Source organism: Eschrichtius robustus, chromosome 15, assembly GCF_028021215.1.
Source record: "Eschrichtius robustus isolate mEscRob2 chromosome 15, mEscRob2.pri, whole genome shotgun sequence".
NCBI classification, from domain to species: Eukaryota; Metazoa; Chordata; class Mammalia; order Artiodactyla; family Eschrichtiidae; genus Eschrichtius; species Eschrichtius robustus.
In genome coordinates, this window is record NC_090838.1 from 34,883,429 (window position 1) to 35,154,100 (window position 270,672).

Here is a 270,672-nt window from a genome sequence, read left to right on the forward strand (position 1 = left end):
TTCAAGTCTTTTGCTTATTTTTTAAATTGGGTTTTGTTTTCTTAATTGTTGAGTTTTGAGTTCATTATATATTCTGTATACAGTCCTTTGTCAGATATATGATTGACAAATACTTTTTCCCAATCTTTTTATTCTCTTAACAATGTTTTTCAAAGGGCAGAAGTTCTTAATTTTGATAAAGTCTCATTTATTAATTTTTTTATGGATCCTACTTTCTGTGGTATAACTGACCGAAGGTCACAAAGATTTTCGTCTATGTTTTCTTCCAGAAGTTTTATAATTTTAAGTTTTATATTTAGGTCTATAATCCATTTTGAGTTAATTTTTATGTATGAGGCAAGGTTTGGAATGATGTTTACTTTTTTGCATGTGGATATGCAATAGTTCCAGCACCATTTATTGAAATGACTGGCCTTTCTCTACTGAATTGCCCTTGCACCTTTGTGCAAAAGCCAGTTGGCCATATATTTGTGGGTATATTCTAAATTCTCCATCTGTTCCATTGATCTATCTTTATACTAATGTCACATTGTCTTGATTACTATAGCTTTACTGTTAGTCTTGAAATCCAACTCTATTCTTTTTCTAAGAAAGATAAGAACTTTAGAATGAACTTAAGTTTTACAGTGTTTGTCAATTTCTGGGTTTTAAAAGTCTAGTAGTGTGGTTTTGATTGGGATTGCATTGATTTTATAGATCTATTTGGGGAGAACTGATATCTTAACAATTTTGAATCTCCCGATCCATGAACACAGTATATCTCTCCATATATGTAGGTCTCTCTAAGCAATGTTTTTTCAGCATACACGTCTTAGACTCCTTTTGTGAGGTTTAATTTTAAGTAGTTGATATTCTTACGCACTTGTAAATGCTGATGTTTATATAAGTTCAGTTTCCAGTTATTTGTTGAAATTATTTAGAAATACACTTGATTTTTGATATTGATCTTGTATCCTGCAGCCTCGCTAAACTCAGTTATTAGTTTTGTAGCTTTTTGGTAGATTCCATAGAATTTTCTATATGGATAATTATGTTGTCTGAGAATAAAGACAGCTTTACTTCTTGTCCAGTCTGACTTCCTCTTATATTTTTTTCTTGCCTTATTGTGCTGGCTAGAAGCAATACATTGCTGAATAAAAATAGTGAAAATGGGCAACCTTGCTTTGTACTTGGTCTTAGAGGAAAGGCAGTCAGTCTTTCCCATTAAGTATGATGTTAGCTTTAAGTTTTTCATAGATGCCTTTTCTCAAGTTGAGAAGTTCCCTACTTTGCTGAGAGTTGCTTTTTTAAAAATCAGAAATGGATTTTGAATTCTGTCAAATTATTTTTCTGCATCTACTGAGATATTCATATGGTTTTTCTTTTAAGTCTGTTAATATGGTGAATTACATTGATTGATTTTCAAATATCAAACTAACCTCGCATTCTTGAGGTAAACCGACTTGCTCATTATTTATTAGCTTTTATAAATATTGTTAGATTCCATTTGCTAAAATTTGCTTAAGAATTTTTGCATCTATACTCATGAGAGATATTGATCTCTAGTTTTCTTTTCTTGTAATATTTTTGTCTAGTTCTGGTATCAGAGTAATGCTGGTCTCATGGAATGAGTTGGGATATAGTCCATCCTTTTCAATTTACTTGAAGTGTTCGTGTGTAGAACTGGTACTATTTCTTCCTTAAATATTTGATAGAATTCACCATCTTGGACTGAAATTTTCTTTGTGGGAAGATTTTTAACTGCTAATTCAATTTATTTAATAGATGTAGAGCTATACAGGTTATCTATTTTTTTTCTTAAATGGTAAATTGCATCAAAGAATCTTTCCATCTCCTCTAATTTGGTCATATTTATAGGCACAAAGTTGTTCTTGATATTCCCTTATAATACTTTTAATATCTATGGAATTTGTAGTGATATCACCTCTCTCAATCCTGATATTAGTAATTTGTGTCTTCTCTCTCTTCTTTTCCTGATCAGTCTGGCTAGAGGTTTATCAATTTTATTGACCTTCTCAAAGAACCAGCTTTTGATTTCATTGATTTTTCTCCATTGTTTTTCTGTTTTCTATTTCACTAATTTCTTCTCTCATCTTTATAATTTACACTTTTCTGCTTAGTTTAGGTTTAATTTGCTGTTTTATCTAGTTGCTTAAGGTGGTATCTAAAGCCATTGGTTTGAGACCTTTCTTCTTCTATACTGTAAGTGTTTAGTGGTATAAGTTTCCCTATAAATATATTTTGGCTGAATTTCACAAATTTTGATATGTTTTGTTTTCATTTAGTTCCAAATATGTCCTAAATGCCCTTTTGATTTTTGATTTCTTCTTGGACCTGTAGGTTATTTGGAAGTATCTAAATTTGTTCCCAAATAATTGGCTATTTCCCAGATATCTTTCTGTTACTAATATCTAGCTTAATTCCACTGTGATCAAATTACACACTCTTCTGATTTGGATACTTTTTAATTTCTTAAGGCTTATTTTATAGCTAGAATATGGTCTATTTTGGAAAATTTTCTGTGTGCTCTTGAAAAGAATATATACTCTGACATTGTTAAGTGGAATGTCAAGTCTAATCAGTTGATAGCATTGCTCAAGTCTTCTATATCCTTACTGATTTTTCTATCTTACTTGTTCCGTCAATTATTGAGAGAAGGGTTTTGAAATCTCCAACTATAATTATAGGTTTGTTTCTTTCTCTTCTACAATTCTAAATATCCCACTGCCAAGGCCACACATGATACCAATTAATTCAGAATCTCTGGGAGCGTGACCCAGGCATCAGTATTTTTTTTAACTCCCCGAGTGATTCCAATGTGTAGTCAAGTTTGAGAACCACTGCCTTATGCAGTCCACATTGTGGATTCAGCAGATTCTCAAATGCATTATCTTATTTAATCTTCATACCTGCCTTTGAGGTAGACGTTATTCGTTCCTATTTTACAGAAAATGAAATTGAGTCATAGACAGTTGTCCAACATCACACAGTTGATCAGAGGGCCTAGCTGGGATTTAAACCCAGGTTACCTAACTCAAAGTTTTTTACTTTGAGGTACTTATATTTTGTTCTGTGAGATGGGTTTATTGACTCGAATTCTGTCTGTATTTCCATCCTGTTCCCCTAACACACTCTTTTGGGTTGTGGGCAAGAGTCGTGTCTAACCCTAAACTTATAATTTTCACTGGACCTACCACAGTGTCTGTACCCTGGAGATGATTTTAAGGCTTTTTGTTTTCTCTTGAAAGATCTAAGTATCTGGGTTCATCTGACCACATAGTAGTCATCAATCTGCCTTTTTCATGGTCCATCCACAATCTAAGGTTTAAATCAAGCTGTAATTAACACTGGCACTTAACACAGGCTCTTCTCCAAAAACCTTCTCAGGCTGCAGACTGTCAGCCTGCTTCACTCCATTAATACACGACATTGGCAGCCTGGGACCAGAATTTGTCCTGAGCTACCCATGCAAGTTTGGGGCAAGATTATAAGGGAAGAGCAGCTTGGGGTGGATGCATCTCTGGTGGGTAAAGGGTGTTTTGTTTGAGTGCTTCCAAGTGCTGGTACTTGGTGCTATGATTAATTAAGTTGGCCAAGGGTTAATATTTAAAAATCAGGAATGATTTGAACCATTCCTCCAGGTGAGTTGCTCAGCTGCCTTCAGGGAAGGCACCCAAATTGGACCATTAATGTTAGAGAAAGGCTAATATAGGATGCCTCTTTGGCTCTCTCTTGTTGTTCACAGGTATCATCAGACTCAATATAGACTAATGAATGGATGTGAGTTTGTTCCTTTTTGTAAATATTCAACTATGCAAATCCTTTCGCCCACTGCCTCTTGGACCTATTTCCTGTAACTGTTATCTTTAGATTCTCCCACCTGACTCCTACTATTGTCAATAAGTCACATTCTGAGCTCAAGATTTGATAGTTGCTGATGTGGCTTCCTTTAGATTTTGAATATTTTTTCACTTACTGCCCAAGGTTAAAACAACCACAAGTTAAGGAGCTTGACTATTCTTCTTTTCTTAAAAGAATTATTTATTACTAAAATAAGTCTACAACAACACTAAAGGTATTTAAAAAGAAAAACATCACTCATTTTTTCCACCATGTAACACAACCACTTTCCCTTCTCCCAAATTTCCTTTCAGTCTTCAGTCAGATATAGAAATTACATTATTATAATATAATTACATAATTTTAATGTTCATATAATTTTTGTGTTCCACTTTTTTAGCATCACTTAGTAAACACCTATCACTTTCCTTGTATAGTCTTCCTAATCATCATTTTTTGTGGCTACATGGTTTTCCACAGATATATCATAATTTGTTTAACTGTTCCTCTGCTATGTTTCCAATTTTCACTATTACAAGTGATTCTCCCATAAATATCTATATACATATAAAGATTTCCTCCCCCCTTCTTCTTTTGAATTATTTCCTTTGTAGAAGTTTCCAGGAGTGCTATTACCATATTGAAGGATTTGAATGATCTTCAGGGATTGTGAGCTCTTAAAAAGGCAGTACCACAGAGTTCATAGCCCATGTCATCTCTTGATTTGTTGAATTAATTATGATATGGAAGAGCCAAGTTACTTCCTAAAGCACCATTCATTGTCCAATCTTATCCCACAGAGCAGCTTGAGCAATACAAATAAAGGCATCTCCATTACCTTATTCTTTATTCCACTGAAACCCACTAAAAAAAAAAAAAAAAAAAAAATTCCTCACACATTTTAAGTGATGAGATGAGCTTTTGGAATAAGTTTTAAGAAACTCCAGAACAAAATCATGGGCAAATCAATGATGCACCTCCTGAGATAAATCCTGTCTTAGCAATGAAATGAGGACACACTATGTGCATGGCAGGGGGACGGTAGGAAGAAGTTGCAGGTCAGTTATGACTGGAACGTCGGTGTCACAGTTGTCCCCTGCAAACTGGTTTCTGGGAGCTGGGTCAAGGCAACCTGAGTTGAAAGCCAAACACAGACAGCAGCTGTTGAGGATGTAAAGTCTCTGGCTGGGGTGGATAGGGAGCTGGGTGTGGTCACCCATAGGCCAATTTCCACCCCACCCTACAAGCCCAGTGACGGGCGGGGTGGGGGGGGGTGTTGAGAAGAGGGAACTTCCTGTGTTGCATTCCGGTGCTCCTTTCTGGGCTTAGTGGGAATCTGCGAGAATGCTGGAGACTGGTTGCCAGGCCTGACTGCCCTACACACACTCCCTCAACCATGTTCCCCTGCAAGACACCGAGGCTTCTGAGAATGCCACGTCCTTGGAGCCAGGATGCACGACTGACCTGGACGGCTGCACTGTCCTGGCCTTAGCCCTGGATATAAAGTACAAGTAAATCCCACTACCGTCCTCGAGGGACTGAGGGAAACTGCAGGGAGCACTTGGATCTTTCCTGCCCTGCACAAGTAAGCGCTAAGCCACCAGATCGACACCAGCCCCTTCCACGATTTCCCAGAACGTTTGACAAGAGCCCACAGGCTGCATCGTTGAGCAAGGAATCTTCATTATTCATTTCAACATCACGCTTCTTGGAAACCCTGACTGCCCCACTCTCCAGAAATAATCCATCAAACTTCTCCCTTTGTTGAAGTCACACTGCAAAAACTCCCATAATCAAATTCCCCACGTTCGGATCCCTGCTGACGTTATGTAATAACAGAGTCCAGAGAGAAAAGAGTGGGTCAGACTATTTTTTTTTTCTTTCTCTCTCTGTCTTTTAACTTTGTATCATGAAACGTTTCAAACACACACAAAGTGAGGCAGAATGGAATAGTGAACCCCCATGTTCCTACCACCCAGTTTGAACAATCTCTACAGGTGCCAATCTTGTTGCAACTAGCACCCTACTTCCATCTCCTTCCCCCACAAATATGCACATTTTTTTAACTGGAATTTTTAAAAGCAAACTCCAGACACAATGTCATTTTACTCATAAATACTTCAGCATGCATCTCTATCTAAAAAGGACTTTCTTTTTTTGACATAACCTCTATAGGCACTAGTATTTAGCAACTACTGGTATTTGTATGGCATTGATATTTAGTGCAAGGTATGACAAAAAGCCCCTTTACACAATTTAGTTAATGAAATCTCAGCTTAGTAGAGAAGCACCTTGGAAATTCACAACCTCCCTGGGAGAAAGAAATGCTCTGGCCTTGAGAACATTGCTATTTGCATTTTACTCATGAAGAAAACTGCTCAGCCAACTCATGGTAAGCTGTGGAGAGGCTGCAGTCCAAGAGACGGCAGAGCTTGGAACAAGAGGCGTGTCACAGCCTGACTTGCTCCATCCCCGCTGGATATTCAGAGTATTAAAAGGACAAAGCTTCCTCATCTGAAAACTTCCTTTAAAAAAAAGACAAAAACAAAAAACCTTCCTCACACCCATAAATTACATTTTCGAGATAGAAACACGCAGGCTCCTTAAAAAAGTAGTGCCTTAAAAAAGCAAACAAACAAACAAAAAAACCCCACCATTCATAAAAAGGGTTTTAAAAAATCCAATTTATGTTTCTACTCATCAAGTGTGTGTGCGTAGGGAGCACCAGAGGATTGTTGCTTCAAGCCTAAGCAATCTCAGTGTAAGTATTTCTGTTTGCTGTGTGCTCTTCCTTTGCAATCTGTTCACCTAATCTATGTACCTGCACTCAGGAGATACAGGCAGAGGAGCAGCACTGGGTTGACTCACCCTAGGAAAGGCTCGACTGCACAAGCATAGCCTTGGGGTGTGTCTCTGCCTCAAGGACAGGCTGATAAACCCACTCTCAGTCACACAGGCTTTGGGCCTTCTAACTCCAGCCTCCTAGACTCAAAACCCCAGGTGAGCTGCGAGAGACAGTCGCAGAGAGACAGTCGCAGCGTACTGCTGATTTTCCCTGATGATTGCCCTTACTTTATGCAAGATTGCTCAGTTTGGATGGATGCCCTCCCTCCTCAGGTCCAGTCCACCGTGGCTGGAGATTGGGGTGTGTTACACAAAGGAGCTGCCACCCACCATTGTGGGTGAGGACTCTGCATGAGGAGGGAGACAGGTATTGTTAACCCGTCAGCACTGTACATAGTGCCCACTGAAAACTGAGCTACTTTCATAGGCTTCAATAGATGTCCCTCCACCTGGCCCACTCTTCCAATGTCTGTGTGACTTGCCCCTTTGCCACCTTCACTTCTTTCAAGTCTCTGCACAAGTACCCCATTATCAGGGGGGCCTTCCTCCCACACCCCACATCAACTGCCGCTCTCCAGCCCTTTCTTCTGCCTTGTCTGTCTCTAGACCACTTATCACAACCTGATACATGGTTATCATTTGTTGTCTGTTTTGGTCGTTGTAATATCCCTTGAACCTAGATCAGTGCCTAGAACGTCCAGCAAGGGTTCACCACATTTGTACAGAATGAATGACCTCCTTAAGAGCAAGACTGAGACAGCAGAAGCAAGAAGAACTACAATCCTACAGCCTGTGGAACAAAAACCACATTCACAGAAAGATAGATAAGATGAAAAGGCAGAGGGCTATGCACCAGATGAAGGAACAAGATAAAACCCCAGAAAAACAACTAAATGAAATGGAGATAGGCAATCTTCCAGAAAAAGAATTCAGAATAATGATAGTGAAGATGATCCAGGACCTCGGAATAAGAATGGAGGCAAAGATCAAGAAGATGCAAGAAATGTTTAACAGAGATCTAGAAGAATTAAAGAACAAACAAACAGAGATGAACAATACAATAACTGAAATGAAAAGTACACCAGAACGAATCAATAGCAGAATAACTGAGGAACGGATAAGTGACCTGGAAGACAGAATGGTGGAATTCACTGCTGTGGAACAGAATAAAGAAAAAAGAATGAAAAGAAATGAAGACAGCCTAAGAGACCTCCGGGACAACATTAAACGCAACAACATTCGCATTATAGGGGTCCCAGAAGGAGAAGAGAGAAAGGACCCGAGAAAATATTTGAAGAGATTATACTCGAAAACTTCCCTAACATGGAAAAGGAAATAGCCACCCAAGTCCAGGAAACGCAGAGAGTCCCATACAGGATAAACCCAAGGAGAAACACGCCGAGGCACATAGTAATCAAACTGGAAAAATTAAAGACAAAGAAAAATTATTGAAAGCAGCAAGGGAAAAACGACAAATAACATACGAGGGAACTCCCCTAAGGTTAAGAGCTGACTTCTCAGCAGAAACTCTACAAGCCAGAAGGGAGTGGCATGATATACTTAAAGTGATGAAAGGGAAGAACCTACAACCAAGATTACCCTACCTGGCAAGGATCTCATTCAGATTCGATGGAGAAATCAAAAGCTTTACAGACAAGCAAAAGCTAAGAGAATTCAGCACCACCAAACCAACTCTACAACAAATGCTAAAGGAACTTCTCTAAGTGGGAAGCACAAGAGAAGAAAAGGACCTACAAAAACAAACCCAAAACAATTAAGAAAATGGTCATAAGAACATACATATCGATAATTACCTTAAACGTGAATGGATTAAATGCTCCAAACAAAAGACACAGGCTTGCTGAATGGATACAAAAACAAGACCCATCTATATGCTGTCTACAAGAGACCCACTTCAGACCTAGAGACACATACAGACTGAAAGTGAGGGGATGGAAAAAGATATTCCATGCAAATGGAAATCAAAAGAAAGCTGGAGTAGCAATACTCATATCAGATAAAATAGACTTTAAAATAAAGAAGGTGACAAGAGACAAGGAAGGACACTATGTAATGATCAAGGGATCAATCCAATAAGAAGATATAATAATTATAAATATATATGCACCCAACATAGGAACACCTCAATACATAAGGCAACTGCTAAGAGCTCTAAAAGAGGAACTCCACAGTAACACAATAATAGTGGGGGACTTTAACACCTCACTTACACCAATGGACAGATCATACAAACAGAAAATTAATAAGGAAACACAAGCTTTAAATGACACAATAGACCAGATAGATTTAATTGATATTTATAGGACATTCCATCCAAAAACAGCAGATTACACTTTCTTCTCAAGTGTGCATGGAACATTCTCCAGGATAGATCACATCTTGGGTCACAAATCAAGCCTCAGTAAATTTAAGAAAATTGAAACCATACCAAGCATCCTTTCTGACCACAACGCTATGAGATTAGAAATCAATTACAGGGAAAAAGAACTGTAAAAAACACAAACACATGGAGGCTAAACAATACGTTACTAAATAACCAAGAGATCACTAAAGAAATCAAAGAGGAAATCAAAGAAGAAATCAAAAAATACCTAGAGACAAATGACAATGAAAACACAACGATCCAAAACCTATGGGATGCAGCAAAAGCAGTTCTAACAGGGAAGTTTATAGCTATACAAGCCTACCTCAAGAAACCAGAAAAATCTCAAATAAACAATCTAACCTTACACCTAAAGGAACTAGAGAAAGAAGAACAAGCAAAACCCAAAGTTAGCAGAAGGAAAGAAATCATAAAGATCAGAGCAGAAATAAATGAAATAGAAACAAAGAAGACAATAGCAAAGATCAATAAAACTAAAAGCTGGTTCTTTGAGAAGATTAACAAAATTGATAAACCATTAGCCAGACTCATCAAGAAAAAGAGGGAGAGGACTCAAATCAATAAAATTAGAAATGAAAAAGGAGAAGTTACAACAGACCCCGCAGAAATACAAAGCATCCTAAGAGACTACTACAAGCAACTCTATGCCAATAAAATGGACAACCTGGAAGAAATGGACAAATTCTTAGAAAGGTATAACCTTCCAAGACTGAACCAGGAAGAAATAGAAAATATGAACAGACCAATCACAAGTAATGAAATTGAAACTGTGATTAAAAATCTTCCAACAAACAAAAGTCCAGGACCAGATGGCTTCACAGGTGAATTCTATCAAACGTTTAGAGAAGAGCTAACACCCATCCTTCTCAAACTCTTCCAAAAAATTGCAGAGGAAGGAAAACTCCCAAGCTCATCCTATGAGGCCACCATCACCCTGATACCAAAACCACAGAAAGATACTACAAAAAAAGAAAATTACAGACCAATATCACTGATGAATATAGACGCAAAAATCCTCAACAAAATACTAGCAAACAGAATCCAACAACATATTAAAAGGATCATACACCATGATCAAGTGGGATTTATCCCAGAGATGCAAGGATTCTTCAATATACGCAAATCAATCAATGTGATACACCATATTAACAAAATGAAGAAGAAGAACCATATGATCATCTCAATAGATGCAGAAAAAGCTTTTGACAAAATTCAACACCCATTTATGATAAAAACTCTCCAGAAAGTGGGCATAGAGGGAACCTACCTCAACATAATAAAGGCCATCTACAACAAACCCACAGCAAACATCATTCTCAATGGTGAAAAACTGAAAGCATTTCCTCTAAGATCAAGAACAAGGCAAGGATGTCCACTCTCACCACTATTATTCAACATAGTTTTGGAAGTCCTAGCCACAGCAATCAGAGAAGAAAAAGAAGTAAAAGGAATACAAATTGGAAAAGAAGAAGTAAAACTGTCACTGTTTGCAGATGACATGATACCATGCATAGAGAATCCTAAAGATGCCACCAGAAAACTACTAGAGCTAATCAATGAATTTGGTAAAGTTGCAGGATACAAAATTAATGCACAGAAATCTCTTGCATTCTTATACACTAATGATGAAAAATCTGAAAGAGAAATTAAGGAGACACTCCCATTTGCCATTGCAACAAAAAGAATAAAATACCTCGGAATAAACCTACCTAGGGAGACAAAAGAACTGTAATGCAGAAAACTATAAGACACTGATGAAAGAAATTAAAGATGATACCAACAGATGGAGAGATATACCATGTTCTTGGATTGGAAGAATCAATATTGTGAAAATGACTATACTACCCAAAGCAATCTACAGATTCAATGCAATCCCTATCAAATTACCAATGGCATTTTTTACGGAACTAGAACAAAAAATCTTAAAATTTTTATGGAGACACAAAAGACCCTGAATAGCCAAAGCAGTCCTGAAGGAAAACAACGGAGCTGGAGGAATCAGACTCCCCGACTTCAGACTATACTACAAAGCTACAGTAATCAAGACAATATGGTACTGGCACTAAAACAGAAATATAGATCAATGGAACAGGATAGAAAGCCCAGAGATAAACCCACGCATCTATGGTCAACTAATCTATGACAAAGGAGGCAAGGATATACAATGGAGAAAAGGCAGTCTCTTCAATAAGTGGTGCTGGGAAAACTGGACAGCTACATATAAAAGAATGAAATTAGAACACTCCCTAACACCATATACAAAAATAAACTCAAAATGGATTTGAGACCTAAATGTAAGACAGGGCACTATAGAACTCTTAGAGAAAAACATAGGAAGAACACACTTTGACATAAACCACCGCAAGATATTTTTTGATCCACCTCCTAGAGTAATGGAAATAAAAACAAAAATAAACAAATGGTACCTAATGAAACTTAAAAGCTTTTGCACATCAAAGGAAACCATAACAAGACAAAAAGACAACCCTCAGAATGGGAGAAAAGATTTGCAAAGGAATCATCAGACAAAGGATTAGTCTCCAAAATATAACAAACAGCTCATGAAGCTCAATATTAAAAAAACAAACAACCCAATCCAAAAATGGGCAGAAGACCTAAATAGACATTTCTCCATAGAAGACATACAGATGGCCAAGAAGCACATGAAAAGCTGCTCAACATCACTAATTATTAGAGAAATGCAAATCAAAACTACAATGAGGTATCACCTCACACCAGTTAGAATGGGCATCATCAGAAAATCTAGAAACAACAAATGCTGGAGAGGGTGTGAAGAAAAGGGAACCCTCTCGCACTGTTGGTGGGAATGTAAATTGATACAGCCACTATGGAGAACAGTATGGAGGTTCCTTAAGGAACTAAAAATAGTATTACCATATGACCCAGCAATCCCACTACTGGGCATATACCCAGAGAAAACTGTAATTCAAAAAGACACATGCACCCCAATGTTCATTGCAGCACTATTTACAATAGCCAGGTCATGGAAGCAACCTAAATGCCCATTGACAGACGAATGGATGAAGAAGATGTGGTACATATATACAATGGAATATTACTCAGCCATAAAAAGGAACGAAATTGGGTCATTTGTTGAGATGTGGATGGGTCTAGAGACTGTCATACAGAGTGAAGTAAGTCAGGAAGAGAAAAACAAGTATCGTATATTAACGCATATATGTGGAACCTAGAAAACGGTACGGATGAGCCGGTTTGCAGGGCAGAAATTGAGACACAGATATAGAGAACAAACATATGGACACCAAGGGGGGAAGTGGCGGGGGGTGGGGGTGGGTGTGTGATGAACTGGGAGATTGGGATTGACCTGTATACACTGATGTGTGTAAAGTGGATGACTAATAAGAAAATAAATAAATAAACATTAAAAAAAATTAAAAAAAATTTTAAAGTGGAAAAAAAAAAAGAGCAAGACCTTGTCCTCTTCTCCTACCACACCCGACTGATAAGAGCAGGCCGACTGAAAACAGATGCTCCTTGCTGAGCAGGGGTTGTGTAAGAAATCCGTGGGGAGATACAGATGAGCTTTCCAGAGCCAACACTCACCGCAAAAACCTAGCTGTTCTATTAGGAATGTCAATTTCTTAAATCTGTATCTACTGTGACTACCTTTGAGCTTGGGACCACCAGCTCATCCTTTGTTCTTACCCTTCAGGGTCTACATGAAGCTTCCCAGTGTCCTGACTAACAAACTTTCAGGCATGTATGCTTTAATAATAATACATCCCTCTCAGAGCTACACCACTGAAAGGTGTTCCTTCAACAACAGAAAAATTTATTGCTTTCTTCCCCCACAGAAAAACCACAAAAATATTTTTTTCTTGACTTCAGCAGTGAGTTCCAAGTTTCATTAGAGAACTGGCCAGATGCTTCCTCCTAGCTTGTATGGGAAGAAGTTAAGATAAAGGGCATTTGAAACTCTACCTCTGCACACCTGCCACATACCTTATTCCCTCGTGACAGGTCTTCTTCCTGTTTTCCCGGGGTTGGGGATGTAGAGCTGTGTATGACCTGCTTCCTCCGGCAGCTGGGGCTCTGGAGCCCCCCTGCCCCCTTTCCTTCTGGTTTTAATAATAGATGGCTCTTATTGAATTGTGCACCTGCCATAAACCAGACACTGCACTTTACAAATTGTTTCAAATTCTTAACCCCCAAACTGGAAAAGGGCTGTAACCTGAGTGTCTGCTGCCTAGACAGCCCCTCTATCCATAAGAGCAGACTCTATCTTTCTGTCTCTGTCACTAAGAATCACTTTCCTCCAGTATATTTGCAGAAAGAGATGGGTCTCTCATCTCCAAAGCCAGTCCAGGCTGCTGCCTATTCCTCTGCTTTCACCTGCCCTTAAACTCCACACTCAGCCAGGGTCTCTGCTCGCTGGAGTGTGGGTCTTGGCCTATGTTCTGGGGCTGCCATCTTCCCTGGACATGACACAGATGGTGCCTCGGGGATGCGGTAGGCAGAACAATGGCCCCCAAGAATGTCCACATTCTGGAATCTGTGAATATGTTACCTTACATGGCAAAAGGACTTGCAGATGTGATTAAGTTAAGGACCTTGAGTTGGGGAGATTGTCCTGGAATATCTGGGTGAACACGATGTAATCACAAGGGTCCTTATAAGAGAAAGAGAGTAAGAGTCAGAGAGGGAGATGTGACAATGGAAGCAGAGGTCAGAGGGATGTGAGGAAAAGGCCAAGGAATGCAGGCTGTGTTTAGAAGCTGAAAAGGGCAAGAAAACAGATTCTCGCCTGGTGCCTTCAGAAGGAATGCAGCCCTGCAGATGCCTTGATTTTAGGTCTTCTAACCTGCAGACCAGTAAGATAATAAATTTGTGGCATTTGTGGCAGTTTGTTATACCAGCCATAGGAAACTAATACAAGGGACAATGCAGGGAAGCCACATTTGCCTTTGTTGTCTTGTCACTTAATTCTACACCTCTAACGTGTGTGTGTGTAAGCCACTTCACTGAAAATTTGGGGATATGTAGAAGGGGAAAATATCTGAATATTAAATATGATTGTTCCCAGAGGCCAAGGGAAGAAGGAAAAAAACCTTAGCAGGGTGTCTTCATAGGCATGGCCCATTTCCTATCCTTAATGACCAGCCCCAAGGCCCAACCTCTGTTTATTCTTTTCCTCTGTGAGCCTACTTTTCTCCATGGCAAAATTCGTTCATTCAACAAATGTTTACTAAGTACCAACGATGTCCCAGGCACTGTTCTAGGTGCTGGGATTAAAGCACACAAAAGACAAAGAATACAAGCTATCACTGTGTTTACATTTTAATGCAACCCCCCTACCCAGCCCATGATATCCCCACTCAACAAGATCCACCCCACCCTTACCCCCCACCACAAATAGGATCATCTGTTAGGTAAAGATAATCCACAGCCATGCATTTCTCAAAGTCTGAGTTACTCAGTTAGAAATAATGCCACGTAGTTAGATGATGTCCAGAACAATCCAAGGGAGGCTTCATTTCTCCAGTTCTTGTTCTCTTCAGGGTCCCTCTGCCAGCACGTAGTCAAGATGCCCCTCCTCATTCTTCCTGCGGTCTTCTGATTGCCTGTGAGTAACACTCAGATATCTCTCTCTCTCTCTCTCTCTCACACACACAGACACCCCAAAGACAAACCATTAGTCTCAGTCCAAATCCATATTAAGGAAGGGAGGGGAGAATCTTCCTACACATATTCCAATCTTCCAACATATTCTCCCCAACTAAATCTAAATGGGGACATGCCTTACTTTTGTTATGCAAAGCAGCTCCAATTCCCCTTTTCTCAGCTCCCCCCTGTAGACTATGCCCAGGGCCTACCCGTGCACTAGAAATGCTGCCCATCACGGTGCCTTTCTAAACAGAAAGACCTCTACTCCTTACATCATCCCCTGTTACCCAGAAACTCGGTAGATGTGCCTTTTTGATACATTGAGCCACATCACATTCCTACCTATGACTTCCTCCACTAACAGATTCCATTAAGATGTGAATCTGCACCCTCTGTCCCCCATCCATAGCAAGCCCTCAAGAGTTGAGACTTTCCTTCTAGTTATAGAAAGGAACCCCCAAGGGAAAATACCTTCTTTTCATAACTGATACACAATCCTCTCTTCCTCCTCCCCTCCTATGGTCTTTTCCTAACGAAGGATGCACAGGCACCATCAAGCAAACACTTTTGATTAAAGCAAATGTTAGCTCTCTGGGCACTGAGGAATTTCAGAAGGAAGAAACGTTATTGGTAAAATCCAATTAAGCTTACCACCATTAGCTATGTAATGCTGGTTGCAGAGTAATTACTGTAATAGAAATAATAATGCATTGATTATGTATTTACTGGGTGCCAGGGACTTTACTGAATGTTTTTCTTGCCTTAGCTCATTTAGTCCTCATCAGTGAGTTTAGGGTGATTTTTATCCACATTTTACAGCTGAGGAATTTGAGACTGTGAGGGGTTAAGAAAATTGCTCCAAGGTCACATTGGGAGTTGGTGGCCAAGCTGGCGTTCAAGCAGGTTCACCTAACAGTCACTGCTGTGCTGTGCTTTAGTGACTGGAATCCTACCCAGGGTAGTACCTTCTGTCTCCATTTGCATTTTTAAGTGAAAATAATAAAGGAGGAAAGGAAGGAAAGGACAGGTTTCATGAGCAAATTTGAGCACCCTGAGAATTATAGATAGGTGAAAAGAAACCTGAAGCCAGGAACAAGAAATACTTTTTAAATTACAGCTAATTGAGCAATGGTTAAGTTTGGAAATTTGTGGTTTAGAGTCAAGAGTGGTGTAAGGACCGGTGGCAACATTTATTTTGAAAGTGTCAAGAACTGCCACCTCCATTTAGATGCTTTTAATAAATGAGAGTCTAAAATACTCTAAAGAGAATCCCAGCAGAGACTACAAGCCAAGAATCCTTGGCTTACAAAGTAATGGGGGCTACTTCTTCCCAAGTTACCATGCACAGAAGCAAAACTTGGCAGAATCGGAGACAAAGGATTTTGATCTTGTTCCTACCATTGCAAAACAAACCACTGGGTTACCTCTACTGCCACTCCTTAGTACCAAGACCCTGCTAGGCACTGTTTGGAAGAGAATCCCATTTAGCTCTCTGCCCAGGGAAATCAGCCCCTCTGGAGGCAGCCCCCCAAAGACCTAAGTGCAGAATATCCTCTACCCCTATTCATTTTCTGCAGACTTCTGTTTCTTGAGGAAATCTTCCACATGTAATCGAGCCGCTACTCTGACACCATTTTCATTGAGTAACTCATGGTGATGTCACACCAGCTAGGCACTAGGGGAAGCCCTGCTTTTATGGATTGGCTCTTAATTTAGGAATTTTTATTTTCTGACTTCCCTCCCTTTTTTGCTGGACTCCACTGCATTTGAGCAAGATGCCTGAGTGATGAAGTGTTGCCTGCTTTTGAGAAAAGGAATTCCTGCTCGTTGAGAGGCAAATGGTTGAGTGAAGGCAAGATGTGAGTCCTGTAATAGTACATCTTAATTGGAGAGCTGGCAAGAGAGGAAGGATGTGTAGGCCTGGTGTGGGCTCCGTTGCTCCTAATGGGGTTCGTGGAGCTGAGCTGAGAAGATGGGCAGGGGACAGTGGGACTCACAACCACCCCCTGCTGCCACTGTCCTGTGTAGCTGGGGAGCCAACCGCCTCCCCCCTGGCACCTGGGCAACCACATCTAACCCACATCCCACCTTCCTCCCTCGCCTCTCTGCTGCTCTGTGCAGCGAGCCGGCAGAGGCAAGCTTGGCAAACCTCGCCTGTAAAAGCCTAATCCAAACAGCACGTCCGCTGAGCTCAGCGGGGTGACTCATGTGCAGTGATGTGTGAGGCCAACAAGTGGAGATTAGGATCTGGCCCGCCCGCCAGCCTACCCTGCACTTCCTTTGATCAACTCTGATGGTTTTTAATTCTGCAGAAGCAGCTTCCTGCCAGCGGCAAGTACCTCTTGGTAGAGCCATGTCGATGCTGCCCTACTTGTCGAGGCCGGCGTGTGCTGACGGCACAGGGACTGACACTCTGGGCTCAGAGCCCACATGGAGCCAGGAGGGGAGGCTCTTTCGCTGAGGTGCCCATGGTGATATCGGAAGCTTGCTCCTCAGCTAACACCAGGAAGGCCACGCGTGTGAGCAGCCCGGCTTCTGAACCTGATCCTGGCGTGGGTTAGACTCACCGGATAATAAAGAAAAATGGGACTCTCTCTAGGGGACTCTTTTTTTTTTTTTTGGTAAGCTGGGGCATCTCTAAGGACAGTGTTTGGCACAAAATGAAACACTCTCTGGGCTTTTCAGAAGTGCTTTTTCACATCTGTTTTGCTCTAAATGGAACGCATTCGAAGTATATTACTTTCTTGAACATTTTTTTTCCCCTGCTCGAGTGGAATGTGTTTGCCTCTGGATTCTTCCAAATCCCCTCGACGACCAATGCCGGGCAGAGCCCCTGAAACCAGGTCTCATTCTCTCTCTTTCCCCTCTCGACCTTTATCTTGCTCTCTCCTTTCTCTCGCTTTTCTCAGGAAGTGGAGGAGTGATTCTCAACCTCGGCTGTAAGTTAGGGAGACCCTGGGTAGGGGTGGGGGAGGTTAGGGCTTTAAAAAGTCCCCAATGCCAGGCTCCATCCCAGAATAATTCACTCAGAGTCTCTGAGGGTAGGACTAGACATCAACAGTGTTTAAAGCTCCCCATTGTGCAGGCAAAATTGACACTCATTGGAATTTAGGGTCACATAGCATAAGCTGTTGGCCCTAGGAATGCTTCCTGTTTCCATCCGTCCTCCCCACCACCATTCAATCTGAGAGACTTCTGGAGACTGGTGTATACTTTAACCAGGTTAATGTAAGATGATACCTAGATGGGGTAACTAGCCTACCTATTAGGAATAATCTGTTCATCTGATTAAAAGTATTTACCATCGCGCTGAGACTTATCCCACAGAGATGGAACACCAGGAACTGAAATACAGAATAGACGGATCCTGCAGGGAAGAAGTAGGGGATGGCTCAGCACACACCACAGTGACCAGCCCAAGGGAATTTCTGGGAGACGGGTTTGTAGGTGGTGGTGATGGGCTGTGGGTAGGGCTTCCAGATAAAATAAAGACCACTAGTAAAATTTGAATTTTTTGATAAACAACGAGTAGTGCAATATTGGGGACATACTTAATACTAAAAAATTATTCATTGTTTATTTGAAATTCAAATTTAATTGGGTGTTCTATATTTTTTTTGCTAAATCTGGAAATCCTAGTTGTGGATGGCAGACCAGAGACGAGAATCTCGGGTATTTGAGGGAGGGGTAGGTCTCACCTGGGTGGCTACTGTCCTCCAGGGGGCGTTGGGGAAAATGTGTAGGAATTTGGGGCTGTCCCAGTGACTGGGGATTGCTATGAGCATCTAGTGGGTGTGAACCAGGATGCTAAAGATACTGCAGTATGTAGAACAGTTCCAATGAAGAATTATCCCATCTAAAATGCCAATATAGTGGCTAGACCAGTCCCACCCTTTACTGAGGACTCACCCGATCGCCTTCACATAGTTTCTCCTAGAAAGCAATGCACTGGCTGCTCAGAGAAGTTCAGAAACTGTCCCCAGGAAAGAGCCAATCAGACAAATTCCCAGGTACTTGCCCCAATGCTTCCTGTAATTCAACCAAACCATACAGCTGGTCCAATGAAATGAACCCCTGAAACTAACTCCAAGCCTTCAAAGCTTACAATAAGTACTGCCTCCTTCGAGAAGCCTTCCTTGACTGTCCCAGTCTTCACTGATCTGTCTCCTCAGTCCCTAAAACCCTTATTCTCATTTAATACTTGAACATATTCTTCTAATAGTTGCATGTGTCTAGCCTGTGAGTCTCTCCAAGGGGACATCAGGGAAGTGAGATCAAGTTCTAGGTGACCTTGGTCACGTTACTGATTTGGTGGTTAGTTTTGCCGTTTGTTACACTTGGCCTGTTCTTTAAAAACTGTGATGTAGCTGAAATTAAATGTACAAATAGGTGAGGCAGTTCAAGTAAAGATGAAAGGGGAGATGAGAGACCACACAGAAGGGGAAGACCAGGAGCTAGAGATAGATAATTTTGTAAATGGGTATTAAATTTAAGTCCAGGCTCCCTGACAGTCAAAGCAAAATGGGAAACACAATTGGTTATGTCAGTCTTATTGTCTGAAGAAAAGGAAGCAATATTAGCTCATGAGGAAACAATCTTTTTCCTCATGATAAATTCTAAATGAAATTTATCACATAGATCCTAAAAGACAGGACACTGAGAAACATAATGGAAAATGTCTTTAACTGAGTTTTCAGAAGATACCAAAAATGTGGGTGGTTTGTTTGTTTGTTTTTCTATTTCTTATGTTTACTTTGTAAGAAATTTGGGACTCTAGTATTGAACTTTGGCTCAGTGAAGGCATTTTTATAAAGAGTTGAGCTACTATATGCTATTTTTTTTTCTAATGATCTGATTAATAAGGGGGAACTCAGAAGTTTTCAGCAGCCCAGAGCTTTTATGAAGGCTTCATGCGTGGCTCCCCCAGGAACTCTAACAGCCTTAAGAAAAAGGTGGGGATGCTGTAAGAATCTAGGTTTGTGGTGAGAGGTAGAGGAAGCATGGGTGGGAAAAGCTACATTCCACTTCCCACCCAACCTTCCTCTCCCCAGGCTAGAAGCAGATGGTTGGAATTACCCACCCTACCCAGAAGGCACTTCCCAGCCACATCCCCAGGAAAGCGATAAAGGAAAACAGTGTGTCACCAAGGGCCCACCCCAGGGGCCTGAGAGTGGCTTGAGGGGCTGCCTGACCCCGTATATCATCCTTCAATAAGCGCTACACTTTGGGGTTAGTTTGCCTCTCTTCTAAAGGCAGGGAACAAATAATCAGATGACTCAAAAAAGAGTTTCCTTTTTTGGTTTTATCTGGGGCTTTTTTGTTTTGTTTTGTTTTTAAACCAACTTGCTAAATGCATGGTGGGCTAAAATAAACAAACGGAAAATAAGCCACAGATTAACCCCCCCACCCCAGGCTGGGCAACATCAGTAAGAGGAAACTGTGGCCTGGGGCTTTGAGGGGTTGCTGATGAGCACACGTATCCCCTCTCCCTAGCCACCCAGCCCCATCTCGGATGCCAGCCCTGTGCTTGGCGGCTAGCAGTGACAAAACCAAGATGAATCACCATATGTCAGGATCCATAAATTCTCAAAAGTCTAAGCAGCCGGTCTGGGATGAGAGATCAAGGCCAAAAGTAAATATCTTTGACACATGCTTTTGTTTTCAGATGGCGGCAGCTTGGATTTCCTTCCTGTTGCTGAGAAAAGGCTGGCTGGAGTAGGCGGAGCCGATCCAGGTGCACGTGGAGAGGCTGCTAGAGCCGGAGGGACTGCTCTTCTCACTCCCAGGGAGCCTCTCCACCGCTCCCTCTCCCCTTCTCACTGAGGCTGGAGGGAGCGGGCAGCCAGGGAGAAGTCTCTCCCTTCTTCTCTTAGGGAAATTCAATCTGGTTGTGCTGGCCTTGCTTGCCTAGGGGGCTTGCTTCTAGGTCAGTGGATACTGGCCTTAGTGCTGGAATGTGTATACTGAACTCATTTCTAATCCTCTGGCAGGCCAGTGTTGACTCAGGCTCTCCCTTTCACATGGGATTAGAGGAAGGGAGGGAGCTTAGGATCATTTTTGGCTACTCAGCATCTGAACTCCCTTCTCATGTTTGGGACATTTATCACTTCATGAATCTCAGTGCCCTAAGAAAGAGCTTTCTAGTCTTCTAGAAGTCTCTCCAAGAGACTAGTCTCCTTTGCAGCTAGGACATGGACACCAAGACTTGGCCAATCAGGTGCACTTGCTCCAGATAGTATCAGAAGTCACTGGCACCAACAAACAGGGACATTGCAGAATCCTTTCTGGGGGAGGCTGCAGGGCGACAAAAATATCCAGGCTCCCAGTGCCCATGGTGGTATCTAGTGTCCAGGGCTGAAGATGGTGGCGGTGCAAGCGGAGGTGCAGCCCTAGGCAGTGGCTGCAGGGGTACCCTCATCTCACCTTTTCTAGGCTGTGACTGTACCTGTGGCCTTGGATAGGATCTTAAGTTCCCAGTTCTTGTGTGTTCTGAGCCTGTTTTCCAAGCTTCTCAGTGATTATGAGTTACTCCATAGCTTTTCAACAAATTCCTTTTCTGCTTAAATCAGTCAGTTTCTGTTGCTTGCAACTGAGAACCCTGACTCTGTCCAGCTACAACTGGTTTCAGTCAATCATCTGCAGATGCTCTTTTTTTGTTTTCTTCACTGCCTGCATTCTTCAGGCCTCTGTCCTCCTGGCAATTCCACAAGTAATCCAGAAAAGGAGGAATGAGCATGCAGAGAATTTGACCACAGCTGGGAAGTGAGCCAAGAGAACTCTGAAGTACTTGAATATTAGATCCTTTACTTTGTTAGGTGGGGTAGATGCGGGATTAATGAGACAGAAGGCTGTGGGATGTTCATCTTATTTTGTTTTTTTCATCTCAAACTTGGTTATACAGTGATTCCCTGTGGCACTTACAGATCTCATGAGGGCATGGATCAAGTCGCCTTGTTTTCCCTAGTATGCAGGTCATACAGGATACTCAGTAAATAGTAGTAAAAAGTGACAATGGAAGTTTGAGAAAGAGATTTCAGGAAAAAGAAGCTACATATATCCTTCCTGTCTCTTTAAAAAAAGAACTGTCTCAACTATGTGGGAGCTGAAGATTCAGGCTGGTGAGTAGAGCCAACACTGCAGACATTTGGTGGTGCTGACTGAAGAGCAAGAACCTGTAGCTTTAGCCATCAGACTGTCAAAGATGGAGACAACACACTCCTAGGCAGGCGGAGCCTAACTTGGATCTAGCCCAGGCAGAATGCTGGTCCATTCCTTCTTGGAAGGGGACCCCAAGAGTTCCTGCACGTTCAACTGAGATGGCTCTCCAAAAAAGCATTTTGAATCAATTTCAAATGTGTTGACAGTACTTGGTTGAAACCCCAGAAGGAGGTTGAGGGTGGGTGGAGCTAGAAAACCTAGGGCAGGTTTCCCCATCAGCTACCTTAACCGTAAAAGAACCTCAGTGCATCTATGGTAGCCTGGTTTTGAGTAACACTCATATTCGGATTTGAGTCCACAAGGATGCATTTGTTACAAACTGACTCTCGTTCTAATTCTTGTTTGTGGGATTAACCAAGGAAACATTTACCTTAAGCAGGTCTCTTAACTAACTTGTCTAAGTTTTCACTTCCCAATTTTAAATTCTCTAGTTATAGAGCGTTTGGGCTATCTTGCTCACTGATTTCCTAGCTAAATTTTGATGTTTCTGTTAATTTTCTTAAGGACAAGAATCGTGTGTTCTTTTTCAAATGCCCTTCCATCCAAGTTCAAAGCTGGACACCGCAGGCACAGACAGCCCACAGTGTGGCCACGTTCCAGAAGAGCCTAGGCCAGACTCCTCTAAGAACTTTCTCGAGCCAGGACCTAGGGCTAGCAGTGGGAAAGTTAGAAGGGGGAGAACGTTGTAACTGGGATCTGTAATCAGTTACAGAACCTTCTAAACTGCTGGTAGTGCTCAGGGTTGCTGCCAGAGCTGTATTTCCAAGGCATCTACTTCTAGCCTGTGATTATCTTTAAATTCACATCGAACAGTAGAAAATGGTTAAAGCTCACACTTCCAATGCTATCTGGGGCTAGTGCAGGAGAGAACTGTGAAACATCATACACATGCATATATATTTTAAACCTGTGCTGTTTTTAACAACTTGGTTTTAACATGTGGAATCTGTAAGGACTGTTTTTGCTCCACGAAGGTGCTGTGCCTCTTTCCGCCCTGGGCTTAGAATGATAAGCAGATTTGAAGGTCATGAGTGAAGCCGACAGGATGGTCCTCTTATTTCCTCTGCTTCCTCTCCGGGGAGAGGTGGGAGGACTCCGGAGAAAAAAAGAGGTGGGAAGGAAAACAAGTCAATCCCAGCATGGGGAGCAGAGAGGAGAGAGAATGGTGACAGACAGTGGGAGCTGCCAGCAAACATCTGATGCCCTGCATTGCCCGGGAGGAGAGGAGACAAGTCCTCCCAAATCCAGGCGCCCCAGCATGATTGCAAAAGCCACACCCGTCGGCCCACAGACAGCCAACACTGCTGCAGAACCAGTGAGACACCTTGGGAAGCTGCCCGAGTTTCTGGACACATCCATGTAAAAGCTGCCTTTAGCCCTGGTGGATGCCGGAACCCCCCCAGCACGGGGTGACCCAGAGCTGCCTTTTGTTCAAGGCAAAGTTAATTTCAGAAATGTTCTCGATGTTGTTCTCGGGCTAATAGCCAATTCTTTCTCCCACCGGCGGCCGCAGGGCTGACTGAGCACGCGCGCAGATGCGCTCTGCGAGCTTTGATGTCTACAGAGGTAGGCAGGGCAGGTTCTGGTGGAAAACTGTGAAGTCAGCAGAGTTGTCGCCGGCACGCCTCCCTTCCCCCTTGCTTCCCCTTTCTCCACCCATTTCCCCCCTCTCAGCTTCCAGCTTCTCATTTCCCATGGGACCCTGCAATAGAAGAAAAGCTGCCGTACTGAGATATGAGGGGGCCAGCTCAGGGCTCCAGCTATCAAAGTATGCTTCCCCCCGTATACCCCCACCAGCAAGTCTAAAACAAAGGAATGCGTTCCATACACTTCCAAAGACGAGCGTGCACGCAGAAACCTCGTCCTTTGTGCTCTCCCTTAAGCCCCAAGAGTTTGGGGCCTGGAGTTCGAATCTGTCTTCTGGCCTCCTGGGGTTTTAAAAAGATTCAAAAGTGCCTGAAACCAATACAGCTGCTTGGTTTATGGCTCACATTGAAACCACAAATTATAAAATGATAAATCGCTGCTCAAAGCTCTTCCAGGAAAGGCTATGTTGTCAAGATTAAGTTACAACCTCATGGACCTATGAGTGAGTCGAGCTGCTGACTAACTCACACTTCTTTTCCTGCCGAAGATGTTTTTTCTTCGTGAATTTTCAGTTTCTGAATATTTTAAACAAAGAAAATGACTGAAGGCAGGCAAAACATCGGGGACTTCTTAATCCATGGAGCTTTTTACAGGCTTTATTATGTAACGGCTGCTTTCGTTTTGTGAGACCCAAAGGAAGTTTAAGAAATCTCTTTCTTCTTGAGCACTTAATTGCCAGAGATCAGTGAGAAATGGCTTCACGTGGGCAGCTCCACTCCAAACTCTAGTTGGAACGTGTAGCGTGTGGTAAATCAAAGCTGGTTTTAAGGAATTTGGGTCTTAAAGTATCTGTTCAGTGATTTGGGCAGGATTGCAACACAAATTACTGTATTTTGTACCCGTGAAATGAATTTTTTGGAATTCTCTTACAGGGTCTGGTCTAGTGACAGAGTATGACAAATAATAAGGCCACATGCATGCTTTCCTGTAATGATGCTTCTCTCTGCCAGGGTTTTGGCAGGCAGAAGGAAGCGAGATGAAACGCTTGTTTGAGGCCCCTATCTTGCCTCGCTGCAGGGTCTGGCACACTGACCTCATTTTGATCACCTGGGGCTGCAGGAAGAAACTCAATCATCCATCCATCATGTTTCTCCAGCACAGCGCCTTGGTTACACAACTCTGATCCAGTTTCCTCAAGGCCACTCAAGTCTTGAGGACCATCAGACCATGAGTCATAATCACTTTAGCATTTACTCCTAAATTCCCTCTTGTTGACTTCACACCTCAGGCCCTTCAGTTTCTCTCTTTCTTGGGGTTCTTGGGTCCTGCGTGGCAGTTCTTGTTTTCTGATGTCATTTCTTGTTATCGCCCACACCAGCCACTGCAGGACATGCCACGGCGACTCTTGTCTCTGCTTTTCTTGAAGTCAGGCCTGCTCTCATCACTGCGGCTTTTTCTGGGATACTTCAAGTTGTGGAGAGAGTCCTTTTCCTGTGATTATAGCTCTTTCTTCCAATTTTGACTAGCCTGGCGTCTCTATGATTATAGCTCATTAGGACTCCTAAGGCTAGGAGGCACTTTTTATTTTTTTATGCTGCCTTGTTTTTATTTTTTTAAATAACATGTATCATAACTTATTTTTGCAGGGAAGAATAAAGATGAAAACAATAATGATCATTAATCCCACAGTCCAGATAACCCTAACGGCATTTTTTTTTTTTTTTTACCCTAACAGCATTTTAAACAATGAAAGTAATATACACACGGGAAGAAAATTAAAGCAATAAAAAGGGTATAAAAGAAAAATAGCGGCCTCCCTGGTGGCGCAGTGGTTAAGCATCTGCCTGCCATTGCAGGGGACAAAGGTTCGAGCCCTGGTCCGGGAAGATCCCACATGCCGCGGAGCAACCAAGCCCGTGCGCCACAACTACTGAGCCTGTGCTCTAGAGCCCACGAGCCAGAACTGCTGAGCCCATGCACACCTAGAGCCCAAAAATAAATTAATTAATTTTTTTAAAAGTAGGGAGTATACCTGTAGCGCACAGGTGGAAAGATCTCTAAGATAGCATTTTAGGTGAAAAAAGCAAAATGTAGAATGATAAGTATAGGAAGATTGTTGTGTGTGTGTGGTTTTTTAATTAATTTATTTTTGGCTGCGTTGGGTCTTCGTTGCTGCACGCGGGCTTTCTCTAGTTGCGGCGAGCAGGGGCTACTCTTCGTTGCGGTGCGCGGTCTTCTCATTGTGGTGGCTTCTCTTGTCGCGGAGCACGGGCTCTAGGTGTGCGCGGGCTCAGTAGTTCTGGCTCGTGGGCTTAGTTGCTCCGCAGCATGCGGGATCTTCCCGGACCAGGGCCCGAACCTGAGTCCCCTGAATTGGCAGGCGGATTCTTAACCACTGAGCCACCAGGGAAGTCCATATAGTCTTTGTTAAGAGACTGTAACTTCCAGATGAAAGGCATTCAGTTAAAATAATTCCAGGCCCCTTTCTGTCCCTTTAATTCCTCTATTCCCTGGGTCCAAAGTGACTTATCTGACTAAACAAGTTTGGAAGAATAACCTAAGCACGCTAGGTTCAACTCTGGCCTGCCTGAGACTCAGTTTTCTCATGATTTTCACAATGGGGAAAAAATTAGTACCTTCCTTGTGTGGAGATTAGATGAGTTAATATATGTAAAGCTCTAATGCATAGAAAATACTCAGTAAGTGCTAGTTTTCACAATTATTCCTACATATGTTGTACTGGGACTTGCTCTCTCCCTTAACAATATATCTTAGGGATTATTCCACAGCAGTATGTATAGACATACCTCATTTTAAAAGTAGCTAGTATGGTGTTTCATAGTATAACCACACTGCAATTTATTTAGATGTGCCCCCATTTGGGTTGTTTCTAGCATTCAGCCCTTTCTCATCTGAGGATACAGAGTTCTAGAGTCAATCAGCATAAGCTTCACCTGCCATAAGTGTATTTCACTTTATCTATTTAACAAACATATGTATCGTTTAGTACCTGTCACACACATGTCCTAATCACCTTTAAAATGTTAACTCATTAATACTCATAATGATGCTTTTGAAGTAGGAGCTGTTTAATCCCCATATTACAGATTGGGAAACTGAGGCACAGAGAGGTTAAGTAACTTACCTGAGAGCACATGCCTGGGAAAAGGAGTGCTGGGATTCGAACCCAGGCAGTCTGGCTCCCAAGTCCATTTTCTTGACCTCCCTGTCCACACTGTGTACCTCTCTTTGATCTAAAATCTGTGGCATCACTTCAATAAGACCCTGAGCCTCATCTTGTCACATTTCACACCCCTACTGTGGATGGGAATTCAGCCTTTTTGGAATATACTTAGGAATATACAGGCAATTTAAACGAGAACGTGATTGCTGAATCAACCTGACTCCTTAAACTACCAAGAGCCAGCTTTTCTAAGGACTGTCCTGCCAATAGCCAGCCAAAGTCAAGAAAGCCCTTCAAGTGATGATACCAGCATTGTCTTCAGAGGCCCCAGGTCTGGGCTCTCAACTCTGCCTCTCTGTGCCATGCTGGCCCGCTGCGCAAACTCACAATGCAGGTCAGCAGACAGCCTTAAAATAAACAAACATGTTTGTGTTGTGCCCAGTTATGGAACAGTGTGTATCCAATTAGGTAGTGCAAAACTCATGCAAATAATCTTTCCTTTTTCCGATTCTTGCTGTGTATGAGTCTTTGACTGACTTGGCCAACTCAAATTCCTAAAATACTAAGGTTCAGAAAGTCTGGGCAAAGTTTGCTAGTTAAATATGAAACCCTGCCTTCATCACTGCCCCCATTCCTACCCTCAAGCTACTTTAGCTTTTAGACATGTGTACACTAAATGCCTTTTTCTTTAAAGATATGGGTGAGATATTTCTTTTGGAGTATGTCCAGACAATCTGGCAAATCCACACTTGACGTTAGCCACAGGGAAGAATATTTATTTTTAAAAAACCCAGAGGAACAAAAAATAAAATTAGGGCAGACTATGGACTTACCCTCTTTAGAAATCAGAATATCTTTCCACATGGAAGACCTTATCAAACTGAAGGGTTTGAATTTTTTTTGCTTTGTTAATGGAAAAAATATGTATACATACATAATTTAATATTCCGTAAAGTTCTTATTAATGATTAGAGTTTAAATTTTCATTTCAAAAGTTATTGCTTATTCTAACATACTAAAACCTGTGTTTTTTCCTTTTATAAATAAACTTCTATCTCTGGGTTCTGTCTTTTAGAAAGAAAGTACTTAAGGCCAGTTTTCTACCCCATCCTGAAGCTTAAATTTTGGCTCAAGGAGCTTCCTGTCCTGTTCCAGCTGTGACATGTTGAAAATAAACCTGGCAACTGGAGACAACTTGCTATACTTTTTGAACCTTTGCTATGGCTCTAGTGCTTTATGTCTTAGGAAATAGGGTGGGAGATAGGGAGAGAATGAGGTGGGGGATCTCTGATGGGAACAGGAAATAGGGTCTTCCGGTCTTCCGAGGGCCTTCTTTCTACTCCTTTAGTCTCTGCATCATCCAAAGGGATGAATTGCCTCTACACATACAGGCGCACCTCACTTTACTGTGCTTCACTTTTTTGTGCTTTGCAGATACTGTGCTTTATACAAATTGAAGGTTTATGGCAACCCTGCACCAAGGAAGTCTATCAGCGCCATTTTTCCAACAGCATTTGCTCATTTCGTATCTCTATGTCACATTTTGGTAATTCTAGCAATGTTTCACACTTTTTCATTATTATTGTACTTGTTATGGTGACATGATCAATGATATTTCATGTTACTACTACTACTCACTGAAGGCTCAGATAATGGTTAGCATTTTTTTTAGCAATAAAGTATATTTAAATTAAGGTATGTACTTTGTTTTTTTAGATGTAATGCTATTGCACACTTAATGGGCTACAGTATAATATAAACATAACTTTTATATGCACTGGGAAACCAAAAAATTCATGTGACTTGCTTTACTGCAATCTTCACTTTATTGCTGTGGTCTGGAACCAAACCCACAATATTTCTGAGGTATGCCTGTATGTCTAATCCAACTCTTCTCACAGGGAGGTAGTTGAGCAAGAAGGCATTGCGTTGGGATGGGACCGTGAGCTTGTCTTACTTAATTACAGTGCATAATGCTGGAGATTGAACACAGGAAACCAGATCCTGGTGGAATTGCTAAGCCAAAGACAGAAATTGATTGAAAAAGAAGTGATCCATTTTTCATTAAAAATATCAACCACACACACACAAAATTAATCACCATACCCCCCCACTCCAGTTTCATCTAATGGAAACTGCTGTAAACCCTGGTCCCTGCTGAAGACGTAGGTGCAACAGCCATATTTTGTACCATGTAATCCAGCTGTCTGTTCTCACGGCTGATTGGACAAGAGGTGGATACCTGATTCAAGGGCAGTCAATCCATAAATTCACTAGATTTCCATGACCTGTAGCCAGGTATGAAAAGAGATGCTGGGCCAATCAGAGTCTCTCTCTCTCTCTCTCAGAGAGGTGACATGAAAGCAAAGAGAGAAAGTACCAGTTATTAGCAGGGCAGATAGGTGGAAGGCTGAACTATATTTATAATGATGAAATCCCACAAACACCTATGAATTTCTATTAGTGAAATCTGTCCAGCCACCTCAAATCGAGAACTAGCTTTTAGCACTAGTTTCTCTGAGGCCAGCCCATTGTGGTTTCTGTTCTTGGGTTTCTGAAAGCTTCCATTATCTTATCATGTATTTTTCTTAAAGTTCTTATACTTGAGCTAGCTGGAATGAGTGCCTGATACTTGTAGCCAAAAAAGCCAAAGTAAAGCATTATCAAACAGGCAAGCAAAACTAGAGCCAAAATAAAGGGGACTGAGAAATCAGGAAAGTCTAAGCCAAAAGCAGTGGGAGTAGGTGACTTTGTTAAGGCTCTTGAGGTTGCAAATAATGTTGCTGAAACTAACTTATATTGATTAAAGAAGAAAAAGGAAAAGGAATTCACATGTTTATGTGAAGGATGCTAAAGTAGCGCAAGGGCAGCCAGGACTCTTAAAAACTAGTGTCAGTTCCTCAAAATGTTAATCATAGTGATGTTGCCATATGACCCTATGATTCTACTCCTATGAAAACATATGTGCACACAAAAACTGTGCACCAATATTCACAGCAGCATTATTCATAATAGGCAGAGTGGAAACAACTCCAATGTCCATCAACTGATGAATGGATAAAAAAATTAGTATACTCCTACAATGGAATATCATTTTGTTATAAAAGAAGTGAAGTGCTGATACATACTACAACACGAATGAACCTTGAATAAGTAAAAGAAACTAGACACAAAAGATCACTTATAGTATGATCCCAGTTGGTTGCTAGGGCCTGGGCAGAGTGGGGAATGGAGAGTGACGGCTAATGCGCCCAGAGTTTCTTCTGAGGGAGATAAAAATGGTCTGGAATTAGATAGTGATGGTTGTTGCACTCTTCTGATTATACTGAAAACAACTCAATTGTATGCTTTAAAAGGTTGACTTTTACCGCATGTAAATTATATCTCAAGCTGTTATTACAAAAATTATATATATATGAAAGCAGAACAAAGCAAAACAAGAAAAAGTTGTGTCCCAAAGTGGAAAGCCAGGAAGAGAAAACCATACAATTCTCTTCTGCCCCGCTCCCGGCTCCCCCTCTCCCACTGCCAGGCTCTCATCTCTGCTCCCCTGTGGACATCTGTTTCATTCTTGTCTCTGCATTGCAAATTTAAAAAGTTTTTTTCTTGAATGTTCTAAAGATGGAAGGTGGACTATGTCTTTAGTGACAACTCTTTTTATGTTCTTGAGGATCCAAAGAAATGGCAATCAGGTGTTATTGGGGATGCCCTGGACTGGTGGAGTAATCCAGATGCAGACGTTTTAGATGGAGATACCGAGGTTTTTGTTTAATAACACAAAGAGCCATTTTTATTGGGGGCAGGTGTACCTCTGTCCAGATTATTGTAATGTCTCATTTCCTCTGTTGATGGTTTGAATTAAGCAGTTGGGGTCTCAGGACTTGGGTCAAGAGGACTACAGGAGACTCCCATCCAGGAGGTGGGGCAAGCTCCCGCACCACAGTGGCGGCTGAGAGCTTAGGAGGGGGACCTCCAGGAGGGAGCCCCTAGAAAGAGCCTTACAGGGGAACTTTAGGAGCAGTGATATCCAGTGTCCACTATAAAATTTTCTTTTTCTGCACTGTAATTCCCTTCTGTGACCCTTCAGACTTCATGAAGTTTGTTAAAATTGCAGCCTTATGTTAGCGGCGTCATGCGAAATAGAAAGAAGGTTTTCATCGTTCATGGTAAGGTAGATATTAGAGAGTGACAACCAGCTGGAAAAGCTGTTATAAGATGGCCAGAGGTGACTGGGGAAGAATTCTAGAGGAGAGCTACTGAGTATAAGGTGACCAGTGGAAACCAGCATGGATTGGGGAATATGAAAATACCTGGAAAGAGGAAAGGAAGGTAATCCAATAAAGCTGGAAAATCTGGATAATCACTTTCTCTCTCTCCATATGTATATAAATGTGTGTTGTGTGCGTGCGTGCATACGTGTATCACGTATTTATATCAACGTTGGATTTATGTCATATACTTTTTCCCGTTATATCATGAGTTTTCTTAGTATCCTTAAATATTATTCAAGTATTTAACAAGTGTATAATGAATAATGACCTCTTGGTACCCTATGGTATGATTATGCTCTGATTTACTTAACTAATTCCAATTATTGGACTTTTTTTTTCACTTTTTCACTTTTGTAAATAACACTGCAGTGACATATTCTTCTTGGTGTATTAAAAAAATTATTTCTCAAGATAAGTTCTCAGAAGTCTATTTTCTGTGCCAAATGGTATGAACGGTTTTAGGCTTTTGATATAGATTGACAAATTGCCCGTTGGAAAGATCATACCCAGAAGGCCTCCATAACCATTACGGCCCCATCTTCACAGGGTAACTTGCACATTTTGGGGATGAGCTGTGCTCATTTATTTATTTATTTTTTATTTATTTATTTTTTAAATTTTTTAAAATTAATTAATTTATTTTTATTTTTGGCTGTGTTGGGTCTTCGTTTCTGTGCGAGGGCTTTCTCTAGTTGTGGCAAGTGGGGGCCACTCTTCATCGCGGTGTGTGGGCCTCTCACCATCGCGGCCTCTCTTGTTGCGGAGCACAGGCTCCAGACGCGCAGGCTCAGTAGTTGCGGCTCACGGGCCCAGCTGCTCCGCGGCATGTGGGATCTTCCCAGACCAGGGCTCGAACCCGTGTGCCCTGCATTGGCAGGCAGATTCTCAACCACTGCGCCACCAGGGAAGCTGTGTTCATTTAAAGAGGCTAAATGTGACAGACACAGGCAGGCATTTCCTTGTTACCAAGAGATTTCACCGAAAAATGTCTCAATTTCCTTGTCAAAAGAATTGCCTTTCTTTACTTCCACAATGGTCTTTCTTTAGCAGATTTGGCTGTGAGGAAACACTGATATTCCTTACAGAGAGAACTCTCCAGCTTCCCTTAGAGGAAGCTTATTCTTAATTCTCCTCTCTCTACTTTGAAAGCAAGGTGAAATAATCTATCTTCTGGTGGCATGACTGAGGGAAAACCTTGTCTCCGACTCTCTCAAGTTCATCCCCACAAGTAGGTATCTTGCCTCTAGGTAAATGCCTACTAGGTCTTACATAACATACTTGGAGTGATCGTGACTTTACATATCATTATGGGGAATATTGATGGCAAAGTGTAATGGGGCGTGGAGACCACTTACAGGACCAGACTGACGTGTGTAACGTTGTCCACTAGAACATGACGAGTTTCAGGGCTGAACTGATGGCATAGCCATGAGAGGACCATTACGAGTGATGTGCTCACACTAGCTGTCCTGGCTCTCCCTTAAGTGCGTCCCTCAGTCCAAGGATAACCATGGGCAGCTCTGAGCCCCCAGCACCCCAAGTGTGCAGGAACATGTAGGGCACAGTCCACTCAGAAACATCTACCATGTTGTTGAGCCTGCTTCCAAACAGGAGCAAACTCTTCTCTGTAAGCCGTTCAATTTCTCTGACTTCATTAATTCATGGGAAGTAGTTCTCTACAATTCACTAGAGCTCCATTCTGCACTTTCAACACTTGACATCACAAATCCTCCACTGAGCAGATGTGAAAACTAAGAAAGAGGTTTAGTTGTAGCTCCTGAATCGTAACTAAATCATGAAAGATCCTGGACTGGTGCTGTACATTTCCTTCTATTTGTTTTATTTGTTCTCAACAATACTGTTGCTGACTACCAAAGTAATGCATGTGCATGGGAGAGATAGACAAAAGTACAAAGAATAAAATAAAAATCACGCATACTTCCAGAACCCAGAGATTGCCACTATTAACATTTTGGTAGATGTTTTTTCCCACTCTTTTATCCATAGATCTATAGACATGCAGTCATCTCTTTCGTAATCCTGAGATCATACAGTATTATTCTGCAATCTCCTTTTTCTCTTGTTGTAGGTTGTTTTTGATTTTACACCATTAAAAGTAATATTGTGAGGAGACTTGGTAGATAAATCTTTGTATGTAGCTCTGATTATTTCCTTTGGGCTAATTCCTCAAAGTGAAGTTGCTGAGTTAAAGGTAGTCACATTTTAGGGCTTTTAATAAATAGTACTAACATACCCTCCAGAAATATGGACCATTTTCCACACCTATTAGCAGTATGTGAGACTACCTGTTTACCTGCCTCCTCATCTACACTAAATAGAATTCTTTTAAAGAGAAAATTTCCAAACTGATTTCTGGCAAATGGTATCTCCTTATCTTAATTTGTATTGCTTTTTCAATATTCTTCTTCTTAAACAGAATTATTGGTGATCTGTATTGCTTCCTTAGTGAAATGCTTGTTTGTGTCCTTTGCCATTCCTACATTTCTTGACCGGCCAACAGGCCAGCTTGGTGAGCCTGGTTTTGTGCAGAATCCTGGATGACTGAGACTGGCACTGATGAGAAGATGCCTTTCTCACACCTTGTCCCTGGGAGGCCCCTGAGGCTCTTCCACAGAAGTGGCTTCTCACTCTTGGATGAGAATGGTCCATCTCACACCACGGTACCTGGGTCATATCTCACTGCACAGGCTGGTGCCAAAATGCCACCGTTTTGGAAAGAAGGTTTCAGGTCTGAGGTAATCTCATACCCATTTTAGTTCGTAGACCAACAGATTCATAGATTTTCCCAAAACTTCAGCTGTCACAGTTTCAATGGAAGGAAAGTGGCCAGGGAGGCCTTATCTGGAAATGACCATTCAGCTGAGTGCAAGTCCCCAGGACGCAAGAATGAAACAGCCCTATTGTGACTGGAAGGACTTCGATGATGAGCACCCCTGGCCTGTACAACTGGAAATGTTCTGCGTCAGACCATTCCCACCTCAGTCAAGCACTCAGTGTGGGCAAAACCAAGTTTTAGATTAGGAGGAGGGTGAGGAATGATATAAAAATTTCTTGACCACCTATCTGGAGACACACATACTCATGTGCCCACAAATGCATTCTGTTTGCATGTATTGTGTACATAAAATTACTAACAAAAGAAACTAAACGGAATGACATGATCAAAAGCAAATTATTCATTTTATATTTCTTTCTATCTTTTTCCAAAAATTATTTCTAAAGGCAAATTAATACAGTAACACCCATACAGCTTACTGCTCTGATGAACCTATGATAGGCACTCAGACTACCCCTTTTAAGTTTGCAGACAAAAAGGAAACTGCTTCTTAAACTCATTGGAAAAGCTTTATGTGCTTTAATTACATCCATGAAGAACCATAAACCAGGGGTGGGAAATCTCCAGGTCTTTAATCTTATTATTATAGTGCAAACGTTTCATTGCACTTAAGAACCACTTATGACTTCTTACATTTCTAGTTACAATTTATCTTTTAAATGCCGGTTCTTTACTAATAGACTTCTGCCATTTGGAGAAAGATTGATAATAAAATAAATCTTACATTTTATGTTTCTTGTTATTTAAATCAGAGGCCATTTTAACTTTATGCTTTTATAAGATTTCTTTACAAGGTTTTGATCCTGTATTTGGTCATTTAGCTATTGGATTTAAAATTTGGTGTTTCAGGGCTTCCCTGGTGGTGCAGTGGTTAAGAATCTGCCTGCCAATGCAGGGGACATGGGTTCGAGCCCTGGTCCGGGAAGATCCCACATGCCACAGAGCAACTAAGCCCATGCGCCACAACTACTGAGCCTGCTCTCTAGAGGCTGCAAGCCACAACTACTGAGCCTGCATGCTACAACTACTGAGGCCTGCAAGCCTAGAACCTGAGCTCCGCAGCAAGAGAAGCCACGCCAATGAGAAGCCCGTGTACTGCAACGAAGAGTAGCTCCCACTCGCCACAACTAGAGAGAGCCCGCACGCAGCAATGAAGACCCAATGCAGCCAAAAATAAATAAATAAAATAAATAAATTTATTTTAAAAAATTGGGGGCTTCCCTGGTGGCGCAGTGGTTGAGAATCTGCCTGTCAATGCAGGGTACACGGGTTCAAGCCCTGGTCCGGGAAGATCCGACACGCTGCAGAGCAACTAAGCCCATGCACCACAACTACTGAGCCTGCGCTCTACAGCCCGCGAGCCACAACTACTGAAGCCAGCGCGCCTAGAGCCCGTGCTCCGCAACAAGAGAAGCCACCGCAATGAGAAGCCCGCGCACCACAATGAAGAGTAGCCCCCGCTCGCCACAACTAGAGAAAAGCCCGCATGCAGCGACGAAGACCCAGTGCAGCCAAAAATAAATAAATAATTTTTTTTTAAAAATTGGTGTTTCAAAGCACCACAGAGTAGTGAATTTCTAGAAATGTGCAATCAAGATATCACCTAATGGTATAGCTGAAATTAAGTTTCTAGTTAATCAGATTTGGTTTTATCAGGTCATCCACAATAGCTTGCTGAGGTTCTACTGAAGTATGGGACAAAATAAATATGGATAAGGAATATTTGACTTAGCTCTGTATGGGATATAAATTAGTAGAGGAAAGAATTTTCTGAGGAAATTAAGAAATTAATAAGGATAAGGAATTGTAATTTAGGGAATGGCTGTTATATTAGCTTATAGTACAAACAAACTGAAAAGTGGAGTAAGGAGGACAGTAGTATGGGGTGGGGAAAAAGCATCTACTAGGTAACTAGTGAGAGTCTAGGAAATCAGGTTCTCCAGCCCAAGGAGGAAGCAGGAGAGAGGATTGGTAACGCTGGCTGGCAAGCATACTCAGGTACCCCAATTCTAAAAATTTGTGCCTTTATCATGCTTCAGCTCAAGTTAATTCTCTGCTTCTGCTCTTCTCTATTCATTCATTAAGCAAATATTTATTGAGCACTTGCCATATGCCAGGTGCTTGTCTAGTGAACAAAACAAAGTCTTGCCAAAATTCTTTAAACTCTAGCCTATATTTTCTTCTTTGGCTTTCACACCAGCCTCTCAGTCTCCACCCCGCCCCCCAACCTGATTTCTTTCCCACTATCATGATAAAACAGCTCTCTAAAGACCAGTGACCTCCTAATCACTACATCGAGTGCCCCTTTCTCAGTTCCCATCTTCCTTGGATTCTGTAGCATTTAATAGCATCTGATTTCCATCAGTTTTTAAAACTCTTGTCTCTTTTGGGTTCTGTAATATGACACTAGCATGATTTGCCTTCTATGACTGTTACTGCTTTTTCCCTGACTCGTTCTCGTGCCTCTTAAATTTTAGTGGTCCTTCCATTTCTACACATTGTTCACTTCCATTTTCTCTCTCTCAAATCTTTTCCCTGGGTAATTTCTCATGGCTTAAATCATTGGCTCTATTTAGAAGTATCCTAAATCTATATTCCCAGACCTAGCCCTCTCCCAAACTTGAATCTCACATTTCAAACTGTGTGCTAGAGGCTTCCATCTGGGCATCTGCTCATGATGCCAGTTCAATCTGTTTAAAACTGAAGGCAGTATTTTTTACCACACAAGGTTTTCAACTGCAAACAACAGAAACCCACTCTGGCTAACTCAAGCAGAAAACGAATTCACTGGGAGGATATCAGGTGGCTCACTGGGTCTACAGGGAAGCCAGAGGACCAAGCATGGAAAATGGGCAGGGACCCAGGCAGTCTAGGGCACAGAGAGCACGGCCAAGTTCACTCCATAGGAGGAATCTGTTGAGGACACTGCCCTGGAGCTGGCTTTCCCCGCACACGATCAAAGCTGGTCTTCAATATCTCAGCCACCTTCCCGCGTGGTCCCTAACTGCTAGTTTTTGTGTCATTCCCCCCAGACTCCAAGACCTGGGCTGGGGCTTCCAATTGGTCCAGGTCATGTGCCTGGGCCCCAGCTGCCAAAGATGACTCCTGATTCCCTTCAGTTTCCCACAGAGGGAAAGGGGATCGACACAGGCCAACCAAAAAATGGCCATCAACCACTATATTTTCTTTTCCCTAATCACTTCATTTCCTTAAGTCCCCACTTGCATTTAATGCCACCACCATTCTCTCCATTACTGGGAGCTGAATCTAGATGATTTCTTTTACTCCTTTCTCTCCCTCAGCTTCTGAGGCAATCAGTCATCCAGGTTTGCAAGGATTTGTTTGTTGTTCATTCATTTGTTGTTTTCCTTTACACTATTTTCTTCCTGGACCTTTCTGCAGCTCCTCCTCCCTCGTTACAGGCTTCAGATTGCATTCTCCACTTTCAATGCCTCCTCCAATTTATCCACCCACAGGTTAATTTTTTCTATAGCAACACTTTGATCTTATCACTTGCTGCTGAAACTACATTGTAGACCTCTCAGCCTGGCATTCAAGGATCTCCACAATAGAATTCTAATGAGACTGAGAGGCAAAGTGGTGCAGTGAAAAGTTCTTGACCTTCAGGTGCGGATTGATACGGGTTCAAACCCTAATTTTCCCACCTTCTAGTTGTATATTTTTGAGGCTCATTTTCCTGGTCCAAAAAACGGGAATAATAAAACCTACCTCCTAGGGCATTTTAAGTCAGCTCTTTGAAGGTTGGAATGGTGTTATGAGTTGTATTTAGGTTACAACATCAACTCACAGATGCTTATAATGAACAATATTCAATTACAGACCTGTCTGTTTCAAAACTTTAAGTAAGGTTGTCATCAATGTGGTTTTAAGGAAGGCACGTTAGGATCAGTATGCTACATGTTTTGGGAGTTAAGTGGAAATCTAACCACCATTTATAGCATTGTTCCTAATTTCAAACAGCTGACTTGCAAGTGACCTTTTGGAAATATTTTATTTGCAAGTGGAGAACATCCTGTGTTATTAATTTTGGGAGTTGAATTTCCCTGACTGGCTGCTTTCCACTATAACATTGCTATTTTAAAGTATTTCCCTGCAGAATTTCAATTTTGTGAGAGGCTGCTACGAATTCCTTACGGGGAAAAAGTATATCGTTATAGTGGACAGATGAAAATTATTAGCTATTATTTCTAAGGCTCACCCAGCATTCTGTAAATGTGGTGAAGCTCTAGCACATAAAAAGAAACTTTAAAATTTGTTCCACAATCTCAACCAGCCCCACTTCATGGCATAAATTCTGGGTCAGCACTGGGAAAATCCAGCTCTGCAGCCCAGGCTGGGTCTTCTCTCTGCTAGTCATGAATGGCACCATCAGAGTGACCAAATTAACCTCAGTCAGCATTCGTTCACTCACTCATGCATCCACGCAGCAAATCCCCCTCAGTCAGGCGTGTTTGGTGAACCCCACAGTACAGATTTCAGTGTCATAAGCTCTTGCCAAGAATTTACAGCACTGCTAATTGCTTGATTTTTTCCCCCTGAGGTCAGTAAGACTTTAGGTTGAAGATAACAATCGTGCCAAGATTGGTAAAAGTTATTTAATAAGCATGATATTTTAAACCAGTCTCTGCAGATAGTTTGTGGGTATGTGAATTAATATGCACTGCAATGCATTTTTCGCCTCTCTAATGGTTTTTAAAATGAACACGTTAATATGATTAAAATAATACTTATGATTATTAAGTATTACTTTATGATTAATAGTATGATATGATATACTTAAAAGTGAAATCCCCTGTAACTCTCCCTACATTTTCCTTCCCCTACTCAATTTCACTTCCAGCGGCAACTACTTTTTAACACTTTGGGGTACATCCTCCCACACTTTTTTTTCTTTTGAAATAATTTTAAAGTTATCCTTAGGCATTCCTTATGGTTAGAAGCTAGAACAACATTGCCATTTAGCCTCTGACAGACCTTGGAACTCTTCCGTACATTGCTTATGTTAAACATATTATAAAAACAAAGAACTAAAAGAACCCTTTTCCCCCCACTTGGAAATTGTTAATTTCTGATTCTGAAGGCCAAAGAAAAACATTTAAGTTTTTTTTCTCTACCATACTTATGCTTATGTGGACTATAGATTTATATAATCTATACAATTCCATGACCATAGAGTTTAGTTTTAAAAATAACATTAAGACAATGAAATAAAAGCGGAAAGCCCAGCATACTTTAAAAAAAAAACAAACCCAAACTTAATTGCTCTTGATGTCACTTTAAAAATGTCTGAGGGAGAGAATGTCAAGAAACCAAAGAGTTTCTAGTTACCTTTCAAGGTCATCTAGCTAACCAGAGCAAAACAAAGAAACCATTATAGGAATTTTTATTTTTCTTCAAATCTTAGGTCAAGGCTTTGACAGTAGGTGTTGTGTGTCTTCACAGGTATTCTGAAACCCCTCCCACAATAATCCTATTTTGACGTAGAGGGGAAGGTAGCTAAACACGGAGTCAAGATTCTGTGTATCAAGAAACTGTTTCTAATTTTTATTATTTGAGAGCTATATTTAGCCCTTTGCAATAACTGAGCTCCTAAAAACTGGTGCATATTTTTACACTTGAATTAAATTGCACTTAAAGGGTTCAAAGTGAGGGGTAAGGAGAGCTCGGTATTGAAAATAATCTAAAGATAAATCTTTTGTTAGAGTGAAAGCTCCAAATAACCACCCAGTAATTGGTAATTGTTTAGTATATTTGGATTTTTATGTGTTTCACGATAATGTGCAGCTATATTTTCATTTTGAGGGATTTATGTTAAATCTTTCACTTTATTATAGTAGTATTAGACAGTTTACAAGATCTAATTTGATAAATATAAAACACAAAAATTAATACTGGCTGCTTTAAAACAATTGGGCATTGGTTGTTGAAATAATGTTTTCAGATTGACTAGTTTTCAGAGTTCTATGTTTGTTCGATATTCACTAGATATCGAACAGCTACTCTGTAATAGGCACTCAGTATATAATGGTGAGTAAAAACAGACACAATGCAAGCCTCCTTTTAATAATAACAGCAGCTAATACTTACCGAGTACTTACAACACATGGGGCCCTGTTCTAAGAGCCTTTTCATGTATTATCTCGTTGCAGCCCCTCAACATTCTAGAAGTAGAAATAGTATTATCCTCATTTTACAGATGAAAAAACTGAGGCACAGAGAGATGTGGTAATTTGTCCAATGTTACATAGCTAGTAAGTGGTGGAGCTGGGATTTCAATCTAGGCAGTGTGACTCCAGAGTCTGCACTCTTAAGCACTGGGATGTACTACCTCTCCCATTTTCTAAAAGCTCTTCTTGTAGTGTACAACCTAATGGGTAAGATACTAATTGAATAGTCATTTAAGTAAATGAAAGATTATAAACTCAGATAAATGCTATGAAAAGGAATATGGGAGAAACTATTTGGGTCATTGTTACCAAAATGTTTCTCTTTTCCTTCTGGTTACACAGACTCTATTTCCTAGCCTCCCTTGCAGTTCCCTGTGGTGATGCAACTACTCCCAGACCATGGAATGTGGATGAAAGCGAGGTTCATACTTCCGTGTCTGAACCATAAACTTCCTGATTGACTCTCCCTGTTCTTCTACCACCACCCTTATTTGCTGGCTGAAAAGTGTGGACTAACACAGAAGAAGCCTTGAATGACTTCATGGCGCAGAGTCCCTGATGATATGCACTAGATAGTGATAAGAGTAAAAAACAAATTTATTGTATTAAGCTAGCTGAAATTTTGGGATTGTTTTTAGTAGCAGTCAGCCTATCTTGAATGCGGAAGATGAAAACTTGAAGTGGAATGCTGCTGTAAAGGAAAATACCTAAAACATATTGCTTTGAATTTGCGGTTGGGTCAGGGATGGTGTGGAAACAGACATCAGAGGTTGGAATACTCGAGAGTCTGTTATGTCATGGCAAAAGATTTGCTACAACTGTTGCTTGTGACAACTTAGAAGATGGCGCACTACTTGCCTAGCAGGCCGAAAGCTCTAGAGGAAGTTTTTGGAAAGAGAGAGGTAGTGTGTGGTAGCTACTATTTCCTAACTTTAGTAAAGCATTACAACAAAGAGAAAAGCTCAAGCAAGAACTGGCTGGTTTGTAAGCAGGAGTAAAAGAGTTAGAAGAAGTCCAGAAATTTGGGGGATAAAAGATTAGAAAGCTGACTACTTCTAGACACCGAGATAGGAAACAAAATATTAAAAACCTTTGAGTAACAAAGGTCCAGTTAGACCCAGGCTCACTGCAAAGACCTGATTAAGAGTGTGGTCTTCTCATCCAAGTTTAATGGCGTGAAGATAGCCCCCATTAAATTGAGAGAGAGAGAGAGAGAGAGAGAGGAACTGGGGTTAGACAAGCAAAGACATAAATCATGCTTGAGAATTACGTATAGTAAAGAACTTTGGGTGTGGCACACGTTGCTGACTGGAAGCAGATAAAATGTCTACCAAGTTTTTGAGTGAATCATGTTCTCAAAGAAATCGTTTGATTATTTGAGTTGAAAGTAATCTTTGGATTTCATATTTGCACCAATAGGAAGTGAGCTGAGCAGCCTATGAGGAAGGTATATTCCCCAACGCCCTCTTTTTGTAGAATAGCAAAGCCAGGGGCCCTGGAGTACAGTGGATAAGGTAGTTCCTTGCAAAGAAGAGTAAGATTTAAGCAAAGAACTTTCCTTACACTTCATAATATCTATCCCAGCGGAATTCTGTAATTGCTGTGGATAAGTGACTGCCGTATTTCTCCTCCCATCTGTCCTTTTTCTGAGTGAGGATTTATTTCATTTTTCCTGTCCTTTCCTGTATGTTTGTTTGTTTTAAATAAACTTTTGGTTGACTTTACTAGTTAGGACGAGCATGGATTACTTTTGTAAAAATAAAAGTAACTAAAACAGAGGCAGATTTATCATGAAAGTAATGAAACTTAAGCTCTAGGGGATTTCTTCCAAGGCTCCAGGAAAGTGTCTTTCCACTACAACCTCCACTTTATCACATTTCCCTTGATGTCAGGTGGCGTTGGAGTGACCCTGGGTATTTTGGGTATCTGGCTAAGGGAAAGTTGAGTTGGGGATACATTTAATTTCAGGCTTAATGAAACATAATTACATGGGTTACAGTCACATTTAATTAAGTTATTGCTGGCTGTCTTTATTTAGCAACAGATTCCAGGAATATTCCTATGGCCCCCTGCACTGATTCACCTGGCATCCTGTCATGGAGGTTACAGGGCTAGAGGTCATAATGTGATATGAACACATGCCTGGCACCGGAAGTATGTGGGTAGTGTGGGAGAAACAAGGTTTGAAACATAAAGAGCCAGAAGCTAAGTCTAGGGAAAATCCTTCTAAATCCTTTTTAAATTCACCATACACTTTCTTTCTTTTCTTTTTTTTAAACGGGAATCACATGAAATGGTATTAATCAGAATTCCTGCAGCAATATTACGAACAGCCTATATGATATGTGTGAGGTGGTTTTTTAGGCATCCCAACGGTCAAAAATAAAGACAAATTTGATCAACCATCAACTAGAGGAAAAACTAAAGTTCTTTTATCCTCTCTATTAAAAAGTTATTTTAAAAAATCACTATCATATTCATAACACTGATCTCATAGGCTTGCTGTGACATTGAAATGGGGTTAGACATACAAAGTACCTGGATACAAAACCTGTCATATAGCAGGATCCCAGTAAATAACATCTATTAAAAAAAGTTTTGCATGCAGGCACGGAAGAACAGCTGTCAGAACTGAGGATGTCTCAAATATTAAAAAAGTAAAAAAGTATTGGAGGTATGTTGGGCACTTAATTAAATGTCACATTTCTCAATTTTGTAATGTTTATAGTATTTACAGTCTTCTTAAAATGTGTAACCTATTGTGGTTTCTTTTCTTAGTCTAAAGAAATACTCCATTTAACCTAATTTTGTATCTGTACATTTTGTATTAGTTTTTCTTAAAAGGGCCCCGCAAATAGTAAATGCTTCAGGCCCCACAAAACATGGATCCTTCTCCGAATTAAAAATATACATGTATGTGCTGTATGTCAATTATATCTCAATAAAAATGGAAGAAAAAATAAAACTGGATCATATTCTTCTTTAAAAAAATTTGGCAGTTTCTTAAAAAACTGAATGTACAGCTACCATACAACCAAATAATCCAATTCCTGGGTATTTATCCCAGAGAAATGAAAAGTATGTTCACAAAAAATACTTGTACATGAACATTTATAGCAAACCTATACATAATAGCCCTGAATTGGAGACATCCCAAATGTCCTTCAGCAGGTGAACGGTCAAACAGTGAGTGATAATCCATACCATGGAATTCTCAACAATAAAAAGAACAAACTCTTAGTACTCACAGTGACCTGGATGAATCTCCAGAGAATTATGCTGAGTCAAAAAAGCCAATCCCAAACCGGTACATATTATATGATTCCATTGAAATGACATATTTATAGAAATGGATTACAGGTTAGTGGTTGCCAGGAGTGAAGGAGGGGGTGCTATCAGGAGGAAACAAAAGGCGTGTTTATAAAAGAAAACTTGAGAGATCCTTGTGCTCATGGAAATGATGTAAATGTTTTGTATCTTGATTGTATCAGTATCAATATCCTGGTTGTGATATTGACTATAGTTTTGTAAGCTATTACCATTGGGAGGAACCTGGGTAAAGGATATTCTAACAAGTACATGTGAATCAACAATTATTTCAAAATAAAAAGTTTAACTAAAAAAATGTGTATATATGTATGTATACCAATATAACAATGCAAGTTCTTATTCTTTTAATTGACGTAAGGCAGAAAGTTTTGCATGCAGACACAGAAGAGCAGCTGTCAGAACTGAGGATGTCTCAAATATTAAGCGATTAGACTTGGTAGAATCATACAGATATGAAAATGCCCATAGCAAAGGAAACACTGGGTAAATAACTTAATTTTGAAAACTTAAGACATTAAACTTTAAACACCATTTTGTCTGTAATCTGAATTTATCTTGGCTGCCTTATGGCCATTCTCCACATAGTATGGTATTCAGAAGACACACAGGTCTGATATCCAAAAAAGAAATTTAAAGTAATTTAGATTTTTGGGGGAAGATTTTTAAAGAGGCACCAAAGGGAAGAAGTATACTGCAAGACAACAAAAAAATGTTTAACAATCCTTTCAACCATCTAATTCCTCCAAGTCCCTCTCATGACAGTTGCTACTTCATTTTTCTCACCTCCCTTTAGTACCTCCCTCTCTCCTGGAACTCTGTCTACAATGACTCTTATTCTCTTCTAACTCAGCTCTTTATTATTGTATAGATCAATTTAGTTCCTGGGCACCTTACATTTCTCCTCTGTAACTAGTACTTTGATCCACAAAACCTAGTCCCAAGAGGGACTTGGGAAATCACTGGAAGGTCTTTAGAAGGATGGAGAATAGAGGTGGGTTGGGGAGGGAGGAGGAAAAAGAAGGCTGTGTATACTTAAGAGGTTTTGGTTACAAGTCCAGTCCTCCCTTTTGCAAATGAATAAAGTGAGGTCCAAATAAGTTTAGAGACTTGACAGTCACCTCCTGAGTCACATGGAGTTGGGCCTGGAATTCAGGCTTACTTCATTTCAACCCTTTGTTATAGTTCCCTAGTAGGCAATCCTATGATATCCCCGGTAAGGGGTGGCTTTGCATCCCTAGTGGAAAAAACACCAGGGGGATTAGGAAGCCTAGGTTCTAACTCTGCTTCTACCAGGCTCCATGAGCTTGCGCAGTTCATGTCTTTTCTAAGGCTCAGTGTCCTCCCTGAAGGGGAGGCAGGATGAACTCTTGGGTCCTGTCCAGTACTAACATTCCTTGCTTCTGGTATGTCTTGGGCTCTGCTGTGTGCCTTGGGTTGTGGCATGGTGGCCTTGAGCTAGTCAAGAAGACTCGCCCTCATTTGTCCCTCATCCTACTGGGGCAAAGGGAGAACCCGGGATATTTGGACCCCTCCCCGCACTTGGTTGCCTCTTTAGTGTTCTAGGACACACGGGGTGACCATCTCCTGTCAGAGGGGCTCCAGACGTAAGCTTCGATGGGTCTCCGCGGACTCCCCAGCGGCTGCGAAAAAAAGGAATCCCTAGAAGCTCCTGAGGATCCCAGGCCGGAGGTCTCCCCTTATCCCCACCCATTCGGAAGCAGTTTCAAGCCCCAAGTCCCAGGCCCTCAGCCGGCCCACCGCGCAAGCGTAGCCACCCCTCCCGAGCGCGGGAGGCGGAACCCGAGGCCGAGGCAAGGTGAGAGGGAAGGGTCGGCAAGACCCTGCCTCCGAGTCGTCACGTGGGAGGCGGAGTCGGAAGCGTGACGGCGTACGCGGGGGTGGAGCTACCGCAGCGCGCGGGCGCGGGGGCGGGGCGCGGCGGGGCGCTTGCGGCTGCTGTTTGGGAGGGAGGCCGGACAGGCGGCGGAGCTGCGCGGCGCGGCTCACAACCTGACGGGGAAGTGGTCCGGGCGTCCGCGGCTGACTGCCCCGTGGTGGACGGACGGACGACGGAGGCGGGAGGTGGGAGCCGAGCCGGGCGCCCGAGAAAGCTAGCGGGTCAGGCTCTGCGTCGGCGACCCTAGTCGGTCCGCTGAATGAAGTGCCCGCCCCGCTGAGCCCGGAGCCCGGCGCTTTCCCCGCAAGATGGACGGTTTCGCCGGCAGCCTCGGTGAGTACGGCCGGGAGTCCTTCCTCTCCTGCGCAGGGTGGGAACCTTGTTCCCTCCACACGCAGCCCGGGCCTGCTCTCCACCCTGCCCCTCGGGATGGCGGCACTTCCACTGCACATGTTCCCCTCGAGCCTGCTGCCCCTCTTCGGGCTCCGATGGACTCAGAACCCCTCCCCCATGCCAGCCCTCCTCAGCAAGACCCTCCTTTCCTCCCAGCGTTCTCTTCAGTGCGGGGCCCTTCTTCACCATAGTGGGAACCCCTTCTCTCAGCGCGGCCCCCCAAAGCCGGTACAGCCCTCCCCATACACTCACGGCTCCCCCCACCTTCAGGGTTAGGACACCTTTTTCAAACCCTGACCCCTCTTCTGGGTACAACATTCCTCCCCCTTCCCACATACCGAGCTCTCTTTCAGGTTGGGGACACCCCTTAGCCACGCAGAGGCTCCCTTTTAGGGAAGGGACCCCCCATTCCCTCTTCAGGAGGGGGGCACTCCCCCCCGCCCCACCAAGTATTCACTTTAAATTTGGAGTCTTCTTTTAAGTATACCTCAGAGTAACTGACAACTTCCCTTCACTTCCTCCACTTCTCTGAACATTTTGCAGTGGTGGAGAGAACCAGAAGCACTGAAGCATCATTTGCCTAATACAGGAAAGGAAGAGGTGCATCTGTGTTGGGGGACCCTCTTTATTTTTATTTATTTATTTTTTTAACATCAGTGGTTTTTAAAAAATTTATTTATTTATTTTTGGCTGCGTTGGGTCTTCGTTGCTGCGTGCGGGCTTTCTCTAGCTGTGGCGAGCGGGGGCTACTCTTCGTTGCGGTGCGCGGGCTTCTCATTGTGGTGGCTTCTCTTGTCGCAGAGCACGGGCTCTAGGCACGCGGGCTTCAGTAGTTGTGGCACGCGGGCTCAGCCTTTGTGGCTCGCGGGCTCTAGAGCGCAGGCTCAGTAGTTGTGGCCCACGGGCTTAGTTGCTTCGCAGCATGTGGGATCTTCCTGGACCAGGGCTCGAACCCGTGTCCCCTGGATTGGCAGGCGGATTCTTAACCACTGCACCACCAGGGAAGCCTGGGGACCCTCTTTAAAAGAGGAGTGAAAGCAGAACTATGCTTGCTGGCTCTGCACGCATGCTGGGGAGAAGTAACTCTGCCCAGTTAATCCATAGGAAAGGGGGCCTCTGACAGGGAAAGAAAGGATTCTCCATTTTTGGAATATGTTGTCTTTGTGGAATGGAGAAAGGGAAGTAGGCTGAAGTATCCTTTCAGTGTTCCCTTTCACCCAGATAAAGGTAGTAAATTTTGTAACTGGCCTAGGGAATCAGAACTCAAGGCTGGTACTCAGTGCCCTATAATGTGTCTGGAATTACTATTCTGTGAGGCTATTGGAATCTGGTTACTGTAAAGATTGAGCTCAACTGTCATGATGGTGAGAAACAGTTTATGCTTTGGCTGATACTGCAGTTAATGTGATACCTGCTGCTGGATTTGTATATTGAGTATTTTATGTGGAGGTAGCTTGTATTCAGATGCCTTTCTTTGCATTTCTTGATAATAAATTCCTAGTTGGTTAATGTTCATGGATCAGTGCATAATCTGGCCGTAGGCCATACTTTATTCAGACACACTGAGAGTAAATGGGTTTTTTAAAATCTAAAATAAAAAAGTAGGTTAAAGAGCAATGGATCCATTATAGGTATTAAATAGTAAAACCCACAATTTTGGCCTTGATTTTCTTTGGGGAAAAACACACACACTTTCTTTGGGAAACACACACACAAGTACTTTGAGAGTGGAAATCCTAAAATAGGAGGCGACTGAGTGTTACTCTTTCCTCCCCAAAGGCACCTGTTGTCCATTATCTAACCTTTGATGTCTTATAATTCCTTACATTTTGAAGTTGTTTCATTCTTGGGCTCCTTTTAAAGAGGGATCAACTTTTCACTGCTTTTTTTTTTTTTTTTAAGCCTTATGCCTGGATTTATTCCCTAATCATATTGGACTGAAAGACTTGTCCTTTATGTTCACAAAGCGGTGATCATATACTTGGCCAAAAAACTGAGTGTCTTGGGGGATGTGGTGGGACTGAGATATCTCTGCACTGTTGGCTCCTCAGCCTGTAGGAGTAGTGGGATCACTGCTCAAATTAGAATCAGCTTTTACTTCTTTCCTATTGGTTCTGAGGACTTGGAAGGCTTGCCGAAGCTTCATCTTCTGTGTTTTGTGGGAGTCTTTCTCACTAATTGGGGGCATTTAAGTTTATTTTGAAACAGTGGATATCCTTGTTAGACAGCTATCCTTTCTTATCCAATTCATGAGGCAACTGATAGGAGAGACTGAAAGATGAAGATGAATTTTAGTTGGGGCTCCCACTTTTCATCAGGAACGTTATAGCTGACCCTGATGTTGAATTTTTTTATTCATTTGATAATTTTTTTATTTATTTGATGCCATCCTTGGATGGTACCTTGATGAGACTTTCTTTCTTTAAGTATGGTGTTGATCAGGAGCAGGGAATATACCTGTATTTAAAGAGAGGAACCCTCTGTCAGCTGGAGGGAAAGAAATGGTTCCTGGCAGTATTTTTGGAGCTGCTTCTCATGAAGATACTTCTCAGCAGGAGCTCTGTGCTTTCTCTTTCTGTCCCCCTTGAAAGAGTAAAACTAGGCCCCATTTTAATTGAAACCTTAAAGACTTGGGAGTGAGGGAAGGGTAATGCTGGTATATTTTACTGGTAGTCTTTAAACATAGCTTTACCCAGCTCTTGCCAAATTGCTTGTTTCTATTCCCTGCAGTTCATTAGTCTAGAGCGTAGAGTTACATTGATCTTTATTTTATCATCAAGAGAGCCATGAGTGTAAAGGCAAGGTCTTGTATTCTAGTAGATGTTTAAAAACTTTTTTTTAACCAAACAAGAATTCAAAACATGTAAAGTTCTTCTGGGGTCACAAGTATTGAAAACATTTATTCTCAAGGAAGTGTATGTGTGTCTCCTTTTAAATACTAGATGAGTTCTTGAAAAAAAATGTAAGAAAACTACATTTTTATAAGCAGGAAAGCTCAGTGCTTTGTAAACAATGGTTCTAGAGAAGCTGATTATTTAAGGGAATGTTATGGTGCATCATTTCATAAAGTGAAAAACTTTTAAAATTCAAACTGTACCCTTGATTGTTGTGTGTTTAGATAAGGAAAACACTATTATGTGCATTTTATAAGATGTCTAATGGCAATTAAAACTGTGTGTAGTGGTTTTGAGATCACTGAGAGGAACGTTAGGTGATTGTGGGTGATTGTGTTATATGTGCCACGTTGAAATTATATACCTTTTGTATTACTTTTGTTTTACATAAAAACAACTAAAGGATGCTTTTAATCTCTACAGCTGATGAATTTCAGGCAGTTTGGCTGGCAGGTGGTGGCACTGTTTACTTCAGGCATAGTGTCTTTTAGTTCATGAAGAGGGTAATATAAAAAAGCAATACTTCAGAAACAATTTTTTTTTTTAACTTAGTGAGGGGAAAACAATCTATCTTGATGTCCTGCCTCCAAATCAGTTTGGAATACACACACATACATGTACAAAACATATATACAGTAAATATTTTAAATCTCAGGTCTATGTGCAAAAGTGGGAAACTTGATACAGCTTTTTTTGTTGATTTTCTTAAGGCAGGGGTTAGGTGCATTTCATGCTTAGTTTTTTTAGCATCTCTTTTTCAAAATAAAGGTTTTAATTTTAAGACTTGTCTTGGGATTAGCCTACAGGTTTAGTCTGTGTTTATGCTTTAAAGAAAGCATATTGTTAACCACATCAGTTTTAACTTTTTCTGCTCCAAAGGTTAAAAACAAAACTCCAAAACTTCTTTTTAAAGAAAAATTGTAATGGATGAAATTGTAGGGTTAGTATAAGAAATGTAACAGTCTCATTGCAGTAGTAGTATGCTTCAGTTTATGAGATATTTTAAAACTATCTCTTTAACATCACAATATTAGAACTTATTTCTCATCTCATGTATACTCTTGCTTTCTTAAAGGAACAGTGTAGTATATGATTTTCAAATATAAATCTAGTCTAAAGCATTCTGTGTATATTTATTCATATAAAAATGTTTCCCATGTAATAATATTACTTGGGGAATTTTTTTCTTAACTTTTAATTTCTTAATGGTTGTCTCTTGAAGGGCTCAAGATAGGCTTACGTTATAATATGGCATGAGTAGTAACTCTTACATCTGTAACATGAGTTAGCTAGAGTATTTCTTAACATGTACCTATTTTTGTGACATTCTTCTTGCCCTTTAGGAGCTTACTATCTGGTTTTAAATACATATCTAGAGATATAAGTAAAGTACCAGAAATGGGAGTTGAAGGGGGAAGCACCATTTAGAATGCAGTGTTGTGTATCAAGCACGTAACTTCTGAGAGACAACATTTGGAGATTCTGAATTTATAGAGACTGGCCTTTTAAAACCATGAAATAATTAGAAGTCCAGATATTAGGGAATGATATTACTAGGTCTTTTTCTGCTTTGTATTTAAGTTTGAATAGCATGTAGGACAAGTACCGTATTAATTTTATGTATATGAGTCCATTTCTATTACATGTAAAACTTCAATATTTGTTCATAAGAAATATGACATTTTTATTTTATTTTTATTTTTAAAATTTATTTATTTATTTATTTATGGCTGTGTTGGGTCTTCATTGCTGTGCGGGGGCTTTCTCTAGTTGTGGTAAGCGGGGGCTACTCTTCATTGTGGTGCTTGGGCTTCTCATTGCACTGGCTTCTCGTTGCAGAGCACGGGCCCTAGAGCACGCAGGCTTCAGTAGTTGTGGCACACGGGCTTAGTTGCTCTGCGACATGTGGGATCTTCCCATACCAGGGCTCGAACCCGTGTCCCCTGCATTGGCAGGCGGATTCTTAACCACTGCTCCACCAGGGAAGTCCCAACATTTTGACTTTAAAATAGATGGATTCTAAAACTTTAAAATAGTCTAAGGAAATAATCTACTTCCCAAATCTGTAGTATATTTCTACGTCTCTGTGTGATCTCTTGTCCTATAGTTTTAGCTGTCACTGTTATAATGCTTTAACTTTGCATATTGCTTTATAGTTTACAGAACTTTATCTCATTTAATCTGCACACTAACCTTGGGAGAGAAGAAATTATTTCCCCTTTCATAGATGAGGAAACTAAGGTTCAAGGAGTTTGCAGTTTTTATAAAGGCTATTCAAATCCAGATTTTTCTTTTCCTTTTCTTTTTTTTTGGTGGGGAGCCTAACTTGTAAGGTTTGTATCCAATGAGAACACAATACAAAAGAAGAAAGAAAAAAATTATCTTTTGTTCTAGCTTATCTGTATTCAGCTGACATTAACATGTTGATGTACTTATTTTTACTCTTTTCCTATGCCTCCTTTTTTACACAGTGAAAATTATACTATAGATATAATTGTGCATTCTGGTGGTTTTTTCATTAGATCCTAACCATTTTTTTCTTTCTTTTTTTGGCTGCGTCGGGTCTTTGTTGCCTGCGTGCGGGCTTTTCTCTAGTTGTGGCGAGCAGGGGTTACTCTTCCTTGCAGTGCGTGGGCTTCTCATTGCCGTGGCTTCTCTTGTTGCAGAGCATGGGCTCTAGGTGTGCGGTCTTCAGTAGTTACAGCTCGCGGGCTCAGTAGTTGTGGCATATGGGCCCTAGAGCACACGGGCTTCAGTGGTTGTGGCTCATGGGCTCTAGAGCACAGGCTCAGTAGTTGTGGCTCATGGACTTAGTTGCTCTGTAGCATGTGGGATCTTTCTGGACCAGGGACTGAACCCGTGTCCCCTGCATTGGTAGGTGGATTCTAAACCACTGTGCCACCAGGGAAGTTCCCATTTTTTTCCACTTGAACTCAGATTTTTTTGATGGGATCTAATGTTCTTTTCCTTACCCTATTACTGACTCTTTATAACCCACTTGTACATTGACTCTAACATACCTGAATCTGAGCTCCTCATCCTCTAAATCAAGCTTCTTTTTCTTATTTTCCACTGTCTGTAAGTATCACCCAGCCTTGAAATCTTAGAACCATGTTTGACTCCTGGCCATTTTTGCCTACCACATTAAAATCTCTTCTAAGACTTATCAATTCTTGTCACCTTTTCCCATTCCTTACTTTCCTTTTCCACCACCACAGTTGAAGTCCTTATTTTTCTGTGTTTGGATTATTGCATAGCCTCAAGAATCTCCACTTGTCTATAATTTGTTTTGTGTGTGTGTGTGGGACTTTCAGACTAATCTTCCTTAAACAGTGCTTTGACTGTCCCATTCACTCTTTCAGATTGCTTCATTGCCTTAATGACTAAATTCAAGCACCTTAACCTTGTTGTCAAGGGTCCTCCATTATCTCTTTCTACTGTCTTAACATGTTCTGGCCTAATTGACCTATTTCTTTTTCTCCATATTTGATTGGCTTTTTTCCATCCCTGTGACTATTCTCTTTTGAAGTACCCTTCAAGGCCCAACTCAGATATTGTTTCCTTTCTGAACACCTTTTGTTGTTTGTTCTCTTTCATTCCCAGCTTAAAATATTCACCCTTGAACTTTTAACATAAGAACATTCTTAGGGCATTTATCACAGAATATTTCTTCTCAAAAGGTAGAAGTAATTATTACAAGTCCTAAAATTATTGTAAGTCTTATTTCCCCAGCCAAATTGTAAACCCATTGAAGGCTGACACTCTCATGTGTTTTTGAAATCTCATAGCAGAGCAGTGGAGATTTCAGGACCCTATAAAATTGGGGGAAAAATTATTAGGGAACCAGTATATCATTAGCAACTTACAACCTTCGCTCTTACCATCGTTGCATAAAAAGATAATAACTTGAAGACCAAAAAATTATCATACACAATCTCAGAATCCTTTAAAAAATTAAATAACTCTTTATGTTCTTGTTTTCTTCTGTTCTTATTTCACCTGAAATAAATGAAAACTTTCTTCCAGACTTTGTTGGGAATATGATAAAGAACTCTGTGCCAGGTTCTAGGGTAGTGTTTTTCAAGTGCAGGTCTTATGCATCACCTATTAAGGATTTAGAAATCAATTTATTTGCAGTCAAGACAAATATTAAAAAAAGAATGAGGAGGAAGAGAGGAAGAAAGAAAGATTATAAAATATTGGTGCTTTGCATGATATTGCTTCAAGAAACTTTTAATTTCAGTTTTATATGTTTGCCTTAGATGGCAGTATAAAATTTATTTCTTTCTAGGGGTCACAATCAGATGAAAGGTACACTTTTAGTGTCTATTCCCTATCTTTGAGAGACGAGGTGGGAGGGCTCACATATATATAAAAATGTGGATGAACAATCAGAAGTGGTTATAATGAATTGTGCTGTTTTTGAAAAATTTTTAGAATCTGAATATAATGATTAGAATATAGTTAATATCAGTAGCAGCGAAAGTATATCTGTAGTTCTAGAATCAGTGTAATTCAGGCAAACTCCATATGTAGAAATGTGGTTTTATGAAACTGGAAGTTAGGGTATGTTATTTACTTTGCAAAGCATTCACCATATTGTTTTTTTCAGCTTTCCTGATGGAGTTGCCTGTGTCTTGACTGGTTCTCCACCTCTTTAGCTTTTCAAAATCTATCCAGTCTCTAAGGCATGGCTCAAGTACGCTTGTTTTTTCTGGAAGCTGCACCTAATTATTCTAGTGTTGCACACAAACCATTGCACTGTAGTGCTCCTAAAGTAGAGGAGACCGAGTGCTTACACCTAAGGGATCTGGGAGTGTAGCCAGAAATTGAGTCTACTTAACTGAAAAATTCATATGATTATTTTGCAATCATTATAATAAAGATTAGTCCAGACAGGAATCATTGATAGATGCTAAATCTATGGGGATATTTCTGATGAGGAGCAGAATGTTTGCATGGTCTTAAATATCTCCCCATATATTGCTTAGTAGTTGCAAGGGGAAAAAAATAGTAACTCTATGCAGTGATGAAATCAGACAGCACCTTGAGTGCATGATCAAAATAAATAACACCAGTGGACATCGTGTGCCTCTGAACGTGATGCCTGCGAAGAACACGTCACTTATGTAGTTCGCCAGCCAGGAATGCATAACCTGAATGTAATCCTGAGGAACATTGAACTCCAAATGGGGAACATCCTGTTTTTTAAAAGGGTAGGGGGCGAGACTGTACTTTTTTAAATGTTAATATTATAAAGACAAAGAAAGGCTGTGGAAATGTTCCAGATTAAAGGAGACTAAAGAGACATGACAACTATTTGTAGTACCTGATTCTAGAATGGATCTTGTATTAGAGGGGGAAATGATATTAAGGATGTTATTGGATCATTTGGCAAAAATGGAATATGGATGGTAGATTAGATAAAGGTATGGCATCAATGTTAAATTTACTAAAGTTGGTAACTGTCCTAAGGTTCTATAAAATAATGTTTTTATTCTTAGGAAATACACACTGAAATTTTTAGGAATAAAATGCCATGATATATAACCTACTCTCAAATGGTTCAGAAAAAATAATGTAACATGTATATATGTTTTATATATATATACACATATATATAGAGAGAGAGCTATGTATTTATGTGTGTATGTATTTGTATGTTTGCATAGAGAGGAGGAGGGAGGGTGGAAGGATGCTCTTATGCAAGTAATGCAAATGAGTAAAATGTTAACAACAGATGAATTTGGTTAAAACTGTACAGGTGTTTTTTTGTACTATTCTTGTTCTTACAGCTTTTCTGTAAGCTTGAAATTATTTTTAAATGAGAAGTTTTTAAAAATCATATGAACTTTGCATTAAACTCCAAAATATTGCATTTTAAAAATAAAGAAATAGCTCCTCTCCCAGAAAATTCCAGGCAAACTCCTGGGATAAAACTGCGGCTCCAAGAATATGTTCCACGTATATCATGTGGTTTCCTTTTATCCCTAGGCTTCAGTTTGAGAAACATGCCTCTGGGCCAGAGACAGCTGTGGTTCAAATTTAGTCGACAGACATGTTTTGTTTGGCCCTTTTGAGTGTGTTAAAAATTGGGAAATTTCACATAAAAATCTGCATCTTTGGTTTCTCTTGAAAAATGGAATGATATTGCCACTGTGGACTTGCATTCCAGATGATATATACTCACTGAGTGATGCGTCAGGTAAACAGCCTCAGTCCTTGCCTTATACCTAGCTTGTTTCAAGTATTTACCTTATTGCCTGGCCTCTATAGGCATATGTTTGCAGCCTTTATCTTGCCCAGGAGGTGTTGGGGGTGTCTTCTTTGTGGTCATGGCAATTTGAGAATTAAGTTGTTGAAATGATGCCCTAACACCTGCTTACATTTAAGTGTATATATCCTATAAACAAGGACATTCTCCTACATAACCATATTACAATGAAGAGAATCAGGAAATTAATATTGATACATTACTACTATTTCACCCTCAGACCCATTCAAGTTCTGCTAATTGTTTTAATAATGTCTTTTATAGCAGAAGGATCCAGTTCAGAATCAAATGTTATATTTAGTTGTCATGTCTCTTTAGTCTCTTTCAATCTGGAATAGTTCCTTAGTCTTTCCTTGGGTTTCATGACCTTAATGCTTTGCAAGATGGCAGGCCAGTTGTTTTGTAGAAAGTCCCTAAATTTGAGGTTTCCTCCTGATTAGATTCAAGTTATGTATCTTTGGCACAAAAGCCACACAGGTGAAGCTGTGTTTTGTCTCATTGGATCCTACCAGGTGGCACACAGTTTTGATTTGTCCCATTCTGGTAATGTCCATTTTGACCATTTGATTAAGGTGGTGTCTGCCAGGCCTTTCCACTGTAAAATTACTTTAAAAAAAATCTTTGTAATTAGTAAGTGTTTTGTAGGAGGTACTTCAAAACTTTGTAAATATTCTGTTCCTCATCAGACCTTCAAATTATTGGTTTATTTATATCTGTATGAATCAGGTATCCTATTTTTTTCCAATGGGTTATAATCCATTACTATTTATTTTGATACTCAAATTGGCCCTGTTTTGGCTATCGGGTACCCATTCATGCTGGCTTCTGTATTCTTTTGACATGTTCCCATCATTCTTTGAGGACTCTCTTGCTTTTTGACACAATAAGGTGATTCAGGTGCACAATTCAGCCCATAATAACTTGCATATATATTTTAAGTAGGGTTCAGGTGAGATTTTTGAGTTAAGTCATTTTAAGTTAGCGAACATTCTTTATGGTTCTTGTAATTTTGTAACTGCATAATAGTTTATCTTACACTTAAAAATTGTGTTAAACACATGGACTAGACCATTAATGTAAATTAGTTTGAAGGTGTTTGCTCTTAAGTGGGAAGCCATTCAGGATGTTTGTTCTTATGTTTCTACATTTAAACAATCAGCAGTTATCTTAGAGCAAGGTACTGTTAGGTGGTGTGTGTGTTGGGGGGCTTGGGTAAAAGAAAACAGATTTAAGCAGCAAAATCAACCTTTTTTTCCCCCCTTAAAATGTTGTGATAATCTTTCCTTCTCAGTGAGTATAAACATAAACTTTAATGCGTCGTATTCCATCATTTGGACATCTGATCTGCCTAAGCTGTGTATATAGAAAGAACATAATTTACCTTATTCTTGATGACTGATGGTGGTTACTATGAGCATTAGACATGGTTCTGTGCTGTAATACAGTGATGCCTCTGAGAGCTATTTGTGTAGAACTGTTTGCTCCATACATTCAATGACCCTAGACAGTTATAACTGTCTTCCTTGCTGTGTGTCACCTAGTGTCAGTGTACTTTATCCTTTCCTTTCTTTTTATTTATTTAATTATTAAAAAAATCTCACCCATAATATTTGAGCTTATATATCTGGAAAGATGACTAGTCTCTTATTAGACCTAAAATTTGACAGTAATTTCTTAATGTCAAATATCCAGCCAAATATCCCTGATTGTCTCAAAAGTGTCATTTTACAGTGGTTTGTTTAAATCAAGGTTTAAACAAGATCGTACATTGCATTTGGTTGCTATGTCTCAAGTATTTTAATCTATATATTTCCCTTCCCTTTTCTTTTTCCCTTTGCAGTTTGTTAAAGAAACTAGACCTTTCCTCCTGTAAAGTTTAACATAAGTACTGATTGTATCTTTTGGTGTTTTTTTTTTTTAAAACATGTTTCTTTGTCTTCTGTTTATCCTTTAAATGGAAACTTACAGATTTTTATATATTTGATGTATTTTGATCTGCTACCATTACTCTTCTAAAATTTGATGCTTAGGTTTTCCCATCTTTGACTTCTGAGAGCATCTTCACACTGCTTCCTGGGTCCTGGTCCTAGTGCTCTTTGTTAGTTTCCTTGCTTTCTGATGTGACAAGATGTTCAAACTTTTCCTCTACACTTCCTGTTCCAGTTCTGCGGTCAGCTGTTTCTCTAAGAAGTTGTGGTTCCTGTCGGTAGGAAGTGGTACTCTAGGCTCCAGAGGTGCTCATTGTTAACTAAATTGGTTATTGTTTCTAATCTAGCCATTCTTTTGATTTCCAATTTTAAATCTGCTGTAGGCTAGGAAACCAGATAACAAAGCTGGTTTGACATACATAAGGATTGTTCTGGACCTCAAAAGAGAACCAAGAGATCAAGGTCTGTGCCTTTTTAAATTGTATGGTGTAGCACCTACAGGGACAGAATCATACCTAATAAATATTGCTAATGTTAGTAATATGTGAATAACATAATACCAGATGTTCCTCAGAGTAAAATAATAGACTTCTGAATGAGGCCTTTAATAATAAAATACCTGAGCTTTTAGTTCACAGACTTGATGATATGTGCATGTTTTAAATTATAGACCATTTATGCTCCCTGTATTTTCTTTTGTTAAGATTATCTTTCTTTTGTCTTTTGTTTTTCTTTTAGGATAAATCTCTGGATCAGTGAGGTGTTAGTATCTTAGAGAGTCAAATTATGCTATATTATATTTGTCATATTCCATAATAAGAATACACTTATTTTCATTTAAAAACTTTTTTCCAGAGAATGTACTTCTTCAGACTTTCCAAAATTGGTGAGTTCCTAAAGTTGAGATGACTTGCTGTTTTAAAACAAAACTATTTAGTTTTGATATCTGACATTTTTCCTTAAATCATTTTTTACTCTTGTATGTTGGTCTCGAGCAACTGCTTATGCTGATCTTTAAGTGACACGTTAGAGCAAATGACAAAATTTGCATTTTTCTTTGAGCCATTTGTTCCAGAAAAGTGTCATAACTGACTTCTGTTGATGAGTGAGTGGGGATTTTTTTTTTTTTTTTTTTAATTTGAAGGATATCCTGTTTTCAGTTTAGTTGGGGCATAGCCTTTGATTTTCTTTGACTGCTTTGAGTACCTCTTGGCATTTATCTTATTTCTTTAATCCTCTCCAGTTTTAATTAGTGAGGACATGTTTTTTGGCACAAACAACATTTTCTTAATTTTTAGGATCTATTATTATGGGTCATTTGAGATAAGGTATTGGGGAACAAAGTTTAGAATAAAGAGAATGGCTGGGAAAGTAATCAATATTTGACTAATTTTCTTGAAATTTTTGTGAGTGCCTGTGGGTGAGATTTAATGATTACATCCACACTGAAACTTGCACACTGTGAAATTCCTGATCTTGGTTCATTAGTGCATACTATAATGGGGCTAAGGTTATGGGTTCGAGTCTCATACAGGTCACTTTTTTTGTGTGTGTTTCCTGGTCATAAACACACTCATTAAGTAAATAGCTTTTGATTAGCTTCTTTGGATCACACTCTGTGCTAAGTGCAGTGGAAAATTGGTGTATAGGACACTCGAAATCCCTGCTCTCATGAAGCTTATAATTCTGTGGGGAATTCAGGCAACATTTATTTGGGAAATATTTATTGAACGCTTGGTATGTGCTCAGCACTCTTCCAGCTATAAACATAGTCCTTATGGAGCTTATGATGTTGGCTTTTAAAATACAGAGTAATAAAGATTGTGATGGTGAAGTATAGGAAGCTTTGGAAACAAAGGAGGGCTGTCTTAAACCTCCACCATCCAGCCTTTTATGTTTTTTTCAAATGCATGTCTTTGTTTAGGGTGTAAGCAGAAAAATAGAAGTCAGGTCACAGTAGCCCTCCCAGCTCTTGAAAATGGCTTAAAGGAATGACATTTAGTTTTTTTTTCCTACTCGCATACACCTGAGAAAATGATAAACTACCAATAGAGCTCACTTTTGTTGCAGTTTTCAACCTGTGTGGAGACCATTGTCAGCTATGCTCTCCTGGTGTCGTCCTAATTTAAGTCAATGAATTCAATAACTTCTATCCTCTCTCTGTTATCTATATAAGTGGTACTTTTCTAAGATATTTGTTTTTTCTATGTGTTTGTTGCAGTATGAGTCCTGTGATTAAATCTATGGTCTTCAGTATGCTTGCTTTAGGAAATAATCATTGATGCGGCAGGTTATGGACTACATTTCAAGAAATTTGGTTCACATGGGTAACTTTTTGAAAGGGAGTAGCAAAGCAAAGGCACTAACTTTTATTCAGTTGTGATTTCAGGAACTATGTCAGACACTTTTCATAAATTAACTGTAATAACTAAATGGCAAAAAAAATTGTTAATTTCAGTTTAAAAAAATACCCTCAAGGGTAACTTTTAAGTAGATTGAATAAAACTGAACTTGTTACTACAACCCTTCATATGAGGATGATGATTGTAGTGACAGACTTTTTGTGACTGAAATGAACTATTGATGCCAGTATGAAAATCTAATAATTCAGCAAGTGCTACATGCCAGGAATTGTTTTCATACTGGGAATATATCAGTGAAGAAAAGAAACAAAAATTCTTACTAAAGTATATATTATAATGAAGGGAGATAGACAGTAAACAATTTTAGACAGTAAACAATTTTCATGGGGCTTCCCTGGTGGCGCAGTGGTTGAGAATCTGCTTGCCAATGCAGGGGACACGGGTTCGAGCCCTGGTCCGGGAAGATCCCACATGCTGCGGAGCAAATGGGCCCATGAGCCACAATTACTGAGCCTGCGCATCTGGAGCCTGTGCTCCGCAACAAGAGAGGCCGCGATAGTGAGAGGCCCGCGCACCGCGATGAAGAGTGGCCCCCGCTTGCCGCAACTAGAGAAAGCCCTCGCACAGAAACGAAGATCCAACACAGCCATAAATAAATAAATAAAATTCGAAAACAATTTTCATGAAATTATTCACTCTTCAGACATCAGTGACTCCTGTATAAACATTGATGTCTGCATTGTTCATTATAAATATACCATCCTTTTTTCATAGAATAGATGGTGATATAGCCTGTGTGGACTTTGGTTGTGTCAGATAAGCTTAGAGAAAAGTAATCTTGGGGATGCAAAAACAGGTAGGTAAAACATTGACAACTGTGCTAAGGCTACTTTATCATCATACATCTTAGTCACTGTATCTGATCATATGACAGGGTTTTGGAATAGTATATATACTTCTTAGATGTCCATTCTCAGATTCTTAATTTGTCCTTTTTGTTTCATATTTAAGGCTTTATTGTTTACTAAAATACTTTTATGTGTTTGGATATGTATTCCCTTGAGTTTTAGTATTTTTTTTCTTCTGGAAAAAGTTGAGATTATATTTCTATAAAATCTTTTTTTTCTCCAGGTTAATTACTATAGATCACTGTTTAACAACCTGGATTCAGGACCCCTATTCAGTTACTAAGGAGAATTCCCAGGGTGCTGTGGAGCTCTCCAGACAGCTGTTTGTGGGTGGTAGTGAGGGTAGAGGCAAACAGTGGGTTGTGTGACCAGGGTGAGGTCACCTCTTTTACCTTCTGGCCCTCTTTCTTTCCGGACTTTAACACCTACTTTGGTACTTAAAGCAGTTTGGGCTCTTGCTGTGCTCTGAACAGTTGTTTAGTAGTAGCACCTATAAGGTAATGTTAGATGTTTTTCTGATGGGACTCACGGGGGTGTGACTGTGTCACAGCAACAACAAAAAAGTTGTTTCAGGAGTTCGAAAACCACTGATGTAGTTTTAAGTGTAGTTTTAGGCAATGTTTTAATGTCTAGAAATTAATGTCTTCGCATTTGATCTTTCCTGCTCTCATTTAACCTGCATGTGGCCACTGGGTTATTCTTTCAGTACAACATTTTTATTGTCACTCTCCAGCTTAAAAGCTTTTTATCATTTTCAGTTTCTGTGAGATAAACTCTTAGCTTGGGCCACCTGGCTCCAACTTTACTTTAACAGTCTCACCCCTTTTTGGGGAATGTTACGTGGATTCTCTGAGTATCCCTTTTCTTGCCTCATTTATTGCTACCTTGTTTCTTCTTATGCCATTATTTATTATATTATATATTACATATATAATATATTGACAGAGTTGCCATATACCCTAGGGGAAATTAGGGAATTTGAAAACCAACAGATAAGATTATGACACGTTCCTAAGAGTTGTATGAGAAAGTGTCTTTAGAGCAAGGTTTTGTGAATTGTTTTCTTTTCCTGCTTATTAACCTGTTCCTTCCTCTCATCGCTGGTCTTTTGTATAACCCTGGATAAGCCAATCTGCTTTTTTGCCAAACCTCATTGGACTTCCTTAAAACTGGGTATATTCTGTTCTTTTGGGAATTTGGTAGTTTTGTTATTAAATACAGTGCATTCTTTTTTTTTTTTTTTTAAATTCACGTTCTTTTATTTATTTATTTATTTATGACTGTGTTGAGTCTTCGTTTCTGTGCGAGGGCTTTCTCTAGTTGCGGCAAGTGGGGACCACTCTTCATCGCGGTGCGCGGGCCTCTCACCATCGCGGCCTCTCTTGTTGCGGAGCACGGGCTCCAGACGCGCAGGCTCAGTAATTGTGGCTCACGGGCCCAGTTGCTCCGTGGCATGTGGGATCTTCCCAGACCAGGGCTCGAACCCGTGTCCCCTGCATTGGCAGGCAGATTCTCAACCACTGCACCACCAGGGAAGCCCCCCAGTGCATTCTTGATAGCAGATTCTCACAGTCATTTGTTTTATAACATCACCGAACACCTCATTATCGTATCTTGATTTTAGTGAAAAAGAGTAGAACTACAGAGTAGTTTTGAGAATTCAAATTTTTAAAATCAGCTTTATTGAGCTATGCTTTACCTGCGATAAACTATGCCAATTTCAAGTGTATAATGGGTCTTGAAAATTTTGTATAGTTGTGTATCCACTACCACATTCAAGATATAGACCATCTCTCTTACCCCAAGATGTTCCTTTGTACCTCTTTGCAGTCAGTCCCTTCCCTCTACCCCCACTGATCTGCTTTCTATCCCTATATTTTGTCTTTTCTAGAATATCATATAACTGGAATCTTATAATCTGTGGTCTTTTGTGCTTTTAACTTAGTATACTTTTTTTTAAATACATTTATTTATTTTATTATTTATTTATTATTTTTGGGTGTGTTGGGTCTTGTTGCTGCGCGCGGGCTTTCTCTAGTTGCGGCGAACGGGGGCTACTCTTCATTGTGGTGCGCAGGCTTCTCATTGCGGTGGCTGCTCTCGTTGTGGAGCATGGGCTCTAGGTGCGCGGGCTCAGTACTGTGGCTCACGGGCTCTAGAGCACAGGCTCAGTAGTTGCGGCGCATGGGCTTAGTTGCTCCGCGGCATGTGGGATCTTCCTGGACCACGGCTCGAACCCATGTCCCCTACATTGGCAGGCGGATTCTCAACCACTGCACCACCAGGGAAGTCCTAACTTAGTATACTTTTGAGATTCATCTGTGTCGCATGTTTCAGTAATTTGTTCCTCTTTATTGCTGAATAACATTTTATTGTATAAATATACCACAATTAGTTTATCAATTCACCAGATGATGGACATTTCAGTTGTTACCAGTTTTTGGCTATTAAGAATACAGCTGCTGTGAACACTGGAATACATGTCTCCCTGTAGCCCTGCAGCCACTAGTCTACTTTCTGACTCTATGCATTTGCCTATCCGGTGCTCATTTTTTAAAAAGTGGGTTGTTTGGCTTATTACTAGGTTTTGAGAGTTCTGTGTATACTATGGATGCAAGTCCTTTATCAGTTATGTGTTTTGCAAATATTTTCTTCCAATTTGCAGCTTAACTTTTCATTTACTTAACAGTGTCTTTGAAGAGTGAAAGTTTGTTTTTTTTTAAGTTAATTTTTATTTATTTATTTATTATGCTGTGGGGCATGTGGGATCTTAGTTCCACGACCAGGGATCGAACCGAAGCCCCCTGCATTGGAAGCGTGGAGTCTTAACCACTGGACTGCTAGGGAAGTTCCTGAAAGTTTTTTATTTTGATGAAATCCAGTTTATCAATTTATTAGGATGAAGTTCAATGTATTATTTGTTTCTTTTATAGTATATTTTGTGTCCCATTTAAGAAATCTTTACCTAACCCAAGGTCACAAAGATTCTGAAAGAAAACTCTTTCTCTGCTTACAACACTTCTGACACCAAATGTGTGGGTTTTCCACACCAGGCAATTCTGACACTACCTGGAATTAGTGCAGATCCTGCAGGTTAAGGGTTCAGTCGCTCAAGACTGCCTCCCTGCTCCAGATGCCAATTACAAGTTCAGACTTCAGGTACTTCTGACTGACCACTTATAAATGGGAGATTTTCATGCCCCCTCCTTGGGTTTAATAATATGCTATAACAGCTCACAGAACTCAGGAAAACACTTCACTTACTATTACTGGTTTATTATAAAGGATATAATGCAGAAATACCCCAATGGAAGAGATGCATTGGACAAGGTACTTAGGAAGGGGTGTGGAGCTTCCATGCCCTCTTCTGGGCGCGTCACCCTCCCAGCACCTTGATGTGTTCATCAGTCTGGAAGCTCTCTAAAGCCCATCATTTAGGGTTCTCTTGGAGGCTCCAATACGTAGGCATGATTGATTGAATCATTGGCCAGTGTGGTTGAGATCAGTCTCCAGTCCCTCTCCCCTCCCTAGAGGTTGAGGGGTAGGACTGAAAGTTCCAACCCTCTAATCACAGGGTTGGTTCCTCTGGCAACCAGCCTCCACCCTCCAAAAGTCACCTCTTTAGCATAAACTCAGGTATGGTTGAAAGGGGCTCCTCTCACCCGTATTACTCAGAAAATTCCAAGGGTTTTAGAAGTTCTATGCCAGGAACTGGGGACAGAATTCGAATATATATATATATATTTCTTATTATGTCACAATTTCTCTCCTGTTATTTTCTTCTAGAAGTTTATAGTTTTTGCTTTTATTTTTAGGTCTGTGATCCTTTTAGAGTTAATTTTTACATATAGTATAAGGTAAGAATCAAGGTTCATTTATTTGCACATTGATATCCCTTTGTTCCAGCAACATTTGTTGAAAAGATTAGCCCTTTTCCTTTAAATTGCCTTGGCACCTTTGCCGAAAATCAATAGACTACATATGTGTCAGTCTATTTTGGACTCTGTATTCTGTCCCAAAGATTGCTATGTTTATCATTAAGTAAATACCACACTGTCTTGATTACTATAGCTGTAAAGACTTCAATTAAGTTTTTTTATATTTGAAAAATAATTTAGAGGAAATAAATTTAACTTTAAAACTTTGTAGACTGACAGAAAATTACATTAATTCAATGATTGTTGTTAACATTTTATATTCATACTTTAGAGTTTACCTTTTAAAGTTACTTTCAAGAATATGATCTCTTGATTCACTAACAATTTTAGGAGTTAGAGCAGACATTAATATCCATATTTCATAAATGAGGAAGCTATAATATTTAAAATTTTTAAATTAATTTTTATTGGAGTATAGTTGCTTTACAATGTTGTGTTAGTTTGAGATCATACAATTAATAGTTTAAGATCATACAAGTAGTGTGATGAAGGAAGAACTAAAGCCCAAATGTTATGCCTTCAAAAATCCAGTATGCTTTCCACTATACCACACTACTTTCATTTGCTACTCTTGTCATGTTGAATGTTGGAGAATGAGTGTTTTATGAAAAGTTCAATCAGTAAATTTAATTCAATTAAAGTATAGAGCTATAGAAGAACAGTTAATCTGTTTTCTTGGTCACCAACATCACAAGACACATTGAGAAGTTAAAATTGGGCTTCATTTTCTTTCTCCACTGGTGTATTTTACAACCAGAATAGGTATTTATAGTTTCATTTTAAATTTAGAAATGCAGGAAGGAAGCAGCAAGATTTGTTAAATGAAAGCTGAAAAATTCCTTCTAAAAGAACTGTTTTAAGAAATGAGGATATTCTTGCCAAAGTGAGAACAAGAACAATAAAACTTAAATTTTAGACTATTTGAGTGTGTGTGTGTTATCTGTAGTATTCTCTTATATTGCCACTACCTTAAGTCCTTTCCCCCAAAATCCCCACAACCTCAGATCATAGTTAAGAGGTTTTTGCAGGAGTACTGGTAAAAGATGATGACAACTGGGGTTTGTGTGGAGGTGAAAGAAGTGGTAGCATTTGGAATGTATTTTGGAGAGTCTATTGATGTGCTGATGGATGGATGTAAGGGATGAAGAAAAGGAATGAATCATGATCCCTTGATTATCCACTCATTTTTTTAACCTGATCAACTTGGTGGTGCTATTTATTTGGTGTGGGGAAGACTTAGACGAATTGGAAGAGCTACACAGTGGAGGAATGGAAATCAGATAGAAGCTTAAAGCCCTCTTAAAAATTTTTTTTAACTTAAAAAATTTTTTTAAATTAATTTTTATTGGAATGTGGTTGCTTTACAATGTTGTGTTAGTTTCTGCTGTACAGCAAAGTAAATCAGTTATACGTATATATATAGCCCCTCTTTTTTAGGTTTCCTTCCCAGTTAGGTCACCACAGAGCATTGAGTAGAGTTCCCTATGCTATACAGTAGGTTCTCATTAGTTACCTATTTTATACATAGTAGTGTATATATGTCAATCCCAATCTCCCAATTCATCCCACCCCCCTCTTCCCCCTTGGTATCTGTAAGTTTGTTCCCTACATTTGTGTCTCTATTTCTGCTTTGCAAGTAAGTTCATCTGTACCATTTTTCTAGATTCCACATACAAGTGATATTATACGATATTTTTCTCTTTCTGACATACCTCACTCTGGATGACAGTCTCTAGGTCTGTCCACATCTCTGCAAATAGCACTAGTTCGTTCCTTTTTATGGCTGAGTAATATTCCATTGTGTATGCATACCACATCTTCTTTATCCATTCCTCTGTTGATGGACATTTTGGTTGCTTCCATGTCCTGGCTATTGTAAATAGTGTATCTTTTTGAATTATGGTTTTCTCCAGGTATATGCCCAGGAATGGGATTGCTGGGTCATATGGTAGTTCTATTTTTAAAATTTGGTTTTTATAGAAAGTAATACCACATCTCAGACTGAGAAGGTAGAGACAAGATGAAATTACTTATGATCTTATCTTTCTAACAGTCATTTAAAGTGTTTTGGTGTGTGTGTGTTTACAGTCTTGTATAGAAGCTGGCAAACTTTCTATAAAGGCATCTACTCAACTCTGTTGTAGCATGAAAGCAGCCATAGACAATATATAATAATTGGGTGTGCTTGTGTTCCAATAAAACTTTATTTATGGACACTGAAACATGAATTTCAATTAATTTTCACATATTGCAAAATATCCTGGTATTGAGTTTTCTTGCAAACATTTAAACATGTAACAATTATTCTTAGCTCACAGGCCATACAAAAACCACTGGCAGACCAGATTTGTCTTATGCATTTGTTTTGTGATTGCAGTAATATAAGCCTTGATAAACCTAGCGTTTATGAAGTACTTTTATATTATTTCTTTTAATTCTTGCAATAACTGTAAATATTTACCATGGAAAATTACCAGGAAATATTTACCATGCTTAACATAAATTACACATTGTGTACATAATTGAGGGCAAGGATGTGCATTTTCATTGGAATTCTTTGTCTCTTACCTCCGCTTCTCTGTACGTATTGATTTTGTTCTTTGAAATAAGCTTTATTCAGCAGCAGGGGTCATCCCAGTAGCTCTGCAACTGCATCCTCAAAGTTTCCTTCCCTTGGCACTAATTTGAAAAATCCAAGGACAGGACTTTGGTCCTGCTTACATCAAATTTTTATCCCACTGCTAATCATTATGTTTAGGAAGGGCAAGGTCATCATGTAGGAGGGTAACAGTTCTCTTTTGGAACCAATGTTTAGAATAATAAGAGGGGGATTTAGTAGTTTCTCAAATGAAGGTCTGAAGGGTAGCACACACGTGGCCACCTGGAGGAATTATGATTTGTACAGCCATGCCAAAATCGTGTGTATTTACAATCATTTGTTTAATTTTCTGATTTAATTTTGTTCTTTTCATTTACTTGTTTGTATCACACTCAATTCTCTTTCCTACACTCTAGTTTTCATTGCCACTTTCTTGTTTATGTATTATTAACACCATCTCAAACTGAATTTTAAAAATCCCTAGTTTTGAATGTCTCTTTCTCAAGATTCTAGGTCTTTTTTTAAAATTATTTTTTATTTTTTTAAATTTATTTTTATTTTTGGCTGTGTTGGGTTTTCGTTGCTGTGTGCGGGCTTTCTCTAGTTGCGACGAGCAGGGGCTACTCTTCGTTGCGGTGCGCGGGCTTCTCATTGCGGTGGCTTCTCTTGTTGCGGAGCACGGGCTCTAGGTGCGTGGGCTTCAGTAGTTGTGGCTCACGGGCTCAGTAGTTGTGGCTCGTGGGCTCTAGAGCGCAGGCTCAGTAGTTGTGGCACACGGGCTTAGTTGCTCCGTGGCATGTGGGATCTTCCTGGGCCAGGGATTGAACCCGTGTCCCCTGCATTGGCAGGTGGATTCTTAACCACTGCGCCACCAGGAAAGTCCCAAGATTCTAGGTCTTATACCTCAGTGAAAATTACTCTTTTCTTTTAAAAAGTTTGTACTCTTTCCGTTGTTTCCTGACCACTCCAGTCCCTCAAATACTAATACGCTTTTATGGCAAAGATCTTGGTCCAATCTCTTGTCACTTCTGTAACAACAGTGATAGATGAGAAATAAGTGAGGATCATTTGGAAACTTAAGACACTAAAATATGAGTATATTTAGGTAGAATAATTGGCTTACTCTAGAATTCAAAAACCCCCAAAGCAGTTGCTGCTGTCTTATTTAGAGTTTTCAGAATAATTGATTCCACTCTCACTTTCAGTTTTCTCCAGTCATTATCTAGAGAACCTGAGATTCTTGATACATCTGTACAAAGCATTCAGGGTTTTGCTAATCTAGAGGAGTGATAGGTGAAGCCCAACAGTAGTAAAATTGTTTTGCAGGATCTGAGATTGTAGAAAGTTATGGCTGGGAGGCTGTGGAAATTGACATGTTTCGTCTGGTTGGATCCATTAGCTAATAAACATTGGTCTTTAGCTGCATCACAGCATGCTTCGTAGTAAATACTACATAGTGTGCAGACAGTTTATTCTACTGAAGGAAAAAGTAATAAAAGGTGGTTTGAGGATGAAGAATTAAAAGGGGAAAATCATTTAGAGTTATGTCTGTTGTATAATTGTTTAAACGGACAGTGGAAAAATTTCTTAGGAAAGAAATTACTGTCGAGGTTTTATTTCTTAGGGCCAAACCCAAACTAATGCTGTAATGAGGACTAAAACGATTTAAATTCATTTAAGTTTTGGCCGTTTTTCATCTCAGATTTCTTAAAGGGACATTTTTATATACTTTGTTTTAGTTTTTTCATTTCTGTTAATTTTTAAGAGTTATATACATTCTTATTTTTAAATGTGTTGATATTACTTTATTGTCAGATGGTTGTAAGATTTCCCTTTTATCATTTTTAGGGCAATTCGTGTTTTGCTTATTTTAAATCATATTTGTAATATATTGTTTTTTATAGCCTGTACATAAAATACATATAAAGAGGTGGTTACCATAAACTTTTCACTTCTAATGTTTAAGGGTTTATTTATTTATTTATTTATTTTGGGGTGAAGTAGAAAAGAACAGCTTTATTGCTTTGCCAGGCAAATGGGGACATGTGGGCTAGTACCCTCAAAACTGTGTGTCCCAAGCTGGCGGGGGGGGGGGGGGGGGGGGGGGGGGATTTGGTGAGGAGTTTTGTAGTAATGGTTCAAGGGCAGGGTTGCTGATAAGGATCAGGGTGTGTACAGGGCCTGCATTCCTTTAATCTGGCCTCAGGTGGTCTCTGGATGAGCTGTGGTTCTCCAGGTTATGAAATGGTGACCTTCTCTCTGGAATGAAGAATGCTTCATCAAGTCTTCCATTTGTTGGAGGGTTTTACTTCTGGTTTCAGGATTTAATGAACCTCAGGTTCTTGATGTCTCATCGCAGAAAGAGTTCAGTGAGAGACAAAGTGATAGGTAAGAAGTGGATTTATTTAGAGAGAAACACGCTCCGCAGACAGCGTGTGGGCCATCTCAGAAGGTGAGAAAGGCCAAGGGTTTATTTAAAAATTAGAATATCCTACAGTATTTGTTGAAGAAAATCAAGTCTTTTAAAATAAGATTGACAAAATATATATGTATATATTTCAATTATTTTATCTTTCACTTCATATGCTTTCTATTTGATTATTTATATTTTTATTGTGGATTTGTTGTACTTATGTACTCTTAATACAAGTCCTTTGTTAGCTATATGTGCTATTAATATTTCTCTCCACACTGTGGCTTGTGTAGTTATTTTCTTAATGGTGTCTTTTGATTAGTAGGAATTTTTAAACTTTTGGTGAAGTCTAATTTGTCATTTGTTCCCTATGACTAGTGCTTTTACTTTTAGGTCAGTGACAAATTAATTATACTTCAGATTAATTTCTGTATGTGGTATGAGATAAGGGATAAAGATAATTTTTTCCTTATGCTCAATAACAAACAGCACTGTTTGTTAAAGACCTTGCTTAACTTTCCTATTAGGCTTGAATATTACATTATAAAATAATTCTTCAAGCAGTTACATAGTTAGCTAGCTCATTGGTTATAGAAACTGTGCTTCTAAGTTCAGTATTACAGGTTCATTCCTTCAGGATCCAGTTAACTTGGCCTTGTTTTGTGGCCATAGATATATTTCTAATCTGCTTTAGCCATTTGGTAGACTTGTATTGTTCTGAAGTAAGAGGGTATAGCCTAACTCCGTTGTGCTACCAGATAAAACATTAGAGCATATCCCCTAATGATAATTCACTAATTTGATTTTGTGTGAAAGACAGTACATTATTACATTTTTTAAGGATGTAGTATGCATAGTAATATAGTGCCTAATGTGGCATGCTCAGTTTTTGTGCCTTACTAAATAAGCAGAAATACATTAATTCTAGTAAACATTAGGTAATAATTTTCCAGAGTTTCGTATAGAGGGGAAAATAGAGACATGACATTATAAAGTCCATTTGTTGTTAGGTTTTGTAGGTAACTGATAATTATTATAAAAAATTTAAGACACAGAAAATTTTAAATGTAGTTCTACATGTACTTGTGTCAATATATAGACACATTACATAGACCCAATCATTGATCTACATTTTTGAGATACCAGCATTAAGCATGAGTTATCTTTTAAGAGGCTGAATTTGAATTATATTACTCTGGTAGGGTTTGTGCCAACCTTTGGTTAATCATTATCTTGTTGATTATGTTTGGTTGAAGATGACTCATTTTTCAAGGAGCTTTATTGCAACATTACATATTTACTACAGGAAGCCTGGACGGAAATGGAGCATCAGGTCATTGGAGATTTTTTTCTCTAATCTTTATTGTACCAGGTGTTATTAAAGTTAATTATTTGTCAATAACTGAATTCTCTGTAGAGCCTAGTATTTCATTAACCAAATGGTATAGGATTAGTTATTCCTTTTTCATGGCAAACAGGTGTATGTTTGATGATTGTTTAAAAATTGATCATACTTCATATCATACTTTTGACTGCATTTAGATAAAATATTTTATTTTCATTAAGTTGAGTATTATAATTGACTGAGAGTTTTGAAATCATACAGATTTGAGTTGATGAAGGTGTGAATATATTTATACGCTGAGGGCAAATGACCAGTAGATAGGTCAGATGTGAGGGAAGGGGGCCATGTCTGATGGACATAAGCTTTCCACAGATAGTAGTAGGGGATGTACTACGGAGCACTGGGGGAAGGATTAGTTTTTAACCAAAGAGACAGCTGTTTCACTGAGTTGAGAGAAAAGGAGGTAAGGATACTAATTTGGGGAGGGGTATTTCTACCTGAGGTCTGCTCTTTTCTCTTTAAAAGAAGAGGTGAGGACACTTTCAGAGAGTACGTATGAGGTAGAAATGGTGGAGTTGAAAGCTGGAATAGAATTGTAAGAATTTGAGGTAGTTACTGAGGCTAATGGGAGTGGAGTTTACTTGAGAAATGTAGAGAGACTCAGATGAGTTTGATGGCCATGGATTTTGTGGTGTCCTCTGTGGTGTGTATCTCCCCCCCCCCCGCCCCCCCCCCCAAGCAGTACTCTGGTAAACGTGGGGGACAGAATTTGAGAAAGAAGGAGAATGGTGTAAGAAGAACCAGGGACCAAAAATTAAAGATATTGTAGTGAGAGTGGTTGAAAGGATATATCTTGGATGTCTAGGTGGGATAGGGAAAGAAGTGAAGCCAAAACAAGGCTGATAGGGAGAAAATGGAGGAGCGTAACACCAGAAGTTTCCATGAAGCTAGAGTAAAGTGTGACGGGGGGAAAAGTGTGAAAGAGCTGCAGGATAAGGATAAGAACTGGTGGTTATAGGTCAAAGCCACGAATTTTAAGATTTCAGGTGAATAATTGTTCTGGGTGATAAGGTCTAGAGTGGTCATAGAGGTAGATTATTCAGTTGAGTATTGGAGGTGAAGACCACTGTAGTTGGATATCTCCTCACTCCTTAAGGAGGAGAGCAGCTAGGATGTTCACATGGATTTGGAAGTCACCAGGTTGATGATATCTGAAAAGGCAAGTGAGGTAGTGAGACAGGTATTAAAACTTCTCTGTTAAGTTGGGGAGTGACTGGGAAGTTGGTTGATGATAATGATGAAGTTTAAGTAGAGCCTAATTACAAATATGGGAGAAAGGTTGTAACAGTAGACTTTTGGAGTAATCATCTGTGTGTCACAATAGGAAGAAGATAAGAAAATGCTGATATCTCCTGGTCTCTTGTATGAGAGGTACAGAGAAAGATAGGTGGAATGAGGTTCTGTAAAGGGTCTAGGAAAGTTTACTCATGAAAGACAGAGCATTGCAAACGACATAATGAAAAGCTTTGGAAAGGAAGGCAACCTATCAGGAGAGAGGATGGGTAAGAGAGAGAAGGAACCAAACCTTACAGAAATTTGAGGTCTGTCATTTACTAGTCAGATGGTGAATGTGTTAGGGAAACAAAAATGATTTATGTGTTATTGTGGAAGCATGGAAGGAGACCATTTGCTATGAGATGGTGATATGATACATGGCACATCATTTATGCCAGTATCTGAAAACAATTTTGTATGGTATCATTCCTTAATGAGATGAACAGTGGTTGGTTAAATAAGGTTGCTAATATTTAGAATAGAGATACCAGTGCTCTGTACACATGAGTAAGGAAGTAAGAATTTCATTGGTAATTACTTAATGACCTTTGCTATATATACATATGGCTACAGACAGCAATCTTTTGTGAATTCAGTGTAAATGCTTATATGGATAAATATTAATTTGTGGTTGTCAAGCAAATTGATTAGTTCATTTAGCAAATACATATATTGAGTTCTTATTTGCTGGTGACTGGGATCAAAAGCTGTCTTTTGCTTGAACGCTCTCTAGTTGAAAAGATAGTTTCAGGGGGACTTCCCTGGTGGCCCAGGGGTTAAGAATCCGCCTGCCAATGCAGGGGACACGGGTTCGAGCCCTAGCCCGGGAAGATCCCACATGCCGCGGAGCAACTAAGCCCGTGCGCCACAACTACTGAGGCTGTGCTCTAGAGCCCGTGAGCCACAACTACTGAGCCTGCGTGCCACAACTACTGAAGCCCACGTGCCTAGAGCCCTTGCTCCGCAACAAGAGAAGCCACTGCAATGAGAAGCCCGTGCACCACAACGAAGACCCAACACAGCCAAAAATAAATAAATAAAAATAAATTAAAAAAAAAAAAGATAGTTTCAGAAATTATGGCACTAAGACTCAAAAACTTTCTTTGTAGAGACGATAATCCTCAGGTTCAGCAGTTTGGCTCTAAACATCATAACAATTCTGAATACCTAAAGGAATACCTAACTTTTGGGTAGGACTGTGATAAAACTTTACTTAAATGGGTGAGACTGTGATAAAACTTTACTTATAGTCACTGAATGTCATGTAATTTTCATGGGTCCTTTAATACTGTTCTTCTTTGAATTCATTTTTCAGGTGTTTAAAAATATGAAAAATCATTCTTGGTTAGCTGGCCCTACGAAAGCAGGTTGTGGGATCAGATTTGGCTTGTGGGCAGTAGTTTGTTGACCCCTGCAGAATGGCTTGATGTAATTGTTCTTTACCCTACCAAGGATAACAGAAATGGAGAATTCTTCTTAACAGTTCTTTAGAATAAACTGGTATTGTTAGGTACAGTTACAAGTTAGAAGTGAATCTAGGTAAATGTTCCTTTGAGCAGATATTCATGAAATGCTACGATTATGAGACTCTTTAGTATTTTATTTCTTATTACCATACCATATGCTTTTAGAAATCATAAATATTCAACTCTTAGTCATTCCTATTAAATTGCCAGTTTGTTCTATAACCATCAAAATATTTTGATTCTGGGCCTTTTCTTTTTGTAATTTGTTTCTTCTGTTAAGGGAAAAGGGGTGTTGGAAATATAATGAAGGATTCTCAAAAAAGATGATTCGTGCAGAGTTTACAAAATTGGCATCTTAGATTACAATTTGTTATTGACCTTGTAGAATGAATTTAGTGTAAGATTGGTTTATGTGCAACAAAAAATACTTCCAGATGTGATCACTGATATATGATTCTGAATTAAAATGCTTAATGAAACTTTTAGTGTTGACACATCGATACTGATAAAAATCTGTCCCTACACATGGTGAAGTTTATCAGCAAAAGTTTACTTTTTTATATTTGGCAAGGAAAAGAGATATACAAAAACTAAATTAGTTTCAGTTTCACCAATAACAATTATAAGTATCGACGGTGTTAAATGGCCATTTATAGGGACTATATGGTTGGTGCTGAGTCAGCTTCCCTGGCCTGCCTAGCCCACAATAAGCATTCAATATATGTGTGATACTAAAGTCTGTGTCAGCAGGCACTCAAGTGGAGGAATCAAAAGATCTGTTAGTACAAAAGGAAAGGTTCTTTTAGGAATTGTTAAGTTGATTGAATCAGTCAGATTCTAGACAGAAATGGGGAAATTACTTGTATTAATAATACTATGTCAGAATCATTTAGTGGTTGGCTATTACATATAGTATGATATCCAATTTTCTTTAGGGTAGGATTCAAAGCGCTCCATAATGTGGCCCTAGCCTTTCTTTCCAGCCTTGATTTTCATTCTCTGGTGTTAACAAACTGTGCAGTCAATCGCTGTTACTCATTTGTCCACAGATATTCTCTCTGGAATTTTCTTCTTTTTTCTGCCTAGCCAGGTTTTGCTTAAACTTCAAGACCTGAATCCAATCTCTTTTCTTTCAGTAGGACCACTTTATCCATCGTGATCTTTTTTTCCTCTAAATTTCTAGCACTTACTGCTTCTCTCACACATTTGACAGTTACAGCTTTGTGACATTGCTTATAAAAATATTATGTATTTGCTTTGTCATCCCAGCCAGATGGAAAACTCCTTGAGAATAGAGACCATATCTTGTACTTGTTTTGATGTATTTTAGAACTTGGGAGGAAAGTAAAAACTTCATGAATTCCATGTTTGTGGGTATGAAATTTTTTTTCTAAAGTGTATTATTTCCCTTTCTTTTTCTTCTTTAACTTTTATTTTGAAATAGTTTCAAATATATGGAAAAGTTACAAGAATAGTTCAAACAACTGAATGTTCTTCACTCCGATCCACAATTACTAACATTTTGCTGTGTATGCTTTATTGTTCTTTCTCTAAATACATTTTTTTCCTACTGAGCCATTTGAGGATAAGTTGCAAGTATTATGCCCCTTTATCCCTAAATATCACAGTGTACATTTCCTAAGAGTAAGGGCATTATACAACCATAGTACAGTGATCAAAATCAGGAAATAAACATTTGTACAATACTAGTTTTAAATCTGTAGACATTATTTATATTTCACTGATTTGTTCCATGTAGCATTTTTTTCCCTCTGTTCTAGCCCAGGATCATGCATTGCATTTAGTTTTTGTTTCTTTAGTCTTGTTGCTTTCTTTAATCTGGGACTGAACCATTCCTCAGTCTTTTTTTTTTTTTTTAATGAGATAAACATTTTTGAAGATTAACAGCCATTTATTTTGTAGGATGTCTCTCAATTTGGGTTTGTCTTATGGTTCATCATGATTAGATTTAGAATATGCATTTTTGGCACATGTATACTCTATAAGTGATGTTGTGTCCTTAGAGTGCATCATATAAGGGGCACATGATAGATGTTTTTTCTGTTATTTGTGATGTTTTCTTTGATCACTTGGTTAAAGTGGTTCTCTTTTTTCTTAACAGGACCTAAGTGCTCTCCTACAGTGGAGCTAGTTAATATAAGAAATAGTTGAGGGCATTACCTACATTAACTTGAGGGATATCAACTTCTGTTTAATTTGGTAAATAATAAAATTTGAATCATCACAGTGAATTTTAATAGTCACTAGGGAATTTGAATAATACAGCGATCAAGAGAGGCCTGGGCATTTATCCAAACACATACTAAAGATTACTGTAAAGCTGCAGTAATCAAAAAAGTATAGTGTTGGTAGTCGAATAAACAGGAAAAATATTTTGAAAACAGACTCAAGCATATAAAGTATTTGGCATATGATGAAGGTTACATTTCAGATTAGTGGGGAAGAGGATGGATTCATTAATGAATTATATTTGGGAAAAATAGAACCATTATCTATCTGTTACATTCAGTTGCAAAAACCCAGAGTCTTCTCTAGCTAGTTTGAGCAGAAAGGAATTTATTAAGTGGTACTAAATGGCTTACAGAATCATTAAGAGGACTGAAAAAAAACAGACTATAAGCTAAATCTCCAGGAATTAAAAAAAAAAAAAAAAAAAAAGCCTGAGTTCAAATTCTGGACCTCCAGTGATTGGTTATGTAACCTTTAGCTTAACCTCTCTTTGCTTAATTTCTACATCTGTAATATGCAGATAATTTAAATCTTTTTGTAGGTCAAAAAAACAGTTGCATATTGACAGTTTCATATGGCTCTGTCTAATATTTCTGGATTTGTGAAGATTAAATGAGACAGTGCATGGAGGACTGAATACATCTTCAATACACATGAGTAATGTAACTGTTGTTATTTTCAATATATTTCTGTAAAAATACTATTAAAATATGTCAACATGATTATTGATTGCATTCTAAACTGAAGTCATTTTTGTATTGGATATACAGCACCTCTATCTGGTATTATCATTTACAGTTTTACATAAGTGATTTTCAAACATAACCAAAATTTTAATAAATATGTGTATAACTAAATATATATATGTGTATATATGTACAATCTCCAAATACATGGTAATATAATAATATCAGGTATAACTAATTTTCACATAAAATAATTTTAAAAATACAACTAATACCTCAAGAGTGATTGAAAATGTCTTAGGGTAGTTTGCCTCTGCACTGAATGATCTTGGACCCTAGGCCTTTGATTTCTTGTGTCTTTTTAAAAATAGTTGTGTTCTTATTGGTGAGTTGTTCTTGCTTACCTTAGCAGCTTCACCTGAACCACTTTTTAATTTACTGCTTTTCATTTGCTGTGAGTTGGAAAACCAGATTACTTTGGTTTGTACACAGTTCTAATAAACTTAGTTAAGAGGTAAATTATGAGGGCCAGAGGGAACTTCCTGAAAATAAATGAAGTGGTTTTCAAACTTAGTATTTTAACTTCATGGTTTCAGTTTTAACTGTTTTAGGCTCCTTTTTTTGGTTACTTCCTGGTTCTTGGCTCAGTTCTGGTTGGTTGGAGTTGAAAAATAAATGACTTCTCTCTGAATTTGGCATAAAAGAAAATGTTAATTCACCTTTGCTTTCCTGATGAGTCATTAATTTCCTGATTGTTCTATATTTTAGGCAGTCGTATTTGATCTGCAGTTATATTTGTGGGACGTTTTCCCCTAACTTAAATGTTGCAATACAGGTTTGTAATGGAGAGTCCTCTGAAAATGGTAGTATTTGGAGATGAGCATGTTTATAGTATTGACACCTCGTGGAGTCAGACGTGAATGAGTATTTCAGATCCTGCTTTGTGATGGCCACTCAGATTTTTGTCTCATCTCTTCTTCTTCACTGGACAGATACAAATTACATTTGTCTACCACGTTGGTTTTCAACCCCGTTTGTGTATTTATTACACTTATTCTTCCCACTTACCCTGGAAGAGAAGTCTTATTTTTATCTTCTGAGTAGGGAGGTTAGTGACTTGTTTAAGAATATTTGTTACGCTCATAAGTATTCAGATTTTGAGGTGAACTTCCGTTCTCATACCTGCTTTGAAGCTTAAGCAGTTTTGCCTCACATCATTTAGAACCAGAATTTTTTAAGGTACCAATTTTGTATATATGTTTATAATCAAATAACTAAGATAGACTTATATTTAAGATTTTGTGTTCGCAGTGGTTAAATGTTGTTTTACAATATATATTTTTGGAAGCCTATTTCCTTTCTCTTTTTTACCTTTTATTGTAAAACTAAAACAGATACAGAAAGCCACACAAATGTATAGCTTAGTAGTAAACTACAATACTATGAAGTGAACACCCTTGTAACCACAATTCAGAAGAAGAAATAGACCTTCGTCAGCCACTCCAGAAGCTCCTACATATGCCCCTTCCAATCACAGTGTCTTCTATCCAAAATTATCTACCAGTCCTGACTTTTGTAGTAATTACTTCATTTTTTCCATATGGTTTTTATCCCCTATAAGTATCCATCACTGGGCACTAGAGTTTAGTCACACTCTTTTTTTTTTTTTATTAAAGTACTTACAAATGCGTCTTTTTTTTTTAATCAGATTATAAAAGGAGTGAGAAATTGTAATAATAAAAAATATAAATCACTAATATTATAGTACTAAAAGCAGTTATTTGGAAACTCAAGGCTCCACATAACCAAAAATGCGATTTCAAAACATGAAGTAATTTTTTTAGACACTTATATTTTACCTTCTGTGTGTGTGTGTGTGTGTGTGTGTGTGTGTGTGTGTGTGTTTTCTCTTACACACAAGTACCACAAAGCAGAATAGTATTTTAACTTTACTTCATTCAACATGCATCTTTCTTTCCAGGAGAATATGTTATATTCCTTTGTACATTGAATAACATATCTACAGGGCTTTAACAGCTTATAAAGCAGATATTCATGATCTGATTTAATCCTCACAACAGTCTTATGATGTCTGCATATTCTTCTTTCCATTTTATGGGTAAGGAAGTGGTATAAGTAGTAGGTGGTAGAGCCTTGATTGGATCTTATGATTGAAAAGGCTTTCTTTCCTCTTAAGTGTTTTCTGAACTTCAGTCATCTGAGTACTACCTTCATAATTTTTCCCAGTCTCTAATAACTGGTACTGTTTTACTTAATCATTTTATTTGGCATGACCTTTTTTTTAAATAGACTATTTAGAACAGTTTTAAATTTACAGAAAAATTGAGTAGATAGCACAGAGAGTTTCCACATTAACCCCCTGCACGCAGACACACACACGTGCATGCGCACACGCGCACACACATGCACACACACACAAAGCTTCCTCTGTTATTAACGTCTTACATTAGTATGATACATTTGTTACAACTAACAAACCAATATTGATACATTATTATTAACCAAAGTCCATAGTTTATTCAGATTTCTTTAGTTTTTACCTGGTGTTCTTTTTCTGTTACAAGTTCCCACCAGTTATCATTTCTACTTAGCTCTTCTTGGCTGTGACAGTTCCTTAAATTTTCCTTGTTTCTGATGACCTTGACAATTTTGAGGAGTATTGGTTGAGTACAGCATAGGATATCCCTCTACTAGAATTTGTCTGATGTTCCTCATGATTAGACTGGGGTTATGGGTTTTGGGGGATGAAGACCACAGAGATAAAGTACCATTCTCATCACATCATATCAAGGTACATAGTAGCAACATGATTTATGACTCTTTTTTTTTTTTTTTTAATTTATTTTTGGCTGCGTTGGGTCTTCCTTGCTGCGCGCAGTCTTTCTCTAGTTGTGGCTAAGTGGGGGCTATTCTTCGTTGCCGTGCGCGGGCTTCTCATTGCGGTGGCTTCTCTTGTTGCGGAGCACGGGCTCTAGGCGCGTGGGCTCAGTAGTTGTGGCTCGCAGGCTCTAGAGTGCAGGCTCAGTAGTTGTGGCACACAAGCTTAGTTGCTCCGCAGCACATGGGATCTTCCCAGACAAGGGCTCGAACTTGTGTCCCCTGCATTGGCAAGTGGATTCTTAACTACTGTGCCACCAGAGAAGTCTGATTTATGACTCTTGATATTGACCTCTATTACTTGGCTAAGGTGTTTATCAGATTTCTCCACTGTAAAGTTACTCCCCCCCTTTTTCCATAACTGTACTCTTTCGAAGGTACAACCCACACCTGAGGAATAGGGAGTTACGCTCTACCTCCTTGAAGGCAGTGTACCTTCTTAATTTATTTGAAATTCTTCTACATGGGGTATTTATCTCTTCTCCCCCATTAGTTAATTTATTCATTTATTTCTATCAGTATGGACTCATGGATATTTTATACTTTGGGTTATAATTCCTAACTACTTCATTTGGTGCTTAGATTGTTCAGCCTTTTTTTTTTTTTTTTTTGAGAACTTCATTACTTTCTAGCACTGTAAATTGACCTAGTTTTTAGACAAGTTTTTTTAAAAATGAAATTTTAGGGAATTCCTGACGGTCCAGTGGTTAGGACTCCGCAATTTCACTACCAAGGGCCCAGGTTTGATTGCTGGTTGGGGAACTAAGATCCCACAAGCTGTGCAGCTGGCCAAAAAAAATAAAATAAAATAAAATTTTATATCCCTCAAAATTATATCCATAAAAAATTATGGAAAATTCTTATGTTTATCTTAAAAATCAGTTATGTTTAAGTATTAGGAGAGTGTTAGAGAGTTATTAAAAACTGAGACTTTCTTCTTGAAGTAATCAGAAAGAAGCCTGTGTAAACTTCTGTCTCTCATCTCTCATACACTTCACTGGAGCAGGCCACTTCCTATGCAATTATAACTCTTTTTTTAGTATTTGCTTCAACATTTATTAAAATGCCTATAATGTGGTGGGTACTGTGGGAGATTTAAAAGTAGGAAATATGGTCTCCTATCGTGAAGGGGCTTGCAGTTGGATCTGGTTGACAGTCTATAAGCACAGTTGAGAAAAATCAATCATATACTGCTGGGTAGAGAGTACTAAATGATAGAGGTGAGGCTTATGAGAGTTTAGGAAAGCAAGGGTTCAATGTTGAATAGAATAAAAGCAGGAACTTCTTGGAGGCGAGAAGGGGGTGGGTCCTGAAGGTAGGATATGGGAGATGGGCAGAGTTGTTTTAGACCAGAAAGTGAATTGAGTGAGCATTATTATCTGTAGAACAATGAAGAAATTGGCTTAGGTGGATGTATGCTGGATATATACTTGGGATATATACTGGAGTAGTTGAAAAGTATCTGAACCAATGGATTCCCTCTGTCTTTTGTAATGAAGTTTAAGGTCACTGCTTTAAAGTATGACATGCCTAAAGGGGTCTGTTCTAATTATTAAAGGACTTGGATATTTAAAATCTGCAAATACAGTGTTATTAGAGACATTGAAATCTATCCTTCCAGGAAGGTTATATACTTCCTGATTGAAATAATGGAATTTAAATTGTATAACTTTGCTCCTGTTACTGCATAGTGTGTTGTCAATGTTCTGATTAGGGTAAGAATTACCCTTTGTCTGGTGGGTAATATAAACTTAGGCTCGCAGCAAACAGTAATATTTTCTTCCCAGACATGCAGTAGCCCACTTAAAAATGGTATGTAAACATGTATGATGGCATTCTTTAGTCATCATGGTACTTGACTACTTTGGGCCTTTTGATCATCTGTTAAGATTATAAAGTTTTTGTTGGTTTTAATTTCTTAATGAAAAGTTTCTCATTTATTGCACTTTTTTTACTTACAAAGTAGTATATGGTGTTTGAAATTTGAACTAGTGTGTATTTAAAGTCACTTTTAATAAATTAAATATTAGACTTCCAGGTTTACCTTTCAGTATCCATTTAAAATTTTTATTTAACTGCTTCAGCATTTTAAAGAGAAGGAAGGGAGATATATTTTAAAAATGACTGCAGTAAATGTTTTTAGCTACATAAATTTTATCACAGGAAATCAGAATGCTTTATAAATGTTTGAGACTATTTTGGGGGGTCATTTTTAGAAGCTTCCCTTCTCCAACAAGTCACTACTAAAATTCTATCTTAGTTTTCTTCTCATTAGAACTTTTTTCTATCCAATTAACAGATATATTGACATGACACTGACAGATACATTTTCTGTATGTATGTTATTTGGTACCATAGTAAGGCAGATTATTATCCCTTTCTTGCATTTCTGTATCTTCGTAACATTTTCCAGTGTTTCTTCTAGGGCAGCATTGTACCACAGTACATTGATCAGGACTTGGGAATTAGGAAAGCATATCTGCAGATATTGTAAAAGCAGCTACTAGAGAAAGAGAATTTGACAGTATTGTGTAGTAGTAAAGCACTGGAATAGGAGTTTGGAGGCCTGTGTTCTAGTCCTGGTTCTGCTCTGTGTTATGTAAACTTGGAAGTCAGTTTCTGCATTCTCATTTGGCTTATGTGATCTCCAAGCCACCTTCGATAATTATATCATTTTACACCATGGTTCTGCAGATAAATGAGCATACAGTGTAAAGTATCAAGAATAAAATGTTGGAATGAGGTATCACCTCACACCAGTCAGAATGGCCATCATCAAAAGCTCTACAAACAACAAATGCTGGAGAGGGTGTGGAGAAAAGGGAATCCTCTCGCACTGTTGGTGGGAATGTAAACTGATACAGCCACTGTGGAGAACAGTATGGAGGTTCCTTAAAAAACTAAAAATAGAACTACCAGAGGACCCAGCAATCCCACTACTGGGCATATACCCTGAGAAAACCATAATTCAAAAAGAGTCATGTACCACAATGTTCATTGCAGCTCTGTTTACAATAGCCAGGACATGGAAACAGCATAAGTGTCCATCGACAGATGAATGGATAAAGAAGATGTGGCACATATACACAATGGAATATTACTCAGCCATAAAAAGAAACGAAATTGAGTTATTTGTAGTGAGGTGGTTGGACCTAGAGACTGTCATACAGAGTGAAGTAAGTCAGAAAGAGAAAAACAAATACCGTATGCTAACACATATGTATGGAGTCTTAAAAAAAAGAAAGGGTTATGAAAAACCTAGGGGCAGGACAGGAATAAAGACACAGATGTAGAGAATGGACTTGAGGACACGGGGAGGGGGAAGGGTAAGCTGGGACGAAGTGAGAGAGTGGCATGGACTTATATATACTACCAAATGTAAAATAGATAACTAGTGGGAAGCAGCTGCATAGCGCAGGGAGATCAGCTCCGTGCTTTGTGACCACCTAGAGGGGTGGGATAGGGAGGGTGGGAGGGAGACGCAAGAGGGAGGAGATATGGGGATATATGTATATGTGTATAGCTGATTCACTTTGTTATACAGCAGAAAGGAACACACCATTGTAAAGCAATTATACTCCAATAAAGATGTTTAAAAAAAAAGAGGAATAAAATGTTGGGGACTTCCCTGGTGGCAGTGTTTAAGAATCCACCTGCCAGTGCAGGGGACATGGGTATGAGCCCTAGTCCGGGAAGATCCCGCATGCTGCGGAGCAGCTAAGCCCGTGTGCCACAACTGCTGAAGCCTGCGCACCTAGAGCCCGTGCTCTGCAACAAGAGAAGCCACTGCAATGAGAAGCCCGCACACCGACACAAAGAGTAGCCCCCGCTCACCACAACTAGAGAAAGCCCGCGCGAAGCAACGAAGACCCAATGCAGCCATAAATAAATAAATAAATTAATTAATTAATTAATTTTAAAAAAAGAAAAAAGAATAAAGTGTTGGAGGGACTTCCCTGGTAGTCCAGTGGGTAAGACTCCGTGCTCCTAACGCAGGGGGCCCAGGTTTGACCCCTAGTTAGGGAACTAGATCCTGCGTGAATGCTGCAACTAAGAGTCCACATGCTGCAGCTAAGAAGCCCGCATGCCGCAACTAAAGATCCTGCACGCCACAGCGAAGATCCCGTGTGCCGCCACTAAGACCTGGTGCAGCCAAAATAAATAAATAAATAAATTTAAAAAAAAGAATAAAATGTTGGCATACCTCTGCTTCAGGTGTAAAAAGATTAAAATCTTGTAGCTTTGCCCACCCTCCACCCAAGTAAGCTTTTAATTAAAGTATAGCATACATACAAAAAAAGTACACAGATCATAACAACACAGAACATGGATTACAAAACATTACCAGAGTCTCAGAAGCCCCTTGGTAATTCCTAGTCACTTCTTTTCCTCCCCTGTCAAAGGATAACTGTTGTCTTGACTTCTAACATCATAGATTAATTTTGGCTTTGTTTTGAAATCATTCAGTATGGCTTCTTGTGTCTGGCTTCTTTCTCTCAGCATTATATTTGCAAGATAAGTAGAGTTGTCGTTTGTTCACTTTCTTTTTTTAAATTTATATTTAAAATTGAGGTATAGTTGATTTACAATACTATGCAAGTTTCAGGTGTATAACAGTACCTTGTTCATTTTCATTGTTGTGTAGAGTTCTTAGTATAAATATACATTGATTTATTCAGTCCTCTGTTGGACTAATCATAAAGAAAGAAAATAAATTGAACTACCTTAAAGTTAAGAACTTCTGATAGTTTTTTAATCTTCAGGGATTGAATCTTTCCAATTTATACTTTTATATACTGTTTAAATGAGACTTCAAGTTGCGAATGGGTTCTTCAACTTAAAGTAGCCTAATGTCTCCCTTTTTGGCTTTTTCCTAGCAGCCACTTGAATCTTGCTCTGCTGCCTTTACCGGAAGAAAGGAATACTTTGATTATTATTTTAATAGCATGAAAAAACTCTAGAAGCATACATATTAAAGAAGTAAAAGATTAATAAGGGCAGTAATTTAATGTCTTCTGAATTTTCACTTCTAGAACAGATATAAGAATTATAGTTTTAATTCATATTTTATAACTATTTAGAAGGTACTTTTGTGTTTTCTTAAAAGAAGTATAAAATTAAGGGTATTAATGACTGTGTTATTTAGATGCATCAACTTATGGTTCTCTCACAATTATAATTTATAAGCTGAATGTGTAGACTTTTTGTATTCGTTCCATCAACATTTGTCAAGCACCTATTAACATGTATAGTCATAAACTTTGTTTTATTGCCTGTATCAAGTGTTGTGTTAATTGGTGGATAACATATACGAGTTTGTGATCCCTAAAATTTTTCTCAACAAGTCACTGAATACCAAATTTCACTGGTAGAGGCTTAAGACATTTTATCATTACAGATGCAGTCAATTCTCTATTAACTCTTTTTTTTTTTTTTACTTTTTATTTATTTTTGGTTGAGTTGGGTCTTCGTTGCTGCGCGGGCTTTCTTCTAGTTGTGGTGAGTGGGGGCTACTCTTCATTGCAGTGCACGGGCTTCTCATTGCGGTGGCTTCTCTTGTTGTGGAGCACGGGCTCTAGGCACATGGGCTTCAGTAGTTGTGGCTCGCGGGCTCTAGAGCGCAGGCTCAGTAGTTGCGGCACATGGGCTTAGTTGCTGTGCGACATGTGTGATCTTCCCGGACCAGGGATCAAACCCGTGTCCCCTGCATTGGCAGGCGGATTCTTAACCACTGAGCCACCAGGGAAGTCCCATCTATTTTTTTTTTATAAGCAGGTTCTTATTAGTAATCTATTTTATACATATTGGTATATATATGCCAGTCCCAATCTCCCAATTCATCCCACCACCACCCACCCCCAGCCCCCGCCCCCCGCTTCCCCCTTGTTTGTTCTCTAGAAGGTGCCATCTATTAACTCTTTATTAAGGTATCAACTTGTATGGGAGTCTCAGATCACTGACAGTGTCAGTTGGTGGATTCAGTATGAACTTAAATAGCAAAAATTACATGTAACACGTTTGCTCTTCTGTACATATCACCCAATATGTAAAAATTTAATGGTTTAAGAAATAGCCTGCTATTTGTTGCTTAGCTGAGTTTTTATTTTACAGTGAGTGGGGTGTTTATATTTGAATAGGCTTAGACAGTGATATTTCTAACTATCTAGCCCTTTTCCTTATTTTTTTATTCTCACTTGCTTTGCCTAGAGATTACAGGGTTCTTCTTTATTTTTCAGTACATTGAGAATGGATCATTTTATAAAAATGAAGGATTTGTACTAAATATTTACTGTGTAAGGTACCTTATTTATGTATTCTGGTTTTTAAAAAGCACCCCAAAACTTAGCAGCTTAGGGGCTTCCCTTGTGGCACAGTGGTTAAAAGTCTGCCTGCCAGTGCAGGGGACATGAGTTTGAGCCCTGGTCTGGGAGGATCCCACATGCTGCGGCGCAGCTGAGCCCGTGCGCCACAACTGCTGAGCCCACGTGCCATAACTACTGAAACCCATGCTCTGCAACAAGAGAAGCCACCGCCATGAGAAGCCCGCACACTGCAACAAGGAGTAGACCCCGCTCACCTCAACTAGAGAAAGCCCATGCGCAGCAACAAAGACCCAACGCAGCCAAAAATAAATAAATTAATTAAAAAAAAAAAAACTTAGCTTAAAACAACAATTACGTTATTATATATCATATTATTGTGGGTCAGAAATTTGGGCAGAGCTTAACTAGGCAGTTCTACATTAAGGTCACTCGGTGATATTTGACTAGAAGGTCAGACAGTTTCATTTACGTGTCTGGTACACGTCTGAATGGCTGGCAGGCTGGGCTTAGATGAAACTGTCAAACTGAGTACGTATATGTGGCCTCTCTGGCATGGTGTCTCAGACTAGTTAGACTTCTTAAATGGCAGCTCAGTACTCCTGAAGAAAGAAACCAGAATCTTAGAATATGCAAGGCTTATTAATATCTAGTCTTGAAAGTTATGCAATTTCTGTTAGTCAAAAAGCAAGTCACAGGGCCATCCCAGATTCCAAGAGGACTGTGGAAGGGCATGAATACTGGGAGGCATGGTTTATTGGGGCTGTCACCTTTGGAGACTAGCAATACTACAGGATCTAAGGATCTATAACTCTGCATAGTATATATAGAAAACTTACTTTTTTTTTTAACAGGATGGTATTCAAATCCTATAGCCCAACTACCTTAATATTTTTATTTCCCTATAAAATCTTCCAGAGTACTCTGCAATTTATTTTTTCCCCTAGAAATGTATGTACCTCAGATATAATTCTTTTCTGTTTTATTATGAAAACTGTTTAATGTACAAAAAGATGAAGTAATTTACAGTGAACATCCATATAACCACCATTTAGATTCTGTAATTAACATTTTGCTATACTTGGGTTATCACATGTCTATCTGTCATCAGCCTGTCTTATTTTCTGATGACTTCAAGAGATGCAGGTACTCAGATGTAGATATAAGGTACTTTTTCCTTCTGATCCTTTTACCTTGGAGGATAGTCAGAATATATAAAGAATCTCTAGTGCTATATCTTCTCTCTTTGAGAACTTATCTGTTGGGAACTTTTCAGCCTGCCTTATTCATCGCATATCCAGCCAAACTTTGGTTTAGTTTTTGACAACTCTTAAGCCTGAGAGTCTCACTAAGATCTTTGAGGGAAAAGAAGAAATCATTTTTTAAGTTATAAAAACAATTACCCACAATCCCAGCATAAGCACAACTACTCTCATTAATATGTTCCTGTTCTTTTTCCATTTCTAGTATTTTTATAGTTATTTCTGGTGTGTTGCACAGTAGACCCTTGAACAACGTGGGGATCAGGGGCACCAACCCTCCATGGAGTCGAAAATCTGTGGATAACTTTACAGTCAGCCCTCTGTATCTTTGGTTCCTCTGTATCTGGGTTCCGCATACACAGATTACACCAACATTGGACTGTGTATTACTGTAGTAGGTATCTGTTGAAAAAAATCCGGGTGTAAGTGGACCCATGCTGTTCAAGGGTCAACAATATGTAGTTTTTAAATCTTTTTTTTTTAAATATGGGAAGTTTTTAGATTATTGTATTATAGCCTGATAATTAATGAGTGTTTGATATTTCATTGGCTAGATCACCGTTATTAACCCTGCCACTTTTGGACAATTAAGTTGCTTTCCAATTGAGAAAAGCTATTGAACCCAATGAAATATTACTACTTATTGTGTGAAATTGGTTATATACAAAGTTTATCCCACACCTCTGACATGCACAACCTTAAGGGTTGAAGCTGATGAAATGGCAGAGAAACAAAGAAGTTAGAAGGAACAAAGATGAACTTCAGTTCTGATTGACTTTGTAACTGCATCAGGAGCAAATAAGGAAGTTAGAAAAAAAATTATACTTTCAACTTTGATGGGACATTTTTGTCAATTAAGAAATTTTCATTTTTACCAGTATTCTCAGAGTTAGGCTGAGTAAATTTCCTATTTAAAGTCTACCTTCAAGTTTAAGCATATTAGAAATCTTTGGTGTCAGAGTATAAGGACTAGATATGTATATTGTATTTTCAGTGAATTTTATTCCTGTTGTGGAACTCCTCTATGAACTCTGAGAAGCAGTAACCAGTTAACTACCACTTGTTAATGTACACTTTCATAAGTGGTGGTTTCAAAATTTTCTCCCAGCTTGAGCATAATTAGCTAATTAGAGATATTCAAACAAATTGAATTCTGTAATCTTAGGGGTAACAGGGTCTTGTAGAAGATAATTTATGAGTTCTCTTACAATGATATAGGATTATACTTACCCCATCAAAGCAGTTAAATCTTGTTTTATTAAAAGATTTTTCAGAGAAAGCAGTTCTTATTTGTCAAGAGTTATTCTTCCTAGAATTAACCTTTACCAGTAAAGAAAAAAAATTTTTTTTGTATCTGAGTCCTATGTTCTTCATGTTATATACTGAGTATACTTCATCTTGTTTGACCCTCTGTGGAAACAGATGATTACTGTTTTTCATATAGTAACTTTAGATACTTGAAACCTAACATTTGTCTTTTAGGCTTCAGTGTGCTTGAATTAAGTTATTTACATAATACAGACCTAAACAGAGCTTTCTGCCCATGAAAAAGATGCACCTCTTAAAATATGCTTCTGGACTACGTTTGGTCATGTTTGTGTGTGCATGTATTCATTGTCTTAATGAGTATGTAATTTGTTATGTAGTTTGAACTACACTGCTTGATTGCTGGGGCTTTTAGAACATATGCCCAAGTATCAGAATCTATCAGCAAATATTATAGCAGATTGCCTCACTAGAGAAAATGGTCTGGATTTGATCTGAATTTTGAATGTGTAGATTTACTTTGGGGAAGACATGGGGAATTTGATCTGGGTTCTGATCATCTCACTTTTGGAAAATTCCTAGGATGTAGGATTGATCCTGGGGTTAATTTATGGGTCTGAGTCAGATCTGGGGTAATCCCATAAGATTGCACCGTCCTCTACAAAGTGGGCTCTAGGACATCCCATGTGTTCTACACTTGAGAATTACTACTTGGATCTCTCGTTTATATGTATCCTCCAGAGCCCATCTGAAGAGAATAGAGGGTGGAGGAAAGAAGAATTAAATTTGTCCCATCATATTTACTTTGATGTCAGCCTTTCATACTTGGTTCCTACCTGGACCACACAATACAATTCCGTACTAGGAGTATATGGGTACTCCTTTAAATTTTGAGGGTGCTTTACTTTGACAATAAGAATATTTGGGCTTTGGGGATTTCAGCCAATAGTATGGTAATGGCTTCTCCTTTGTTTTTTTCAAAATCAGTGAAAACTTTTAGTATAGGTATAATGTAGTTGAGTAATTTGTTATGCATTTTCCTAAAAATTTAACTGGGACACATTTGCCTTGTTCATCAGACACATTTGCCAGTTCATCAGTTCATCATTTAAACAATTATGACTCTTGGCAATGAGGAACTCACAGTGAACATAGAAACAAGTGAATTCTGAAGCCAGGAATAAGTTTAGTTGTAGACCTTGAATTGATTAATTATTGCAGAAACAGCATCAGTTGAAGAAGAGCCCCTTTTCAAAGGAAATATCAGATGTCTTTGAAAAGGACTACCTTATAAATTTCCAAGTTCTGCAAATCTTTAGATTGCTTTAGTTTTTACATTGATTCTTCTTTTTCTTTTCACAAATTAAAAAATGACAGATTGTGCTTAACATAAGCTTTAAAAAGTTAAGTTTGTTAATGTGTTTGGGGGTTTGTTTTGGTGCAGGAGCATTTGAAACCCTTTTGCAGCCATGAGTAGCTTCTTTGAAATTTCTGTGTAAGAAGGGGCTAGGAGTGTCAATTTGTGAGTGTGTGTGGGATTTGTTTTTAAGCTACTTTTTAATAATAAGTGCATTATTTTCACTCATACTGTACATTATAGATCATTCAAAGCAGCAAAGTTCTCCAGAAATGATCTTATTTACATATAATGCATGCATAACACCTGTGATTTTAAAAATACCAATTGTCCATATCAAATACATACTTTGTCAGTTGAAGAAAGTTACTCTTTGGGTAACTTTGATAGAGAGGCTAGCAATAGAGGTAAAGGGAAGGGGGAGGGTAAAGCCACCCATTAACTCCACCACTGACAGGGCACTCCACCTCTGCCCCTTTATTTAGGTTGCCACTGCCTTATTTAGATGACTGTTACCTCTAATAACCTGCATGGTTCTAGCAGCCTCTTTCTTATCTGTTGCCTAGTCTCATCTCTCTCAAACCTATCCTTTGCCTTTCATCCTCCATTTAGCTGCCAGGGGGATGAGCTACTTAAATTGTGATTTTGATCTGGCCACTCTCCTGCTGTTCTCCAAGACAGTGGTTTTAAGAGTGAGGTGTAAGATGGTTTCTTGGTGGTACAGGAAAAAAGATTAGAATTTTTAAATTTACCTTTTAAACCTAAAATAAAGAAATTATGCCTTACCAATATTGAATAGAACAATTAACATGCTCCCTCATTCAGTCTGTCAGATAATCCTCTATCACATAAGCAGGAGTGGAAGTTCCGCACTGCACAGGGATTGACGGTGGAGCTGTCTTTCATATACTGTCCATGTATTGCAGTATATTGCTATTTACCTGTACTTTATTAAGTGCATTTACTTGTCATATTATCTAAATCTCACAAAATAGATAAGTGACTTTAAAAGATTTCTTCGAAGAAACCATAGGTTTAAGATAATGTTAGTAAGTCAAGCACAGGAGAATAATAAGAAAATGGCACAGCTGATCCTTCTAGTCTTAGTTCAGGCTCTTTGTCAGCCACGTTACAGTTTTAACACCAGTGATCTAATCATGTCTGATAAATCATCTTGCCAAAGTCAATATTATTGAGAAGACGTGTTTGAACCCTAAGTGTATGTATTGTGCCTTAAAGTATTAACTAATGATTGAAAAACCAAAAAGTAGTTTGTTTGTCATGTCTTAATATTATTCACCACTCCAGCTCTGCATAAAATTTAAATATTATAAGCATCTTGTGGATTAAGTCCTATTGGGAGAATACGGCAATGTATTGGAGTGTGTGAAAGTAGTAAAAAAAAAAAAAAAAAAAATTGCAACCACAAGATTAAAATGTTGGCTTCACTTGGAGGAAGTAAGTATGCTGTTTTCCAGCATACACACAGAAACAAACTAATGAAAGTATGAAGCTATTAATGCTAACAAGACATTTAAGATATCATTTATTTTATCTTTATTCCATAATTTTCACGTTTTTATTTTTTAATATATGTTTTGTAGAGTTCATAACATATTACCACGGTAGTACATGTATAAAAATATATGTATATTGGGGGTCTGAGCTCAATATTTAAAAACCTTTTTATCGCTGTATAACATATGTAATCATAATCCAGGTCACTAAAGAGAATATATCCAAAATCCCAAAAGACCCCCCCTCTTCTTATGCTTCTACCAATTACTACCCCCTCTCACATCTCTAATAATAACTTCTGTCTTGATTTCTGACAATATGGTATAGTTTTGCACTTTAATATAAGTGGAATCATAAAGCATATATATATATATACTTTTTAAATTTATTTATTTTATTTTTGGCTGCGTTGGGTCTTTGTTGCTGTGCGCAGGCTTTCTCTAGTTGCGATGAGTGGGGGCTACTCTTTCGTTGCGGTGCGCAGGTTTCTCATTGCGGTGGCTTCTCTTGTTGCGGAGCACGGGCTCTAGGCTCATAGTTGTGGCACAGGGGCTCCAGTAGTTGTGGCTTGCAGGCTCTAGAGCGCAGGCTCAGTAGCTGTGGCGCACGGGCTTAGTTGCTCCGCGGCATGTGAGATCTTCCCCGACCAGGGCTCGAACCCATGTCCTCTGCATTGGCAGGCAGATTCTCAGCCACTGCGCCACCAGCAAAGCCCTAAAGCATATATTCTTTTATGTCTGGTTTCCTTTGCTCAATATTATGTTTGTGAGATTCATTTGTGTTCTATGTAGCTGTAGTTCATTCAGTATCATGGTTATATGGATATGCCATAGTTTATTTGTCGATTCTAATATTGATGGATATTTAGTTTGTTTCCAGTGTCTATTATGAATAATTCTGCTCTGATTCCTGTATATATTTCTTGGTTACACATGTGTACACATTTCTGTTGGGTATAATCATAGAACTGGAATTGTTGGGTCGTGGGAAATGTTTTTATTCCACTTTAATTGATCATGCCAAATAGTTTTCCATAGTGGTTGTACCAGTACATAGTCCTACCAGCAGTTCCAAGAGTTCCTGTTGTCCCACATCTTCACCAGCACTAGATATTGTTAGTCTTTAAGCCATTCAGTGAGTGTGCAGTGGTATTTTAATGTGGTTTCAAATTGTATTTTTTGATTACTGATAAGGTTGAGCACCTTTTTGTATATTTACTATTGGCTATTGGGCTGCCCTCTTTTGTAAAGTTCGTATTCAAGTCACCTGCACAGTTCTCTATCAGACTGTCTTTTTCTAATTGATTTGTGGGTATTCTTTGTATGTTCAGGATATGAGCCCTTTGTTAGTTATATATTCCAACCTCTTTCTCCTATTCTGGCTTGCCTTTTTACTGTTTGTTTTTTGGGTTTTTTGGGGGGTTTTTTTGTTTGTTTGTTTGTTTTGACTGTGCCCAGCCTCATGTGGCATCTCAGTTCCCTGGCCAGGGATCAAACCCACGCCCCTTGCATTGGAAGCCCAGAGTCTTAACCGCTGAACCTCCAGGGAAGTCCTGCCTTTTTACTCTGAATGGGTTTTTTTTTTATGGATAGACATTCTCAGTTTTAAGACTGATCCCACTATCAATCTTTTCATTTATCAATAGTGATTTTCATGTCTTATTTAAGTATCTTCTAGAAGCTTTATTGTTTTGTCATTCACATTTAGATCTACAGTCTACCTGAAATTGATATTTTGGATATGTTGTGAGGTAAGGGTCAGGTTTCTTTTTTTTTTTTCCCTCATATGGAGATCCATGTGACCCAGTATTACTTATTGGCCTGATTCTTGTTTCCCCAGATCTCTAAAGTGCTGCCTTTGGTCTGTATATGAGTGTGTTTATTTTTGGATTCTCTTTTCAGTTCCATAGGTCCATTTGTCTACCTATGTCTTAATTACTATAGTTTCATAATGAGTCTTGATATCTAATAGAACAAGTGCTCCTGCCATTTTCCTTTTCTTCAAGAGGGTTTTAGTTATTCTTGACCCTTTGCTTTTCTGTATAAACTTTAGAATAGGCTTATCAAATTCCATGCTCACAAGCACACACGGATGTGCACACACAGATTATTGGAGTTTTTTCCGTATTGCATTAAATTTCCGGGTCAGTTTGGGTAAAAGTGGTATATTTTCATTGAGTCTTCAATCCATGAACATGGTATATTTATCTAATTATTTAGGTCTTTAATTTCTCTCAACAAAATTTACTAGTTTTTTATGCAGAGGTCTTGAACACCATTTATTATTTTTATTCCTAGGTATTATTTTTTAGTACTACTGTAAATGATGTCTTCAATTTTTTTTCTTTTCCTGTTTGTTGCTAGGATGTAGAAATACAGTCGGTTTTGTGTATTGATCTGTATCCATCAATGTTGCTAAACTTGCTGTTAATTCTAATAAGTTATTAGAATTCTTTAGGATTTTTATATACCTAATCATATTGTCTGTGAAGGATAATTTAATTTCTTCTTTTCTAATCTTTATTTCTCTTGTCTTATTGAACTGAGTAGGATTGCAGTACAGAATAGAAGTGGTGAAAGTAGGTATCCTTGTTTTTTTTTTTGTTCCGTATCTCAAAAGGAAATCTTTCAGTATTTCAACATTAAATATGATGCTGTAGCTATTCGATTTCTGGTATATGCCTGTTCTGGTTACTATGGCTGCATAACCAATTAAAAACTTAGTGGCGTAAAACAACCATTTATTTCATACATGGATCCTTTGGATTAGGAATTTAGATAGGGCATACCATGGAAGGCTGTCTCTGCTCTGTGTTGTCTCATGCCTTGGCTGCAAGGTGCAAAGTAGTGGGAAGGAATGATCTGAAAGCTAATTTACTCATATGTCCTGTTGTTGACACTGGCTCTTGGCAGGGAACCTCATTTCCTCTCCACCTGAGGTCTTCCATGTGGTCTCTCCCAGTGGGCTAGTGTGAGCTTCCTCACTGCATGGTGGCAAACATTCCCAAAGAGAGAAAGCTAGGTAGAAGCTGTATCCTTTTACAACCCGGTCTCAAAAGTCATATAAGCATCACTTTTGCATACTCTGATTGAGTAGTCACAGGCCCCTACCCAGATAAAAGAGGAAGGAATATAGACCCTGCTTTTTGGTTAAAGGAATGTCTGTCAGTCACATTGTAAGACGAGCACTAGGGATGGCATATGTACATACTTACATACACATTTATGTGTGTGTGTGTCTAGCTAGAGAGAAATGCAGAAAATATGATCTGCCACAGTGCCTTTTCATCAGATTAAGAATGTTCCTTTCTATTCATAGTTATCAGATTAAGAATGTTTCCTTCTATTCATAGTATTTTAATATTTTTGTTTTGAATGGATATTAAATTTTACGAAATGTCTTTGTTGAAATGAACATGATCTTATTTTCTGTTAATGTGATAAATTTCATCAGTTGATTGCAATACATTCAACTTGACTGTGATTTATTATCCTTTGAATATATTATTGCGTTCGGTTTGCTAATATTTTCTTTAGGATTTTTGCATCTTTGAAAGCTCCTTGAGGGTAAGGACTATCTCTTACGTCACTTTAATATCTTACCATAGACTCAATACAGTGGTGAGCATATGATAGAAGCTTGGAAAATAACTTTTTTTATGTCTCTCAGTCAGTTCCTTATTCACAATATCAAATCCTTTGAATACTACGTGTTGGTGATTTTTTTAAAATATGCTCTATTATGGGAAGCCTAGGAAGGTTTTTCTGAAAATGTGAGCATATTTATCCTCTCATAGAACTCTGGTTGAGTAGTCTCATATTTTTCCTCAGATACTATGTTTCTGTTCTTCGTTGTAGAACTTTATCATTTCTACCAGCTTAAGAACCCTCACTATAAATAAGCAAAGATTTTATTCTCTGAAGCAAGAAGTACCATGAAATGCCGAATTCTCTAATTTGGGGCTAAAAAAAATTTAAAGTTACCTTCTTTATTTTCTCCTTATTCTTCTCTCTCTATAGCCATGGAGTAATAGAGTCATAAAATTAATATGCCACCTACTTTGATTATGGAGAAGACATTTCTTAGTCTTATTAATAAAAATTACTTTGTCAATAAAACTGATTACTGTCCTTTGAGAAGAGAGATACTTTTTAAATTATTTTATATATTTTTGAATTATAAATATATACTTGCTCATTTTAACAAGTCAGACTTTGCACAAGATAACTGTTGTTAACAGTTTAGTTTGTATTTTTCTGCATCGGGGATTGACAGACTATGGCTCTTGCACCAAATCTGTTATTTTTGTTATGTACATCCTTGTAAGCCAGGAATATTTTTTGTATTTTTAAATGGTTGAAAAAATCAAAAGAATAATATTTCATGACACATGAAAGTTATATGAAATTCTAATTTCAATGTTCATAAATACAGTTTTATTGGAACATATTTCATTTGTAGAGATACTGTCTATGGCTGCTTTTGTTCTGCAGTGGCAGAGTGTGATGATTGGATTAGAGATCTTTGACCTTCAAAGCCTAAAGTATTTACCTTCTGGTCCTTTACAGAAAAAGTTAGCTGACCCCTGTAATACATAAACAGGTTTTGTCATTTGTTTTTTTCAAAAGCAGGACATAAAATACAGTGTGTGTGCAATGGATATGCATTATATTATACTTATTGGTAACTAACCTTTTCCGCTTATCCACTGCTGATCGATAGCTGTCCATACTACACTGATATATGGTGCACAGTATTCCATATTTAGATACCATATTTCATTCACCTGATCTCATTTAGGTAGACCTTTAGGTCTGTTTATATGTACTACATACGTTGTTGCATCAGAGTATGTATGTGTAATTCTAATTATTTAATTTAAGTAGCTATTACTAGATTACTTTTCAGAAAATTCGTAGCAGTTCACAAGTGCACCAGTACAACTGCCTGTGTCCTAACACTCTGGCCACTATTTGTTGTCATTTAAAAAAAAATTTGCCGCTAAGATCAGTAAAAATTATTTTAGTTTTAAATCTCCTGCTGACTGAAGAAGCTAAGCCATTTGCACTTATAAAGACATGCTTTAAAGGAGCTGAAGTTTCATCATCTCAACATTTCATTTTTCTTTCTGTTTTTGAAGAGATCTTAAATGTCCGCAGCCACAAATTACAAATTTTACTCTAGCCAGTCATCTTTCCTCTTCTTGCTTACAAGTCTGTCCCTATTACAAGAGTACCATTTGAGAGGTTTACTTAGCCCAGATCTCTCTCAGTATATGAAAAACATCCTCACTAAAACACATCTAGTTACAGTGAGTAACATCTTTGTTTACAGAGGCCATTAAATTTTTGTTAATCTTTGGACAATTTAGTAAATAGAGATAACAGTCTTCTAAGCAATGCTGGCTGTAAGCTACATTATGAAAAAATTGAAGTTGTTCTTACAACTCCAGCTTCTCTTTTTCCCCTCATTTGTACCCTTATTTAGGTGATTCCTGTACCCTTTTTGCATACTCAGTAATGCCCCAGTGTGCTCTTCTGCCAGTCATTTATACTTTTGGGAAAATGTCAACTCTACTTATACCTTCTAAGGGAATTTACAATTTAAATTATGAAATGAAAGTTTTTGTTGCTTATTGAATGAAGGGTTTGTTGTTGGTTTGGTAATAGCTTTTTTGCACTATAATTCATATACCACACATTTAAAGTATACAACACTGTGGTTTTTAGTATATTCCCAGGGTTGTACAACCTTCATTACAATCGATTTTAGATCATTTTCATCACCCCAGGAAGAAATTCTTTGTTTTTCAGCCGTCACTCCCCATTTCCCCCATCTCCTATAATCTATAGGCAACCATGAGTCTACTTTCTGTTACACATTTGCCTGTTCTGGACATTTTATATAAATGGAATCATACAATATGTGACTGACTTATTTAACTTAGCATGTTTTCAGGATTCATCTGTGTTACAGCATATATCAGTATTTCATTCCTTTTCATGGCTGAAAATAAATAATATTCCATTGTATGGTTATACCACATGAGTGAATATCCATTCATCATTCATTGGACATTTGGGTTATTTTTACTTTTTGGCTCTTACGAGTAATGCTGCCATGAACATTCACGTGCAAGTTTTCGTGTGGACATATCTTTTTGTTTCTCTTGGGTATATATCTAGGAGGGAATTGCTGGGTCATATGGTAACTCTATGTTTAACTTTTTGAGGAGCTGCCAGACTGTTTTCCAAAGCAGTTGCACCATTTACATTCCACGCAGCAGTGTGCGAGGGTTCAGCTTCTCCACAGCCTCACCAACACCAATTGTCATTTTGACTGCAACCGTCCTGGTGGGTGTGAAGTGATACCACACTGTGATTGTTTTATGTGTGGTGTAATTTTTTTTTTGTGGTGTGATTTTTTTTTTTAAATTGTGATAAAATATACATAACATAAAGTTTACTATTTTAACCATTTTTAGGTATATAATTCACAGTGTTGTGTAACCATCACCACTGTCCATTTTCATAACATTTTTTTGTCATTCTAAACAGAAACTTCATACTCATTGAATAATATTTCAACATTCCCCTCCTTTCCCAGCCCTGGTAACCTCTGTTCTACTTTTTGTCTCTATGAATTTGCCTATTCTAGATACCTCATTTAAATGTAATCATACAATATTTGTCCTTTTGTGTCCGACTTGTTTAGCATAATAATTACAAGCCATGTTGTAGCTCGTGTCAATTTTATTCCTTTTTAAGGTCGAATAATATTCCATTGTATGTATACACCACATTTTGTTTATTAATTCATCTGTGGGTAGTCATTTGGGTGGTTTCACCTTTTGGCTATTGTGAATAATCTGGTATGAACATTGGTGCACACGTATCTGTTTGAGTGCCTGCTTTCAATTCTTTTGGGTATATATCCCTAGAAGTGGAATTGCTGAATTTATGTTTAACTTTTTGAGGAACTGCCGGGGTGTTTTGCACAGCAGTTACATGATTTTACATTTCTACCAGCAGTGCACAGAGTTTTAATTTCTCCACATTCTTTCATGTACTTATTGGCAATTTATATATCTTCTTTGGAGAAATGTCTATTCAAGGCCATGGCCTATTTTTGAGAGTGGGGTTGCTGGCTTGTAGAGTAAGTGTACCTTCAAATTCAGTAAATCTTGCTCCCAAGTAGTTTATTAATGTATACTTTCCCTCAAAATGTATAAAAGTTCTGATGCCAACATTTGGTGTTGCCAGAATTTACAGTTTTTGTTTATCTAATGGATATGAAATAGTAGCTTGTGATTTTAATTTGTATGTCCCTAATTAGCAGTGAGGTTGATCCATCTTCCCTACAAACAGAAGTTTGCCTATTCATATCTTTTTCACATTTTTTCTCTTAGGTTGTCTTTTCTTATTGATCTGTAGGCAATATTTACATATTTCTTATATGCATTATAATGTCTGTTTTTAATTTTTGCCTTTAAAATTTTTTACTTTTCAAAGTGGGAAGAACTGAATTTGAATTTGTGTCCTTGGGATTTAATATGGTGCCTGACAAATTAGTCACTCAGTAAAATGTAGAATGAATAAATATTTTGTGGAAATCTAAAAATTTGTTTTATTTTATTTTATTTTTTAATTTTTATTTTAATTTGTTTTAAATTTATTTATTTTATTTATTTGTGGCTGTGTTGGGTCCTTGTTGCTGTGCGCGGGCTTTCTCTAGTTGCAGCGAGCGGGGGCTCCTCTTTGTTGCGGTGCGCGGGCTTCTCATTGCAGTGGCTTCTCTTGTTGCGGAGCACGGGCTCTAGGCGGGCGGGCTTCAGTAGTTGTGGCACGTGGGCTCAGTAGTTGTGACGCACGGGCTTAGTTGCTCCACAGCATGTGGGATCTTCTCAGACCAGGGCTCGAACCCGTGTCCCCTGCATTGGCAGGCAGATTCCCAACCACTGCACCACCAGGGAAGCCCCTGTTTTATTTTTAAAGAAATAACGCTACCTAAATTAAGTGACAAATGAGTGCTAATGATTTGCACCGCCATGTGTAAAGTGTACCTTTATGGTTATCTAATAGTGTATTGGGTCTCCCATTGTTTGAGTGCCCTAGGTACATTTATTTGCAAGTGGATTAGAAAGAGAGTTCTTGTCAGTTTGGGCTTGGTCTGAAAGTCATTTAAAGAAGAGTTAATCTGTTAGATCTTCCAGATACACTTAAATTCTGAATAAAGATGCACCTACTGCAGATAATTCTCAGGCCTGTGATGGATGGCAGTTGTATAAAAATACAGTTTCGATTGTAGTAGCAGGATCCCACACAATTTCTCTGAGGTTCAGCAAAGGGAATCCCCTCAGAAAGCAGGATTTTCTTGGGCCTTGTACTGTACTTGTTTAATCCTGTCTTTTTCCACTTTTAGTTTTATATAATATGTAAAATAGTGTCCCTTCTCCTTTTCAGTTTTAAAGAATTACATCCTACCTGCTTTCAAAATTGATATGGGCCTGTTAAGGCTATTCCTTTGACTACCCCTCCCCAACAAAGAAAAACCCTAAACGTGCTCATGGTCAAAGAATTCAATTTCGTGTGACACACTGCAATACATATGCCCTTCAATTACATAGTTTTAGGAATGAAATTGATGAGTTTTGTAGATACAACTGGTGGTTGTTAATTGATATGTTTCCTCTGGGTTTCTTCCTCTCCCTTCCTCCTCCTCCTCTTTTTTTATTTTTATTTTTTTTTAAGTAGGTAAAAGTATCATGTACTCAGTTTATCATTTAATATTTGATATTCAGTACTAATAATCATATCATTTGGGTTATGTCTGTAATCTTATTATTTAGAAGTTATATTTTTGCCTTATGTTTAATAGGCTTACATAGTAAGCTCTCCAGTTGCATTGCTTTTAAAAAAATTCTCATTGGTATTTTTCTTTTAACAGAAAAATAACTTGTTCCAGAGACTAGACCTTCTCCACCATTAAAAATTGGCTAACTTCCTTTTTTGGGTCCCACTATTTTCTGTATATATTTATCAGGACAACTGTTGTATTATACTCTATTGTATTTATTTGTTTACAGTTTCTCTCTCCTCCACTCATCCATGCTTCTTAGGTTTGGAGACCGTCTTGTTCAAACTCTTAACAATGAATGGCATATAATTACAAGTTCACTGAATGTTAAAAGTGATTATCAAATAAATAACACATGTTTTTGTGTTGTATTTAATCTTTTCTGCTAATTCCAATTTAGTCTTTTTAACTTTCTGATGATGAAATGGAATTTAGTGAATAAATAATTAGTAAAATAATGTAGCATCTCTTTTTGCTGATGTTTGAGACTGTTTCAGGAAATCTTTGACCTATTTGGGTACCTGACCCCACAAATCTTACTAATCATTAAGAATTAAGGCAATCTAGGTGTGGGTTTACCAGGCCTTTATTTTAGAATCTTAATAATTATTATAGTTCTTAATAATAGTTCTTAATATTATAGTTCTTAATATAGTTCTTAATAATAGTTCTTAATATTATAGTTCTTAATAGTTCTTAATAATTATTTTAGTTCTTACTGTCATTTTTTTAAAATGGCCTTTGGTGATTTATCTATTAAATTTTCTATAATTTATATAAAATTATATATATTATAATTATATTTTATATATATTTTATATATATAATTATATTATATATATATATAATTATAATTATATATATATATTATTAGGTGCTCTTAGCCTCATTTTAAAGATGAAGAAAAAAAAAAAAAAAGATGAAGAAACTGGGGCATGGCGAAGTTTAAAAATTTGCCCAGGGTTATACATTTATTTTTTTAATTATTATTATTATTATTTATTTTTGGCTGTGTTGGGTCTTCGTTGCTGCGCGCAGGCTTTCTATAGTTGTGGCGAGCGGGGGCTACTCTTCGTTGTGGTGCGTGGGCTTCTCATTGCGGTGGCTTCTCTTGTTGCGGAGCATGGGCTCTAGGCATGCAGGCTTCAGTAGTTGTGGCACGTGGGCTCCAGTAGTTGTGGCTCGCAGGCTCTAGAGCTCGGGCTCAGTAGTTGTGGTGCACAGGCTTAGTTGCTCCGCAGCATGTGGGATCTTCCCGGATCAGGGCTCGAACCCGTGTCCCCTGCATTGGCAGGCGGATTCTCAACCACTGCGCCACCTGAGAAGCCCACAGGGTTATATATTTAGTAAATGGCGAGGCCAGTTTTTGAATTCAGATAGTCTAAACCCAGCATTATATTCTTAACCAGTGTATGCATATTAAATAAGTTTTCAGTTACACATGAACTTTGTGTTCCAGGAACAGTTTTTTTAACAGAAACTAATATGGTAGAATATTTTTCTTAAAAGCAAGACATGCTATATTTTCTACCAAGGGCCAGTGATTTACCAGGACTGTGTGTGTGTGTGTGTGTGTGTGTGTGTGCTTGAGAGAGAGAAAATGTGAGTAAATTTAGGACTAAATACCTGTAGAAAGCTATGAGTTTGTGAGAGGAGTTAGGGAGGGGAATAAAGTAGATTTTTTTTTAAGAGAAATATAAGCATTTGAGCTCATTGACTTATGAAAATAAGAAAAAAAAACATCTAGTGGTGAAATAATTAAGTCTGGGTTGAGGCACAGTAGTGCAAAAATATCTAACCTTTTGATTAGGCTAAATCTCTAAAACTGAGACAGCAGTAACAAAAATGTACTTCATTTTAGGCATGTTGTGGCAGAGAGAGGAGGAGGAGGGGGAGGAAAGGCAGCGAGATAGGTAGGTAGGTAGGTAGATGGTCTCAGAGTCCAGTTACAAAAGAGGAAAGGGGGATATTCAGAAAAAGAAGCTGAAAAAGGAAGAAGTATTTAAGGTAGTGAAGAAAATAGGAGAGAGATACCTGTCTTTTCTATCATGTAGTCATTGGCTGAAATTGTTTCTTCTAGATCCTCCTCCCAGCTCAATGAAACTTCTCATGTGGGGGGTTTTGTTCTTCTAAAGCAACCTCAGTCCTCTGCATGTCACTAAGGTAATAGGGGTTTCTATCTCGTCCTTTGTTTTATCCTGTCTTTGCTGCTGGTTCTAAAGTACAGCCACGATAAATCAACCACTATTTGGAGAGTTACTGCTACATGTGGTACTTCCAGGTGTAGAGGAAAACAAAAAAGAAATAGCTTCTTCTCTAGAGGACTTCACAATCTAATTAGGGATTTAAAATGTAACTTTGTTAAAAGATGATTATAATGTCCTACATTGTGATGAGTCAGATGGTATAAACAATTCCACACTTAGCCACTCAGCTTAAGCTTTAACCAGCTCCGCTTAGCAGGTGACCTTGTCTCCTGCTTCACAAGATAAAAAATTTAGGTATAAAAACAAATATGTGGGCTTGCTCTCATCTTCTTCCCTTCATTCTTAGATAAAACAGTGTCCCTTTTTTTTTTTTTTTTTTTTTTTGCATTTTTTAAACATCTTTATTGGAGTATAATTGCTTTACAATGGTGTGTTAGTTTCTGCTTTATAACAAAGTGAATCAGTTATACATATGTCCCCATATCTCTTCCTTCTTGCGTCTCCCTCCCTCCCACCTTCCCTATCCCACCCCTCTACGTGGTCACAAAGCACTGAGCTGATCTCCCTGTGCTATGTGGCTGCTTCCCACTAGCTATCTATCTATTTTACGTTTGGTAGTGTATATATGTCCATGCCACTCTCTCACTTTGTCCCAGCTTACCCTTCCCCCTCCACGTATCCTCAAGTCCATTCTCTGTGTCTTTATTCCCGTCTTGCCCCTAGGTCCTTCTGAATTTTTTTTTTTTTTATTCCATATATGTGTGTTAGCACACGGTATTTGTTTTTCTCTTTCTGACTAACTTCACTCTGTATGACAGACTCTAGGTCCATCCACTTCACTATAAATAACTCAATTTTGTTTCTTTTTATGGCTGAGTAATATACCATTGTATATATGTGCCACATCTTCTTTATCCGTTCATCTGTTGATGGACACTTAGGATGCTTCCATGTCTTGGCTATTGTAAATAGAGCTGCAGTGAACATTTTGGTACATGACTCTTTTTTTTTTTTTTTTTTTTTAAACCTATTTATTTATTTATGGCTGTGTTGGGTCTTCGTTTCTGTGCGAGGGCTTTCTCTAGTTGCGGCAAGTGGGGGCCACTTTTCATCGCGGTGCAAGGGCCTCTCACTATTGCAGCCTCTCTTGTTGCGGAGCACAGGCTCCAGACGCGCAGGATCAGTAATTGTGGCTCACGGGCCTAGTTGCTCTGCGGCATGTGGGATCTTCCCAGACCAGGGCTCGAACCCGTGTCCCCTGCATTGGCAGGCAGATTCTCAACCACTGCGCCACCAGGGAAGCCCCATGACTTTTTTTGAATTATGGTTTTCTCAGGGTATGTGCCCAATAGTGGGATTGCTGGGTCGTATGGTAGTTCTATTTTTAGTTTTTTAAGGAACCTCCCTACTGTTCTCCATAGTGGCTGTATCAATTTACATTCCCACCAACAGTGCAAGAGGGTTCCCTTTTCTCCACACCCTCTTCAGCATTTATTGTTTGTAGATTTTTTGATGATGGCCATTCTGACTGGTGTGAGATGATATCTCATTGTAATTTTGATTTGCATTTCTCTAATGATTAATGATGTTAAGCATCCTTTCATGTGTTTGTTGGCGATCTGTATATCTTCTTTGGAGAAATATCTATTTAGATCTTCTGCCCATTTTTGGATTGGGTTGTTTGTTTGTTTTGATACTGAGCTGCATGAGCTGCTTATAAATTTTGGAGATTAATCCTTTGTCAGCTGCTTCACTTGCAAATACTTTCTCCCATTCTGAGGGTTGTCATTTCGTCTTGTTTATGGTTTCCTTTGCTGTGTGAAAGGTTTTAAGTTTCATTAGGTCCCATTTGTTTATTTTTGTTTTTATTTCCATTTCTCTAGGAGGTGGGTCAAAAAGGATCTTGCTGTGATTTATGTCATAGAGTATTCTGCCTGTGTTTTCCTCTAAGAGTTTGATAGTGTCTGGCCTTACATTTAGGTTTTAATCCATTTTGAGTTTATTTTTGTGTATGGTGTTAGGGAGTGTTCTAATTTCATTCTTTTACATGTAGCTGTCCAGTTTTCCCAGCACCAATTATTGAAGAGGCTGTCTTTTCTCCACTGTATATTCTTGCCTCCTTTATCAAAGATCAGGTGACCATATGTGCGTGGGTTTATCTCTGGGCTTTCTATCCTGTTCCATTGATCTATATTTCTGTTTTAGTGCCAGTACCATACTGTCTTGATTACTGTAGCTTTGTAGTATAGTCTGAAGTCAGGGAGCCTGATTCCTCCAGCTCCGTTTTGCTTTCTCAAGATTGCTTTGGCTATTCGGGGTCTTTTGTGTTTCCATACAAATTGTGAAATTTTTTGTTCTAGTTCTGTGAAAAATGCCAGTGGTAGTTTGGTAGGGATTGCATTGAATCTGTAGATTGCTTTGGGTAGTAGAGTCATTTTCACAAAGCTGATTCTTCCCATCCAAGAACATGGTATATCTCTCCATCTATTTGTATCATCTTTAATTTCTTTCATCAGTGTCTTATAATTTTCTGCATACAGGTCTTTTGTCTCCTTAGGTAAGTTTATTCCTAGATATTTTATTCTGTTTGTTGCAATGGTAAATGGGAGTGTTTTCTTAATTTCTCTTTCAGATTTTTCATCATTGGTGTATAGGAATGCAAGAGATTTCTGTGCATTAATTTTGTATCCTGCTACTTTACTAAATTCATTGATTAGCTCTAGTAGTTTTCTGGTAGCGTCTTTAGGATTCTCTATGTACAGTATCATGTCATCTGCAAACAGTGACAGCTTTACTTCTTCTTTTCCGATTTGGCTTCCTTTTATTTCTTTTTCTTCTCTGATTGCTGTGGCTAGGACTTCCAAAACTATGTTGAATAACAGTGGTGAGAGTGGGCAACTTTGTCTTGTTCCTGATCTTAGTGGAAATGGTTTCAGTTTTTCACCATTGAGGACAGTGTTGGCTGTCCCTTCTTAAGGCTCGTCCTTTGGTCTGTGTTTTCTGCTTTAGTCCTTCACATCGTCTCTAACACAAGAGCTTTGCTGCATGCCCTCTCGTGTTAGTACAGCTCACTTTCTCATCCGTTCCTTCCCCAAACCCTGTAAATGTTGAACAAAAACCCCTTCAGCAACCTTGCACAACTCATTCCCCACCTCATTCCATTTTCCCCCTTTCCATCTTCAACCAGATTCCTTAAAAAGACTTCTTTACCTCCAAGTCACAATTCAGTACATTGCAGTCATGCTTCTTTCCCCATCACTCCACTGAAACTTCTCTGGTAAACGTCTCCTTATAATTGCCAAATCCAGTGGACCATTTTCAGTCCTTGTCTTTTGATGTCCTTTCAGTCTTAGAAATTATTATTCTTTTCCTGAATCTATTACTACCTTTCTGACAGTTTTTATTATTGTTATTTGCACATTCCTTTCCTTCTGGCTGCCCTAAAAATAACCTTGGCCCTATTCTCTTCTCACTCCCAGTCATCAATTCTAGTGACTCTAGCTATCTGTTATATCCCAGTACAGTTTTCAAAAGTATGTCTCTAGTTTAGGCCTTTGTCTTAAGCCCAAGACCTGGTTATACTTTTGTTGCAGTGACCTCAAACTCAGCAGGTCCAAAAGCGCTCATCATTCTACTCCCTCATTCCCCCCAACCTTGTTTCTTTTCCTTTATTCCTAGCTCAGTGAATGTTACCTAACCATTTACTCACTATTCCAAATAGAACAAGGGGACCCTCCCCTACTTTTCATCCCCTCATCCAGTCAGTGACCGTATTCCATCAATCCTGTGTCTTGAGTAGCATCTCTTAAGTGCGTCCTTTAATTTCTAATTTCTAGTAGGTAAAATTCCTTTTAATTCACCTCAGCGTCTCGAAGAGTTTCTGTACATCATAGTACTCAAATACTTGAATGTATGAATAAGCGTTTTGGAAAGATTGACTGTAATAGTAAAGAGAGAAGATGATTCTTGAGCAAAGAAACTAAGCTGAGATTAGGAACCACATACTTTCTGGCCTGACATCAAATTTTGATTTGAGAAGAAAGGAATGCCCAAGGTATATAATCTACAAATTAGTAGCAGTTTACAGATGGGAGGTGGTAAAAAAGAAGCCCATGTACTGTAGTGTATGTGTAAGGGGAGCCTTTTTGTTATGTACTAGTTAGAAAGCACTAGGTTACAGAACTTCTTGACAGTCCTTCTATAACCTTAGGAGTCTGTGAGCAGTCATTTAATTGGTATGCATTTGTTGTAAAGAAGAGTAGTTGAGACCTAAATTATAAAACTACAGTCTTACATTTGTCTGTTGATTGAAGAGAAACATAATAAAGCACAATCTGCTTCAGAGCGTCTCACCAATCAATAGCAAGAATTTGAACTCCGTCCTAGTCTGTGCCTGGCATTACATTTCCTTTGTATCATTATATTTCCCATTCTGTCTGCTTTTATTCATCCTACTTGGTATCCCCTAAATGTACTTTGTTTCAGACACATTACACACACCCCAGCCCGTTTAATTCCTGTTAATCTTCCAAGTAGCTCCTGTATTTTGGTGAATCTGTACCAGGTATTAATCTATAGAGAAGAACTTTCCCAAGTCTCACTTTAGGAAACACTCTTGATGGTTCCCACTTTCTTCTGTAAATATTAATCTAGGTCATTTTGCTTCATTCCTCTGTCTTTTATCAGCTTTGCTTTTAGTTTATCCTCATCTCAATCTTTGTAGCATAGCTCTTAATGTTCAGTTTGGTTTAGGTTTTATCCATTTCGCAGTATTGTGTGTGTGTGGGTGTGTGTGTTTACAGTAGTCCTGTTGTTTCTGTTTTACTTTGGTTTGGTTTGGTTTAAATTTGCTTTTCTTAATTATAAAGCTTAAAAGCAACAAACTGAAGAGATGATCTGTCAGTAGCTTTGTTTTGACACTTATCTCCATTAATTTGTTCTTTAATTAGCTTTAGAAGTAGTTATCAAAAGAATAAATACACGTTTCATTCATTAACTTTCACCTGCTTTTACATGGTTTTATAAGAGACTAAAGATATTTATAATTTCAGTTCCCTATACTTTTACACTATTGTAAGCGTATGTGGTTTGAAATCAGAATATCTGACCAGATGTAAATCATTATAGGTTACTACTAATGCAGTTGTATTATTTTAAAATAATTTGGAAAATTAGTGAATTAAGAAAAGGGACTATTCTCATTGTTAATTGTATTCATTATCTTACTCTAGTGAAATGGTTGTAATAAATCAGCCATGTTACACTTAGGTTTTAAAAATTAATGAAAAGTGATCATTCTTTTAGTTTCTTTACAGTTCATGTGGATTTCATTTTATTTTAAACAAAAGCAAAAGGAAAAAGGAAATGTGACTTGCCACTTTGCACACACATTGTTTATTTAATTTCCTAGTAGAGAAAAATGCTCATTTGGGGGGCTTTAACTCTGTTACTTATAGAAACTATTTAATATGTTTTATGTTTTAGTTTCAGAAGGCAGAACTGGGTTTTGTATTTGAAGCAGTTGTACCTTACTCTTAACCAATTGAACGAAGATCAGAAAAATAGTGCCTGAGGACAACCAAATAATTGTAGTGAATATTCATGTAGTGCATTAAAAATGTGTTTCTGCCTGTGCCTGGAATTTAGCCACTCCCCAAAGCAGCCCAAGTTTTTTTTTTTCTGTATCTTTACCCTCCTTTTGCCTGCGTGCTCTGTTTGCTCTCTCTCCTTCAGTTTCTTTGTCTCTCTTTATAAATAAGTAGAAAACTTTTCTTTAGATCAGAGAGCAAAGGGGCAGGAGAACTATCTTAAGAAGTTTTTATTTGTGCCAACATAGAAGTGGTTGGTGGTAGGCCATCTGGATCGGGAGGATTTCCTCAGAATGTAAAGTATGTCGTGAGATTTAGAGAGCTGGGATTTGCTCTGGAACTATCTGGGAAGGCAGCAGGAAACGTAGACAGAACTGGTTTATACTGCTTGTAACGTAGGTGGCAAGAATGGAAGACCGCTTGCCTGGTCTCGCTTCAGTGTGTGCTTCCTCTACACTTAGGAGCTTCTGCACTGGTAACGTATCTTTCCTTTCCTCGGAATTGAGACTTGTGTCACAAACTTTACTACTCGTGACAAAAGAAATCTGAGGATGTGGGAATGCATCTAGGTCTCTTCCGTCCCTCCCCTCCTCCTTCCTTTATATATGTGTCAGTAATGGCATAAATATTTGCCTACCTACTTTTGTAAAGTACTTAAGACTGTACCCCCTTTATAAGCAAATATATTCCTGTTGTAAGGGCAGGATGGGCTTTGTTCAACTTGTTCTTTCCCTGTGCCCCGCCCCCCCAAAAGATGGTCATTATATTATTTGTGAGGAAAAAAATTAAAACAGCTTTTAGTGGAAAATAGTAAAAAAATAAAAAAATAAAAGCGCCTCTCAATAAGAAATCAGAATTGTGTAATTAAGCTTGACTTCTGCTTCTGTGAAGTCTAACCAAAAAACATCAAAAGCAGAATTATCTGATTATCTGTTTTTAATTCTGTGTTAAGTGAGACTTTGAAAAAAGTCTTAATTGTGCATGAATCCTAGCGATAGAACAAAGTAAAGTCCTTCCCTGGGACTAGCCTTCATGTCCGGAGTGCTGTAGCAAAAGTGGTTTTATATTTTATTTAACACAATTTCTTATATAATTTATGCCAGCAGGGGAAATTTTAGTAAGAATATCTTACAAGGAAAGACAAACTTAAGTTTTTAAAAGTAGAAAATATAAGTCAACATTGTTTGTGTTATTCAATTGAAGACAGATAGTGTTATTTTCATATAATATCGCTAGGTGGAGGTAATTAATATTGTCATTTATTAGAGAAATAAAATATCCAAGCTTTAACAGTTAAAATGCCTTACTTAATTAAAACTTCTTTGAGAGAAAGCTTTGACTTTTAGAAGTAGAATATTAAGATAAATAGGAAACATTAATTCCTGCATAAATATATCTTTTTATGAGCTGTTTTTATGAATATATTTTCTTATGTTTATTTCCAAAAGTAAATTTTAGCTGTTGTAGAATACATAGTGCATAACTTTTTGATATAATACTTAAATATTTGTCTTGATGCGACAATATTTGAAGACAACTAATTCCATTTTAAAACAAAGAAAAAACCATTTAAGTTGCTAAATGCTTTCTGATGGGAATTTACTAATGTGACAAATCAGTTGTAATTTTGTTTTGTTCTTTTGAAGAAATGATGTTTAAAGACCTGGTTTTCCTTTGGATGTATTGTTTTGATTTTTGTGTCTCTTATTAGCCTGAGAATATTTCTTTCAAACATTATGAGATGTATACTTTTACAGAAATGTTTTCATTCACTATGCATAAAAATCTACACATTAACCAAACTTGTATTGAAAATTTGGGTGCATTACTAAGTAGGTTTACATCACAGCCTGAATTAGCTTTGCTTTTCTTTACTGAGAAAATAGTTTAAGTTTTTTTTTTTGTTATTTATTTATTTATTTTTATTTTTGGCTGCCTTGGGTCTTTGTTGCTGCGTGCAGGCTTTTCTCTATTTGCAGCAAGCGGGGGCTACTCTTCCTTGCGGTGTGCGGGCTTCTCATTGGGTGGCTTCTCTTGTTGCAGAGCACGGGCTCTAGGCGTGCGGGCTTCAGTAGTTGTGGCACTTGGGCTCAGTAGTTGTGGCTCACGGACTCTAGAGCTCAGGCTTAGTAATTGTGGTGCATGGGCTTAGTTGCTCCGCGGCAGGTGGGCTGTTCCTGGACAAGGGCTCGAACCCGTGTCCCCTGCATTGACAGGCAGATTCTTAACCACTGCACCACCAGGGAAGCCCCAATAGTTTAAGTTTTGTCTACAAAGAATTTTTCTTTTTTTGTAGAAAATTCATCTAAAATAAAAGAGTATAAGTAAGCAAAAACCTCCGAAATCCCACTTGCCAGAGACATACCTCCAGTCTCTCTATACGTCTGTAGGTGTATGTATGCCTGTGGATATACAGTTCTACACAGATACAACTACACTATAAATGTTGCCTGCAGTTTTTTTCTTTATAGTATGTTGTTACTCCTAGTAAACTTTCTTGTTTATGATTTTAAATATATACCATCCTTTTTAAGAGCTCCGTAGTGTACCGTAATACAACTATTTATTTAATCAGTTCCCCATTGATAGTCCTTTAGGTTAGTGCCTTCACTTTTTTTAACTGTAAACAATGCATGGTGTTGTTACTGGTTTCTCATGGTTCTTCACCCATATTAGCTCTTCTAATCCTCGCCACTACCATTCTACCCATTAAGGCCTGCCCAGTGTCTTAACATAAGTGCTTTAGGAAGGGGAGATCAGAGACTGTTTTTAATTTTTTTTTAATATTTGTTCTTTGGATGGTATTATATCTCATATCATATACCTTTTTGAGATGGACTTTTTTTTCCCCAAAGGTTCATAGGTAACAACTAATCTTATGGTCATTCCATTAGCCCTCAAAGCAGTCATAAAAACCACCTGGTTTAGTTGTTTTCATGACACAGAACCTCAGGGTTCTTTGGAAGTACAACTCTATCTGTTTTATCTGTTTTGGGATTTAATTTGCAAAAATGGTTTCACTGTTCTTAAAAAAAAAAAAAAAGTAAATAGTTATATAGTCTAGTCATCCACGTTCCCCATCCTCTCTCAGAAGAGAAAAATCACTAACTTCCACCTCAAAAAAGTATAATACAATATATGTTTAATTGTCTTTATGACATAGATGTTCTATTACCTGTGGATGCCTCCCTATACTATCCCCTGCCCTACACCATTAGAAGTAACTATTGTCATAAATTTTGTATATATCATTCCCTTGCTCTGTGGTTTTGTTCTAAGCAATATATTATTTACTTTTGTATTTTTTGAACTTTATTTATGTAAAGTCCGACTTGCTTTTTACACTCATTATTATATTCTTGAGATTTATACATGATGTTTCATGTAGCCATAGTTTATTTTTACCACTTTGTAGTATTCTGTTGAATGTTTATATCACAATTTATTTACACATTTCGTAGTTAATGGACATTTAAGTTGTTTCCAGTTTGTTTCTATTGTGAACTTTGCTGTTGTGAACATTATTGAACATTTCTCTTGGTGTATGTATGCAAGAGCAGAGGTTGGGAAACTATGCCTGGCAGGCCACCTGTTTTATAAAAAAAGTTTTATTGGAACATAGCCACACAATCGTTTACGTATTTATAGCTGTTTTTGTGTTACAAAGGCAGATTTGAGTAGTTGCTACAGAGATGATGTGGTCTGCAGAGCCTAAAATATTTACTGTCTGGCCCTCACAGAAAAAGATTGCCAACCCTGCTGTAGGTCAGGGTCTATACACCCAGGAGTGGAATTGCTGGGTCATAGGATGTATGCATCTTCAGTTTTACCAGATGATGCCAAAGTTGGTGTTATTTTTGTTTTTGTTTTTTAATCTCAAAGTCTTGAAACAGTTTACCGCCTACCAGTAATGTATGAGAATTCACATTACTCTATATCCTAGGGAATACTTGATATTGTCACGCTTAAAATTTTTTGCCGGTTTGGTGAGCATAAAATAGTGTTTCATATGGTTTTAATTTAATTTTCCTTTTCAAGATTATTAATGAGGTGCTTGAGCCTGATTTCATATGTTCATTGGCCATTTATGTTTTCTTTTCCATGAGGTGTTTAGTCAAGGCTTTTGTCAATTTTTCTGTCGGATTGTCTTTCTGATTGATTTGTAGGAATTCTGTATTCAGGATCCTAATCCTTTATCACTTGTAAGTGTTAGAACTATTCCTCGTTTGTGAATTGTTTTTTCTCTTGCTTGTGTCTTTTAGTGGACGTGTATTCTGAATTCTAATGTAGTTTCAATATTTACTTTTATGGATCGTGCGTTTTGTATCCTGTTTAGGAACCTCCTCTCTACTTGCAGGATATGAAAATATTCTCTATTATTTTTCTAAAGGTTTTATAATTTTGCCCTTAATTCTTTAATCTGCTTGGATTTGATTTTCATGTGTGGTGGAGATAGGGACTTCAATATACTGAATTTTAATGAATTTGTGAATTTTAATTTAACTTGGGAAGTTCCGCCATTATTTCTTCACATACTTTTTTCATCTAGAATCTTTTTCTCCTCTTCCTCTGGGACTCCAGTGACACGAATATTAGGCCTGAGGCTGTGTCCATTTTTTTCCTGTGTTTAAATTGTATACATCATATATATAATGTATGTGCATATAATATACATACATAATATAATTTTTTTAAATAGAAGAGGTCCTAATTTCAGAGATTATTTTTTCTTCTTATAAACAGTTCAAAAGGCTTGATTATCCAATATCCCATAATGTAGGAAATTAGATTGGAAAGGAGTATTGCTATAGACTGGCATAGTTAATACTAACTGCAAAGAAAGAAGCAGAAAAGGTATGAAGAAAGACTACAGGTTTGAAAATGTACTTTAAATTATTTAATTAGAAATATAATAGCCTCCAGGGTGTCATTTTATCACAGTGCTTGCAGCACAGAGTAATTAATATTTTCAGTGAAGACTGAGTCATCTAGAAGTTGCTACGTTATAATTATATGCCCTTGTTAAGAAGACAGGAAAATAAGTGATCCATTTTAGAAAGATTTACATAAAACCATTGACATTGAAAAGGTGCTAGAATGTATAGGCATGCCTCGTTCTGATGTGATGCTGGGTTGCCAACTTTTAGATATTTAGAATACCTCTGCAAAGGTAACATGTATTTCTTGACAGTTTAGAAGACAAATTAACTATGATTCACTGTAGTAAAAGCGTGAGTGGCTACCGTTGTAGTTTTAAAACTGTCATATTGGATATTAAAGTTTACTAGTTACTTTTTTTTTTTTTGCTTGCATCTCTAATAAAAGAGACCTTACTTATGCCAATAAATAGATTAGACTGATGGAAAAGAGGTTTATGGACCTTCTTTCTCTTTTCTCTCTTTCTTTCTCTTTTTATTTCCCCCCCTTAGTGAGTTTAAGAACCCTTGGGAATTTATTTGTAGTTCATATTTTAACCCTCAAGGCTAGAAACTATTTTGAGAGGGAGCAAGGAAATAAGAGACTACCACAGTATAAGAAAAAGGAATCAGTGTACTTGCGTTAAGAAAGGGGAGTGGAATTAAGCCCCCAGAAAATAGATATATTTACTGAACATATGTATTCTTAAAATGTTTATTGTGAGTGCACGTGTGGTACATCATAGTTTGGGAGAGAAAAAAATAAGAACAAAGTTTTGAAAATGGAAAGAGCAAGAGCGATGGGGTTCTATCGAGTCATCTGAGGAAGGAGCTCTAACTCCAGTTTGCTGTGTGCCCAAGAGTAACTCACCTAATTTCACAGTCTTAGTTTACTTATCTATAAAATGACAGTAGGTGCTGTTGATCTTTAAGATAGTCTCTGTTCTAGCCTTTATAATCAATGAGTACAAATTTAAGTTAATTGCCTTATGCTCTGATATGTTCCTTTATGAAATTGGAATACTGTGTCTGAAGGAAACTTGCTTTAAGAAATTAAGCTTCAGGGCTTCCCTGGTGGCGCAGTGGTTGAGAGTCTGCCTGCCAATGCGGGGAACACGGGTTCGAGCCCTGGTCTGGGAGGATCCCACATGCCGTGGAGCAACTAAGCCCGTGAGCCACAATTTACTGAGCCTGCGCGTCTGGAGCCTGTGTTCCGCAACAAGAGAGGCCGCGATAATGAGAGGCCCGCGCACCGCGATGAAGAGTGGCCCCCACTTGCCGCAACTAGAGGAGGCCCTCGCACAGAAACGAAGACCCAACACAGCCATAAATAAATAAATAAATAAACCCAAAAAGTTAAAAAAAAAAAAAAAAGAAATTAAGCTTCAGAAGCACTGTATATTAGCTTAAATATAAGTTTAAATAACATATGAAAAGTAACATATGATACATTTTTGTGAAATTCAAATAATATAGAAATGCTTACACTAAAAAGCAAAAATTTCCCTTTACCCTTACCCTTCTAATCTCACTCTCCGAGTCAAAAGTAACCCAATTACCAGCTTGATGTGTATGCTTCTAGACTTTCTTCTATGTGTACATTATATACATATATAAATATGAAGTTTTTTGTTTATTTTTTAGAAGTATGTTTCGGTGTGTGTGTGTTTCAATAAATTATTTAGTACATGTTGTTCCCCAATTTGCTTATTTACTCTACTTGAGTTGTCTTATAGATCTTTCAAATTTCTGGTTTATATACTTATCTTATTGTTTTTAATTGCATGGCTTTCTGTGGTGTGAACATATAGCTTATTAACTCCATCCAGGGACTTTAGGTCATTTCCAATTTTGTAGCAATAATAAACAGTGTTGGGCTTCCCTGGTGGCGCAGTGGTTGAGAATCTGCCTGCTAATGCAGGGGACATGGGTTCGAGCCCTGGTCTGGGAAGATCCCACATGCCGCGGAGCAACTAGGCCTGTGAGCCACAACTACTGAGCCTATGCATCTGGAGCCTGTGCTCCGCAATAAGAGAGGCCGCGAAAGTGAGAGGCCCACGCACCGCGATGAAGACTGGCCCCCACTTGCCACAACTAGAGAAAGCCCTCGCACAGAAACGAAGACCCAACACAGCCAAAAATAAATAAATAAATTTATATTAAATAATAATAATAATAAACAGTGTAGTAAAGAACACCACTATACAAAATAGTAACTTACTGAACCCTCACTGTATGGCAGTGCTGTGCATTATTTCACCTAATAATCTCAAACCTGAGATAAGTACTAATTAGCATGAAAAAATTACATGAGGAAACCAGTCACAGAGCTGGTAAGTAGCAAACAGATTTATTCAGGCAGTGTAACACCAGAATTTATGCACAGTTCTACTTGCCTCTGAAAAGGTGAAGGGCTAAGATATTAGGAAGATGTTATAGGGTTTCAGGACTATAATCAACTACTATGCCACTTTGCATCTCTGTTGTTGCTGTTGCCTTAGCTTGAGTGACCCTGTAATTGATCATTCAAACTGGGAAACTTTAGAGAGAAAGAAGGAACGTTATGATAATATTTTTACTGAGATAGCAGACATGTTTGTCCTGGACAAATCGAGACACATGAACACCTTACTCCTAGCCTAGGCCACCTTCACCTTTCACACGGGTTACTGCATTAGCCTCCTGCCTGCTCTCCTTACATTTACTCTTATTCTGTTCCAATCCATTCTCTCACAGAAACCAAAATAACCTTTTTAAAACAGAAATCTGATTATATCACTTCATAGTTTAAACCCTGTCTGGCTTTGTGAAAGAATATATTTGTTCGGTCCTCCTGTGATTATTGTTAAGATGCAGCATGAAATAGAGTAAAGGGCACTTAAACTGTGAGTCGAGTCCTCTGTTTGAGTTTCAGATATCAAGACTAGTTTGGTGACCTTGAGCAAGCTATTTAACTTCTCAAGCTGTTTCCTCAAATACAAAATACAGATAGACTGAGGAGAGGGATGAGGTAATAAACAGGAAAGGTACTATATAAATGCAGGACATTGTTAATAGTTAACTTTTTGCTTGTTATGTCCTTTGAAAAATTGTCCTCGTATCTTATCACAGTATCTAGCAGGTCGTGGTAGGATTTTTACAAGCTGAACCACCTTTCATGTGACTGTCCCAAGTTTCACAAAATAAAAACCTTAGTCATTTTTTAAAAAAATCAGTGTCTGTAAAAGTTAAGTGACTTACCAAAAGTAAAAGCTAGTTACCGTGCTGGTACTAAAACCCAGGACTGTACCCTTGGCATTATAGTCTGATAATCTTTCCACTAGCCTTGGCTGCTTTCTCAAAAGAATTAAGGAGATCATGTGTTTATAAAAATCACATAAATATTTTACCTGTGATTATAATTTAGATATATAACCCATCTTTCATAAATTAAGAACAATTTAGAAAGGCATATCTATAATTTACTGACTTAATCAGGACCTTTGGCTTACAAGTGATGGCTTGTAAAAAGAGAGTTTATTAGGTTACATAATTAGCTAAAAGAAATATTAGAGTAGCTCTCAGAATTGAAGGTCCAGGGCTTCAGAGACTAGAACTGGAACTCAGGGCAGACAAGACTCTTTATCACTGACAGCCCTAGGTCTATGTGTCCTTATAGTTGATAAACCAAGAAGGATGGGCTACACCTCTCTCTCTCTCTCTCTCTCTCTCTCTCTCTGAAATTTGGGAGGACTCCATTTGGCCTAACCCATATCGCACAACCATTTTATGCTAGTATTAGGTTGAACCATATGAAATTACCAATAGTCCTATTTTTACCAACTAAAAAGGTCACTTCGTATGCTTCAACCTATTAATAGTGCAGGGTGGTAGAGAGGAGAATGAGGCATCATAGATTGACAGCCCTAATGGAACCTCAAAAACTGGTGGAGTTCCACAAAACAGCTGGTGTTCTCCTACCAGAAGAAGGAAAATAGGAAAGTATTCTGGGCAGACAAATATAATAGTAACCATAGTGTAACACACATATAGAGTATGGATCAGCTAGAATTCAGCTAGAACACTCTGGAAATGAAAAAGACCTCAAATATAAAAATTTCTAAAACAAGAAGCTGAATTGTTCTTATTAGTCCTTTTCTTAAGCATCTCGAAGTTTGACATATCTGCCTTTTATGTAATACATGGGCCCAAAGCTCTCAGATGATACCTTTTGTACTTTGCTGTTGTATGTTAAACATTTATTGAATGTCAAACATGTCCTGGGTACCTTCCTCATAACAATATGTAAAGACGAAGAAACTGAGGTTCAAAGAGGTAAAATAACTTTCCTAAGATTACACAACTGATTAACTATGGTACTAGAATTTGAAGTCTAAATTGAAGATAAAACCCAACTTTTCCTTCCATTCCAGTACTTCTCCAAAGATTGTCATTGAAATACCTCTAAAGACAGAAGAGAGTACATATGTATGCCTGAGCTGTCTGTAGGCATATAAGGTCTTAAATATGAATATGTTTACTGCTCCATAATAAAGGGTGATAACTTTGGTATTAAAATGCTGAGGGTTTTGTTGTTGTTATTATTAACTCAAACTTTGAGTTAAATTGTCTGCTTAAGATGTCTGGCACATTATCTCAGTATGAGAAAAATGGCACACCATGGCTTAGTGTGTGAATGACTGACCCAGTCAGTATATCTCACTCAGGTCAAACCATTCTTCTGTGAGAACCTAATTTCCCCCCTGAATTTTCCTGCTTATAGTGAATTAGCCAATAGCAATTGATCTTTTATAAACATTTGGATTCAGATTGATCCAACAAAGTAGTGTACTCTCAAGTTACGTAGCTTTGGAAGTAGTTTGTAATTGCTGTGTTACAGCCAAACTTTATTTTTTGTTGTTGTTCTTGTTACATACCTAAGGCAGATATTAGCTATGTGCTGTATAGAAACCACCTTTTTTTTTTTTTTTTTAAGAGAGGTTGAGGCATTGGGGAGAGAGAAGGAGCAGCAACAAGTCTTTTACTAATTATGTAGCCATATTTGCGGGGGGGGAGATTGGGAGTGTAATAATAAAGATAGAAGTAAAGAATGCTTTCTGATCATTGATGCTGAATCTGATACATAAAGCAAAATTGAAGTGATTTGTACTCCTTATTTTCATAAATAATTATGATAATGATATAATAAGTAAGAAGGATGCTTTGAATAGTTTACAGTCTTGCAAGTTTCCAAATGTCTACAGAGTGATATATTTAGGGAACATTTTGGTGAAAAAACTATTAGGTGATGGTATAATATATGGAAAATTTGACCACGGGAAAATTTTCAAAATTTTAATTATATGTCAGCTGTATTAACTTTTACTATTTTAAATTAGTTCAAGTAGCTATGAAAATCTTTACAGAAATTAATCTGTGGAAAACAATTTTTTTTTCAATTTTTCTCATCTTTTAAAAGACTTATCTGGTATAGTTTTTCTTATATGTCATTAGATTCTTTCTTAAGTTTACTTTAAAAATATTCCATATTTTCTTTTCTTTATAGATGATAGTATTTCTGCTGCAAGTACTTCTGATGTGCAAGATCGCCTCTCAGCCCTTGAGTTACGAGTTCAGCAACAAGAAGATGAAATCACTGTGCTAAAGGCAGCTTTGGCTGATGTTTTGAGGCGTCTTACAATCTCTGAAGATCATGTAGCCTCAGTGAAAAAATCAGTCCCAAGTAAAGGTAATTAAGTGTGTTGTAAGTAGGAAGAGTTTTGCTTTTTGCAACATTTTCTTTGAAATAATATATTAAACGTGTATTTTTTCAGTGACATTAAGATTGGGAATATAAAACTATAGTTTCTCTTTTGGATTACTTATGACTATAGTTTATTTTCCATTTCCTTTTTCTTTATTCCTAAGAAATTCTGCAAGTTTATTATTTTAAATTGGGAATTTTGGGGTAATGCCACTGATTGTACTTAGTGGCTTTTATGTCATAGTGTTTGTGAATTTAGTATCTTTCAACTACATAACAAACTTACTGAGTGCAGAGGGGGTGGGATGAACTGGGAGATTTGGATTGACATATATACACTAATATGTATAAAATTGATAACTAATAAGAACCTGCTGGACTTCCCTGGTGGCGCCGTGGTTAAGAATCCGCCTGCCAATGCAGGGGACACAGGTTAGAGCCCTGGTTTGGGAAGATCCCACATGCCGCAGAGCAACTAAGCCCGTGCGCCACAGCTACTGAGCCTGTGTGCTCTAGAGCCTGTGAGCCACAACTACTGAAGCTCGTGCACCTAGAGCCCATGCTCCTCAGCAAGAGAAGCCACCACAATGAGAAGCCCGTGCACTGCAACAAAGACCCAACACAGCCAAAAAATAAATTGATTAATTAAAAAGAAAAAGAAAACCTGCTGTATAAAATAAAATAAAATTTAAAAAAAAATTTACTGAGGGCAGGAACTGAATCATCTTTTTGTGTCTCCCATAGACTTCACATTGTATGTTGAACATAGCAGGTGGGCACTCATACTTTTTAAATGAACTCTCTTAACCATTACAGAAAGGATTTAAAGCATTATAGTTCATATAGCTTCATTCTAAGCCTTCTGTGGTCATTAGTCAGCAGAATCATGAAGAATTTAATTTAAACTCTGAAACTTACTGCCAACCCCAGTTCAATGGAAATTTTAACTTCTAGACATTGGGGATTTTCAGACTGAAATAAACTGTTATCAGGACCTTTGTTACTCAGATGTCATGTAGCCTTTCTCTTCTTCCAACTACCCAGAAGGAATCTTAAATTCTTTCACATTAATCAAACAGTCAAACATATCATTTCATATATCTCACTGATTTCTTGGTAAAGTAGATGGACATAGGCATGATTATCCCCATTTGGCAATGGGAAAAGGAAAAGATTCATCAGCTTACCTCTCCACTGTAATATGTCAACGCAGATGATTAACCTAGGGAGGAGTCTTAACATAACTCCTAGGTTTTAGCTAGAGATTAGATAGTTAACCAGAATATGAGGAGCAGATGTGGAAGAAAGATTATGAATTCAGTTTCCGAATGTTGAGTTTGAGGTACGTATGGTGTATAGATAGATACATATTGATAGCTGAATTATAGGTCTAGTGCTCAGGCTAGTCTTGGTTAGGAATAAAAATTTGGGAATGTTCAGCTTATGGATGATAGTTGAAGCCATAGAAGGAGGATGTAAAACAAGAAAGTGGCTCAGGATAGTTCTTTCAGGAGCTCCAGTATTTCAGCATAGCAAAGAAAGAGTGATTCATGTTGCCGGCTGCTACAAAGAGGTCAAGTAAAACAAAGACTGAGAGGTGACCATTGGATTTGACATTTGTGAGAATATTAGAAACCTCTCCAAAAGGAATTTTAGTGGACTGATAGGATTACAAATCTAATTGCAGTATTTTGAGAAGCAGGAATTGAGGAGAACTCTGGAATTAAGAGCAGCAACTGTAGCCAGCCACTTTTTTCAGAAAATTAACCTGAGAGGGGAAGGGGTAGTAAAAGAGGATGCTAAATCGAAGACCAGTTTTAATTATTTTTATTTTTTAAGACGTTATAGACTGGAGCAGAAAAATACATTGAGGACAAAAAGGCAGCAGAGAGGAAGGTGATGTTGGTGGGGGAGGGGTAGTGGTAATTGAGGCAAGTTTCCTGAGAGTTTGAGAAGGGATGTTAGAGCAAGTTAAAAACTATTAGTCTTAGATGGAAAAAAGACTACTTCCAAATATTGAGATTCCATTCCAATAGAATGGAAAGAGATAAAAAAAACTAAGTGGAGGTTGATATATATTCCCAGTTGTCAGGGCTGGAAGTTTAATTCCTTATCACTTTCTCCTCAGGAGATAGTTACGCCCTTTAGGAAAGTAAGGCAGTTCCTGGCTGGTGAAAAAAAAAAAAGGGAGTTGACATTTGGAATGGTTAGAGAGCAGAGAATGGGAGGCCACAGACATGAAAGAAATGCTCAGGGACCCTGAGGGTACCAGCTACCGAGGTGTGAAACTTTGAGGGAGGGGCATTCATTCTGCCTGGTTTTCTGATTCCCATTCTCATACCTCCCACCCTCCAGCACTCCAGGCCTTTGTGTTAATAGTGGAGAGTTAGATAGCAGGATGGTTCTTTTCCATTACTGGTTAGTAAGATAAATGTGTCAGTGGCATGGGATAAGTAAGGGACCTGAGAGTTTGGCAAAAGACTTGATTGAAACCACTTGGGTTAATAATGGTATAAGTGGCTTTTTAATTTTTTGAGAACCAACTTTGAGGATTGCCAAGATCAAGCCAGGAAAAAAAAACTTATTTGGTTATAAATTGATTTTTCTAAGAGGATTCTAGAGTTGTTAGAGTATTAATGTATAAGGGCTTTACAGGGAAGGTAAACTGTGCATAAAGAGAGAAGAACAGGTTTCTCTTGTATAATTAATATGTGTACCCTCAGCTTCTGGATCTATTAAAGTATTTTTAAATCCTATAAGACAAAATGACATAGTATTTGGTTATCTCATTTTAAAAGCTTATTTTAAATAATTTGTATTGACCTACAATTTTTAAAAAATTTTATTACGCTAAAACAATAGTACATTATAATCTTGTGTTGAGAAAAAATTAAACGTTTTCTCTCATTGTTTATTTACTAAGGTATTTCAGTAAAGAAATATTTATAGAGAAATTTAAAGACTGCTCTTTTTTTAATTTGGCATACAGACGATATTTTGTATGACACATCAGTTCCTTAGCACCTACCTGTTTCAGTTTCATGAAATACAAATACAGTTTAAATAGCTGGAGTTCCTATCCCCTGGGAACATACTTTCTGTAAGTTGTCCTTTATAATTCCTTTGTCTGTAAAGTGAATTTAGAATCAGTTTTGTTACAGGCTCTTTAGTGGAGATTTATCCAGTTCTGGAGCCACCTGCAGCTTCTACATTGGAACTTTTTCTTTCCACATAGTACCGGCTCTTACTTCTTATAAATAACTTTATTAATTAGAGAGATACTAAGTTCCTTTCCATTAATTCTACATCATAAGTTTACTTCGACTGCCGTTCTTATAATATGCTGATGTGGTTCACATTTTGAAGTGGAGTCCACTAGTGAATATTCTTTAAGTTACTTTGTTACCTTAGACACAGGCTTTGAATTGCTGGATATAAAATGGATTGCTGGGGAGAAGATTGATTATATAATAATTTGGGGAAATACTATTTAAGAAATGAGCATAATTCATTAAGGATTAACCACTGTATTTCCCATTAGTGAAAAAACTTGCCTGACCAGTTATGTTCTCTAATATTGATATTAACACATCAAGAGAAATACATATTTAAAGTTTTGTTAATTTTATTATTTGCAGTTCTAAACAGCTTTATCTTGAAATTTATATATAATACACTACAGAAAGTAATTGGAAAAGAAATATTAAGTGATTCTTCACTATTGTCATTTGTATGTAACCTTAAAAAGATCATCAGTTTTGACAAAACAGGATTAATATATTAATGGTATAAATATTTGGAATAAATACTTTAAGCAAAGTATTTTCTAACAAATGAAAAGAATTTTTTTTGAAAAAATTTTTTAAAAAACAATGAAATTATTTTGCAGGGATTTTGTATTTTCTCCTTCAATTAAAAAGTAAATTAATATAATGTTATATGTCAATTATACCTCAATTTTTAAAAAAAAAAAGTAAAATCATTTCTGATACTGTAGAAAAATTTTATATGGAAATGTTTTAGTCCCTTGTGAAATTAGAATTTGTAGTATTCACTTTCACACAAATTACTGACAGGACAGTAATCACTACCATCTTCTTAAGATATTTAGAATTTCTAGAGGATTTTTCTTTAGAGGGGAGACTAAACTACCATGGATAAATAGGTGGAAGCCTTTTATGAAGCTGTGGTTAAAAGTATAGGTCAGCTTCCTTATTGATGTAGACAACTATTACATAGTTTTGCTAGGTGGTGGTGATATGGAAACATGACTTGGCTTCAGGTATGGCTAAAACTAAATGTGTATGCTAATGGATTAAGGACATTCTCTGTCATTTCATAGTAGTATTGCCATTCAGTAAATGCCAAAATCAGAAACACACCTAACTAGTCATTTCAATATTTTTAGTTCTGTTCTTTTAGTTTGTCCTCTCCAGTGTGCCAGCGGTATTAAAAGCTAAACCCCATTTTTTCTTGAATATATTATGTCAGACACTTAGGTAGAAAGTTTTCCCAATAGTTTTTAAGGTGGCCAGTCATTTAAATTTCTCATGTACCTTCTCTTCTGTTGGAGAATTCTTTCCTTTTGACGGCATATGTTCATAATATATGCACCAGTTGCAGCTGAATCCTTGCCAAAAGAAAAAAAATTACCTGTACTTCGGAGCAAAAGGGAAGGCCCAGGGAACACTCTGGCAGTTTTAACTGCCAGGAAGACAAATTATGTCACAGCTGGTGCCTGGGAAACCCATTAAGACCTCTTGGGGTGACCAAATGAATGTAATTTGAGAATACAACCCAGTGGCAATATGTGAAGGCAAGCTGTTAGTACACAGAGGTATAAAAGCACAGGAGTCAAATTATCTGAAGGTGGGAAACTGTCATTTTAAACCAGGAAGCTGCTGGTAAACCAGAAATACCAAGCACTATGACTGTTACTTGAGAAATGAGAGAGCCCAGAGGCAAAATTGAAATTTAGAGGATGTCAGTTCTCCCAAAAAAAACATTCCTAATTATGTAGACTATGGGACAGTGTATAGGCACAGATCTGTATCATTTGGCTCTTACTCCAAATAACATTTGGGAGAAGACAGGGATTGTCATGAGTTTGCTGTAAATGTTGTTAATAAGTAAATTACATTAATCAGGTTGGAAGGTGTGAATTTCCTTGGTGGGGCCCTTAGGCTAAAATGATTCATACTATGGTAGGGGGTGGGAGAATGTCTTATTATTTCGACAGCAGATCAAAGACTTCTAAGCTGCTCTTTGTATATGACAGTAAATGGGTGGATATTGCCTCAGACCAGGCAGCAATTACCATTTACAGAGCTCCATTCCTCTATGAGAGTCAAATGCTCTTTGGTCATTTCTTCTCAAAATATACTTTAAAAAAATGAGTCAAGAGGACTAAAGTACACCTTCCTGTGAAACAAGAGGAATGGAGAAAAGTACACATAAAACTCGAAATGGAAAAGATAAAATTTGATGAAGTACATGTAGTCCTCAATCTTTTCAAAGAATGAAGCAAAGTAATTGACAGATTGCAAAAGGTGGCACGGAGCTTGAAAATGTGAAGAGAGTGGAAGAGGTATGCAGTTGGAGCTCTGGGGCATATGATAGGGAATCTGAGAAAAAAGATTTTGAGTGTTAACTAAAGTTCTTCCTTCATAGACCATCTTTACCCTTCTCCTGATAAAAAATTTTCCCATTCTTTAGGGCCTCAAATTAATTCCTGAAAATGATCTATTTTTTGTCTCTTGTTAGAACTGTTTTAAAATTTTATTATATGTTTCTTTTGGTATATATATTTGTTGCTTCCGCTGGATTATAAACTATTTGGAGGCAGGGACAGTTTCTTACATAACTAGCCTTAGAATGACTCAATAAATGTTTGTTAAATGTGGGAAAAAGAAAGTTATAGAAGTAGGAAGTTATTTTAAAAATTGCTCTTTGGATGGAGGGATTGGGATAGATGCAAAAATAAGAGGATATTACAGATGAGGGTAGCAAGATGGATTTCAGATTTGCAACATATGCAACAGTCCCTAGTGGTAACTTTACTATGTGACTCTAGAGTTCAGTGAAATTCATTAGCCTTTAGGAACTGTCAGGCTAAGGTATCAGAAAGTTCATCTGCTTAGGTCTATCATCAAGGAATATAAACAATAATGATTAGTATTCTTATGTCATGATAAAGTAAGATAAAGTATAAAATTTATCATTAGCCTTCAACCCTGGCATTATGATGGTTAAAACTGAAACTGTGATTAAAACTAAATTAGTACCTTCCTGGTTTATAGACTTTTAGCCTAAATTTCTCTTATTTCAGTTGGGTTGCTGCTCAGAAGTTGAACTACTTTTGTACCTTTGGTTACTAGAGGTCACTGTTACTTCCAGTCTTGCAGGCTAATCTTTGAGAGCGTTGTGGCTCAGACTTTATAATGTCCAAGGCTTGGGGGAGAGGGATGTATATATACAAACATACATACATGTGATGTATATAGCTAATGATGCATTCTAGTTATAAATTTGTGTACTGCAATAATCATTTTTATGCTCCTTTCTTCCAGTTAGGTTCCTAATATTCTAAATTTCAAAGAATATACTTTAGACTTCTCAGGTGACAAACAATCATTCACCCACGTTCCTTTTTGTGTTCTGCACCTGCTTTACTTAACTCATTGCCTCTATCTTGGGAGATCATTCACTCTTTTATCCAAATACTAAGGATTCCCAGTACTGAGAGTTATCTGAAATTAAACTGTAGGATGGAAAATGACCATGAAAATCTTATTTTGGTCTTTTCTTGCTATTTATGTAAATATCTGGGGACCTTGATGATTTAGTACTGTTCTCTGCTTAGAATTTGCTTTCCTCCTACTCCATCTGGTGAATTCCTATCTGTTATCCCGGCAAAGCTCAAAATGTCACTCTCCACAAGGCAGAATTATTTCTTTCCACTTACTTACCATTCCTTCTTCCTGGACTCAAATCTTGATTTCACTACCTATTACAGTATAACCTTGAGCATGTTAATAATCTCTCTAGGCTTCAGTTTTTTTCATCAGCAAAACTGGAATGATAATAGTAAATCCCTTTCAGGATTATAGTGAAGATTAAAGGACTTAATTATAAAGTACTTAGGATAACAATGCTTAGCACTCAGCAAGTGCTTGATAATTAATATTACTTCACACCACTTACTGTATTGACAGTTGTCTCTTTCCTTCATCTTTTCGTGCACTAGGCACTGTTTTAGGTGCTGGAGATTAAAGAAATAAAAGATACTGACTTTTGCCTCCACAGGGCCTTAGGTAAAGTGAGAAGACAGCTAAGTCAGTAATTATAAAACTATATAATAATTGGTATTAAAAAAGTAAATTTAGGGTGTTGTGGGAGCTCCTAACTGAAACTGGAGTTGAAGGTTCCTTGCAGGAGATGAAATCAGCGTTCATCTTCCTTCATGGTCTTAACATCCACTTATTGGTGCCAGTTCCCAAATTGTTAATCTATTTTCTAGACTTGAGCACTTAAGAATTATCTTTCTACTTACTAGATTGTACTGCTTGTATGTCCCTCAGAATTCATAAATGTAAAATTTCCCCAAACTTAAATCATCTTTTAAGACCTAAATATTTCTTAAAACTGCCCCCTACTTTCCATTTGTGCTACCTAGCTCTTGTTTCAGGTCCCCATCGTGCTATGCTTAGACCACTGCCCTGAAATCTGCTCTTCACATAGCCACTAGGATTTCTCTAAATGTAAACTGAAGTTTTTTTTTCAGCTTAAAACCCTTTGGTGGTCTCTATTTCCTATAGATAAAATCTCCATGATCTAACTCCTGCTTACCTCTACCATCTGGACTTTCCTCTACCATCTGGACTCTGCCCTTTCTTGTTCTACGTTCTCACCACATAAAGAGCTTTTTGTCTACCCCGCCCCCATGCCATACACACTTACATACCCCACTTTGCTGTTACCGTCTTTCTGTTCCTTTACACACACTGGAATAAGATCCCAGTATTTCATCACCTCCCTTTTACCTGGCTATCTCTTACTTATTCCTTAAGACTTAGTTCTGCATTTTTTTCTAGGAAGCCTTTCTTGAGCTCTGTGTCTCTAATCATCCTTACAGAATTATGTGTCTTTGTACTTTTATGGTCACTTTGTTATTGTACTTACCACATGTTTTCATTGCTAGTGTGATTCTCTTGCAAGATTTTAATTCCTTGATGCCCTGGTTCCCTTATATTCTCTTGAAAACAAAAGGCTAGGATAATAATAGGCCCTGAGTAAATATTTGATGGGTAGATGGATGATGAATATATGTTAATTTAGGCAAGCAGGGGTGACTAGCATATACCAGAGAGAAGGACCATCCAGGTGCAGAGCGCAGGGGAGTAAAAGTACTTAGTTTAGGAGTTCAGAATAAACTGAAGCATGAGGTGTGAGGCTGGGAGTGTCAAACAATGAGCCTCAACTGGTGGAGAGGGCCCATAGTGAAAGGTTTTCTTATGCCTTGCTAAGGAATTTAGTTTTTATCCTGAGGGGACTGGAGATCCATTAAAGGATTTTAAATTGAAGAATGACAGGTAGAGTTACACTAATCCATTAATTCTAAGATGGCTGTATTTCTTGCATTTTAACATCTCTGGAATTACAGTGCATCTTACTGTTGATTGTGTCTTACAGTTCTCATAAGTGACACTTCTTTCTAGTGCTGTCCGTGATAATGGTACATATTACAATTGATGGCATATTAATTCAAAGATAATACAGCTTGTTTTAGAAAGATATTCTGGCACGGTGTACAGAATGCATTAAGAGCAAGGTAATAGTACTGCTAGAAGGGAGAATAGAGAAACAACATAATCTGGAAGAGAAATTTGAGGCAGTAGTGGCAAAGATGCATTCATTTAGTCATTTAGATATTGATGAAGTGCTTTCTAGGATTCAAGCACAGTGCTAAGCATGGGGATATATGCAAGGATCACAAAACAGGTAAGGTTTCCAGGTAGATTACAGATAATTATAAACGGTTAAGTCAAAATGGATCGTAGACCTCAATGTGAGGACTAAAACCATTAAAAATTGCACTTCCCTGGTGGCACAGTGGTTAAGAATCCATCTGCCAATGCAGGGGACATGGGTTTGATCCCTGGTCCGGGAAGATCCCGCATGCCGCGGAGCAGCTAAGCCCGTGCACCACAACTACTGAGCCTGCTCTCTAGAGCCCGTGAGCCACAACCACTGAGCCTGCGTGCCACAACTATTGAAGCCCGCATGCCTAGAGCCTGTGCTCCGCAACAAGAGAAGCCACCACATTGAGAAGCCCGCGCACCGCAACAAAGAGTAGCCCCCGCTCGTCGCAGCTAGAGAAAGCACGCGCGCAGCAACGAAGACCCAACGCAGCCAAAAAAAATAAATAAATTTATTTTTAAAAAAGCATTAAAAATTCTGTAAGAAAATACATATAGGAGAAAATCTTAGTGTCCTTGAGTTTGGCAAAGATGTCTTAAATAGGACACAAACAAATAACAAATAATAAGAGAAAAATCAATTAACTAAACTTGATCAAAATCTTAAAATCTATTCTTCCAAAGATTATCTTGAAAATAAAAGGGCTAGCTATATAATGGTAGACAGTATTTGCCAAACATATATTTGTCAAAGGAGTTTAACTAGAATATATTAAAAAATCTTAAAAGTCAGTTATTAAGAAGACAAACCATTTGGGAATTCCCTGGTGGTCCAGAGGTTGGGACTCAGTGCTTTCACTGCAGAGGCCCGGGTTCGATCCCTGGTCGGGGAACTAAGATCCCGCAAGCCATGCAGCGCAGCTAAAAAAATTTAAAAATAAAAAAGAAGAAGACAACCAATTTTAAAAAAGGCAAAAGATTTGAATAGACAATTCACCAAAAAATATATTTGTGGAAGTCAAATAAGTACATTAAAAGGTATTTAACACCTTTAGAATTAAGAAAATGCAAATTGGGGACTTCCCTGGTAGCGCAGTGGTTAAGAATCCGCCTGCCAGTGCAGGGGACACAGGTTCGATCCCTGGTCCGGGAAGATCCCACGTGAGGTGGAGCAGCTAAGCCCATGCGCCACAACTACTGAAGCCACCGCAATGAGAAGCCCGTGCACTGCAATAAAGTGTAGCCCCTGCTTGCTGGGACTAGAGAAAGCCTGCGTGCGGCCACCAAGACCCAACACAGCTATAAATAAATAAAGGCAAATATATCTATCTCTATATATACTGTATTATTCCATTTATATAAAATTTTAGAAAATGCAAACTATAGTGATAGGAAGTAGATCAGTGGTTGCCTGGGGACAAGAGTGAGGGAGGGAGAGATGGATTACAGAGGGGCTCAAGGAAACTTTAGAGACTTATGGCCATGTTCACTATCCTGATTGTGGTGATTGTTTCACAGGCATATATGTATGTCAAAACTTAGTAAATTGTACACTTTATGTATGTGCAACTTACTGTATGTCGGGTTTTTTTTCTTTTTTTCTTTTTTTTCTTTTTTATTTAAACCTCAACCTATTTGTACTGTGGGATTACCTGTGCCTTTTCTTTATTTTTAAATTTATTTATTTTATTTATTTATTTTTGGCTGCATTGGATCTTTGGTGCGGTGCGCGGGCTTCTCATCGCAGTGGCTTCTCGTGCTGCGGAGCATGGGCTCTAGGCACGCGGGCTCAGTAGTCGTGGTGCACGGGCCCAGTTGCTCCACAGCATGTGGGATCTTCCCAGACCAAGGCTTGAACCCGCGTCCCCTGCATTGGCAGGCAGATTCCTAACCACTGGGCCACAAGGGAAGCCCGTGTATGTCGGTTTTATCTCAACAGAACTGGGGGGAATATTTTTTTTAAAGAGTTACAGATGCAACAGAGGACTTAGTCACCCACTGAATGTTGGCAGTAAGGAAATGGAGGAATCAAACTTGATTTCTTGTTTTCTGGTTCGTACAGTGAATGGGTGGTAACATCTTTCACCATGAATAAAGTATATCACAGAGTACCAGTTTTTGTTTTGTTTGGTGGGAGAAGGGACACATACATTGATGGGGAGGTGTTCAGTAGCAGTTAGATATAAAAAATTATGAGAAGGGTATGATGGTAACAAGATAACTGAAGAGTCAAGATATAAAATCTGAGCAAGAAAAGAATATCCAGCAAATGAGAGAAGAAATGGTCAGAGCTAAGAAGAAATTCAGGCAAGGGCAGTGTCCTAGAAACTAAGGACATTGTCCTTACCTAAATTCTGTCCTTGCCTGAATAGTCAGCAATATTAGATGCTGAAGAGAAGGTGAGCGAGATAAGGACTGAAAAATACCCATTGAATTTAGTGGGAAAAAAGTCATTGATGATCTTGGCAAGAAAAGTTTCTGTGAAGTGGTTAGATGATAACCAGATTGCAGAAGGTTGAGGTACAGATAGGAAAGTGTAGACCACTGACTCTTTTCCAAATACTGTATTAGACTTGGAATGGGGGTGGGTGGGTGCATATGTCAGGGGTGGGGTGATTAGGGGGAATACAGAATGGAGGAGTTATTTTGAGTGTACATTCACCATTAGTGTCCACAGGGGATTGGTTCCAGGACCCCTGAGGGCGGATGCTCAAAATCCTAGGATGCTCAAGTCCCTGATATAAAGTGGCATAGTATAGTTGGCCCACGACTTGAGCATCTGTGGATTTTGGTATCCATGTGGGAGGGGGGTGTCCTGGAACCAATCCCCCATGGATGCCGAGGGACAACTGTATGTATTTATAAATTATACATATATACAGAATTATGTATATATATGTTGAACAATGCCAATAATCTTGCTGGTGTTTAGCAAATAGAATACCTACAGGTTATTAAATTCTAAATGAGTTACAGAGGACTTATTACTCCTCATGCAAATTGTGACCATAATCAGAATATTTAGAAACTGAAGAGAGTATCCCATTTATACTAACTGGGAGAATGTGTTTGTTTTTCTGTTGGAGACAATTGCTAGCTTGGTGTGTATGAAATATAAGCTCTTCTTTCTCCTTGAAGTAAAAGAACATGAAGTAACTTTTCTCTATTTACATATTTGTTTATAAGAGAGGATCTAAAATAATTTAAAACAGAAAATTCAGAAGTAACTGTTGATCCACAGCCTATCTAACTGCTACACTCCAGTTCTTCAGAAAGAGAACATTAAAGCATAATTCATTCCTGAAAGGCTTACATCATGTGTGTATGTTCGGGGGGGTTCTGATAAAGAAAATAAAATATAATAAAATTATTTGTACTTCTGTCTGTGGTGTAGCTCCAGAATTTCTTCAGTGTTGTTTTTAATTTTGTTTTCTTTCACAAGTGTCTATACAGTCAACCAAATTCAGTGAGAATTCAGTTTTGGCTAAAGGTTTGTCGTTTTCAACATATAGTACTTGATAATTTTCAGTCATATATTATGTCTTGAGACCTACCTTTTTATTCACATCAGCATCTTCCATTTTTCTATTTTTCCATTTCTTTTACATAATAAAGATAATAAAATAACTAGATAATTGCACAAACATTTCAATTTTTTTAATTGTTACTACTCTATAGAGTAAATTTTGTAACTGGCTCAGTAGTTGGAAACCTTTATATTGAATAATAAAAAGGAAGCCATTATATATAGGCCTTGAAATGGCCAAGACATCAAAAGATATCTTGTCTCTTTTTTTTTTTTTTTTTTTTTAGGTTGAGGAGATTTTATTTTATTTATTTATTTTTAACGTTTTTATTGGAGTATAATTGCTTTACAATGGTGTGTTAGTTTCTGGTTTATAACAAAGTAGTTGGGGAGATTTTTTTTTTTTCTTTAAATTTATTTTTTATTTTTGGCTGTGTTGGGTCTTCATTTCTTTGCGAGGGCTTTCTCTAGTTGCGGCAAGCGGCGGCCACTCTTCATCGCGGTGTGCGGGCCTCTCACTATTGCGGCCTCTCTTGTTGCGGAGCACAGGCTCCAGACACGCAGGCTCAGTAGTTGTGGCTCACGGGCCCAGTTGCTCCGCGGCATGTGGGATCTTCCCAGACCAGGGCTCGAACCCGTGTCCCCTGCATTGGCAGGCAGATTCTCAACCACTGCGCCACCAAGGAAGCCCTTGTCTTTTTTTGAGTAAGTATTTAGGATGAGCCTAGAATAGAGAATAGAGAGCCTCCTGAGACTGATCAAAACTGTGAGGCATAACACTGCCATCTAATCCTGTGAAGATGAATGGTAGTTTCACAGGATACCTTGAAAGCCTTTGAAGACTTCAACAGTAAACTGTAGGACTTAGAAACATCGGTGATATGTTGATTTTTTTAAACATTTTTTTATAGTGGTAAAATATACAGAACATAAAATTTACCCCTTTAACCATTTTTAGGTGTACAGTTCAGTGGCATTAAACACATTCGCATTTTTGTGCAACCATCGCCACCATCCATCTCTAGAACTGTTTCATGTTTCCAAACTGAAAGTGTGTATCCATCCAATCCTCTCCCTTGCCCCACCCCCCTGCCCCCTGCCCCTAGCAACTGCCATTCTGTTTTCTGTTTGTATGAATTTGACTACTCTAGGTACCTTAAATAATTGAAATCATATAATATTTGCCCTTTTCTTCTCATCTGGCTTATTTCACTAAGAATAATATCTTCAAGGTTCATCCGTGTTGTAGCATGTTTCACAATTTCATTCCTTTTTTAAGCTGAGTAATATTCCATTGTATATATGTACCATTCATTTGTCAATGGACATTTGGGTGGTTTCCACCTTTTGGCTATCGTGAATAATGCTGCTATGAATATGAGTATACAGATATCTGCTTGACTCCCTGCTTTCAATTTTTTGGGTTGTATATACCTAGAATTGGAATTGCCAGATCAAATGGTACTTCCATGTTTAATTTTTTGAGAAACAGCGAATACTGTTTTCTACACCACGTGTACCATTTTACATTCCTACCAGGAATACACAAGGATTCCAATTTCTTCACATCCTTGCTAACACTTGTTATTTTTGTTTGTTTTTTTTATTGGAGTATAGTTGCTTTACAATGTTGTGTTAGTTTCTGCTGTACAACGAAGTGAATCAGCTATATATATACATATATCGCCTCTTGGACCTCCCTCCCACCCCCTCGACCCATCCCACCCATCTGGGTCCTCACAGAGCACCGAGCTGAGCTCCCTGTGCTATATGTTTGTTTTTATAATAGCCATCCTAATGGGTATAATTGGTCTCTTTTTTTGAGATGAAGTTTGGAACATTGGAAGAGAGCATGGGCAGTGGGCTTTAGATTATATATGTTTTTAATATAGTGGCTAATGGGTTTTTTGTGTAACAAAATGTTTTAAAAATTATATTTCAGAAATCAGCTGTTGATACAGCAAAAGCAGTGCTCAGAGGAAAATGTATAGCTGTAAATGCCTGCATTAAAAAAGAAGAAAGATCTCAAATCAATAACATAAATTTAATCTTAAGGAAATAGGAAAAAAAAAAAAAAAAAAGCCAAAGCTAGCAATAAAGACCTGGGCAGTGGTGGTGGTTGCCTAACGTTGTGAATATGCTAAATGCCACGGAGTTGCACATTTTTAAATGGTTAAAATGGTAGGGCTTCCCTGGTGGCGCAGTGGTTGAGAATCTGCCTGCCAATGCAGGGGACACGGGTTCGAGCCCTGGTCTGGGAAGATCCCACATGCCGCGGAGCAACTGGGCCCGTGAGCCACAACTACTGAGCCTGCGCGTCTGGAGCCTGTGCTCCGCAACAAGAGAGGCCGCGATAGTGAGAGGCCCGCGCACCGCGATGAAGAGTGGCCCCCGCTTGCCGCAACTAGAGAAAGCCCTCGCACAGAAACGAAGACCCAACACAGCCTAAATAAATAAATAATAATTAAAGGTGCTAATAATTTTTAAAAAAAATGGTAAATTTTATGAGTATTTTACCAGAGTAAAAAGAAAGAGTCAATATAACAAGAAGTCACCTATTTGGCAGACTAGCACTAGATCTGATGACCAGTGATATTAGCCTAATTTAGGGGTTATTGTACCTTATTGTTTGTGAAAAATTTCCTAGGAAGTTTGAAAAATAAATATAGTAGGTCTTTTCCTTCCTCTCTTCTGATTCATTCTGTCTGAGGAAGGGTCTAGGAATCTCAATATTAAAGAAGCACTTTAGATGATTATGATATAAGTGGCTCCCAACACCATATTATTGTCAGAAAAGCAGTGCTATACTATCATACATGTAACATTCTAGGGTGCAAAATATTTTAGGCTCTATACATAAATGTTTTTGCTTTCTGTGCCTTTATGAAGTAAAGCAAACAAAGAAACATGAAAGCCAGATGTAAAAGTTAGGTTTTCTTGTGTGCGTGTGAGAAAACTGAGTCCAAAAATTCAAAATTATTCTTTATTCCCACATTTTTAGATAAACTTGCCCCTTAGTAGATGTGGCTGTTTTATCTTGTGACTGTGAGTCTTCCTGACCATAGCAGCATATCCGTCACATGGATTATTGGAGTACTGGAATAAATGTTCCAAACCTTCTACTGTATAAATTAAGATAACAGGTTATTTTATATAATTATGCTTTATTTATATGGAACAATATTCTAAGATTCAACATTTATGATTTCTAGGATTTCTAATTAAATTTAAACAGAACCTGAGCTATTTCTGAAAATTGTTGATACGTGGGGAGTTGTGGTTTACTTGAGGCATAGCTTTGAATCATGCACTTTAAAGCTGCTATGTGTGAATAGCAAACCATTTAGCTAGAGAATGACTCTAGTTGCTATTTAGCAATTTAATTTAGCATGGCTTTTCTATAGATCTATTTTGATGAGATTAAATCTTCAGACAGTAATATTGTATGCTGCATGATGGATTCCTCTGAGACCTCCAGATCTTATTCACTTCCTTTTGAACTATAGACCATACTGGAGATGTAGCTAATTAAAGTTGGGTGTACAAGTCAGCAAAGTTCATTATTCTATAGAGGAAATAAGTATTTCATTGTCTTTTTATTTACTTTTTCCAAATAAGTTATAACTTTATATATACCACATAGAATTGTCTCAGTTTACAAATGTTTATCTTAATGAGCTCATTCCTTTCTTATCTATATACTCAATAAACACTTATTGAAAAATAATAATATTGTATGCTGCATATGGGGGGGACAGTCTGCTTACTAGCGGACTTAATGGACTTAACCACTAATGGACTTAATTTTTTAAGCTCCAATCTTTGAGGAATATTTTGAAGTTTGATTTTTAAAGTTTTTTCTTAACCATATCTAGGCCAGCCAGGCATTCGAGAAGCTATTTCCATGTCCTGTATAACCAATGGGAGTGGTGCAAGTAGAAAACCAAGTCACACCAGCTCTGTTTCAATCGCAAGAAAAGAAACTCTTTCATCTGCTGCTAAAAGGTATGCATTTGTAAAAAAAAGCTAACATTGCAAAATTGAATGTGATAACTCAGTCTGCTTTTGAAAAGAATGTGAAATAGAGCTGTATGGAATTCAGGTGAGCATGTCCTTTGAATTCTTTGTCTCTGAATGCAGAGATATCCAGCCTGTACTTGCTGAGTTTACATTCATCACACCTATGGAGTAGTGTGAGGAAGCTTTTGGTTCTTACTAAAGACAGCAAGCAGTTTCATTTCCTGGTTTGGTTTTGTTTCTTTTTAATAGGCATTTGTTGATGCGATAAACATCACTATATTTAATGTAATTATATAAGTGAATTTTCCATGGCAAGTGATACATTTGATATAGCATTTTTAAAGGAGTAGACTCTTCAGTATTTATGTATATTAGTGGGAGGTTAAATGCTATAACTTTTATTTTTTAATCATGACTATAAAATTGAGGCTTAATTCAAAATGTTATATTACTGTGTTGTGTGTTTGTGTGTGTATGTTAGGGGTGGTGGGCAGGAGGGCAGTGGAACTATTGTAATATAAAAGTTTCAGTGGACTACGTTCTCTATGTTCTTTTCATCAATTAGTTAATTCAATGTATTCCAATAAAATTGCTTACTGGATTTTTCTGCTTTTGTGTAATACCCAGCAAATTATTCCATATAGAGTTTGGAGAGACCTTAAGAGATCAGCCACATAATCTTATAGCTGTTTTCTTCAACGAATGATTGGAGAAAAACTTTCAGTAATAGAATAATATTTAAAATGTGCTGATGGAAAATGGTTGCCTCAATAAACTAATGCCAGTGACTGAATTATTTAACAGTGTGTATTTACAAATGTTAACCAGACATTTGACTACAGGAATGGTGAAGAAATGACAAGATATTTAGGCCTCTTAAAAATCCCCTTCTAGAATTCAGTCATTAAAGTCATTGTTGTTACAGAATCTAGACTTTCTCCTCCAAAGCATGCCAAAATGTATTACCTTTGCTGCAGTTTCAGGAGAAAAGGACAAATTATGGAAAAACTAATATGTAGTGGAAATTTTTAATACAATTTTTAATAATAAACTTCCTTGTGTCCAGTAATTGTTTGGATTCAGCCCATTTTTCTTACATAGCTGCAGTTATGTGCAGTGGTCAGTATTATGTACAGTGGTCAGTATTATGTACAGTAGTGACTCAACAATCTAAAACCAGATAAGTTTGTTAATTTATGATGCAGGGGCTTTGTGTTTTGCTTCTAAATAACCCAGAAGAGAAATCTACTGGGCCCACATAAGACTACTGGCCTAATACTATGCATTCAGGATAGTTTGAAGACCAACAAGAAAGAAGTAATTTCTAACTCAGTTTTAAGTTGCAAAGTTAATCTGATATTTTTCAGGTAGAATTGTATTTCTCAGCACATAATTAAAAAACTGAACATGAACAAGACAGTCGAAAGTCAGTCTGAAGTCAGAAGGTATCAGAATGAATCATATTAAGAAATGTTACTGTCAAAATTGTATTTTAAGATTATTCACTATTATCATGTGATTAAATTGTATGTACTACTTATATTTGTTTAGAATGTTCTTAAACATACTTCTTTGTAGCTTATGTACCTTATGGTCAAATTAAAAAATGTCCCTTGGTTAAGAAGTGTAGGGACTTCCCTGGTGGCGCAGTGGTTAAGACTCTGCATTCCCAGTGCAGTTCCCTGGTCAGGGAACTAGATCCCACGTGCATGGCGCAACTAAGGGTTCGCATGCCACAACTAAGGGTTCGCATGCTACAACTAAGGAGCCCACGAGCCGCAACTAAGGAGCCTGTCAGCCGCAACTAAGACCCGGCACAACCAAATTAAAAAAAAAAAAAAAAAGAAGTGTAGATATTTGATAGTTTTATACCTTTTCAACCCTGGAATCATTGATTCCATCTGCTTTGTAATACTATCATAAGTGTTTGTGCAATATAAGGATTCTTATCCAGTGTGATCAGGAATAGGAGATGCTTCATTAATCAAGAGTCAAAGTGTGGAATCATAAGAATTAATACATATATATCTTAAATATTTTAACTTAAAATATGTTCACATATGTTCATTTGTCAACTTTTTAATGAAAGGCTGAGTCTCCCCCTTCTTTCTTTCTAAGTATGCATCTCTGATTAGATTGCTTGTTGACTATCTTGCATAAAATACACCCATAAATCATTTTTTATAATTTTTAGTTTCATTCTTTAAGACAGAGTAAGAAATTTACAACTTGCAAAACAATATGAATTAGAACCCATCTCTTTCTATGATTTTTTTTCATAATCTTTTATAATTGTGTCACCTACACAATTTAACAGCAGTTTTTTTAGTAACTCATTTTTATGGAGTCTTTCCAGAGCATTCAGCTTAGTTTACATAGAAATTATCATTCTCTTTCCTATGTACATTTTGTCAATTTTCTTTGTATTTTATTAACTTAATCATTAAAATAACAAGTACAACTGGCATAAACAGGTTCGGGGGAGAAAACACAGTTGACTCTTCGTAAGTGTGAAACTCAACTGGCGGAAGCAGAAGTATACAGAAGAAACAGGAGTTAAAGAATAACCTACAAAACATGAACATTTAGTGTTCCTTGGGCATCAGTATGCTTTACAGAGGTAAAGTGTCACTAATGCTCTGATTTGGGTAAATTGAAGTCAGTTAAGAGAGCTTCTACTGTCTTTCCAAATTTGCCAAGGTGGCAAAATGCATTAGAGGCCAATTTGGTCCAGAGGGGCAATCTTCCTAGGATATGTTGCCTTAGAATTATAATAAATTCTTTGCTGAAGATTTTAATCTTTACTGAAGATTTTTTTAAAGAAATATTTTTATTATTGAATGAAAGCAGTATAAATTGTATTAGCTGTATGATTTAGGATTTTGAATTATATAATAGTAACTTTTTCCATCGTTTGATATATCTTTTTTATTTGTTTAAATATGTGTTGTTCCATGTTATACTTTATTTTACAGTGGTACAGAAAAAAAGAAAGAAAAACCACAAGGACAGAGAGAAAAAAAAGAGGAATCTCACTCTAATGATCAAAGTCCACAAATTCGAGCATCACCTTCTCCCCAGCCCTCTTCACAGCCTCTCCAAATACACAGACAAACTCAAGAAAGCAAGAATTCTACTCCCACCAAAAGGTTTTAACTGACCCCAAGTACAGAGCTAGGGAATGGTTGTAACGATACCTAAATTCTGTGACTTGAGAAAGAAATTGGCTATCCATGGATTCCAAGAGAAAAGCCTGGTGGCTTTTTTTCCCCCGTTTCTTTGTTGCTGTAATCTGTATGTTAACACATTGGGGAATGAAAATTTGAGGTCAAATTTATCAGTTAAAACTGGAGGAAAAAAGTTATGAACAATTTGATGAAAGGAAGGCAAAAGTAACCTACTCTAAAACCAAAACAACATTTTTATAGTAAAATTATAGAATATTTTAAAATTTATATATAACTGTGCATAAATTTATAGCCATGGATAGAAAATTGCCGTATGTTGTTATCCTCACCATATTTTGGCATCATTACAACCTTCAACTTGCAAGGGCCCTTCTCAACAAATGGCTCTTCATTGTGACTGCATCTCAGTTTCAGTTTTGGGTTTTGGGAGGATAAGTTCTTGCTTGAGTAGAGAATTGAATTCATTTCACCTAATCTTTTCTATGCTAAAGGCTTGCTTGAGGGCTTCTCTCTGTGTCTATAATAATTAATATTTTAAAGTTATGAGAAGGGGAGAAGGGAGAAACATTCTAACAATGTGTGTGAGCCTAAATTGGGGATCTAAACCTGCATGCTGGGAGTTCAACACTACAGCTGCCTTGTAATTAAATATTTAGACCAACTTAATGAAATTTGCCTGCTTTAGGGATGTTGATTCAGGCTTTATGATTAGGTATAGATGTATTTTATCATCATACTTCCTCTTGGAAATCTTAGGAAAATATTAAACCATTCCCAGAACTGGCTAGGATTTTAATAAAAATAAATGACATCCATTCCTAAAAGATTTATAATATATTTTTATTTGATTAGCTTAATATTTTGCCTCAAATCTCTAATGGAAATTTGGGAAAACACAACACCCTTCACTTGATTGATGCATGTTTAACATTTTAAAAATGCTTTGTGTGTCTCATGCAGATTCTTATGCTATCTAAATGGTTTGTAATTCTTTTGCCTGGTCTGATGTGGAGTTTTTCTTGGATATAGCTTATTAATGTTTTGCAACTTTGGATTGTATGTGGTTAAAGGTGGCTTTTTTTATAATCAATCTCTTTAAGGTTCTGATTTGACTTGGCATCTTCTTTGTCCCAGATCTTTTTTTCAGCTTCTTAAGGTCTCTTGGAAATGTGCTTGCCATTCTGAATTGCTCTTTGGATATACTATTACAAGAAGTATTGAAGGCTGGATGAGTTGTAGGACAGTTAGCAGTGCAGCCAAAAAATCGTTTATAAGTTAAAAAATTTCAGTTATGAATATGTGGAAGCAGTTTTGATAATATAACATTCTTGTGTTAAATTGTTTTTACTTCATGGATAAAATTGACTCTAAAAGATATAAACAAGAGTTTTACTTTTAGTCCCACAATTATTTAGAAATTGTCATTTGTACCATGTATAATTTAATTACATGAGGACATAAAAAATGAAAATAGCAGCCTTGTAATGATTTTGAACAAGTATGGGTTTTTTCACAAATTCACGCAATTTCATAAATTCTGAGAGAGAGTAATTATTCAGATTTAAGCAAATGGGTTTGTTTTTTTTTAAATCAAGTAATATTTGTTCTAGTGAATCTTCTGAATAATAGTGAAAATTAAAAAACAGACTTGGTAATTGCCTTGTTTAACTCCTTGACTCATCCAGGCACAGAACCTTTCAACTAATCCTTCGTTCTCTTTTCTGGATTAGCTTTAAGAAAATGTTAATTACTGCTTTTATGTTCTAGTCAAACTGTCAATTGCTACTCATAGAATTTTTTTCTAAGAAACTAATATGTTTCTTCCAGCATAAAACGACCACTAACAGCTGAAAAGTCACATAATTCATGGGAAAATTCAGACGATACCCGTAATAAATTACTGAGGGCAGTTTCAACATCAAAATTAATATCAAAAGTTATAAAAAATGCAGACAAGTAAGTATTATACTTTAAGTTATATCTGAAAATTATTAATTATTTGACTATCACGTTTGCATGTACAATTATATGCCACATTTGAATCATTTCTAAAAATCTGTATTTATATCTTTTTTTCTTCTAAGTGCATTTTTCCTTTTGTGTCTTTAAATAAGGCTGTCTTCCAGTTAATGCTTTTGAACTCATAATAAATTTCAATAATCTCGTAAAATTTGAGGATTTTTCATAAATTCTTTCTATGCTTTTATTGTTTAAGTGATCCTAATGGAATATTCCTTCTTCTATGAAGCAGTATATTAGTAGTTTAGACCAGTGAGAAACTTTAAAAAATACTGATGCCTGAATTTCACGTCTGGAGATTTATCTGGGGTGTAGCCTAGACATTGAATCTTTTGCAATTTCTTCAGGTGATTATAACGGTCAGCCAAATAAAATTATAAAATAAATGTCTTTGAATTCCTTTTGTAGGCATAAAGATGTCATCATCAACCAAGGTAAGTTAAAAATCCTTTTTAAAAAATGTTTATCTTTTCTACATCAGTTAAATTTTTTCTTTTGATAAGAACATTGACTTACTTTCATTCAGTGTACTTTATTTATTAGCTCACAGTGATAAAAAAGAAGTGTGTTGTTATAGTCATTTAAGAAAAGATCTAATTTTTATTGTAAGATATGTCATTTTTGTCTCAACCAGCAAAAATGTCAACCCGTGAAAAAAACAGCCAAGGTAAGAATAAGCTACACAGTTGGTCGCCTTCTTAGTTAATTTCTTCCTGGATCTCTTATTTGGCTTTTCATTATTTATACTACCCGACTTTCCTCTTAATAAAGGAAATATAGTAATTTGAACTAGTGAATCCAACCACTTTTCTATTTCTCTGAGCTCTGAAGATTCAGGGTCAACAGTAGGAATAAAGATATCATTACAAAGAGGTATAATACCAAGGGGAATTTCCCCCTTTTTTAAAAAAATAAAAGTTGTACTTAGAAAAGCCATTTAAAAGATTGATAAATTTTAACTCAATTTCCTGTCTTGCCAACTTCATTGCAAATAATCACTCATTTCTTGAAGCTAAGACTTACAATATAATAAGTCTAGCAAATCCATTTCCTCTTAAATTTTTCTTTTATATTAATTGTAATTTCTGGCTACTTGCTGTTGTTGGCTTGTTCTGACCCAAAAAAGGAGAGAAGACTTTCTGTAAATGTGTATTTAATTTAATTGCAAAGTAGGTAAGATTTATACATCAGTTTTACATTCTCCTTCAATTGCCTGCAAATTTAATTGAAGCATGCTGTTCTAAATAAAAGCATGTCCTTCCCGTGCATGCTTTTTACAGCTCATTTCTATGTGTCATAGTTATCTTTATTTTCTGGGTTATTTATTATATTAATGATATACAATGTGGTTAAAATTTTTGTTAGAGATTTAACTTGATTTCTGTAGATTTTCACTTTTGATTCTGATAAGAAAAGTATTTGCAATCTTCTTTGGATCATTTGTTTTTACGTAGAAATTCTAAATAAAGCTGATTATTGCTGCTGTTCTCCTTCAGTTAGGTCTTGCTCCCTCTTTTATAATTTATAGTTAAGTATAGATTAAGTAATAGTTGAAATACCTTAAAGACAAATGAAATTTTATTTACAAAGGCAATTCTTATTATGTGTCAAAACATTTTAAAAAGAGAGAGATAGTGATATATAGTGGCAAGAGCAGTGAATGGAGAGTCTCTGTTTAGTGTTTGGCTCTACTGTATAACAACCTTGTGACCCAGGCAAAATGGCAACATCTCTGGGTAGTTTTCTAATCTGAGAATATAACTATAAAGCTTACTTCACAAGACTGCTGAAGGATGAAATAATATGTATGAAAGTACTTTAAAAACAGAAAACAGGGCTTACCTGGTGGCGCAGTGGTTGAGAATCTGCCTGCCAATGCAGGGCACATGGGTTCGAGCCCTGGTCTGGGAAGATCCCACATGCCGCGGAGCAACTAGGCCCGTGAGCCACAACTACTGAGCCTGCGCGTCTGGAGCCTGTGCTCCGCAACGGGAGAGGCCGCGATAGTGAGAGGCCTGCGCACCGCGATGAAGAGTGGCCCCCGCTTGCCACGACTAGAGAAAGCCCTCGCACAGAAACGAAGACCCAACACAGCCAAAAATAAAAATAAATAAATAAATAAAATTTAAAAAAAAAAAAACAAAAAAACAGAAAACACTGTACCTATAAAAAGGTGCTCCTATTATTACATGTTTTGCCAAAGAGCTTACATTTTATAAAAATCCTTAGAAGGTAAATGAGAAAGGGCTACCTTTCTCTTTGTCGTGCTGTGGTATGTCCTTTGGAAGGAAAAGGGATCTAACTTATGATTAGTATATAAGTGAGTGCTCTGTGTTGGTGACAATTTTCAAAACCATTCAAATAGGCAGGTAAGTAAATGTATTTAAAAGGGAAGGGTTTTGCTAGAGAAGCATCACTAAAGTGGGGAAGAAGGATGGAATGAAAAACTGGAAAAGTCAGTTAAATTCTGTTACAAGAATTGTTAACTGAAGAAGATTGTTCCAGGTGTTGGAATTTTAAAATGTCAAATGTTGCTTGCATTAAGCCTTATTTTTGGAATTTGAGCCTGTTCCTTTGCCATTTTAATCAGCTATATTTATCATTAGAGTGTATCTTGAAGGAAAACTCTGGTGCCTCAGAGGCCTGTTATATAATTCAGGCCTGCCTGTGAGGCAGAGCCTATGGAAAGAAGTAGATGGATTCTAGATGGTTTAGGAGATTACAGGTAGGGTATGAGAGGTAAGGAACAGAGGGAATCTATGAAGGCTAACTTGAAAGTAGGTAAGAGGCATCTACTAAAATAAGGAACATTTGAGGAGGAGTAGATGTGTAGAAAAGAATAGTTTGGTTTTGGACAGTTACACTTGAGTTGTCTATAAATCTTAATTTACTCATAGAGGTGTGTAACAAACAACATAGTGTAGATGTTTAAACATGTGTAATTGAAGTCAAGACTGGTTTCACCATTTACTTAGCTTGTGACCATAAGCAGGTTAATTCACCTTCTTAAGTCTTTGTTTTCTCATCTGTAATTGAGACAATAATAAACCCTCAAAGGGTTATTATAAAAATTAAAGATAATAAAGTGTTTAAACATAGTACCTGGCACATAGCACCAAATAAATTTTAGTTATTAATATAAGTGTGACAGTACTCAACCTTGTACTCAAATACGTGGAGTTAAGATGAAAAGATGACCATTAAATAGGTGATCTTCACTTGATGTAAGTTGTGGATAAATTTAAGTTTGGTATTCATTTTGCATAACATATTTCACAGCACATTTTCTTACACTTTAGGTATTAATCTAAAATATCTGTCATTTTTTAAAAAATCTGTCATTTTTGGACAGTCTTTTTAAAATGTGATTTATTCTTTAGCTCTTTTTTTTGACAGTGACAAGTGTGACTTGCTGTAAGTCATCTGCCCTGTTTTGGGAACAAGCCGATTTATATTTGGTACATGTAAGTGAGTGGTAGCAGAGAAAACTTTACCTGAAATGACTGTGTCCTTCAGACACAGCAGAGTAGAAGAGCATAAATCTGCGTATTCTGATAAGCACTTAGACAGAAGGAAGGAAACCATGGTTGAAAGCAGTGGGAGGTGAAATGAGATGTACACAGGACAATCTCCGAGGCTAGATGTGGGGGGAAGGACATGTTACACCATGTCCTATAAAAAGAGGCTCTTACTAAATTAGATCCTTATCTACACTCAAATCCTTGAAACTTAAGCCCCTTTTCATTACTCTTCTCCCTAGTTCTGTTGGATCCTCTCCCATCACAAGAGAAATGTACTAGGTAAATTTTGTAATAAAATGAGTACAGCTCATAAGCTCATCCTTATAATCATTATCTAGTATATTACATTTTTAAAATATGGAAAATAAGTGTCACATGTTCTCATTTCTAGAGCAGAACCTGAATGTCTTCAAATTATTGCATGTTAACTGTCCTTTTCAGGCTCGAGTAATCCTAAATCACTTTTCTCTTGTTACATCTTAAACTCTTTTAATTGTCTCATCATGTTGAGAACCTGAATGATTCAGGTTCCTACTGGAGAGAAATCTGCTTAATTGAGGAAAAGAGAACTCCTCAGTCACCAAATCACACTTTTACTTCCTCTTATAGAGCTGCCTCACTGCTCTATGATTAAATTCATTCTTGCTTAACTACCAAACCAGTGCAGTAGTAGCTTAACTACAGGTGTATTTAGATAGAAGAACTATTACTGTAACATCTTAGAAAATTGAGAGGTGACTAATTCTTACTAGCTGCCTAGCTATCTGTCCAAAATGGCTTCAGATGAAAAATACTTTAAAAGTCATTTTGAAGTACATACTGTCTAAAATCCTTCAGTAGTTTGTTTTAGCCAAACAGTCATTCAAATAATCTAAAAATATACAATATAAACTCATTTACAAAATAGGAGAAAGAAAAAAAACTCTGAATAATCTTGTCATTTTAACAACTATTACAGTTCTGATGTGTTTCTTTATTGTTTCTTTATCAGATACACATTGTTAAAATTTTAAAGATTCATTCAACAAATATTTATTGAGTGTGTTTTGTCAGGACCTGTCCCAGAAACAGGAGTTTCTGTCCCAGAAACAGGGATACAGCAGTTACATTGTCTGAACTCTGTGGAACTTACATTCTACCTGTAAGAAACAGACAGTAAATGCTTAATATGTAAGTAGGTAATACATATTGGGAAAGAATAAGGAGAGTAGACAATTGCTATTTTATATAGAGTGGTTAGGGGAGACATCTCTGATAAAGTGATAAAGTGACATTTGAGCCACCTGAATGAAGTGAGTGAACAATTTGGGTATCTGGAGAAAAGAATTTCATGAACAGAGAAAACTGGAAGTACAAAAGCCCTGAGGCAAGAGCTTTCTTGTTGTGTTAGGAGTAGCAAGGAGGTCCTTGATCATAGTGTGCACACAATTTTGTATTTGTTAACCATTGCATTTATAAAATATAGATTCATTCTAAGCAACAGAAGAGTCATTGGACACCTCACTTAGGAAAGGGAAGCAAAGTTGTTTAGTGGGAAGAGCGTAAGAATAATAATAAGCATGAGACCTAGTTAGGGGTGAATCACAGAAGTTTAAAGAATCAGAATCCTACAATGACTAAAATTATGAGTGTTGGTTGGGGAGGAACTAAAAATTTCATTTGCCAAAGGAAATTATGAAAAAAAAAGAAACATCCTTCATCTGATAATAAATTTTTCCCTATGACTCTTGAGACCTTGGACCTCAGTTTCCTTACATATACTTAGGCTTAGACTAGACGTTGCCAAGAGTCTCTTTAATAACTTTTTGAAAGCTCTTTCTTATAGCAAATAGAAAATGGAAGGCAGCCCCCATACCTTCACTAACTCATGTTTAATCTACCTTTAAAAAATTTGAATACAGGTGCTTTTGTTCAGTGCCTTGTATTGTTTTCTGACCTGTTGGCTCCAGGCATGTTCTGTCCTAAAACCTGATCACATCTGTGTAAACTAAGCATTGTATCTGAAAGAATAACTAAAATTTACCTGTAAGAATATAGGATAGCAGTCCTACTGACACTGTCTGTATATTGTGTTACCTACTGAGAGGAAGTATATTGTCCCCTGCTGAGGGGTACAGTTTGAAACAAACCAAAGAAATCAAAAGCCCTTAATTGCACTACAGATAGAATCTTTCCTTGCTGTTTCTGAGATGATATCCAAAACTTTGCAGTTCCAGAATTTGGAAAGAAGGGTGCTAGCTTTAAGTCTATTTTAAATGTGAATAAGCAGGAAGGGCAGGAAACCAAATATTGCACCTCCAAAAAAATACACTCACTTCTAAAATTTACCTATTGGCATATGTTAAGTAGGATATATAATCATTACTTGGATCCCTAGGTCTGGGCTTTGTCCAGGTATTCTCTGTATTTAAAAGGAGACCAAAAAGGGGGAACCTCTTCTCTCTTGGAGATTTTTTTTTTTTTTTAATATTTATTTACTTATTTGGTTGCACCGGGTCTTATTTATTTATTTATTTATATTTATTTTTGGCTGTGTTGGGTCTTCGTTTCTGTGCGAGGGCTTTCTCTAGTTGCGGCAAGCGGGGGCCACTCTTCATCGCGGTGCGCGGGCCTCTCACTATCGCGGCCTCTCTTGTTGCGGAGCACAGGCTCCAGACGCGCAGGCTCAGTAGCTGTGGCTCACGGGCCCAGTTGCTCCGCGGCATGTGGGATCTTCCCAGACCAGGGCTCGAACCCGTGTCCCCTGCATTAGCAGGCAGATTCTCAACCACTGCGCCACCAGGGAAGCCCACTTGGAGATTTTTTTAAGCAGAGATCTGATATCTTGTTGGTAACAGTCTTATAGATTAAAATGTATTTAAATGCTGTCCAATTTTTTTAGTATAAATTATCCCAACTTCTAAGAGTATGTGTTCTTGACATCCTCTTTCCTTATTTTCAGCTGAGAAAAAAGTCCCAAGTGCCCCCTTTGAACATGGAGAATATGACTTTTCATGAGAGTATCCTAGTCTTGTGCATATTTATTTTATTCCAGTTGAAGCCTTTTCACCCATACTGAATTTTCACAACTGTAGGCATAAGTTTTTTTAAAAAAAAATCTAAACTAGGGACTTCCCTGGTGGCGCAGTGGTTAAGAATCCACCTGCCAATGCAGGGGACACGGGTTCAAGCCCTAGTCTGGGAAGATTCCCACATGCCGCGGAGCAACTAAGCCCGTGAGCCACAACTACTGAGCCTGCGCTCTAGAGCCTGTGAGCCACAAGTACTGAGCCCTCGTGCCACAACTGCTGAAGCCGCACGCCTAGAGCCTGTGCTCCGCAACAAAGAGAAGCCACCCCAGAAGAGTAGTCCCGGCTCGCCGCAACTAGAGAAAGCCCCCGTGCAGCAACGAAGACCCAACACAGCCAAAAATAAATAAATTAATTTTTAAAAAAATCTAAACTAGAAAATGCAATTAATTAGAAAATCTCCATTCCTTAAGCATGCCAGTTAACTGAGCTCGTATAGTTAGAAATCCGTTCTGTCCAGAAACCGCAGTTAGACTCCACAATGTGTTGCCCACTCTATCAATTGTTTACTGTTTTCCTGAAGCACTTTGAAAAGAATTCTGAAACTTGTGATTAGTGTAGCAAAAAAGAGGTACAAATGATCAGTGACATATACAAAACTGCAAGAAAAGGCATAGTGAATCACATGCCACATTCCTGAGCTATACTCATAGTTGATTCTCCAAGGAACAATTTCACCAAAAATATTCTATTGATTATTTCCTTAAGTGATGCTTTTTAAACTTTTTAAAGATTAAATATTTTAATCTTTCTAAAAATACATGCAAATAATATTTCAAGCACCTATATACTGACCACCCAGATTTATTAGATCTTTACATTTTGCTTTATTTGACTCAGGTTTTTGGGTTTTGGGGGTTTTTTTAATTAACTTTTTTTTTTTTTTTTTTTTTTTTTGGCCACACCATGCAGCATGTGGGATCTTAGCTCCCCGACCAGGGATCGAACCCATGCTCCCTGCATTGAGAGCATGGAGTCTTAACTACTGGACTGCCAGGGAAGTCCCTTTTTTTTTTTTTTTTTTTTTTTTAAGAAATAAAACATTAAAGATGAAGTCTCTCAATACTCTTTAATTAGAATTTCATATATGGGTTTTTATTGTTCCCCTTGGGCCTCTTGATTTTCTTTCTGCTATAGTTAATTGAGAAAGACTTAGAGGGATAAATATTTCGATATCTGAAGTTTCTTTTTTTGATTTCTTATTTTTAAAAAATTAAATCCAACTTGGTGTATTCAGATAAAATGAAGAATTTTTTTCATTTTAGTGTTTAAGATAACTTTTCCTGGGGATATAAATGAGTGATTTGAGGGACTTTGTAAAGTACAACCATGTTTTGCTTAGTTCAGAAATGTTTTCAGCAGTATAGCAAATCTTTCAGAAGTTTTATGTGCCTTATATTGTTGGAATAGACGTATTTCCCATCTTTTACCAAAGAAAGCCTTTTTCACACAGTACAAATAATTAAAATGCTTACACAAACTCCCATGTCTGATATTTTCAAGTAATTTTATGGCAATCACAGTTGTAAAAAAAACCCAAAAAACAAAACAGCAAAGAAAAATCTGATTAAAGGAGGTTTAGATTCAAGAAAGTAATTAACTGCAAATTGGCTTTTTACTGTAATTAGATAAGTGTTGACCAGCAGATACATAAGACTTGGTTATGTCTGTCTTGTAAGCTCCTAAGAGGCTAGGTTAACATCTTTTACATCTTCATTGTGTAACCTCACCCCACCCCCATGTAATTAAGAATTCAATAAAATTTACCAGCTAGTAGAACTCTACCTATAGAACAACGAAAATTAAGGTAGCATTTTGGTATTTGGTCAGATTTTTCAGACCTGTGTTCTTGTCCCAGCCAGTAAAACTAACTACATAATATTTGGCAAGCACAATTAGGAATTTTTTTTTTTTTTTTTAGGAATTTTTTAAATGAGCACAATAAGATTAGATTATATATCCTTCTAAATTCATGACTCCCCTTTTTATTTTGGAGTCTACATTTATGATCTATTTTTACAACTAGACCTTTGAGAAGGGGTGAAATTGAGACTTTATTATAGCACAAATCAATTTCCTTGTTCAAAAACCAAAGATCCTTACAGATTACATTGTTTCATTGGAATTTTTAAAAATTATTATTCGAGTGTAACTGGATCATTAACTGGGACTTGAAATATTTTGTTTAAAAATAAATGAGTTTTAAGAAAAGATTTTAACTTTCCTTAAATGGTCTTTGTCACTTTCTACCATAAAATTGTGAACAGTATTTCTAGCATCTTGTTTACCAGCCTGTTCTGTAGCTCTGTGGTTTTGGGGAATAGAACTGGTAGTGTCAGAGAAAAAGCTCAAATTAAGTAAAGATTCTTAAATTTTCTGTTTGTTTGCTGGAATTAGGTAGCATCTCACAGCTAGCTACATTTTAGTTAAATATAAAATTCAAATTCAGTTGTGGGGGGAGCTCTTTAGTTCTAAAGATCGTAAAATATAAAAATGAATTCCTAAAGTGAAAACTTTAGGAGAAAGATGCTTTAAATTGTAAGCATTCTAGAAGTTCAGAAGGCTTTCTACAAGCGGCACCCATTACATAAACAAGTACAAGTCATAGTCCAGACCCTTGAAGCTCTGCTGTTGCCTTTGAAAGGCTTTCTTTAAAATCTCTAGGTGCAGAAACAGAGCAAGCTATTTAAAAGAAAAAAAAGCACAGGAGGAACCAATCTTGGAGCAGAGTATGCCCAGTACTAATTTTCTTCTACACTCCTTGAATTTTTCCTTTTGCTTTGTTATAATCTGTGAAAGATTAATAAATTTTGATAAGCATCTTTTAAACATGTAATGTTAATAACCAGTTATTTATATCAGTATGAATTATTTCAGCAATACTGCTTTTCTCAGAACACCTGAGAATAACTATGCCAAAAAGTTTGGATTAGGGAATATAATGATCATTTTGCAATTTGAAGGACTTTGGAGGATAGGACAGCCCAGGGGAGGTGCTAAAGTAGAAGCACATGAGGAGACTGAAGGGGAAGGACTAAGAGGTGTGCAAGAAGGACATGGAAATACAGTATTTCAAATTTTTGCCTAGCATTCACTCTTCCAAAAGATAATAGAGCAGAAACATCTTCCTCTTCTGTTGTACTCTCTGATTTCCTGTTGTTGGGATCCAGAGCTCAGGCTAATACTATTTGGATTATAAGGAAGTTGTACTGTCAGGTAATTGGACTTATGTGGACTAGCCTAAAGGTATCACCACGGTCTGAACAGTACTGTCCAATAGAAACATAATGTATAACACACATATAATTTTAAATGTTCTAGTAGCAACATTTTAAACATAAAAAGACACAGGTAAGATTAAGTTTAGTATATTCAGAATATCATTTCAATGTGTGATCAATATAAAAAAACATTAATGAGATGTTTTACTTTTTTTTCATACTAAATCTTCAAAATCTGTTGTGTATTTTACACTTACAGCATGTCTCAGTTCACACTAGCTGCCTTCTAAGTGTTCTACCAGTGGCTATCATTTTGGATAGTGCAGATCTAGAACATAGTTTAGAATGAAAATATTTCCCAACAGAACACAGTCTAGGAACTCATTTGACCTCTCTGAGCCTTGGTTTCCCCTTCTGTAAAAGTAGCCGTTTGAACTAGGTGAGCTCTAAGATTTCTTCCAGTTCCAGCATTATATGTGTCTAGAGAAATGAACTAATAAAATTTATGGTATTTATGGTATCAACAATATCCCACAGAATTTTCCTTCCTTCCTCCCTCCCTCCCTCCCTCTCTCTCTCTCTCTCTCTCTCTCTCTCTCTTCTCTCTTTCCACACCACGCAGCTTGTGGGATCTTAGTTCCCCGACCAGGGATTGAACCTGGGCCCCAGCAATGAAAGCACCAAGTCCTAACCACTGGACCGCCAGGGAATTCCCTGAATTTCTTCTTTTATAATTAAGCATTGATCAGATTCAATGAAGAATATTTTATTTGAGCATAAGCTAGTAAGTGGTAGAGCTGAGATTCAAAGAAGGTCTGTGTTTATCACAAAGCTTGTGTTCTCTCCACTATACTGTATAGCCTCCCTCTCAGTCCCAGGAATTTTCACAATGTCAAAATAGGAGATAAAATGTTGAGATTAATTCCATTTCAGGAAGCAGCAGCTTCACTATTGAATACAGATAACCCTCTAGTGTGTTTACTAATTATTATGAGATAATTTAATCATTTCTTTCTCACATTCCTTTTCTAGACCACCAGACCTTATTAATGTATTAATTAATGTTACTGATCTCATACTCTTCTTTGACCAGTCCCATGGCCCGTCTCTTCCCCTTGACTTTCATGCTGGTATACAGTGAGGACAGCCAGAAAGTAGCATTTGGGTAAAACAAATTGTTAAGTTGTTCGACTATAAGATCAATAAGCCTGACAGCCTCAAGAAAAGGTTTGCAGTGAGAATTTGACTCAACAGTGATTGAGGAGGAAAGAGGTTCTTCTTCATCTATATATTTTACCTAATTCCCAAGGTAAAGACTCTCCTTAGGTTGCAAACTAGTGAGCTACATGCAGGCCAAAGGTGTGTTTTCACATGGTATTCTCCCTTTTTTTGGCAAAGGAGTAAACGTTTAAAAATTGGGAGATTTCACAGTAAATTATAGATTTTCTGTTTCTCTTGAAAAATGAGAAGATCTAGCAGCACTGGGCTCACATCTTTCCTGAGGATGATTAACTGCTGCCTTCCTGAGATGGGGCCTGGTGTATGCCAGTGCCCGAACCCCAACCGGTCGTCCTGTATTCTCCCACTGCTCTCATTTTGCATTTCCTGCCTGGGCCTGTAGATATTTGAACTTGTGACCCATGTATTATAGTGTACCTGATAGAACCCTCAGAATTCTAACTTATTTGCTGCACTTGCTGTTCTGTGGACAGTCACTTTAAAGCTTATGAAGAGAGATTACAGTGTGTTAAATCATGTATTACAAGCAATTCCTAGACAGTGTTTAGAATGGTCATAAATCCTTCACAAAGGGAAGGGAATAAATATTTGTCAAAGACCTTACACTTTACAGTGTGATATTTACTCAGTCATAATTCTGAATGGTAAGTAGTATTATCATTTTATTTATTAGGAAAATGAAGCCAAAGTCACATAGCTAGGAAGGGGTAAAGCTGGGATTCAGATCCCAATCAGTCTTTTTCTCCAAAGCTCCTGCTTTTTCCACTGTAATGTGGTGCCTCCCTCTCAGTCTCAGGAATTGTTCCCAGTGTCTAGATTATATTCTCTGCGTCCAGCATGCATACTGCCACTTTATCGGCAGGAAAAGCATTTTCATTCTAACATGCACTGCCATTTTTATATTAGAAAAGTTCACAGGTGCTAGATACATAGTTCCTTTGCTTATAGTTAGTTGCTTGTGCTGCTTGACAGTTGCTAAAGGAATCAATGCAGTATTCTGAGCTGTCTCTATTAGCAAAGGAGAGGGCTTTTTTTTTCTTTGATGCTATCCCTAACCCATTCCCTTTGCTGGACATATAATCTCTTCTAACTGGCAATAGAAGCATCTATTAAATATTTTATTTTTTCCATTCAGAAAGCATTTATGCTATACACCTCTGATCAGTGATCTTGGAAGAAATTCCAAAGGACAGGATATTTCCCTTTAAGAATTCATATTCTTTAAAAAAAACAACTAGAGGGAAAAGTATGTAACAAATTGACACCTATAAGAAAGTGAACTATACAAAAAATGGTAAGGAGATACAGATAAAGATGATTGCTGAAGGGAAATAGTTACAGCTGATAACTAAATCATTTAGTTATCATCAAAGTCCAGCTATGCTACAACTCATCAGGAAGCAGAGCCCACTCTTAGATTCAGAAGTAATAGAAAAAAAAAAAAGAGAGAAAAAAAAAAGAAAAAAAAAAAAGAAGTAATAGAGACATACATCATGTGGTATTAAAACTATGGCGTGGGAGGTCTTAGCCTGTTCTTAGATCAAACCCTGAGGCCGAACACACTATGAGTAATAATAGTAAAAATAACTTGAACTTCTACCCATAACAAGCACAGTTTTAAAATCTGACTCTGAAGAAATATTTACAGACATTCAGCAAATAATTTCTTTCCTTCTTCCATGGTTTGCATTACATAAGCTATTGGATTATCTACTCTTTTCCTTAGTAGCTTAGGTCATTATTAGAGGTCCTAAGGTTGTATCAGCCTCTGGTTGATGATCACATTTTCAGTCTGTTTTTAACATGATTTTCATATAACAGACAAGTTAGCAAGTTCTAGACATTGCCTATGCTTTTGTACTCAGTCCCTTATTTTCTCCTTCCCGCTTAGGTTCTTTTGTAAACATTTCACGACCACCATCAATATTTATTAAACCTGTCTGTATGTAGGTTGGGATGCTGAGGCCAGGGATCCCAACACAGTCTCACACACAGTCTCGTTTGTTCACTTAAGTATTGTTTTCATTTGTAAAAGGTGTACAATAAATATTGATTTGATTCTGGAGTTGTCTTTTTAACATTTTTAGTTTTAGACTGTTGCACATCTTACAAACAGCTATTGGTTTATATAAATAAAAGATGTTTTTGCTGCTAACTAGAAAACTGTTTCCTTGCACTGTCTTTAAAATGTTAGTGTATTATAATTTAATTGCTTAGACTCAAGGCTGATTGTAGGCATGATTGTGAAGTAGGGGACCTTGGTCCTCTTTCCATCCAGCTCTGGTCACTGCCCTGTGTAGCAGAGTGCTTAGTCTCTCTCCCCGTCCTGACTTAGAGGGTGTCTGACTTCACTCCTCATGGTATATTCTGAGGCCATGTTTTGTATGCCATTAAACGTCAGTAGGTTGATCAGGTAGTGTGGTGGACATGGTTGTTGTCTACTCGGATAATCTCTTTTCAATTGTCAGAGAAACTGCCATCACAAAATTATTTTCTTTTCATTTTTGTACCTCAACTTTCCTGGCCGTCTTGTTGAAATGTGTCAACTTATAGATAAATTATATTTTAATTATGAAAATAGTTATTCTTACTTAAGGAAATGACCAATGGTTTTTTTCCTACAATGTTTTGGACTAGGTCTTTATACAAAAGCAATCATGTATAATGAGACTAGAACTCTGAAGTAGCTATTTTTTATCTGTTTTTGTTGTATCACATTAATAATACACTTTTCTATGAATATTCAGCAAATACATCTGTCTTAATTTTTTTCTTGTGTCTTAACAGAAGGAGAATATGTTAAAATGTTTATGCGAGGTCGACCAATTACAATGTTCATTCCTTCTGATGTTGACAACTATGATGACATCAGAACAGAGCTGCCTCCTGAGAAGCTCAAACTGGAGTGGGTGTATCCTTTTCTATTGTGACAGCAAATTTGTTTGCTTTGTCTTTAGTTTAAGAAAAATTAGTTTACTTGACCTCTATCAAAATTGTCTTTATGCCCAGAAAAGTAAATGTAATAAACATAGCAACCACTTGAGAAAGTAAGGAGATGTCATCTCTAATCCTTTCACATATTACATGTATTTTGCTATTAGCAATTTAAAACCACCAAAATTAATATTTTCAGATAGGGTAAACAGTATCCTACGAACATCGAGGCAGGTGCTTGTGGTGTGGTAGAAGAGACGTCAGATTAGAATTGGAAGGCTAGTGTTTGAGTCTTGGCTCTGCCACTTATCCCTAATGAACCTTACTTCCTTCACTTATAAAAAGATGTTAATAATCCCTATCTCACAGGTCCATTGTAAGAATTAAGTAAGAAAACATCAGTTAAGCATTTTGTAAGCTGTGAAATAATGTGAATTATTTTATTAAGAGCTCAGATTAGCAAGGTGGATTCTAATTTGAGAATTAACTTCTTCACCACCAGACTTTTTTAAAAAATGAGTATATAAAACAAAGTGCTCCTTATTTCACTTAGAAAGTCTCATTTCTCTTAGACCCTCTAAGAAACTCTCAGTGAAGCAGAAGTAGCTAATAGTTTGAACTCTGCTTTCTGCCTTCATTCTCCTACATCCTCCTCCCCGACACCTTGAATCAGTTCCTCCTTTTGGCAGAAATTAGCTTGAGAAAACTCACCAATCCTGTTATTCTGTACAACTTCTTAGTGGACACTCTGCCTATACCAGACTGTGCCTGGCTATCTCTTATTCATCATTTAGGTCAAGCATAAGTGTCACTTTTTCAGATAGCCCTTCTTCTGATCTCTCTCTTTTTCTCTCTCCATTTAAATTAGATACTCCTTTTATGCTTTCTCCTAGCATCCTGTTATTTTTCTTTCCACAATTTCTAATGATATATTTGGTGTTAATTTTTGTCACCTTGCAAAGCATAACCTCTAGAGACATAGGCCCACATTTGTTTTGTTCAGATGTGTGTGTTCAACTCTGTGCCTGACACATATTAGGAGCACAATATGTATTTGTTTGTTGAATGAGGAAACTAAGATTTAAGCATAATAAAAGTTCTTGGGGTTCCACAAGGGCTAATGGCAGGACATGAGTTTTCTAGTTCCATTCCAGTCCTCTTTTCTTATACCTTCCTGATTCCCTTAAGTATCCATGCAAAAATTGTTTATTTAAACTTGGAAAATTATGTTTATTAAAAATCTTGACTCTTTTAAGATATGGTTATCGAGGAAAGGACTGTCGGGCTAATGTTTACCTTCTTCCTACCGGGGAAATCGTTTATTTCATAGCATCAGTAGTAGTACTATTTAATTATGAGGAGAGAACTCAACGACACTACCTGGGTCATACAGACTGTGTGAAATGGTTGGTATTGTTTACATTTGTTCATTTTTTATTTTCATGCTCTTATTTTTTAAATCTGGATTTTTATTGGAAATGATTTCCTATGGAAAACTCAGAACTTAAGGATATTATGGGCATTCTGTAGATAATTTCAGAAAGAAAAAAAAGACTTACAGGCCTCCAAAATGGTTGGTGTGATATCCACTGCAATAAAACGTATCATCTATAAATCTTAATTGGGACCTCTTCTTCTTTCCCACATCTTTTATGGTCTTTTTCTTCTGGCCTATAACATCAAATATATGTGGGGCATTCTAGACTTTTACATACTTCTGAGAGTGATTATTGGTTACTAAATATTTCTCAAGGATTTATTTTATGTAGGTAAATTTTGAACTTGATGCTTTTGGGGGGAGAGGGAATCATGGCTGAATAAGGATTAAAGTATCCCATAGGGTGTCAAACTGTAAAAAAGTGAGAACTCCTTTTATATGCTTGGCATGTTTTTAAAGTACTCAATTAATTTTACTACTTCTTAGTTAACTTTAATTATCTATTGCTTAAATTCATTACTTTCCAACATTTAAAATCTTCTATGTCTGTACTATTCTGGCAACTATATCTTTATCTAGAAAAAAATTATGCTAATATATATTAGACTATTAAAATATTATATAGATTGTTAAACTTTTAGAGATGATTAAAATATTGCCTTTTTCACTAGAAGAAGAATATGTGTACAGAATTACTTATTTATTACAACATCATTTGTGATAGAAAAGATTGGAAACAGCCTAAATATCTTTTAGCTGGGGACTAGTAACATTGTGGTGTACCTATAGGTTATCATGCAGCTATAAAGAAAGAATAAGGTTGGATGGACTTAGAGATTATCTTACTGAGTGAAGTAAGTCAGAAAGAGAAAGACAAATACCATATGATATCACTTATATGTGGAATCTAAAATACAACACAAATGAACATATCTACAAAACAGAAACAGACTCACAGACATAGAGAACAGACTTGGGGTTGCCAAGGGGAAGATGGGGTTGGGGAGGAAAGGAGTGGGAGTTTGGGATTAGCAGACTCAAGCTACTATATAGAGAATGGATAAACAACAAGGTCCTATTGTATAGCACAGGGAATTATTCAATATCCTGTGATAGGGAGCTTCCCTGGTGGCGCAGTGGTTGAGAATCTGCCTGCCGATGCAGGGGACACGGGTTCGAGCCCTGGTCTGGGAAGATCCCACATGCCGCGGAGCAGCTGGGCCCGTGAGCCACAATTACTGAGCCTGCGCGTCTGGAGCTTGTGCTCCGCAACAAGGGAGGAGGCCGCGATAGTGAGAGGCCCGCGCACCGCGATGAAGAGTGGCCCCTGCTTGCCACAACTGGAGAAAGCCCTCACACAGAAACGAAGACCCAACACAGCCATAAATAAATAAATAAATAAATTTAAAACGCACCTCATAAAAAATTTTTTAAAATTTAAAAATAAAAAAATATCCTGTGATAAACTATAATGGAAATGAATATGAAAAAGAATATATATGTGTATAACTGAATCACTTTGCTCTGCAGCAGAAATTAACACAACATTGCAAATCAACTATACTTCAATAAAATTTTTTTAAAAAAGAAAGAATGAGGAAGGTCTTTGTGTATTAATATGGAAAGATCCCTAAGACATACGCCTAAGTATAAAATTTAAATAACAAGAAAATGTGTGTGTAGTGTTCTACCATTTGTGTAAAAAGGAGGTGGAAGATAAATATTTATGTTGGCTTCCACGTATGTAAAATTTTTCCAGAATTATTAATAAAAAGAAACTGATTACAGTGATTACCTGGGGTTGCAGGGAGTAGGGATAATAGCGAGGTAGATGAGATTTTAGCAGAATTTCAGTATGTGTTTTTATAGCTTTTGATATTTGAGCCATGCATATATATTACCTAATCCAGCAATTTCACTTTTTAAAATGTGTTTTAAAAGATTGGGTTTTTTTGTATTTAAATTCTTTCCACAACTTTTATTTATTTTTTATTATTTTTTTTTTGGAGTATAGTCGCTTTCCAATGTTGTGTTAGTTTCTACTGTACAGCAAAGTGAATCAGCTATACGTATACATATATCCCCTCTTTTTTGGATTTTAATATGGCAAAATGTTAATGTTAGGGTTTTAATTACTTTTAATATAATTGACCACAATAAAGGATGTGAACTATTTAAGTAAGAGAAAATAGAATTAAAGAAACATTGATAAACTCTAGCCTCCTTAGTAATAAAAGAAAATAAAGTGATACCATTGGACTTCCCTGGTGGTGCAGTGGTTAAGAATTCGCCTGCCAATGCAGGGACACAGGTTCGATCCCTGGTCCAGGAAGATCCCACATGCTGCGGAGCACCTAAGCCCGCGAGCCACAACTACTGAAGCCCACATGCTCTAGGACCCACATGCCGCAACTACTGAGCCCATGTGCTGCAACTACTGAAACCCGTGCTCTGCAACAAGAGAAGCCACCACAATGAGAAGCCTACATACTGCAACAAAGAGTAGCCCCCGCTCACCACAACTAGAGAAAGCCCACGTGCAGCAAGAAAGACCCAGAGTGGCCCCCCCAAAAAAAAAATTGATACCATTTATACCAATCAAATTATCAAGGCATTTTAAAAGGTATAATTCTTAATATGGGGAAGTTTTAGTGACACTTTTCAAACATTTTTATTTATGACAATTTAAATTGATACTACTCTTCCCGAAAGTAATGAGCAATACATACGAAGAACAAAAAAGTTATACTCTCAGTTGCGCGTACCCCTTGGTTGCAAGATGTAGAAGAATTCTAGATATGGATGTGAAGACATCCTTTTAAAAATCTTGCTCATCACTCATATGTTTAGCATGAGAAATGTGGGCATATATTTTGCAGTATTTTTAATTTGTACTTAAAAGTTTCTGGCCCAAAGTTTAACTTAGAAGAGTTTAGTGTTAAGAACTAATTAAAAGGTTGGAGGCACTGTGTGTGAAGATGTTGACTGCCGTGTCCTTTGTAGAAAAATAGAAATGACGAAAGAGGTATTAAATCAATAATATGCATGAGGATTATGTGACAGTTGGGAAAGTACTTATGCTTTTTTTGTTTCTGTTTTCTAATTAATTAATTTTTAAAATTTTATTTCTTATTTTTGGCTGCTTTTGGGTCTTCGTTGCTGCATGCGGGCTTCTCTCTGGTTGCGACAAGCAGGGGCTACTCTTCGTTGTGGTGTGCAGGCTTCTCACTGTGGTGGCTTCTCTTGTTGGGAGCACAGGCTCTAGGCACACGGGCTTCAGTAGTTGTGGCACACGCGCTCAGTAGTTGTGGCTCACGGGCTGTAGAGCGCAGGCTCAGTAGTTGTGGCGCATGGGCTTAGTTGCTCCGCGGAATGTGGGATCTTCCCGGACCAGGGCTTGAATCCATGTCCCCTGCATTGGCAGGCAGATTCTTAACCACTGCGCCACCAGGGAAGCCCATGCTTATGTTTTAATAAAGTAAAATTACACAATGCAATATTGCATCTTCACTGTAATAAAACCATGTGAATATTTATTCCTAGGTGCAGGACTAGAAAGGAACTTGAACAAATGAGAACAGTTTAATTTATCATGCCACAATTATGAGTAAATATTTTCTTCAGATTTAGTGTTCTGATAATTTGTTCAGTTTAACAAAGAAGGAAGTAGTACAGCTGAAAACTTAGAAAAGAAATCCTTTAGGTAATTGATGTTTATTTGATTTGCTAAAGAAAATAAAACAAATGGGTCACGTTGAGATTTTTTTAATGATTAAAAACTATTTGTTTGAAAAATGTTGATACTTAGGCATATTTCTGCTGTTTTATGTCTTTCCTGTATTTAAAATTGTTGTTAATACTGCTTTTTAGCCTTGCTATACATCCTGACAAAATTAGGATTGCAACTGGACAGATAGCGGGAGTGGATAAGGATGGAAGGGTGAGTGGCACAGTTTTATGCATTCTGTACCTAGTGATATTGATATTAGAATGGAATTGATTGTAATTTTAACCATAACTCATTTATTTTATTCTCTTAAAATTTAACTATTAAGGGATTTCTAGTGTAAGCAGGGAAAAAAATATTAGGATGTAATAACATTCCAAAAAAACAAAAGAGAGTCAAAGTAAACATTTTTTTTCAAAAAAAAATAAGTGTTCTCCCTAAGGAAACTATTTACTTGTAAAAATGGGAGAACTGATAAGCTTGTTAAAAAAATTTTTTTAAACATAGAATAATTTATCAATGTTTCCCTAAATTGATGAATCCCTTGATTTTATATATGACTAGAAATGATAACACTTAAAATTTTTCAGTTAGTATTCAGTACTGTTAAATTGGCTTATATAACAAATCCCTTATTTGTAAGGATCAACAGTGAATATTAATGATGACTGATTAGCATGTATATGACTACTCATGACATTTTCTGACTTAAAGTTTCTTTAAAGAAAAAGGAGTTGGAGGGGTTATATTGGATGACTTTTAAGACCCCTTCCAGTTGTAAATTCTATTTAAGGACTGTTTGCTTAGCAATTTATTGGACACTGATTCTTTTAAAAAGTATTATTTTCTCAGGAATGAAAGTAATGCTAAAAGCAGGATTTCCAGAGCAAATTTGCTGGTGTTACAATCCTGACTCCACCTTTTAATAGCTGGATAACTATAGACAAGTTATTATCTCCATTTCAATTTCCTCATCTGTTAAATGGTGGTTATAATAAATAGCACCTAACCCATAGGTCTGTGAGAATTAAATGAATTAATACATGTAATATACTTAGAATAGTATATAACACATAGTAAATACTCAAATCATTTGCTGCTACTGTTATCACTTTTGTTATTTCCTTATTTTCATGGTATGAGAAGAAAATACCTGCTCAAGATTCTTTGGGGGCATATGTTAACAGTTCTTGTGGGAGCGGTATTTATTTTCATCTCCCTAAATACTAGTTGTCTTGCTGTCTTGTGTTTTTCCCCTTGTTTCTGCAGCCCCTGCAACCCCATGTCAGAGTGTGGGATTCAGTTAGTCTATCTACACTGCAGATTATTGGACTTGGAACTTTTGAGCGTGGAGTAGGATGCCTGGATTTTTCAAAAGCAGTAAGTATTTAAGGGAGTTAGCCAGCTGCACAAAGACACAGAAAAGAAGTTAAGCTCAGTTTTGTTTGTGTCTGTGTTCATAGTGATAATTGAATTGAAAAATTAGATGTTAGCTATTGCTTAACAATGGCCAGCATTTTAACCTAAGTGCTAAAGTACTTTGGTTTAGATAGGATCCAGGATATTTCGCTTAATTATACTTACTTTGTTCTGTCCTAAAATAGGATTCTAATGTAATAGCAGGAAATGGTTAAAGGAATGCATACATAGCATAGTAAAATTGAAACAAGCAATAAGATGTGCTTTTGCTTCAGCTTGAATCATGGAGATCTATTTTATTTAGAAAATGTACAGACGTGAAACTTGGCCAGTTCTGCCACAAGTATTGTCTTTTCTTAATGTCATATTGGAGTAAAGGAAACAATCAGACCTTTTGTGTTCACTAAAATCATGAATTGTTTTGGTTCTGAATTGATGACAGCATGATTTTTTTTTAATTAATTAATTTATTTATGTATTTAATTTTGGCTGCGTTGGGTCTTCGTTGCTGCGTACGGGCTTTCTTTAGTGGCAACGAGCGGGGGCTACTCTTCCTTGCGGTGTGCGGGCTTCTCATTGCGGTGGCTTCTCTTGTTGGGGAGCACAGGCTCTAGGCGCTCAGGCTTCAGTAGTTGTGGCTCGTGGGCTCTAGAGTGCAGGCTCAGTAGTTGTGGTGCACGGGCTCAGTTGCTTTGCGGCATGTGGGATCTTCCCGGACCAGGACTCGAACCCGTGTCCCCTGCACTGGCAGGCAGATTGTTAACCACTGCACCACCAGGGAAGCCCCGACAGCATGATTTTAAATTTAAGTTTAAAATTCAGTGTTCAGCCATCTTACCTAAGCCTTGAGACTTTATTTTGGGGAAAATAAAACAAGATGTTGCTCACTTAAACATTCTATTTATTCTTGAATTATATGTAATTATTATAGAGTATACAGGAAAACTTCTTTATTTTAGGATCATAATTTTTAATTTCAAATACAAATATCCCTCCAGATTTTATTGGGCCTCATTCATGCTTTAGAATATATTTATGTATTCATATTATCTCTTCAGTTCCTACAGTCAGCAGCTATATTCTGGATTATGGGTGTTTTGTGGGACATGGAGGAGCAAGGGACATTTTTAGAGCAGAAAGATCAATTTGGGTGGATATAGGAACTTTACTTGCAGGCCCTGAATGTCAAGGGGTATAATGAGTCAGGAATTGGGAGAAAGGCATTTAGAAAAGGAGATGAGAGGACAGAAGGGAAATACTTTTACTACCTTTTTTACCCCCCAAAATCTCTATAACAGGAACTGTTGTCATCTTGTTGATACCATTGTTACAGTGTTAAGACTATCTTGGATTGCCTCACACTCTGACTTTTCCTCATTTAGATGATCATTCCAATACAGGATAAAAGAAAGATAAAGAGGAAAGTAAGCTCTGCCCTTCCTCGGTACCTCTCACTTATCACCACAATATTTCTTTGTTCCATAGACATCATAAGGCATATACTACAAATGCTACTAGAAAAAAAATAATCTTTTAGTATCATCCACAGTTCTTTTTCTTAAACTGGGAGGCATTAGTTATGTTTTTATCTTGTTTATTCATGTTAATGTAACTCAGGTATATCATGGAAAACAAATAGGAAAACTTTAAAATAGCCATTAATTTTAGCTTGTTCTATCAAACTACCAAAATTTAGGAGCAAAGTTATAGAATTATATACATTTCACATCTACCTCAAAGGAAAATACTTTAAATGCAGTCAGACTACTTTAAAGCAGAAAATACTTTAAGATGCAGAAGGGACTAGGGTATCCTCCAAATTAATTATTTGCTATCTCTGAATAATAGAAGTGGCTAGATAGCAAGTGGAGATCAACCTAGGGGAAAAAATTAGAAATGGAAAAAAAATTTTTTAAGACTTTTTATTGTATTTCTGAAGAAAATACAGTCTTAGTAAATAGTATATTCATTATATTTCAAGGAACCATGAGTTTAAAGGATTTTGGATTATCTTAAACTTGGCAGTTTTAATAATATGGTATTTCTTTTTAGAAAGTCAGCCTTATCTGAAAATTTTTAAATGCCTATTTAAATTGACTTTTCTTTAGGATTCAGGTGTTCATTTATGTGTTATCGATGACTCCAATGAACATATGCTTACTGTATGGGATTGGCAGAAGAAATCAAAAGGAGCAGAAATAAAGGTAAAAACATTTTAATTGTGTATTATCTTTTAGAATACATTATTTGTTTTGTAAATCCTTGGAAGTATATTGCATATCCTTAGGTTTCAAGAAAGCACCAGCTGGCCAAATTCATCAAATTTATTGATTTGTCATTATTCTTATGGTAGTCAGTTTTAAGATACAGTAGTCAAGCAGCTTCAACCACTTTCAGTGATATTTCAGACACATTGTACTACTGAAATGCCAAAGTAGTTGGATGTGTAATCTCAAAGTTAAGACTGTATACTCTACTTGGCTTCTTCTTCTTTAACAAAATATGTTATTTTTTTCAATCTTTAAAGATTAGAAAATCTAAAGGAAAAATTCAACCTTTGGAATATGGCTGACATAACTGAAAAGCATATGTAATGATAAGTTTTTTGGTTTTAATTATGTTTATGAGATTATTAAATAAAATGCTACAGCCTTTATAGTTGCTATAGAATAGTGTTAATCCTTTCGTTTAGAGCAGGCTATAACTTGTAAGAGAGGAATGAGGTTAGCATTGCAACTGCATTCATATGGCTCAGAAATGGCCTCCCTCTGACAGGCTTTCAAAGGGATTCAAAGTGAGAGGATGGCTTTAAAAAAACTTTTTAAAATTTATTTAATTAATTAATTTATTTTTGGGTGCATTAGGTCTTCGTTGCTGCGTGTGGGCTTTCTCTCGTTGCAGCGAGCGGGGGCTGTCTTCATTTCGGTGCGTGGGCTTCTCATTGTCGTGGCTTCTCTTGTTGCGGAGCACGGGCTCTAGGCACGCAGGCTTCAGTAGCTGTGGCTTGTGGGCTCTAGAGCGCAAGTTCAGTAGTTGTGGCGCTCGGGCTTAGCTGCTCCACGGCATGTGGGATCTTCCCGGACCAGGGATCGAACCTGTGTCCCTTGCATTGGCAGGTGGATTCTTTTTTTTTTTTAAAGATTTATTGATTGATTGATTGCTTGATTGATTGCTATGTTGGGTCTTCGTTTCTGTGCGAGGGCTTTCTCTAGTTGCGGCGAGTGGGGGCCACTCTTCATCACAGTGCGCGGGCCTCTCACTATCGTGGCCTCTCTTGTTGCGGAGCACAGGCTCCAGGCGCGCAGGCTCAGCAGTTGTGGCTCACGGGCCTAGCTGCTCCGCGGCATGTGGGATCTTCCCAGACCAGGACGCGAACCCGTGTCCCCTGCATTAGCAGGCAGATTCTCAACCACTGCGCCACCAGGGAATCCCGGCAGGTGGATTCTTAACCACTGCACCACGAGGGAAGCCCCGACAGGATGGCTTTTAAAAGCCTATGACATATTTGCTATACTCTTAAATAACGTCACATTCCTCTTCAATTGTGCTCTCTCTTAGTTTTGTGTAAGCTTCAAGCTTTCAGCTTGTTGGATGAAAAGAGGTTCTTTCTTTTAAATAGTATAAGTTAATCTTTTGAAAGTAGTAGAGTAGATTAGATTGTACTTGAAAGGAATACAGGGTGTCAGGAAACCTCAGACTTTAAAAAACATAAATGAAGATAGATTGTCTTTCAGCCATCATTCAGAGTAATTTAACATTGAAACATAGGGAAGTTACACCGAAGTGAAATATGTGAATTTTGGTCCTTTGTAGGAAAGGCTACCAGATGAAGTCTTATGATTTTCCTCCTAGTGGCCACTCCTGGATCTCCTTTCCAGAACGTTGGGTGTTGGTGTTCCTGAGAGTTACATCCCATGTCTTCTGTTGATATCATATGCTGCTCCTGTTGTTCCCATGGCCTTGGTTACTACCTGCCATGTCCCACATCAGCTAACTCCAGCCCAGAGTAGCAAGAGCAATTCTTGTTTGCCTGCTGGACATCTTTATTTGAATGCCTCATCCCGCAAGTCACAAGCGATGTGTCCAAATCTGTACTAATCATATTTGTTAGCCCCCAACCAGTTTGCCTCTCAGTGACTAACATCACATTCCACTTAGTTGCTCAAGCTGGAAACTTGGCCATCATTCATGATTCCTTTTCCCTCACTTTCACACCCAGTCAGTCAGCAAGTTCACTCAACTCTGTATCCCAAATATCTATATTAGAACTCTTTCATTGCAAACGACTTCAAAACAACTAAAGCAAATTTAACGAGGGTTTATTGATTCATGTTTAGGGAGTTAAAGAAAACCTCTAGTAAAGGTCAGAGGGAGATTTTGCCTCAGGAATGATTTGATTCAGGGACTAGATCACTGATTCTCTGTCACCCCTCTTAGCTTCTCCCTGTGTGTTAACTTTATTCTTCTGTAGATAAGCTCTGTCCTGGCTTATGTCACAAGGATTGGGGATTTAATACATTACTTGTTAATTTATGTAAATTTAAAATTCAGTAAGGCAACTCATAACCTTATTGACAGATATTAAAGAAGACCTAAATAATTGGAGGATTATACAGTAGTAATGGATAGAAGCCGGTATCATAAAGATGTTAGTTCTCTGCATATTGGTCTATACATTCAACATAGTCAAAATCCCAGCATGATTTTTATAGACGTTGACAAGCTGAATATATGTGGAAATATGAATCAGTAAGAATAGACAAAATCACCAAGGTTGGTGAGGGTGTAAAGTAACTGGAACTCTCGTATACTGCTGCTAGTCATGTAAATTGGTGTAGCCCTTTTGGAAAACTGTTTGGTATTACCTAGTAAAGTTGAACACATGCATATGCATACCTTCTGACCCATCCTGTTCCACTTCTAGGTATAAACCCAAAAGAAGTATATACATGTGTTGACCAAAAAACAAGTAATCAAAAATAAAAGAAAAAATTACTCAAATGCCCATCAATAAGAGAATGGATATATCAATAACGTGGTCTTTCCATACAAAGGAATACTATACAGCAATTAGAATGAACAAATTACAATATATGCACCAACATTTGTGGATCTCACAAATGTAATGTTGATAAAATGAGCTAGACACAGAGGAATACCTTCTGTATTATTCCATTGAAATAAAACAGACAAAGCTAATCTTTGCTGCTGCAAATCAGGATCATGGTTACTTCAGCAGTGGGAGGGGATAGTGAGTAGAAAAGGGATCTGGGGCGTTTCTGGGATGTTAGTAATGTTCTGCTTCTTGCTTTAGATGCTGTACAGAGGTGTGTTCAATTTGTGAAAACTTATCAAGCTATGTACTCTGGATTTGTGAGCTTTTCTGATTATATAGTATACATCAATAAAAAGTTAAAGTAAAATATCCTGTAAGGCCACACTCATACCCAAAGTGATTTATTTTCATAGATTATTCAGTTTATATCTTGAATATCTTACCACTGGAACCATGGGTTTGTGTACTTGGGAATATTTATAGTTAGCTTTATAATCCTTGATTAAATCAGTTTGGCATAAGATCCAACCGTCGAGTAGTTTTGATTTTTTCCAAGTGAAAACTAAGGACTGTTGAATCAGTTTTTAAAAGATTCCAATTCTGGAAGAGAGGTGACTAATTTTGCTTTGTTATTAACACATTATCTTTTCCTTTTCTTCTTTTTTCCTTCCAGTTTTATTGAAATATAATTGACATACAGCCCTGTATAAGTGTAAGGTGTATAGCTTAATGATTTGGCTTACATTTGTTATGAACTGATTACCACAGTAAGTTTTGTGAACATCCATCATCTCAGATAAATAGAAAATTAAAGAAATAGAAAAAAAATCTTTTTCCTTGTGATAAGAATTCTTGGGATTTACTCTTTACAAGTTTCGTATATAACATTCAGCAGTGTTAATAATATTTATTATGTTGTACATTACATCCCTAGTAGTGTACTTTTTTATATATTTATTTTTTTATTGAGGTATAGTTGATTTACAATGATGTGTTAGTTTCAGGTGTACAGCAAAGTGATTCAGTTATACATATGTAGACACACACATACACATATATATACACACAGTATGTATTCTTTTTCAAATTCTTTTCTCATATAGTTATTACAAAATATTGAGTATAGTTCCCTGTGCTATACAGTAGGTCCTTGTTGTTTATCTATTTTATATGTAGTAGTGTGTATATGTTACTCCCAAATTCCTAATTTGCCCCTCCCCCAACCTTTCCCCTTGGATAACCATAAGTTTGTTTTCTATGTCTGTGAGTGTTTATGTTTTGTAAATAAGTTCATTTGTATCATTTTTTTAGATTCCACATATAAGTGATAGCATATGATATTTGTCTTTTTCTGTCTGACTTCACTTAGTATGATAATCTCTAGGTCCATCCATGTTGCTACAAATGGCATTATTTCATTTTTTTATGGCTGAGCAATATTCCATTGTATTTATGTACCACATCTTCTTTATCCACTCATCTGTTGATGGACATTAGGTTGCCTCCATGTCTTGGCTGTTGTAAATTGTGCTGCAGTGAACATTGGGGTGCATGTATCTTTTCAAATTATGGTTTTCTCTGGATATATGCCCAGGAGTGGGATTGCAGGATCGTATGGTAGTTCTATTTTTAATTTTTTAAGGAACCTCCATACTGTGATTGTACCCATTTACATTCCCACCAACAGTGTAGGAGAGTTCCTTTTTCTCTACACCCTCTCCAACATTAATTATTTGTAGACTTTTTGATGATGACCGTTGCAATTGGTGTGAGGTGATACCTCATTGTGGTTTTGATTTGCATTTCTCTAATAATTAGCGATGTTAAACGTCTTTTCATGTGGCTTTTGGCCATCTGTGTGTCTTCTTTGGAGGAATGTCTGTTTCTCTTTTGCCCATTTTTTGATTTGCTTGTTTGTTTTTTTGATACTGAGCTATATGGGCTATTTGTATATTTTGGAGACTAATCCCTTGTCGGTTGCATTGTTTACTAATATTTTCTCCCATTCTGTGGGTTGTCTTCTCGTTTTGTTTATGGTTTCCTTTCTGTGCAAAAGCTTTTAAGTTTAATGAGGTCCCTTTCCTAGGTTTTTTTTGAGGAAAGAGCATAAAAGCTCTTTGTTTTTTGTTGTTTCATTCTGTAGGAATCAGTAGTGACCATTCTGTATCTGCTTATTATGTCTTCAGCATGGGGATGAATCTCTAAATCAGTAATATTTTCCTGAATGAATGGTCAATAGTATAGTACAAAGAAAGATAAGACTGGTTTGTTTTTTTTAAGACCAAAATGGCAATGTCTTTAAGACAGCATGTACATTGCTCTTTCATTTGCTAGTTTTAGCATACTTTTCCTTGAATGTGCAAGAAATTAAAACAACCTAAAACTAATTCGTGTAAATGTCTTCCTAGTGCAGAGGTATTATATATAGATAGCATAAAAGATGATATAATAGGATAAGGACATCAAATTTAAGTCATTATTCTAAAAATCTATTATTAAAATTTTTCAGGAAAATAGAACTTTGAAGGAAAGGCATTTCCTTAAAAATTTTCCCTATCTTTGATTATCAGTACCTGTAATTGGTACTTAATGGAGATAAGGATATACATTCATCTAAAGCTTTATTTCTCTTTCCACAGACAACAAATGAAGTTGTTTTGGCTGTGGAATTCCATCCAACAGATGCAAATACCATAATAACCTGTGGTAAATCTCACATTTTTTTCTGGACCTGGAGTGGCAATTCACTAACAAGAAAACAGGGAGTTTTTGGGGTAAGGACCAGAATGTTATAACTTCATTATAAAACTTTAATTTTTTAATTGTTGAGTAAGCTTAAAGTCATCATGCCAAAGGGAAAACTGAAAATTCTCATTGTTCCATTGTAGAAATATGAAAAACCAAAATTTGTGCAGTGTTTGACATTCTTGGGGAATGGAGATGTTCTTACTGGAGACTCAGGTGGAGTCATACTTATATGGAGCAAAACTACTGTAGAACCCACACCTGGGAAAGGGCCTAAAGGTACAGTATTCTCATATTAAAGTCATTCCTTTCAGTTTGCTCATATTGCTATTGCAGTCCCATCTCTTACCCAGACCAGGAGAGAGAGAGCTGCAGGGAGACAGTATGAGAGTCACCAACATACATTTTGTTTTTAAGGTTCTTCATGACAGTCTTTTTTTAAATCTCAAATTATTTACTCATTTATTAAGCATATGTAACCTACATTTGACTATACTGTACCTTTCCTTCCAGGAGGTTAATACAAAATAATTAGAGATGATACAGATACATGTTAATTAAACACCATAAAGATTAAGAGAGAAGTCATCCCAATCTTCAGTATTTTGTGAAGCCTTCATAGAAGAAATGATATTTCTGTTAAGCCATAATGGATGTGCAACACTACAAAAGATATGGAACTTTGATCCCAGTTAGGGATCAGTGTAAGTTAAGGGAGAAAGATGGTTATGAACGTGAAGCATCCAGGATAGTGTGAATAAACTTGTCATGTGTTAACAAAAACAAGAGACAGCTAGCATGAAGGAAGTACAATTTTAAAAAATAGTACTGAATTGCAGTTCCTCTTATCAATTAAAACTAATATATACTAAGCCGATGAAAATTCACATAGGGATTAAAGGTACAGATTTTCCGAGTTATCCACAAGAATCCTAAAAACTGGTTGAGTTCACCATGGAAGAGAGAAGAGCTGTGAGGCCAAGGATCCTTAGTCCCACAGTTAGATGACCAGAAAAGAGCCTACAAGGGTTACAGAAGTGAGATTTAAAAAAAAAAGTTAGCAAGATAGAACTTTTTATTTAGTGCCTGAACAAAGAAGCAGAGAATTCCCAGGAGTTTCAGTGCTATAGGGAGATCAAGAAGAATAAGAACCAAGAAAAGACCAAAGGAGCTTGCAATTTCAATAGAACATTAAGGCCGTAGAACAGCTAAGTATAGAATAGCCAGTTTTAAAATGGAGAATTTTGGGCTTCCCTGGTGGCACAGTGGTTAAGAATCCGCCTGCCAGTGCAGGGGACACGGGTTCGAGCCCTGGTCCGGGAAGATCCCACATGCTGCGGAGCAACTAAGCCAGTGCACCACAATTACTGAGCCTGCGCTCTAGAGCCCGTGAGCCACAACTACTGAAGCCTGCACACCTAGAGCCTGTGCTCTGCAACAAGAGAAGCCACCGCAATGAGAAGCCCGCACACCGCAACGAAGAGTAGCCCCTGCTCACCACAGCTAGAGAAAGCCCGTGCGCAGCAACAAAGAGCCAACGCAGCCAAAAATAAATAAATGTATTAAAAAAAATAATAATGGAGAATTTTTAGAATCCCAGTTGAAAATGGAATGGAAGGCAAAGTTACTAGAATCAATCAGTAGTCTTTTTAAGGTTGCCTAAAACCTGAGAGTAAAATGGGTATTGTGGTGGAAAAAAGACTAAAAATCTTAGAGAGAGAGATGAGAATAACTGGTTTGGGCGTAAGAAGAAAGATTTTGTCCTTGAAAAAGAGTAATAGCCTACATTCTATCCTGAGATCTTATGTGGCTAAATGGTGGAGGTCATGCAGGATGACATTGCTCTCAGTAAAAGTGGCTCCCTGTTAAAAACTTGAAGTTTTTATTGTTAATGGATAATATAAGAATAGTAATATAGTAAAATATCACATAATCAGACTCCATTACTTCAGAATTCTACTTGTTGGAATGCAGCTGAAACCTTTGACTTGCCTATGGAATTGGATTTATTATAATAAATGAATACTAAAACCAAAGACCTACAAATTTAGAGGTATTATTTTCTAAATAATTAGTGATTAAAATTATCCATATCAACTCACAAAAGGATGGTTCCAAGGACCTTTTCTTAACAGCTGTTGGTTAACATAGTTATCTGTAATATAGAAAGATAGTCCCAATTACTACATTTGTGGTACGTTTCCTCCCTTTCTCTTCTCCTTTTCCCAACATAGCAACAGACTTTTTGGTGTATGGACACCAAATTCCCTCCAGTACTGACACCTGGCCTGAGCGCTGTAGCCAGTGTAAAGTAGATCACCAGTTTATGATAAAAGGAGATAACTCAGGAACAGCCAGATGGAAAAAATGCCCAGGGCAAGGCCTGGGAAAAGGGCCCGCCAAGAACCTACATGCCCTCCCCAGGCGTACCACTCTCCCCGAATCCCCTTGTGTTCACCAACCCAGAAGCTCCTGGTTGAGGATTCTTAAGAAAAAAGAAAGAACAGTACTATCAGTTTCCCTCCCCAGTTACCTCTCTTTTCTTTTTCCTGGGCACATTTTTTTCAGTATCAGAAATGCCAGGAACAGTATTATCAAAACAGTGACTTAAATTGTTGACATATTATCCTACCACTCTGAGCAGAGTTTGGGTATAAATACACCCTTCATTAGCCTTAATGTTCGAGGTGAGAGGCAGGGAGGGGTTCAGAAGTTGTTTTTATTTTGGTTTTCATCTGAAAAACTTGTGGCTTAGCCTTTGTGCAGAGAAAATCTGCATATGCACGAACAGAAAACAGAAAATCTAATCTTGTAAACTGCTGGGCGCATGAAATTTGCTACATGATTGACCCTATTTTGGGCAAACTTGCTGAGAATTTTGTTTCTTCCTTTATTTATTTATTTATTTTTTTGTTTCTTCCTTTATATTTGGGGTTTTGAGGTATGTAAATATGGCTGGAAAGGATTTGGTGAGTTTAGTGAAATAAATGTGTAAGCCCAGATCAGAACAGATGTTCATAGTTTCCATTTTTAAATTCTTGCCCAAAATTTCAGTAGATTGATCCAGTTTGCATATTCCCTAATATGATATTTCTGTGCCCATGGCAGTCTTTATCAACCAAAATTTGACTATACTGTGATATTGCATCTGAAAAAGGGACTTTGGGGGATTGCAGAAGTATAATTTCACAGCTAATGCTTTTATTCTAGTAAATAGGAGACAAACCAAAACTGTGTTTTATGCCTCATAAGGAGCTCTCTTGCTTCCAAACCATTTTTTCCTTACCTTAAGTGTAATTTAACAGGACTCTTCAAAGAATTATTTTCTGTTCTCTTTCTTTTCCAGTTTTATAACATTTTTAATGTATAACCTTGTCTAGCTTAAGGTGTACAACATAATGACTTGATATCCGTATATATTGCAAAATGATCACCAAAATAAGTTTAGTTAACATCCATCACCTCACAGTTTTTTTTTCTTGTGATGAGAACGTTTAAGATCTGCTCCCTTAGCAACTTTCAAATATACATTACAGTATTGTAAACAGTAGTCACCCTCTTTGCGTTAAATTTCTAAGTTTGTACCTTTTGACTACCTTCACCCATTTCTTCTACCCACCTCCCCCGCCTCTGACAACCACCAGTCTATTCTGTTTCTGTGAGTTTATTTTTTTTAGATGCTACATATAAGTTAGATCATATGTTGATAGCATTTGTCTTTCTCTGTCTGACTTTTTGCACTTAGCATAATGTCTTCACAGTCTATTCATGTTGCATATGGCAGGATTTCCTTCTTTTTTATTCCATTGTATATATATACCACATTTCCTTTATCCATTCATCCATCTATGGACATTTAGGTTGTTTCAGTTTTTTCTATTTCTTATGTGGATATAAGGTATTTATTATTTCCTACATACAGGAAATAGTTCAGAATTTTTCTTATATGAAATAATTCATAATTCTTTAAGTGGGGGAGGGGAAGTTGAGAGTATCAACACCACCATTAAAATGTTCATTATTCTGAAATCTTTGCCAAGTTTCTTTAAGAAACTAAGAAACACTACCATTTTACCTGGTCTCCAAATAATCAACATGGACCCATTTGCGCGTTGCTAAGAATATAACATAAATTTCAAAGTCTCCCTGATATTTGATTCTATAGTTAAACAGGCACAGAAAGCCCTCCAAAGGATCTTTATTTGGCAGTTAAGGTAAACTTGCTTTTTACGGAAGCTTGTTTCTGCTAGAGTTGAGAAGAAAGGGGAGATTTGCAAGTAAGCTTGGATAGACTTGGCCATGATTGTGCCTGGAGGTACAATAGGTTTTTAATACAAGGATAATTATTTTTCTTGGCAGGTATTTCAGACATTATTTGGCTTAAATTAAAGTGTCAGAAATATAGACCCATGAGAAGGAAATCTTGGATTATAAATTATTTTGTGGGTAAATACTATCTAAAGCAAGCTTTGGTAACTTGTTTAAATTTAAAGCACAGACATATTTTTAGCTAAATTAATATAGGTCCTCCTCAGGAAATAACTATCCTGGGGTGGTGGGAGGTAGAAAGTGGGTATCTCACCGTGTTGATTACTAATATAGGGTATTTTTATTCTTGATGGAGCATTTGTTCTTCAGTTTTTCTATTTTCTAAGATTCCATTTTTCTAGGAAGATCTTAAGTGTTTAACAAGGTATTTGTCATGTTTAGAAGTAGGGAAAACTGAATTAAAAATAGAGAAACTGTATTTCACTTTCCTGCATTCTGATAGAGAGCTATGAAATGCCACACCTCTGCGTTTTGTAATTTCTTACATGGTACCGTGGTACTTTCAGATTACTCTTGTTAATTTGACCATGCATGAGAAAAATAAGCCCTTTGCCCCCACTTTTTTCCCCACTTTTAAATGCCCAAACAAAGCCAGCAATACTCTCAGAAAATTCACATCTCTCAGATGTTCTTACTCTCTTGGTCACATCAGAGCTATGATAGATAATTGGCTGGCTGTCCTACTGGGCACAGTTGTGTTGTTCAATGTTTAAAGTATTTTTAGGTGATGAATGTTGATGTGAGCCGAGGCAGTTGACCTGAATAGCAAGTTAGTTGGAGTTCTGCTCCTAGCTTTGCTGAATCAGGCAAGCCCTACTCCAAAGTAGGCAAGCCCGTTCCTTTCTCCCTGCCAAATATACCCATCTATTAAGTATTTGTACCACTAGCAGCCTCACACTGAGTAATTCTGAGAGTCAGCTATAGCATAATTTTTTTTTAGGATACCAAAACTACAAATTTTAATTTTAACAATGTAATGGCAGCTCAAATAGATGAGTAAAAATGAACAATCTCAATAACAGCTTTACTGAGATATACTTCACATACCATAAAATTCACCCTTCTAAAATGTACAATTAAATGATTTTTAATATATTCACAGAGTTGTGCAATCATCACCACTAACTTCAGAATATTTTCATCATCCCAAAAGGAAACACTGTGCCCATTAGGAGTCACTTCCCATTCCTCTCTCTCCTCAGTCCCTAGCAACCGTTTGTCGCTTTTGGTCTCTGTGGATTTGCCTGTGTGGGACAGTTCATATAAATGGAATCATGGAATATGTAGTCTTTTGTGACTTTTAGTCAAAGCTTAATGTTTTCAAGGTTCATCCATGTTATAGCATGTATTAGTACCTCATTGCTTTTTGTGGCTGAATAATACCACATTTTGTTTATCCATTTAAAGTTGATGAACAATTTTATTAGAAAATGAACAATTTTTTTGCAGGTTTTTGAGGTATAATTGACATATAACATTGTGTAAGTTTAAGGTATACAACAAAATGATTTGATGTATATATTTAAAAATTTTTTTTTTTTTACAATTCACATTTTATTTTTAAATACATTTATTTTTTTAAATTTAGTTTTGGCTGTGTTGGGTCTTCGTTGCGGTGTGTGGGCTTCTCATTGCGGTGGCTTCTCTTGTTGTGGAGCACGGGCTCTAGGCACACGGGCTTCAGTAGTTGTGGCACGTGGGCTCAGTAGTTGTGGCTCACAGGCTCTAGAGCACAGGCTCAGTAGTTGTGGCGCTCGGGCTTAGTTGCTCCGTGGCATGTGGGATCTTCCCAGACCAGGGCTCGAACCCGTGTCCCCTGCACTGGCAGGCAGATTCTTAACCACTGCCCCACCAGGGAAGCCCCCGATATATGTATATATTTTAAAATGATTGCCACAATAAGTTTAGTTAACACCCATCACCTCATATAGTAGAGGTTTTTCTCTTGTTCTGAGAACTTTTACGATGCACTACCTTAGCAACGTTTTTCAAATACACAATACAGTATTGTTAACTGTAGTCACCATGCTGTACATTAAATTCCCAAAACTTATTTATCTTATAACTGGAAATTTGTACCTTTAACCACCTTTACCCATTTCCCCACTGAACTCTTTTTTTTTTTTTTTTAATTTTTATTTATTTATTTATTTATTTATTTTTGGCTGCGTTGGGTCTTCGTTGCTGCTCGCGGGCTTTCTCTAGTTGCAGCGAGTGGGGGCTACTCTTCGTTGCGATGAGCGGGCTTCTCACTGGGGTGGCTTCTCTTGTTGCAGAGCACAGGCTCTAGGTGCGCAGGCTCAGTAGTTGTGGCGCATGGGCTTAGTTGCTCCGCGTCATGTGGGATCTTCCCGGGCCAGGGATTGAACCTTTGTCCCCTGCATTGGCAGGCAGATTCTTATCCACTGCGCCACCGGGGAAGCCCCCCACTGAACAATTTTTAAACTTGTAATTTTTTCATTTCCAGTGGATCTAAGGTGTATTTATGAACTGACTTTGGTCATACTTAAACCAGGTTCTACCTTGCCATTTTGAACCTGGTAACTAATTCTGCAAGCTGTCATCTTCTAAAAAGTTTTTCTCTTACTCTAGCAGCTTCACTAGCTGAATGAAGAGTTTGTCTGAGTAAGGCATCATGAAATCTTATGTTCACCTTTAAGAAAGAGGCTCTGATTATATTTTCGTACCTGCCTTGTCCCTTCCTGGGTACTTGTGAAGTGCTGAGGGCATACAAGAAAACTGGGCTGTCATTCAGCTATCACATTGGTGTGGCTGGATCAGTTTTTAAAATACTTTTCTGGTTGGTCAAAAGCCACTGCTGCAAGCTGCCAGTGCCTCTTCTGCCCCACACCTTCCCCAGTATCTCAGCACATAAAAGGGGTTATTATCCCTGACAGAGCAGAAGTCCTTCAGTTCAGCAGTGGTTAAATGTTAAATATCATGACTGTTGCCTCTAGAGGAAATGAAGGCTTTTTTTGCAAACGTAAAAGAACATCGAGTAAAGAGACGTGAGTCCTAGTCACAGCTTTGTCCCTAGCTAACTGTGTTACCGTATTGGCTAAGCCAATTCTATACCTATGTTCTTAGTTCTAAAATCAGAAGAGTAATAATACCTACCCTAACTACCATGTAAGATGATTATAAAAGGTAGTAAAGTTCTGAGGCTAATATACCCTCTGTTGTCTGTGGAATTATCACTGCTTTAGCCTACCTTTTTGTAAGAATGTATTTTGAAATATTTTCAGAGTAACTGATTACTGACATAAATGCAAAAGATTATATTAAAGCTTTACTCCCTGCCTTGCAGAAGACTTGCTGAAAATAGGTTTCTGATTGTTGAGTCATTCAGCAATCACTCTACAGTTCTGCTAAAGTTTTCTTCCAAAAAGACTTTAAAATCTGATGGAAAATGTTATCACTCATGTTTTTATTTTACTCCTCATCATATTAGGTGTTTATCAGATCAGCAAACAAATCAAAGCTCATGATGGCAGTGTGTTCACACTTTGTCAGATGAGAAATGGTATGTTATTAACTGGAGGCGGGAAAGACAGAAAAATAATTCTGTGGGATCATGATCTGAATCCTGAAAGAGAAATAGAGGTAAGGATGAAAACGGAACATAAAAATTTTTAAATATTAAACCCTTTAAACTCATGTCTTTTGTCCCACATTGAGATAACTTACACTTTTCTGGGAAATTTGGTGCACATTCTTGTCATTTCATTCCCTCAAAATAAACAAAAACAAAAAAGGACTATTCACTAAACAAAATAGTTTGAAAGAATAAGAAAAATCAGCAGAATAATTAACTTGCTTATTTATTTCTGAGATTTTTTTTTAGTGACCCAAAAATATAAGCATATAAATTTAAAATTTAACAGACATTCGTTGAAAACTATATCCTACTCCAAGGTATACAAAATGACCAGCTTAATTTTAAAACTTGAAAATAATAACAGTGGGCTTAATGATAATTGCTATTTATCTATGTATGTGTCTGCTTCATTGCATGAACCAAGTGTATCCATAAAACCTGACAGGTATTATGTGCTCAGTGAAAGTTTGTTAATTGAACTGAGATCTCAGGAAGTGAAATGGGTTAAGAATAGTATTTTAGTCAATGATTGCCAGAGCAAAGGCAATTCACTCAGTTTAATATTGCTTCTGTTTGTTGGTGACTTAAATTTTGAATTTATGCTCAGTCTTTTCTACTCATAACATGCTTTGTAGACAAAAGCTTCTCTAAAAAAGAGGATTCTGATAGTACTGCTCTTGGGTTTCATTTCCAAGAAGATATATCCCCATATTATAGATAAAGAAATTTGTCTCAGGCTAAATGACTTAACCAAAATAATATAACCAGTAAGTAGCAAAACCAGATCACAGTCTTCATGTGATCTATCAGAACTTATTCCTTTATTCCCTACTCCTAATCCTTAACTCTTGAAATCATATAAAAATATGAATTTAAAATTGAACCAAAGAATGTTGTTAATGCATTATAACTTCTGTGTAATAAAACGTAATTGTCTGAACAAATAATTTATTAGTATAAGATTACCTTATTACTTTCAAATTTGGAATTCTGTCATTTATTACCACATAATCGCATACAGCTATAACTACGGTCTTCAGGTAGTAATTAATGCATGTTAGCATGTGTATGGTGACTTTACAAATTTTTTTTTAGGTTCCTGATCAGTATGGAACAATCAGAGCTGTAGCAGAAGGAAAGGCAGATCAATTTTTGGTAGGCACATCACGAAACTTTATTTTACGGGGAACGTTTAATGATGGCTTCCAAATAGAAGTACAGGTAAGCTGTATGATTTTAACCATTAACTGAGTATTTTTGATGATACCCTTTGCTTCTTATACCAGTGGGTGTATTTCATTTTCAGGGTCATACTGATGAGCTTTGGGGTCTTGCCACGCATCCCTTCAAAGATTTGCTCTTGACATGTGCTCAGGACAGACAGGTGTGCATGTGGAACTCGGTGGAACACAGGCTGGAATGGACCAGGCTCGTAGATGTGAGTAAAGCAGAATGTGATTATAATCTCTCCACAGAACCTCCCTAAAATGGCAGATGGTAGCCGCAAAGCAAATAGGACTCAGCATTGGTTAAAACCAAGTGTATTTCTATAGTTCAGTAAAGGGGAAGGGGCAGAGGGAGAGTGTTTAGTCACAAAGTACATGAACCCACTCCAAAGTAGCAAATTAACAGGACAGAAGCTCAGTTTTTCTGTCAGGTTCAGTAGTAAAAATAAAAAATATTTCACATCTTTATGGAGTATTAATTGTTACGGATATGTTTGGGTCTCTGGTGGTGGTGCAGTTGGGTTCAGTAAGTACTGCCCACTAACAGATTCTGCTCTCTTCTTTTTGAGTTGGCCTCTTACTGTGTTTTCTCCCTACCCCACCCAGATTTCCACCTTTTCTAGCCTAAAAGGTGTATACACGTTCTTTGCAGACTCTAAAGAACTGTACAAATGTTTGTTATTATCCTTATTATTGTTCCACTGCCTAGCCACAAGCTGGTGGTCCTTCCCCCTCACCACTCTGCCAGCATGTCCCCTTCCTGCTCTGAAATCCTTTTTCCTCTGAAGCCCATGTGGTATTACCATTGGCTACAGTAAAGTTGATTGAGATTCCATGTTTATGTGAAACAAGTTATTTTCAAATATGTTTTGCCACTATTCCCATAGATCTAGGGAGACTTTCTCATGTACTCCCCAACAGTTGTCTGTCTCTCTTCTAGGAACCAGGACACTGTGCAGATTTTCATCCAAGTGGCACAGTGGTGGCCATAGGAACGCACTCAGGCAGGTAGGGTCTTTAAGGGAAATGTGAGCTGAGTAATCTAAGTGGTGGGATGTTTAACCATTATTCAGGAATGTTCTCTATCTGATCTGGAAAATTAATCTTTTAAGTGGCACAGTTTTATGCTTTTTGTTCTTTTCTGTTATGTATACCCATTTAATCATTCAATAATTATTTGAGCACCTACCATTTGTTAGACACTATTGTGGGTGTTCAGGCTACATCAGAGTGCAAAGCAAAAATCCCTGCCCTTGTGGAGCCCACATTTTAGTGTGTGTCAGGGGTAGAGGCAGAATGAAAAATAAGCATTATAACTAATTAAGTTAGCAAATGAAGAGCTATGGTGGGGGAGGGTTGAGCATAGGAAGAGGGATCTGGAAGGGGTGCAGTTGTAAAACGATAAATAGGGAGGTCAGAATAGTCTTCATTAAGGAAGGTGACAGTTCAGCAGACTTGACCTCCTTTGTGAAATTTTCTGTGGTATCGAAAATTTCTCTCCTTGTTCATTATCTTTTAGGGAAGGAAATTGAACCTGAAATAACCCAGTTGAGCTTTTGTTTGTGCTATAGCTTTTTTCTTTTTTAAATGCTACACAGGTAGATAATAAAGGTATGTTTCCTGAAATCATTATTAATTACTTATCTTTGCAGACATTGTATAGTACCTTTCCAAGGTTATTAGGTAATATATATTTATTATCTGTATTTTTTAATTGAGTCCTTTTTATTGCCTCTGCTGGTAAGTAGCCCTCATCACAAATAACTTAATTTCTTTTTTAAAGAGGCAGAGGAAAAAGATAAAGTCAATTTTCAAAAGTTAAACCCATAGAAAATGTGGAATGCTGATTTCTAATAAGGTGAAAATATTGTGAACACACTTATATAAATATTTTTATTTATGTAACAAATATTTCAAATCAGCCAGTTTATTTAATTCTAACTAAATTTAACAATGTAGAGTTTTTTTGTAGCAAGTTTTCCCCTTTGGCTGTTGGATACAAATTAATACCTCTAGAAAGTCAAAACATATTCAAAATCCTCCTCATATATAGTGCTCAGAATCATGGAAAAACAGATCTTTAAGGTAAAGATAAACTTTGAAATGTGGACATGTAACCAGAGGTGCTATTTGAGTGGTTCTGAAATAGTGGAATTTTAGAATTAGGCTGCTTGGGAGAGTAATTGGTGATAACTTGCAAATATAGACGGCTTTACTATCTCAGATTTTCCCAAAATACATGTCAGTAATAGATTATTACTTGGACTAAACAGGCATATGGCAGGTCGGATCTATTTTGGGGGCAGCTGAACAAATATCACAAATGCTAAAATCAATGAAATAGTAAGAATAAGAGCTACCATGTATTCAGTATCTGATGACAGACCTTGTACTAAATTCTTTTCATATAGTACTTTAAGTCTTCACAAGAATGCAACAAAATGTTCATTAATATCTCCTTTGCACAAACAGGAAACCAAGATCCATAGAGGTTCGATCACTTGTGATTGAGCTGGGATTTAACTCAGGTTCTATATAGTTCCAAAGCTTGTCTCTTTCCACTACTCCACCAGTACTCTTTGAGATGTGCTTATCGTGTTTGTAGCATTACTTAGAAATATTATAAGGAAAGTTTATCTTTGAAGGTTAAATCACTGGCTGACATAGTATTTTAAAAGCATTTACTGTGTATAAGAAGGAGTTAAACACCAAGTGGAGTAGTAAGGGCTAGAAGGACTTGAATCATTAAGACTCACCACTTCATTGGATGAATGTACAATATATACATACACATAAATACAGTTTGCCCCAATTTGTAAGGAAAAAACTGATCTGATTAAACGCACTGAAGTTACTTTCTAACATTTAGTGTTACTGTGAAGTCATCATTAACAAGCTTAACAGGAAAAGTCACTTAATTTAAGTGACTTAAGCTAAAGCTAAGCCAATTGTTTCCTCTTGGAGTTGTGAGTAGAAAACACCTTATGAATGAGAGTGATATGATAACTAAATAAAAAGTGGAAAAAAATCCTTTCTGGTGTGGAGTTGGGGATTATTTAAAATCTAGGGGAGATGTAGTTATCAGTGTTCGTTTTATACTTAATTCCTGTCTTTGGTTTCACATCTGGTTAGTCTGTTGTTTCTTAGAGAACTTTCTCCTTTATTATTTTTTACATGGATCTGTGAATATGTGGCTGTACTGTCTAAAACAGAAAATTCCTCAATGTAGCCATTCAGATTATTATCACTGAACCTAAGCCTGAAAAAAGTCACACTTAGGGCAAGGATTTTTGTTGTTGTTGTTGTTAGTTTAATACAACATGTGTCCAAATAGTTCATGATCCAGAAAAGGTGACTAGCAAAATGTTTAAAGATGTCTTCATGTCCATATGTAGAAATCTTCTACTTCTTGTAGTCAAGAAGTAAGGGCTTCCCTGGTGGCACAGTGGTTAAGAATCCTCCTGCCAATGCAGGGGACACGGGTTTGAGCCCTGGTCTGGGAAGATCCCACATGCCGCGGAGCAGCTAAGCCCGTGTGTCACAACTACTGAGCCTGTGCTCTAGAGCCCACGAGCCACAACTACTGAGCCCATGTACCACAACTACTGAAGCCCGTGTGCCTAGAGCCCATGTTCCGCAACAAGAGAAGCCACCACAATGAGAAGCCCGCGCACCGCAACGAAGAGTAGCCCCTGCTCGCCGCAACTAGAGAAAGCCCGCGTGCAGCAACGAAGACCCAATGCAGCCAAAAATAAATGAATAAATTAATTAATTTAAAAAAATTAAAAAGAAGTAAGCACAAGTGTGAATAAATTATCACAGTGATTTAAAAAAATTATCATTTTAAAAGAATATGTTACTAATATTTCTAAGGGGAGAAAATTCAATGCATGGCCCTAAGTGGACATAGTACTTCCTTAACATTGCTAATCCTCACATAGTAAGGAGTCTTTTTAACAGCTTTATTGAGATATCATTCAGGTATCATAAAATTGACCCATTTACAGTATACAATTCAGTAGTTTTTAAGACGTTCACAGAGTTGTGCAGCCTTCATCACAAGCTAATTTCAGAACACAGTCATTAACCCAAAAAGAATTCCTGTACCCGTTAGCAGTCACTCCTCATTGCTCCCACCCGCTTCCAGCCCTGAGTAACTGATCTACTTTCTGTTTCTATAGGCTTGCCTCTTCTGGACATTTCATATAAATAGAATTATATAATATGTGGTCATTTGTGACTAGTTTCTTTCACTTAACATAATGTTTTGAAGGTTCATCCATGCTGTATAGCATGTGTCAGCATTTCATTCCCTTTGTCACCAAATATTCCATTGTGTGGATATACCTTGAATAACCACTTGAGTTATAGTCATACATAAGTTTTTGTATGGACTTATGTCTTCAGTTCTCTTGGGTATATACCAAGGAGTAGAATTAACTATGTTTAACATTTGAGGAGCTTCCAAATTGTTTTCCACAACAGCTACACCATTTTACAATTCTACCAGTAAAGTATGAGGGTTCCAATTTCTCCACATCGTCGCCAACCCTTGTTATTGCCTGTGTTTTGATTATAGCCATCCTAGTGGCCGTGAAGCACTTTTTCATTGTGGTTTTGATTTGCATTTCTCTGATGGCTAATGATGTTGAGTATCTTTTTTATGTGTTTATTGGCCACTTGTGTAGCCTCTTTAGAGAAATGTCTATTCATATCCTGTGCTCATGTTTGAATTGATTTGTCTTTTTATTGTTGAGTTGTAAGAGCTCTTTATATATTCCGGACACAGTACCTCATCAGATACATGATTTGCAAATATTTTCTCTGATTCCAAGGGTTGTCTTTTCACTTTCTTGATGGTAACATTTGTTGCACTAAAGTTTTAAATAAAAATTATATAATTTATATAAATTTACTATATAAAAATATAGTCCCATTTATCTATTCTTCCTCTGTCTCTTGGTCTTCAGGATTTACTCCTATGGTTTTTTTCTAAGAATTTTATAGTTTTAGCTCTTACGTTTAAGTCTGTGATTTATTTTGAGTTCATCTTTGTATATGATGTGAGCTAATCTTTGTATAGATATCCAGCGTCATTCTTTTGCACGTGGATATCCAGTTGTTACAACACTATTTGTTGAAAAGACTTTTCTTTCTGCAGTGAATCGTATTGACACCCTTGTCAAAAATCAATTGACCATAAACATACAGGTTTCTATCTGGACTCTCAGTTATATTCCATTGATCTCTCTGTCCATCCTATGCCAGTACCACAGTCTTGATTATTATAGCTTTGCAGTACGTTTTGAAATCGGGAAATGTGAGTCCTCCAACTTTGTTCTTTTTCAAGGAGGTTTTGGCTATTCAGGATCCCTCGAATTCTACATGAATTTTAAGATCAACATGTCAATTTCTACAAAGAAGCCAGCTGGCATTTTGATAAGGATTGTTTTTTCTCTTTATAGATCAATTTGGGAATGTCACTATTTTAACAGTTTAAGCCTTCCAGTTTATGAACAGGAGATGTTTTACATTTATTTAGGTCTTCAGTTTTTTTCAAAGATGTTTTTAGGGTACAAATTTGCACATTTGTTAAATTACACCTAAGTATTTCATTTTTTTGGTGCCATTTTAAATGAAATTGCTTTCTCATTTTCATTTTCAGAATATTCATTGCTGGTATATGTAAATACAACTACCTTTTATATATTGATCTTTTATCTTGCACCTTTGCTGACCTATTTTCTTAGTAATGGTTTTTTTAGTGGATTCCTCAGGATTTTCTGCATACAAGATCATGTAATCTGCAATATCGTTTTCTTCCTTTCCAGTCTGAATTGTTTTTTCTTTTTCTTGCCTAATTGTCCTGACTAGAACCTCCAGTATAATATTGAATAGAAATGGCAAGAGTGGTCATCCCGATCTTGTTCTCTATTTTAGAGGGAAAGCATTCAGCCTTTCACCATTAAGTATAATGTTAGTTGTGGGTTTTTCATAGATGCCCTTTATCCTATTGACGAATTTTCTTTCTGTTGTTGAGAATTTTTAATCGTGAAAGAGTGTTGGGTTTTTCAGCTGCCTTTTCCAGTCTATTGAAATAACATGGTTTTTGTCCTTTATTAATATGGAGCATTACATTAATTGATTTTCAAATGTCTAATCAACCTTGTGTTCCAGACATAAATCCTACTTGGTCATGGCATATAATTCTTTTTATATATTACTGGATTCAGTGTGTTAGTATTTTGTTGAAGATTTTTTTCATCTATATTGTTGAGGTACATTGGTCTGTAGTTTTCTTGTGATGTCTTTGGTTTTGCCAGGGTGATGATACTGGCACTTCAGTAAGGCTTTAAATAAGACCTGATACCTCCTAAACCGAAATGAAGCCTTAAAGCATACAAATGGATAAAAATTAGTATACACTGGTAATTGTTAATCATTAGTTATCAAAATTTTAGGTTTGTTGAACCACTGACTATATAAGCCATTTAATTAATAAATTGCACTTAGGCATACCACACATTTTCAAATATAACATTCTCCAATTTTTTTAAATTTGTGTTTCTTGATGGAATTTAAAGTTCTTCATGAAGCTCACAATACATGTGAACCTGAACCGTTATGAATTTGAAAGTTTATAATCTCTGAATTATTGGTAAAATACATTCTGCTTGATTTTTCCAAGACCCCAATTAATCATCCTTTCCCTTCCTTTTTTTAATAAATATTTATTTTTATTTTTTTAAATTTATTTATTTGTTTTTTGGCTGCATTGGGTCCTTGTTGCTGCACATTGGCTTCCCCTAGTTGAGGCGAGCGGGGGCTACTCTTTGTTGCGGAACGTGGGCTTCTCATTGCTTTGGCTTCTCTTACTGTGGAGCACGGGCTTCAGTAGCTGTGGCATGCGGGCTCTAGAGCGCAGGCTCAGTAGTTGTGGCACACGGGCTTAGTTGCCCCGTGGCATGTGGGATCTTCCTGGACCAGGGATTGAACCCGTGTCCCCTGCATTGGCAGGCAGATTCTCAACCACTGCGCCACTAGGGAAGTCCCTCCCTTCCTTTTTTTTAAACTAGTTTCTCAAAAGGCACTTAATCTTTATATCACTTGCAGGCCTTAGAGAAACCACAAATATATTTGCCATCCCATCAGGATGTCAGGTGTCAGCTCAGACAAAATTCCCCAAGCAGTTTGCACAGAACTTTACTCTTTTCCTGGTTGGACCCATTTCTATTTCTAAACCACCATACACTATTTAAGAAAGGAGTTTTTGCCATAGTCATATTTTATAGGCTGGTAAATGGAGGTGAGACACCCAGAGTTAGGGAAGTCAATAGACTTGAAATGATGGTAGGGAGAATAAAAAGCAAAGATTAAAGTTCAAATTGTTTCAAAGAAAGAAATCCGTGGACTTGAGTCAGTATATAAAACATACTATATATAACTATATTGGAATGGAAAGGGGAGAGGGCAGACTGAGAGAGGTGACTTCAAAAGAGACCCCCAAAGTTTCTGATTTATAGTGACAGCTTTGACAAGGAAGAGCAAGCTGGGAAAATGCACCTGGTGGGCAGGAAGGTAAAAAATTTGATTTAGTTTTCGATGTGGAATCACAGAACGTTAGACCTGGAGAGACTTAAGTGATCCAGCTCCACTCATCATTTTTTTTTGAATTTTTTATGCAATTTTTAAAGGTTAGTTTTGATGATGACTGTAACCTTGGCAAACCAGCAATGTAGCTGAAGTACTGTTATCAAATTCTACTGTTGACTAGAAAGGTTCTGAGTGTAAGAAATGCTCCTTTAGCTCAAAAGGGAGATGTCGAAGACATATTAGCACTAGCTGAGACTTTATTCTTAGACATAATTAAAAGAGAAAACTTCTAATTAGAAAAGAATAGCTTGTTTCCCTCTGTAATTTGATGGTGCTGAACTTGGCCCATCAGTACTCCTGAGCTCATTTCCCAGGGTGTACAGTGTCTTTGAACTCTATCAGCATGAATCTCCCTGAGTTCTGCCTTGTTATAATTGCAGTTCGGAGTCACTCTGTGCTCTTACAAGTTGTAAAGCACTAGATGCAGTGAGTGGCACAAAGAAATATTATATAAGACATGGTCCCTACCCCAAGTAGCTTATAACCTAATTAGATACTACATAAAAAGATACAGAGCATGTCATATCAGTAGTTTAGTATTACTTGCATAAACAGGCAGTAATGCTTGAAGATCAACAGAGAAATTACTGTGAGCCTGAGTGGTCAGAGAACACTTCACAGAGGAGATGGGATTGGTCCTGCCTTGATGGAGTTCTGAGATTTCGAAGAGGCAGTGAAAAAGTTAGGAGCTTATATCAAGCAGGAGGAATGGATTGAGCAAACACAAGAAACTATGAGCTAACTGGACTAGAACGTTCCTAAAGGCCTGTTGATTGCTAAACAGTGGAATCCAAACTTGTTTAGCCTGGCCTTTAAAGCCCATTAAAAATCTTTCCCCTCACCATTCCAGCGAGAATGGTTAAGTCGTTGTCCTTCAGATACACCTCAGCCCTTTTTGTAGTTTCTTACCTATCCCTCTCCACCTGTTTATGTCCCACCTCTCCTTGCCACATTTGATGTGATGAAATCCAAGACCACCCACATCCTCAGTGATTACTCCCTGCTCTGAAACCTCATAAGCCTTAACTTGTGTCATTCATTTTACTTTAAACTATTTACCAATTTATGAGCTCACTCCGTCTCCCCGGTTGGGTTATAAACGCCAGTTCTGCCCCCTTTGCTGACTTCTTTCTTCTCTAGATCCTGAATGTTAGTGTATCTCAGGCAGAGAGAGCACTTTCCATGGGATCACACCCTTCCCTGGTGTGATGTAGTGAAAAGCACAAGGGCTAGAAGCTTTATCCCGGCTCTGCCACTAACTAGTTGGTTGATGACTGGCCAAGTGTTTTGACATCATGGGATTTCAGTGTTCTTATTTGTAAAATAAGAGGGTTGAATTGGGCTTTTCTTTCCCCTGGTTTTGACTTTATGTTTTTCCGATTATAAGAGCCACATGCCTATTCTTATAAGGAGAAGCTTCATAAAAGCAGTTGGGAAAAAGTTACAAACCTGCCACCCAGAGGATACACTTTATATTATGATGAATATTTTTTAACTCATATTATGAACACATATATATTCATTTAGGGACTGTAAAGTATGATACTTTCCAGCTCTGAAATCTTATGATTCTCTTTTTGCCACTAAAGAAATCAGTAAGTGTCTTTTTTAAAAAGTCATCTAGTTAATGGTGGTACTGTGTGTGGGTACTTGACTCACAAGTCAGATTAGGTTAAATATATGGCCGAAGATTTCCCATCTCTGATGCTGAGCAGTTACATTTAGAAAGATTCTTTAAGTCCTTTAGGCCCTATAGAGCCCCATAATGATTCCAAATTACCTTAAAGCAGAAGCTTGGTTTCAATGTATATACTCTAGACTAGAATGAGAATGCAATTGAGCACAGTGAAAACTTAATACTTATTTCTAGAAAATTCCCTTTGCTAAAGGATTTGTTATCCTCTCCATACTTCTGTTAAGGATAGAGGTCCTGAGCCAGAAAGTCTTTTCTCAAGGTAGAACGTAATTCATGCAGTGAAAAGGGTGGGAGCTTTAAAATTATTGCTGGGGATCCATATGGAAGTTGTATACTTTTAACAGCAAAGTTATTATTACTAAAAATTACTTGCCAAAAGTGGAAGAATTAATCTCTGATATGTAATTAAAGAAATAGAAAAAGTAGGTAGGGTTTTGTTGTTGGTTTTTTTTTTTTTTCTTTTTTGAGAGCTGCCATCTCTAACCAGTAAATGACTCAGAGTTTTAGGTTTCTACATATTATACCAACAGACATTCTGGGTTTTTTCATTACTTTTTTTTTTTTTTTGGCTGACTGTGCAGTGTGCAGGATCTTAGTTCCCCAACCAGGGATTGAACCCGTGCCCCCTGCAGTGGAAGCACAGAGTCCTAACCACTGGACCTCCAGGGAATTCCCTTTTTTATTACTTTTAAAGGGAGTTTTCAAAGAGATAAAATTGTTTGCAGTTTCCCTAGGAAGATTAAACTGAACTGGAAATAGACAGTATCAGTTGAGGCTTCTCCAAAATAAAAATTGGTAATTTTAAATGCCTAAGAAAGTATAGTAAAGTTTCTATAAACTCATTAAAAACTTGAAACCTCATACCTACAGAGCGGTGCTGTGTCTCAGTGTTCTTTAGGTATGTCTTTTCACTCCACGTTGGAATATTTTGTTCCCTTACTCTGAAAAGGTGGTTCACTTGGCATCAGCTTTGGCATTTCTTGGCTCTAGGAGTTCCATGGTGGCAGCCATAGAAATTGATTAATGAATTACATTCTCAGAAGAAACCTATGATCTGTGGGTGCTGTCCAGTTGCAATAAGATATGTTCTTTATGCACCTTTTGAAGTGGAAATGATCAAACATTCAGCGCAGGGCTTCAAAGTGCCAGTTACCTGCTGATTGGCTTTTTTTTTTTTTAAAATATTTCTCCTGGATATATATATATATTTATATTTATATTTATATATATACATATTTATATATATACATATTTATTTATTTATTTATTTATTAATTACTGTGTTGGGTCTTCATTTCTGTGCGAGGGCTTCCTCTAGTTGTGGCAAGTGGGGAAGTGGGGGCCACTCTTCATCGCGGTGTGCGGGCCTCTCACCATCGTGGCCTCTCTTGTTGCGGAGCACAGGCTCCAGATGCGCAGGCTCAGTAGTTGTGGCTCACGGGCCTAGTTGCTCCGCGGCATGTGGGATCTTCCCAGACCAGGGCTCGAACCCGTGTCCCCTGCATTGGCAGGCGGATTGTTAACCACTGTGCCACCAGGGAAGCCCTGATTGGCTTTTAATAAACTCAGGTATTCACAGATAGAAGCTATTTCTCTTACCCGAGTAAAAGAATTTATGAATTAGGTTAGCTATGTAGAAGTTTCAACCCATAACTCACAAATTACTAATTCATTCACGAACATGTTTAATTAGAAAGAGATTTCAGTGATAGGTAAAGAGTCGGGATCCTTTAGTTTTTTATCTTCTACCTTGAATATACGAAGGCATGTTAAGCAACATCACTAAATATTCTTTTTTTAAAAAATTCTTTTAAGCCCTTTACTGTCTCCTAAAATTTCTTTTTTTTTAAATTTATTTATTTATTTTTGGCTGTGTTGGGTCTTCATTGCAGCGAGCGGGGGCTACTCTTCATTGTGGTGTGCAGGCTTCTCATTGCAGTGGCTTCTCTTGTTGCGGAGCACGGGCTCTAGGTGCACGGGCTTCAGTAGTTGTATTGCGCAGGCCAGTAGTTGTGGCTCGTGGACTTAGTTGCTCTGCGGCATGTGGGATCTTCCCCGACCAGGGCTCGAACCCGTGTCCCCTGCATTGGCAGGTGGATTCTTAACCACTGCGCCACCAGGGAAGCCCTAATACTTCTTTTTATCTGAAGGGATAGTGGTCTCTGTCCAGATATTAGTTATAAAGCTTCAAAATTAAAAGGAACTGTTGTTATGATTGCTGTTACTGAATTTAGTGGTGGAATTTTTCCCATCTGAATAATTAGAAACAAAGCTTGCTGCTCTTTTGTCCCATCCAGTTCCATGAGATTAAGAGTGATTTTATTTTTCTACTCTTGTTCCATTCCTGCCACCCCAACCACTTCTTCCTACACACTGCACTGCTGCCACGTAATTCTTGCTAAACCTTTGCATTTGTCACGTTCGAGACTTATCTTCTATTTGTTCATTTGTACGTTCTATAAATGTTTATTTTAGTGCCTGATCTGAGCCAGGCAGTGCTCACCTCCAGACTCCTCCAACTAACTGCGTGTGCTGTCCATAACCTGCACTCCTCTCCCTTATCTATCCTTTAGTTGTCCTTCCTTAATTCCCAGTCTTTGCTTTGTACCCAGTATCTCACCCTACTCTTCTGAAGCACCATCTCTTCCTTCAGGTGCTCTTAGAACAGGGTCTGATAAGAGTCACTTATTCTGTAGTTGGATTTAAGTCATTGTTTTACCTGTCAAGAAGCTTTTTACATTTTGACTTTTCCTGTAAATGTGAATGAAGAACTGTTTTTCAAAGAACTTAGAGCTTGCATGTGCAGGTGTTGGGGGTACTGGAGAGGAGGAGTGCCCCCTGCTGGTCCCTTTGAACTCTCACCAAATGAATGGCCCTCTGCCTTTCCCTCCCACCATCATACTGTCCGTGCTCCTTCCCACCTCCATGGCAGTGCAGCTGTCACTCCTCCTGCCTCAACTGCCTCTACTTCTTTCCCTCAACATTCAGCTCAACTCATATTCTACATCCTCCCTAAAGGTTTTTCTCTGTCTGCTATTCATTTCCCTTCTGTGAGTTCTTCTGCTATATGTAGTCACCATCGTTGAGATTGGCACTTAATCGTTCTTTGTTTTAATTGGCTCATTTCCTTTTTCCTGGCTCTAGTGTAATCTTCAAGAACACTGATAATCCTGTCATTTTCTATTTGGACAGTGCCTCGCAAAGAGACACTATTGGCATTCAGTGAATACCTAAATAGAAATGAGAACATGCCTAGGCCCGTATAAGTATATTTATATTGTATCTCGCAACATTTTGCACTCGTCCTTCGTTAGAAAAGGGAAACATGTCCAGCTTAAGGGCGTTATTAGAATTTCTTTATTAAAAGGAAGAAAAAGTCAGCAACCTTTTTTTTTTTCTATAAATGCTAATAATATCTGAGAAAATTTTTGATTTTTTACTTCTTAACAGGTGGTTTGTTCTGGATGCAGAAACCAGAGATCTAGTTTCTATCCACACAGACGGGAATGAACAGCTCTCTGTGATGCGCTACTCATTAGGTAGGCAGATTTACTCTCACTCCTGGCATTTACAGCATTTCTCTGTAATTGCATACTTTCACTTCCAGTAAAGCTGACTACTTTTTTCTCTACTTTCTGGAGTTGTTAAGTATTGAATATGTTTCCCCCAACATTAGATTAAATTCTGCTGCAGGAAACAGCAAAAGATCTGCTAAAGTTAAACAACATTCTAAATCATCAAGCAAACATAAATTTAGAACAAACTGTTACAACTGCATTTGCAATTGAAAACAGAATACAGTGCAATCAAATCCCATTTTTTTGGAACTACAAATACTTAGAACTTTGAATAGGTACTGTATTAGGCTGAATGTTAATCTATTTAGCAACCTTTTCTTTGTATATAAGATAATAGAAAATAAATTATAATAATATTCAAAATATACAAATTTTATAGGCCCTTCAAGTGCTTTAAAATCTAGTTTGATTTTTACTGGTTACATAGTAATGATTGGTCTGTTAATTAGATAAAATACTCAGCAACTGATGAATTTGATCAATTCGTTTAGCTACTTCTTTTCATACTTTATTCAAAACGTTAATTAAGTTTCCATGGTAGTTGGTTCCTTTTTCCTGCTATTAATATGGTTTTGAGCCACATAATTCTTCCCTGGAGTTAGTTCGAGTGACATTTTCTTATATTCAAAAATATATTCCAGTAGTTGTTGGATCAGTGTGGAGTCCAAATGATCTTTTTGATTTCTTCTAAGTCATTTCAGAGGAAGCTCAGAATGCTATTCTCTGTGTTGAACAAGGAAGGAAAAGTATTTGCTTCAAGCTGTAAGCTTGGCAAGAGTTGTCTTGAAGCAGAAAAGGTTTTCTGTCTTGGTTTGGCTTTTTTCAATGCTGTAATAGCAAATAACTACTGCAGATGTAGCATTTAAAACCCAAAGATCAAATGGACTTTATTGACCATCTGTTACGTGGTGAGTACAGTGGTCCTTTGTGAGAGAACATGGTCCTTTCCCAAGAGAATGGACCCTGTAGTTGGAGAGATCATATGTCCTCAGCTGAAATGAGCAATTGTACACTCAGCTTGCCATATGAATACTGTATACTTAGACCCATAAAAGTAGGTTAACCTCCCTAGGGCCAGTCTGTCGCTAACTAGGAGGAGATGAGACTAAGGGAAGAGTCCAAGACCCGTGAGCATTTCCAAGAAGGGATTGTGTACTCAACCAGATGACCATTTGGTTTTCAAGTATGTTTAGTGATGGAAGGAGTCATTCATTAAACACCGAAGAATAGTTAAGTTGATGAGATTTAACAACATTTGTAAAATATCATTTGGTGTAGGTCCAGTAAAGTGACAGTAAATAAACCTATCGATGTATTTCTATAATCAACATTTTTTCCTGTTTCATTCCAGATGGCACCTTCCTGGCTGTGGGATCTCATGACAACTTTATTTACCTCTATGTAGTCTCAGAAAATGGAAGAAAGTACAGCAGACATGGAAAGTGCACTGTAAGTAGTGAAGTAAATCTATAAAATTGTTGGAAAATTTTACGTCTGTAAAAAGAGAGTTAAATGTTTACATTGATGTATCACCTTTAAACTTCGCAGATTTAAAATTTAATCTCTATCTTTGAAACTGAAATTACCTGACAGTAGAATCTTGCAGTTCCCTGTATGCTCTAGAAAGGTTTCTCCTTTGATGAGAGTTTAATATTGTTACCTCTCTCTCTCTGACTACTAGTTTTAATGCAGTTTCTTAAATCAAAGCTATTTCCTTAGGAAATCCTTAGAAAATAACGCTTTTTTAAAATGGAGTGAGTCAGAAATGGAAGGGTATCTCTAACATTTTAATCTCAGTGTCCCATGATCCTGCCCATCCTTGACACTCCGCAATTTCCTAGGTGACCTCTCTAGCACTAAACATAATTTATATGGAGATTTGTCTGTATTAAGAGAATTAATAGAAGCATATTTCCTTTAATTTACTGCATTTCTGATTGATTAGTTTATCATTTTAAGATGAAGATTAGATTCAATTCTAGACATAGTGAGTACTTATCTTATGGCAGGCAGTCTGCTAACTAGGGTAATGTTCTAGGCACTGGGGATATACATAAGATTTGCTCATTGTCCTGAAAAAGTACACATTCAAGCTGATAACAGGATGAGAAAGGCAGGAGGTATAGCATAGTGGTTAAGGGCATAAACTTGGGATCAGACTACCTGGATTTTAACTCTTGTTTCACCACCCACAAATGTGACCTTGGGCAAGTTATTTAAACCTTCTACTTCAGTCTTCTCATCTGTAAAGTGAAGATAGTAGTACTTTCTACTTCACTGGATTAAAACAAGTTAAGGCATATAAAATACTTACAATAGTGCTTGGCAAGTAAGGAGTGCTCAGTATATGTTAACTATGAATTTACAGAAAATGAGGTAGTTTGGTATCTATATTACCAGTCAATTTAGGATTAGCAAATTACTTGATGAATTAGTGGCACAGATCCTTTAACAGTCTTTTTTTAAAAAATATTTATTTATTTATTTTATTTTTTTTGGCTGCGTCGGGTCTTGGTTGCAGTGTGCGGGCTTCTCTCTAGTTGCGGTACACAGGCTTCTCTCTAGTTGTGGTGTGCAGGCTTCTCTCTAGTTGTGGCACATGGGCTCTGTAGTTGCGGCACACGGGCTCTGTAGTTGTGGCACGTGGGCTCAGTTGCCCTGCAGCATGTAAGTTCTTAGTTCCCCTACCAGGGATTGAACCAGCATCCCCAGCATTGGAAGATGGATTCTTAACCACTGGACCACCAGGGAAATCCCCCTTTAACAGTTTTTATCACAAAAGAGTTTTAGGGGAATGAATAAAAGAATGAATTTTTAAAAGTATATACATAAGTAAAACCCAGGCCATTTTCTATTCAGAGAAGAGACTTACTGCTTTTTTTTTGTTTATTTGCTTTTTGCTTTTTTTTGGGGGGGGGGTGGTGTATTTTGTACCATGTGCTAAAACCAGCCTATAAACTGATCTACAAGCAACCTTATAGTTTTATAATTTATCCAAAATATTTTTATTTACTTTGACAAAAATTATGAATCAGTATCCATTAATTTATTTAAATACATCTTTTAATTGATTTATTATCTTAATATTTGGGAATAGTAGTATAATAGTGCCTCATTGTACAGCATGATCAAATGAAATATTCCACTGAAAGGAATTTTCAGATTACTTAAGTTTACCCTACCAGGCACCAAATTTTTCTTAATTATTTTTTACCCCAACCTTTTTAAAAAGTCCATGTCTTAATAAACAGAGCATTATCAAATATAATTTAATCTTGTGGAATCATAAAATTTTACAGGTCGCACTATAGCACTTAACTTAGCTCAGCTCTCATTGTACGGATGAAGAGACTGAGTTTCAGAGAAGATAAATGGCTTGTCCTTGGTCACATCTTGACATAGTGGCAGATCTGGGGCCTGAACCCTGTTCTCCTAACTCTTAGTAGAGCAGACTTCCCAAGATACAAAAAGGCCTCAGAGTTTTCAATGTGTATATCAGTGTACTGTGCTTTTAGAGTACAGCAACTGATGCAGAAAGGAAAGAGCAGTGTTGGACACTGGATAATGAGACGACCTTGGAAGTGTTGAGAATTGCCAAGTTTATCAATTTCATGACACTTTGCCTTCTCCAGTTAGGCAGCTTTTATCTTTAGAGCATATGAAGTATTATTATGAAATATCTTCAGGAACTGTTAAAGCTTATAGTACTCTTTGCGGCTGTAATGAAAGGCTCAGCTACTCTGCTTTTCTAATTATCTTCTGTTCTGTGCTTTGCTTCCAGCTCTCACTTCTCCTTGCTGTCTGCTTCCACCAGCTGGTCTTATAGTCTCATATTAACTCCTTTTATCTGTTGTCTGCTATGATACAGGACAGACAAAACTGGGTTAATGCTGGCTCTGCTGCTTACTAGTTTGCAACTTTAGGCAAGTTAATTAACTTCTCTGAGTCTTAATTTTATTATCTTAAAACTGGAGATTATAATAGTTCCTACTTTTATAGGATTGTTGTAAAGATTAAAATGTGGCAACTGGACCTACTCTCAGAGTTCCAGATACAAATGCTGTTTTCTATTTTGTTTCCAATATTTCCTGTTACTAGTTAACATTTAAGTGACCCTATAGCTTCAGAAACATACTGGGCTTAGAACTTTAGGAAGTGTCCCTCTAATAAAGTGTAACCAAGCAGTTGAAACTGTCCCTGAGTGCCAGCGTCATAGCTTTGTGTTTGACTCCAATTCCTGTATACTTTTTAACACTGCTACTCAAAGATCTTAGCCCAGGAGATGGAGTGTAATGAAGTTGCAGTGGTATACTAAAAAGCATTACAAAGTCTGTTAGAATAGGCAAGAAGTGCTGGTAAAATAAGTGTTTTTTGGCCAGGATTTTGGTGAATGAAAATATATATAAAGAAGAGAAGAGTAAAAGACTTTTAAAACTGTCTACCTAGAAATCTCCAAGAAAATTACCCATAAAACTAATGCAGTAGGTATTTCAATATTACCATAACAGTTAGGAATTATATTGCAATACTTGGTGGCTTCAACAAATGAGGGATGTGTTCCCATTTAAAAGAAGTCATCAGGGACTCCGGGTCCTTCTTTCTTGCTACTCCATCATCCTCAATAAGGTGCTGCTGGAATTCCAGTCATCCCGTCCTAGTTCTAGGGGGACAGAGCAAGGGGGAAAAAGACACTCTTCCTCCTAAGTCGATTTTTAAAGTTTTCCTGGAAGCCCCACTCAGTGACTTCTGCCACCCATAGCTGCAAAAGAGATTAGGAAATAACAGTGTTTTAGCTGGGCACTTAAGAGAATGTGGAATGGATAAACTATGCTCTACAGATCTACAGTCTAAAGATCGGATTGGGTAGGCTACACTCTACAGTCTACACTCTAAAGGTCAGCTTTCTCTCACACCAGCAAAGCACGTCAAAAATGTGATGGGAAAAAAATCCTAATTGCAGTAGTAACAAAAAACTGTAGATGCTTTGAGAATAGACCTAGCAAGAAAAGCACAGGAAGCTATGTGAAACATGGCTGAAACACAAACTAAGAAATGAAAAAATAGACATAACATATTTCTAGAAGAAAAGACTTCATAAACATGTCTGTTCTCTACAAACTATTCTCTAAATTTGATGCACTTACTTAAATTTTCAGCACAATGTTTATGAGCTTGATAAAATGGTTCTAAAGTTCATCTGAAATTTTCCTCATACCACGAACTATCACAGTTGGCTGGGAATAGGCAGATAGACTAATGGAACAGACAAGAGAGTCCAAAAACAAATCTCTGTTTATATGGAAATTTACTAGATAATAAAAGGTATTTCAAATCAGTAGAGAGACAATGGACTCTTCTCAGCCTGCATTGTCCAGCATCACAGCTACTAACCACAACTTTGTTTACGAAATTAAATACAATTCAGTTTCCTGGGAGCACTGGCCACATTTTGAGTACTCAGAAGCCGCAGGTGGCTAGTTACTTCTGCATTGGACTGTGCAGATACACATTTTCATCACTGCAGAAAGGTCCATTGGATGTCACTGCCCTAGAGGGTGAGGGGACACCCGGATACCTACTTAGGAAAAAAGTTAGTGCCCTAACTCAAGGCCTCGGTACTTGTTTGAAAACTCCTCAGGTAATATTAATATACAGCCACGGTTGCAAACCACTGAGGCACATGATGACCTTCCATGTGATTAACAAAGATTCAGCTGAGATATTTCTTATTTTTCCAGAGTTATTCTTAGGCACCATCACTTGTGATTGTTATTGTGGTTACACCATTCAGCTGCTTAAAGGCAGTGATGAAAGTACCAGCTTAAGAGTACTCTCCTGTTTCTGTTCAGCGAGGTGTACTTTTTGCTCCCAACTGTGTCTGTGCCTGTGGGGTGACGTTTGAGGGTGTTTTCCCCCAAGTCTTGTATGTACCCTTCGTGGCCTAAGAGTTGGGTGAGACAAGGACACTCTGAGGTGGTTCTGGGAAGGCAGCACCATAGACTCCCGACAGACAGTTGCATCTAATCTTTTCTTTGCTTATTTATTGGACTCCATATCAGCGAAAAAATACTCACTTTGTATTCCAATATAAATTGATAACTTCCCCCAAGGTCTTTGCTAAATTTGGGGGCTTTTCCTACTCGAGTTCTTTTTGAGAATACTTTATATTGATTTACCATCTAAATATGTTGTGTCCAACACAGATACGAATTACATCAATGTTATGTATCCATACATTGCTTTTGATGCTTTTCTAAATAATGCTATTAAAGTCTTTTCACAAAGATTCAAACACTTTGCCATGATTAATCTGGTTAAATCCTTCATTCATGTAGCACCAGTTTTCTTATCTTAGAAGCCTGGCTTCTCTAGATTCCAGAGCCAGGCATCAGATCCATGAACACTATGAAAAAGATCTGTGTGAACCCCACCCTCCTGCCATATTCAGAAAATACCCAAGAACCACATGTGTCTTTCTGGCATTGAAATTGATTTCTTGTTAAGTTGGGAGGTCTTCCACATGCCTAGCAAGTGACTCCCAACCTGTTTGCTGACATACCCAGCTAATCTCCAGTGACTTCAGGAAGTTTTACAGGGTCTCAAATTCACATAATTTAAATTCATTTAAATGTATAAATGTGGGTATTTGCCATGCAGCACTTTGGTGGAGATATAGCTCCAGAGAGGTTTTAGAATATGTCATTTGACTTCAGAAGGCTACTGGAGTGATTAAAATACTTTGTGAAAATCATTGAAAACTATACCTAAGGTATTCTGAATTTATTAACTTTAAAAATAAAAACATGTGAGCAGAAAGCTAGTAATTCAAAAAGTACAATTGAAATTAAATGTTTTAATACAGAGTGCAGGAGATAAAAGTGATTTTTGAGGCTCTGTCAGCTTTGGTGTAAACTGTAAGACCTGTGTGATTTATCTGCAGTAGTTTATTGGAAATAATCAAATGCTTACATGTGAAGCCAACAAAATATGGCATTTGGTAATTTTTTGTTTGAATTCCCGGTGTTAGTAAAACCTAAGCAGAAAAAGATCACTGTCCTCTTGTTTAAGGAGTCAGATGATTATTGGATCCAGCTGTTTGGAGGGAGTGTGATGTTGGGTAACTTTTCCCCAAAAATATTCTTTGGAGATAGGAGTTTTTTTAGGAGACCTCCATGTGCCATGGGTACTGAAGAAGCAGCCCAGGAAAACTGTACTCTTTTTGTACACAACATGGAACCAATACTTCATTATCACAAAGGAAGTCACTCTAATTAGGGACACTAGTGACTTGAAATAAGGCCTGAGGTTGTGGTATCTGTTTCAGTGTCTTTTAAGAGACTGTCTTTCTTGGAAGTGTAGCACAGGTAGTACTTGGTGCTGGTATCAAAATGGAGAGACCAGCAGGATACTCTCACGTTCCAAGTGCTTACCGTTTCCACTGTGGTCAGATCTCTTTAGTTCCACAGTTCTAGCTCCCAACAAGATAGTGTGAAAAAGAACCAAAGACCTGTTCTGAGCCCTGTTCAGTTCCAGAGGCCGTGGTACTGCTCTCTCTACTTCAGGAATTCCCAGTGAATGGCTACTCAGAAGACAGGACTGGCTACTATGAGACTATTTATCATTCAGAACTCTAAATGCTTTCTAATAGTTGATGTGTTCCTTCCTAGGGACATTCCAGCTATATCACACACCTTGACTGGTCTCCAGACAACAAGTACATAATGTCTAACTCGGGAGACTATGAGATCCTGTACTGTAAGTATGAATGCTCACATACGGCTGAGATGTGCCCGTCAGGGGCAGTAAAGAGCAGGCTGCGTGGCATCTGAATTGCGCAGCTACTGCACGCTGGCCCCTCTGACCTGAAGAAGCATGTGCCACTCGGAGCTGGCTAAGGAATGAGAATCTCACAGTAATGAGTTCACTTAAATGTCATGAGAAATTATTCAGGGGGACTGATCCTGCTCTGAATGGTTCTGTATTTAACAGCTTTTCCTGGAGGCAGGAAGGAGTACAATGCATGGGCATTTATGCTTTTTAAAGAAAAAACAACTTCAGTGGGAAACAGTTTATAGTTCTATAAACCGTGTTAAACACTTCCTTTTCAAGTGTGTCTTAATATTTTCAGTGTATGGATTATAAATACAAGTAAACGTGGCTAGTTTGAGTCAAGGTGCATTTTCAAATACATTTGTACACAAGCACTATGATTATACTTCCTGTTTCTAAATTTAAAGGGGACATTCCAAATGGCTGCAAACTAATCAGGAATCGATCAGATTGTAAGGACATCGATTGGACGACATACACCTGTGTGCTAGGCTTTCAAGTCTTCGGTAAGGACATTGCACTTGATGGGAAAAGGCGATTTGTGGTGTTTTTATGTATAATACTTAAATTTCTAAATGAAAAATAGTCTACATGTGTTTTTTTCAATTTATTTTTTATTGAAGTATAGTTGAATTACGATGTTGTGTTAATTTCTGCTGTACAGCAAAGTGATTCAGTTATACATACATATACATACTTTTTCATATTCTTTTCCATTATGGTTTATCACAGGACATTGAATATAGTTCCCTGTGCTATAGGACCTTGTAGTTTATCCATTCTGTATATACCAGTTTGCATCTGCTAACCCCAAACTCCCAATCCAACCCTCCCCCACCCTCCTCCCCCTTGGCAACCACCAGTCTGTTCTCTATGTCCCTGATTCTGTTTTTTTGTTTTTTTTTTTTTTTAATAAAGATGCAGAGCGTATTTTTTTTTAAATATCTTTTTTGGAGTATAATTGCTTTACAATGTTGTGTTAGTTTCTGCTGTATAACAAAGTGAATCAGCTATACGTACACATATATCCCCGGATCTCCTCCCTCTTGCGTCTCCCTCCCACCCTCCCTATCCCGCCCCTCTAGGTGGTCACAAAGTACCGAGCTGATCTCCCTGTGCTATGTGGCTGCTTCCCACTAGCTATTTTACATTTGGTAGTGTATATATGTCTATGCCACTCTCTCACTCCTGTTTCATAGATAAGTTCATTTGTGTCATATTTTAGATTCCACATATAAGTGATATCATATAGTATGTCTTTCTGACTCACTTAGTACTCTTCAGTGTTATCACTATTAATGCACAGTTCAGAGAAGCTGAATGTATTAGGATTGAACCAATATGAGGTTTGTTCTCTGCAGAATTCAGCAGACTTTTGGTCCCCAATAAATATGAAAGACAATTAAAAAGGAAAGGCATTTACATAATAGTATAGATTGCCTTTCACAGTTTTTTCCTCCAAGTGAAAATTGAAGCTTTCAAATTTGTAAAGGCATTTTCAAAATAACAGCTTTATTGAGATACCATTCACATACCATATAATTCACCTATTTAAAGTGCACAATTTGGTGGTTTTAGCATATTCATAGGATTGTGCACCCGTCATCACTATCTAATTTTAGAACATTTTCATTACCCCAGAAAGAAACTCTGCCCATTAGCAGTCACTCCCTCCCTCCCCCTTCCACAACCTCCCAGCAACCACTGATCTTTCTTTTTCTAATGATTTGCATATTCAGGACAGTTCATATAAATGGAATCGTGTACTATGTGATCCATCGAAACTGACTTCTTTCCTTTAGCACAAGATGTTCAAGGTTCATCATGTTGTAGCATGTATCAGTACTTCACTTTATGGCTGAATAACATTCCTTTGTATGGCTATACCACGTTCTGTTTATCATCAGTTGATGGACACTTAGGTTGTTTCCACTTTTTATTATAAATAATGCTGCTATGAACAGTTTTCGTGTAGACATGTTTTCATTCTCTTGGGTTATACCTAGGAGTGGAATTGCAGGGTCAAATGGTAACTCTGTGTTTAACCTTTTGAGGAACTGCCAGACTGTTTTCCTAAGTGGCTGCACCATTTACATTGCCACCAGCAGTGTATGAGGGTTCTGTTTTTCCACATCATTGTCAACAGTTGTTATTCTTTTGCATGTAGGTGTCCAATTATCCCAGTACCATTTATTGACATATAAAGACATTTTTAGTAGACATTATTTAAAGATAAAGTGTGGAGATCATTCCTAATCTCATGTTTTGGACATTTCTAGAAATCTGTCCTTTGACAGTTTTCTCAGTCTTTGCCAATCTGTAGGAATCCTTCTGAGAAAGTTAGGATTAAAAAGAGATGTTATACTCAGTAATTAGAATATTGGATATGGATGTGGCACCAGTACCTAAAGCAATTCCCAAAATATTAGGTATTTTTCCTTTAACAGTGTATCTCTGCCTTCTGAAAAGTTGGACTCTCTCCTCCACTCTCATGGTAGATCTGAACATTTCTTTATGCTGTGTGCATTAGAAAAATAATCCATTATGGGTACTTGTTCTAAATACAGCTGCTGCTGAGATGAAGAAGCCTACCAGGCTTGGAAGAAATTAAAACAAAATAACCCTGACTAGTCCATAAACAAATTCATTATTCTGGGTGAAGCTGAAGCAGTGGCCAATAGCTAGTAACTTACCTTGTTATTTTAGTGAAACAAACAATATTTAATTTACTTATTAAGAGATGTCAGTCAAGAAGTGTTTCATCTTTAGTGAATTTACCAAAAAAAAATTGTTCTCTAGAGCAGTACTGAACTACAGGAGGCCAGCATCTCAACTGTTATATATTGTATATTTTTAGTCTAGTAGAGGTTTGTGCTAATTATGTTGAACATGACCACCAGTGCCTCATAATGATTCAGAATAATTAAATTTGCTGTGTCGATCTTTGGACATAAGTAATAGTTTATGGAAACTCCTATGGATAACATGATAGACTAGTGGATGGCCTATACATTTCCATTAAGAAAGAATCTCTATGAGGTTTTTTTTTTAAGTGCCTGCCTGAAAGGGAACAGAGTCCACTCTGAAGAATTAGTGCTGTGGCATTGTTTCTGCACTTTGATACAGAAATAACTGAGAATTTCCCCTCCAACTAGAAACTTTAAACAGGAGGAGCTTATTGCCAAGGTGAGACAAGCTGAAACTAAAATTATTTATTAGCACCACCTGCTGGTTACTAGTGAGTATTTTTGAATCTTAAAGTTTTAAGTCTTAAATTTTCCATCTTGAGGTTATTTCAGTTTATTATTAGATTTTGGATAAAATTTCATCATTTGAAGTATTAAGCCACTAAGAAATCTTTAAGGGAAATTTAGCAGCTAAGAGTTTGAACACGGATGAAAATTAAGATTCTAAAATAAACACACGTAGCATGGCAGTTGTATTTTTCAGGCTAATTTTTCTACACCCCCCATGTTTCCATATCAAAGGTGTCTGGCCAGAAGGATCTGATGGGACAGATATCAATGCACTGGTGCGATCCCACAATAGAAAGGTGATAGCTGTTGCTGATGACTTTTGCAAAGTCCATCTGTTTCAGTATCCCTGCTCCAAAGCAAAGGTAAAATCAACTTAATAAAAACTAGTGTTACAGGGCCTTTTGTTTGGGGATAATTTTTGTTTGGGGATATATTGTGTCAGTGGTGGGAAAATATTCATAGGGTTACTAATTACTGTCTGTGATACTACAGTGCATGGGCGGAGGGAATAGGGCCATCTGTAAGCATCCAAGCAGACAGTGCTTGTCTTTTCCTTCCTCATTAAGGTAAAGGAGAAGACAGAGAAGCCACTTGATGGTGTTTTATTCATTTTTGTTTATTGTCCTTTTTTTTTTTCATTTTGATACCTTGGCAGTTTTAAATTTCTTCTAAACATATTAAAATATTTTATTTTTGGTACATGATCAACATTATGACTCCTAAATCATGTATAATCTTTCCAACCTAGTAAATTCTCCCCTAGCCATCTCAGTAGAATAGTCACTAATAAACTCTAACAAGTATGCAGAAGAGACATTTTTTTTTTACAGTCTGAAAGTACAGCTGTCCAATTACTTTGTTTCTCCCATATAAATAGGTATTAAAAGGAAATCACTGCTAGCTTTATTCCTCAGAGTCAATGACTTGTGGTTTTGATCTGAATTACCTGTTTCACAAACTGAATGATCTCCCTAACCTAGTCACCTCCATTGCTGTAAGTAGGCATGTGAAGAATGAGTTTAATTTTCCTATCTGATTTATTTCATGTAGGCTCCCAGTCACAAGTACAGTGCCCACAGCAGCCATGTCACCAATGTCAGTTTTACTCATAATGACAGTCACCTGATTTCAACTGGTGGAAAAGACATGAGCATCATTCAGTGGAAACTTGTGGAAAAGTTATCTTTGCCTCAAAATGAGATTGTAGCTGATACCGCGCTCACCAAAGCCCCCATCTCTTCCACTGAAAGTGTCATGCAGTCAGATACTCCCACACCACCTCCTTCCCAGCCCGTGAACGAGACAGCTGAAGAAGAGAGCAGGATAAGCAGTTCTCCCACGCTTCTGGAGAACAGCCTGGAGCAGACTGCGGGGCCCAGCGAAGACCACAGTGAGGAGCAGAGTGAGGGGGGCAGCGAAGACCTCGGTGAGCCTGCTTGTGAAGAGCCAGCCCCCGAGATGAGCGAGGGGCGGAGCGCAGGCACTCTTCCCGGGGACCAGCGAGACCCTTCACCCCTGCCCTAACGCCAGGACTTCAGTGCGGCTCGCTTTTTCCTTCAACTGCATGATGTGCTCTTGCGATAAAGTTCAGATAACAGGCCAGAAGTGATGGAGAATCACTATTGATGGAGATTTTGGTTTCCACGTAATCTGTTTTCAATAGTCTTATCTTCCGTCTCTTAAATGCAGTCGACCTAAAGGTTCGGTTTGATGTGTGCTGAAAATTAACCAAACTTAATAGTAGGAAAAGACTGAAACATTAATTCTGTCTCAGAAATTACTGTGTACGTGAGTGGTATGATGTTAATACTGGAAACAAAAACAGCGGTTGTATAGATTTTAAATAAACCCCTCATTATCTGAGCAGGTTTTCTTCAGGAACAACCAGAGGCATCACAAACACTGTTACTCATCTGCTGGCTCAGACTGCTACTTTTTTTTTTTTTTCCTGATGCTGAAAATCAGAAAAACAAAACAAAAACCAAAAAAAACCTTCTCTTACTGAGATTCCCTCCCACCCCAAATGTCTAGTGGAAATTTTTTAGTCAAGAAAAACTTCATTAGTGCCATGAGCAGTGGTGTTGCCTTCTTAAATAATAACACCCTTTTCTTACATAGCCAGCAGATGTCCAGATGTGCTTGTTAGTCTACCATGTAGGTGCTGCCTTTTCTAAGTCAGAGTGAGGAACAGTCCCTTAATTTCCTGTGCGCAAATCTATTTTATCTTAGAACTAAGAAAGCAGTGGTTTGTTAAAGAGCTTTTAATGTATATTAAACCATTGATACTCCGAAATAATGGATTCCTCCAAGGATTCCTTTACTGGCCTAAACATTTTCAAATGTTTGTTTGGCATTCAAGTGAGTGAACAGAAGAAACCGCACGCCTATAAAATTAAACTTGGCTAATCTTAGCTTAGCCTTCATCATAATTTGCTCCTTCAATAACAGAAATATTAATAAAGTTTAAATGATTGAATTGGTGCTTGAAATTCACTGGTTTAGTTGTAATTTTTATACAGATTATTGAGGGATAAAATACTCAACAAATTGCAAATTCTTTTTTATATAAGTGTGAATAATAGTCAGGCATTTTTTATAAATTGCATACTTAACAGACCTGCTACACACAGTGATTTTTCTCTGGTGGAGTTGCTTTAAGCCTTGCAATTCTGATGTGGCTATCCTCTGCTGTTTGGGGGCAGTGCATGTGCTATTATGCATTGGATAGTTTTTTTAAGTTTTGTCAGATTATGTTTTTCTTAAGTATGTGTTTCCTATTTTCAAAATAATTACTGACAAATATGCATTTCCTATATATTTGTTTATACTTTGATTATAAAAAGACTTTTATTTTTTAACTTGCAATGTTTTGATATCTTTTTTTTTTTTTTTTTTTTTGGTTAGATCATGTTTAGAAACTTTGGATGAGTTCAAAAGTCTTAAGTATGCAAGTGTTTACGTGACTGTGCCATTCCAAAGTGCATCAGAACTGTCATTCCCTTCTACTGTCTTCTCAGGAGTAATACAAATCAGGTATTTCATCATCATTTGGTAATACACAAACTTCAGTGAACTCCCAAGGACACTCACAACATTTGTATTCACATGCTGTATGTAAGGGTGTGGGTATGTGTGAAGGGGTGAGTGTAGACACTCACTCTGTGTGTGTATCTCTATATAAGAAGATATGCGCCACATTGAAAATACTCAGTGTGTTATCTCTGTGTATAGATATATGTCCGTGTATTTCTCTTTCCTCTTGTTTACAACTGTTCAAAAAAAAAAAAAACCTCAAAGTAGTTCTCTTCAAAAGAAGGGAGGTAGACTCCAAGCAACCCATCATTTTTCAGTATGTTTGTACATAATTATCAGAGAGCAGCAGTAGTATCAGGCATATATATTTGCCTATTAGCTGTGGTGACTGAATCATCAGGTCGGCATGTGCTATATACCCTGCAAGAAAAATACTGAGATGAACAAGTAATTCTAGGAGAAGAAAAAGCATTTCGTTAAGTACCTGGGGGATACCACTCTCCATGATGAGCAGGGAGTTTATTTGGGGACATCCGTCACCTTTGGGGTTGCTGTGTACCATGAAATTTATATTCGTGATATCTTGGGTGGTAGTTTCAAAAGACACTACTAATACGCAGAAAGCGTTCCAGCTCTCTATTGCTGGCAACTACTGTTTAACAGTCAATTAAATCTGTGATAATGGTTGGAAGTGGGTGGGATTATGAAATTGTAGATGTTTTTAGAAAAACTTGTGAATGAAAATGAATCCAAGTGTTTCATGTGAAGATGTTGAGCCATTTCTATCATGCATTCCTGTCTTATGGCAGAAAATTTTGAAGATTAAAAAATAAAATAAGATGTTTCATTTGTCTCTCTAAATGTGTCTTGAGTCTTTTTTCATTTATGCTGCTAGTGTCCGTGACTGTCCAATCATCAGAAGACATGACGGTTCAGAAGGACACATTTATCAGTTGACCACTGCCACTGCTATGGATACAGCTATTCCGGAGTGACAGACACCATCTCATGATGTTAGAGGAAATTACTTCTGATTTATGCTTCCATTTAATAGGGAACAGCTTTGTTTTAATTTATTTCATGTCTACACTCTCTCCAGTGTTTAACGTTAGGTAATCCTGGTGATCCTGGTTACCTGCCTGACCCGCCTCCACTGCCTGCCTCCCCGGTGTAATCTGCCGGAAGCCCTTGAACTCAGCGTCCCGCTTTCGGCATCTCTCCCGTGTTGCTTAGTGACACATCCTCTGTACACCGCAACCAAAAATTAGCTGCTACAAATTTTTCTTGATGAAGCATTAGACTAAGAGTATTCCATACATTCCCAGTTTTACAGTCATGGAAATAATGATGGGGTTTTCATCAGCATCTTATTCATCCTTGTTGTCTATGAATATATGTTCACAGCCACTCGCATATACTAACCTGTGACAGGCTGGCTTGGGGCAGAAATTCCTCTTTCAAGAATTCAGAGACAAAACGGCTGACAGACACCAGAACCACCCCACTAAACAATGTGATTTTTCTTCTTAATAAAAAAGGAGATCCAAAAAAGGAACCTCTATGGGGAAATAATGATGAATTAGATCTTGGACATATTGAGGTGTTTGTTAGTGTAACTTCTAGAAGGAACTAGGTTTCTAGCTTAAAGGTGGAACTACAACGAGAGTTTAGGACATGTTTTTAGGACAAAGGAGACGGGCTGAAGAGCAGGTGTGCAGGACTCGGGCGGAGCGGAGCAGAGCTGTCGCTGGAGGAGTCCCCGTGCAGCCAGTGCACCCCCAGACACCCCAGCTCGCAGTGATACAGGGCGTGTTGCCCTGTGGGCAAGGGGCGGGCTGGGGAGGTTCAGGAGCAGGCCTGTTGTCACTTACCCAGATAACTGCCACACCAGGACTTCGTGTGTTATAACTTGAAAGCTGGAGCCTCTTCCACTTACACGAGGAGAAAGACATTCTTTATAAATGGAGGAAGAAGGAAAAGATGTGGGTGAAGATTCAGAGAGTTTTGGAAAGGAGACGGGGAAACAGCAGAGGACCTATGTCATCTCAGTCCTCAGTTCAGGAGAGGGTGAGGGCGCTGCCCTTTGTAAAAAGCGGCAACTCCTGCTCTCCTCAGGGACTCTGATAATATTACATATTTGTGCTAATCAGTTCATCTTTTCCAAAGGAAACCTGCATTTCGACTCCACCCTCATTAATAGACCCCTACAGTAACCTCTGATACAAAGTAGACAAAAGAACTAAAAGAGAAAGAATCCCAAATGGAGAAAAAAAAGTTGCATTGTCTCTAGAAATGTCAGTGTGTTTCATTTCTATATCCATGGGTGACATCCTCAGGAGACCATAGCTTACGGAACTGAACACGTTTGTGTTTTTTGTTTTAATTTTACCAATCCAGAAGTCTAGCAGAAAAACTTAAGGGTGCCACTTCTGTATCTCAAAGGACAAAAACATCAAGAAATGTGGAAAATAAGAAACTGAGTGCTCAATGATTACAATATGGCACACATCCATAGAACGAAATGCTACTCAGCCGTAACAGCTAACACATAATGTAACACTTAAGTGCTTTCCACGCACTAACTCATTCAGTTCTTCCAAGAATCCTGAATTCGATTACCTCCATTTTACAGACGAGTAAACTTACAGATGAGAAGCCAGGTTACCCTAGTAGCAAGTGGCTGAGCCAAGATTTGAAGGCAGGTCCCCCTGCCCCCAGAGTTCCCGGGGCCAGCCCCGTGCTCTGCTGTGCGGCACTGCAGGAGATGCTCACCGCAGAACAGTAATTTAGTGATCACTAGTAACAAAAAGAATGAAATGGGTTGAGCTTCTGGTAGGAAGGATTTGAGACCAGTATATGGAGAAACCACAGAAAGTGATTAGGCTTTGGAAAAGGCGTCTTTGGGCTCCGAACAGTGCCACAAAGTTGGAGGGACCCTTCCCTTGCACAAGTCCCCTCCTGTCATCCCTACAACTGGAGTGCGGGGCAGAGCTTCCAGGCGTGCTGCAGCACCTGCTGCCAGCGACTCCCTGCCTTTCCTGCCTTTCTTGGCTCCTGTGTCCTCAGTCCCTGATGTTCAATTTAAACCTATTTGTGTGGAGAAGCTGCTCCCTTATTGTCCAACCTTTGAGCAATTTCCGTTTCACCAAAAAAGCAGCGTAGTAGCTGCTTCCTTCACCAGTCAAGTGCTTCTTCCCCTTAATCCTCCAGCCCAGGCTCAGCCAGAGGGCTTTGATCCTGCCTCTCTTCTCCCTCAGCAATGTAAACACGCAGTCCTGAAAATAGATTTTCCGAGGGAGCCACCCAGGGACAGGCACGAATATGCATAACTGCCACTGTTGACTCAATATCTCAGGGGGATTATGCAGATTTCAACCCCTGGCAGAGTTCATTTTTGCCGGATCTCACTAAAGGAGCTGGAGACAAAGTGCTAAAAGGGCCTCAGGGAAGAAAAACAACTTTTTAATAAAAAGCAAAGCCCTCATACCTGGTCATCCCGTTTCATTCCTGATGTTCCACCAAGCCAGAGTGCATCCTGGGAAGGGTCAAAGCGTACTCTGGAGCCCATCTCAGCACACCGATGCCCATTCAGCCAACACTGGGTCGGGCTGACTTGGAGACGTGGTTGGAAGCAGGGAAACCAGAAGCTGGCGTTCTCTTACCGTGTCAGCCGCAGAACTCTCGCTCGGTTAACGCAACTGTGTAAGTCGGATGTCCAGGAAGGGCAGGGCCTCTTCCTTCTACAGACTTCAGTCTCTCTACAGTAAAAACGTATTGTGCTGCCGACACCTTCAAAGTGGTAGCCAGCCTGAACCCGGCGAGTCTGTATGAGACTAGGATCCACAGGAGTCACTGTTTTATCGGGTACATGTGCAAACTGTACTGGGCTCGGCGTGGAATCCAGAGATGGGAAGATGCAGGCCCTACCCTCACGGCGCATGGATCCTGGAAAGCCAATCTGGAAAGTTTACCAACTGTACCTTTCCATTTATAACATTCTTGAAACAGCAACACTACAGAGAACAGACTAGTGGTTGCCAGGGGACAGGGACGGAGGGGAGGGGATGTCACTACAGAGGGGCAGCACGGGGGTTCTGCTGTGATGATGAACAGGCTGCATCTTGGTTGTGGTGGTGATTACACAAACCTGTAAGCGGGACTAAATCGCACAACTGCACACGCGCACACAGGAGTGCAGGCAGAACTGGTGGATACTGATTAAGGTCTGTGGTCTGCAGGGCTCTGTTGTACCCATGAACATTTCCTGGACTTAAAACTACACATTATATAAGATGTCACCACTGAGGGAAGCTGAGGGAAGGGTTCACCAGACTCTTTTTTTAAACTTCCTCTAAGTCTATAATTATTTCCAAATAAGTTTTTTTCAAATAATGATATAGAAACTCCCTTCTCTTTATACTTTTGAAAGGAATATGGAAACAAAAATGGGCCTTAAAACAACAAAAATTTTTAAATAAAATTTGTCCTCGTGCACTTGAGGTACTCCATCTGTGATCAAATAAAACACTGCTGATGTGAAACGGCGCTCCCTGCAGCTTTCCCTGCCACTTCTCTGCCCCCACAGGGTCTGTGCGAGACTTCCTAGCTGAGTGTGGGCCTGGAGGAGCCCCAGGCAAGGGAGGGGCGCTGGTCAGAGGTGTGTCTGGGAACACAGAGGCTTTACCTGCTTGCCCCCCCCCCCAGAAGCAGCCAGTGCATTACCCCTGCAGCCAGAGGAGTCCCCCCCTTCGCTGGGCATTCTGCACCCCCCTTCTCCCTCCTCCTGGGTCCTCACTGGCTTCCCCTTCTGACTGCTTTGAGTGTCACTGATGCTCACTCCCTTTCTTGGAAACGCTCTCCTGAAGCCGCCCCACGGCTGCCTTCCCTCAGGTGCTTGGGCCGAATCACCTTCCCTTACTCAGAAGTAATAAAATGACAAGAAAAAGAAGAATTCCACTATACAGCAGGCCCTGGTGAAACTGCGGCAGAATTGAGATTAGGTGATCAGGCTTTCTCCTTTGAGAGTGATAGCCCTTTCTGGTTTCATTGGCAAAATCCATTTTCGTGTGGCCTACTGTTTGCTGCCCATGAATATCTCAGCACCAGAATCATGAGCAGGAGTGCTTGCCAGGCTGTGACATTTCCATTTAGAAGATGAATTAATTCTGAGCTGAGCCAAGAGTCCCTTTTCTCTTGAAAGAATGTGTTAGCTTCAAGCCCTCAGGCCCCTGGAGCATCGGTGAGGTCTCTCTCGTATTACCAGTCCCACTTGAAGGTGAGTCAGCCCTTCCGTGGGGGCAAGTGAGGGATCTGACATAAAAAACCTAAGGCTGCAATGAACAGGGCATGTTTCACCGTGGGTTTAGGTAAGTTTAGGCCCCGCCTCCCTGGTCTCCATCTGAAAGAGAGAGTAAGGGTTTGCCCACCGGGAGCATCTGATTCTCAGGGGAGAGACCTCCTGGCGAGCTTGAGGGCTCCGCCCCCAGCTGCTCCGCGAGGGCCCCGCGTCCAAGGGGCTTGAGGGAAGCAGATGAGCTGTTCTCCCCTCGGGTGACGGGTGACGGGCTGAGGCCGCCATCACAATAAACAATGTTTGCACCGGAAGCGATGAGCAGGGCGACAGATTGTCAGGACAGCCTGCAGATGGCTCTGCTAATAAAGCCGCCATTCACAGCCGCCCAGGCTGAAGTGGTTTCTATGGGAAACCCTCACATTGAAACAGAAGGAAGTTCTTTTAAATTATAGTAGGTAATAACATTTTTTATTAAACGCTATCAAATTTCAACACCGGGATTTGCCTGGGAGGACACTCAGGAAACCACAGAGTAGCCATCTGCGCTGCTGGGAACTGTGACCCAAGCACGGGAGATTTCTCAGGTATGCCCTTGACCTGAGGATCCTCGCACCTCCCTGTTCTGATTCAGCGTCAGGGTCTGTTCCGTGCCACTCCTTCAGCAGTGCTGGGGACGCACTAGTGACCATGGGAGGGCTGGGAGGGCAGCCTCCAGGTCCCTCTACGGAGCTCGCCCAGGGCTTCATCTCTGCGCGTGTGAGCGACACTGGTCATCACCCTCTTTCTTGAAAACCCTACCCTCTCCTGCCAGGCACCACCGGCTTCAGGCTTCTTTCTTTCTTCCCTCCATCCACCCTTCCTCCTTCCTTATTTCCCCTTCTTTCCTTCCTTCCATCTTCCTTCTGAAGGGCAGCAGAATATGCCAGCCCCAAATATGCCACTTTGGTATGTTGATTATTTTGAGCTGTAGGCACCTGAAAAACAGCCAATCCAATGAGAGGCTTTCTCTGAACTCCCCATCTGCCTAAAGACAGATGCTCCAAAAGGAACTCAATTGTCGAAGATCCCCTCCCAGGAGCTTCATCAACCAAGGGAGATTGACTCTCATCCCAGGAGGGGAGACTGGAGTCCACATCACACCCAGACACACTTGTCACAAACCATCACACCTCCCCATCCACCCTTCTAAGGGTCCTTCATCTTCCCTAAGAATCATGCACTCTCCCCTAGGAGGCCTCCCTCCCTCCCTTTTCCCTACTAAGATGGTATTTAAGCCTGAATTTTAAGCCCACTTGGGGAGTTGCTCATTTTTCCCTGAGTACCTCCCATGTACACATGAGGTATATGTGTTTGTAAACTTCTGTTTGTTTTTCTCTTGTTTATCTGTCTTTTACTACAGGGGTCTCAGCCAAGAACTCAGAGGGTGGAAGGAAAATTATTTTTCCTCCCCTACACTTCCATCTTCCCTTTCTTTCTTAAGTTTTTAAAGATTTTTTTTTTTTTAGGTATAACTTACAGTAAAGCGCAGACATCTCAGGGTATCTGCCTATCTGCCTACACATGTACACACCCACCCAGATGAAGAGCTGGCACGTTTCCGGCACAGAAGCCTGCCCTGTGATGCCCTCCCGTCAGTACTCCCTCTCTGTTCTGACCTCTGTCACCATAGATTGGTTCTGCCCGGCTTTGACTTCTATCTAAATGCAATCACAGGGTATGCTCTCTTTTGTGTCCGGCTTCTTTCACGCAGCATGATGTCTGTGTTCCTTATGTTCTTAGACCCTAGGAGCCATCACAAGCTCTTGTCCTCTCCACCTGCTCCTGAAATACTGGTATTTCCCCCATTCTATTTCCTCACCTTCATATACTTCCTAACAATGTAGCAGACCCCAGGCTTCCACCGCCCCTGCGTCCTGCCACCTCTCAAATTCCTACCTCCAGTCCAGACCCCTGGGCTTACCTCCAGACACAGCTGCTGACTGGAATTCCTTGCCTAGAGGGCTCACAGGCAATCCACTGTTTCCGACACGTGCCCTGCCCTGTTGACCCCCCAGTCCTGCACCTCCACTCACCCAGGAGCCAGGATGAGTCATCCCGGGAGCACCCGGAAGCCTGCCTCACCCTGACCTCCGATGTCCAACTAAGCGTCAGGTTGTGTTCACTCTGCCTTCTTAACATCCCTGGGCTTCACGCCTCTCTCTCCATGCCCACTGCCACTGGTCCCCAGGCTCTCATCATCTCTCAAATGAACTGTTCTAATAACTCTTAACTAGTCCAATGCTGTGAGTCTTTTTCCCCTCCAATCTGTCCTCCATATTGGCACCATGGATTCAAAAGAACCAAAAGAACAGTGGATTCTGTGGCCATCCCAACACACACCCTTCTTGCTTACCAACTAGAGTCCAAGCCTGCTCTGGCCCGGCCCCTGGCCTGAGCCTGCCTCTCCCCCACCTCCTCTCACACATCAGCAGGTACCCTTCCCTCAGGCCAAATGCCCTTCCCCACTGTATTTAGCAGGAAACTCCTGACGCATCACTACGCAATTTCCACAGTGTCCCCTCGGAGGGTGTCCCTGCCACTCCTTGGCCTTCCTGGACCCTGGCCCTGCCTCTGGACAGTTCTGTTGCACTTTGGTTGTGCCCATCATTCTCTGACCTCGGGGACCAGGGACGGCATCACCTCTCTCTGGTCTCTACTGCCCAACACAGAATCTGGCACGCAGCAATTACGGAATGAATGGTACGTGCTGTTAAGGCTTCCTGACGGTGAAGATGGGGCAAGTCCCCAGTCTGCTAGGGAGACGGGGTGCCAATCCTCAGGTAACCCCAGATCTGCTCACGGAAAAGCCCTATGGGAAAAGACAACAGAGCACCTGATGGCCCTTAAGAGAAGGCCAGAAAACTCGTCAGGAGTCAGAGACAGCCTAGGGAGCTGGGGCACCAGGAAAGAGAAGAGCCAACTTGACTTCAAGCCCCAGCTCAGAAGTGGCCAGGTCGCCTGGCACCACTAGGAAACCCCAGACCCAAGCCGCTCCTGGGTCTGAATCCAGAGGCATGACCATCTTCCCAAGTGGAGTCAGGCTGCCCCTTCTGTTTTTAACAGCATCTGGTCCAGATCCCAGACCACTATGAGCTTCTTCTAGGCCCAGAGCACAGCACAAGCTCAGCAAAGACCAGCAAGCAACCCCCCCCACATTACCATTCCCAAGATACACAAATAAGGGTACAGTCGGCACCTCTGACCTCTGTCCGGACCTGAAGCTGAAGAAAGCAGATCTCCTCTCCCTGCCTCCTGAGTTCTGGGGGCCTGGAGTGAGTGATCCACCTTGAGAAATCCTGGGTTGGCTTAGAGACTCTTGGTCATAACACCTCACATCCACAATCATGCAGGAAAATATGCTGCATGACAAGGTATAGGTAAGTCCTGGAGCAGAGACACAGAGCTTTTATCTCACCGCCCCCCTCCCCTCTGCTGCAGTCACGAGCCCGGAGCCTGAGTGTGAGGACTCCTTCAGGACACTGAGGCTGCAGACAGGCCCGGATGAGTACTCTGACCCATCACTCAGCAGGAACGAAGCCACCCACACCCAAAGCACAGAGGGCCAGGGAGAGTTAGGTCACAGTATGGCAGGACACCCTCTCCCAACCCACAAGGCCCTCCTGGGAAGACCTTCCCTGGGGCCTGCCCCTGCCCAAGTTAGCATGAACTGGGCAGGCGACCTTAACTAGTCCTTCATTTTATCTCCCGTGGCCGCAGGACATGTTTTTGCAAATTACACACCTCAGCCCAAGCACCGGCAGTGATTACTTACCCCAGCCCTCCTCTGCAGCTGCGGCCTACTTCCCCTGGTGCAATTCCTTCTGATGCTCAGTGAACAGGACCCGACTAAGGGAGGGATGGGCAGACACATAAAGTTATGAACCGATTTTCCAAATGACCATTTCTTCAAGGACATAATTCCAGAGAAGAAAAGGGAACAGACACCAAGTATAAACAAGGCTCTTCTGTGTGACTCTACTTTAATTAGAATAACTAATTGAAAGCAATTTAATGTTGGTTCACGAAAGGTTAATGGAATTCATGTTTTGTAGATGCCGAATGCAATAGAGACTTAGCCAGAAACACAAATCTAACCTTTATTCTCTTTAATTATTCGGTCAGAATAATTTCCTGGGAGCAGGTTGAGTCTCTGGATGGCTTTAATTTAACACAACTGAACTCTGAAGTTGACATCAACTCATCCAGCTGCAGCTCAATTTTCAAATTAATCTGCTGTCTAACAAGGTTTTGTGGCCTAAGCAGGGGAGGTGTCGGGATGCGGAAGATGGGCTTGGAGCCTGACAGGTATTAACCAATTCTAGAGCATCTTACATCTTTGCCCCAACCTCTCCAGTGGCAAGGCACTTCCGTAACCCCTGCCAGAACGTCCCTGAGGGGAGGGGCCCAGGCTGAGCTCAGCGACCAGGCTGCCTCCTTCCTTGGCGTCTCCCACAGTCCTGGGCTCAGGCTCCACTCTCTCAACACCTTCAGCATAAGCCTGGTACAGCCACAGCCTGAAGCGGACCCTGGGGCCAGCAGGCCCCCGCAGGCGCCTCCTCTCTACCTTGCCCACCTGCCCCCCACCGCCTGTCTCTCCCTGTCCTTCAGAGTGCGCAAATGTGTGAAAAGCCGGGGCGTGGCCTTCCTGCCTGGCGAGGTGCCCTCAGGAAACACCCTTATTTCGAGACAACTTCCCTTACAGCACCGACCACCACCCCCACCCCCCCGCCCCAGTACCAGCCTCTCCTTTTCTGCCTTTGAAAACCCAGGCCCCTAATTTTGTCAGCTGCAGTTTATAGCCATATCAAGGCCCTTTCGCAGTGAGCTTCTGCTTCTTTCTAAAACTTTTTCCCTGCCGACTGGGAGGCAACCCCACCACTTCTTACAGCCTAGGGCACTTCAGCCGACTTCCACTGTAATGCTATTTGGAGTAGACAAGGATTCCAATCTGGCTGGTACATGCTGGACAGTGTGAAGGACCTGTGCTTGGGCCCTGAGGTACAACCATGCGACCACGACAAAGCTCAGTGTCATGGACAAGGTCAGGGCATGATGTCCTAGGAGGGCTGTGACAGAACTCAAGAAAAAAAAAGTATCTAAAGAATGCTATTCCAGCCACCCCGCTTGCCCTGTTTCCATTAGGATTTTGCAGCAGCTTCCTTAGAAAAGAGCTCTAACAGACTCTGGACCCTGAGCAAACAGCATCTGATCTCAATCTGGCCATCCCAACACATCCTGCAGCAGCACGGCACCACCGCGCCACACAAAGGTCAGGATTCTTGATTCGAGCTTATGCAAGTGCAAATGACCCATCCCCTCTAATCTTCCGCCAGGAGGTGGCTGGGCCACCCCAGTTGCTCTGTTCATGTAATGAGAGCCAGGGTCAGCTGATGCTCCCCTCATAACTATCGGGCCGACCCACTAAGCCAAGGTGCAACATGGGTCCCGGAACAGAAGCCACAGCCAGGCTTCCTCTACCTGCACCCAGCCAGGGGGCAACCTGTCCGCAAGCGACCAAACCCCACCAGTCTTATGGAGCTCCCAGATCAGGACAGGTGAAGGATAACAGCAGAATTCCTTCATAACAGAGTTTCTTGACCATATGGTTTACCAACCCTAAGTGATTGAGAGACAACCTGAAAAGGACCTAAAAATAATTCTTGTAACAGTTTCCTCAAATATAATCACAGTGTTTGCTTACAAAGGCAAAGTATCTGATTCATCTTGGGGTCCCAGGCTTTTGCACACTAATTAAATATCTGGAAGAAGCAGATTAGTGGAACTCCTTAATGACTGACTGTGGGTCAGAGGCAGCCCTGGATGACCAAGGTTGACAGCCACTGAATCTGACAAGAGGAGCACTAAGGACAGGGTCCCACTTCTCAACCCCGACACGGGCGGTCTTTGGTGCTAGATTAAAGAGTGCTCCAATCCAGGATATGTGCAGTCAAAATGTCAAATAAATGTATTAAGTCACTGGAACCAGACAGTATCAGAATTTCTAAGCAGTCAATCGTTATTGTCCCTGGTATAACCTCTAGCTACTGAATATCAACAGGCCAGAAAGTGAAAGGTTTGCACAGCTTCCAGCCATAAGAAAAGTCCGAAAGAAGACTTGGGCATTAGGAACCTCAACATCAGACAAGCCTGAGAAGCCAGCCCAGGGCCACACACATAGCGGAGAGGAAAAGTATATAAACCAAAGAAAGCCAGCCAGTGTTGTAACAGCCAATCCCACCCTCACCAGGCCACTGACAGCTTCACACTGGAGTCACAGGATATGAGAGGCCAGGAAGGAGAGGGAAAGCTAGCTGGACCCAGAAAGGGACTCTGGCTGAGAGAGAAAACAGAGAAGGGGTAAATGGGCACTTCTTTGAAAGGAAAAGTATAAAGCTGCCATTTCAACCTTTCTTGCTCTTGTTTACCCTAAAAGGATTTTGAAAATCTATGTATTCCCCTTTGTATTATGTAAGCTTAACATCTAAAGTTTTTCATTACAATTTTAAATAGTTGCAAAGAGAGTTTCTGGTGTATTGTACATAATGGCGTAAACTATTAAGTCACTCTTATAAATGGATCCAGTGGACTGTAAATACCATCACAATTAGACACCTACCTTCATCTAGTTAAAAATACAAATGTCTATTTAAGTCGGAAATTTCTTCTTGAATTGGGAGCTCCATTACTCTCCTCCATCTAGAATTTTACCCCCCACATTTTACCCTAATGTAACACATTTTTAGGCTTGAAAGTCTCTTATTGACCATACTTATAATTCCCTGTAACATACCAAATTTCCTGTGACCTCATAAGCTCTAAGTGTTCAAAAATATTTTATTCTGGATTGCATGATTATGATTGCTATTAGCACATATTTCAAAACAACAGAATATAAATACTGATCATTATTAAATATGAGCAAAATTTCACTAGAAATGCATCCTGATAGAGAGAGTAAGAAGGTTCATGTTTCCAGGGATGAATCTTGCTTACTATTAAGACAGTTTCAGCACCAATTCCATTCCTGTTTTTCATTTTTATAGACATTAAGCCCTGAGACACCTTGTTCTCATAAATAAATAGATGGCAATGGAAGTTCTGTAATAGCAACATCTCTGAATTCCTTGAACTCCCGAGTTATACACCAAAGTCATGCAGTGATCTATTATCAAAATTATTTTTAATGATCAACTGACAACTCAATTGGTTCCTCCAATTTTGTTAAAAGTAGACTCAGAGAACTTGTAACTTGTAAAAGGATTGTTCCCTAGTCTTTAGACTCATATTCTCAACATTTATATTTAGAATTATCCCCATGGCACCCCAGAGAGCAGGGCAACACACCATGGTCCTGACTAGAATGGGTGAGGGTTTGCTTTCCTTTTGCAGAATGGAAAAGGTGATAAGGGACCCCTTATGCTAGGCGTGTTCTCAGACGGCTCAACTTTAGAAGTATAACAGAAGTTGAGGACCTAAAAATTGATTCCCTTAAAATTATCCTTGCCTGGGTACCCCATGGAGTCTTCCTACCCCCAGAGCTACATGAGTTCAGACCACTGTTGTGAAGACTAACCACATGGCCTGGAAGAGGTGAAGAGAGTAACTGTCCCTCTGTTGACAGCAACTCATCGAGACAGCACTGACAAGGAGGGTGGCCCCCCTCTAAGTAAACAATCCAACCTGGCAAGGGTTCAAAGTACCACGTTTAGAAGGAATAATCCTAACTGAGAACACGGTGAAAGGCTTGGAGCCTTCAGTTAAGACCCAAGAAGAGGACACCCTGAGCTCCTTCACTGCATCCCCCCCATAGGCTGGCACCAAACAGTTGACTGGCCCAGTGGGAGACACCTGACCCACAAGGGGCCAATGATATTCTCTCTCCTGGAATTTGGAGCTAGACAACCATTTCCTACCATGTGCAACAAGAAACAGAGATAAAGCTGGTCCACAGAAACAGAGTTAAACAGCTGCACAGCCAAGAGAATAACAGAAAGGACAACCACCTTGGTCCCAAAGGTAGGCCTTGTGGCCCAGCACCACTCAGGTTCTAGAAAATCCCCCTTTCTGCATTGGCTGGTTTTAATGAATTTCTGAGACTTGCAATCAGAAGACGTTTGGCTCAGACGAGTCAGTAGAGTGTTTCTGAGGAATTCGGCCTGATGGACCAATAACATTTACAGCATTATCAAAAAGTACCTGGAAACAAGGAGGCCAAGTACATGATTAGATAGTTCACAAAAAAGGAAATATATTTTACCTTTAAAAATAAAAAGATTTTTTAAATTTTAAATATAAATTTTAAATTAAAGAAAGATATTCAACATCACTAATTACAATGGAAAGACAATTTAAACCAAAGACATTTTATCATTACCAGATTGGCAAAGATGAAAAAGTGTGACAATGCATTCGGCTGACACAGGTGGGTAGGAAGAGGCACCCTCATCATGGCTAAATAGGATTGTACATCTACACAATCTCTCACAGTGAGGAATAGCTATTGAAGTTGGAGATACACATTCTCTCTGCCTTAAAAGTCTCACTTCTAGAAATTATTCTACAAATACATTCAGCAATATGTAAAATGACATGTAAAGATTATATGTTTAAGGCAGTGTTTGTAAAAGCAAAAAATTTAAGACTAAATAACCATCAAAAGGAGACTAGTTAGGGGCTTCCCTGGTGGTGCAGTGGTTAAGAATCTGCCTGCCAATGCAGGGGACACGGGTTCGAGCCCTGGTCCGGGAAGATCCCACATGCCACAGAGCAACTAAGCCCATGAGCTACAACTACTGAGCCTGCGCTCTAGAGCCCGCGAGCCACAACTACTGAGCCCACGCGCCACAACCACTGAAACCCGCGCACCTAGAGCCTGTGCTCTGCAACAAGAGAAGCCACAGCAATGAGAAGCCGGCGCACCACAACGAAGAGTAGCCCCCACTCGCCGCAACTAGAGAAAGCCTGCACGCAGCAACGAAGACCCAACACAGCCAAAAATTTAAAAAAAAAAAAAAATTAATAAATGAATTTAAAAAAAATTTTTTTAATTAAAAAAAAAGGAGACTAGTTAAACTATGGGGTATTCATAAAATAGAATACAATGCAGAAAAATGAGATAGAGAACAATCTCCAAACTATGAGTAGTAGGAATGTACAGTATCAGTTAGGCAAAAATAAAACAGACAGAGAAGGAAAATGCATCTATATATACGAACAGAACATACCAAAAAGTGAACAGAAGAAACTGGGGTAGAGAAAATACAAGGTAAACGTGGACAGCATTCTGTGTGTCAGAAAGTAAGAAATTGCTCAAAGACTGATAGGGGCATGTCAGTGGGACATAGAAGCCAAATTTGGGCCAAATTTGAGCATCAGCATGAACAATGGCATGGGTGGTTATTACCTTGAATGAGAAAATTACACTAAAACCTCTTAACAGGGGAGTACTCCTCTTCACTGAGATACATCAACAATAATAATTAGAAAATCACTTTTTTACAACCACCTTAGTAATAAATGATTCCATCAAGAATCACCAAGGAACACTAACACTGGGTGCAAAACCACTGAGGACATGATATTCCCAGTCTCAAATATCACCCCACAGATTACTTACTAATTACAAAGGGGAAAGGGTATCTTTACAAGGCAGACAACATCTTAATTAAGTTAACCAACTTCAACTCTCCAATAATGGGACAAACTGGTATCAAGTGCCACCTGATACAATAAGAACACCACACCATATACAAAGAATTCCTGACTAAACTGCTTAACATGAGACAGTAAGACAAATCCAAATTGAAGGATGTTCTACAAAACACTACCTGAATTCTTCAAATAGGTCAATGTCATGAAGGACAGTGGGGACTTTTCTTGATAAAAGGAGACTAAAGGGACATGACAACTAAACGTCCTTATTTTTAGGAGATACTGGCTAAAGTATTTATGGCTGAATTACAATTCCATAGCTTAATCTTAAATGATTCAGCAAAAACCAAATGTGTGTGTGTGTGTATTATGTATATACATTCATTATGTGTGCCTGTGTTTGAGAGAGCAAGAAAAAGCAAAGTGGACAATATATTGACAACTGGTGATCTAAGTGAAGAACATACAGGTGTATATTGTTCTATTCTTACAATCTTTCTGCATTCTGAAGTTTTTCAAAATAAAAACTTGGGGGAAATACCAAGGAAGTTTAGACTTGTACAGACAAATAAGGGCTTCCTAGCCTGTGAGAATGATACTGTTTTCACATGCCATATTTTATCTTCAGTAAGAGGTTACTGTTCTTTGCTATGGCAAAATACAGACCACCACTTATTATATAATAAAATTCCACCTTTTTCCAGCATTAATACAGGGTATGTGAAGTCTACCAATTGTGACAGCACAGGAAATTACTGTCTAAATGAACTGTGTGTTACATGCACATTTCACTAAGGGGTAAGGCAGTTTCTTATAAGGAACCATATGGTAATCATCAATATGCCATTCGCCTCCTATTACTTGACTTTGAGGAACCGTTTTGTAAAGATTATCTGGTGTCTAATTAAAAAGAAAGAAATTAGACTCGGGTTTAAGATGCCTCTGGTATGTTCTGAAATTATTTTGAAAGCTTATTTAAAAGGACTTCAAACTTGAGATTTTTTCATTCATGTATTTATTCCACAATTAAAATAAATCATAATTTAAAGCCATAACATTTTTAAAAGGTAAAGGAGAATTTGTGTCACAGCTGTATTAATAAAACAGACATTGGTCTAAAGTGCAACACTAAACAGGTGTTCTCTGTTCCCATGGTGGAATAAATACATAACAATTACACATAAAATTTCACTAAAGATCTGAGATGACGCAAATAACCCTTCGAAACAAACTGCCCAATGAACAGAGGCAGACTGCAAATAATTTCTATTAACATTTTACTGCAGGATGGAAAAATCCCCAAGGTGACTACTAACTCAAAATCTCTCATCTCATGTGCCTGGCCTTAGCTTGTTTTCCTTCCTCAGTCACATCCAAATCCAAAAAGGCTTCTCCATCCCAAGCTCAAAACTCCACCGTAAGTCCCCAAGGACCTCAGCACAGACTGCCAGAATGGGCCTGTGTGCAACCTTCATTCAGAACCTCCAGGGAAATCAGAATCCCAAATGCAGAGAGCAGCAGCATTTCTTTAAACAATAGTTTTAACTGTCAGATGAGCTCTGCCAGGCCATGTGCATTTCATAACAAACCAAAATACTGTCTTAATTTCTGTTTTTCTTGAAGAATGTTAAGTAGGCCATTCAAGTAAAAAAAAAAAAAAAAAAAAAATTTTACAGAAATAATGAAAAATGAAAATTCAAAGGATTTATGCTAAAAAGCAAACCAGTCCTCTGCAGCCTAACTCATTTGTTTCTGGGCTGTGATGCCATGTAGAGGGCGATCAGGCAGTAGATGGTCCCTCCCACAGTCAGCGCCATGGTTGTCCGGTAAAGCATTTGGTCAGGCAAGCCTCGTTTCAGGTGGATGGGCACACCGTCGGATTTCTTGAAAGAAAGAATTATCAAGGATATGGCTGATAAGAAAAAGATTTTAGAATTTAGGCTAATATAGAACAAATGCCTCTACTTTATAACTAATCCATCAACCCACTGCAGTGGAAAAAGCCCAAATCTACTAGAATGCTAACTGAAATACTGGTATATTTCTTACTAATGTAGCTAAAGTTTGTAAGTCCAAAGTCATTCTCCAAAATGCAGCCTCAGGAACATGTGTGCAACAAATTCCAAATTTCTAAGGAATTTATCATATATTGCTTAATTACAAAAGGAGCACTGGTGAATTTTTTTTAAAGGCAAAGGTAATCAGCAGCTAATCAAAGACCTGTAGGCACAAGAAATTCTCTACATTTAGTCTGACTTCTGATCATTAGTGGATAAAGTCTAAGCACACCAGGTCAGTTAACAGGTTCATGTCCATTTTGTACTCAACTACCTTCTTTCTATTAAGCTGCTAAACCCCTATTTAATAATGAGACTCCATAAAATGTTTAATCCATTATCTTGCACAGTCTCCAAAATCCCTCCCCACGGCAACTCAAGACCCCAAATGCCCACTCAAGTCTGAGTTTTCAGATTAAAAGAGATTAAATTGATCCAAAGTCCCCAAGCTGGTCCTAAATCTGGACATATTTTTGAGGAGGGGGAAGCTATCTTCCAGCAACAGCAGTAACAGCTATTGCCACTCCCACGATACCTGAGATATAGTCGAGTCACTGACCTCTCAATTATCTGTAGGTAGATTAACATTAATAATATTTTTAAGTCCAATCCTAGCTTCTCTGCTAATCAGCAAACCCAACAGAGCCTCCTCCACTTCTAGCCAACAGTTCAGTGAATTTTAATATGAAGCAAGCAAAAAACAACTAGAAGAAAACTTATTGCCAAAAGTCACCTCATGTGTCACAAAGCCTAATATATACTGGATTATTCACAGTGTTATTATATATTATATATGCTATTGCTTCCTCCATCCAATGGATGATCAACAGCTACATATGCAATTTAAAAATCTGCATAACCTTAAATACTGATGAGGAAATTAATCACCCTCTCTTCTTTTATCAGTTTCTACCTACATGAAGTTCTACCAGTTTATGGCTTAAACTAAAATCAAGAGAATTCTATTTAAGGAAAAACAGGGAAGTGAGTAGCAAACTAGATTAAGACTCCGTTTTGTAGGGGTTTTTAGGTCTATTTACTTCACAGCCTTCACTGTTCTAGTGTCTTCTCTCACCTGGAAAAACTTCTGCAGCTCTGGAACTTTATTTTTCCCAGCATACTCATATGCAGTAGAATTGGAACTCAGTTTAGTTGGTGTGGCAAATATGATAGGCGGTGCTTCTGTGGAAACCACAGGCCTTAATCCCTGCAGGAAAAAAGGAAAAGGTCAAGTTGAAAGTATGTCTGGGCATGTGAACAAGCCTTTCCAGGAGAAGGCTGTCTGCAAGAGTGGAGGCAGTGATTCCACCACACAAGAGAGAAGGCAAGTCCCCAACTCTGCATTACAAAGCATTTAGGTTTAAAGTCCCTAAACTTCCAACAAAACACCCTAGCGCCCATTCCCAGAGCAAACACAGTCAAGAACTCTCTTGCCTGTTAAGGTGGGGGAGGGGGAGAAGCAAACCACAACAAAGGCCCAATCTAAGCTTCCAGATAAACCCACTGTGTCTATCTTCTCATCAAACCAGTAAAACATTTATCATCTATATGAACTTTGGGTTAAATTTCAAAAGAAACCTGGCTGTGCCTTTTCTCCTCTGGGTGAGTAGGTGTACCAACATGGAATCTCGAACCCTGAAGAGGACTTCAGAAACTTTCCAGACACATTGTAAAGAAATACCTCAATCTGGAAGAGCCTGTAATGGGAAGAGAGCTGTCTTTCAGGACCAGAAAACAAAACAATTACAGCAGAGCAACTGAACTTTCTGGCATTAATGGACCAGAAAACAAAACAATTACAGCAGAGCAACTGAACTTTCTGACATTAATAAACCTGTAAGTTAAAAAACATATATTGTAAAAATAAAAAAGGAAAACTCAGTGTTCTCATTGTGACGTGTGTACGACAATACACATGTACTACATACACAGAGTGTCTACCACTGAAAGGACTGCGTGCAGTAGCATGTGCCTAAAGCAGTGTCTGGTACACAGCAGGCATTCAATAAACATAAGCTGAATGAGATTCGGGGGCTCAGCAGCCGCCTCAGCCACATGTGATAGAGAAAGGAAGGACAAACACACAGCCTTAAAAAGAACCTAATGGGGGAGAAAAATGGAGTGCTGATACATGCTACAATATGGATAAACCTTAAAAACAGTACGCTGAGTAGAAGCAGTCAGTCACAAAAGACCACAAATATATGAAAGTCCAGAATAGGGATATTTACAGAGACAGAAAGTAAATTAGTGGTTGCTTAGGGATGGGGGGGGGGGCAGGGGAGTGTTAAGGAAGAGGAAGGTGATAGCTGAAAGGTATAGCTTTCTTTCTGAGGTGATAAAAAATGCTCTAAAATTAACATGGTAATGGTTGCACATTATCTGTGAATACACTAAAAACCATTTAATTGTACATTTTAAATGAGTAAATGTATGGTATGTGAATTACATCTCAACAAAGCTAGCTGTTTAAAAAAAAAAAAAGAACCTAAAGGGAACTCTGGGTTTCTATCTGATGGAGTAAACCTACAGTGGCAGATAGATAAATGATTCTCCAAAATAACCTACAGATCACACTAAGGAACTTAGAGTTACAAATCAATAAAATCACATCCTTTTATATTAAATTCTAACTCAGAAAAATAAAATCTGAAAGTTAGGAAGCAAAGTTCAAGCTCAGCCTCTTCTATTTTTACAGATGAAAAAGGAAATCCTTTGCTCAAATTAATAAGAGTTGTCAGATTGTACTTGATCTCTTCAAAAATATCTAACTTTACCTATAATTGACAAGAGACCTATTCTAAAGATCACATATTGAAAGACCTCAATGTTACTCCCACCAGGCAGGCACTGGGATCAACAGAGCAACAAAAAGGCATTAAAGTAATTTTGGCTTCTATTTCTTCTGACACAGTCCCATAAATGGGAATGAATCACAGCCTTTTTTTCTGTTCTTTCACTCATTCAACATATTTTACTGAGTACTTACTCTATACTGAAAATACATAATGAATAAGACACATTCAATCTCTGCCATTATGGATATCAGTGTTATGGAATAATAGCAGCTAATATCTACCAAGCTCTTTTTATGTGACCAGCATCATGTTAAGCATTTCATACGCATCATTACAGCAATCCTAGGGAGATGTTACCTTTCCCTTTTTTTACAGAGGAGAAAACTGGATCAGAGAGGGTGACTTGCCTGAGACCCCATAACAAAAAGAGCCAAGTGTGGGAACTCAAGCCTCTCTCAAGTCCAGAACCCTGGCATTTAAGTACCTACCTGCCCCTGCTACCTCCCGTCAACTACTGCTCAAAAACAACAATCCATTTGAAGAGAAAGTCTGCTTAGTAAGCTGTTAGTCTACATTTGGAATATAACACACTCAGAGACTTAGGAGTCAGAGACAGAACAGGGGCTCCAACTACTGAGATAACAAGGCTATAAAAAAGTCCTCTCTTTAAACTGGAGAATTTTAGACACTCCCTTATCATTCTGTGAGCTCTTTGTTATTTTCTCCTTATGATCATTTCCCCTTGAATGCAAAAATTTAAAAACCCTTCCTACCAAGCAACTCCAAAACTGGTTTGAAATTAAATTCATGTTTTGACAGGACTAACGTGAGAGCATTTTTAGATGGGATTATACCTAGTTGCTTTGTATTTGTTTACCTGTCAAGTGATTCAAAACTATAGCATAGTTTTTGAACAAGATCATCTCAAAACAGGAGTTATCAACCATCTTAACAGTTTAAAATAATTCCATATTTCCATTTATAATACTGTAAAAGTTTAGAATATCGAATTTTAAAGTTACCTATAATCCCATTATCTTATCCCATCAATTATTATGAATTGTATATTCTCCTCCAATCTTTTCATAGGCATATTTTAATCTTTATAGTCACAGGGCAATACCCCACATTCTACTTTTTTCACTTATAATAAACATTTTTTTTCAGGTTCCTACACAATCTTCATAACTAAATCTACTCTTCACATCAACCCCATAAATTAAGTATTACCAGCCCATGTTACAGATGATTAAAACAAAGCTCAGAAATGTCATAAGTGTGCTCTCTTCAGCAGCACATATACTAAAACTGGAACGATACAGAGATTAGCATGGCCCCTGCACAAGGATGACACGCAAATTCGTGAAGCGTTCCATATTTTTAAACAACTACCGTATGCTAACACATATATATGGAATCTAAAAAAAAAAAAAAAAAAGGTTCTGATGAACCTAGGGGCAGGACAGGAATAAAGACGCAGACATAGAGAATGGACTTGAGGACACGGGGAGGGGGAAGGGTAAGCTGGGACGAAGTAAGAGAGTAGCACTGATATATATACACTACCAAATGTAAAACAGATAGCTAGTGGGAAGCAGACGCATCGCACGGGGAGATCAGATCAGTGCTGTGTGACCACCTAGAGGGGTGGGATAGGGAGGGTGGGAGGAAGACGCAAGAGGGAGGGGATATGGGGATATATGTATACATATAGCTGATTCACTTTGTTATAAAGCAGAAACTAACCCACCATTGTAAAGCAATTATACTTACGACAGTAAAGATGTTAAAAAAAGGTAAAGCAGTAAAGATGTTAAAAAAAAAAGTCACAAGTAAGATGGGATTCAAACCCACACATGTTTATTACACCACACCATCAGTAATCAGCTGTCTCAGTCCCACAGGTAAAAAGAATCCAAATGGTGCTAAGGTACTTCACCCTACCCATCATTAAACCTCCTAACAATATAAGAGCAGTCAAGGTTTCCAGTGTTTCAAGGCAGCTAGATAAGACTAGCACTAGTGTTCTCAAGAGTAGACCAGGAAGCTATATTTACAGGAAGGGATCTAGAGCAAATCCCTTCGCCTAGGCCTCTTCCAGGGCTACGGCTGCCCCAACCTAGAAGAATTATGAGCCTCAAATATGCCCCTCCTCATCTCAATAAATGATAACGCCATCTTTCCAGGTACTTGGGCCAAAAACCTTGAAATTGTTCTTAATACCTCTCACTCACACATTTGAAAATCCTTTTGGCTCTACCTTCAAACTATATTTAGAATCTGACCACTTCTCACCTATCTTCACCAATCCACATTCTGGTCCAAACTCCTGGATTTTTAAAACAGCCTCCTAACTGGTCATCCTGATTTTATTCCATCCTTGCTGCCCTACAGTCTACTCTTAATGCAGCAACCAGTAATTGTGTTAAAACAGAGGATGTCGGGAACTTCCCTGGTGGTGCAGTGGTTAAGAATCCGCCTGCCAATGCAGGGGAGACGGGTTCTAACCCTGGTCCGGGAAGATCCCACATGCCGCGGAGCAACTAAGCCCATGCGCCACAACTACTGAGCCTGTGTGCCACAACTACTGAAGCCCGCACACCCTAGAGCCCGTACTCCGCAACAAAAGAAGCCACCACAATGAGAAGCTCGCGCACCGCATCGAAGAGTTGCCCCCGCTCGCCACAACTAGAGAAAGCCCACGCGCAGCAACGAAGATCCAACGCAGCCATACATACATACATAAATTTAAAAAAAAAAAAAACAAAACAGAGGATGTCACTACTCAGCTCAAACCCTCCTAAAGGCCTCCTATCCCCCTGAGCAAAACTCGATGTACTTAAATGGCTTTCAGAACCCTATGAGATGCACCCCTCACCGCCCCCGCCCTTTACATCATCCTCTTTCTCTGTCCCAGTCTACTGGACTAGCCCCTTAAAACTCCCAAGCACCAGGCATGTTCCCTCTGTCTAGAATGCTCTTCTCCAGGTATCTACATGGCTTGCACCCTCACCTCATGTCGCCTTCTCAGTGAGACATCCCCTTACCACCTTTTTTAAAACTGCATGTCCTCCTCCATACTGCTAACCACCTCTTCCCCCGCCTTCCCTGCCTTATTTTTCTCCATAGCACCTATGACTATCTAACATACCATATTCAGCTTTGTATACTGCATCTCTCCCTACTGCAATGGAAGCTCCATGAGGTCAGGATTTAGACACATTTTTTTTTTTAAAGTGCTTTTTTGTTGTTGTTATCACAGTTTATTCTTTTTTTTTTTTTAATTAATTAATTAATTTATTTATGGCTGCGTTGGGTCCTCGCTTCTGCGCGAGGGCTTCCTCCAGTTGCGGCAAGCGGGGGCCACTCTTCATCGCGGTGCGCGGGCCTCTCACTATCGCAGCCTCTCCTGTTGCGGAGCACAGGCTCCAGACGCGCAGGCTCAGTAATTGTGGCTCACGGGCGTAGTTGCTCCGCGGCATGTGGGATCTTCCCAGACCAGGGCTCGAACCCGTCTGCCCTGCATTGGCAGGCGGATTCTCAACCACTGCGCCACCAGGGAAGCCCTAGACACATTTTGTTCACTGTTCTTATTTCCCAAGACTTAGAAAAGCAACTGGCACAGAGCACATTTAGTAAATATTTGTTGAATGTGTAAATAAGCTAAGGAAGTCTACAGCTTCACCAGTGTAGACTTGAATATTTCAGAACCAAAGCCATGAAAATTAGCACTTGATGGCAGAGCCTCCCACACAGCCCACAGCAACGTGAAAACTGAAAGTTGTTCTTAAAATAAGTGGACTGTAGACCACGTGGAAATCACAGGTCTTGCTGAGTATCAAATCTCTTAGCTGTTTACACAATCACTACCTCTACAATTGATTAAGAGACATTCAACTGTTTTACCACGTTTAGTAACTGAGTTCTTCATAGTCTACTTTAGCTGCTCCAAATTTTAAGAGAGAAAAGTAAACATGATTTTTTTTAACCTCAAAATTGACTGGCCCAAAGTTTCCCCTTTCCTTCTACCTTTTAACTTTGGGGAGGAGGAAGAAGTGTGGAGAAATAAGAAAATTATCCCAAAAATGTTTTAATTTTTAAATGATAGAAACTTACGAGCTCTTCCGTTCTGATTCAGGACTACAAACAAGTTTCAATCCACAGTGATCAAGTCCTTCATTTCCAATTGCCAGCTAGGTACCACCACCTCCATGTTTCCCTGACATTTCACACTCAGTGCATGCAAAATTCACCCAGTTTCTCACAAGCCTACTCAGGAGCTCCCTGTTTCTGGGGAAAGCACCACCATCCTCCCATTACCCAGTCATCTTGGAGTCCTCCTTCCTCATTTCCAAAATCTCCTCCACCCTCCTCCACCGGGCGCTAAGTACTCATCTCCAGCCTCTGACTCTTTCTCCATTCTTACTGAGAAGACCCTGAACTCTTTTATGGGTATAACAGGCATCCCTGGCACTGGTCTCTCCCAGTCAGATTATCTTTTCAAAGCATAGCTCTGGTTATGATACGTACTCCTCCATCATAAACCTTTCATGAAACTAAAGGGAAGAGGCCATACCCTTGTTTCAACCTCTGGACAAGACTCTACCACAACTTTCAGCATCAAGTTGCTTTGTACATTCCTATTCATTTCTCACAAAATTAAGTCCTACCATCCTAGGCCCTTCATGATCTACCTCCATCCACCACAGCCAAACTTACCTACTCAATGATTCCCCTGCAGCCCCCCTCTCCTCCTTCAGTCTTGCAGTTCCCTTAATCTAGAATATCCTGCCATCTTAACTAGGAGAGGAACTGCTGGATCATACGATAAAATTATGTTTCACTTTTTTAGAAAATGCCAAACTGTTTTCCAAAGAGGCTGTACCATTTTACATTCCCCCCACAATGTAGTAGGGTTCCAGTTTCTCCACATTCTCACCAACACCTGTTGTCTTTTTTATTTTAGCAGGTGTGAAGTGGTATCTCCTTGTGGTTTTGATTAGTATTTCCCTAATGACTTATGATGTCAAACATCTTTTCATATGCTTATTGGCCTCAATTTATTTTTGACAAAGGACACAGAAAGGTAAGCAAAATGCTCTTCACTCAACCACTGGAAAATACCCTCCCGACAATTACTTGCCATCAGATTGATTTATAAATCTCTACCTGTACTATTGTTAGCGAACTAGTTTTTCCATACAAGGTTACTCAATGCATGTTAGATTATTCACTTTACATAATACTGAAAGTTACAAACACCTACATTTTACAGTGTGCTAACATTTTAAATGTTTCCAAGAAAGGAAAAACTGAAGTACTCCTGATTACCAAAGTCAGAACCCTTGGTTTGGGGATACCTGTCACAATCACTCTGAAATCTGCAATTCATATAAAGCCTACAATATTCATATAAAGCCTACATAATATCACTTCTTTCAACATAACTTAAGAAATCCTTAAGTAATTAAGAAGTCCAAATTCTCAAGAGAAACACAATTCAAGTGGAGCTAGAAATCTTTAATCCCTCTCTGTACCAAATGCATCTTGGGGTAATATCTGCTCTAAGTGCCAATTTATTTCAAGATGTGTCAGTTTTAGTTTAAAATTTCACTTTTTCTTACTAGATAACAAAATCTAGATTATTTTAAAACTCTATTAAAAGAAATTCTACAACCACCAATGGAATAGATCAATTGTGATATATTCATACAATGAAATCCTATACTGCAATAAAAGGAACCAACTACTAATACACATAACATGAATGAACCTCAAAAATATTGAGAAATAGAAGGCTTATACAAAACAGTACTGTGTGGTTCCATTTATATGAAATTCAAAAACAGGCAAAACTATCTATTTATAGTGATAAAAATAAGAATAGGAAGATGGACATGGATTGACAGGGCAATAGTAAAAAGGAACTTCCTAGGAGTGATGTAATGTTGTATATGTTAATAAGGGGGTGGGTTACACAATGTGTTTGTCAAAAATGTGCTGAAGAAGGGGCTTCCCTGGTGGCGCAGTGGTTGAGAATCTGCCTGCCAATGCAGGGGACACGGGTTCGAGCCCTGGTCTGGGAAGATCCCACATGCCGCGGAGCAACTAGGCCCGTGAGCCACAATTTACTGAGCCTGCGCGTCTGGAGCCTGTGCTCGGCAACACGAGAGGCCGCGATAGTGAGAGGCCCGCGCACCGCGATGAAGAGTGGCCCCCACTTGCCACAACTAGAGAAAGCCCTCGCACAGAAACGAAGACCCAACACAGCCAAAAATAAATAAATAAAAATAAATAAATAAATAATTAAAAAAAAAAAAAAATGTGCTGAAGAGCTTCCCTGGTGGCGCAGTGGTTGAGACTCTGCCTGCCAATGCAGGGGACACGGGTTCGTGCCCTGATCTGGGAGGATCCCACATGCTGCAGAGCAACTAGGCCCGTGAGCCACAATTACTGAGCCTGCGCGTCTGAAGCCTGTGCTCCGCAACAAGAGAGGCCGCGACAGTGAGAGGCCCCTGCTCGCCGCAACTAGAGAAAGCCCTCGCACAGAAACGAAGACCCAACACAGCCAAAAATTTTTAAAAATAAATAAATAAATTTAAAAATAAAAAATGTGCTGAAAAATACACATCTTTATATTATAAGAATATTTGCTTATTTATAGAAACAAATATAATAGAAATAGCTATTTCTTATAATCTGTAAGATAAGTCACTGTTGTCAATTCCTTCTTTAGACCTCACTACCAATTTGGTTTCAATGACACCATGCTGCTTTCCCTTCTAATCCTGGATTGTTCTTATGATAAATTTTCCTCCTCCACTCTCCCTTCCTGTTTCTGTAATCTAATCGTTAACTCCATCTTTCTTCCCCATGTGCTCCCTGGATGATCTCCCCCACCACAGCTTCTACTACCACCTACGGGCTGAAGACACCTAGATCTATTAAACTCCATATTCATAAATCCAGCTGCAATCAGACATGACATCTCATCGCGAACTCAATATTTATAAACCTGGACCCTTCCTCCCCAACCCCACACCCCCAAAAAACTTGCTCTTTTTCTTGCCCTCCCTATCCTAGTTAACAGCACATCTAATCTTAGATTGAAATCATTCTTAAGCATCCTTCCCCTTGAGCAAGTTGCGGTGTTCCACAGAAGAAAGAGGAGGTAACAACAATGGAGCATTCTATACACCCCACCTGGGGCCCTTACTGTTCCAGTACAGTTTTCCAACTGCATATCTCATCAACCCTTCCCTACCTACCCTGAGGATTGACAATGAAAATGATGGTATCTCAGACTTAGCTTCTCGAGAATAGCTACCACTTATCCAGTAACAGCCACCTGTCAACGATCGCCAGTCACATGACACACACCTCTTTTAATCTGTACTCCACCTGCCCTAAAGGAAACTGAGCTCACAATGAATTAACTTGGTCAAGGTCATAAAATTAAAGCACCGAAACCAGGATTTGAGCCCAAATTGAGAGTCTGGGACTCTAAAGTTTTTCATCTCTACACTACAAGCTGGAGACTGATACTCCAAATTGGCAAAATCTGAGTGAAGTCGCAATACTTTTCAGACCACTCAAGAGCAACCATCAACCATTTTACAGCTGGAAAAATGTCAGCTCTTTGCACGTTAACTGCGAAGACTCACCCAAACATTTGAATTAACTCTTTAAGTCTCCTAATTCTGATCACACAGCCCCTTCTGCCCCTATGGCTTCCGCTGGTACCGTCACCCCAGCTCCCAAATCTGGTGCTTGGATGAGGCTGTCTTTTGGGCTGCGGCAGGAGCATGACAATGGAGCACTGAGGAGACTGAAAGCTAGACCTCCTTAAAAAAAGGACTGGGCCAAACTTCGGACTCGGTCGGGTCACATTCTGGGACCCGCCGACCCCACGAGCCACAAGCAACGACCTCGGGGGTCACCTTGACCGCTGCTGAGTGCCAGGCCCAACTTCCACACCAGGCCAGCCTCGCCGGGGAGCAGCTACAGAATTAGGAGCCTCCATTGCCACGGCAAGTGCGTGACAAGAGGTGAGGGACCAACTAAACCGAAGCTCGAGCAGAAGCCTCGCCTGGCTCCGGCGCTGAGACTGCCAGGCGCAGACTCGGGCCGCCACTTCTCCTGTCCGAACCGGCGCGGCGCTACCCGTACCTGAGGGCTATAGGCGTCGGAAGCCCACGCTCCCGTCAGTTTCTGCGTGAAGCTACTAAACTTATAATACATGCTGCCCGGTGTCTACTTCCTGCAGCCACTGCCCGCGCGACCTCCACAGAGAAGGACCCCGCCTTCCCGGGTGTCTGCCGAAGGCACAGCCCAAGGACCCTGCGCCAAAAGGCGGGCTGCCCGGGGATCGCCTAATTTAAAACGTGCCCTCTTAAGCCACATAAGGGAATGAGAAGCCAGGTTCTCCGGGCCAAAAAGGCAAAACAAGTTCTGGGGCAGCGCGGAAAGCCGCTGTAGCGCGGTGTGTAGGGAATAAGAGGCTTCCTCTTTCCGTCACGTTTAGATTCGGGCAGTACCAAGACGCCCTAAGAATTGCGCAAGCGCCCCGCCGATCATGCGGGAGGCTGAGGGACTTGCCGGGGTTGAGGGGGCGGGCTCGGGGCGGGGCCTAGGGCGGGAGGGGAGGGGAGGGGCTGGGCGGGGTGAGTACGCTCCTTCCCTCCCAGAGATCCCGTGCTGCGAGGCCGCCAGCTGGTAGTTGTCTTGAAGGCGTCTCTCCGTTTCCTAAACTTAACTCCTCCCAAACCTAGGTCACCTCGTGAAGCGTCCCGCTCTCGCTCAGTGGGCTCAGGTGTATGGATCCGTCCGCCAGGCTTCTCTGGCAATCTAGGAGTGGGGGGAGCAAATAAGAAAAATTGGAAACACCTGCTGCAAGCTGTTTGGTACTGAGGGCTGTTAGGATTTTCACCCCAGTAATATATAAAGATAGCCTCCTGGGCTTTTTGTAGAGGAAATACATCGTGCCCTTTGAACTTCAGGCACCGGAACATAAATTTTGCACAGTTCTCAGAACTGATTTTTACTCTTACCTGAGCTTTGTGGGAACTGATTGCCCATCCTTTTCCTGGTCTCTGCCCTTCGAGATAGATGAGGTGGGGAGTGGAGGGGAGGTGGACTAGAAATACTTGAAAAATCTGGACGTTGAGCCTGAAAGATCAGGACTCCCACTTTCAGTTATGGTACTATCCACTTCAGTTCAATTTTAAAATGTTTTTTGAATCTCCACTATGTGCAAGGTACTGTGTAAAAGGAGTATACTAGTTTCCTACCTCCTGGAATGGAGCAAAGCTTTTTTTGGCTTTATCATCTAACCAGAGGTTTTCATAAGCATATTACAGGTGCATTTATAGTTCATTATTTTTAAAAAAATTTTTTAGAAAGAAAGCACTGCCTCTTTTTTTTTTTTTTTTAAGATTTATTATTTATTCATTTATTTTAGGCTGCGTCGGGTCTTAGTTGCGGCACCTAGGATCTTTTTTCGTTGCAATGCTCGGGCTCTTCCTTGTGGTGCATGGGCTTCTCTCTAGTTGTGGCGTGTGGGTTTTCTCTTCTCTAGTTGTGCCATGTGGGTTTTCTCTTCTCTAGTTGTGGTGCGCGGGCTTTAGTTGCCCGTCGGCATGTGGGATCTTAGTTCCCTGACCAGGGATTGGACCTGTGTCCCCTGCATTGTAAGGCAGATCCTTTACCGTTGGACCACCAGGGAAGTCCCTGTAGTGCATTTATGAAAGCATGTGGCAAACAGATGGGTGATTCTAACCTGTACGTAGCATTTTACATAAATTCATTTAATCTTTACAACAATCCTGTGAGATAGGCGCTGTTATCATCTCCATCTTACTGTACAGGAAAATGAGGCCCAGAAAAGTTAAGTAGCTTGCCCAGGTCAGCTATTAGTGAGTGGCAGAGCCAGTCACCTGGCTCAAGAGTCTATACTCTGAAGCACTACATAATGGATAAGTAGATATAACTCCACTCGGAGGATGGAGGCTGAGTACTCCAGAGTTAGGGTGTACACCAGCATCCTGGCTTTGACAGGTGTAAGCCCGAGAGCGCCAAGTGTTCAGCACTGCCAAGACTCAAGAGCAAAGGTTTTAGCATATTCATGTGATCAACCAATTCAAGGTCGCTACTTTTACAAAGCAGCACTGTGATATAATGGAAAGAACCTTTGATTTGGGTTTGAGTCGCAATTTCTTCAAGGCTGAGTGATTTGTAGCTAGTTACTTACATTTTCTGGGCCTCGCTTTCTCTTCTGTAAAGTAGGAATTGTCATCATCGGACTATCTTCTCTCCCTAGTGTTCTGAGAATCAACAGTTCGGTAGGTTATGAAGCTTACACAAACGTTACATTGCTGATCTTACTTTTGAGTCATTTTACTTTTCCATGGTTCTTGGCTACATATAAGAATCTCAGTTAATTTTTCTTTGTTACTCTAATTTAATTAATTAATTAAATGCTGGAGTCATACCACGAAAGGAGAATGAGCTTGTTAGCAGATATTGGGTGGAAAGAAAGGTCTTTCACAGAGTTTAGACTGAAAAGAGAAATCAAATGGTTTAGGACAGCTCCCTATCTCCATCCCACTGTCTTCTAGACATATTTTGGAAGAAAAAGGTAGAGAACATTCCCCAACTTTTAGCAGCACTAAGGTGTACCAGCTTCTTGAAGTATAAAGGTGCCTGTCAACACTGGTTATTTTCTTAAAGTTCCTGCCAACTGATTTTAGATTCTGCAAGACATAAATTAAGAATCCTGAAAATGTTACAACAGCCGGGCTGTTCAGTGGGAGATAAAATGTCAGTAGCAGAGTGTGGGTTGGGATGTCACATGGAGTGGCTGATCATAGGAAGATTTTGTCTCATCTCCCAAATAAAACACAGCACACTCTTGACAGCACTGAAGCACCCTATTCTCATTCTTATTTGCATAATCCCACCCAACATCAAAGCATGATCTTTCTTTAGATCATGATCCCTTCAGGTTGTTTCCTAGATCCTGTTCTGAGGGGAAGTGACCACAATTCCTAGTGCAGAGAAGCTTGTTAATCGCCAAGTGATTTGAGTAAGTGCAAATGCCAGTCTGGCTCCGAGTGAGTCAGAATGCTGCTGGCTCTCCATTTGTGAGGGCTGTGCACTAATGGCCTCTGGCAGGTCGCTCTGTGAAAGCACTCGGGAATGGATGGAAGACCAATATAAATTTTAAATGGCTGTGCTGGATGTAGATAGGAATGACTCCTTGTGAAATAGTTCTTAATTTTTTTTAATTCTCCAATTTTCTCAGAATTGACTTCTAAAAATTTGACGCTAGTGAGTCTGGCAGAGTTAAAGTGTGCAAGCCCTCTAGTTGTTGAGGTCATTGTGGGCCCTTCTTACTGATTCCTTCAGTCCCTCCCTGTCTTCAGCCATCTATCACCTGGCTTTGGTGTCACCAGTTGGGAGCGGAAATGTGAATGATGAACATTTGTTCCAGGCTGATTTACCATGGGGAGGGCATCTCCTGGATATGGATGTCCAGAAGGTGCTGCTTTCCCCCACTTTACTGTTTCTTTGCTGCCAAATCTGCAAACTGTAGAAACTTTCTAACCTGGAGAAGCACGTTTGTGCATGTAGATTTTGCCCATTCTAAGGTAGTTTCCCTGGTGGAAAACAGACTATAATAGTGTCATGTTATAGTGTAGTGTTACCTTTTTTATTGTGGCTTGTGTCTGCCCTCTCTTTGGCAAAAAAAGAAGGTAGAGGGAAAGCACTTTCCTAACATTTAAAACTGCTAGTGATATCCCAAGGAAAACATCCCCAGTAAAATACTGGAAAACAAAACGGAAAGCTACATGCACTTTGTGATTCTCAGAACGATGACACCATTTGTGCCATTATTCAGTAATTTTCATGTGGCAGAATTAGAAATCATAGCTGTCATCTCTTAGTCTTTTTGTCAAGTAAAGCCCTATCTGGTGTGGAAATTTTAAGTTTGTCTTTGAAACCTGAAATCTAGATTATATCGATATGATTGAAAAACAATTAAACCATCGTTAAAGCATGGTGTTTTCATAGCAAAGGAGTTGAGGGTCTGAATGGTGCCTTTCTCACCCAAAGGTGGGGAATGGCAGCTGAGATTACAGTTGCCGGGACAGCTTTATTGCAGTTTGGGATGAACATATTGACATCAACTCCCTGCTCTGACCTTCTCATTGTTGGATATCAATATGGTGTGTGAGCTGCCTCACTTTTGCCTGCCTGATTTTCATTATGTGCAAGTCAAAAGCACATCCACCGAGATTATGGATTTAACTCAATTTTGACACATCACATTTCATTTCACTGGTTAAGAAAGGCTGAGGTATGACTCATAATTTATTTTAAATCATCTTAAATACACTTAATTATGCATAGAAAAAAGTTGAGATCCAGAACAAGATTCATGCAATTTTACTTGAACATCATCTATAAAAATATAGTAGATGTAATGTTGTCCCATACATAGAATGAAAGGATTAGCAGTGGCCTTGTCCAGTTTGGGGTCGGAGGGTTGTTCCTAATGACTGGAGATTCTCACTCTCTGCATCACAAGTGTCTTCAGTGTTGGAATATTTTACAGTGGGCATGTATGACTCTTGTAAGCCCATATACACACTGATAAATAATACAAAATCCCCAAAAGGCATAAAAATTAGAATTTTTAAATGTTTCCATGTACTTCTACCTTAAACTACCAATTCATTTAGAATATTCTTTAATCATCCCTTGTGTAGATGTGAGGAGCCTATTGAGTGACAGTCTCCAAGTATTAAGCCACAGGAAGTGTCACTCGAGGGCCATTCTGACCATTACAGTTAATACTCTGGTGGTTCTTCTCCACAAAGCTTTTGGAGAAAAGAATGAATGAGTGAATAAACAAATGAGAGTTAACACTGTAGTGGTTCTTCATAGGGCTGCTGGAGAAAAGAAGGGAAGGGAGGAAGGGAAGAAGGAGGGAAGGAAGGAAGGAAGGAAGGAAGGACATCATCTCCACACATTGCCATGAAAAATGAGCAACCATACCGGGCTGTTATTAACATGAGTGCCCTGATTACATGAAAATTGGTGATCAAGTAGAAGAGGAGATTAAGAACCATACACCCTGGTCTCAAGAAGGTGAATGTTGATGGATTATTTTCTTTTGAAATAGTAGAACTTTTTGTCTTCAGGAAAATGTGACTCTATCCAGTATCAAAACAAACATGGGGTGCAGATTTTTGATGATGGCCATTCTGACCAGTGTGAGGTGATACCTCATTGTGGTTTTGATTTGCGTTTCTCTAATGATTAGTGATGTTGAGCATCTTTTCATGCATTTGTAGGCCATCTGTATGTCTTCTTTGGAGAAATGTCTATTTAGGTCTTCCACCCATTTTTGGATTGGGTTGTTTGTTTTTGTGATATTGAGCTGCATGAGCTGCTTGTATATTTTGGAGATTAATCCTTTGTCAGTTGCTTCATTTGCAAATATTTTCTCCCATTCTGAGGGTTGTCTTTTCGTCTTGCTTATGGTTTCCTTTGCCATGCAAAATCTACAAACAATAAATGCTAGAGAGGGTGTGGCGAAAAGGGAACCCTCTTGCACTGTTGGTGGGAATGTAAATTGATACAGCCACTATGGAGAACAGTATGGGGGTTCCTTAAAAAACTAAAAATAGAACTACCATATGACCCAGCAATCCCACTGCTGAGCATATACCCTGAGAAAACCATAATTCAAAAAGATACATGTACCACAATGTTCATTGCAGCACTATTTACAATAGCCAGGGCATGGAAGCAACCTAAATGTCCATCAACAGATGATTGGATAAAGAAGATGTAGCACATGTATACAATGGAATATTACTCAGCCATAAAAAGGAACGAAATTGAGTTACTTGTAGTGAGGTGGATGGACCTAGAATCTGTCATACAGAGTGAAGTAAGTCAGAAAGAGAAGAACAAATACCGTATGCTAACGCATATATATGGAATTGAAAAAAGCGGTACTGATGAACCTAGTGGCAGGGCAGGAATAAAGACGCAGACATAGAGAATGGACTTGAGGGCATGGGAGGGGGAAGGGGAAGCTGGGAGGAAGGGAGAGAGTGGCACTGACATATATACACTACCAAGTGTAAAATGGATGGCTAGTGGGAAGCAGACGCATAGCACAGGGAGATCAGCTTGGTGCTTTGTGACCACCTAGAGGGGTGGGATAGGGAGGGTGGGCGAGAGGCTCAAGAAGGAGGGGATATGGGGATATATGTATACATATAGCTGATTCAATTTGTTGTACAGCAGAAACTAACACAACATTGTAAAATATTTATACTCCAATAAAGGTGTGGGGAAAAAAGAAAAACAAAAAACATGGTGTGCTCCATAGACACTGAAACCTATATATCCAGATCCCAGCCCTGCACTAGATTTGCAACCTTAGGCTAGTTCCTTAACCTCTCTTGGCCACAGAGCAAAAATTTCAAATTAACAGGGTGTATTCAAGGATTACATTAGATGATATGTGCTGAAAAAGTTAAAAAAAAAATATGTAAATATATGAAAGCCTATATGGGAAATAATATTGAGTAAAAATAATACAACTGGATCTGTAGTCACCAATACATGCCAAAAATAAATTTTGCGTGATATAAAGCATTAGAATTTTAAGTCTAGTGGGTTTTGTGTTTGGTAAAGTTACAGTACTTGGTTATAATAAAAACTGTAAGCTAAAAATCTTTCCATGTCCTCAGCCCCCATCCCCTTCTCTCTTTTGTTTTTCTCTCTTCCTTTCTCCTTTCCGCAAGAATAGCAAAGGCCATGGGACAACCAGACTAGAGCTGTCAGGTGGAACCCAGTATGAAAACAGCCCCCAAAGACATGAAATCTATCTTTAAAGTCTGAAGGCCAAAGAGAGGAGTCAGGTGTCCCACTAAAATATAGACAACCTTTCAGCATCGGCATTAAAATAAAAGATCACATCATTTTCAAATGCCAAATCCATTATTTTACTCGCCTCCCCTTCCACCACAGATTCTGAAATAGTGGAGATTTGGCATGAAACCCAAAGTCATAGCCCTAACTTAAGATCACCTTCTAAGGTGGCTGACGGGTACATGAGCTGTAACACCAGACCAGCCTAGGTTTGAATCCCAGCTCTTCCTACTGACAAGTTCTGTTACCTTGGGAAAGTTACTTCCCCACTCTGAGTCTCAGAGGTGAAATGAAGGTTCTAAATCACAGGATTATCAGTGCATTATGAGGTAGCAAAAGTACCAGCCTGTGTTCACTGCTACCTGGGTGCAGCTTGCCAGGTGATTCCAGAATTCCAGAATAACTTGGGGAAGAGGGCCAGGGAGGTCAGCCTGGGTCTTCTTCTAAGAAATGGACAGGCCTCTTACTATCACCTTGATAGTCTGGGAAGCAAGGCCACGAAAAAAAAGTAGGAGAAAGTTATAAATTTGAGGAAAGTGTCTAATGGAAAGCAAATCTTCCCCTTAAAAGAAAGGGGGCTGGAGAGAGTATGACATTCCCAAAACCCCAGCTGAGAAACTCAGAAAGCCCAAGTCAAGAGGCCCGGGCCCTGGGCCTGGAACTCCCAGCCACACCCCTGCCCTCCGAACCAGTAGAGGAATTTGCTAAAGCACCAATCTAAACAAACCAAAGACTTCCACCTGAAGTCTGGCTTTCTAACAGTAGGGCGAGCCAGAAGAAGACGTGATTGTTGGTGTGAAACTGTGTGATCTTCACGTCTCATTCAACCCCCAAACTTCAAGGCTATACTGTCCTCTTTCCTGACACCCATTCTTAGATCCCAACAGCCCACGGATGCAAACATAATAAAAGTAAAAATCGAATCAAGGTGTTTGTGTTTTCTCCCCCAAGCAGAAGCAAGCGCTCTGCAAACACACACAGCCTTGTTTCGGCGCAGATGTCAGGAATGTCGAGCCTGTAAATCTGCCCAGGCAGTTCTGTTCTTGAATCATTAAGAACAACCGAGTGGGTGGAATGAGAACATGAAATTGCTGTGTGCACTCATGTTTTGTTTATGGAGCAATCGTCTCTAGACGTGTTTTCTTTTTTTATGGAGAATCTTTTCTATGTTAGCCTTTGAATACCCCACGTTCCTTCCTCTCCCCAGCTCTCCCACACCCACTAAAAAGAAACATTGAGAGCACTACGAAAATCTCCACAAATTTAAAGAATAGGTTAAATAAAGCTTCTCTCTAAACCAATTCCATTTACTCAGTCAAAATAAATGATTTATGAATAACACATGTAACAACTGAATTTGAACATTGCGTATTATTTACCAAGCTCATAACAACTGCTCCCAAATCATAAAAATCACTTTCCCTTCTCCATCATTGTACAAGGAGGATCTTGTTAGCCCAGTAAATTGCAAGTCCTGTGATGCTAATTATCAGCAGGGTTTAATTGGTGGTTTATGCACCTACCACAGGATTCTTCACTTAACTTCACTGTGCCTCAGTTTATCTATAAAATGGGCATTATATCTAATTTGTGGAGCTTGCATGCCTAGAACATAGTGAGCACTTGCTATTAAACTATAGCAGTTACTGTTGTTACTGGGCAGACAGGATGGAGGAGGCTTTCGCCAGATCCTAGGAATCTTTTTCTCTGAGGCACCCCTCTGCCAACGTTGGCACAGAGCAGACACACAACAAAGGGCGCCTCTCAGACTTAGCATGGTGATAACAACCCCAGTCAGTGCCCCAGTCTTCCTGGACCCCCAGCAGTTTCTGTCCCTCTCTACACTGTCCTGCCCGGCGGCTCCCCCCTACTCCCCCACCCTCGAAGGGGTGTGTGCGTTTGTTGAACTCTGGTGCTGTGTTTACCTTCGGGGTGGGTCTCACTTTATTGTTTCTTCTCTTGTTGTTTTTGGCTTCTCGGCATTGTCCTTCCTGGTACCCGCCCCCAGCCACGCTCTCAGTGGCACGTCGCTGTAAGTTTCCCTTGTTTTTGGCAGCAGGCTTGCTGCTAGAGGCAGAGAATGGTGGCATCAGGTGCTTTAAAGGAGGGAGAGATTGCATTACATTTTCCCTCAGGAAAACGATCTTGGGTTTTAAAAAATGTTCCGTGGAACGGATCTAATAACTTAGTTCGGTAATAATTTCTCCTCTGCTGGCTCTAACTGCAAGGATTCTTTCAGAAACAATAGAGCATTACTGCTTTTCAATAGGCTAATGGGACTGAATTTTCAGAGGGCTTTCATCTAGAGGAGGGCTTTTCAGACTATCCACAACACCAACAGGTACAGGGAAGCCTCGCCAGCCTGGAAATGGGTAAAGGCAGGGCAGTAAGGCCAGGGCCAGTCCTGGAGAAAACCCAAGGAGCCCTCTGGGGTGCCATGGGCTCTCCAAATCCCTCTCTCCCTGAGGTTCCACAGAGGTACTTTGCCTTATGAGCTGAAAGCCTGTCCAGCCAACGTTCAGTCCCAGGACAACATCTTAGCCACAGGAATGCTAACCAGGCCAGTAGGCCTACTTCCTTCAAGCTCTGGAAATGCTGGAGGCTATCCGTCCCCAGCCGAGCCCACTCCAGAAGCTGATCAAATTAGAGAACTGAGAGCAGCGGCCACAGACTTTTCCAAGAGAGCTGTAATGCTGTCAGTCAACTAGCACTTAATTTCTGGTGGGTTGTAGAAGCGTCATTTATCCTGCAAGCTTCAAGGTGAACAGCCCAGTAGGATTCTAAGTTAAATGATGCAAAAACAGCTACTCTCGGTGATGATTTTCTGCTTCGGAATTAAAAACAAAGCAGAAAAGACCGAACATACTTTTATAGTGATTGCAAATATTGTAGTGAAGAAATCACTCTCTGTTAAATTCCCTTGGTGAAGCCACGTGTAACCTGTGTTGACAGCCACTGGAGGCCCACAGCTATATAGCAGCACCTCATGGGCACAAGTGGAGTTCTGCCCTTATGGCCTCAGGCCAAGTTTTCACCACTATGACATTGTCCAAACAATTACGGGATGGCCCCCCCGGGAAAATGGGTGGAGCCAGGCTGATTAGGATCTTGGGGGGCTCTGGGGGGCAGCTGGAGGTGGGACAGCAACAGTGGCCCTGACACAGTGAAGCCGTTGGCTGAGGGATGTCTGGATGCTGGTCTGAGACCACTGGACATTTATGTCCTTTCCTGGGCTTGCAGACCTAGGATTTAGAAAATCATGGAGAAGTTTTCATTTCTGAGAAGGGCCAAGTGAAAAAGAATTTCGTGTAGCCATGAGGCCAGAGCGCTGGGGTGGTGGGGTCTGCGTCTGTGGTGGGGTTTGGGGAGGAGGAGATTTAGGGGGACAAAAAGACAAAGTGTTTCACTGACTCGTTATTTAAATTACTTATAGGATACAAAAATGCTATTCAATAAATATTACCCCAAAAGGCACAGTTAACTCTGGTAATAGAGATAGATTAGCAGCCCAATAGAACATTCCGTGGTGACGGCAATGTTCTTCGTCTGGGCTGGCCAGATGTAGCTGCTGAGCACTTGAAAGGTGGCTAGTACAACTTCATTTGTAATTTTACGTCCTTTTAATTTTAATTTAGATAGACACCTACAGCTAGTGGCGATGGTGTTGGATAGCACAGGTTTAAGGGGTTCAGTGTGGGAAAGAGAAAGGAGACATAAGAACAACCTCGCTGTCAACTATATTTCAATTAAAAAAAGAAAACAACCTCCCCGTTTGTCCAAGTCCTGAAAGAAGGAAATCCAACTCATTTGCTAATAAATTCAGGCCACAGGAGTAAAAAATAATTTCAACTTGTACTGAAAGTGTGCTTTAATGCCTGTCTAAATGTTGAACCATAATAGCTTCTCTTTTTCACAGTTTCAGTGGGAAAAATACCATTATATGCTTCTGGAAAATAGAAGTGTCATTCTCAGCATGTGCCCACCATTAATATCTCCGTCTTCCAGCCCCGTAGAGCTTTGTCTCTGCAGGCTTCTAACGTCATGTTATGATTTTTACAGTCAGAAGCACAAACAAGTTCTATTGCTAATGACAGGTCAGGTTTCCCACCCTGATTTAGACAACCGCTCCATCCAAGAATTCACTGCCTTTCAACATTTCTGCTTGCGAAGTGACAACTTATTCCTCTGAGAAACGTTTCACACGTACTGATTGTTGTTCAGCAGCCAGCTCACGTCAGCGGCTCTGAGCGCTAGCCCTGGGCCTGGGCAAATCCCGAGAGGGGAAGTGGCCTCTTCCCACAGACAGCGGGCACCAGGGAAGGGGCAGGACACCTGCTGCCTACCCACAGCTCAAGCCCCCAGTGGTCCTTTTGGTGCCAGCCCTGAGCCCAGGCCTCCCCTTTTGCAAGGGACAAAGGTCAAGCATGAGTGAGATGGAAAAACGGCATCTCAAGCAAGGCACAGGCTGGGAAGCTTGGGGGAGGCGGGCGGGGGGGCGGTGTGTATTGGTTTGAGGCTCTTCTGGTTAAAAACAAACAACTGAAAGAACCAGTCAGCCAGCAGCTTGGAGCCGCGTGTCTGAGCCAGACAATAAGCTTTTAAAATTCCATGAAGTGCAAGCACCGCACAAGAACACTCTGATGTCAGAGTTCTGCCCTGGTCTTGTGAAAAGCACCAGGGCCCCTAAGTGGCAGGGGGGCCCCTCAGTGGCGGGGAAGAGTGGGGGATGTCCCAGCCAGCGCTCGGGTGGGAAGCGCACAGATACACCAGCCCAGGAGATGCAGCCCTGGAGAGGCAGCTCGGCCAGGCCTGCTTAATTGATACAGGCTCCTAATGAGCAGGAAAAACACCATTTGGGGCCATTTGCTGTGAAATGGACTGGGGTGTATGAGAAATCGGACTTGTAAGGGCAGAAAACACACACGTCGGCAGAAAATAATGTGTTGGAAAAGTTTTAAATTGAAGACGTGCTGTTCTGAGTGTGCAGAGGTGTTAATGCTTATGTAATCAATCATCTCATATTTGAAGATTGGGATTTTTTTCCCCTTTTAATTAATTAGCCAGTAGACTCATTATAGTACATTTTTCATGTCAAATAAGCAATGGGTTCTAAGAGAAGGGGAGGGGGGCACCGCAGGGGAAAAATAGTGGCAGCAGTAGTGATACAGTGTACTGTGAAAAGTTCAGGGAACCACCATCATCTCTGCCTGAAAATTCTGGGAACCCAGAACTGCTCCAAATGCATGGGATTTATCCAAGTCCCATGAATGCAAGACTCCACTGGTGCTCACTTTTTCATAACCTGCATTTAGCCCCTTACCAAGAGTTATGGCCTATTTGGATGATGGATTTGTCTTTTACTAGAAAGAGGGTATATCATGAAGGCTAACGATTGGGCTCTGCAGCCAACCACCCAGGGTTCCAGTTCTGACTGTACCTTCTTAGCTGGAGACTTTGCACAAGTCCCTTAGACCTCTTCGTGCCTCAGTTTCCTGCTCTGTACAATGAAGATAATAGTCGTACCTACCTCAGGTTTGTTGAGAGAAGAAAATAAAAGAATACATATAAACTGCTGACTTACGTACCTGGCACATACTGATGACTGAAAAGTGGTAGGTTTTATTACTAGAACAGTTGCGCTTCTTTGTGGAACAGACCACCCTTGACTTCCTCTTCACAAAGCTTTGTGTGTGGCCGGGGGGTGGGAGGAGGGGGAGGATAAACTATACACAACATAAATTTTAACGTTTTAACCATTTTTAAGTGTACAGTTATGTAGCATTAAGTACATTCATGTTTTTGGACAACAATCACCACCATCCGTATCTGGAACTTTTTCATCTTCCCCAATTGAAACTCTGTACTCATTAAACGATAATTTCCCATTCCCCTTGGCAACCACCTTTCTACTTTCTGCGACCATGAATTTGACTACTCTGGGTACCTCATAGGAGAGGAATTGTCCAATATTTGTCCTTTATGACAGGCTTATTTCACTTAGAACAATGTCTTCAAGGCTCATCCATGTTGTAGCATGTGTCAAAATGTCCTTCCTTTTTAAGGCTGAATAATATTCCATTGTACGTACATATCACATTTAGTTTATCAATTCACCCATCAATGAATACTCCTGTCTTTTGCTTATTGTGAATAATGTTGCTATGAACAAGGTGTACAACTATTTCTTCAAAACCCAGCTTCCTGGGGCTTCCCTGGTGGCACAGTGGTTAAGAATCCGCAAGCCAATGCAGGGGACGCAGGTTCGAGCCCTGGTCCAGGAAGATCCCACATGCCGCGGAGCAACTAAGCCCATGTGCCACAACTACTGAGCCTGCGCTCTAGAGCCCGCGTGTCACAACTACTGAAGCCCACGTGCCTAGAGCCCATGCTCCGCAACAAGAGAAGCCACCACAAGGAGAAGCCCGCACACCACAAGGAAGAGTAGCCCCTGCTCGCCGCAACTAGAGAAAAGCCTGCACACAGCAACGAAGACCGAGTACAGCCAAAAATAAATAAATAAAATAAATAAAAATTTAAAAACAAAAAAACCTGGCTTCCAATTCTTCTGAGTATATACCCAGAAGTGGAATTGCTGGATCATATGGTAATTCCATTTAATTTCTTGAGGCATTGTCATATTGTTTTCCACAGTGACTGCACCATTTTACAATCCCACCAGCAATGTACAGGGTTTCAATTACTCCACATACTCACCAACACCTGTTTTCTGTTTTTTTTGTTGTTGTTTTTTTAATAGCCATCCTAATGAGTATGAAGTGGTATCCCATTGTGGTTTTGATATGCATTTTCCTAATGACTAGTGATATTGAGCATCTTTTCATGTTCCACAGAGCTTTCTGACAGCAAATATAAAGGAGAGAGCATAGCAGAAACTCCTTGGGTTCCGGGCATAAGAACTGCTAAGAGTGAGGGAATACAAGCTTCCTGTCTATCAGGATGATAGGTAGAAAGATAGTTAGGTAGATACATAGGTAGATAGATAGATGAATATGGAGAGAGATTACATTTAGTATAAACATAGAAACAAAAGTCTTGCCCGGTTTGTGTCAAAATCTAACTCACAGGGTTTAGCTCTGGGACAGTGGGAGGATCTTTTCTATTTCTATTTTACTTTATATGTTCCATGAGAAGGGAGGATGGAGGGGGTGTGAAATCACAAGTGTTCTACTTTTGTGTTTTTCTGTATTTTTCAATATTTCTATAATGTGTTGCTTTTGTAACAAGAAAAAAATTTGTTTCACATGTTTTTCTTTTGTTTGGCTCTGCCGCACGGAATTCAGGAACCTAGTTCCCCGACCAGGGATCAAACTCCTGTCCCCTGCAGTGGAAGCACAGAGTCCTAACTACTGGACCACCAGGGAAGTCCCCAGATATTTTTTATTAACCTGATGTATTAGTTTCCTATTGCTGCTGTAGAAAATGACCACAACTTTAGTGGCTTAAAACAATACAGATTTACTCTCTTATAATTCTGCAGGCCAGAGTCCAAAATCAGTTTCACTGGACTAAAGACAATGTGTTGGCAGGACTGGTTCCTTTTCCAGATTCTCGAAGATGCCTTCATTCCTGGGTTCATGGCCCCTTCCTTTGTCTTCAAAGCTAGCAGTGAGGCATCTTTAAATCCCTCTCTGACTCTGACATTTCTGTCTCCCTCTTACAAGGACCCTTGTGATTATATGGGACCCACTTGGACAATCCAGGATAAATCTCCCCCTCTCAAGAGCTATAATTTAATCGCATCTGCAGTCTCTTTTACCATATGAAGTAACATATTCACAGGTTCTGGGCATTAGGATGTGGACATCTTTGGGGAACCCTTATTCAACCTACTACACCTGCCTGACAACCATCACACATTACATTGTTTCTATTGCAAAAGACATTCTGAGTTCCTAACTCCAACACCTCTTTCTTCACCCATCTGTATGATAGCACTTGGCATTCAATATCATAGCTATTTCACAAAGGTCTGTCTCCCTACTCCCCTGCTTTGAGGATAGAGACAACAGCTATTCATCTCAAGTCCGCCCTGTGCTTGACACAATGATGATTAACACATGTGCTTGAGCAAATGCTGATTGAATACAAATTGAATTGTAAATTAAGGTGTCCCTCTAACAATGTGTTTATATTATGGAAATAAACAAGAAAAGGTGGGTTAGGTGAGAATGTGACTCGGTGGGAAGAGAAATGGCCTCTGGACCAGAATTCTGAGCAGCAAAAGGAGCAGAGCAGAGAGGCTTGGGTAGGAGAGAAAAGAGTGAGGTGGAAGGGCAGGAGGGCCCCAAACCATGGCCCCTCCCTGAGTCCTGGGTGCAGACAGTATAAGTCTAGGAGGTAGTTGTGAGTGTGGCAGTGTTCCCCAAGCACACCCTAAGGCAAGGATTTGGGTGCAAGAACATTATTTGGGAGACGATCCCAGGAAGCACAGAGAAGGAGTGGAGTAATGAGATTGGATGGCATAAAGCCAAGTAAGAGTGTGTTGATGGGCAGTGCGGGCACCTGGGTCCCAACCTCCTGGGGTCCCCTCAGAATTGTCCCACAGAGATGCGTCTACAGGGACATTCACTGCCCTTGCTTGGACTGTACATATGAGAGCTGTGTACAGGTGACCTGAAGGGAGCCCTAAAGGGATATGGCAGGACCAATGCTGTCTGTTCAACATGGTTATTACTATGAGGTGAGATTACATGGATGTACACCTTTGACTTTATTTACTTTTGTAATATTTTTATTTTTTTAAATATCTTTATTTGTTTATGTATGTTGCATCGGGTCTTAGTTGCAGGCGCACGGGATCATCGTTGAGGCATGCGGGATCTTTTCATTGTGGCTTGTGGGCTTTTCGTTGCAGCACTCGGGCTTCTCTCTAGTTGTGGCGCACTGGCTCCAGGGTGCGTGGGCTCTGTTAGTTGTGGCACACAGCCTCCAGAGCGCGTGGGCTCTGTAGTTTGCAGTATGCGGGCTCTCTAGTTGCACACGAGCTCAGTAGTTGTGGTGCATGGGCTTAGTTGCCCCACGGCATGTGGGATCTTAGTTCCCCGAGCAGGGATCGAACCTGCGTCCCCTGCATTAGAAGGAGGATTCTTTTTTTTTTTTTTTAATTTATATATATATATATATATTTTTTTTAAGATTTTTAGAAATTTCATGTAATGTCTGAAACATTTATATTAACATATTTCCATACATATTTCCATACAAATACAAATATAAGATTTTTAGAAATTTCATGTAATGTCTGAAACATTTATATTAACATATTTCCATACAAATAACCCAATGAAAGTTTAGTATTAGTTGTTTTGTTTGTTTGTTTGTTTTTATATATATTTTTTATTTTTGGCTGTGTTGGGTCTTCGTTTCTGTGCAAGGGCTTTCTCCAGTTGTGGCGAGTGGGGGCCACTCTTCATCGCGGTGCGCGGGCCTCTCACCGTCGCGGCCTCTCCCGTTGCGGAGCACAGGCTCCAGACGCACAGGCTCAGTAGTTGTGGCTCACGGGCTTAGTCGCTCTGCGGCATGTGGGATCTTCCCAGACCAGGGCTCGAACCCGTGTCCCCTGCATTGGCAGGCAGATTCTTAACCACTGCGCCACCAGGGAAGCCCCTAGAAGGAGGATTCTTTACCACTGGACCACCAGGGAAGTCCCTGTAATATTTTTAAATTTTACAAAATTTTATTAAAAAGAGGAATATTGGGGCTTCCCTGGTGGCGCAATGGTTGCAGTCCGCCTGCCAATGCAGGGGACACGGGTTCGAGCCCCGGTCCGGGAAGATCCCACATGCCGCGGAGCAACTAAGCCTGTGCACCACAACTACTGCGCCTGCGTGCCTAGAGCCCGTGCTCTGAAACAAGAGAAGCCACCGCAATGAGAAGCCCGCGCACCGCAACGAAGAGTAGCCCCTGCTCGCCACGAGTAGAGAAAGCCCACGTGCAGCAACGAAGACCCAACACAGCCAAAAATAAATAAATAAATTTTTTTTAAAAAAGAGGAATATTTCCACACCAGTCAGAATGGCCGTCATTAAAAAGTCTGCAAATATCAAATGCTGGAGAGGATGTGGAGAAAAGGGAGCCTCCTACACTGTTGGTGGGAATGTAAGTTGGTGCAGCCACTGTGGAAAACAGTATGGAGGTTCCTAAAAATAGAATTACCATATGATTCAGCAATCCCACTCCTGGGCATATATCCAGACAAAACTATAATTCAAAAAGATACATGTACCCCAAAATAATGCAACATGGATGCAACAGAGATTATCATAGTAAGTGAAGTAAGTCAGAAAGAGAAAGACAAATACTGTATGATATCATTTATATGTGGAATCTAAAATATGACACAAATGAACTTATCTACAAAACAGAAACAGAATCATGGACATAGAGGACAGACTGGTGGTTGCCAAGGCGGAGGGGTTGGGGGAGGGTTGGAGTGGGAAGTTGGGGTTAGCAGATGTAAGCTTTTATGTATAGAATGGATAAACAACAAGGTCCTACTGTATAACACAGAGAACTATATTCAATATCCTATGATAAACCATAATGAAAAAGAATATTTTAAAAAAAGAATGTAGGGGCTTCCCTGGTGGCACAGTGGTTAAGAATCCGCCTGCCAATGCAGGAGACACGGTTTCGAGCCCTGGTCCGGGAAGATCCCACATGCCGCGGAGCAACTAAGCCCGTGTGCCACAACTACTGAGCCTGTGCTCTAGAGCCCGCAAGCCACAACTACTGAGGCCCATGGGCCTAGAGCCCATGCTCCGCAACAAGAGAAGCCACCGCAGTGAGAAGCCCACGCACCACAACAAAGGGTAGCTCCCGCTCGCCACCAACTAGAGAAAGCCCGCGCGCAGCAATGAAGACCCAATGCAGCCAAAAATAAATAAATAATTTTTTTAAAAAATGTATATATGTATAACTGAATCACTTTACTGTACAGCAGTAATTAACACATTGTAGATCAACTGTACTTCAATAAAAAAACAAATTTAAAAAAATTTTTAATAAATTAAATTTAAAAAGAGGAATATTTCCATTTTGTAAAAAATATAGATAATTATAGGAAATATGTATTCTCCACCCCTCAAGATCCTACTCTACAGTTAGGTCCTTCGAGAATGATCAGTTTTCAGCTTCTAAGAAAGCTGCCACCTTGATTTTCCTAGTGTGATATACATGTACAGAAAACATCCCTCTGGCATTTCTGACTTTAACTAAAATTCTCTCTCACTCCCCTTGTTTGCCACGATCTTTATACAGTTATCATTTTCCCATCACAGTTCCTCAGAGTCCATCTCTCATCATCAATAGGCTCTTCTCAAAAGAAAATAAATATGGGACTTCCCTGGTGGCGCAGTGGTTAAGAATCCGCCTGCCAATGCAAGGGACATGGGTTCAAGCCCTGGTCCGGGAAGATTCCACATGCTGTGTAGCAACTAAGCCCGTGCACAACTACTGAGCCTACGCTCTTGAGCCCGCAAGCCACAACTACTGAAGCCTGCGTGCCTAGAGCCCATGCTCCACAACAAAGAGTAGCCCCCGCTCGCTGCAACTAGAGAAAGGCCCCCCCACCCCGTGTAGCAACAAAGACCCAAAGCAGCCAAAAATAAATTAAAAAAAAAAAAGAAAAGAAATATCAGTAATTATAAATTCATCTAGTTCATTCCATTAGGATAAACTTTTTTCTTTTATTTTCTTGATATAATTAATTTTGTTTTTATCTGACTGTTTTCAGACGATACCCCACCCTGGGACCTGTCTACATGAATATCTACATTCAACTCCTTGATTCTGGAGTGTTGGGCTATGAAGAAAAAGACCATATAACTAGCTGTCATAAGTGACAGGACCTTCTGAGTGTGAAGAACTCGAGTGAACTGCCAGGCTCTGTGGGTGCCCTTGGGGTCCACGGTGACAACATAGCAGGTCCCTACCAGCAGTCCCTGTGGTCACTCCCAGGTGCAGATCATAATAACACCTCTCCCAGGGGACACCTGGGTTTGGGTGGATAAGGGCCAAACCAGAAGCATCACAGCCTAAAGGCACTGGAGTCACCTCTCCTGTCTAGTTTCTTTCTTTCTTTCTTTCTTTCTTTTTTTTTTCTGGCCGCGCTGCACAGCTTGCGGGATCTTAGTTCCCCGACCAGGGATCGAACCCGTGCCGTCTGCAGTGGAAGCATGGAGTCTTAACCACTGGACCGCCAGGGAAGTCCTCCTGTCTAGTTTCTTGAAGAGAAAGAGAAAGAATACGAAAAACTTTTTTTCACTTATTCACCCCACAAATTCTTGTAGGGTATCTCCTATGGTCCAGGCACTGTGCTAAGTACTCAATCAAAGATTAAATGGGAATTACTTTTCCCAAGAGGAATAAAATGTGTGATGCCTGGGATGCTATCTGGTCAGCTCTGAAATGGAACACATAAGGGTGGGGAGGAAACAGAAAGGGGAGAGGGAGCAAATAATCCCTACCCAAGAGAAGCACTGGAGTCATAGCAAATTGCCCACTGCTGGCAGCTGGTGACTGACCAAGTTTACAAAGACAGGGTATCACATCCTATCTAAAACCTTAAAGAACACACTGCTTCCATAAATAAGCATCACACACACACACACATTCCAGAATGCTCTACTGGCATGTCACATACAGTGGAGAAGGAGGGCTGCATTTTTGTTTACTTTGGCAAATCTAAATTTGGATCTACAGTCTCATCACAAAGCCTGCCTCACAGACCCTGGTCCCTATCAGGCCTGTGTCCCTCATACAGCAGGCCCTGGCAACCAGGGGACCAGGCCAACCCACTAACACAGGCTAGACCCCGGGCCTGGGGTCGCCTGCCTGCGGTCCCCTGATTGCCCACCGTTCTGCCCATCCACTGTGCAATCTGTCTTGCAAAACAACTGGCATTCAGTTTTCAGGGGATGAGCACCAAGTGCAAAATATTTAGCATCCAGAAGTTAAGCTTCATCACAAACTTGGTTGCCTCTTTAGTGAATTAAATTCAATTAGCTGCCTCAATTAGCTGTGCCCCCCTCTTCCCACATCCATGTAAGAGAGTTCAAGGGAGGGGGTCAGATGGGCACTTGGTAGGAAACGCCGTAGGCAGAATATTGGTGCAAGGGAATAGTTGGCTCTTCCTCCAAATTTACTTCCACTAAGGGATTGACTCCCCCCGCCCTCCTGGCATATACACTCAGCACTCTGAGAGCGGCAGGAGACCACCCTGCTCTGACAACTTTCTCTGCCCCTGACATTATCTCCTGATTTTCTTCTCAGCAGTGATGGTTGGGTACCAGTCCTCAACTTGTGCAAGATGACTATAATACCCGATCTGATTGGGAGGAAAGGAAATTCTGCTGTTCTTTGAGTTTCTTGGGGCTGTTACTATTTTTCCAAAGGAGCCTAAGTAATATTCACAATAATCAGCTGGGAAAAAACACACACATGAACTTCAAACGACCATTACTCAGAAAACAATAACACACATTTTTTTAGCCAGATGAATGTTTATGTAACAGGGTGACTCTTGTCCTCAGCAGAGATTCCAAGAACCAGAGCCATTAAGTAAATGGCCTGAAACAGAGACCAAGAGACCCGTGTTTGTTCCATGACACACGCCCTGGGTGGTGGGATGCACTGCAGTCTTCAAAAAAGGATTTTTATTTTTTTTTAAGAACAAATGACTTTTTCCAATAGCCTTGAGCTATGCAGCTGCAGTCTGTGGTAAGCTTTGCAAGGGGAAGAGGTCAGTGTGGCCTGGAAATCAAGAGATGGCATTCAAAGGTCAACTTCAATGGGTCTGTCATTGCCCTGTATCTGTCCTTAGAGAAGGAAGGCTGGAAATCATACCCCACATCCTTTCCCCAGCCTCTAGCCCTGTCTCTGGTCTCTGGTCACCTCTTGGTGACCTAAGACAGTTTCTGTGACCTAAGCCCATTTCTTTTCTCCAGCGTAGAGCCAATTGTTTAGATAAACAGGGCCTGCCACCTGAGCCTGAGCTAACTCCCTGGGTTTCAGAAGCCGGTCAAGCTTGTGGTACAAGGGAAACCAGTAAAGGGCCGGGAATGGACTGTGCTTCCACAGCAATGGAAACACCACCCAAAGTGTTCACAGGCCTGACACCTTGCCGTGAGGCCCACACACGGAGTTCCGCTACAGGTCAATAAGCCACCCTCCTAGACTTTTCCTCCTCAGGGACTCTCTGGAGAACAACAAAGGCCTGAGAATTTGGTACAAGGCCCACCGCAGTACTTCTTAGTTCTTAAATATATGGACGACAGCTCTGAGACTTCCAGACCAGAGCAGCCGTGTGGGTTTACTGAAACTGGGAGTTGGGGTTGGATCTCCAGTTCTGAACCTACTGTGCAGTTATCTGAACACCACCTAGTTCGTTGGGGCCATTTTCTTTCATTTTGCATAAATAAAGTTATTAGAGCAACCTCCCAAGCCATCAGCATACTGGTCATCAAACCCTAGAATTGCTCAGGTGAAAGGGACTGTCTAAATTAAAAACCAGCATTAATGATTCTATTACTGGCTTTATGAGAGGAAATGTTGGAAGAGTATGTCACGGTGCTCAAGCTTCCTTTCCCCTCTCCTGCCCATCTGTCTCCCCCAAGCTCTGCAGGGCGCCAGCCTCGCGGGTTTCTTGAGCGCGGTCATTAGCAAGGCTGCCACTGCCGCTCCAGGAAGCTGGGACACGTGGACCATCAGCAGGGCTGCCAGTGTCATTTATAACTTCAGGCCTGGGCTGTTTCTTGTAAATAACTGGAGAAACAAATGCCTGTCTCGCACTAGTCTTCCCTCAGTCCCTCCTCAAATCAATTCAACAAAGATTTGCTGGCCAGTTACTAAGCTTCAAACGGAGGAGGAGAGAAAACTGCAATCCCGCTGAAGAAATATTTATCATTACCGAGGATATGCAAGGTGCTGAGGTTGGCCCTGAGGATGCCGAAATGAATGCCACAAGTGCCGCCCACCTTTGAGATGCTGACAGAAGACGCAGTCCTTACCCTTAAGGAACGTATGGCCCCAGAGACAAATGGTTAGGTGCCAGTCAACCGGCTGGGACACAAGGCTGAACACCGGGCCGTGGCCAAGTGCTTCGAGGCGGCAGAGGGGCCTTTCCCAAGGCAGGGACGGGGGTAAGCTTCCCGGAGGCTGAGGCATCTGAGCGGGACTGAGAAAGAGGCACAGGATTTCAGCAGGGGAAAGAAGGTGACCCGGGAACAGGATGCAGAAAGTCCCGGTGGCAGCAAAGCGCAGAAGGGCTTCAAGGAAAGCCGCTGGAGTGTGCAGAGGAGCAGGGAGAGATGTGCTGCCACGGGTGTAGGGCTGGCGGTGGGGGGATCTTGGAGGCCACGCTGGAGAGTCTGAACCTGACTTGAACATGTTGGGAGCCATGGGGAGTTTCAGAGGGGAGGGCCTCCATCCCATATTCTTGCTTCCTCTGACTGGAGTCCCCTCACCACCTCCACCCCACCCCATTCCCATTTAGGGCCTTCTCACCTTCCAGGCATGAACGTAGAGTAGGGAAGGGGCCAGGGCCCAGCCTCCCCCTCTCTCCTCACCTGTGTGACCGTGTGGGGAGGCAGGGGCTGGGATTCAAACATATGGGTCCGTCCTAACTCTGATCACACTGCCCGGCTGTGTGACATCAGGCCGCTCCCTCTCTGGTATGAATTTCCTCTTCTGGAGTAGAGAGTGTTGAGCAAGCTGACTCTGAGGCTTGTCCCACTCTGAGCGCTCCAACCTGATGGCCCATTTGGGAACAGGGATGGGTCTGGGCTCCGGCTTAGCCTCTTCTAGTCCCCCAGTGGGAAGGAAGGTCAAGGGGAAAAGACCAGAACTGTTCCTCTCATAACCCCTAACACACCTGTGGGCCAAGACACACCAGTTTGCACATCTATGGTCAGCTTTACCGGCCAGTAGTTGGTAGTGGTAGCAGCAGGAACCAATCAACCCAAAACCACAAACAGTAACAACCACTGTTTACTGGGCTCGTGCAACGTGTGCTGGGCACTTCACATACATTATGTCTGTTTAATTAAACCTTACGACAATTTGCAGATGAGAAAACCCAGGCCAGAAGAGGTGAAGTAAGGCTGCCCGGAGTCACAGACTCCAGACGTCGTGGAGCGGACTTCTCCACCCCGTCCCATACACTGGGCCCAGATTCAACCTTCCTAAGCGTGGTTTTGCTCTTGTTCCTGTCTCATTCATGAACTTCTTTCCAGAACCTACTCACTCCTCAGAAAATAAAATCCAGATTTCTTGGCATGGCACTTCATGACCTAGTATATGTTTCCAGTCTTATTTCTACTCCCCAAACCCTGAACTGTCATTCTGAGACTATGCCCTGTGTGTTCTTGGCCTTGGCTCACCTTGCTCCTCTGAATAAAATATCCCTGTGCCCATCTGTGCCTGTCAGAACCCCACCTGTCTGTAGGTATCACCTCAGTGGCCTCTCCCCAGAAGCTTCAGCCTCTCCACCTAGCTCTGTGCTTGTCCTTTTTCCAGATCCTCACTCAAAGCACTCTCAGCCTTTTGAGCCAGACAACTCTTTATTATATGGAATTCTTCCCAAGATTGCAGGACGTTCAGCATCTCTGGACCTGCCTCCATGATGACCTCTAGTGATTATAATAATTAAAGTAATACCTCTCACCTGAAACCATAAAACTCCAGAAGAAACATAGGCAATAAGCTCCTTGACATCAGTCTTGGTGATGATTTTTTGGATTTGACAAAAAAAGCAAAAATAAATGAGACTACATCAAGCTAAAAAGCTTGTACACAGCAAAGGAAACCATCAACAAATGAAAAGGCAACCTACCTAATGGGAAAAAAATATTTGCAAATCATATAGCTGGTAAGGGGTTAATATCCAAAATACATAAAGAACTCATGCAATTCAATAGCAAAACAAACAAACAATCCAATTTAAAAATGGGCAGAAAATCTGAATAGACATTTTTAAAAAGAAGACATGCAGATGGCCAACACATACATGAAAAGGTGCTCAACATCGCTAATCACCGGGGAAATGCAAATCAAAACCACAATGAGATATCACCTCACACCTGTTTGAATGGCTATTATCAAAAAGACAGGAAATAACAAGTGTTGACGGGGATGAGGAGAAAAGGGAACCCTCATGCACTGTTGGTGGGAATATAAATTAGTGCATCCTCTGTGGAACACAGTACGGAGGTTCCTCAAAAAATTAAAAATACAACTGCCATATGATCCAACAATCCCACTTCTGGGTATTTATCAGAAGAAAATGAAAACACTAACTAGAAAAGATATATGTACACCCATGTTCACAGTAGCATTATTTATAATAGCCAAGATATGGAAACAACCTAAGTGTCCATCAATGGATAAATGGATAAAGAAACTGTGAGATATACACAATGGAATAGTATTCAGCCATAAAAAAGAATGAAATCTTGCCATTTGCAACAACATGGATGAACCTTGAGGATATTATGCTAAGTGAAATAACTCAGAGAAAGACAAATACCATATGATCTCATTTCTATGTGGAATCTAAAAACAAACAAACAAACAAACAAACAAAAAACTCCACAAGCTCATAGATACAGAGGACAGATTGGTGGCTGCCAGAGATCGGGGGAGGGGAGGCACGGTGAGTAAGGGGATTGGCAAAATGGATGAAGGGGATCAAAAGGTACAAACAATGCACAACATGGTGACTATAGGTAATAACACAGTGCTGCATATTTGAAAGTTTCTATGAGAGTAAAATCTTAAAAGTTATTATTGCAAAAAAATTTTTGTGACTACATAATGTGACTGATATTAACTATTAACTAGATTTATTATGGTAATCACTTTACAATATACACAAATATCGAATCATTATGTTGTACACCTGAAACAAATATATGTCGATTATACCTCAATTTTTAAAAATCTCATTAAAAAACAATAAAATGATTCCTAATCTAAATCTAAAATATGAATCTAAAATGTGGAATCTAAAATATGACACAAATGAACCTATCTACAAAGCAGAAACAGACTCACAGAGATAGAGAACAGACTTGTGGTGGCCAAGGGGAAGAGAGGGTTGGGGACGGAAGGACTGAGAGTTTGGGGTTAGTAGATGCAAACTATTACATATAGAATGGATGGACAACAAGGTCCTACTGTATAGCACAGGGAACTATATTCAATGTCCTGGGATAAACCATAATGGAAAAGAATATGAAAAAGAATGGACATATATGTAAAACTGAATCACTTTGCTGTACAGCAGGAATTAACACAACATTGTAAATCAACTATACTTCAATTAAAAAACGTATAATAAACTAAAATTAAAAATTAAGTTTATAAAAATTAAAAAATAAAATGATCCCCTTCACATTTCCAACCACCTTCTGGGATTGAAAACACTACTGCCTTGGATAACAATGATGTGTGTAGATGTCCATCTCCCCAGTGGGCTGCATGTACCTTGAGAGCAGGTATTACTTTTGAGTGCAGCTTTTTTTCCTATAAGCCTAGCACAATGCCTTGCACATTTCAAGCACTGATATGTCTGCTGAATGCACATATAGTACGATGCTCTTTTTATTTTCCTACTTAATAAGTAAACTCATTTTTTAAGTTCCATAGTCAAAGAGAGCAATAGCAATCCCCATGCCAAAATAATCTCTTCCTGGTTCTTCCATTTAGTCATCAAATTTTTTACTTAACTTTAAGGAATCTAGCGAAGAGTGCCAATGTCTGCAACTGCTCTCACTCACTAATGCAAAAACTGCAAAATCCCTAAGAGGATTTAAAGATGGTTACCCAAGCTCATACTTGCCAGTGCAGAACAAATACATAAATAGATAGATATTGAGCTAGATCGCAACACTGACAGATCCTGGCTTTTCCTTCTCTAGCAGAGCCATTTTCAGTAAGTGCCACCTTCCTTCTGGGGCCCAGGGTCCAGGCTTCACCTTGCAGCCAGGTGGATGCACAGGGTAAATCAAGGCTGGCTGTTCGAGACTCTATCAAAGCCTTCACAGCCTTTGAGGTTCTGGAAAACACACGACCCAGAAATAGCTCGTGGTTGGCATGGAAGTGGGAGAACCTAACATCTTTCTATTTCCAATATGAAATGTATGAAGACCAGAATTTGCCTAGGGATTTGGGGGTTGGGGGGACTCTGGAGGACTGAGCCAGCTCTCTGAATTCTACTCATGAGATGGCCCAGGGCTGCTGCAAAAGAAAGAGCTAGACAGTCAGTAACTGATAGCAGAGACAGGCAATGGTCTTGGAGTCAAGAGGCCCTGTTCCTGGTCCTAGTTCCATTATCACTAGGCAGGTGACCTTGGGCAAGTCATGCAACCTTCCCAAACCTCACTCATGAGGAGCGATATTACCTGCCTTGCTTACTGCTTACTGCTGTGGCAGTCAACTAAGTTAATATATATTGATGTGCATTTTTTAAATTATTTATTTATTTATTTTTGGCTGCGTTGGGTCTTCGTTGCTGCTGCCGGGCTTTCTCTAGTTGCGGCGAGCGGGGGCTACTCTTCGTTGTGGTGCGCGGGCTTTTCATTGCGGTGGCTTCTCTTGTTGTGGAGCACGGGCTTTAGGCACGTGGGCTTCAGTACTTGTGGCACGTGGGCTCAGTAGTCGTGGCTTGCAGGCTCTAGAGCGCAGGCTCAGTAGTTGTGGTGCACGGGCTTAGTTGCTCCACGGCATGTGGGATCTTCCCAGATCAGGGCTCGAACCAGAGTCCCCTGCATTGGTAGGTGGATTCTTAACCACTGCGCCACCAGGGAAGTCCCGGCATCGCTTTTTAAAGCTTACTCTTTATCAGCTGCAGAAAAGTCCCGTGGTGTTTTGGGGGCATGCTGTCTCTAATGTTAACTAGTGGTTATTGTTCATTGCTTCGGGGTATGACTTGTTCCAGCTTATGCTTGTTCCATCAGCCATGTTACTATGGTACAAGGCAGTGAAGGTGGATTTCTTCCCCAAACTTTGTAAAGAGCCAAAGGGGAGGCTCCTTATGTGGGCGAGGACATGTGTGCGTTCCCGAGGGGTCTCTCATGTCAGTGCTATGCAGGAAACATAAACAACTGCACCACAATTGGATTTTACTCTATGTTTGGAAAATTTGTCCCTTCATTACAAATTTGATGCTAGCTTATTTAGTTCATTCTTTTGTTCATCTCCTGTAATCATGAAATTACAGAGTCATATTTCCAAAGCTCTGGGGTGGGGTGTGGGGGAATGGATTAGGAATAAAATCTTTTAAGCTCCTGTAGAAAAGCTCTGGATTCGCTTACGAATGGTGGGTGCAGAGCCCGGGGAATGATCTATTCTGAGCCGTCCTAGGTGAATGATTGGCTTCATTTTCCATGGCTCTACGATGTTCTGTCTTTAATGCAGGACAAAGATGGTACCCTTAACATCCTGTCCTTGGATGTATCCCTGATTTCTCCACAGCTCTGTCCCCAGGGATTAAAGTGAATGAAGGAAGAAGAAGTCATGAAGTACATGAATGATCACGAGGGACAAAAGAAAAGCTGAGAAGAAAAGGCTGCTGCGTTGTTTATCAGACTCCTCTGAATAAGGCCATTTTGATCTGTGAAGCAGCTCTGTGCCTTTCTCAAAACTGTCTATTTGAGAGACTTTGTTCTCTCCTTAGAAAGGCCTGTCTCTCTGAGGTGACTCGAAAATTTAACAAATATTTAGTGAGCTATTAGAGCAATCCTCGGCCCAGCATTCATAGCCTGAGTTATCTTCCCAGCTCCAAATATGTCTGAAGCCATGATTGATTCACTCATATTTTCATTTTCTCTCATTCTCTCTGAGAGTCCAATTTGGACTCTTCAGCAAGATTTCTTGGGGACACCCAATTGTTTCTCCAGGCAGGCCAGCTTTGGCTTCTGATTTCCTCCAGGCCATCGCCATCCCCCTCCCTCAGAGGGAAAGTGCTGTGGCCCGAGCTCGGGGTTCTCCTGGGGAATCTTCTAGAAGGACTCTTCTGGTGAGAGCTTCTGTGACTAGTTTCCTCCCAGGGCAGCTCTGCCAGAATGTGGCTCTGCAGGCCAGATTTGCTTTCCAAATGCAGGGCCCATTTGCCTCATTGTATTTTGTGTCTTTATTAAGAATGAGGGGGAAAATCAGAGCAGAAGAGCATGTCTAAGATCCTTCAGCCTCCTCATGGAGCCCCCCAAAGAAGCCTGCCCTCCTCTACTCTCCTCACTTCTGTGACCAGGAGACAAGCCCCTGAGAGCTGCCTGACGACCCAGGGCAAACTGGCACCTGCTTAGCCCCCTTGCAACTAATTAGCATGAGCTCAAACTCTGCCCCAAGCACCTGCTAGCTTGCAAAGGGTGTCCTTGAAGTTGGCCTATTTACAATCAGCTTCGACTGGAACTTATGCCCCTGGGTATTGGAAGTATCAGAGAGAGAAGGCAGCACAGGAACAGCCTAAATTTCTCACTACAGCCTCCTGAGAAAGCTGGGCATTCATCCAAGGAGTGATGTCTAGCAAACACTGATCTCTCTTTTAATGATTTATATCTCTTGGTTTTGATTAATTCAATCAATAAAGATGGTTTTATGGTGTCAAGTGCTCTTATTAGTATCTTAAAATTTGGCCCCTAATTTTACCTACCAGGGATATAGCAGAATCTGTGGTGATCACTATACTTATAACAAATAGAGCATCTGAAATTGGCTAGAGAATTCTTCCATCAATTCGATTCAAATGAAGTCAAGATGTACCAAAGCTCATGCCTGGGAAGCAGTCCTGAGGAAATGAAGCTAAATGTTGGAAATGCTTTTTAGGCGTGAATACAAGCATCTTTCTTGGCCACCTTCCTCTAATATATTTGGGGAAATCTGTTCTTGGTCCCCCTGCAGCCCACATCCCCCTGCCCTTTCAGGTCACCTGGTTCCTTCCTACAGTCTCTGCTTCTCCTTGGGCCTTTGCTTACACCACTACTGGTCACAAACTAAAACTTCGGGATCTCTTTTCTTCACATTAGTGCCAGGGGACAGGTGACTTGGGGGTACTGGGGGGGGGGTGGGCCTTGTGTCTTGTAAATCACTCACCAGGAATACTGAAAATTCACTGAGAATATATGACTGTGGTGGGTGGCAGATTCTGGGGTGGCACTGCACAATTGTATCAATGAGGATTGGGTTTGGCCACAGTTATGCAGTATAACATAGTGCTTACAAGCCCAGACTGCCTAGTTACTAGTCTTTACTAGCTGTGACTATAGGCAAGTCAATCTCTCTGTTCCTCATTTCTCATCTGTAAAACAGAGATAATTATAGTACCTACCTCATAGGGTTGGCAGTGTAAAGATTAGATTAGCATGTAAGCCAAGCATTTAGAACACTACTTGTCATGTGATAAGTGGTTATTACAATAAAACAGGGGGGAAAACCCAAAGAACTGTATTTCTCTTTTACATTAAAAAAAAAAAAGTTCAGAGGCAAGCAGTCCAGAGCTGGTACTGCTGGCAGCTTCATGGTACTATTAGACCCATACTCCTGTCTTTCTGTTCCCTCCTCAATGTTACCCCGTGACACAAGATAACTGCTGGAGCTCCAGCCATTGCATCCAAATTGCAGTCTGGAAGAAGGACAAAAGGCAGATGGGCAAAAAGAGATTTACCCAGCTGAATGAGCTCTCCTTTAATTACCCCTCTTGGGCTTCCAACCTAACACTTCAGTTTACATTTATTGGCCTGAACTTAGTCACACTTCTTTTTTAAATTTATTTATTTATTTTTGGCTGCATTGGGTCTGCGTTGCTGTGCGCGGGCTTCCTCTAGTTGCGGCGAGCAGGGGCTGCTCTTCGTTGTGGTGTGTGGGCTTCTCATTGCGGTGGCTTCTCTTGTTGTGGAGCATGGGCTCTAGGTGCATGGGCTTCAGTAGTTGTGGCTCGCAGGCTCTAGAGCGCAGGCTCAGTAGTTGTGGCGCACGGCCTTAGTTGCTCCGCAGCATGTGGGATCGTCCCGGACCAGGGATCAAACCCATGACTCCTGCATCGGACCAGGGATCAAACCCGTGACTCCTGCATTGGCAGGTGGATTCTTTTTTTTTTTCCAAAGATTGATTGATTGATTGATTGATTGATTGATTGATTGCTATGTTGGGTCTTCGTTTCTGTGTGAGGGCTTTCTCTAGTTGCGGCAAGCGGGGGCCACTCTTCATCGCAGTGCGCGGGCCTCTCACTATCGTGGACTCTCTTGTTGCGGAGCACAGGCTCCAGACGCGCAGGCTCAGTAGTTGTGGCTCACGGGCCTAGTTGCTCCGCGGCATGTGGGATCTTCCCAGACCAGGGCTCGAACCTGTGTCCCCTGCATTAGCAGGCAGATTCTCAACCACTGCGCCACCAGGGAAGCCCGAGGTGGATTCTTAACCACTGTGCCACCAGGGACGCCCTCACACTTCTGATTATATCTTTTTAGCCAGAACTGTGTCACATGACCATGAGTTGCTGTAAGGGAAGCTTGGAAATGTGCTCTTTATTCCAGGTGATAACATGCCCAGCCAAGAACCATGAAAAAGATAGGGAAGAATAAATGTAGGGAGAGAAAACAATCTCTGCCACAACATCACAGCATAGCACACAACCTAAAATTGGATATTAGGCATGTCTTCCAAAGCTCCTCAGCGAGCCCCTCCCACAGGAAAGTTTTCATCAGCTACCTTTCTTTCCTTGTGCGCTAACTTACCTGCATCATTTTAGCTCCTGTCTCTGTCTCCCTAGACCTCTGTCACATCTGCACCCTTCTCACACTTTCCCCTTTCTCCCTAGTCTCAGACACTTCCTTCTCTCCAGAAATTCAAAATTCTCCTCAGTGTGATGCTGGGCAATGTGGCTTCCCCCTGGCACTGCCCTCATCTATATCTGAATACCTGGACACATGTCTTTCTCAACCAACAAGTTCATCAGACCAATCGAAGCATTTTTCTAAATGAAAGAGGGGATAAAGCTGGTGGGTAAATACATGTATTACTCCTGCTCCCTCCTCACACTCCTCTAAAGCATCAGTAAAGGAATTTGTAAAGGATACACCAGGGAAGCCCGAGAATCTATTTTTAAGAAGACGTGGCCGACTGTGCTATATATTAGAAAACCTTGCATTTCTATGGCCCTTTCAGAGTCTACAGTTCACTCTTATGCATATCCCGTCATTTAATTCTCACAACCCTAACAGGCAGACACTGTCTTTAAAATCAAGGCAAGAAGGCTTCCCTGGTGGTGCAGTGGTTAAGAATCCACCTGCTAATGCAGGGGACATGGGTTCGAGCCCTGGTCCGGGAAGATCCCACATGCTGCAGAGCAACTAAGCCCATGCGCCACAACTACTGAGCCTGCACTCTAGAGCCTGCGAGCCACAACTATTGAGCCCACGTACCGCAACTACTGAAGCCTGTGCGCCTAGAGCCCGTGCTCCACAACAAGAGAAGCCACCGCAATGAGAAGCCCGTGCACCTCAACAAAGTGTAGCCCCCACTCGCCACAACTAGAGAAAGCCTGGCAGCAGCAACGAAGACCCAACGCAGCCAAAAATTAAATGAATGAATAAATTAATTAATTTTAAAAAAATCAGGGGCTTCCCTGGTGGCGCAGTGGTTGAGAATCTGCCTGCCAATGCACGGGACACGGGTTCGAGCCCTGGTCTGGGAAGATCCCACATGCCGCGGAGCAACTAGGCCCGTGAGCCACAACTACTGAGCCTGCGCGTCTGGAGCCTGTGCTCCGCAACAAGAGAGGCCGCGATAGTGAGAGGCCCGCACACCGCGATGAAGAGTGGCCCACATTCGCCGCAACTAGAGAAAGCCCTCACACAGAAACGAAGACCTAACACAGCCATAAATAAAAAAATAAAAATAAATAAAAATTTAAAAAATCCATTCTGCACCCAGCAGCCAGAGGGAGCTTTTTAAAAAAAAAAAAAAAAATCAAGGCAAGATAATAACACTTTGTAGTTGGACCCTGAGATTAGTGTTCTTTGCCTTGCTGCCTCCAGCATTCACGTGGCCTTTGTTTCGCTCAGCCCGATCTTCCAAGCATCCAGCCTTCTCCTCTGGCTAGAGGTGAGACAACAGCCCCCCAGGAAATGCCTGGGGAACAGGGATTTGGCTCCACCACCCGTGACTAACCTAAGTTCTACAATGGGTTTTCGAGACACACGTTATAGAAGACTCAGAATGGCTTTGATAACTATCCTAACCTTCCAAATTAAATAAAAAATCTTCCAACAGAAGCCAATCCTTTAGAGACAAAGAACACAGAAAAAGAATCCACAAAATGTAGCAGCTGCTTCCAAAGGAAACCCCATTACAATTTAAAGCAGTGGGTATTTTTGACACATGTAATATAATTATTAATTCTGAAATGGCCATGAAACAATACAATTTGCGACAGTAGGTATATCCCTTCTGCTCTGTAAATGAGGGGAATCACAAGATGACAACAAGCTGTGGACATGTGCACAAAGGTGAGAGATGGAGGGGGGAAAGGTTTCCAGGTGCCCTGGGGACAGGAGAGGGGACTTGTTCTAGGGACTCAGGGCCAACAGGACAGACCCCCTGGAGTCCTGCTTACACTAGGACCTGGACTAGATCCACAGCTCCGAGGATAATGCTCCCAAATAATGTATAATCTTGTTAATAAGTGTCTCCCTCTCTCTTATTTTGTACACATGTTCTAATTGGTTATTTTTCAGGCAAAGAAATGTTATTGCTTTCTTTATGCTGACCTTGAATTCAGCCACCTCGCAAATACCCTTATTAGTTCTGCTACTTTCCTGGTTTCTTGGTTCTCTGGTAACATTGTGTGACTAGGACCACTAGTGCAGTGCTGTATACTAGTAATAAGCACAGGCGTCCTTGTCATGTTCCTGACTTTGGTGGAACTGCTTCTACAGTTTAACCACTGAGAATGACATTTGCTGTGGGCTTTTGGTTTATCAAGCTAAGAAGGCCCTTATGATGCCTTGTTTGCCAAGAAATGTAATGAATGGGTGTTGAATCTTGCTAAATGCCTTTTCTGAATCTACTTAAATCATATGGTGTTTCTCTGTAAGGAAGACATTGAGCATATGGTCCAGGAAGCTGAAAAGTACAAAGCTAAAGATAAGCAATGGGACAAGGTATCTTCCAAGAATTTGCTTGAATCCTGTGCATTCAACGTGAAAGCAACTATTATTGGGACTTCCCTGGCGGTCCAGTGGTTAAGACTCCACGCTTCCACTGCAGGGGGCATGGGTTCAATCCCTGGTCGGAGAACTAAGATCCTGCATGCCACGCAGTGCAGCCAAGGAATAAAGAAAATAAATAAACAAAACAAAACAGCAACAACAAAACACATGAAAGCAACTGTTGAAGATGAAAAACTTCAAGGAAAGATCAATGATGAGGATAAACAGAAGTGCCTTGACAAGTGTAATGAAATCATCAGCTGGCTTGATGAGAACCAGGCTGCTGAGAAGGAAGAATCTGAACATCAGCAGAAAGAGCTGGAGAGTCTGCAAACCCCATCATTACTAAGCTGTACGGAGTGCAGGAGGCATGCCAGGAGGAATGCCTGGGGGCTTCCCTGGTGGTGGAGTTTCTCCATCTGGTGGTGTCTTCCCGGGGTCCATCATAGAAGAGGTCGATTAAGGCAACCTGAGCATAGATTGAGCATTGTTCCACACAAAGCATCGAAGGACCTAAATTTGTAGCAAATTCCATGGGAGCTTTAAAGTTGAGCTGCTATAGTAAATAACTGGGCATTCTTCATTTGCGACAACATGGATGGACCCTGAGGGCATTATACTAAGTGAAATAAGTCAGACAAAGACAAGTACTGGATGATCCAGTACTTATACGTGGAATCTTTTTTTAAAAAAAACAACTCATAGAAAAAGAGATTAGATTTGTGGTTATCAGACCAGAGGCAGGGGATAGGGGGAGGAGGCACTGGACAAAAGTGGTCAAAAGGTACAAACTTCCAGTTAGATAAATAAGTACTAGGGACGTAATGTACAGCATGATGATTATAGTTACTCCTGCCATAAGCTTTCCTATATAGGAAAGCAATTAAGAGAGTAAATCCCAAGAGCTCTCATTACAAGGAGAAAAATTGTTTTCTTTATTTTCCTCATTTCTTTTCATTGTGTGTATATGAGATGACAGATATTAACTAAACTTATTGTGATACTCATTACACAAGTATATAAATCGAACCTTAATGCTGTACACCTGAAACTCATACAGTGGTGCACGTCAATTGTATCTCAGTAAAACTAGAAAAAAAAGAATAGGACATTCTTGATATGTGAATATTGAATATGAGCACAGGGAAAGGAAGTAGCATTGCACTTTATGAGCACTGTATTGTAAGTGGAAAATGCAATGTCTTAAATACAACTGTATTTAAAATTGGCACCAAGAAAAAGATCTGTTAATGTAATATAATGAATTAATTTAATATATTTTCTAATAACCTGAAATAAACCCTGTACGGTCATGATGAATTTTTTAATACAATACTGGATTTAATGTGCTAATTTAATTAGAATTTTTGCATTTATGTTCTTGAGATTGGACTTTAATTTCCTTTTCTTGTCCTTTCTTTATCCAGTTTTGGTACTAAGGTTATATACAATATTCACAAAGTGAATTGAGTAACTTTCCCTATTTTTCTTGTCTCCAGAACAATTTGCATGATATATAAGGGTTATCTTTTCTTGGAAAACCAGCCCATAAAAATGTTGAGGCCTAGTAGCCTTCGTATGAGGTGGGAGGGGAGCTGGCAGTTTTGATTACCTATTCAGTTTTATTGTTATTGTCTATTCAGGTTTTCATATTCGTGGGTTCATTTTAGTAATTTGTATTTTCTGGGAAGTTATCCATTCACCCAAGTTTTCACATTTCTTGGCACAGAATCGTTGATAGTATTCTTTCCATCAGTCGTGTCTGAGTGCAGGGAAGGGGAACTACTGATTTAACACAACAAACCAGCTGCTTACGAAATTGTTGAAAGGGCTGGAGGAGTGAGCTCTGGGTGGGGCCCCCAGGAATGACTCCCAGCAGAGTCTAGAACTGACCCTCCAGAGGAACTGCCAACTATGCCAACATCAGGAAGGTGGGAAGCCAGAGGCTGCCATGGCGACAGGTGAATTCAGGTACACACGGCAATGGCTGCAACCCAGAATCAGGAAGCCATGACTGACTCCAGCGTCCGCCAGGGTGGCTACACCTACCGACACCTTCAAAGCTGGATCCTGGACTCCGCGTCTCCACACCCTTGTCTGGCAGCCAAAGAAGTGAGTCAAAAGGATCATGGCCACTGCTTCTCTTCTGCCAACCAAATCTCACACAAGTGCAGCTACTGGCAAAATCCAATTCTCATCTAGAAAGCTCGTTTAAATACTGTTTTCAGCTTTGCAGCCTCTGTAGTCAGGAAGACACACTCGAAGCAGGTGGAAATAACTGCCAGCTGCCAGCCAACTATATCTAATCCATCTTGTGATTTTTTAAAAATCTCTACTTTATGTGCAGTTATGTGCACTCTGTTAGCCTAAGATTGTTTATCCCTGCCTCCTCTCTCTCTTTTCTCAATTGGTTTGCTAGATATCTGCCTATTTTGTCTTTTTAGAAAATCCTGCTTTTGGTTTTATTGATCCTCTTTTGTTTTGTTCCATCAATTCATGCTTTCATCTTTATCCTTTTGTCCTTTCTGCATTCATTGGGTTCAGTCCCTAGCCTTTTTGTTCTCTAGCCTTAAGTTGAACCCTAAATAATATGTTTTCAATCTTCCTTTTTTCCTATTAAATGCACTGCTTTATCTGCATCCCTCAATGTTTGAGATTTTGTGTATTTTATAGGGTTTTGTTGTCAGTGTTTTCCCTTAATTTCTCATTTGTCTTTTGACTTTGATTTGCTTACTATGGTGGCTTCTTTCTTTTCTTCCCCCCCTCCTTTTTTTTTTCCTACTCAGAACTTTGTGGTCAAAGCTGGAAAGACTTTCTTCATTTCAGTTATGAAGGAATTCTCCTTTGTTTCCTTCTACTTTTATGGTTTTATGTTGTACATTTATCTTTAATCGTTAACTATTTAGAGTTTTTCTGGTGTACGCTTTGTGGTAGGGATTCAACTTTTTTTTTCCATATGGTAATCTCTTTTCCCATTGATTTGGGGTAGTCCTTTAACATATATAAACATTTTCTTATGTATTTTAATCCTCTAAAAATTTTTATTCTGTTTCATTGCTTTGTCTTTATTCATTCATCAATACTGTGTTTTCATTTTTGAGAGTTTGTGTGTTTTAAGACCTGGAAGGGCTATTTCCTATTCACTGACCTACTTTTTCAGTTTTCCACACTCTTCTTATTTCCATATGAATCACAACATCACCATTTCCAGTTGTAAATAAGAGTCAGCATTTTTATTGCTCCTGCATCACTTTTATAAATTAAGTGCGACGTTGAGCCTTCTGATCCAAGAACATGGAATGTTTTTCATTCATTCAGGTCTCCTATGGTGTCCTTCAGCGGTATTTTAAAGTTTTCTTCATAGGGGTCTTATACATTTCTTATTAGGTGGATTCTTAGGTATTTGTGCTTGATACAGTTAATTGGCACTTGACATTCATTCCCACCTAACTCTCTGTTCCCCTCTCAATTGCTGGGACTGAAGGGCAAATATTAAAAGAACAACAACAAAAAAAACACACATTGCCCAGACTGTAACAGCTGGAGTTCTGGATATAACTAGCTTTGACAAATCACACGTGTACCTACAAGAGCAGGAAGGTGGAGACCCTGTGGTGGCTGGATGTGAGGCTGGACTGACACGAGTGTTTCCAGGCCCTGGACTCGGTATTCTCGTATCTAGTCACCACCTGTAAGGACATGAGGAAATTGTGGTGGCAGAAGCAGCAACAGCTTCCTGACCTCTGAATTACGGCTATGACGATTTGACTTTGAAATCGTTAATCCCATGACAGCCCTCAACTTCATATATCTTTTCAAATTTTATCTAATGAACACTCATATAGCACATGCCATCTGCCAGAAGCTGGTATACGCAAATTTTTAAAATTATATCTGTGATTACTTACGCTACTTCCAGCCCTGGCAATGATTTTGGAAGCTCCAAATTCCTTGTATTCCTTTGTGCTTTGAAATATTTGGGAGTGGTTTTGGTTTCCTGAATGGAACCCTGATTCAGTATTTTATCTTTTGTGTGACTATTGAATAATAAGATCTTCTTCTGGCATTATATCTTCTGTTTGTGTTTGTAAACACAAAGATCTACCAATTCTTTAGATAGCTACGTTTAAATCTCCCATTATGATTGTAAATTTGTCAAATTCTATTAGGTTTGCTTTAAATATTTTAATGTTCTTTTGTAAGGTGTAAAATATATGGTTCTTATAATTTCTTGGTAGATTGTTTCTTTCAATAGCATAAAATAACCTTTGCGCATTTTAATTCCTTTGGTCTGATATTATTATTATATTTGTTACATATAATATTATATTGTTATATGCCAACTTTCTTTAGCCTACTAATTGAGGGGTTTTGCCTTCTTTTTTTTTTTTTTTGAAGAAAGCAAAACATTCATATCGTTCAAAATTTAAAATGTTATCCAGTGACTTCTTCCATCCATGGCAGCTACCAGCTACCCAGTTCTCTCCCTCAGTGGAATCTGGAATGTCTTTTTCCATTCCTTTATTTTTAACCTTTCCATATCAAGTTTTTTAGAATTATTTCTTATAAGCAGTATGTAGCTGGATTTTTCAAAATCCCAAAAAAGAATCCCTGCTTTTAATAGAGGAATTTAACCTCATCATATTAATTATGATTACTGATATATTTGGGTGTATATTTGCCATCTTGTTTTTATTCTATTTACTATACTTTTTCTTTGCTTTTCTCTCTCTCTCCTGCTGTCTATTGAACTGATAAAATTTTTATTCTATTTTTCTTCTTCTAGTGATTAAGAAGCTATATTCTATTCCTATTCTTCCAGTGAAGAATTGCTTGCTTTTAAACACACCCACACAAACCTGTTGTTATAATAATAATTACTCCATTCAAAGTTCGCCAACATGGTTTACCAATTTTTTTTTCTACTTTACTTCTGGCATCATGCCCTTTCTTTTTTTGATTCATTTTTATTCCTGCTGAAGCATAGTTTTTAGCTGTCCTTCCAGTGAGGGTCTGTAAATTCTTTTAGTCTTGGTAGTAAGTTCTCTTAGCCTTTTCATGTCTTAAAAGATCTCTATTTTACACACACTATTGATAGGTTAGCTGAGTATAGAATTCTACAACCAAATTATTTTCCCTCGGTACTTTGAAGGTGTTATTTCATTGTCTTTCAGCAACTATTTGTGCTAAGAAGAAGCATACTGTTATTCTGATTGTCATTCCTTTCCAGATAATCTGCTCTTTCCCTCTGGTAGGTTTTAAGATGACTCTTTACTCCTAATATTTTGTAGTTTAACTGCAATGTTCTAAGTGTAGTTTGTTTACTTTTTCTTCTTTTGTTTTGTTCTTCTTTATTTTTTTGTAATCTGCCTCAGCATTCAGTAAGTGTTTTCAATCTGATAACCTGAGTCCTTCTTAAATCTTGAAAAATT

General features: G+C 39.1%; 3 protein-coding genes and 1 non-coding gene across 7 annotated transcripts; 3 read left to right on the forward strand and 1 right to left on the reverse strand.

The window, feature by feature from the left end:
- The first annotated feature begins 45,330 nt into the window (after nt 1-45,330).
- Nucleotides 45,331-205,064, forward strand: EML4 (EMAP like 4). Of its 4 annotated transcripts, XM_068564016.1 has the most exons (25): nt 107,670-107,805; nt 117,792-117,974; nt 134,309-134,438; nt 137,429-137,602; nt 139,469-139,597; nt 140,069-140,094; nt 140,295-140,327; nt 153,497-153,620; nt 154,900-155,049; nt 158,952-159,021; nt 160,078-160,188; nt 162,336-162,431; nt 167,923-168,057; nt 168,172-168,307; nt 175,809-175,960; nt 177,051-177,176; nt 177,262-177,393; nt 178,122-178,189; nt 189,981-190,069; nt 191,460-191,557; nt 197,776-197,863; nt 198,346-198,444; nt 201,427-201,557; nt 202,246-202,621; nt 204,100-205,064. In XM_068564016.1, exons 1-25 carry the CDS (start codon nt 107,739-107,741, stop codon nt 204,108-204,110), a joined length of 2,934 nt encoding a protein of 977 aa, XP_068420117.1. In that variant the 5' UTR covers nt 107,670-107,738; the 3' UTR covers nt 204,111-205,064. The 4 variants fall into 4 exon arrangements, with proteins under 4 accessions (XP_068420116.1, XP_068420117.1, XP_068420114.1 ...); XM_068564015.1 differs by lacking the exons at nt 107,670-107,805; nt 204,100-205,064 and adding an exon at nt 45,331-45,599 and having other exon boundaries at nt 202,246-204,086; XM_068564013.1 differs by lacking the exon at nt 204,100-205,064 and having other exon boundaries at nt 202,246-204,087.
- A 15,159-nt stretch (nt 205,065-220,223) lies between these two features.
- COX7A2L (cytochrome c oxidase subunit 7A2 like) lies at nt 220,224-232,381 on the reverse strand. The gene is made up of 3 exons (XM_068565049.1): nt 232,236-232,381; nt 222,344-222,475; nt 220,224-221,094 (listed from the first exon to the last, which is right to left on the reverse strand). The coding sequence occupies exons 1-3, from the start codon at nt 232,305-232,307 to the stop codon at nt 220,954-220,956; spliced, it is 345 nt and encodes a 114-aa protein (XP_068421150.1). The 5' UTR covers nt 232,308-232,381; the 3' UTR covers nt 220,224-220,953.
- Nucleotides 225,345-225,448, forward strand: LOC137778210 (U6 spliceosomal RNA). Its single transcript, XR_011076789.1, has one exon. It is a non-coding gene; the product is annotated as a U6 spliceosomal RNA (small nuclear RNA).
- Nucleotides 232,382-265,141: 32,760 nt separating the features above from the next.
- LOC137777191 (heat shock cognate 71 kDa protein-like) lies at nt 265,142-265,703 on the forward strand. Its single transcript, XM_068563878.1, is given in 4 exon segments — nt 265,142-265,229; nt 265,407-265,568; nt 265,571-265,594; nt 265,597-265,703. Coding segments are annotated over 4 exon segments (381 nt in total).
- Nucleotides 265,704-270,672: the final 4,969 nt, after the last annotated feature.

What these genes read in the sequence shown, in the direction of transcription:
- COX7A2L (XM_068565049.1), bottom strand. Translation starts at nt 232,307, where the DNA reads ATGTATTATAAGTTTAGTAGCTTCACGCAGAAACTGACGGGAGCGTGG. An exon ending in CCGACGCCTATAGCCCTCAG is followed by an intron (nt 222,476 to 232,235) that starts GTACGGGTAGCG and finishes TTTTTCCTGCAG; the next exon opens with GGATTAAGGCCTGTGGTTTC. An exon ending in AGCTGCAGAAGTTTTTCCAG is followed by an intron (nt 221,095 to 222,343) that starts GTGAGAGAAGAC and finishes CTTTCTTTCAAG; the next exon opens with AAATCCGACGGTGTGCCCAT.
- EML4 (XM_068564013.1), top strand. Translation starts at nt 107,739, where the DNA reads ATGGAAGACCGCTTGCCTGGTCTCGCTTCAGTGTGTGCTTCCTCTACA. An exon ending in ATCCTGAAAGAGAAATAGAG is followed by an intron (nt 175,961 to 177,050) that starts GTAAGGATGAAA and finishes ATTTTTTTTTAG; the next exon opens with GTTCCTGATCAGTATGGAAC. An exon ending in GCTAGGCTTTCAAGTCTTCG is followed by an intron (nt 198,445 to 201,426) that starts GTAAGGACATTG and finishes TCCATATCAAAG; the next exon opens with GTGTCTGGCCAGAAGGATCT.